Here is a 275,789-nt window from a genome sequence, read left to right on the forward strand (position 1 = left end):
TGTGCTGGGTTGTACCTTTGCTGGCAGTGGAGCAATGCTGACTTAGCAGAAGCAGCACTAAGTGCAATCTATATTTCTGTGAAACCAATTAAACCAATTGTACTTCGCTCTACAACAGTCCAAATGTTAAAACCTATTCAACACTTTGCTCAAGGAGTTAAGGAAATCTTATTCTGTGCAAAGCATTTCATTCTTCCTGCCAGAACAAACTGTTCAAACAAAAAACCTTCTTAACAGCTTAGCAGAAATTTTGATGACAGACGATCCCCAGTATCTGAACCTGGAGAGAAAACTTGTTAGCTTGTTATTTTTGCAACATTAATTCAGTTGAAAACACAAAGGCTCGGACTGGTGGTCGCTTTCTTTGTGTTAGCAATAAATATATCTTGAAAGGCTTTGGACTACATGTATTTTTTTAAATAAAGGCCTCTCACTTTTCAGAAAACCAGTCAGTTTTCACACTTTTCACCTAATGTGTCACATTGAGAGGTGAAGTTGAGGTCTCACATTGGATTGCTTTAGTCACATCATGTTATGGCTCATTGTGACATGACAGCAGATGACAAATGAAGCTAATGCAACTTGGCAGGGCAGATCACCTCAATCCTGAGGAATTTCACAGCATTTTTTACTTCTTTGCAATATATAGGGTTCTTCACGTCCCCAGCCATTACACAAAGAGAGTCTTATGTTCACAAATGTTGGTTCACATGTTCAGTATCTAAAAACATGGGGGGGGAGGGGGGAAACCTTGCCAGGCGAATTGCAACTGAGAAATAAGTTCCTGCTTCACTGATAAATGGCATCAGGTTGTCTGATGGCATCAGGATGTCCCTTGGATGGTTTTTCAACAGGATCTAGCATTCTGAAGGGAGCAAACCACAAATGATAGACACACCAGCTTTAACGTCTCCTTGACAGTTGAGCTTGCATAACAAAACACTGTCATTTACAGATGTGCAGAGATATGAATATAAACCAGGGTGAGAGTTGATCATGCAAGATGGTGAGCACCCTCAATTCCCATCAACACGAATGGGAGTTGAGGATGCCAAGACTCTCACAGGTTTGGCCCCTTGAAAAGCAGCTGTCATAATTAGTATGAGCAATTGCCTGATTTCATTTATTCTGATATTCTAAATTTGAGAATTACCAAGGGCCCTTCCCGTAATATTGAGGCTCAGCCTCAGCATAATTCTGACATAGATACTAAGGCATTCGGACCTTGACTACAATAGACAATAGAGTGAAATATTAATATCCAGATGTTCTGGTTATGAACTCATGTTTTGTTTGTAAGTGGAAGTTTAGGTAATAGATTCCTCTTTTTTCAAACAGACTATAAAAAACAAAAAAATTAAAGGATGGGACAGGCCAGTGGGTGCATAAGGGTGATGATGGTGTTCAAGTATAAAACCACTGATCATTTAATAAGCAATGGAAGTAAATAATGAATATATACATAACTATAAATACATAAAATACTACAAATAATGTAATAAATTCTTAATCATTAGTGGCACATTTTAAAAGGTCTGACTCACATCTTAGTATCATTTCTCCTGACCCTTAACCCTAATAAACAAAACATGTGTGACCAAAAGTCATTTGCATTCATGCCTTACACATTATTGTAATAATCTTTGTACAAAATATGCCTTGTGAGGTATCATTTGAAAACTAATAACTCACTGCTCAATATCATCATGGTGAAATGTGTGTAGCAACATTATATGTAAAGTTATGAACATAAGCTGAAATTATGACTGAAATGTGGTTACCAGACAAGTCTGGGAAGTGGATGAACCTGTTTCTCAAAGACAAAGAACAAGTTGATGCCTCTAGCCAGGTGTCAAAGTTAATGGGCAATCACCTGTGAAGTAGCCATTCTTTGGAAAAGAGGGACAGGAGCAAATCGATCTACATTTTAGCTAATAGCATGGAACCTCTTTCACTATGAGTCTCCAACCTCGCAGTAAGAAAGAACTTGATCTAGGGGTAACCCTCAGGGAAATGCATTTCAAAGGGTGACTGGTCTATAAAAGGAAGGGGTAAAAACACCCCAAGGGATCTCTCCCTATCTCTCAGACACGTACCTAAGATGACAAAGAAAGCAGCCATTTGACTCTGGGGGACAGCCTGACTTGAAATTTGTTCAGTGCTATTGCTGGGAACATATTATGTTTAAACTGAAGTGTTGGGTGACTTCAATTAATGTAGTAAATTGTTTTATATTAACTCATCAGGACAATGAATTTACGATGTCTGGACTGTCCAGGAGAGGGCTCGATCATGCAGAACACAGGTTCTATGGGAAAATTTGGGAGTAGGAGTATGCTGGAGGTCACCCTGCAGCTAGTAACCAAGGGTGCTGGGGTCACTGCTGCTGCAGGCTGCAGCTATACACAGACACTCGGGGTGCGACCTGTATGCTGTTTGGCTGTTTGTGAGGGGTCCAGGGTGGGAGCTACAGCAGCAAAACATTGTGAGGCAGCCCAGTTTGCAGGGCAGGTGTGACAACATGTGACAACAATGTGACAACATGACATGACAGAGAAAAGCAAAACCTATTTCTGAAGGAAAAAATAGCAGCATTCTAGACATTGACAGACACCTTTGATAAATGTTAAGTTAAACTCTTTTGAGCTTGAAGAACATTTCACATTAGTCAGAAGAGTCCTACTTAGGAGAGGCCAAGGGCTCTGCCATTAATTTCTCCACACAATTATATATACAAATATTTTCCATGAAGCAGCCTGCTACCTTGTGTCTCCTTTAGCTAATGATCTCTTCCTTGTTTTTGGTCACACCAGTCTGTGATTTGCCTATTTCTCATTACACACACACACACACACACACACACACACACACACACAAAAACAACCATCAGATACAGGCCTATGTGGACACATCTAAAGATGGGTGAAATGGGTCAAATTAAAGGGCAACTTAACCAAATTTTCACCTCAACTGTGAAAAGAACTTTTTGAGCTTCAAAAAAGATGGGTTAACTAGAGAGGACATTGGCAGGAAAATGGACTAAGTGATCTAATAAGCCTTTTCCATTTCTGACTGATATGATTCTATTTACTTTCATTTCTTTTTCATTTTCACTTGGTAGTGTTTACAGGGCCAGGAAGCAGAAACAACAGATTACCACAAAGTATGCTGTGCTTGTGATGTATTTGACTTTACAGAAATGAGAGATGCACTTAAACTGTGAAATTCAAATCTGGGCATCAAGTACTCCAGAGAGTATTCAGGTCTAGAATTTTAGTTTGACCCATTATAAAGGTAGAGGTCATTTTACAAGATTTGGCTGTGCATCTGGATTCAGATTTCAGACACTTCCAAACACTGAACATGTCTGATTCAGGTCTATCTCTAGTGTCATTATCATGAGGCTCTTCCAGTGCTAAAAAATGCAATTGGACTATAGACATTATTTGTTGGACCAAATTTTCCAAAATCAATTTTTAAGGATCTGATCCTGCAACTGGATCACCATGGGCAAGGAGCCCCATTGACTTCAGTGGGACTTGAATCCACCAGTCTGGGGCCAGTTTCAGATCTATACCTGCACATCTAAAATTGCATGTTCGAGTTTCTGGTGCACAATTTCAGATGTCCAGTTTTTTGGGTGCACACATTCATGGCATTTCCACACAGAAATCAAGTGTTAAATCATCCAACTACAAGGTTCATGCACACAAATCAGTGCTCTTGGAGGCCCAGAAACCTGGAGGACCAAAACTGTAATCAAAAGCGTGTGTCCACAATTTTGTATATATCAGTTTATAGGCTGTGTTGAAGCCATTTGGGAATGTTGCTCCCCCTGTGAACAAGAATTATTTTCTGTAAAAAAATATCTTTCTGGATAGTAATAAAAAAGTAGTTATATTATGTGCAGTCAAGTTAGTGAAAATAGAGATGGGCATATTTCAACTGATATTCTGTAAAAATTAAAGGAAATAAATAGGACACGGCCATTGTTGGCTTGATCATGACTTTCTCATGAGCCCTAAGCATGAGATAGTGGGCTGGAGAAGACCAAGAGGCAGACTCTGGGGTTACAGTCAGCCTCTGCATTCTCCCTGCTGCAGGGGGTGGGGGTGGGGGAGCAGTAGGAGAGAGAACCCTACACCTTATGTGTCCTTACGTTCTCGCACCACCACAAGAGCTGGTCCATGATCTGGCCCTGTAAAAGTAACTAGGTTTTGTATGCAATGTTGGTGTAGCTGTGTTAGTCCTAAAATATTAAAGAGAAAGTGGATGAGGTAATATGATATCTTTTATTGGACCAACTTCCATTGGTGTTAGAGAGAAGCTTTCAAACGTACAGAGTTCTTCTTCAGGTCCAGGGAACTGACACTTTGATTAAGTTCCCCAGACTTGAAGAAGAGGTCTGTTTAAGCTCAAAAGCTTGTCTCAATCACAAATGGAAGTTGGTCCAATAAAACATTACCTAACCCACCTTGTCTGGATTTTGTTTATTCAAAATTTTCACCCAAAGGCAGAGGATAGCTGATTAGAAGGCACTCCAGATCCTTATGTAGGAACCCAAAACTCAACATTTTTTCTTTGTTTCCAATAATGCAGAAAGTATAAAAATAAAAAATGCAATTTGCAGGTAGAATATTTAAAAGCTCAGCTTATTTTTCGAAGACTGAAAAGCACACATACTATTCCCTAGTGCTTTGACATTTTTGTTGCTTTGGGCACATAACAAATTAGCTGTATTAATCATTACTCTCCAGGGGAACCTACACCTCATTCTTTCACCCAATTAAAATACAAGTATAAAAGAGAACATCTGGTTTTGTGGTTTAAAGAAATGGTTTCAATGAGCAATAATGACAAGTGGTGTAAGTGGGGCAATGATAGACGGGTGCTTTCACTGTGTATGATGTTACCCAAGAAGGCCCAGCTGAGGGCTTTTAAAAATATACAGGCTAAATGAACTCTGAAGGTGATTTGAATACTAAAGTTATAAATAATGCAATTGTGAGTAAAAGAAAGAGTAGGGGAAGCAAGGTGGCTAATGCAGTAGCTTTTCAGTTCAAGAGACCTGGGATGAAATCGTGGAATCCACTTCAGAACTCCCATTGATTTCAGTGGAGCCAGGATTTCATCCTTGGATTCAGATTTGACTTAAGTCACAAGTGAAATGAACGTCTTGGTCTCAAGCTGTATAGCAGACATTTGTCTACATTATATAAGCATCTCCCAGTTAGGTGTCATTGGCATTCATCAAAATAGTCCTTGGGTCAGATCATCCCTTCCCACAGCAAAATTCATTGCAGGCGAGCTGGGCGTGGGGAGGGACATGGGGACGCAGGGATGCAACATTTTAGTGGGAAATCTCCTTCAGGATTTCCCTGCAGAGATTCCCTCCCCCTTTCCCGTCACAGGAGTGAGTTTTGCCCCCACCTCCAGAAAAGCCACCCCCAAACCCATCAGATCCCAATGGATTTGTGAGAGGCCAGAGACATTTGTGTGTGGGAGGTCCTGTACTCACACAGTACCATCACACACACACCAGAAGTGGCAATTACTTCTCTCCCATCCCAATTCCTCCTATTCCAAGGGAGAGGAGGCTCCCATGGACACTGGGGCTGTACTAAATTTTGAATAACTTCTGCCAGGTTACAGGGGAGAACACTGTGCTCCCACTCCAGTCCTGCCCTTGGTCAGCCTACTCCTCTTCCCATATGGATCCCAGACCTCCACAGGGTCTGGGTGGTGAAAGAGGGTGAACACTCTCATAAAGAACAGGAGTACTTGTGGCACCTTAGAGACTAACAAATTTATTAGAGCATAAGCTTTCGTGGACTACAGCCCACTTCTGCTTATGCTCTAATAAATTTGTTAGTCTCTAAGGTGCCACAAGTACTCCTGTTCTTTTTGCGGATACAGACTAACACGGCTGCTACTCTGAAACTCTCATAAAGGCACATGAGTTCCCCTTCCATTGAGAGGGGCTGAGAGGACCAGAGGTGAAAGTAAGCCGGTCCGGTCCAGTCCAGTGTACCAGCAAGAGCCAGTATGCCGTGCCGGACTAGCTTCCGCGGCAGTGATTTAAAAGGCCCAGGGCTCCAGCCACTGCAGGGAGCCCCGGGCCCTTTAAATCCCTGCCGGAGCTCTGGCAGCTGGGCTCGGGCGGGGATTTAAAGGGCCTGGTGCTCCGGCCGCTGCGGGGATCCCCGGGCCCTTTAAAGCGCCACTGGAGCTCCGGCAGCCAGGCTCAGGCAGGATTTAAAGGGCCTGGAGCTCCGGCCCAGTGCTCCTGCCACTGCTGGGAGCCCCAGGCCCTTTAAATCCCCGCTGGAGCTCTGGCAGCCGGGCTCTGGTGGGGATTTAAAGGGCCCAAGGATCCCCGCAGGGGCCGGAGCTCCAGGCCCTTTAATTTGCCCTTGAGCCATGAGGCTCCCAGCCGCCACTGCAGCTGATAGCTCTGGGGTGATTTAAAGGCCCTGGGGCTCCCAGCCACAGCTGGAGCTCCAGGCCCTTTAAATCTTGAAAGGCCACGCCTCTTCCAGTTGAGGCCACACCCCCGCACAGGACTCCAGCGTACCAGTAAGTCCTTTAAGTTACTTTCACTCCTGGAGAGGACCCCTCAATTCATGGCTGTTGGATGGTATGATCTGCTTTTAAAATGGTTTGAATAGATGATAAATTCTGACAGTCCAAAAAATTACTGGTTTAATTATCTCCCAGCAAATTCAAACACCAGTGCTGTGAAACATCTGAGCAGCCAGCTCATTGCCCCACTCACCACCCTTGAAGAAAGTAATATAAGTAAACTAAAAAAGGTGTGAAAAACTTTTACTAAAATTGTAATAGTTTCATCAAGTGTAAAATGTCTGACTCACAGCTGCTTTTCTTTTCACAAGTCCTTGTGCTGCTGCCATTGTTACCTTATCACAATGGTTTGACAAATCCAGTTATTTAGAATCAGGGGCCTGCTTTAACTCCCAAATACCCCTCTGCTGTTCTCCTGTTTCCTCTCCAGAGCTTCCCTTCTCAAACTCCCACTTATCTTATTTTAGCTCCTGCTTATGCTGAGAAAGCAGCATTTTTACTTCAAAAATGTAGAGTGAAATCCTGATCCCACTGAAATGAATGGCAAAACTCCTGTATTGTTTAGGACTCAGTCCTGCATTCTGCCAGCTTCATTAGCAGGTATCCTAGAAATCCATTTGCCACAGAAAAAATGCAGAATTTCCATTTTTACAGAGAATCTTCAGTTTTTGTGGAAAAAATAATAACATGTTAACTATTAACAACATTTTACTGAAAGTACCAGTGTCACTTATTCAATGTGCACAACCTCTCCCTCTTGTGGGTGAATTTTGAATGTGCTTTAAATGTACATAGCTAAACATACTCCAATAAACTGCTTCCAGCATACACCGATTACTCAATGGCATATAGGGGTTTGTGTTTTAATGCATCTCAATTTTCACTTCAGCCTCCAGATGTGAGTAATTAGAGTTATGAAAAGATGCTGAAAACTTTAAAAATCACCCATAAAACCGTGTTACTGAGTTTGGCAAGGACAAACTTCATGTTGATGGTAGTGTGCTGTTCTGTACTATATACAGAGCAAGGCCGTAGGCAGACAATTGTAGAACACATGGAAAGCACTAAACATAAACTGAATGAAAAGAAACAAAAACAAGAGCCTGAAACAGTGGGGCCATCAACAACAGTGAAAAAACAATATACTGTGACGTTTTACAACTGTAAATATATCAATAAAATATTGTGTTCAACTGATACCTAAATATATTGTGGCTAGGGAAACTAAAGTTCAGCGTTTCGTTTTCATCATGGAAAAAATGCAGATTTTTATGTTTTTTAATCAGAGATTTTTTTTTTTTAATCACAGAAAATAGGATCCCGGTTCATAAGCAATTCTAGATGTACACTTTTCCAAATGGGGTCTTAAAAAGGGTCAACTTTTAGTAACAGGATATAACATTTCACAACAAGCTTTCTTCCTAATATTTTAGTGCAAAAATTAAGACTGGGATTTTCAAAGGCGCCTAAGGTGCACCTTGAATTTCAATGGGAGGTTAGTGCCTAATTCCCTCAGGCTCCTTTCAAAATCCCAGCCTAAGTGATCATGATCTAAATGTAATAAAATACCCCCAGGCATGCATATATCATATGATGGAGTGCATATATGGAAGAATATTATTGTTGTCCAGTGCATGTTCCTGTTGAATACAATGGATTTCATAGACTTGCGGGATTATCAAAGAAGCCTGAACTTTTTCTGCTCTATCCAATGCCATCAGTCTATCATTTCCATAAGAAGTTTGGTAATAATTATTTAACTTAACCCATATGTATGAAATCTGTTTTTTAAAATCTGGTCTTTTCTTATTTTTCTTATGATGATGAGCTCTTTTTGCACCTGAGAAATGCAGGTTCTTGAGTAGAGGGTGTTTTTTTTAAAGTTGCTACTGTCTATGAAAAATATACAAAACCCAGGGCCTCTCCCATTTTCTCCATGAGTACAAGGAGATTAATTCCTTGCTGTTCTGTGCTGACACCAGAAACTTCAGCCAGTGTGAAGTATGATTCATGTACAGCTGCAGAACACAGGAGACTTAAGTACAGCTGCAGGTTGTATTAATACTATTAGAATGGACTGAATATCCTGATCCCATAGTATTCAGTGGAAATTTTGGCATTAATTTGAGCTAAAGCAAGATAGGTCCTATTTTACTTTTAGCAACATAATTTTTAACTGTTCAAATTAACCGATATACAGTATATGAGAGAACAGACAGACTGTTTGGTAACATATTGTCATGATATAAAAGGCTGAATTCAGCTAAGATGGTGCCAGGGAGGAAAAGGGAATGGGTTAAATTACCCTTCCTTATACTAGCTGGCGCCCTTTCTCCCCATACCCCAGCAGAGATTGAGCCTGAGGAAAGGCAAGTCTGGCCTCCTCCACTGGGGTGTCTGCCACAGAGAAGGAGCATTAAATTATGGCCTGAGCTCTCTGCCCAGTTTCATAGGGTATTTCCACACATGCCTAAGCATGTGAGTAGTCATTGGGACAAGGTGGGTGAGGTAATGTCTTTTACTGACCAAATTCTGTTGTTGAGTCCTGGTCTACACTGGGCGGGGGGGGAAGGGGGATTGATCTAAGATACGCAACTTCAGCTACGAGAATAGCGTAGCTGAAGTTGATGTATCTTAGATCGAATTAAAATTACTTACTTCGTGTCCTTGCGGTGCGTCGCGGCTCCCCCATCGACTTTGCTTCCGCCTCTCATCGAGCTGGAGTTCAGCAGTCGACGGGAGAGTGATCGGGAATCGATTTATCATGTCTACACTACACGCGATAAATCGATCCCAGATAGCTCAATCGCTACCCGCCGATCCGGCGGGTAGTGTAGACGCACCCTGAGAGAGACAAGCTTTTGAGCTTATGCAGAGCTCTTCATCAGTGGGACATAATGTTGAATAAGAGCCTATAGAAGTCAGTGCATCCTCTGACTGCCATGGCCATGCCCCCTCCCTAGTCAGCAATACTCATTTTGGGTGATTCATTGACTTCTGACAGAGAAAGTTTGAGAAAACACACCAGGAGATTTTCTCTTACCAGACCTCTACACCTGGGTCTACAACAACAGAAACTGACATAATATTGACCCAAATGCAATGTATCACAGAAAATGATGACATGAACCATAATGTTACAGGAATAACGTTAAATTTATAACACTAAATATTTGAGACGTGCTTTTGTTTTTATGCTCCATCAAAACATCTTCAAAAGGTACCCACCTTTAATATTTTATGACAGAAAAAGAGACAGAGAAAAAAGATATATAAGAGATCAAACAGATACTTCAAGGAAAACAAATGATAGAATTTTTTGATCCAAATATTGAACTTTAAATACAGCATTTCTGGAAAAGGCAAAAAAGAAGCTGGTATATAAATATTATAAAAAAATAAAACACAAATTGTACATATAATTTAGAATTGTGGCTTTATCTCAGAGTTCTAATAAATAAAGTTTTGCTCTTGGTGTATATATATATAGTCACCAAAAATCCATTCTAAGAGTTTTATTAGTTACTGTTCAGTTTATTCTATCTTTCCAGGGCCATGTTATATGGACTATGGTCCAAAGCCTCTAGCAGCCCCAAATAATAATTAATATATTAATGTTCCATAAAAGAGCATGCCATGATTATCTGGGATAGCTACATTTCATAGGTGAATTTTGGTCATTACAGATACTGGTAGACTCCGAATTGCTGATGACGTAGCAGTGAAAGGCCTTGTATTCAGTTACTAATCCTTGAGATGGCAGGTCATGTGCTGTTTTCAACTGTACACAAAGAACTGAAATCAGAGCACCAAATTGTTTCATATTGGCAAGGGGGAAATATTTTCACTGTTCAGTTGAAACATTAAATTGACCATCAGTCATGAAAAAAAAACCTCCATGAAAAGCATGAAAATTTAACGTTAATGCCAGTTTTTTTCCTTATGCAAATACAAAAGGAATAGCCTAAGAGATATGAAAATGACTAAGCAATCATTTTGCTGATGAAACAAAGGATTTGGAAGTGGGGCCTTGTCTGAAACCACTAAGAGAATCATAGGACTGGAAAGGACCTCGAGAGGTCATCTAGTCCAGTCCCCTGTACCTATGACAGGACTGAGTATTATCTAGACCAGTGTTTCCCAAACTTTGGAAGCCGCTTGTGTAGGGAAAGCCCCTGGCGGCCGAGCCGGTTTGTTTACCTGCCGTGTCCCCAGGCTTGGCCGATCGTGGCTCCCACTGGCCGCAGTTCGCTGCTCCAGGCCAATGGGAGCTGCTATAAGCGGTGCAGGCCGAGGGACGTACTGGCCGCAGCTTCCTGCAGCTCCCATTGGCCTGGAGCACCGAACCACAGCCAGTGGGAGCCGCAATCAATCAGACCTGCGGATGCGGCAGGTAAACAAACCGGCCCGGCCTGCCAGGGGCTTTCCCTACACAAGCGGCGTCCAAAGTTTGGGAAACACTGATCTAGACCATCCCTGACAGGTCTTTGTCTAACCTTCTCTTAAAAATCTCTAATGATGGAGATTCCACAACCTCCCTAGCAAATTTATTCCAGTGCTTAACCACTCTGACAGTTAGGAAGCTTTTCCTCATGTCCAGCCTACACCTTCCTTGCTGCAATTTAAGCTCATTGCTTCTTGTCCTATCCTCAGAGGTTAAGAATAATTTTTCTCCCTCCTCTTTGTAACAACCTTTTATGTACTTGAAAACTGTTATGTCCCCTCTCAGTCTTCTCTTTTCCAGACTAAACAAACCCATTTTTTTCAATTTTCCATCGTAGGACATGTTTTCTAGACTTTCAATCATTTTTGTTGCTCTTCTCTGGACTTTCTCCAATTTGTCCGCATCTTTCCTGAAATGTGGTTACCAGAACTGGACACAATACTCCAGTTGAGGCCTAATCAGAACCAAGTACAGCAGAAGAATTACTTCTCGTCTTGTACAACACTCCTGCTAATACATCCTAGAATGATGTTCACTTTTTTTGCAACAGCATTACACTGTTGACTCATATTTAGCTTATGGTCCACTATGATCCGCAGATCCGCAGTACTCCTTCCTAGGTAGTCATTTCCCATTTTGTATGTGTGCAACTGATTGTCCCTTTCTAAATGGAATACTTTGCATTTGTCCTTATTGAATTTCATCCTATTTACTTCAGACTATTTCTCCAGTTTGTCCAGATCATTTTGAATTTTAATCCTGTTCTCTAAAGCACTTGCAACCCTGGGTTTGAAGCCCAGCCTGAATTATACACAGATGCAGTATGAGAAAACAAGACATGTCTTAAATTTAAAATGATATCATATTAAAATGACCATATATGATCATTTCCCACAGGAGTCCTTACACCAGAGCAGCCCATAAGCAGGAATTGGAGAGGTCTTCCTTTGACTTTGCTTTCACCACAGCATATGCTGGGGAAATGTGCATAAAAGGAAGCTGGTTGAAGACTAAAAAACAGTGTTCACAGATGCTCAATCAAATTTCTATGTGCATTGACTTGGATTGTGTTGGTGACCCCATTTTGTGTTCCCCTTCTACAAAAATGTTACAAAATATTTTTAAATGCAGAAATGTTCACCAGAATAGTGAGTTTTAGATGAATATTCAAAAAATCTGCAATCTCTTATTTGCAAATTCATAATGGAAATCTGATTCTAAGAATTGCACTCACCCAGTTAGAGAAACAGATGCATAATGTGACCTACGTTTCAAAGCAAAACAGCCATACCAAATACTGACCCTATACTTAAATGAGCTTTAAGTAGTACATAAGGACTGAGCTGGCCCCCTGCACAGAGGTCAATTTCACTGTTGGTAAGTCATTTCAAACAACAATTAAATTCAAGAAAACCGCACTCTGAACAATTCAAGAAAATGAGAAAAACTGAATGGATTGTTTGTTTTTGATTATTACATATTATTCACTCAGCTCTATTATAGAGTTCAAACTTTCTGAGAGCCTTATGGTCCAGTTGCTAACATTCACTCCCAAATACACACTCAGATGAAAACAACCAGAGATCATTTCCTAGGATAGGAGTATTTGGTGAGCACCTATATCAGAAAAACTGCATTTTGATGATATATTATAGCAATACTTCACTGGCGCAAAACTATTGAGACAACATTCTGGAGACAGCTATTCCATAAGACCTTTTTTGTGGCTGCTGCTTTAACATTTTTATTATTCATAACTGAGATATAAGGACAAAATACGGAAAGTAAGCTTGTCTTGAAGCAAAGAAATCTTTCCTTGAAGACCTTTTGGTTTTCCCTTGTTGGACAGTTTTCAGTACAATTGTGCTTGATATGACATAGTATGTACTATAATCATGAGAGCAAGCAGGCACTGAAGTAGGCACAGAAATGGAAACACTTCACAACAAGTGAGTGATGTTTATAGATTCAGTGGACAGAAAATTTCCTTCATGAAATAAACACTACCGTATTCTATGTTAGTAGCTCAAAATACTGCATTAGTTACAGCTAATCAAATTTTGTTAAATGCCCCAAACAAGATTTTTATGTGCATTTTATTTTCTTAGTTTATGGTAAATAACCTCTAAACAAGGGGGAGCCCACTCCTAAATATGTGAAACCAAATTTGGATAAAAGTGGCCAAAAAGTATTCCACAAAATGTTTCGCTCATTGCTTTTTCTGGTTACTAACCAGCTTTCTAGCTAATGTGACATTTTCAAAAACTCTCTGAAGTGCTAACTAAAAGCAGAAATAAAAAATGAAAACGTTCATGATTTGTCATGATTTCCCAGCCATCCCAGGTATTAACACTAGTGTAAGGTATAAATTCTTGTATACTTTGAGCAACTCCGAGGGAAACCCCAGCTGTCCCTCCCCCTACATTTACATGGCATGACTCAAAAGCAGGACAAAATAGCAATATTGAAAGGGGGCAAGGAAGGGTAAGACTCTGGCACCACATTCATTCTGCACCATCCCAATACAGCCAGTGCACCAGAAAGAATAATTTATGCCTATCTAAATGCTTACCCTTATTTGTGGAGAACAGCACCATGGAGATTGTGGCTACCTGATGCACCATCTCCCCAGTGCCTTTCCTGCAACAGTGCAGCTCTGCTCTGCTCCCTATTCAGGCCTTGCAACAAAACATCACAATTTAGCCTTGAGAGCTCAGAAAACCAGATGGGACTTTTGTCCCTCAGTTTGGTACAGCTTAACCATGGGCCTCCTTCCCATTAGCAGTCAATCAGATAGACAAGGTACCAGAAATGCTCTAAACCTGCCAGAGTTGTGTACTTAGGGGTGTCACGGGGTCTGTTCTACCTACCATTCAGCAGTGCCTCCTCATGGCTCATCTGGGGAATTAGCTCACTGCCTGGTCTGATGCCTCATCCTGCAGTTACTCAGACCATCATCTCACTCGCTCACTCCATGGCCTCTCACACTGCCAGAGCTGCAGCACTTTCCTCTTCATGGCTTCACCCTCTTGCCAAGTCACATTAAAGTGCTCTCCACTTCCAGGGTATTATCAAAGTCTGCTTCCAGACTGCTTTCAGCAGTCCCCAAATGGGCTGTCTCTAGCATGCAGCTCCTACCGTGGTTTGTATTTTTCAGTCCATTATTCTTGAGGATTTAAAAAAAATGTACTACTCAAGTCAGAAAAAAACCCTCCTATTATATACACCTCCTGCACAAACATAAACTGCTAAAAGATAGACCTTATATAAAGCAAGCGTGCTCTGCTTCTCTTTTAATAAAGATGCAGTGCTCCTCACTTTAATAAATCTTGCCAGTTAACAATCAGACATAATGGATAGAGTTATTCAGCAAGACATACAAATAGGGTGATAACTGAAAAACGACACATTCCTTATTTTCTGACCTGCTGCCTAGTAAGTTTAAGAAAAGCCTATTGGGAGGTTCCAAAAGGCTAGTTCTTCCAAATCCAGGAAAGGCTGGGCACCCGCAGCTCATTTTCTTCTGGGAGATGCTGGTGCTCAGTCTTTCCAGGATTTGGCTTCTGTTGTTTAGAAGTTATTTAGCATAAAGAATAGAAGCCAAAATGCCTTGCTGGGACTCATAACAGATAGAGCAGTAGTACAGAGAACCAGAGGCCCGTTATTTAAATACATTTTTCCCTCTCAGTGACTTTGTCAAAGATGTATTAACGGAAAGCTATATGTAGGATCTTTATGAGGATATGGAGAAACCTGCATAGCAATGTAATGATTCATTATGGAAAGCAGTAGAGAGAGTTCATTCTGTATGTATGAAAAAACCTAATTGAAGTCTCCTTGGCTTTCAACAATTGTATCATGCACACACTGAAATCTTCCTATAATGATATCTTAAAACAACCCACCCCCTCCTCCCCACTAAAATTAACAAACAAGTGATCTAGAATAATGTTCTCAGGATAGCAAGGGTTTGGAACTTGATTAATTCATTGAGAGGATGATACTGACATTTTTACAAATAACCAGGACTCTCCAGAAATGTTCAGCAGACAATACATCAAAAGTAAAAATTGAAAACAGTACTGGTAGTCCTTCCCCACTTAAAGCTAAGGGGTAGGAGGAAATCATTACGTCCACAACGATCACCTTTAAATGTCTATATTATCTGACATAGGAGGGGGCACTGTAAAAATACCAAAGGGACAGGATTTTAGAAGAGGGTGGAAAGGTGAAATCAGGCCCAAGAGGTACTGAGGCTTTAATAAAAAAAGGAACGAATTGAAATCATAACCTTACTTTTTAGGAGTCTAAAGGAAATCTCAAACCAAATTATCTGTGTAAAATGCATAGGAAAACGAGAAATTGTGCATCATATTGTTCAGTGTGTGTGAATAACATAGATATAAAATATTAACTGAATCATTTTTGCCTTTCTTCACATTAACATCAAATCTATTTTAAGTTGATTGACAATTACAGAATACACACACATTTACAGTGGAAACAGTTTTTGAGTGAACTCAGAACGAAACTTTGCTTATAGGCCTAAATCATCATGCCTAAGCAAAGCCTCAATAAAAGCCTGAAGATTTGGGTCTTTGTAGTAAGGTGCTCCATAGGGGTAAGGAGACAGAAATCTCCAATCCAGACCAAAGAATGGCAACTGAGAAAACAAGAAAAATAAAGTTAACAGGTTTTTTATGATAGTTCATTTCTTTCACATGAGCAGGAGTGCTGGCAAACATTCTAAGACAGAAAGAGACCTGTTTTCATAAAACTCCTCCATCTGTATAAACCCAGTCAAGGATACAGTTACAAACCTAATCTATGGGACTATTCACATGGTAAAAGTTTGGCCCACGCTTAAGTGCTTTGTTGGACTTTGGCCTAAGAAACAAGACATTGCAAAGGGAATCTGAATAAATGTGAACTCTCCAAGGTACTGAAAGCCATAGGGAGGACTGGAATACCAAAAGAAAATTGACAGGAGTTTGGTGGTCTAGACATGGTCTGGATTAAAAAATGTGAGTATGGTTAAATAAAAGAGTTTAAAGGTAGAACTGGGCAAAAATTGTGCAGTGAGTTTCCATCAGGAACACGTCAATTTTGTCAAATTTTCTATGGAGATCAGACAGGCAATAACGATCACAGGCTGTTTGTATCTGTGAGAGAGCCGCTTGGGATGACTGAGATCTAATTCACATGAAGTTCTCATTCTCACTCATCTCCAATCTCTGCACTTTACTCCAGTGGAGTGCATATGGAGTCCATACAATCCCACATCCCGCCAGCAAACTGTTCTCAGGATCAACAGAGTTGATGTGGAGCTGCTATATATGGGAGTACTCCTGACCCTTGGCACAGCCAGAGTTAAGGATTTAGTCCAAGGTATGTATATGACAGTGATCACAGTTAGAAAACTAATAATTTTCCATAGTGTCTGGCCTACGCAGGCTCTCCCCAGTTTAACAGAAGAAAGGATATAAAAACAGATTCTTGTAAATGGCCCTAGGAAAACAAAACAAGAAGCAGATGATAAAGCAGTGGAAGCACATGTTCCAAAAATACAGCAACCTTTAACTCTCTGGAAACATTTTACTTAAAAACACCTTTTGGAATGAATCATATCGTTTACAAAAGACAATATATTTTTAAATGTGAGGAAAAATAAAATGTTGTTAAAACAGATACTTAGCAAATCTGCTGCATACTTATTTAAAATTCTCTGAATGTTCAATTTTAATGCTCACAAAGAATGCCTGCAACCAGTTGGATATAAGCCTGATCAGTTCCAAAACATTAAAGATATTTTTTTCCTTTTCATCTTCAGTTACAAATTGCTTGTGCATATGATTATGGACTCTTAGAAACAAAGCTGTGCAGTTCCTCGCTTGTGCTACATATTTCCAGAATGGATGCTAATCAAGTCCAAGATTTGCATTACGTATGAGCCTTTGTTCTCAGCACTTTCCAATCCATTAAAATAAGAAATGAGAGCAATAGCTTCAGTTCTTGACACTGGCAATGTTTTACAGTTATCACCCATCAAAATAGGTACCAGGCACAATTGTGTGTAAGAACTACTGAATTATTTCCTGGATAAGGTAGAGTGACAGATGGTATAAATAACTCCATTATTTACATATCTGTCCAATGCTACAATTTTGAATCAGCAAGCTAAAATTCCATTACAGTTATATTTTTCCCCCTGCATTGTTCTAGGTATTCTAGCAGAACAATGGATTTCACACTTCAAAGGAATTAGTAGCCAAAAATCTGCAAACACTGAAATAGAAATGACTATTCAAATGGCTATATCAAGTCTGCAACATCAGCATGCTGATTAAAACTTCCCATATTTCATAACATTTTCTGCTGCAGAATGGAGAGACAAGCTATATGGAGACGGGAATAGAGAATCATAATAGAGCAAGGTAGATTAAAGAAGTGTACAGTGCTGGGAAAGATTGCCATGTTGCTGATTTACAGAAATGTGACTCAGAACATTTTATAAATTTTATTCAAGCGTTTAAACAAAAATCAGTATATCACCAAAGCTAAGCTACTATTAATAATATTAAAGTGAACAATAAAGCATTACAACAATCAAAAAAATCAAACTGAGATCCAATCACATTGGAGTTAAATCATCAAATTAATACCAAAAATAACCAATCTTTACACAAATTCTAAGAAGGCGGCTGTCTTCTTGATTATAAATCCCAACACAGAACAAAAAGTGAATCAAATGACAGGGCCAGGACATAGGCAGCCGGCCTAGTGGTTAGTAAAGGGTGGCGATCCAGGTCCCCATGCCAGCAAGGGTTCAGAACCAGAAAATCAGGAGACAAGAATCAGATACCAGGAATCAGGCCAGGTCAACAGACCAGGAGGTTGGTATTAGGAGATGAGCCAGAGGTCAGGAACTGAGAGTCAAATACCAGGAACTAGGCCAATTCAGGAAACCAGGAGATCAGGACCAGGAGACAAGAGCAGGTAGCACTGGGTGAGCAGTCCAAAGCAGGGTGGAGCCCAGTTGTACAGACAACTTCCTGTTCCTCCTTGAGGCTTAACTAGGGAGAATGAAGCCCAACTCAAATAGGAGACTCCACCCAGAGTCCCCAAATGGCGGAATACTGGAACTGTTGATTGGCCCAAAGAGTTCTGATGCCAGCAAGTTATCAGGCTAAGGGTTGGAGCATGATTACATACCAGGAACCCTGCAGACTCAGTTTTATGACATTACATCTATAATTTGAATTGTTAAATAGCTTAATACTGAAACCAGACTAATACCAACTATCTGTACCACAACCTAAATATAAAGCTTCTGTCTTAGAATTCAGTTTTATGTGGTTGCTAACCCCCATCTTCCTCCCCTCATCTCTCCAGCAGAAATATTGTAATATGGACCTCAACAGATCACTCTGGATTAGCAGAAGTTTGACAATTCTTAGTTACCAAAAATTGCAAATGACAAGCTCAAGCTTTCTAGGACTTCTAAGCACAGAACACACCTTGTTGAATATCTTTATGAGACAACATTTAGGGCTGTTTAAACCTAAGGAACATTTTTTTCAGCCACCCTCCCATGTGCTCTTGTAGAGCACTCACACACATTCATGCACACAACCACATTTTCACTTCAGATGTCTGGGATGTCTCCCAGTTAATAAAAAACAAAGACAAAAATAGAAAAATGGAAAATTAAGATACTTCAGATAACAGAGGGCTGAAAAATCTTCAGATCTCACAGTATTCTGGACTCTCATACTGTAGGAGCTGGAACTGCCGACAAGGAGCCAGAGGGTGATGTTCTGCAGGCATGGTGTTTCTTGTTAGTGGGCCTTCTTTGAATGTAGGGAACAACTGGTCACGGGCTGGAGTTGGTTGGTTGTTGATGTCATGACTTCCTCTCCCCAGTGTGATCATTCTTGGGAGATTCTGGAATGTGAGTCTTGCCACAGGTAGCCTGATGAAGGGAAAGTCTTTTCCTTGATTCTTATACTTTGTGACCTTCACTTACTCACCCTTATAGCCCTTTCCTCCAAAATGTTTTGACAAATCACGTGCATGTCCTAAGTTGGAACCATTCAACTTGGTTCAATCAGGTTTGAATTAGGTCATCCTTGGCTAGCATCAGTTTGGAATTAAATTAGCAAATTTAAAGATATTTTATGTGATAACTTCCCCCCCATAAAAGTCTGGATACATAGGATCACATTTGATGAAACTGGCACTGTCTTATCTAAGTAAAAGTTCTGCAACTTTCTGTAAACGCAAAGTTAATATAAAAATCCTATCAAATAGCTAATTGGTCAAAAACCTCTAGCAACAAAACCAGTCACTCAATCTTCTATCATCAGCACAATTAAAAATCAATTCAAACTTATTATGAGTTTCATCTCTCCACTTTCTTCTTCCTTCTTTCTTCTACCTTCCTATTTCAGAACTAGACTATAAGTCAAAAAATTATCTTCTGAAATCTTCATCTTGATAAAGAGACGTTACTATAAAATCTATCAAAATGAAACCCTCTTGAAACATACCATTTGAAATTTTATATAGTGGCTATATTCCCATATAAGCTACCCATCTTACACTATTTGGATAATTTTAGTCTGAATCACTTTAAGAGACTGAATTGAACAAAATGCACACTTACAATTTGTGATAGAAATAATAACATAAATATTATTGCCCTGAAGTTATTATAGCACTGTTGTAACCCAGTGTCACAGCCTTCAAACAGAATTGGTTAATTCTGTTGATTGTGAAGTCCACAATGATGGGATTCAGAAGAAAATACCAATCAAAATCCCCATAATCCAGAATAAGTAGAGTACCAGGCAACACCAATCCATTGGCTTTCTAACAAGCTCATTCATTCAGAATATTCATCTACGCAATCTTCCTGACTTCAGATCTAGCAGGAACATGATGCAAAAAAAAAAAAAAGAAGAAGCAGCAGCAGCAGCAGCATCAAGCCAAAATCCCTGATACTTACTGGCCAATCCCCTCCAGCTGCTTTATTAATACCACCCACTGTAGGGTCAAATGTTTGTAATACAGTCAGGTCCCATGCTACAAAGGTACTTAGGCCCCTAAATCGGGGGTTTAGGTGCCTACATTCCAGTTTTAGGCTCCACTGCATTCCACAAAGCTCCCGTCAAACCTTGTAAGCACCTAAACTTTCTTAGTGCCTAAGTTTCTGCCTCTGGACATGTACACTTCCACCTCAGTCTAGGTGTCCAGGCACCTATCTCCCACCTAAACCTAGGAGCAATCCAGTTGGCAGCACCCACCTTATAACTTTTAGTTCAGTGATTAGAGCACTCACCTGGGCTATAAGAGACTCTGGTTCAAGCCCCCACCCCCTCTGCCTGAGCGGGAGAAAGGATTTGAACAGGGGTCTCCCAGTTCTAATGAGCATGCTCTAACTACTGAGCTATGGGATATTCCAGGATTCAGTCTCTCCTGTTGAAGCTGCTCCATTTAGGATAAATAATTAAAGCATGATGGAGCAGGAGGAGTGAACCCTGGGTCTCCCATCTCCCACCACCAGGCTACAGTGTCATTCTCTCTGTGTGTGTGTGTCCCAATGACTATTTAAGTATTTATACATAGTGGAATAGGAAAGATTGAAGGAGACACACATCAGAGCATCCTGTAGTCCACACTCCTGAAAGATGGGAGACCTCTGTTCAAACCATTTCTCCCCTTCAGGCACTGCAGGGAATTGAACCTGGGTCTTCCATACCCCAGGTGAGTGTTCTAACCACTGGGCTAAAAGTTATAAGGCAGGAAGCAGTGGCACCACCAGTACCTCCTGCTGGGTAGAGTGAGGCAGTTATATCACTCCTCACAAGAAACAACTTAGGTTAGGTGCCTAAGCTGTCTGACTCCAGAAGATGGGTTCCTGTTTGTGGATCACTAGCAGAGATAGGCACCTAGCTTCATCAGAGGGAAAGGGCTTAGAACACACCCCTCATCAGCATCTCCCACTGGCTACCTTAGGTGGCTGTCCACCTGGCATGCTGGCTTTTGTGGGTCTCACTCTAAGGTGCCTATCTCTTCCCATTCATTGTATAGGGAGCTCAGGCACCTAACACAGGTTTTGTGGATCACAGTGTTGTTTCTGTGATTTTTCCAGGCACGTAGAAGTTATTCATTGCAATGCTCACAGTCACAGCATCTAAGTCCCTTCGCGGATCTGGGCCTCAGTGTCTGTGATCTGCAGATTGTTCTAAAAGTCATAGTTTGGAAATTTTGGGTGCCCAGAATTTGCAATGACAAAACATGTATGCTTAAAACTGAAGGTATCAAGTTTAGAAGTTACTTTGGAAAATTGGACTCTAAATCTCTACATTAATGCCCATTTGTTCTTTCACCAAACATGAGAAAGAAATATTGGATTTAAACATTAGACATGTCCTACTGTAGCATTAATTGATTGTCAAAACTATTTACTTAGTTAAGGATAGGCAGGTCAAACCACATGTTTATTCATTCCTCATTATGCAAAATGTGTTCTTTTCCCTATTAATAAAATTTGCCTCATTGGAAAACATTTAATCAGAATGGCATTATTGAAAGACAGTGTAATAATTCACCTTTTATGCTGAACAATTTCATGAAATAGGCAATTTGGGGCTTAAAATATATCTAATGTATTCGCATTACCTAATTTGTTCTTTGTGATTTTCCCATTCACTGTGAGCATTCAGAGTCCCAAAAATGTGTAGCTAAAAGAAGTGAGTTGCTCTTCAGCATGGCATAACTGGATAAACAACTTTGACTATTTTAAAAATGATCTCATTTTCCATTCATTCAGAAGCTTGATTCATAGATTCATAGATTCTAGGACTGGAAGGGACCTGGAGAGGTCATCGAGTCCAGTCCCCTGCCCTCATGGCAGGACCAAATACTGTCTAGACCATCCCTGATAGACATTTATCTAACTTACTCTTAAATATCTCCAGAGATGGAGATTCCACAACCTCCCTAGGCAATTTATTCCAGTGTTTAACCACCCTGACAGTTAGGAACTTTTTCCTAATGTCCAACCTAAACCTCCCTTGCTGCAGTTTAAGCCCATTGCTTCTTGTTCTATCCTTAGAGACTAAGGTGAACAAGTTTTCTCCCTCCTTCTTATGACACCCTTTTAGATACCTGAAAACTGCTATCATGTCCCCTCTCAGTCTTCTCTTTTCCAAACTAAACAAACCCAATTCTTTCAGCCTTCCTTCATAGGTCATGCACTCAAGACCTTTAATCATTCTTGTTGCTCTTCTCTGGACCATCTCCAATTTCTCCACATCTTTCTTGAAATGCGGTGCCCAGAACTGGACACAATACTCCAGTTGAGGCCTAACCAGCACAGAGTAGAGCGGAAGAATGACTTCTTGTGTCTTGCTCACAACACCTGTTAATACTTCCCAGAATGACGTTTATTTTTTTTGCAACAGCATCACACTGTTGACTCATATTTAGCTTGTGATCCACTATAACCCCTAGATCCCTTTCTGCCGTACTCCTTCCTAGACAGTCTCTTCCCATTCTGTATGTGTGAAACTGATTTTTCCTTCCTAAGTGGAGCACTTTGCATTTGTCTTTGTTAAACTTCATCCTGTTTACCTCAGACCATTTCTCCAATTTGTCCAGATCATTTTGAATTATGACCCTGTCCTCCAAAGCAGTTGCAATCCCTCCCAGTTTGGTATCATCTGCAAACTTAATAAGCGTACTTTCTATGTCAATATCTAAGTCGTTAATGAAGATATTGAACAGAGCCGGTCCCAAAACAGACCCCTGCGGAACCCCACTTGTTATGCCTTTCCAGCAGGATTGGGAACTATTAATAACAACTCTCTGAGTACGGTTATCAAGCCAGTTATGCACCCACCTTATAGTAACTGGTTTTGTTGCTAGAGGTTTTTGACCAATTAGCTATTTGATAGGATTTTTATGTTAACTTTGCATTTACAGAAAGTTGCAGAACTTTTACTTAGATAAGACAGTGCCCCATCTAAATTGTATTTGCCTAGTTTATCGATAAGAATATCATGCGAGACCGTATCAAATGCCTTTCTAAAGTCTAGGTATACCACATCCACAGCTTCTCCCTTATCCACAAGACTCGTTAACCTATCAAAGAAAGCTATCAGATTGGTTTGACACGATTTGTTCTTTACAAATCCATGCTGGCTATTCTCTATCACCTTTCCACCTTCCAAGTGTTTGCAGATGATTTCCTTAATTACTTGCTCCATTATCTTCCCTGGCAGAGAAGTTAAACTAACTGGTCTGTAGTTTCCTAGGTTATTTTTATTTCCCTTTTTATAGAGGGGCACTATATTTGCCCTTTTCCAGTCTTCTGGAATCTCTCCCATCTCCCATGATTTTCCAAAGATAATAGCTAGAGGTTCAGATACCTCCTCTATTAGCTCCTTGAGTATTCTAGGATGCATTTCATCAGGCCCTGGTGACTTGCAGGCATCTAATTTTTCTAAGTGATTTTTAACTTGTTCTTTTTTTATTTTATCTGCTAAACCTACCCCCTTCCCATTAGCATTCACTATGTTAGGAATTCCTTCAGACTTCTCGGTGAAGACCAAAACAAAGAAGTCATTAAGCATCTCTGCCATTTCCAAGTTTCCTGTTACTGTTTCTCCCTCCCACTGAGCAGTGGGCCTACCCTGTCTTTGGTCTTCTTCTTGCTTCTAATGTATTGATGTGAAAGAGATGATACAGAGAGTAGTTAAATCTTTTTACACAGGAGAAGCACACTGATTATAGAGTAAGACTCTCAGGACTCTAGATGCCCTTTGAATATTCCTGCCTCTTGCCAACACATTGCTTAGCCTGAGACACTTTACTTGCCCTCTTGTCGGTAAATTTACTTTTAGTTCTTTTGCAAATCTCTTTACTGGGTGAAACACTCAATTTTTTCTGACTTGCAAAGTACTGATGCATATGCTTAATTTTAAGGATGTACTTATGTCCCATTGGCTTCAATGAGCCTTAAGCACATACTAAAAAGCTTTGCTATATAGAGAAGGATTTAAACATGTACTTAACGTTAAGTATTTTGCTGAATAAGAGCTTCTCTCCTATTTGAAATGCACATTTTTATACTATCATGGCATCATCATATGAGGCACACCAAGTACATGAAACAACTTTCATGTGTGTTGTTTCACATATCACAATAAAGTGGTTAATTTGTAAGAAATGCAAAAGTACTAATGGATTTCAGAGCTCCTACACTTTCTTATAGTTATTAATATGCTGAAGGATGTGCACATGGCTATTTTGATTGTACTACTGCATACTTTTGTGGACTGCAATAAAAACACTGGAGAGTCACACTTCAGCTGCTTTAGTTAGTATATTTATTACACAATGTTAAGGTTGCAAAGTCAAGCACTCAAAAGTTAGGAAATGCCAGAATTAAGATCACCTGTGCAACCTTAATTCGGCCCCTCTTGTGTGCATGAATTATGATACAGTCTTTATTTCCATGATCATATTCTATTCTTCCAAAGGACCTCTGCCTCATTCAGTACACAGGATAGACAGTGCTCAGTTGAGTGAGCAGCTATCCAATATTTTGTTTTCACTTTGCCATTCAAAGTTAGTCCCAGGTCTTATTTACTGCATGCTATTCAAACCCTGTTCTCAAGGCAGAATTATTAGTTTCCGTATGGGATTTTCTATGGCATTCATCACTATAGTAGCTGAGTGCTTCACAAACACTGAATTTATTTTTGCAACATCTTTATTGGTTATGGGGATGTTGTTATCCACATTTTACAGACAGGGAATTGAGGCACAGAGAAAGTAATGTCAGAAGAATTCACTAATTTAGATGCCTAATTTGAGACACCTGGGACCCGAGTTTTCAGAGTACTTAGTAAAATATAGGGTTTTTCAAAATATTTAGTATTATATAGCTCTTTCCATGTTCAAAGCATCAATATGCAAACTACATCTCATATAGTGCGTTCTGTTTTCCTATGAAGACTACCATAAATGAGCTGTGGCACAGCAGTGTGTTTATTTTGTTATGATAGATTGCATAAATATGTAAACAATTCTGTATCCGTAGCAAAAAGGTATGTGAAAATGCTCAAGAATCATCACAATAATGCAAAATTCATGACAACTTGTTTGGCATAATGTTAAAGCCAATTCCACAGAAATAGTTTCTGAATACAGATGGCAAATACTTGAAAAGAAAGGTTTTTCAGTGCTGAAGCTTAAAAAACAAGGGAGTTCCCTATGTCATACTTTGATTAACTATATTATACAAATGTTGCTTCCCAATCAGCCACTCAGCCTCCCTGAATCATCCCAAATCTGATGCACTGTTTTTACAAATAAGTAATCTGTATAATAAGATTCCAGGGTTGTTATTGTCTGTGTGTCACTCTGAAGCCTACAATGTCTGTTGGGTTGGTGTAAAAAAAGTAGAAACAGCTACAAGCATGGCTGGAAGCTTATTGTGTTTTGAATATCAGCAGTTTCAATCATAACTGGCATTCGCGATCTGTTACTATCCCATTTTTTTTGCGTTCTCAGACATTTTGACATCATGAATTACACCCATATGACAGCATGGGCTTTCAGCTATGGTAAGATATGTATGCCATGCCAAGGGTCCTAAACCATTGTAATATCAGAGGTAACTCAACCAGTCACCATCCTGACTCCACAGCTTATTTGCATACAACAATTTCATTGAGGGAGACTGCACAGAGACTTGGCCCAATTACCATATCCATTCAGCTACCAATAAATGAAATTATAAATAATAAATAATAATTTTTGAGGAAGCCCTTCATGTACTTTCTTTTCTGCTTTGCATTGCTAAAGTGTTTTCTGAGGTTTTTCTTTGCTTTGATCAGCACAATGGATGGAAGCAAACAGGAAGGAACTTATTTAAGTGTTATGACAAACCTGTACGATATAGCAGGTAAATGCTACTATATTCACTTTCAATTTGGTAAAGTGAGGCAGGGAGAGCTGAAGAATATGCCCCTGGCTATACCATGAGTCAGTGAAAGAGCTGAGGTTATTAGAACCCAGGAGTTTGCAATTTTTGTTCCCCATTCACTGGCCTTTAGATCACACTTCCTCACATTTTCTTCTCAGGGTGTCATAAATGGAATTCTGAGAACTGTGAAAAATCCTAGGTAGATGGTGTGCAGTTTTGTTTTCCTCCTGATGAACATTTCCTTAGAACAAAGGTGTTCTCTCTCAAAACAGAAAAGATATATGAGAGAGAATTTGTATAGTAAATGAAATGTGTGAAATGTGTGAAATTTGCAGTTTTGAGTAAAATCTTTCCTTGCCTCTTATCTATACCACACGAGGCAATATGCTTGATCATACCATGGTTATCATAGATGTTAAAAACATACAAAATTTGGCTTGGGTCAGTGAATGTGACCCTAGTCTGAAAAGTGACTTGAAACATGCATTTCCCTGTTTATCATCTTTATTTGCCTATTATTTAAGTAAAACATTTTTTTTTCCTAACCGGTAGCCCTGGCAACTTAGCCTGGCCTCTTAGAGTTGTTGTGCTGAACCCTATTTTAGGTTCAAGTTTTAAATAGTTCAAAGAGAGTGAAAAGAGAAACAATGATCATTTTAACCTATCGATACCTCTGAAGCATATCTCCTCAACGTATGGATAATATCTCTACCAAATACCAAGCTCCTATCGTTTACCACTGATGTGCCAAAGCTGTTCAATATTTTTATACAATAGGAAAACTGTTTTATTTGTGTTATTTTTTCCCACTGTTTTCATTCTGAAAAATAATTGAACTGTTTTGGCTCAAACTTAAAAGAAAATTCAGACTGAGGACAAAACTTGCCAAATTCTATCAAGAAAGCTAAAAGACTGAAAAGTTATATGGAACTAAAAATGACGTCTTAGAATTCAACTTCATCATGCTGGGAAGATCATCAAGATATTCAGTCACAAAACTCAGGGCATGAGGATGGGTATAAGTGAAATCAATGTTTAGAATTATATTTAAAATCCTGATTTTGAAGTGAGCACCTCTATGCCAGGTTTGAGACAGGGCCAATATTTAATTGCCAAGTGAGAAACCTCTGAAAGCTGTTTGAAAGGAAAACTTTGACAGACGCTTCATTGCAGCAATGTGCAAGTTATCTGGCAAGGAACAAGAGGGGGGGAAATCATTTTGTCTTGAGTCTGCCTTTAGAAAGTAAATAATCTATGTGCAGTAATTTTTTTTTATTATTCCATCATTCCGATTTAAAATTCTAACAAAAGTAAAATATGAGAAGCAATAAATGTCGTTGCATTGTATATGTCTAGAATATTATTTAGTTTAGGGCTGATAAATCTCCGTCTTTCTTTTGCAGACACAGAAGTGCATTGTCACCAGCTTACTACAGGAAAGGGAGCACTAAATGAAGCAAGACATAAAATGCTGGCTATAATTAGATGGGATAGCTGCAATAGAAAACAGAATGGCTGATATTAGAAGACTCCAACGTATCCACAATTACAATAACACTAGGATGTCCCTTCCTGGAAGTCACAGACTTAAGTATCGTTCAACTTTAAAGCTGCAGAAGTTTTAAAATGAAAAAAATGAAAATTCCATCACTGCTAAATCCTCCTTCAAAATTGATTACATGCTTGGAAAGTAGTTCACAGTTAGTGTTTCCAATGTACTGGTAGTCATCTATATTCCTCACATCAGGTAGCCTAGAATAGGATAATGGCTGTGATTGCCAGCTTGCAATGTTCAAGAATAACAGAAGGTTGTACTCTGACATTATGTTGTCCAATAGCTGTCAGAGTGGAGAAAGATTTGTCTTGGTGAGTACAATCAGCCTTGGAGTGTGGCCAAGTGGAAATCACACTTACACTGGAGGTTGCACAGAAATATTCAAGATTGAATAAGGACAATGTAAGGAGATGAGCCACAATTCTGGGAGTAAATCCACTACAAATGCATCTTGCAATTTCTGCTGTTACTTAAAATGGAAAATATTGTGAAGTGCTTTGCAGCGTGAGATAGTCTCACCACATAGCACTTAACTAAATGGGGAATTTGGCTATGACTGTGACCACTTCCCTGTAACTATTCTCATGGAATAATTGTCATGATTTCTAAAAACGTTGGGCCAAATTCATCTCTTCTGTACGTCCATTTAAGTCAAGGTTAAATTTGACCCTTTGTTACTTTGCACAAAAGACAGTTTTTTTTCCTGGCCTTGCTAGACCAGGTTAAAAAAAATATTAATTTTGAAATTCTTTGACAAAAACAGGGAAATTGTTTTTTCACAAATGTTTTCCTCAAAAAAAAAAATCCCATTTTTTTGACTGCCTCTAATCCTTATTAGCTGAGTATTTTCAGTGCATATTTTTTCTGGGGACAGGCAAATTGATTTGACAAATGATTGAAGCCTGTGCTGAAAACTCAAATCAGACATATTTTGAAGGGTCAAAAAGGCTTACATGATAATTATGCTTCCAGTCACACTCTATTCTAAGGGTACACTGATAAATAGTTTATAAAGGGTTAATAAATGATTAATTGGTGTTGTTATGTTACAGGCATGAGGAATATGTGTTAGAGATGATTATAAGCATATCAGTGGAAGAGGTTATAGATGTTATAAGTCATTGTTATAAACAACCTAGTGACTGTTGAATTATGATTATAGATAATACTAGACCTGCCTCAGTGCAGGGGACTGGACTAGATGACCTATAAAGGCCTCTTCCAGTCCTATATTTCTATAATTTTTATTTTTTACCATTTATTAAGAAATCTATTCATCATTTATTAATCCTTTATAAGGATTCAAAATGTACCCTGAAAATAAAATGTGACCATTTTTCCATATTGCATTCCACCTCTGCATTTTCTGGTTTTGTATAGAACCAGAATTGGAAATGCCAAAAAGGCAATAAAGACTCACAAGATTCATGGCTCACTTCTGCAAACCCAAGAAGTTCAGATTTTTTGGATAAATGACTAAAATTTAGGGAGCTTATTCTTTAAGACAAACCTTTAATGATTCTTCTTTCATTAACTTTCATGTCTCTTGAACTCTTCCTTAGATTTTTACCCTGATTCCTCAATAAACATCATTGCACCTTCAGGTTTTGCAATGCATTAGGAGAATGCATTTATCTCCTATAAACATAAGCTTTCAAATACACCACAGTTTCTAAGCAGTTTCTAAGTCAGACTCACAGAGATACATAATACTGACTGAGAGACCATACCACTAGCCACAGCATGAACAGCAAGACACCCTCAACTGCTCATTTAATTCAATGGGAACATGAAGGGGTTTCCCACCATTTTGCTGAAGGACTGCACTGCTACATCCTGACCTACACTGTTATTGTGTGCTTAGAAGAGAAGATAATCATTTTTTTTATTAGGGGTAGTGATAACAGAATCCATTGCAAATTACAAGCTGTGAACGCTATTACACTGGAATGACCATGTAACAATTTAATCCTTTTGAGCTCTGCCGGTTGTGTATCACCACATTGCTCTGTCTGTACTTCTTTAAAGTGCAGTTTTATTGAAAAAAGCACTGTGGGACTATTGGGGATAGAAGATGTGATACAAGGCAAGATATTATTAATATTTTTTAAAACCACATGCAGGACTTGCTTCTGATCTCACTGCAGTCAATGGGATTTTTGCCAGACTTCAATGGGACTGGAATGAGGCCAATAGCAAGTAGATAGTGAGAAGGGAAAAATCTATTGCTGCTATCAGAGGTTGAAAAGTTGCTTTAAATTCAAACTCTGAGATCTTGTGGCAAAAAAACCCACATTTTAATCAAGTGTCCATAAATTCAGCAAATGAAGGGCTAGATTGCTGAACTCTCAAAACCAACGTCTTTGGTAAGACTATCCTTTAAAACAGGGGTCGGCAACGTTCGGCACGCGGCTTGCCAGAGTAAGCACCCTAGCGGGCGGGCCAGTTTATTTACCTGCTGACACGGCAGGTTCAGCCAATTGCGGCCCCCACTCACCGCGGTTCGCTGTCCCGGGCCAATGGGGGCGGCGGGAAGCGGCACGGGCCGAGGGATGTGCTGGTGGCGGCTTCCCACCGCCCCCATTGGCCCGGGACGGCAAACCGCGGCGACTGGGGGCCGCGATCGGCCGAACCTGCCGCATCAGCAGGTAAATAAACTGGCCCGGGCCACCAGGGTGCTTACCCTGGTGAGCCACATGCCGAACGTTGCCGACCCCTGCTTTAAAATGTAAGACAAATTAGAGGAAGGAGGAGAATCATTTGCTTAAAGAACAGATCTGGGAGTAAAGAAATCTAGGTTCCTAGTTCTTCCCCAGAGCACTTACGTGACCTTCAAATGGTCACTTATGCCCTCCATGACATTCTGGGATGCATCCCAACCAGGGCTCCTCACAAACAGACAAAGCATGTAGGTCAGATCCTGAGTGTCTGTTTATAGCTGCAGCCTGCCAGCACACTGCAGTTACACTCTGGCTTCCACTAGCCCTGGTTACCACTTGCAAAGTGACCCCAACACACTCCCAATCCCAAAATTTCCCCCAAAATGTGTATTCTGCACTGTCCAGCCCTCTGGGACAGTTCCTCAGATTTGTCACCTAAAAATAATTGCTCAGATTTGGGAATCTCCCTCACATCCTCAGCCATGAAGACTGATGCAAATAGTTCATTTAGTTTCTCCGCAATGGCCTTATCTTGAGTACTCCTTTAGCATCTCGATCATCCAGTGGCCCCACTGATTGTTTAGCAGGCTTCCTGCTTCTGATGTACTTAAAAAAATTTGCTGTTACTTTTTAAGTCTTTGGCTAGTTGTTCTTCAAATTCTTTTTTGGCCTTTCTAGTTATATTTTTACACTTCACTTGCCAGATTTTATGCTCCTTTCTATTTTCCTCAATAGGATTTAACTTTTTAAAGGATGCCTTTTTGCCTCCAACTGCTTTTTTTACATTGTTGTTTAGCCAGGGTGGCACTTTTTTGGTTCTCTTACTCTGTTTTTTAATGTGGTGTATACATTTAAATTGAGCCTTTATTATGTTGTCTTTAAGAAGTTTCCATGCAGCTTGCAGCAATTTCACTTTTGGCGCTGTACCTTTTAATTTCTGTTTAACGAACATCCTCAGTTTTGTGTAGTTCCCCTTTCTGAAATTAAATGCTACCATGGTGACCTGCTCTGGTGTTCCCCCCCACCCACAGGGATGTTAAATTTTATTATGTTATGATCACTATTACCAAGTGATTCAACTATCTTCACCTCTTGGACCAGAGAAGTCGTCTGCTTCAGAGATAAAATGTGCTATTTATTATGTATTTTGATGTGCTGAATTCAAATATGACAATTAAAACAACTGATTGGCTACTGTTTCTAAGGTATTTAAGTTTTTACATTTTATGTCTATGTATATTGTGTAGATAGTAGAGTTTTAATCATAAATTGTAAACCTGGGTCTTGTCATGTGTTTATGGTTGCTTTACATGATAATATTTCACCTGTCCTGTTTATGTAACACTTTAAAAATCAGCAAAAGGGTTATATAAATTTATTATGAAACAAAAGGCAAAAACTATTATGTACATAGTTTAGTCCTATTCAGTGTCTACTCGGCGCTTCTTGGCTTGTCTCTTGTATTCATTAAATGGAGCATCTCTTGTCACTGTCCAGCAATAGTCTGCATGACTTTGGGGGCAGCAACCATCTTTTTGTTACGTGGGTGTACAGGGCCTAGCACAATGGGGTCTGGATCCCCAATAGGAGCATGTGGCTGCTTCTGCGATTGATATAATAAAAAGTATTATTCTTATAATTTTCTTTTTATATAATAAGCATTTCTTTAGTGCTTTAGAACCAGTTTCCACTGGAGAATGCAATTCTGTTGAAATCTAAATGCTTTGCAAAATTATATCAATTTCATCACAGTTTCATTTTGGAGAAGGGTGGGAAAGGTTCTGACACTGTCAAAATACCATTTTGACATTTTTGTAATAAAACAAACATTCTCATTTTCTTTTGAAATGATTTTTAAATTTTGAATTATATTTTATATCAGAATATAAAAAAATCAAATAGACTCAATGATTTTTTTCTGAATTTTCTTTCACAGAATTTCAAATTTTCAGTTTCATTCCTAATCTGTACAAAAACAACTCAAAACTATACACAGAATGGAATTTCCACTATCTGCACAGCTCTAGCCATATGCTATAATTGAAAAGAGGAAGGATGTGGATGGATGCCCAGCTCTATTCTGACTATTATAGATAGGCACTTTCATGCCTCATGATCCCTCAGAGCTATGATAATGTTCCTGAAGAAAAATTAAAATGGCGTAAGTAGTAGTCTGTGTCTTCATCAGACATATTAATGTCTAGTGATCTAGATGCTGATGCCGCTTTCAAAGAAAGTGGTCACAGGAACCCTGTTGCACTGCCTCTCTCAGTTTTAGTCAGTCATTCTTCATTCAGAAAGCAGCAGTGACAGAGTGGTTTTATCAAGCTGGGCTGTGTATCTAGTTATGGTTGCTGTGGAAAGTAAGTGGCTGATGAAAATCAAAGTTAAGGCTCGGTTATAGACATTACACTTTTGCTTCACAAAACATCAAATGTAAAGGCTACCTCAAGATAAAAAATATGTTGGTTATTGAGGCATTCAAATTTTTTTCAGTGATTCTACAGGAACTGCCAATTGCTTGCAGATGCATCCGAGCCAAGTTATGGCAATGAAGCAAGTGAGAAGCCACTGGAATGTCTATTATAAAATACTAGTAGGGGAAGATGTACTTAGAAATAAATACAGGAAACTGGAAAAAAAAGAGTCATCATATCAAATGTTGACATTTTAAGGAAACTTTTGTTTTGTTAAAAGCAACAGAGGGTCCTGTGGCACCTTTGAGACTAACAGAAGTACTGGGAGCATAAGCTTTCGTGGGTAAGAACCTCACTTCTTCAGATGCAAGTAATGGAAATCTCCAGAGGCAGGTATATATCAGTGTGGAGATAACGAGGTTAGTTCAATCAGGGAGGGTGAGGTGCTCTGCTAGCAGTTGAGGTGTGAACACCAAGGGAGGAGAAACTGTTTCTGTAGTTGGATAGCCATTCACAGTCTTTGTTTAATCCTGATCTGATGGTGTCAAATTTGCAAATGAACTGGAGCTTAGCAGTTTCTCTTTTGTTTTGTTATATCTGGTAGGACATCCTCTGGGATGTCAGGTTTGTGTCATGCATTACTTGCAACATATATGGCACAAAGTTGTTGCAGGTTTTCTAGACCTAGATCTGGACCCATCCTGGGACTAAAATGCCTATAACAAACCTTGAGAGGTATGATGAATTACTCAGTATTTGTGTTATTAGCAGAAGGGTTGTTTGGATTCCCAAACCCTTTGGGAATCTGATTTGCCTAAGTGTTTATACATTGAACAAAGTGACATTCTATGAAAATATGAACTTTTAAATTATCCTCAGAACACAAATAGTTTGTGTCTCTTTTAAAACCCCTGTAGAAAAGGAAAAGGACTACAAAAAAAGACCAATGAAAGGTTGCCTAGTCCCATCAGCCAATATTGTCACGCTACAATACTAACCATATCCAACAGTGCTGATTGACATTCTTTCAATTTGGGGAACTTGGATAAACCACCAGAGTTCTTTTTTCATGATGATTGACATTCAAATTCTATTACTAAAAATGTGTGTGTGTGTGTGTGTGTGTGTGTGTGTGAGTTCTAAAGTGTGTGTGTGTATGTGTGTGTGTGTGTGTGTGTGTGAGTTCTAAAGGCAGTCTCTCAAGTTCTTAGAAAAATATGCCAGATGGTGTTTTGCTAGTAGGAAATAAAAAGTTGCTAAGAATGTCTCTACCCCATATTAATTGGGAGTTAATTAGATACTCAAGATCACCTCTTTACCCATTGTATAAGAAAATGTTACCATACCCTGGAGGAAATACCGAACTTGCTTTTGCTAAGAAGGAGATTTGTGGTTGATTATTGTAAGAACTACTGATTATTTTTGGTCAAGAAGCAGCAGCAGAGGACAAGATGGATATTTATAGTTTTGTTTGTTTTTTTAAATATTGAAATCTTTTTCCTCCTTGTGTAGATAAATGAAGACACAGTTTTCAAAAGTGTAAAAAATGGGATAGGTGACCAGAACATTGAAGGAGAAAGATGTTGGACAAGCTAATACTGACTCTTGCATATCACTGCTTATTCAATACCTAACAAGATATACAGGTTTCCTAGCTAGCTGAATTAGCCACAATGCATTCAGTTTTCCCTAACCTGAGAAATTCAGTCTTCCTCAGACAAAGTTATGCTGAGGAAGTACAGAAGAGATGTAACATCTCTGTGTCAGTGCCAGGGATGGTCACCCTCAACACCGGGAAAGGAACAATAGGCAACAACTCCTGGTTTCTAAAAGACTAAGGACTGGTATTAGGCAGAAAGGCTATGAAATAAACACTTTTCTTTTTACTGCCAAGAGCAGAGGCACTTGGAAATAGGCTGAGGGGCATTACAACTACAATTTCTTAGAACACGCTGCTAAAGCAAATTAGGCAACATATCTAGACTGTAGGCCACATGGCGGGATAATTAATTATTCCCTAAAGAAGGCCAGCAGAGACAAAACATCTGCATATGTACTATAATGCAGAGGCAGGGCTGGATTAACCTTTTGTGGGCCCACATATGGAGCATGGCATGGGTGGGGGTGGGGGGTCGGTCCCTGGACTAAGCAGCTGGCCAGGGGCATGGCATGGCAGGGGCAGCCCAGCCCAGTGCGAGGGCACTATTTACAAATTGGCAGTTGCCAGACGCATAGGGTGACCAGATGTCCCGATTTTATAGGGACAGTCCCAATATTGGGGCTTTTTCTTATATAGGTACCAATTGCCCCCCACCCCCGTCCCAATTTTTAACACTTGCTATCTGGTCACCTTACAGATGCACAGTGGCCTGCCCAGTCCTGTGCTGCCAGAGTGCCCCTTCCCCTCGGGGATGGGCCCATGCCACGCCACAGAGCCCCCCCCCCACCCAACACTGGAACAGCCCTCCAATTCCCTATGGCCAGAGTGCCCCCAGACCCACTATGCCCAGCGCCCCCCCCAGACCCTGCCACAAATGCACAGCGCCCTGCACACCACCACCCCGCCCAAAGCCCCACTGCCCGCAGTCCCACCACAACTGCCCAGCACCCCACACAGAACCCCCACTCCCTAGTGCCCCAACACACAGACCTACCAAACCCTCTCACAGCGCAGCACCCCTTTCCCTCCAGACACCCCCTTCCCCACACCCTGCTTCCCGGCCGCATTCACTGGCCCTGCTGGGAGGTGACAGTCTGCTGGGCTGTGCTGCCAGTGCAGCCATGGCTGGTCCCGGGGCGGGGAATCGCTCCAGCCCCTCGGAAGTGGTGCGATCAGCCAGACCAGGGCTTGCCCCAGCCGGGCTCCCTCAGGACCCACCTGCCTGGAGGGGTCCAGCCAAGCCCTCCAAACTGCCCCACCAAACTGGCCGAGACTGGCCAGGCTTCTGCACCAGTCTCAGGTGGCTCAGCTCCAGGGAGACAGGTGGTACCCCAAAGGTGGTGAGAAGTAGAGACTGCCCAGAGCCGTGCACTGGGGTCTGGCCAGGGGGCAGAGAGAAGTCGGTGGGTGGCGCCAGGGGGTGAAGAGGAGCCCTTGGCGGGCAGGCTGAGAGGAGCAAGTGGTGGGCAGGCTGGGAGGAGTCAGCAGGCTGGCGGGGTCTCAGGGCACAGTGCAAGCAGAACAGACCAGGGCTCCTTTTGAGCATGGTCCTGGCTCCATGGTGCCGCTGGCACCATTGTAAACCCGGCACTGTGCAGAGGAGTGTTCTTTATTTTAAGAGACCATGAAAACTGACTAACAAGGATTCAGGGAACCTAGTTACACAGTTAAAAGTTGTAGTATCTCCCTTGTAACTGAGTTACAAACTTGTGACTTGTTTATAGAAACTAAGCCTTTCCAGTAGAGTCGGTCAGAAAATGGAATTTCCTTTCTGCTGGAAATTTTAACATTTAAAATTCAGTTTTCCTTCTCAATTAGAATGAAAAGATAACATTTCAAAGTTTCAAATGGAACAAAAATTCTGGAAGTATCATATTTGGACCTAGCAACATATTTCATTCTTTCACAGGCGTAGTTAAATGGTTCATTAGCCTTGACATTTTTGGCTTACTTTGCAAAGGCATACAGTTTCTGTTGCACTCTTACATAATAGTTCTGGCAACGTTTCATTTCTTCCTATGCCTATGCATTTTTCAAACCAAAACCCCACACGATGACTCAGAATTCTAGTATACAATGTGGTAACTAGTTCTTTATAAATAGATTCAAGTAGAGATAACTGATCACGTCAGAAACCAAGTCTTTTCCAGGCTTTGCCACCAACAGTCAAAAGATCACACCGATTTTTATTGGAGAGAGTGTTTTGGTGGCTGCTATTAAGAACATTTCATCCAACCTCTGCTGTTTCAAGAAAGATTCATTTATAAGGTTAGTGTGTACATACTACAGGAACATAAATGTTTATCTGAAATACACGTTCCATTTGGGAAGAAGGTGAGCTTGACTTGCTGTAGCCACTCAGGCATTAAAATCAATTGCGAAATTTCCTATTCTTAATAGCAAAGGGAATCTCATGCTAGTACCAGTTATGGAATTCCCCATCCCCAACCTTAATCTTTCCATGTTTTTGTAGCATCACCTGGAAAAAAATATTTTAATAGTTAGTGAAAATCTGTCAAAAATATGGCAGAATTTTTTTCTTCTTGTTCTTCTTGTTGAAACAAAATATATTGCAAATTTGATTCAATAGGCATATATGCCAAGGCACCTGCATAAGGGAACCTTCTCTGTTTGAACTCCAGAGTCTTTATATACCATTTAAAATTTTCATTTATTCCAGTACCTTTCAACAGCTTTGGAAAATATTGCTAAGACCCGCTGCCACTGGGAGCTATTTTAAAATCCCATCTGTTTTATTAACCAAGAACGATATACTGTAGTTTATATAGAATTTGATGTAAGAGGTTGCAGGTTGAAGTTTAGGATTTTAAAATTTCTTTTGATTAAAATTGTCAGTCTTTTAAATAAAATATGTTAAAGGAGTTAGGGACATTAATGAAACATTCTGCCAATACAATAGCAGTAAAGTAATAAGCAATACAAAGTTGTAAAGAAGCTAAAATCTTCTGTGAGAAGCAGGGCCGGCTCTGGCTTTTTTGCCACCCCAACCAACCAGTAAACAAACAAACAAAACAAAACAAAAAAATCGGTGTGGCTGGAGCAGCAAAGCAAAAAAAAAAAAAACCTGCGGGGCGGCCGGAGCCAGGGTCCAGGGGGACTCCCTGCGCTGCGGACGTGCCCCAGCAAGTGCAGGGAGGGGAAGAGGGGGGGAGACAGAGAAGAGGGGCGGCCAGGGCTTCAGCAGGGCGCTCACCAGGCGGCCACGACCGCCGCGCTGTCTGCCGGGAGGGCTCCGCGCTGCTCCAGTCGGCGGGGAGGAAAGGACGCGGGCTGCCTTACCGGGCTTGCTACAGACCTGACACCGGCTGGGACACACGGAGTGCGCTGCCCACTCCCAGCAGGGCGCTTCCCTCCTCTGCGCCACTCCCCCCTACACGGCGGCCGGATCAACAAACAAAACAAAAAACAAACAAACAAAAAAAGCGGCCGTGTCGCCCTAGGATTGGGCGGAATGCCGCCATGTAGAATCTGCCGCCCCAAGCACAAGCTTGCTTGGCTGGTGCCTGGAGCTGGCCCTGGTGAGAAGCAACCAGCACATTTTTGTCTGCTCAGAAATAAATATATATAGTCACAAAAATCATGAGTATAAAATATTTAATATTTGACAAGCCTCTCTAATAGAGATGAAACCAACAAGATTCTCAAGAAATTACACTGAAAGCTGATAGAAAGGATAACATTTCTATTGAGTTCTATACATTTTTTAGGCCACGCTATTGAACATAATAGGAGTTAAGTGAATTTAATAGAAAATACCTGCCATTGAAATCTTTAGGCAGGTTTACATTTTCTATAGAAATTTTTTCTGTTAAATTCTAAAGAAATTTCCAATGAGGGTTGAGTAATGTTTGATGCTCTAATGCTGGATTAGGATCTACTAGCAGAGGTGATGTTATGGAAGTCCCCGCAACTCAGTGGAGCTCCACGAAAGGTCCATAGAACTTGATCCTGATGCAGGATTAGAGTTTAAGTTACTTTGAGCCACTGCTTGCAGGTCTTGGTCCTAAAAGAGGTTGAAAACAACTCCTATTGACTGATGTGGGAGATGTGATGGTTCTGAACCTCTGAAGAGGTACATAAGCATATCTTAAATGCTTTACTATTATATTTCTCATGGTTTTTCTATAGCCTTTTGTATTTAGTTATTATTTAATAAATGAATGAGTGTCTTTTGACAGTCCTTTGGCAAATAATGGCTGTGCTATGCAAATACATTAGGAGTAAGTGCAAGGGATACAAGAGAAAAAGGTTGAGTGCAACAGAGTCATACATCAACAAACCAATGGTGTGTATCTTTCATATTAGATGTCTACAGTTTTTCTAAAATAAAAGTGGTCTGAAAGTCTAACTAAAGGATCATTTTAAAATCAAATGATTAAACTAGGGGCATATATTTGGCCTCTGTTTGAAGGGGGCATTTGCAACTGCAAACTTTTCACCTGCATTTGTGCCTGAAGTTTATTTGTATATATAAATCTGAGAAGATGCACGTTTAACCAGGGCCGGCTTTAGGACCTGTGGGGCCTGATTCAAATACCCGGCGGCGGTCCAAGTCTTCAACGGCACTTCGGCAGCAGGGGGTCCTTCACTCGGCTCCGGGTCTTCCGCGGCACTGAAGGACCCCCCGCCACCAGAATGCCGCCAAGGACCTAGAGCGGACCACCACCGGGTGAGTAAAAAAAAATTTTAAATTAAAAAGGCACTTAAGGCACGGGGCCCTCTTAGGCATGGGACCCGATTCTGGGTAATTGGGGGAATCGGCCTAAAGCCGGCCCTGCGTTTAACTACCTGATTGTAAATGTTAATCAGGAATTTAGAGGTGCAACTACTCAGATTTTCATTGCAAGCAGGAAGGATGGACCTCAGCATGGCTGAAGACATCTCATTTAAAATCTCACTTACAGAGTTTGTCATAGTTTTCTGAACTTTAGTTTTTTAGAATAAGAAACATAAGGCCAGATATAGAAGGGTTTTTTATTTAGTCCTCCTTAATAGAGCTGATCAGAAAAGCCAACAGAACCATATACTTTGAGGAAACACAGTTCTGTCTAAATCAAAATGCTGTGTGAAAACATCTCAGTTTCACCAAAATTTTGTTTTGGAGTTAAAAAGAGGAAGATTCCAACATTGTTGAAATATCCTGTTTTAACATTTTCAGAACAAAACACTTTAAATGTTATTTCAATTTTTATTTTATAATACAAAATAATAAAGTCTAAGTCAAAACAAAATGCTTTGATCAATCTGAAATATTTATTTTTAAATTTCTTTCATGGAGAACCTCAATGGTTTCAGGTTTCATTTTTAGTCAAAACAAAAAAAAGATCCAAATTCTTAAAAACTTTCATGGAATGGAATTTTCAGCTCTACGCTTACCCTGTCAGAGTTTTCCAATATCATACAACTGCAGCTATGAGCAAAAAAAGACAGTTGAGCTGGAGCCCCTTTTTAATAAAAAGGAAGGAAGATAAGATGAGAGGACCTCATTTTTGGAACCTGCTCCCCACATTCTCTAAAATAGCCTGAACTGGTTGAGCTTCAGGGTACATGGCTAGACTTACCTCTTTAATAAGCTTTGGGGCTGGAGGAACATAAAAAGGATTTATATTCGTGGGGAAGTGGGAACTGTTTGGATTTAACTTTGTTATGATTAGTCATATTTTGGTTTAATGCCAGAAGGGACCACCGTGATTATCTTGCCTGACCTCCTGTATGAAGCAGTCATAAAACTTCCTTGAATTAATTCCTATTTGAACTAGAGCATATCTCCAAAAAAAAAATCCAATCTTGATTTTAAAATGGCCAGTGATAGAGAATCTACCATAAACCTGTTGTTCCAGTGGTTAACTGCCCTCACTGTAAAAAATATGAACCTTATTTCCAGTCTGAATTTGTTTAGCTTCAACTTCCATCCATTGGATTGTGTTATACCTTTGTCTGCTAGACTGAAAAAGCCTAATATCAAGTTTTTGTTTCCTATGTAGATGTTTTTAGACTGTGATCAAGTCACTCCTTAACCTTCTCTTTAAGATGAAGATTGATCTCCTTAAGTCTAAAGCTCCTAGCTTTAATTTTCATTTGTATTTTTAACTTTTGGAAAGGGGTTTTGATGGCACAGTACATTGTTTTGAGCAACAGATTGATGTTACCCAGATACTGTTAAAGGCTATTTATTGGACATGGACAATGTGCTTAGCAGTGTTAATGACACAGATAAACACGGTCCCTGCCCTAAAAAGCTAGAATCTCTGTGTTTTAAGATGTCACAGACAGAAATATTACAAGGCACATGTCTCCCAACACGTACAGTACACCAACACTATGAGCACGTAAAATGTGCTGATTCAATCTGCATCCACTGACATTATTCCTCCTGAACTCACAGCCTCACTGTATGGAGACTGTCCGGATTAAGGATGGTTGCTGCTTCCACTGGAGTTTGCTTACAGAGCAACATGAGAATCTCCTTTCTACTTAATCACACGCAAGCACTCAGCTTGAGTGCTGAACACCACCATTCAGAAGCTGACCACTAGATTGTTGATCAAATTGCAAGAGGATGTAGACATATTTGTGATCTGAATCTATGAAGGCATCCCTATAGAATCTATGAAGGCATCCCTATATAGGCATCCCTATATATGGTTGTATGTAAAGTAAATAAGGTTTTTAAAATGTTTAAGAAGCTTCATTTAAAATTAAATTAAAATGCAGAGCCCCCCGGACCAGTGGCCAGGACCTGGGCAGTGTGAGTGCCACTGAAAATCAGCTCACGTGCCGCCTTCGGCATGTGTGCCATAGGTTGCCTACCCGTGCTATAGAACATGATATGCCTGAGATTAATCCATGCTGCCACTGGATGTCACTGATGCTCTGCTTGTATAACATACATACTGTAATTAAATGGGAATTAAATGTGATCATTGAAGAGAAGACCCTTCCCCACGCACACACACACATACATAATGTGAAATTATAAAAGAAATAGACGTGACTGAAAGGTTAAATTATCAAGGTGTACAAATTGTATAGTTCAATGGTATTGATTTCTAAGGGATTAATGCAGGGGTAGGCAACCTATGGCACGTGTGCCGAAGGTGGCACGCGAGCTGATTTTCAGTTGCACTCACACTGCCTGGGTCCTGTCCACTGGACCGGGGGCTTCTGCATTTTAATTTAATTTTAAATGAAGCTTTTTAAATATTTTAAAAACCTTATTTACTTTATATACAACAATAGTTTAGTTATATATTATAGACTTATAGAAAGAGACCTTCTAAAAATGTTAAAATGTATTACTGGCATGCGAAACCTTAAATTAGCATGAATAAATGAAGACTCGGCACACCGCTTCTGAAAGGTTGCTGACCCCTGGATTAATGGTTCTATCTATAAATTGGTACTACATCACTGTGTCTAACAGATGTATGCTACAGTCTGAAAGGGAAAAGACATTTCAGTGTCTCATAGTGATTTGATACAAGATAGTGCTCAAATTGAGGGTGGGGACAAAGATAGTTATACTAAATCCCTACTTTAAATCCTGCCAGTTGGTAAAAGCTGCAAATAAGAAAACCTTGTTGAGAAAGAGTTGAGGTATACATACCATCATTTTATTTGAAGGGATGGTGAAAAGTAGCAATTCAAGACCCTAGGATGCAGAGGAATAATTGTTGCAAATATACTAAAATGCCAGTGATACCAAATAGGTCTCAGCCCTCATTGTTCCTGGGTTGTATTTTTGTTAATATCATAAAAATATAAAAGTTTAGGAAATCCTACCTTCTGATGGGTCAACATGGAGAAAACCAGGCACAATACAAAAGGTTGGAACAACTACATCACATATTATATTAAGAATGGCTATTGACAGATATAGAGAATTTCTAACAATGTATATAGTTTGAAGTATATTTGCGAATAGAACTCTGATATGTAGTAAAGGCCCAATCCTCTAAAGGGCTGAGCACCTTAAACTCCCTCCCCTGTTGTGCTTCATGGTTTCTGCTATTTTTACCTTCTTTTTCTTGAGATGTTTAAGTCTTGTAGGAAAACCAAACATGATGTTCTCTTACAAGCAAGGAAACAATAATACAGGAGTGGGAGGGGAAAGGGTAGCCTGAGCAATGACCTGATATGGTTCTTTTATCTCTACCCTGAACTCCCTTCGTTCTGCTTCATTCCCTTTTTCTCACCACCACCTCTTTCTTGAGAGGCTTTTAAAAACTTATTTTCTTGTGAATAATTGGAACTTCTGAATCAACGATCTCATTTCCACTTAATCACACACAAGCACTCAGCTTGAGTTCTGAACATCAGGTCTCAGAAGCTGACCACTAGTCTGCTGATCAAATTGCAAGAGGATGTAGATATATTTGTCAGCTGAATCTATGAAGGCATCCCTATAGAACGTGATATGCCTGAGAATGAACCATAATCTGCTGTGGAATACTACACTGAAAGGAATGAACAGGAGTCTCTACCATCTTCATGAGAGCATGCAGGCCCTGAGTTACTGTCCAAATGCACCACCTTCCTGGGATTTGCTTTTATGTGTTACTCAGAAAACACAATACAATACAACCTCAGCCTACCCAAGCTTGAGTTTCCAATCTCTCTGTTACAGCTCTCTCTGTGTGCAAACAGCCCACTTGCACTTCCTTTTTGACTCCACCTGCCACAATGAGTTAACAGAATGTATACAGGTTTCTAAAACCTCTGGACAATTGTCTGCTTCCATGCTGAACGTGGGCACCTGACATTCACGGGGATCAGAAATAGTCCAACCTTTGACACCATCACCATCTCTGCGGTTACTGAAGAAGATGGAATTGCAGGTTTTGGAATTGCAACCACAAAGAGGCTACATGACTGCTACTCAACAGCCCAGGTGTAATAGGATGGTCTGTCTCTAAGATCTGGGGGATCTGGATCCAGCCAGCCCTGTTTGATTACACTGCTCTACAGCCAAAATGCTTCTGAAATAAATGTAGTCAAACTTTACTAATTCTGGGTCACTGAGAATGAAAATGATGCTTAAAATTGTTGATTGGCTCTAGTTTTCAAGATATGCTATTGGGTCAGTATATACGACCCTTGACTTGGGAATGGCGGAGGATAAGTGAGTTATAAAGGGAAGGGATCTCAATTTAAACAAGAAATGACTAAAATACATCTTTGACTGGATCTATGAATAAATCTATGACTGGGGTTTGGACAGTACTTGCTTTTTAGGCAAAACAATGAATGATGCAATCTGAAGCTGGTATTGCATCATACATGATATGAATTGCATCATGTTATTCCTAGAAGTCATGGATGATGCAATCAGAACTAAGCTTACATCACTCTGCTGAACAAATTGCCCTATATCAGCTCTAGAAATCATACAGTGTCGTGCTCTCTTATTTGTCAGTGTTTGATTTTGCAAAGGGACACATTTCTGTTTAGCCAAAGTGAGCAGAGATGCCTCGTACTTGTGTGAACAGTGCAGATAACTTCTGCTATGTTTGTGGTGAAGTGACTTTTGCATCACAAAAGCGCAGTATAACCACTCTGGTTAAGAAAGCCTATCAGCTTTATTTTGGCTGCAAAATTGGAGATCAGGACAAGAGGTGGGCACCACCCATATACTGCAACACTTGTGCAACAGATCTTCGCCAGTGGTTGAACAGGAAAAGGAAATCTATGCCTTTTGCAGTGCCAATGATTTAGAGAGAGCCAACAGATCATAACAGCAATTGTTACTTCTGCATGGTGCCTCCAGTTGGGAAAGGTGTGTCAAAGAAGAAAAAGTGGACTGTGCATTATCCAAACATTCCATCACCTATATGCCCAGTACCCCACGGAGAAGGACTGCCAGTTCCTGATGCACTAGAATCATTCTCACTTGAGTCAGATGAGGAAGAGGAAGAGGATGAAACTTCTGGTCCTGAACCATCAATGTCACAGGACTCACATTTTCTCCCATCCTCCTCCTCTGAACCACACCTCATAACACAAGGTGAACTGAATGACCTTGTCAGGGATTTGGAACTACCCAAGAGTAAGACAGAGCTGTTGGGCTCCAGACTACAGCAGTGGAATCTCCTGGCAGGTGATGTTAGGGTTTCCATGTTCCGTGACCGTCAAAAGGATCTTGTCCCATTCTTCTTCATGGAAGGTGATCTTGTAGGCTGCAACAACATCGATGGTGTGATGGCAGCCCTCAACATCGTTCACAATCCAGATGAGTGGAGACTGTTCACTGATTCATCGAAGACGAGTCTTAAAGCTGTTTTACTGCCTAATGGCAATGTTTTGCCATCAATTCCAGTTGGTCATGCAGTCCATATGAAGGAAACCTATGACAACATGAAACAACTTTTGAGGTGCATAAACTATGACCAACATCAGTGGCAGCTTTGTGGTGATTTGAAGGTTGTTGCTCTCTTGCTTGGTCTGCAGACAGGATACACAAAGTACTGCTGTTTTCTCTGCGAATGGGATAGTCGTGCAAGAGATTCCCACTACGTCAAGAAAGATTGGCCACTCCGACAGTCATTGAAGCCTGGGAGGAAAAGTGTTCAGCATCCACCACTTGTTGAATCAAGGAAGATTTTGTTACCACCCTTACACATCAAGCTGGGTCTGATGAAGAACTTTGTCAAGGTCATTGACAAAACACAAGCAGCTTTCAAGTACCTCCGTGGAAAATTTCCAAGGTTAAGTGAAGCTAAGATAAAGGAAGGTGTCTTTGTTGGTCCTCAGATTCGTGAACTTCTTCGAGCTGATGCATTTGACCATGCACTGTGTGGCAAGGAAAAGACGGCATGGAAAGCCTTCCAGTTAGTGGCAATAAATTTTCTCGGAAACAACAAGGCAGACAACTACAGGTTGCTGGTGGAAAACCTCCTCAAGGCATACAAAAGCCTTGGTTGCAACATGTCACTAAAGATACATTTTTTGCACTCTCATCTAGATTTTTTTCCACCAAACTGCAGAGCAGTGAGCGACGAACACGGCGAGCGATTTCACCAGGACATTGCAACAATGGAGAAACGCTATCAGGGCAAATGGAGCCCATCAATGCTTGCAGACTATTGCTGGACAGTGACAAAAGATGCTCCATTTAATGAATACAAGAGACAAGCCAAGAAGCGCCGAGTAGACACTGAATAGGACTAAACTATGTACATAATAGTTTTTTGCCTTTTGTTTCATAATACATTTTATTTATATAACCCTTTTGCTGATTTTTAAAGTGTTACATAAACAGGACAGGTGAAATATTATCATGTAAAGCAACCATAAACACATGACAAGACCTAGGTTTACAATTTATGTTTAAAACTCTACTATCTACACAATATACATAGACATAAAATGTAAAAACTTAAATATCTTAGAAACAGTAGCCAATCAGTCGTTTTAATTGTCATATTTGAATTCAGCACATCAAAATACATAATAAATAGCACATTTTATCTCTGAAGCAGACCACTTCTCAAAAATTGTAGACCAGTGTTATCAGACCCAGCTGGGAGGAGGTCATAGCCCTATAAAGGGCTATTATAGCTCAGTGAGCAGAAGTGAGACAGGCTCCTTACAGTAGAAGCAGGAGAATTGAAGGGAAAAGGTGTATTGTTCTGTCAGCACTGAGAGAATAAGGGGGAAAGCCTCTGAGAACTGTAGCCCATGGTGGGCAGAGGAATGCCTCTGTTTTGACAATTTGCCTAAGTTTTGTATTTGAGTTAATAAACTGTGCCCTGAGGGAAGGTCCTGAAACTGACTTGGGTGTGGTGCTGAGTTCTTCCTGGACTGGCGAGGGAACCACCAGCCTACATAAGGGCTCTGCCCAATGAGGAGAATTTTCATTCTAGAACAGTCATCTGAAGCCAGGATGGCCCGCAGGTTCAAAGATAGAACACAGCTCTTATCTACTGCAGGCAGTTCTGGCACCATTGCTGCAGTTGTGCTATAATCAGGTGTTATCAGGTTACCTGTTGCTGCAGTAGTAGTTGCTGCTACTATCAATCTGCCATTTTGTCTACTTCTGTGATAACAATGGGCACCCTACATTCAGTATGGTTAGATATATCCCACTGATTGACACTAGTTCTAATAGGATCACTCTTTCAATACTTTTATGCCAGGGTAGGAAAGGAAATCAAGAGGAAATAAACACAATTTAAGCACCCTTTTGGCTGTTTGCCTCCTGGGAGACATTTATTCTGTCACTGTTCCCTTTTTACTGGGGCGACTTCACTAAAACAAGAGGAAACATCCTTTCAGTAGGAATACCATATAGTCCCAGCCATCCCTATGTCAGGTAGATGGTGAATAAAGTAGTGAGTGTTGGTTCCTTTCCCAGGCTTTCATGCTCTCCTGTCTGTATGGATGGAAGGAAGCTAAGTTCCGCTATTCCTTTCCTAGAACCACTTTATTAGCCCATTGAAAAATTTAGCTTTCTATGGTTTCCCTGTTAACTAGGCATAGTTGTCTGATCCACCTTTCAACTGCCTAATGGGCCACAGCTGTCAGCCTCTCTCAAGACTAGATGCCTAAGACAGTGGATGGACTTTTCATGGTTCAGTTGAGGATGCAGTACAGACACTCCATCACATAGGGTAATTAAAGTGACATAGGGTATTCTAAATGCCTTAATTCTCAACACAATCTCCATGACAAATCCTAGTCAGCCTGTAAACCTGTTTACTTCTGTGTAGTGCTCTATTTATCAGGACATTGGTTCTTGGCAACAAGATAATCTGTTTATACATTTGATTCAGTACTGAGTGCATTGCTTATATATAGTGGGAACCATATAAGAACCTGAACAGACAGAAGACAGACAGATATGAAAGACTTAGAGTTTAAAACTGGTACGAGCTTGCCATCTGAAGCTAAAGTCCAGGTTTTTTTTCCTTGCCCTTTTTCCACTGACACTTTCTTACAACTAACACTGTAAGTAAGAATACTGCTTAGTAGAGGCCCAGGGATGTGGCAAAAGTTAGCTACCTGTCCTACTGCTTCCATTACTCCATATGGTTTGCTACCAATCCTGGCTGTGGTAGAACCAATGGGGTGAGAGAGGAGGGGACTTGGATTTCTTTTTGGGTGAAATTCATCATCATCACATCAAGTTAGACCAGCAGAGTTTGAGGCTATTAATATTCTTAGTCAGTTAGCTGCTTATCTTTTTTGTGACTGAGAGTGTAAATTAGAGAGTCATAGAGTCTAAGGCCAGAAGGGACTATTCTGATCATCTAGTCTGACCTCCTGCAAAACACAGGCTATAGCATGCACCCAGCTGGTGTGCAGATGGTATCTAAGATATGGCAATATTTCTTTCATTTAGAATTGGAAATAAGTACAGGAATTTGGATACCATTGCTTGATAACCTCATTTTTAAATGGGGAGTCCGGTATATATAAAAATACAATATAATAAAAGTACAATACTACAAAGAACATTTCCCCCTTTTCCTTTTTCAACAGAGAGCATTGGGAAGCCTATCCTATGGGCTATACATATGCTGGGCTGGAAATGGCAACCATTCTCTTTTCCATGCTAGTATTTGTCCTCTTTGCTGTGTTTGGAATCTACAGTGAAAATACAGGTCACCACCATGGTAAGCAGAAAACTTAGTTTCCTTTTAAAAATGATTTGTGGCCTGGTTCACCTCTGTTTACTCTCCAGTGGTGTAACTCTGAAATCAGTGGAGTTATACCAGAGTAAGCCTGGGTTATGATTAATTACCCTCATTGTTAAAAATCTATGCCTTATTTCTAATCTGGATTTGTCTAGTTTCAGCTTCCAGCCACTGGATCATGTAATCCTTTTGTCTGCTAGTCTGAAGATCCCTCTTACCAAATTTCTGTTCCCCGTGTAGATACTCATAGACTGTAATCAAGTCACCCTTTAATCTTCTCTTTGTTAAGCAAAATAGATTGAGTTCCATGAGTCTCTCACCACAAGGCATGTTTTCCAGTCCTTTAGTTACCCCCTCCACTCTTTCAATCTTGTTATTGAATAGTGGGGGCTGGAACTGGACACGGTATTCCAGTCGCACCGATGCCAAAAACAGAGGTAATATAACCTCTCCTTGTTTCTACTTGAGAGTCCCCTGTTCATACATCCAAGGATCACATTAGCCCTTTTAGCCACATCATCATATCAGGAGCTCATGTTCAGCTGATTATCCACCATGACTCCCAAATCTTTTTCAGAGTCATTACTTTCCAGGATACAGTCCTCCCCATCCTGTAAGTATGGCCTACCTTTTTCATTCCTAGATGCATGGCCTTACATTCTCTGTATTGAAATGCACATTGTTTGACTGTGACCAGCTTTCAGAGTGATCTAAATCATGCTTTATCAGTGCCTTGTCCTCGTCATTATTTACCCGTTGCCCAATCTTTGTATCATCTTCAAATTATCAGTAATGATTTTATGTTTCTTCCAAGTAATTGATAAACATATTAAATAGCATAGGGCCAATAACCTCTCTCTGAACCATTAGAACACACCCACTTAATGGTAATTTTCCAGTTAAAATTCCATTACCACACCTATTAGGGAGTTTTTAATCTATTTAACAAGTATCATGTTAATTTTGTATTGTTCTAGCTTCTTAATAAAAAATGTTGTGTGATACCAAGTCAAATGCCTTACAGAAGTCTAATGCAGTTTTGTTGTAGCCATGTCAATCCAGGATATTAGAGGGATAAGGTGAGTGAAGTAATATCTTTTATTGGACCAACTCCTGTTGGTGAGAGACACAGCTCTGTGTCATTCAAAACCTTTTCTCTTTCACTAACAGAAGTTGGTCCAATAAAAGATATTACCGCACCCACTTTGTCTCTCTTACAGAAGTCTAAATACATTTCATCAACTCTACAAGTTTGGTTGACAAAGATAATCTCATTTAAAAAACCTGACAGTTTCCTGGCTAAAATGTTCAAATTCAGCATTTGAATTATTTTTGTCAGTTTTAACCTCAAAAGATTGAGCCATATCGTCAGCTGATGTAAATGTATGTAGCTCCACTGAAGTCGAGATAAGATTTTGGCCCATGGTCTCTTTAACTCTATGCTCTTCATGCCAAATGTTTGTTCATGGTACTCAGTGACATAGCTTGCTTCAAGACTGATAACCAAAATTCTTTCTTCATTACAGATACTGGACAAAAGTTAAGTTTCTCCACAGAAGAATCGGTTATAATATGATCTGCATTTTCTTTCACTATTGGGAAATATATACTAGCAAAAGAATACAGAGTATTAGAAACTAACTAAACAGATGATATTTTCCAGTTGGTCATTAGTCTTGGGATATTCTTACTCTTTCGGCATCTGCCCACTGTACAAACAAGAACTAAGATTGCCAAAAAGACAGATCAATTGGATGTAAACATTACAAAACAGACTTTGCATCATGTGTGGCAGAGGCTAAGGAATGATTGGCTCATTCCTGCTTTTGGAAAACAGGAAATTTAACTATTAAACATGCCATGAATTTTCATAATAGTTAGCTAGTTTCAGCTCTTCTGCTCTCATTGTTCTCTTTATTGTGTGTCCAGCCAACCTTGTGTCTGCTTTTCATTTCCTCTGCTCTCAATTCTTCTGGTTCTGGACCTCTACTTTAACATCTTGTGACACACCAGACCTCAAAGTAGCACCCTGTAACCCCCATATTCATCATTTATATATGGTTGTGATATTTCATAGGAAGCATGCCATGTAAGATATCATAGGAAAGGTCATGATCTGCTGAAACCCACTGTTCTGTCAAATTACATATATTGTTAGTGTGTATACAGTTATGAGATTTTGCTGTATGGTTGTTATTGAAATATGTTATAAGTTTGGGAGTCATCCATTGCTAGTTCTCCAGTGACAACAAAGGAGGTGATTCACACCAAGGTGGGCATTAAATAACCATAAATCAGCAGAGGAGATGTAAACAGGGATTTACAGTTCTGTAAGAGAAGTACCGTACAATGGGGATTGCTCAACTCCGTGACTCAGCAAGGCCCACCAGGCATGCCTGGGCTAGTTTCTTTCGCGGGACATAGAGTATAAAAAAAGCATCATAAGGGCATCTTTCTCCTCCCCGCACCTGCACTGGCAGCAACAAGAACGCTGGGAAGACAAAGACTTCAACTCAGGAGACTGGTCCCAGGCTTAAAGGGAAAGCCTGTGTATTAAGGACCGTAATCTACCTGTAACATCCAGAGGGGTGAGAAAAACTGCTTGATCCAAATATTGCTCGGTCTAATAAGGTTCAGGATTTAGATTGCATGCTTACTTTTTATTCTGAGGTATCTATCTCTGATCTTTTATGCCTACCACTTATAATCACTTCAAATCTATCTTTCTGTAGTTAATAAATCTGTTTTGTATTTTACCTAAAACAGTGTGTTTTGGTTGAAGTGCTTGGGAAAGCTCAGCTCTGCTTACATAGGCTGGTGTGTGTCCTCTCCACATCGAAGGAGGGGCAGACTGGTAATGAACTTACACTGGTCAGGCTTCTAACCAGGGCAAGATGGCACAGTTCTGGGGTGCAAGGCTGGGGGCTTCAAAGATTTGCTGGTGCCTTTCTTTGTGTGATTTGTGAGTGGGTCCTGGAGCATTCATGCAAACTAGCTGGGTGTAGGGCTCCACATGCTATTGTACTCCATGATAATGCCTGGAGGGGTTTGCTGCTTGCCTCTAGCAAAGCATTGTGAGAGACAGCCCAGGCTGGAGAGTTAAGGGGGCACAGTGGTACCCCAGTTCCAGGTTGTACCCCAGGGAACCCATCACACATCTATATTATATTCTTTAGTTATACCACACCCAAAAGAATCTTCCTGAATATGGTTATAGATATAAAGTGTGTTTCTTCATTAAAAATCTTATTTTTCCCACCTATGACTGGAAAAATCAGACACTCACTTTTTTTTTTTTTTTTGCCTTATTTTCCCCTGTAATGTAGCTCTACTCCATTATTCCTGGCATTGCAACAAAACAGAAAATAACCACACTGACATTCACCAACAACTTTCATGTCAGATCACGGACACCAAAAAGAAGAAAGCCTTTACAAGTTTATTATGGCACTAATGGGCACTAATATGGCACCTACGGCATTAGTCTCAACAGAACAGCCAGGGACTGAATGGGCATGGAGAAGGAACTATCCTCTCAACTGAGAAGAGTCAGGGTAGAGGCACAGGTGTGCATGTGCAGCTGTTGCCCATGTCATACCTGTTCCACAGCTACACAAAGGCCTTCAGTCAGCAGCTTTCGAACAAATCCGAAATGTTGAAGGTGCATATTATTTCCCACATAAATGATGCCAAGCTGAAGCACAGTTGAAAATACATCCTTTAATCTTTTGTGGATTAAAATTGTCTTGACTTGCTAAAACACTGTATTGCAGAATCAAATTACTGTTTCCAGAAACTGATAGGAGCAGCTTTCATAACATTTTGATGTGTGGCTATTTTAATTTTAACATTAGGCTGAAATACGAGAGTATTAGCATTCCTGAAACATTCTTGTTGTAAGAAGAATGCACACTCTTGAGCACCTCTGAGTGCCCTCCACTTCCATTGTTTAGCACTTTGCAAGACTGAGCACTTACTGCAACACGGCCAGAAATCTTCAGCCCTTTACCATTATAATTTTGCATTAGCGTTTTGACTGTAAAATGTATTTTAAACATTTTTAAAGAAAAATTAAACTTCAGCAACATTTAGTGTTTTATTATGTGAGTGCTATAGATAAAAGTATCTTCCTGCCTTCCCTTTCCCTCTATTAAATGATGTAATATTTTGAGGTGCAATTTCCCAATAAACAGTGAAAGGTACTTTGTTAATGGAGAGAGCAGTAAATAATGGAGAGATGCAAAAGGCTACACAAGCCTGAAACCAATTAGCTTTTAGCTGATGCACATAGATTTCCCTGTCTTGATTCTGACCCTGATTTGTCAGAGTAAACCAAAATCAGGTGAATTGAAGCCATTAAGGACCAACACTTCTTCTTGATCTGTGTTTTACAGACTTTCACAATAAAATGACACAAACTAAAGTGAAGCAAACATTTTCTTTCACTGACTACATTAATCTACAAAGAAGACTTTAGAATAGTCTAAACTAAAAACCCCTTTAATTACAGACCTGTCTTGCCAGTTGTTAGAAATAAAGGGAAGGGTAACAACCTTTATGTAAGCAGTAACATAAAATCCCTCCTGGCCAGAGGTACAGAGTCACTTACCTGTAAGGGTTTAATCAGTTCAATTAACCTAGTTGGCACCTGATCAGAAGGACCAATGGGGAAAGAAGATACTTTCAATCTGGGGTAGGGGGAGTCGAGATTTTGTTTCTGCTCTCTTTGTTGGTTTCCTCTCGGGACAGAGAGAGAGAGAGAGAGAGAGAGAGAGAGAGAGAGACAGACCGACCAAGCAGGTAAACCAGCTCCTAAAAGGATCCTGAAATAATACATCTAAAATTACAGAAATTGTAAGTAATAGCAAGGAAATGTGTTAGGTTATCTTTTGTTTTAGCTTGTGAATTTTCCCTATGCTAAGAGAGAGGTTTATTCCTGTTTTTGTAACTTTAAAGTTGAGCCTAGAGGGGAATCCTCTGTGTTTTAAATCTTTTTATTACTCTGTAAAGTTACAGTCCATCCTGATTTTGTAGGTGTGATTCTTTTACTTTCTTTATAATAAAGTCTTCTTTTAAGAACCAGATTGATTTTTAGTGTCCTAAAAACCAAAGGGGTTAGTCTGTGCTCACTTTGTTAACCTATTGGTTAGTATATTATTCTCAAGCCTCCCCAGGAAAGGGGCTGAAGGGACTTGGAGTTCCTATTTCCCCAAAATATCCTCCCCAAGTGGTCCTTTTCCTGAATCTTTGTCTAAATCACTTGGTGGTGGCAGCAATACTGTCCTAGGACAAGCAAAGGATTTGTGCTTTGGGGAAGTTTTTAACCTAAGCTGACAGAAATAAGCTTAGGGGGTCTTTCATACGGGTCCCCATACCTGTACCCCAGAGTTCAGAGTGGAGAGGGAACCCTGACACCAGCCTTTTATTGAGTCACATATCAAGTAGTTGCATTCACTTCAGTGGGACTATTCTTAAGGTATATCTACACTTGGAGGTAGGTGTGTGATTCTTAGCTTGAGGAGAAATATTTGTGCAAGCTCTTATCAAGCCAGCGCACTAAAAGTAGTAGGGTAACCATGGTAGCACAGGCAATGGCTCATGAGAGTGTGTCTCCTGGAGCTGGGAATCACACCCTATATGTAGGCACACCCTTAAAATAAGGCCCACCTCAATGTGAATGCAGATGAAAGATTCTTGCCCTAAATTCCTGGCCCATATTTCACGCTGGGTACAATAAGCATTTCTGTAAATATGCATGCATATATGTGACACTGATAAGATTACTGCATTTGTATGCTTAGGGGCTGGATTCTGATCTCAGATACACTGGTGTAAATGCAGAGTAACTCCATTGATTTTAAAAAAATTACAATAGCATAATTGAGATCAAAATCCAGTCCTTTATTAGTTCAAATATTTTTGAGGGCCACCCATCAGGTCACAGATTTAAAATGTTGACTTATATATAAGGCTACAGGAGAAAGAGCAAACCATATTTTTTCTTCCAATAATGCTATTATTAGATTACCTGAAGATGAAAAGACAGTGTTCAACTTCGTGTGCAGGGAAAGGGTGGCTTGAAAACTTGTGCAGAAATCAATGTCCATCAGAACCAACAGTAGCCGCTCGGTGTTACTGCAATACAAATAATAAACAACACCTTCCATGGGAGCATGAGAATGTCACTGCATTCTGTAGTGTAGTGGTTCCCAAACTTTAACAACCTGTGAATCCCTTTCACTAAAATGTCCAGTCTCGTGAACCCCCTCCTAAAAATGATTTCCAGGGATTTTCTCCTTTACCTGAGTATAAATTATAAAAGCAGTGATCTTGGAAATATAAAATTTGTTTTTATGACATGCTTATTACACACCATTTATTAATAATCATCAAAGTATTTATTACATTATGAAAATGGCAACACTCTTCCAATATGTCACTTTCTTAGCTTGTATTACTTTGAATAAGCCTGTTATAAGACAAGACTCCTATGTTTCATCAAGGAGTATCAGATGTGAAACAGCATGAAGGTATTTAAGAAGCCAACTCAAAGAGTTCCTCTTACATGAGCATTCAGGTCTTGGGCAGTCCAGGCAAACAAACAAAGCTTAAACTTGTTCTTCATAATAATTTTAAAAACAATGCTAGCTGCCTATTTAATTTTAAAAACAGCAAAAAATGTCCACCTCCCTTTCCATTTCTTATAAAGAGTCTTGAAGTTTAAATCTCCTCAGTGTGATAGATATGCTTGCTTTGATCTGCTTAGCTCTTGGAAGTCCAGGGGCATCAGACTGCTGGCCCCGTGCTGCCTGGGGTCCCTAGGGACAGCTCTGTCCACCATTAGGGAATTTTCCCCCCCAAGAACCCCCTGTAACATTTTGCGAAACCCCAGTTTGGGAACCACTGCTGTAGGATGAAAAACAATGGAGATCACCACTACAAGGGAAATGGAAAGTTTCACTCATTCACATCCACCCACAAAAAGCAACAGAGGGTCCTGTGGCACCTTTGAGACTAACAGAAACACGGCTACCCCTCTGATACATCCACCCACAAAGTTCTCAGGATTTTACTACAAATCACTCACATTGTCATAAACCCATCATTTTTATTTAAGTTATGCTACCTCAGAGCTTCATAATCACCCATGTTATCATAATTTTGAAGTTAATATCACAACAGTTAACAAATAGCAACTTAATATATAATTAACGTATAACTTAATGTATAATTAGGATGAAGCTATGTGACAAAAGTATTAACACCAAGTTCCACTACTGAAATTATTTACCTCTGTAACACTGCCTACCCCAGTGAGCCAGACTAACTCACATGTAGTCTCACATGGCTGCACAGGGAAGTAAGGGGACACAAGGCAATTGCCACCCTCATGTGCAGCTTCCCAGGACTTGCCTGGTTGTGGGGAGAGGGAAACAGAGCAGGGTCTGCCTAGCATCTGGGCTGGGAGAGGGGAAAGCCTAGAGCCTGTCCGCATCACACTGGCCAGCAGAGCTGACCAGGCCTGAAGGGGAAGTAAAACGCATGTTACAAACAGGTGCAGTAACTTACCATCCCCTAGATCATCACTGATCTTGCAAGATTTCAGCTACCTTGGGGTCAAAATTGTATAACAACAGCTTAAAAATTTTTGAAGTTGTTGAGTGTGACCCTTAGCCCTCATTCAACCTTGAACACTAGGCTAAAATAGATCGGATGTAAATCCTGTGGTGTGGTCATTAGTAGAGCTGGGCAAAAACATGGTATTTTCTGTGAAAATTGTCAAAACAAATGAATTTTTTTCCCAAAAAATTCTAACTGAAATTTCTAGCTTTTTTATGGAAAAATGGAAAAAAAAATCCCATTTCAGTTTCTCATTTAAAAAAAAACAACCAGAAATTAAAATAAACAAAAACAAAAAACAAACAAGAAAAACAATCTGCTTGATTTAGTTCACGCTTTCCCTCAAACAAGTATCACCTTTAGGCTAAGGTTAAGCATGAGTCATTTCTATGTAAGATATTTCTAACGCATCTATCATCATAGAATTTAAGCACCATTTCTGACCAAATTGATTTTTGTTGTTGTTGTAAAAGTTAGAAGGGGTGAGTAACAGTGGAATGGCTCCTGCAAATAAACTATCAAGAATACACTGGAAGAGAGTGTTACTAAATCCAATTGTATCTACATAGCATGGGATTATTTTGTTTCTGAATTCTCCTAGATAAGGTTTATATGTTGGTTTTAGTTTAAAAAAATAGATTTGCCATTGATTGTCCATAACTTAATTGATTCCTTTACCAAAAGGTAAAATTATCCAGATGAAATATTAAACCACCTAAAAATCTTCATTGCTTGCACCGTGATAGGGATTTTGCAATGAACATAAAACTATTTCAAGGAATGCAGAAAGACATTATCTAAATGACTAGGATGCACATAGCAATTTGTCTTGTAAATTGTGTGACAGTGTGAACAAGTTGCAGTTTTAATTAGAGCTGAATTAAATACTGTAGTGCTAATCAAGTTAAATATCCCATGGCAAACAAAATTGCTGGACAATTTCAGTGCTTGGTGAAGTTCTGCAGCTGCATGACCTAAATCATTCCTCTCTATCATGGAAAGATGAACAACCATACGGCTAGATTCTGTCATCTTGGAATAACGTACAACTCAACATCAGTAGGAGTGGCAGAATCTGGCCTACTGATATAAACACAATGTGTAAAATTTTCATATCTCTGTGATAGCTTAAGCCAAATCAATTGTAGCAACAATCACTGGCAAACACTATTAAATTCTGCCCTCAGACGTACATTCATGACTGTCATGAAAGCCAACTAAAAGTATATGCAGCTGAATGTAAACTTCACCACTTTTTTTTTTTTTTGCCATGTGTGTGGTTTATTTTCCAGAACTACAGTCTCATTTCCCTGACATGCATTTAAAAAAAAAGAAAAAGAAAAACAGTCAGCCCAACAGACAACCACAGGAAGTGGCTCTAGTCTTGGTCTGCCTATATTTGTGCATACATATTATAAAGAAATAGTGTGGAAAATTCAGCAATCTCAGCACTTCATCATTACTTCCTCTGCTTATCATGTCAGTTGGCCAATTTCTTGAGATGGTGTGGAGGAGTATGGAACAAAATTATACAGATTTATATTTTATGGGGAAAGTTATCAAATGTTAAGATTTTTCCATAAAAAAGTAGGTTAAAAAATAAGATGCTTTAAAAAGATGGTTCATTCTTAAACTTGTTCTCCTATGCAACCCTATTTCTTTTCCTCCCTCTAATTGAACAGAATTTTGTTTATCTTGACTATGTGCAATTTTTATATCCATTTTATGGCATTCTTGTCTGAGTTCAAGGAGTGGGGGAAAAAATCCAATAGGATGTAAAAATATCTGCTTTTTGACTAATCAAGTATAAGTAACTGGCTCTAGATTCTGCCTTTCATGTATACTAATATGTTTTCCTAGGAGCCTGTCACATCCCTTGTTGTTTTGGATATTAATCAACAACTTTCTTAGTTTCAGCAACACTCTGATGTGTTAACATATGCAAGGAACATCTGATGTTACAGAAAATGGTTGCAGCGTTAAGGCTACTCATCATTGCTCCCTTCCTATTCACTTTTGTATCTTATCATGTCTTTGCCCTCCCAGTCTCCTCTGCTTTGCCAATAATGCCAATCTCTGTCACCTGTTTCCCCACTTCCCTTACACATGCCTTTTTTTCATGCCGCCCCTTATGCAAGGAATGCCCTTCTCCATATAATCATTCTCCTGTCATTCAAATCCCTTCAAGATTGACTTCTATCATGACACTTATGGAAAACCGCCAAATAATAAAGGCTAGGCAGATGGCTAGTAGAGATTATTTATATCATAAATAAAGAAATATTAATATCTTTTAAAAAAATAATTTGGACTGAAAGTCTGCTAACATTGAAATTAGGCTAAGGTGTCTAACCATCAGAGGAGTGAAATTCTGGAACAGCCTTTCAAGGGGACTAGTGGAGGCAAAAAAAAAAAAAAAGGCTTGATAAGCTTACTGAGCTTGATAAGTTTATGGAGGCAATAGTATGATGAGATTGCCTACAATGACATGTGGCCCATCTGCAACTGCTAGTAGCAAATATCTCCAACAGCTGGAGATCGAACACTAGATGGGAAAGGCTTAGAGATACTACAGTGAATTCTTTCCCAAATGTCTGGCTGGTGGGGATGCCCACATGTTCAAGGTTTAACTGATGGCCATATTTGGGACTAGAAAGTAATTTTCTCCCAGGTCAGCTTGGCAGAGACCCTAGGGTTTTCCACCTTCCTCTGCAGCATGGACACAGGTCACTTGCTAGTTTGAACTAGAGTAAATGGTGGATTCTCTGTAATTTTACATTTTTAAGTCATGTGACAAGAAAGTGGTTAGCCTAAGGCAGAGCCATAACTAGCTATTGTTGCACCCGAGGCAAGAATATAAAATTGTGCCCTCCCCCCTCCATATAATTTCATAGTAGTTACTTTGTAAAAAAAAAGAAACATACGTAAATAACAAGAATAATAATGATCATATAATATTTATTGATTTCAAACATAAGATCCGCGTACAAAATCAACTAATACATATAAGGTGTGCATCATAGTGCATCATGAACTGTGGGGGTCGGGGTTCGCAGCCCAGCTCAGGGGTCGGGGTTGGGGCTTGCCTCGCAGCTGCACACTAGGGTCGGGGCTCACAGCCACGGGTCGGGGTCGGGGCTCGTAGCCCCGCTGCTCCACACAGGGGTCAGGGTCGGAGCTCACAACCGCGCACCTGGGTTGGGGCTCATAGCCCCGCAGCTCCACACAGGGGTCAGGGCTCGCAGTCATGCGTCACGGTCGGGCTCACAGCCCAGCGCAGGGGTTGGGGCTCGCAACTTGCAGCCGCATGCCGGGGTTGGGGCTCACTACCCCCCACATAACCAGGTCGCGACCCACAGTTTGAGAATCAATGCTTTATAATTACTGTAGGGTGTATTCTATTTATTTTCCATTTACATTGTACATTTGTCATGACGCAATGTGCATATTATGTGATTATAATTTTTCATAAAATAATAAGAATTAAAAAACTTAATTTGTCTTTTTCTGCGCCCCTCAGCTTTGTGCACCCGAGGCAAGTGCCTCACTCACCTCGCCCTTGTTACGGCACTGGCCTAAGGAATGCAGTAAGTGGTGAATCTGCAGACCCACTGCTGTACTTGTCTGTTTGTTCTATCTGGGATATTGCCCAATCAACACACTAAAGTATTTCACAGCTGCCCAGCTGCATTACTGGAGTGTTTAACCTTTCACATTGTCAGAGAAATGAAACCAGACCAAGGCCTAAGTGAACCTTCCGCCCACGCTCCATGCCAGTTCCTAGGCTCTACCAATTTATCACTCAAGAACTAAACCTCTTAGCAAGTACAATTTAAATATTCACACTGATATAGGTAGGTTTCCATGGACAGCTTGTGATTTTTAAATGTAAATCAAAATGCAAACTAGTAAGTAAAATAAGGGCTAAATTGATAAGAAATCAAATGTAGCACCTGAGTTTTGAGGTATTCCTGTTTAAAGCAAAGCCAGCCTGGATTTTTTACATCCCTAAGAGTTCTTCCTACAATTACCTGTAAAACATTGTCACTTAATGGTCTAGTTATTTTAAAGGACTTTGTAATGCCTTTTGTCAGACAGGTTCAGCCTCAAGGAATATTTTTATATATTTACATGGAAAGAGTCATATTACAACTAAAATTTTATATGCACAAAATGTGAGGAAATTCAAGGTTATGGATCTCATACAACCATAGTTCAGTTCTCATACACATATGTAACAGTAAGAATACTTAGCACTTTACCTCCTCTAAACCCTTTAAGCCTCACAATTTCCCTAAGGTAAGCAAGTATAATTGTTTCCATTATACAGATAAGAAAACTGAGCTACATACAGGTTATGGCCTTGAACCTACAAGATTTCTGCATGTGCTTAGCTTTAAACACTGGAGCAGTCCCACTGGAGCCAATGGGAAAACTCATATGCTTAAAGATAAACACATGCATAAATCTTTGCAGAATTAAGTCATAAGTGATTTGCTCAAAGTCGTAAAAGGTCTGATCCTGCTCCCATACAATCCAATGGCAAAATTCCCATTGCCTTCAATGATGAACGATCAAGTCCATAGTAATTCATACACAGAAAATGAATTAGACTTCAGGAGCTCTTAACTCCAAATCTCTACCCCACATTGCAGTACTTTGTGCTACTGTACATGCTGTGCCTTTCTATATATGCTATGTGTCCAAGTTACAGTTGCTGTAGCAACTGTGATAATGAATTCCCTGATATGTATGAATGTAGAATCTTAGCTTCAATGCTGCATTAGTGTGGGGGGGGGGGCGGAGGTTCCCCTCACTAAACTTATTGTTGTTTAAGGGGTTAAAAAGGAAATAATAATTCCCTACCAGTTGTGTTAGCAAAATTCAAGAACAGCATACATTTGATTTGGAGTTCAGTCAGGTTGGGATACTAAGCCAGATATAAATTCTACTTCTTAGTAGCAGATTATACCTCATTTAATTTGATTGCTAACCAATCAAAATTAAAAATCACTCAAGACTGTTTTCTGAGCCCTCAGATTTATCATCTCATAAAGGGTAAATCATCTACTTGAAAGAGTCACCAACTTGGGTAGCATCTGATTTATGAACAGTTCCCAAATGTCAGAGATCTATTACTTCCTGGCAGTCATTCTACAACAATTGATTCTAAAGAATTTTGATTGGGACTTGGGTGAAATACATGCTGCTTGGAACTGACTTAATATGTAAAGCATCACTCACCTCCTTTCTTTGATGTATCATTCCTACAAATCTGGTAAGCTTCCAGTGCTATTTATGTATCATGGACCCTGGTGGACAGCCCTCTTTTATAAAGCTAAAATGTCATTATGATGAATCACAATCTGAGATCTCAATTTGGTGCTAAACCCAGAATACATTATACACAAATGCAATTCCTTCCAGAGCAGAAAAAGATTAATAAAAGTTGTGGAATTATGGAAATTGCTTGCTGATGTAATTTAAGAGAGTCTAGGGCTCACACCTCTCAACAGCTATATCAAGTGGCACATGACAAAAATGTAAGAAAGTCATTCAAAATCCATGACACCAGGCTAATGAGGGCCCATATGGTGTCTCATTGCTACTCCCACACCATTCCAACGTTCTCTGTCTTCACCTGGGTTCCCAAATGGAAGCCAGAAGTTAGTTTAAAAATTATGTTTGCATATTATGAGTCTCAGGGGGTGTAAATCAGTAAAGCACCTGTGACTGAAGCTATGCTAATTTACACCAGCTGAGAATCTGGCCATACATTACTAGTAATATTATTATTATTATATCTTCATTTAGAAGACATGGGCATATTATACAAGCCTCTGAGCCCATTTAATTAAAAAAAATACACTTAGTAACAAGTTCCAACACTCAGTCCCCAACCAATATGTTTTAATTACTGTATGCACTTCTAAAATCTCATCAACCTAATCACAACAACTGGAGTATTACAGCAACCAGCATACATAAAGAGGAATTCGAAATCACTGTCTACCCCCAATCAAATTGTCTCCCATAATCCTTTCCATTTAACAGAGATACCTATACTGGTATAATTCCCCATGTGGACACCCTAGCTCCAGGAAAAGAGTGCCTTTTTTTGGTTTATCTTATCTCACTTGGGAAGAAGTTTAAGCTAAACCAGAAAAAGACACTCGTGCTGGAATGTGCATGTGTTATGCTATGATGCACCCCAGAACAGCAATCCAAAACACAAGGAATTCGAAGCAGGGCACACAAGTGGATGGTCAATCAACACATATAATAACCATGAACCAGTTAAGTCAGCAACAGTCTGAACAAAATATAACAGTCCAAATGGCAGATATGTAGCAGCAGGCCCTGAGTAACTTCACGTACCCAACACTACACACACACACACACACACACACACACAAGGGAACACTGAGTTTAGGCAGCAGGAACCAGGAACAAGCAGGAACAGGAAGCAATAAGCAGGAAGGCACACACAGTCATCACAGAGTGTGTACCAGAAGCTGTGGGTAATACCAGTATAACTAAACCTGTATTACTGGTAAAACTTTCCAGTGTAGACAAAGCCCAAAGTCAACAGATGAGTTTTGCATCACACCTTTAATGTGAACAAATGGATTGTAACAGCTTGGCAGCATTTTCCTAAAAATGCACCCCCTTGTTAGCCACAGTTTATCCTGCTGGGAGAGGGTTAAGTGAAAGTGGTGGTTCATTATCTCACCCAGACAAATGGAGGTGGAAGTGGTTCTCTAGAGATAAAGGATGTAGGTCAGGGTGTGGGCTGAGTAGACCTGATGTAGTAACTCTAAGAGCAGCAAAGCCTGAGAAGACTTGAACTGAATTTTGTTATCAATCACTTTGCTAATAAAGGCAAATCTCAGCAAGGGGATGAAGCTTGACCTTACATGGTGGCTTTGTCTACATGACCCTTTTCCCCTTACAATTTCCCTGATGCTACCATTGGTGCAGTTCCATTTTGGTATCAATGGGGAAGTGCTACTGTAGACAACATGCTAGCAGCTCCAGCACTCTTATTCCTATGTGGTCGAGGTTTGCAGGATAGGACAACACAGAGCTTCAGATGCTTCTGGCTCTCCTAATAAGTGTTCCCACCATCGGCTACCAAGAATGGGAATTTTTCAAGAAAAAAAGGCTAACGCTGACTTTGTTTCAGAGCAGGTTGGGAAAGGTACCTGCTCACACCCATACTCTGACAGACTGACAAGGGGAGTTTTCCTTCAATTGTGGCCTTTTTACAGGCCGTGCATATGATGGACTCCAACCATCTTACTTAGCAGCGTGACATGGTGTATGCTGAAATAGCTCATATAGGGCTTGTCTATGCGCGGGATCGATCTAAGATACGCAACTTCAGCTACGTGAATAGAGTAGCTGAAGTCAGTGCACTTAGATCTACTTACTTCAGTGTCTTCACTGCGGTAAGTCGATAGCTAATGCTCTCCTGTTGACTCCACTTGTGCTTCTCATTCTGGTGGAGTACCGGAGTCGATGGGAGAGCACTCAGTGGTCAATTTATCACATCTACTAGATGCGATAAATAGCCCCCCGCTGGATCGATCGCTGCCCGCCTGTTGATTCATTTCCTAATTCAGGATCACTTCCAGGGCCAAATCCAAAACACCACCCCATTGTAAGAAGGAAGAGAGGCAGGCAGAAAAGTGTTATATAACAATGGCAAAGAACTATGTCAAACAAAAAAATAATATGCAGGGGGAGAGGTAGCAATTAGATTGTTCTCTACATCATTACAGTATCAGAAGTGCTAGGCAGAGAACTTGAACAATGTGCTCTGTAAGACCATGATACAATGCCATTGATTTTGAATTTCCTTCATAAAATATGAAGTGCTATACTATGAGATTTAGTCTCAAACTAAATCAAATGAAAGAAGAAGCTTCTACGGAGAATTTTAGAAGGAGGAAGTGACTTATTGGGATGCTAGAAGAAAGTGAAACAGTTCTAAAGAATACAGAAACAGAAGTGAAAGTGTGACCCTCAGCCCAGCCACCTGTACCTCTCAGGAGTCATGAGGAAGTGGCACAGAAAAGCAAAGTGAATGGGAGGGGAGCAGATGGACCTGAGAGAGACAGAAGCTGGGCAAAAGAAGCTAATAGAAAGTTTTGAAAAAAGTAAAGCCAGTTCTGAATGGGCCTGAAAGCCAGTGCAGATTACAAAGGATGGTTTTACTTCCTTGGAATGACATTAGTCTAACTCTAGACACATGATTCTGGATCCTGGATGTTTAAAGAATCAGGCTGTTTGCACTAGGCAAGGAAGTAGGAACTCTTTTCTCTGACTGAGGGAGAGATGGTGCCCATATGATGGGATATTTGTTCTCATTTTATCATTCTTTCTGCGAAAGAGGAAGACATATTGCCTGAGGATACAGATTAAACAGCCTGATAGAAAAGGATGAAGCAGTGTACTATGTGTCTTCATGCCTGGTCAGTTATAATAAATGTTCATGAAATTCAATCAAGATAGAGACACTGGGCCAAATCAAATGCTGATGGAATACTACTGAAGGCAATAGATTTAACCAGGGCAGAGTTTGGCTCTGTCTGTGTGTTCACACGTGTTTGTGACCCCTCTGCATACATTTAGACACATTATAAAGAGCAGATAATTTCCTTTGAAGATTGACTATAGCTTCAAAAGTCTGTCACTAGTTGAGTGCCAAGGAGGAATTAATTTGGTAGAACTGTGTAGAGGACCAGCCAGGCACACTAATTGGCAATGCAATTCCCTGTCTAGATTTGACGACCAAAAACCTCACTTCCACAGCTACGTTCTGTGTCAAAGGGGAGTTAAGTAAGGATCTTCATCAGCATTAAGCAATGTGGGGAAAGTGAGTTAGAGGAATTTAAGGGTTAAAGTCTTTCATCACTGAATCTTTTTTCTCTGCGTTAGATACAAATTTCTGGTGCTACTGGGCACATTCTCCAACCTTTGTTGGATTTTCTTTTATTTCACTTTACAGAGGCTAAGTCCTGACTGCAACACTAGCTAGTCTTGTAAAATTTTCTAGAAAAACCTGTCCCTAATCCCTATCAGCACAAGTAGATAAGAGCTTTGACTTCTCTCACAAAGGGAGTAGTGTAGCTCTGTAAACAATTACATTTAATGAGCTCAGGGTGATAGCATTGACAATGGCTCCCCCTTGTGACACTATATTGAAATCGCATTGATTTGGAGGCTGGAAACTATGTGAGTTGTCTTTATACCTACTTCAGTGACTGGCCATCTATCAAGCATTAGTGTCTTGGTCCTGTTCAGATAACTTTAAAATCTGTATGTTTGTCTTAACTATTCAAAACTTTTTGGCCTGCAAAACTGGGATGGAAATTCCACGTTTACCTCAATTTTTACAAATGTTCTAGGACACCAGGGACATTCACAAAAATCAAGGAGTCATAAAACTGAAATAATCTAATATAAAAATATCAGGGGAGATATGGGTTTTGGAAAACATGGAGACTAAAGCTTCAGAAAAAAAAATTAGGATTTACTCACAATAATGACTTTTGTCTAGAAGAATTCTAAAGCACTTTAATTTTAAAACACCTGCTTATACATATACCTACGTACACACACATACACACACATCACTTCATCCATCACTGCTGCTCCAGCCCAGTAGGTCATTTAGGGTTCAAACAGAAAGACAACTGGTGATTCTTTGATAAATATGCTCTCAAGTAATTTTTTCTTTTTAAAAAAAAAAAGTGTAGGGGGAGCAGGGTAGAGAGTGTTTATTGGTTTTCATCTATCTGTGTCAGTAAGGCAGAAGAAAACACTTTTTTTTCCATGTAAAGATCAATGGTTGCATCAATACTTTCATTTTCATATCCCATATGTGTGGTCTGGGAAAATAGGTGCAACAAAGGGTGCAGGCAGCGGGCATCACTTGCTTATCTCAGCAACCTGCGCACCAGATCTATACAACAGTCTAAACATTTTCCTGTGTTCCTTATCCTCTCCCCTCAAAAAGGTCTCATTCCAGTTAAAGGTCTCATCCAAACATCACTTCCAAGCCAATGATGTCAGTTATGTGAAATTTAAACTGATTGATCTTGAATGAAATAATCATTTGTGTAATGTTAGTGTACCTTAGGCAGATATCCCAAAGCATGCTATAAGTTAGAGGAGACCCAGAGTTGGCCCTATTAAATCAGCAGGTTCTTTAACTGGATTTTAATTTTTATGCATGACTTAAAATGGCATGACTCTTTAAAAAGGCCAAGAAATCTCTGATGTTGTGGTGTAGGTCCTGGAGCACTGGGGTTACCAGTAGAACAACAACAACAACAATCTTGGTGATAATTCAGCCCCAAATACCTTCTTGAACCTGAATCTGATTCTGAAGATGGAAATTCTGGATGAGGAAGTATATGGTGCTGGCCTGTCTAAAACTACTGTGGGGAACCTTAGGAAAACAAAAGCTTATATTAAAAAAAAAGCAGCATGCAGCTAGTTCATCTAAAAGACCAGGTGATGGCTCACCTGGCTAAGACAGCCCCAAGAAATAATCAGCATTCGATATATGAAACTTTCAGGTAAGAAACTGTGAAGCTATTTGTTGAGGACGAGCTTGGGCCTTTAAGGGTGTACCCTGTGTGGGGGGCAGCACAGAGGCACACTGTGCCGTGAGGACATCCCAAGCTATTGTACATATCTGCTGCAGCTCCAGAGGCATGGCCATCCTGCCAGGCTTTGTAAGGATGCAGTATTTATTCCCCCATACCTTGGACAGAGCAAATGCCAGTGGAAGGAGGGGGTCATGGTTCCTTCCCCCCCACTTTGGGGAGTCTAGCATCTCTATTGGCAGCAGTCTCATGGAGTCCTTGGATGTGGGAGAGTCGCTGAACAAGGACAGAAGAAGGCTCTCTCTGTTCTCTCTCCATTGCCATGTCCACTGAACAAAAGTACCTCAACTATTTTTCCATAGGTTCCACAGTTTATTTCTTGGATTAGATTTCCAGGATTAGAACTCAGGACAGCATTCATTCCTCCAGGCTACATACATATTTACATATCTCACCACTGGTTTTTATTCCCATTTGTCTATTGCTGCTTTATACTGAAGTTGCTCCAGAATGACAGGGACCCACTACTCAAAACTTTTTGTACATTAAAGCAGTGGAGCTGACTGGATGCAATGTTTTCTGCAAAATAATAATAATAAAAAAATCAGTAGACAGCTTTATTTTTATATACAAGATAAATTTGAAATATTTTACTATTATTTATATATGGTGTCTTAGGCACTTTGCAGAGATATGAAGGCATGCATTCTGCCCCAAAGAGCTTACCATCTAAGGCCCCAATCCTGTACTATGTTGGTGAAACCCTCAGCCCACCCAGAGCACCAAGGATTCCAGTGGAGCTCTATATGGGTATAGGGTTCTACCCATGTGATCCTCAGATCAGGATCAGTGCCAAAAATAGACAACCCACAAAACAAGGGAGGGTAAAAAAAGGAAACAACAAAAAAGCAAAGCAATTGGAAGTTGAACACACATCGCATCGCTTCCAAGACTTTTATATGGGTTTTTTGTTTGGTTGGTTTCTGAGGTACACATTATTTTCAGTAATTTAAGTGGGGAGCAAGCCAAAGTTAATAGGGGCTACTACAAATAACTCAGGCTAGATGTTATGAATATAAAAATCAATATATAGCATTTTACATGCAGGAAGAAACTTTTAAAACCCCTAATTAAGAGAACTGGGAAAGAGAGCTACTTTTACTTGGGATATCAGCCTAACAAAGCATGGGATTGAGTTATACTGGCAAGTTACAGATTTCTGGAGTTCTGAGGAGAATTGTAAAGTATGTGTTTATGATAGGGCTGCTATTCCACATAATACTCTTAGGATAATTGGATGAAATGCAGGATGGTGGATAATCCTGCTTCTCAAATGATACCAAGTACATTTATTTCTTAAGTGCCTTTAGGGCCCCAGAGCATCAAAGAAACTGCACTTTGCTTAGATAAATGAAGCTAAGAAGGGGGTTTCTGTTCTTTATCAGTTTTATTTCCCATTAAAATGTCCAAAAGAATTGCATCTACGCAGTTCTGATGGTGCTCGATGCAAAGTGAGCTCCTAAAGTACCTCCTTAAGCCTTGATATGGCTTAGGTTGGTTGTAAATAAGATACCTGAGTGTTAATAGATAGGACAGTGTTTATAAAGAGAGGTGTTTAGCTGAGGAAATAAGTGTGGTATTGAAGGACCAAATAATTTTGCATATTGTTCAGCAACTTCCATTTGTTGCTGTTATCAGATTCCAAACTCTCCAGCAAAAATTCAGGTCAGATAATGTCTACAGCAGATACTGTCACAGTCAAATTACATATACCAAACTTCATTTGTTGTTGAATTATAATTCAATTAACAGACTGAGAACTGAATTCTATTTCTTCATGCATCAGCATCAATAAGAGTGCGCAAGGATATTGGACAGGCAAAATTGGACATAGTGGAGGGGATTGGTAGGCAGACAGTGGATGACATACTGCCAAGTCCCAACATAAAGGTAGAGCTGTGGAGGAGGAGCTCTAGCTCATACCATTGAGAAAAGGTCCATCTGAGGAATTCTGCTTTGCCTCGTCCTGCCCTGCTTAGCAGGCCAGCGTATTTAGCCCTTAACAAGAGCTGAAGTAAAAAGTTTGTTTTCCATTAACCATCAGTTCAAAACCAAATTTTCCTTCAGCTCCCTTTTTACTGCCAAAGCATTGGTGTAATACAATAAACATAGTAAATGTTTTATATATGCATATTCCTAACTTTAATATTCTATGTATTTACTTATAATTATATTTGCCTACTTTCTAAGGACGGATCATTTGCCAGTTGTGTTTTCCCTGCACATCAGATCATATTTATACACTTCAGTGTTCAGACTAGTAGAGTATTTCTGAATTTTTCCTAGATGAAAAGTGTTGTTTTCAGTTCACAGCATTTGTGAGAAAAATCAAATTCCAAACATCTGTACAAAAACCACAGAAACGGAAAAAGGGACCCAACAGAAAACTTTATTTGCTAAATCCCATTTGTCATCCCAGCTGTAGCTTTGCAGAGGAAACTTGTGCTCAGGCAAGTTGCTCAAAGTAAACACATTGTTTTACCATGAAGAAATACAACTGACCTGCCAGTCATGCCAGTTAATAACTAGTAAGCTGAACTGGAAAAGTTAGAATCCATTCTAATGTCTACAGATCTATGAACATTTGATTGGCATTTCCAGAGCAGTTCAATTTTTTTTAAAAAGCTCTTCAATAAATAGCCAGGCTGATAAGAATTTCAGCTTTGCATTTATATGGCCCCTTTTCTGTTCCAAGCATTGCACAAATACTTTATGCTCAATCCAGCAAAGTGATGAAAACCTTCTCTGAGGTGCGAAGTGCTTTCATCTTCCATTGAAGTAATTAAAGTGGAGGATGCTTAGTACATTGTTGGATTCGGCCATAATCTTGGGCTCTGGCCTGTTCATATTTAAGTCAAAGGCCATTTGTCATTGATTGACAGGAATGTGACAGTGTGCCCTTGTTGCCAAGAAGACTAATGGCATATTGGGCTGCATTAGTAGAAGCACTGCCAGCAGATCGAGGGAAGTGATTATTCCCTTCTATTTGGCATTGGTGAGGCCACATCTGGAGTATTGCGTCCAGTTTTGGGCCCCCCACTACAGAAAGAATGTGAACAAATTGGAGAGAGTCCAGCAGAGGACAACAAAAATGATTAGGGGGCTGGAGCACATGACTTATGAGGAGAGGCTGAGGGAACTGGGGTTATTTAGTCTGCAGAAGAGAAGAGTGAGGGGGGATTTGATAGCAGCCTTCAACTACCTGAAGGGGGGTTCCAAAGAGGATGGAGCTCGGCTGTTCTCAGTGGTGGCAGATGACAGAACAAGGAGCAATGGTCTCAAGTTGCAGTGGGGGAGGTCTAGGTTGGATATTAGGAAAAACTATTTCACTAGGAGGGTTACCTAAGGTGGTGATGGAATCTCCATCCTTAGAGGTTTTTAAGGTCAGGCTTGACAAAGCCCTGGCTGGGATGATTTAGTTGGGGTTGGTACTGCTTTGAGCAGGGGGTTGGACTAGACGACCTCCTAAGGTCTCTTCCAACCTTGATATTCTATGATTCTATGAAAGGGTCTGACCTCTCATTAAGCCTTGTAATATCTCTCTGATTAGATCCAGCCTTAGCATTTGGGGGCTGACCTGCTCACAAGGATGCTGCAAGGCATGTACTGTGACCCTACCATGATATACAAAACCAGCCTGAGGACTTTGGGAAGGATCAGTGTCAAAGGCGCCGACTCCAGCCCCAGAGCACCCATGGGGAAAAATTGGTGGGTGCTCTGCACCCACGGGCAGTTCCCCGCCCCGCTCACCTCCACCTCCTTGTCTGAGCATGATGTGTCCCTGCTCCTCCCCCTCGCTCCCAGTAGTCCAGGCCGGGCACCAACTGAGTCTGTGAGCCCTGGCCCTCAGCTAGGGTGGGGCAGCCAACAGTTAATGGGTCATCAAGTCCAACCCCCTGATCAAAGCAGGACCAACCCCCAACTAAATCATCCCATCCCATCCCCAACTAAATCATCTTTATAGACTTTATTTTTAAAAAATTCTCATTGTGGTCAGCCACTTTGTGTTTGCAAGTGGAACACTGTGGGGGAGGAGGGGCGTTGTTCAGTGGAGAGTTTATTTGTCATAAATAGGGCTTCTTTTATTTGTCTTTCCAATTTCCTGTTTTATTTGGCTCTAGGCTTGGCAGACTGAAATGATTCCATGACCTGTGGGGAAATGTCTGTTTAGTTGAGAGTTTGACTTGAGTTTTTAAAAACATTCAAGAAAATTTACACAGTAATGGTAGGGAACACACCATTTATAGTGCCCCCTTGTGTTGGGGTATGATGCTGCAAGGGGTCCTCATCTCCAGTGCCTCGTACTGGCCATCTGCCTCTCACCAGGCCTTCTGTGGCTCGGCCCTCCAGCCAAGACACAAAGTTCAGTGCCTTTCTGGGGTAACAAAAGGTCCAACTGAAAGTCCAAATCAAACACCTAAACTAATAGTTCTGCTCTTCTTGGGCTCCCCTAAAGTCCTCTGCTTCTTGGCCCCTTCTCCTGACCCCTGCAGAGCTTCTGTTACCTTGCTCCTTCCCCAGCAGGAGTCCATTATTGTCTTCCTTCCCGGGGGAACCTGGCAGCTTCCCTTAAGGGTCTCCTTGATCTTTGTAGACCCTGTCTCAGGGGTCCTCACCTAAGAGCCTACCCTGCTTCCTCCCTCAGAGTCCTGTCTTCTCTACAGTCTCTCCCCTAGACTAAGTTCCCAGTTCTACTTAAGTAGTCCTCTGCAGCTGGGGTCAGTCACTCTAACTCCATTATATACAGCTGAGATCACTAACTGCCCCTGGGTGGCTAGATCAAGGGCAGGGCAAGGACAAGGACAAGGTAGCTGCTAGATCAGGGGTAGGCAACCTAAAGCACGCATGCCAAAGGCCGCATGCGAGCTGATTTTCAGTGGCACTCACACTGCCCGGGTCTGCCCACTGGTCCGGGGGGCTCTGCATTTTAATTTAATTTTAAATGAAGCTTCTTAAACATTTTAAAAACCTTATTTACTTTACATACAACAATAGTTTAGTTATATATTATAGACTTATAGAAAGAGACCTTCTAAAAACATTAAAATGTATTACTAGCACACAAAACCTTAAATTAAAGTGAATAAATGAAGACTCAGCACTCTACTTCTGAAAGGTTGCCGACCCCTGTGCTAGATCATGAGCCAGACTGAGCCCAGCTTGCCTTAAAGGGCCAACTAGCCAGGATTCACACAGAATAAATGAAAAGACAAAGGGGCATGACCTTTTACCAGGTACAGATGAAAAGGAAAAACAAGGTGACATGCATCCATGCCTAGAAATGTGGAAACAGCACCACTTAATTCCTTTCTCCTCTCCCAGAGGAGCAAATAACAAGCCAACATCCTCTAACTCAGGGGTGGCCAAACTGCGAGTGGCTCTTTTACACTTAAAGTGCGGCTTGTGGTGCCCCCCACACCCATCTCCCCATTCTCCGCCTACCAGACTTGGGTGGGGTGGGAGCTTGGGGTTTTTCCTTCCCGAGGAGTGAGGCTGAAGCCCCGAGCCCCACCAGGTGCCTCCCGCGGGGCTGAAGCCTTGAGACCCCTTCCTGCAGTGCAGAAGCCCCAGCAGGCTGCCCCACAGCCTGGCTCTCAAACTTCTGAAGATTATCGTATGCGGCTCAGAGGATCACCCCTGCTCTAACTCATTGAAAGAAATCTATCACAGACCCACCAGTACAGTAGAGTGGCTGAGTCACAAATAAAGAGTAGTTCCTTTAAACATTTATAATACAATGGACAAGATGAGTGAAAGGGGGCTGTGGAGACTTTATACACAGAATTTATCCCAGCATTACAAAGAGCAATTTTCTTTATATTTTATTCAAACCCTCGTATTCACAATGACAACTATATACTTATTGGAATAGTATTTTCAGTTAGGTACAATTAAACAAGTAGAAAGTAGAAGATCTGAAGTCTTATTATCACATAATATATGCCTGCACTTTACATTCACAAAAATATCCCACATGTTATTTCCTCAGGAACGGTTTGCTGAAAGTAGGGCCTGATTCTCATTTACACTAAGGCCATTTTATACTGCTCTGGCCTTAAAACAGGTATAAGGTCCTTGCTCTTTTATTGTCAATACACACATTCTCAAACATTGTCAATAATTGTTATATACACACATTCTCAAACACTCATTGTTCCTGGTTTTGTTTATGCAATCAGATGTATTCAGCCTATGATAACCCCAGGTAAATTGTTCTCATTAATATGGCCAGCCTTTCAATCAACTCTTTTACTTCCAATAGTCGTATATAATTGTGACGGTGCCCCTGATAAGGCTTTATGGAAATATGCTTATGAATGTATATATGACATAACTAGAATATGTTTTATGCGACATATGCCATGTAACATATCTCTGTAAAGGTTATCATCTACTGAATGTATAAATCCTATTTGTATGCATGTATCATTTTTGTATTTGAAGTTATGAATATTGGCTGTGTACTTGCTTGATTTGTAAGTAGCCTTAGTAAGGCATTTGGTCAGCTTCTTAAGAAAGGAATGTGCAAATTAAGTGCCCAGTCAAGAAGCACATCATTTGGCAGTTCCCAAGGGGGTTTCTGTGATCCAACCCGTCACAATAATATACAAAATACCCTGCATGTGTAGAGGTGCTCTCACTGGGGTTCTGCATGGACACAGGGAGCTGCCTGCATGGTTTAACATACAGGTTCAAAGTTAGTGTGATAAAATGCAGGACTCCATGTTAAATGAATTTATCATGCAGCTTTGACTGTCTCTCCTCCCTGTTGCATTAGCACTGAGTGAAGCTGAATGCGGGTTAAGCTGAACTTTATTAAACCATGTGCACTTCTCTGTCCATGTGGCTGTGTTGCTTCCAACCCAATCTCTCACATTCCCTGTTTCCCTGGTGTCCCCTCAATAACAGTTCCTCCAGGGAATATTGGCCCTCTGACTCCAGTTACATTAATCATGACACACTCCCCACAACACACTGATCCATCTCCTTGGGTTCCATTCTAACATTCCAAACCCCGGAGCAACTTAAAAGAGTGACATTGTTTTTTTTAAAAGTCAACCTGCCATAAAGTGTTTCCTCTTCCTCCCTCAACCTAAAATTACACCTGTCTGAAGCCCAGTATAGACAATATTTAGTTTTGGGATCAGTGATAGCTTTTCTGTATATAAACATGTCACAGCTTTAAAATCCATACCTCACATCATGCGGGATGAGAAACAGGAATGTTATACAATGGGACCTAGGATTAAATTCTAGTGCTCAAGGGTCCCGAGATTATAGAACACCAACATCTTTGGATATTATTTAGAGTTTTTTATTGTCCTCTCAGTACAGCTAAACACATGAATCTAGATTCTCTTCTCACTTACGCTGGTATAATTTATAGGAAAATTAGGCCTATGGCCACTAAAACTCTTGCCTTCACAGGCCAAGGGATACAAAAATGAATCTCAGTAAAATGAATGTTGAACTCTTTAAACCATTCATAAAAATAGTTTTTCCTCTAACATGTGTGCCCATATACAGAACAAATGATGGCTTTGGTGTGGTAAAAGGGATTTGTCAACACTCATTTAGGGATGACTTACAAAATTCATTTGTGGCTTCACGAGTTGTTGTATCCATCCCAAACTCATGCTAATGAAACCTGTATACCAAACCTTTTCTCTATATTTAATAAAACCACACACCCGAAACACTGAGTGCAGATAGGTGTCTTGATAGTATTCCCTTATTTTTACCATCTTCCATCACTCACCAATAAAATGCTATCATGACAACAAATTTGGATACATTTATCTATCAAGATACCATATACTTCATCACTGTGTTATTCAGACACTTGCAGCATTTCTGCATTTGCTTTCTGCTCAGTCAATCCTCATCCAGCATCCCAGTACACATGTATCAGTATTCCAGAACTATGCCATTCAAATATAATAAGCACTGATTTAAAAGCAGAAGCTGTTGGCCTGCGAGATAAAGAATATTCAGTGACTATGAATACAATATTTATTTTTGCTGTTACTCATGACCTTTCATAATTGACAACTTTCTGCTCCACCACTGATGAGTTATAAGGTCATTGATAACTCATATAAATAAAGTACATCCACATTGCTCATTTGTAAGTTAACATAAGAAACCATACACAACGGCAGGTAAGAAAACACAAAAAATAAAAACTGGATAGCGAAGCGAAAGATGCTTGATATAAGCTATATACCTGGCATGCAATCAAAAATATAGTAACATCTAGAATGCAAAGAAGCAGGTTCTGCTAGACACAATAGGCTAGAAAAACTACTTGTCACCGACAACTACTGTCAACAAAGGTACAGCTGAATTAGGTTTAGCTGCAAATGTAAGTAAGGATGTCATGTTCCGCAACTGCTAGCATAGAAAAGCCCCATAATAATGCTGTAACAGGCCAGCAGTGTTTGTCTGAAAACCCCAACTACAAGCAGGTGATGATCCTGCAGAAAATGTTGTGTGTGTGCTGCTGATTCACTATAGCAAGTGTCTCATTTCTCTACTGAGATAACAAAGGAGAACATAGGGTGAAGGCTGAGAAGTCTTCAAGCAGGAACTCTCAGAGCAGCCAAACCTGGGAAGAAGGCTTGAGTCGATTTTTGAGATACCTTCATGTTGATTTATTTGTTAATAAAGCCAAACCCCTAGGAAATTGGAGAATTTTTAATACATATAGTATAGACTGTTTTTACAGCACTCTGGAAAAGGCATCTGCTTACAAAGGTGTATTTTATATACTCTTCAAAATGGCTTTTAAGACCTAATTATTAGGCCTGTTGATTAATCGCAGTTAACTCACGTGATTAACTCGAAAAAATTAATTGCAATTAAAAGCATTAATCGCGATTAATGGCCGTTTCAATCACACTGTTAAACAATAGAATATAATGTATTAATTATTTTGGATGTTTTTCTACATTTTCATATATATTGTATTCTGTGTTGTAATTGAAATCAAAGTGTATATTATTTTTATTACAAATATTTGCACTGTAAACATGATAAACAAAAGAAATAGTATTTTTCAATCTGCCTCATACAAGTACTGTAGGCCAATCTCTTTGTTGGGAAAGTGCAACTTACAAATGTAGATGTTTTTGTTACATAACTGCACTCAAAAACAAAACAATATAAAACTTTAGAGCCTACACGTCCACTCAGTCCTGCTTCTTGTTCATCCAATCGCTAAAACAACAAGTTTGTTTACATTTACAGGAGATACTGCTGCCTGCTTCTTATTTACAAAGTCACCTGAAAGTGAGAACAGGCATTTGCATGGCATTTTTGTAGCTGGCATTGCAAGGTACGTGCCAGATATGCTAAACATTCATATGCCCCTTCATGCTAGGGCCACCATTCCATAGGACATGCTTCCATGCTGATGACACTTGTTAAAAAATGTGTTAATTAAATTTGTGACTGAACTCCTTAGGGGAGAATTGTATGTCCCCTGCTCTGTTTTACCCACATTCTGCCATATATTTCATGTTATAGCAGTCTCAGATGATGACCCAACGTGTTTATTTTAAGAACACTTTCACTGCAGATTTGACAAAACGCAAAGAAGGTACTAATGTGAGATTTTAAAAAATAACTACAATACTCAACCTAAGGTTTAAGAATCTGAAGTGCCTTCCAAAATCTGAAAAGGACAAGGTGTGGAGCATGCTTTCAGAAGTCTTAAAGGAGCAACATTCCGATGCAGAAACTATAGAACCCGAACCACCAAAAAAGAAAACCAACCTTCCGCTGGTGGCATCTGACTCAGATGATGAAAATGAACATGTGTCGGTCTGCACTGCTTTGGATTGTTATCAAGCAGAACCCATCATCAGCATGGATGCATGTCCCCTGGAATGCTGGTTGAAGCATGAAGGGACATATGAATCTTTAGCGCATCTGGCAGGTAAATATCTTGCAACACCGGCTACAACAGTGTCATGCGAACGCCTGTTCTCACTTTCAGGTGACATTGTAAACAAGAAGTGGGCAGCATTATCTCCTGCAAATGTAAACAAACTTGTTTGTCTCAGCGATTGGCTGAACAAGAAGTAGGGCTCAGTGGACTTGCAGGCTCTAAAATTTTACATTGTTTTATTTTTGAACGCAGGTTTTTGTACATAATTCTACATTTGTAAGTTCAACGTTCATGATAAAGAGATTGCACTACAGTATTTGTTTTAGGTGAATTGAAAAATACTATTTCTTTTTATTTACAGTGCAAATACTTGTAATCAAAAATAATTATAAAGGGAGTACTGTACCCTTTGTATTCTGTGTTGTAATTGAAATTAATATATTTGAAAATGTAGAAAACATCCATATATTTAAATAAATGATATTCTATTATTAACAGTACAATTATTTGCACAGTTAATCACAATTTTTCATCACTTGACAGCCCTACTAATTATATAACAGCTACTAAAACATGTCCACCTATCTATTTTTGACAAAGATGATCCACTCCCAAGAGTTGTGTTATGCTTTGCCACTTGTACCACAGTACATTTTCATAATGGATCAACCTCGTTATAAAAGGACATTTCCAGAGAGAGGAAACAAAAACGAGCAGAGGATTGGCAAATATGTCCTGTAAGGAGGTTCAAAGAATTTCGCATGTACCAAGTCATCCAAGCATCCCCTTATAACCAAATCTAAAGACCACTCCTCTATTCTTATCCTCCTTGAGCTATTTGCTGCTTTTGATACTGTCACTTACTTACTAGCTCCTCCTGCACGCTATTCTCTACTGCTGCCTCTCCCACTAATCCTTCAAAGACTCCTTCTCTTCCCTTCTTTTTTCTTGGCATTCCTTAGGGATTGGTCCCTTCTTCTTTTCCCTTTTTACTTTATACTTAGCCCAAATACAATCTGCAGCTTTACATATTTTATTGAGAGAGAGAGAGAGAGAGAGAGAGAGAGAGGATGGTCCATTAGCATTTCTCCAGGAGACAAATCGCAAGAGTAAACCCATTTAGGAAAGGGATGTAAATCAAGATGAAGATGGTATGGTATTTCACATGCCAATTATGTTATTTTCAATTATATATATGGGAATTAGGTACTAAAAGATGGGTACAGTGGAAATGCATGAATGGAAAGAAAACATGTGAGCTACTTTTTCCAAGATGAATCTCATTGTTATTTTCTACCTGGTTTTCTCTCTCTGTGTATGGGTGTGTGTGTGTGTGTGAATGTGAAAGGATATATCCACCCGGTAGCACCCCTGCTAGCCAAGCATGGCTCTGCTGAGGCCTGCCTCAGTTCCCCCTTCACTCATGGGCCCTATAAAAAGTCCATACAGTCCAAATATTCAATCCATTTTCCCTCTGGGGTCCAATTTATTAAATCCTACGCAGTCTTTCAAACTAGAACTCAAACCGACAAGTCTTCTTCCCAGTTTCAGCTGGGCCCAATCTCTCCTCCCTGAGGGTCTACCCTCTGGAAGGATGTTCTTTTCTTTTGCCCTAAACCCAAGCTAGGCACATCCCTTCCTGCTCTCTAGTACCTCTTGCCTGGAGTTCGGCCTTCTCCACAAGCCTTGCCCACTGGTATCTTCCCCCTACTGAGTGAGAACTGCTTTATAAGACCCAGGTGCCTTCTATTAAACCCAATTGGACCGCAGGTAATAAGTTCAGTGCACTAGACCCTGCTTCCTTTCTTCCAGGGACCAGTCACCCTCTGACAATGTGATAGATTAAAAGACTAGAGAACAATGCAAAGTATAATTAAACCAAATGCTCTATATTCCCATGGCATTTAAGATAAACAGCAGCTTAACAAGTTAATTGCTTACAAAGATCATATTTATTCAGCCTGGCCTGTGTAGAATAGTTAATGTATGTTATCAGCTTTAACTAGCAATAATTGGGTTGAAGCTGCATACGTCATGCTTTCATATGTTACCTATTGAACCTTGTACTTCACTCGATTTGGTCAGAATGGACTGCATGATATCTACTAGTCACTGGAATGTATCGAGAAGTGCACAATTTAAGCAGGATATAAAAGAAGTTTCACCAGTACCATTATTTTTCTAGTGTTTCTGTTGAACTGGGGGCATCATCTACATGATACAGCTTCAGTTTGGGAAAAGACCAATGACACAGGATTTAGTGTGTTGGGAAATGTCTGTATACTAATTTACTTCAGAACTTCAAATCAAGTACAGAAGATGCTATCATGGATGAGATTTCCACTAATTACCAGCATTTCTTTCCAATGACAGGAATACTGTATGTGGTATGTAGAAATATACATTTTAGTATAGTATTTTGTGGTTTTTAGCGTTTAGTTTTTTAATGTCTAACTCTGTATTGTTATCATCCCCATGTCATGCTGATAGAAATATTAAAAAACACTGAACTCTTTTTTTTTTTAGCCAAGTAATGAGCTAGACTTTTGGAGTGCAAGTTTATCAAACTGAAAAAAAAAAATCATAGCCATGAAATAATAGATTTTTAGTCCTGTCCAACTCCCACTAAGGAGTTCTCTTTCTAAATCAAGTTCAGATTTTTCTAACTTTTTGAGTTGTATGTCCAACTTGGAGAAATACATATTTCATTCTTTTTCTTCTCTTTCTCTCCTCTTTTCTCTCTTCCTTCCTTCCTCCTGGCCAGCGTCCACCACCTCTACTCATGTTAAATAATACTTTACTTTGTGGTAGTCCCATGTAAGTCAGTGGGAATGGTGGAGTAATCGTATTCTGAGGGTGAAATCTACGCCATACTAAAGGCAATCATTGTTATGACTACATATTTACAGCAGAGAAGGGAAGAAGTAAAAGTGAAAGCTTAGAATTTGCAAATATGACGAATACAGAAGAAAAGTCTGCTGAGACCTGGAATCATGAGATCCGCAATTTGGTCTCAGCTATGATTTCTTCCTGTCCTTAATGTTTAGGCTGTTTTTTTGGAGGGTTTTGTGTGTGTGCTTCAATAAAATGGCTATAAATTAACCTTCTGCAAATTACTGCTGCACTTCCCCGTGCCTGTCAGAGAGATGCTACCTGTATTCTAAGAAAGAGTGGGGCTTCAGTGGGATCTCATAAAATGTTAGCAGACAAACACTGAGCTTGCTCAGAAGTGATTTTTCAATAGTTTATACTTGATTTACATTTCTTCCCCAACCATAGTGTCATATGGGAGAGTAGTTATCATTGAGTAGTTATCAGTGGTTCACAGTCATGCTGGAAGGGCATAATGAGTGGGGTCCCGCAGGGATTGGTTCTGGGTCTGGTTCTGTTCAATATAATAGAATCTCAGGGTTGGAAGGGACCTCAGGAGGTCATCTAGTCCAACCCTTTACTCAAAGCAGGACCAATCCCCAGACAGATTTTTGCCCCAGATCCCTAAATGGCCCCCTCAAAGATTGAGCTCACAACCCTGGGTTTAGTAGGCCAATGCTCAAACCACTGAACTATCCCTCCCCCTAATATCTTCATCAATTATTTAGATAATGGCATAGAGAGTACACTTATAAAGTTTGCAGACGATACCAAGCTGGTAGGGGTTGCAAGTGCTTTGGAGGATAGGATTAAAATTCAAAATGATCTGGACAAACTGGTCCAGATCATTTGGTCTGAAGTAAATAGGATGAAATTCAATAAGGACAAATGCAAAGTACTTCATTTAGGAAGGAACAATCAGTTGCACACATACAAATGGGAAATGACTGCCTAGGAAGGAGTACTGCGGAAAGGGATCTGGGGGTCATAGTGGATCACAAGCTAAATATGAATCAACAGTGTAATGATGTTGCAAAAAAAGCAAACATCATTCTGGGATTAGCAGGAGTATTGTAAGCAAGACACGAGAAATAATTCTTCCACTCTACTCCACGCTGACTAGGCCTCAACTGGAGTATTGTGTCCAGTTCTGGGCACCACATTTCAGGAAGGATGTGGACAAATTGGAGAAAGTCCAGAGAAGAGCAACAAAAATGATTAAAGGCCTAGAAAACATGACATATGAGGGAAGATTGAAAAAATTGGGTTTGTTTAGTCTGAGAAGAGAAGACTGAGAGGGACATGATAACAGTTTTCAAGTACGTAAAAGTTGCTACAAGGGGGAGGGAGAATAAATGTTCTTCTTAACCTCTGAGGATAGGACAAGAAGCAATGGGCTTAAATTGCAGCAAGAGTGGTTTAGGTTGGACCTTAGGAAAAACTTCCTAACTGTCAGAGTGGTTAAGCACTGGAATAAATTGCCTAAGGAGGTTGTGGAATCTCCATCATTGGGGATTTTTAAGACCAGGTTGGACAAACATCTGTCAGGGATGGTCTAGATAATACTTAGTCCTGCCATGAGTGCAGGCGACTAGACTAGATGACCTCTTGAGGTCCCTTCCAGTTCTATGATTCTATATACACATCCTAATGGGGGTGAGGGGGTAGAGCCTAGGAAATTCCTGGAGGTGCAATTCACCGTTTCCTTGGAATGGGGAGGGGATTTGGACAATAAAGAGGAGCCAGGGCTGCCTGGCCTCCAAACACTGGAAATTCCAAGGAAAGGAAGCTGAAGCCCTGTAGTACAAGGGTAGTCAACAGGCAGACCATGGGTCAAATCCAGACTTCCAGAGGCTTTTGAATGGACCCTGAAATCTTTTTATTTATTTATTATTATCATTACTGTTTTTTTAATTTTCTCTGAAGTCTGAACCTTGACAAAAAATAATTGACTACCCGGGCTGTAATATGTCATGTCCATGGTGATGGCTGGTCCAATTTTCGTTATGATAGCATCATTCCCTCTCTACTGTGCTGCTATTAGCATCTCTGCTCTACGCCCACCCCCTCACCCCTCTCCAACATGGGTGGACTGGGAGTTCATGTTGCTTGGAAGCTCAGAAGGGAGTAGGCAATGCAGAAATCTGTTCCCCTAGCCATGGTCCCTACTTGCCAATGCATACCACTTCCTGACTCATGGCTCCCCAGCCCTGGGGAGGGGCTTTTGTGGGATCGGGTGAGTGGGAAGGACACCATGTCTGGGAACCCCTGCATACCTTCCACACTTTCCTGTCCAGTTCTACTAAAATCTGCTCACATTAGTGCAGTTAAGCACTAGGCACTCAAAGGTAGTTAGGCATCTAAATGCCTTTGAGGACCTGGCCCTTAGCAAATAGCCTATTAATCATGGAAGACTATCCATATGATAAATATGGAGGGGTTTGTGTTCAGCCATTTTTGATCTATTAGTAACTAAAAAAATTGCCAAATAAATATTTATTTGTGTGCTGAGAAATGGCTTGGAAACTGATAACCTCTAAGGGGCATTCTTCAGAAAGATGTGAGCAAATGAAAATTGAGGTTTCTATATCACTGTTACGATTGCATTCACGGTAGCAAATGTTAGAATATTTGTTGGTAATGAAATGGGAGAAAAAGGAGGGAAGTAACAAGGTTAATACATTTCTTATATGGGAAAAATGCTACCTATGGGCATCTTCACACCATTGTTGAGAAGGAAGACAGCTTTTCTTTTTTCCCCTGGTGCTAGCGGCCCTCATTCTGGTTTATTAATAAGTGTGACGTTGTGCAGTCTATATGGTTTTATAAAAACTTGATAATAAGTCAATATAATGTAACTGAGATGGTTTTAGAGAAAATACGGTAATAAGTGAATGTAACGTAACTGGGATATGCTTCATGCAAAAGGTCTCTTGTGAGGTATCATTACAAAGTTTATAATCTACTGAGTATGATCATCTGATTTGTATAAATGTACCACTCTTGTATCCAAAACTAGAAATATAAAATGTAACTCTGAGGGCCTATTGTAATTGTGTAGTGTGGACCATTAGTGATGGTTTGGAATCTTGATGACTCCCATTGTCTGCAGATGGCTGTATTTACCTGTGAGTCTTCCTGTATATGTGTGTGCTGGCAAGTGAGTAATGAAATCTTGCAGTGGCATGTGATCATGTCACCTGAACTGGAATCCATCTTTAACCTGGTGCTTTTCCAGTGAGGTGGGGGTGGAAACCCAGAGAGACAAAGAGTTCCCGCCTTATGCAAAAGATATATAAAGGGGGGAAGAGAACAGAGAGGGAGAGGAGCCATCATGAAGAATCCCCTAGCTATCACCTGAGCTGCAACAAGAGCTGTACCAGGGGAAAGAATTGTGCCCAGGCCTGGAAGGTGTCCAGTCTGAGAAAAACTTACTGAAACATCTCTGAGGGTGAGAGTATCTGTATTTAGTTTGATTAGACATAGATTTGCGCATTTTATTTTATTTTGCTTGGTGACTTACTTTGTCCTGTCTGTTACTACTTTGAACCACTTAAATCCTACTGTCTGTATTTAATAAAATCACTTTCTATTTAGTAATTCACTCAGAGTATGTATTAATACCTGGGGGAGCAAACAACTGTGCATATCTCTCTATCAGTGTTATAGAGGGCGAACAATTTATGAGTTTGCCCTGCATAAGCTTTATACAGGGTAAAACGGATTTATCTGGGTTTAGACCTCATTGGGAGTTGGGCATCTGAGTGCTAAAGACAAGCACACTACTGTGAGCTGTTTTCAGGTAAACTTGCAGCTTTGGGACAAGTGATTCAGACCCTGGCTCTGTGTTAGAGCCAGACAGGAGTGGCTGGCTCAGCAAGACAGGGTGCTGGAGTCCTGAGTTGGCAGGGAAAACAGAAGCAGGGGTAGTCTTTGCACATCGGGTGGCAGCTCCCAAGGGGGTTTCTGTGATCCAACCCGTCACAATAAGAATTGGGGATGTCTTATCCATGACCATTCTATATAAGATCTCTGCCTTAGCGTTCATTCTTAATCTTAATCTGACTTTGACTTTTCTGGTCTCTGTGATAAGAGGAGGTGATTAAATGTGATTAAGAGATCCTGATGAATCTGCTTCCTGGTTCTGAGTAACAGTTATAAAACTGATGTTGAGAAGCAATTTTTTTTCAAGCAGGAAATATGAAAGCATGAGAAAATATGTAGAAGCCATTTGTAATGGCTTAGTTGGATCTTTTACAAGATAAGAAACACCTAAAATCCATAGAATATACAAAAAAGAACTCCCTACTCTCCATTCATGTTTCTTTTTGGGGTGTTAGAGGCAGATGGTATTCGTAGAATTTTTAAGCTAATATACAGATGTATCTGATGGGGTACTTCATTAGTCACCTATCTGCTTTGACAACAATGTAGGCATCAGACCAAAATCTGTGCCTATTGTCATCTAAAAGGCCTCCATAGAGTATTAACAAATATTCATAATGCCTAGCTCCTTTTGTGCATTCAGGATGTAATTACCTGCAACAACCAACAGAAAGAAGTTGGCTGCAATTTAACATCAGTTGCTTTTTAAAACAAAATCAAAACAAAACATCCAACTTGTGAGGCACTGAGTTTTACAACAGAGGACTAGAGCAGACAGACCAGGCAGAAGAAATGTATTTTGAGGAGGAATTTGAATAGAAAGGGATGGTGATTGCACACATACGATCACACATGCTATTCCATATATACAGAATGGCACCAAAAATGGCATAAAATGAGAAGAGAGGGAGAAGAAAACAAAGGGAAAGGTTGGACATGAGGTTTAAACAATACTGGTGTTTAAAAACAGAAGCAAATCATAGGGTCTTTATGCCTAGAGTTCTTTGACAACAATTTGCCGTCTTTACCCTATTAGGACAGATTTTTCAGAAATGCTCAATGCTGGTTTAACTCTATTCCCACTGATGTCAATGGGAGTTTTACCATAGACTTCAGTGGTAGCAGTAAGGTAACTTTTATAAACTTGTTGTGCTATGGGAGGCCAAACACAGTCTTAACAATGTAAACAATACTCGGGCATGTGGGAAAAGGCATGATGCGCAGTGAAAAAGTGAAAAAAATACTTCCTGACTCCCCAGATGGGTGATTAGCTACTTCCAAGAAGAAAATAGTTTAATATTCCTTTCACTTATTAGGTTCCATTGTCCATCCCTGTACCAAAAAAAGGATTGATACCAACACTGCTGATTTCCAATGCTTTGTCTAATAACTTATTTAAATGACTTGAGCAATAGGAGTTCCACCACTACTCTTGGGAGCTATTCCACCATCTAACAGGACTCCAACACAGCCTAAATTTTCCTTTGTTTAATTTCATCCAATGATCTTTTTACCATCTTAGAAAAACAAAATTTAGTTTTCCCAGGTTTGTTTGGGTTTGGGGGTTTTTTGTACAAACCAGGCAAATTAAGAGCTATCATCATTCACAAAATATTGATTTGGCCTTACTACTAAGGAAGGGATCTGGCAGAGCAGAAGTCTTGAATTTGTGATTAGAAAGACAGGTAGGAAGACAGGTTAGAAAGACAGGTAAAAGGCAGGCACAGGTTGTTGAATTCTTCCCCAAAGGAAACAACATATAACAAGTTGCAAAAGTGATATGAGATGTAAATATATGAAGTCATTTGGACAGTAGATCAGATTGATGGATTTTTCTGTGTGTATCAGAGTTCACATACATCTGGAAAATGTGCTAAATTCAGGCTATGAGTGCCATGGTGATTTTATATGCCAGTGAGCTTAAGATATTAGTGACAGAGTGATATTTAAAAAAACAACAATCCCATGCTATTAGTGCCAGCATGATTTATCATACCGCATCAGATTGTGGTCTTGCAGCTTATGTTCTGTGAATGTGACACTGATATTAAACTTTGTAGCTTTCCAGGCTCTAGGAAATAGATTGGCATCTACTACCAACATCTGGCAAAACACTTAAAGTCTGCCACTAATATTCTAACCTTCCATTCTCTCTTTCTCGCTCTCTTCAGGTTTTGGATTAATTAACATTCAACCTTCCCTTTGTCCTGCACGACATGCATTAAATATATACAGAGCATCTATGAGCAGCAATCAGAGGTTTTGGCAGGTTAGATATATTAAGGATAACCCATTGATATCTGCGATGAGAAGTCAAATCCACTTAAGCTGACATAACTCCTATTGTACTTGTCACCTTACAATCTAAACTCAGACACAGGCAAAACAATATTCTCTTTCTTTATTAAACTGAGTCAAGAGAGTCTCCATGGGCAATGAATATTTTTGCACTTGTACATTGCAAAAATGACCCACATAAGATATCCAATGTCAGGCTCCTGATTCTACCTGTTTGCACACCGCTTTGAAAAAAGGAAGGGCCTGATTCAGACTTCACTCACATTGATTTCACCAGTATAACTCCTTGGCTTCAATTAAATTACTCTTGATTTAAACCAATGTAAGTCAGATCACAACAAAACACTCTGAATTTATTTCATTCCTGTACTTTGCATTATTCTCTCCTCTTTTCTTGGAATGCCATTCATTGTCAGGAAGCTATTCTGCAAATCGCTTTCTTGAGCTGTAAACTCCCTTCCTAGGCCTTGTAAGTGCAGTAGCTGCAGTAGCAGTTGCTTTTAGCTCAGTCACCTGTTTAAATTGTGGATGAGATTACAGTCTCATCATGAATGTCTGTATTTTAAACTCACTCTTCCCTCTGAGAAATGTGTTCCTGTTGAACTATTTTAAAATTAAAACGTGTTGAAATGGTTAGGGTTACGGTTGGGGTTGAGCAATGAGATAATCATAACCAGTGATTAGAATTAAAAAAAAAACTTGGAGTGTTATATTGTAAAAAACCCAAAATAATTTTGAAAGTGGTATCATCTCCATTTGCCTTCCCCCGCCCCACACATTTACTTTATAGTGTCATAAAAAATTGATAAATCCAATGCAGGTATCAAAATAAAAGAGGATTGATAGGTGAACTTAAATATACCCATCTAAATGGCAGTTACTTATTTATTTCAGGCCAATATTCCAAATGAATGAATTCCATCTTTAAAAAAAACCAAGAAGAATTTGAACTTGTTTCAGATTGTTAAATTCTAGAGTTAAACAAATACACAGGGATCTTGCTGCAAATTTGGAATGATTCACAGTGAACAAAAGGATCAGACTCAACTTGCTTGCTTAGGCGCACTTCATAACTTTTAGTATGGGTAACTGCAAGTGTGGATAGGACTAAATTTTGAAGATAATTACAGGTAAGAGACTGTGATGGAGCTTTTTGGACTTCAGCAGTGAGTCATGATCTCCTGCCAGAATTTTCAAGGAATCATCTAATCCAGCAATTCTCAAACTGTGGGTTGGGACCCCAAAGTGGGTTGGGACCCTGCTTTAATGGGGTCACCAGAGTTGGTGTTAGATTTGCTGGGGGCTGAAGCTGAAGGTCGAGCCCTACCGCCCGGGGCTGAAGCCGAAGCCCGAGTCCCACCACCAGGGACCAAAGCACAAAGGCTTCAGCCTGGGGCTGCTGGGCTAGGGCTTCGTGCCTCCCCCCTCCCCACCTAGCGCACTGGGGCACGGGCTTCAGTCCCCCTTTATGGGGTCGTGTAGTAATTTTTGTTGTCAGAAAGGGGTCACAGAGCAATGAAGTTTGAGAACCCCCTGATTTCTATTCAAGGAGTCAGATTTGCTTCATCATGGAGTGGTAGGAGAAATGTTCCATCAATCCCAGGAATATTTCAAGATCACCTGGAAAGCCTACTGTAACAGGGGCACACTCACCTTTCGTGAGCACCCCTTTGGCCAAGTGCATGTGCCTGCACTCACTCTCTCAGTTTGTCCCTGGTCCAGGATAGAGCAGTGCCCCAGGGCTCCCTCTCTGGAGACAATGTCTTCGCTCTCTTGGGCTTTCTGGGCTGCAGTCCTCCAGCGGTGACATGATAGTTCAGTTTTCCCTCTGGGGTTCCTTAATGTCCAGGCCACTTCTCCTCAGTGGCTAATAGGGATGGTGGGGGGGGGCAGGCCCACCCACTACTCCGGGCCCAGCCCAGGCAGGGCAGGCTCCAGGGTTTTGGCCGCCCCAAGCAGCCAAAACAAAAAACAAAACAAAAAAAAAAACAAAAAAGCCACGATCGCAATCTGCAGCGGCAATTCGGCGGGAGGTCCTTCGCTCCCAGGCGGAATACCTGGACGTGCCGCCCCTCTCCAGAGCGGCCGCCCCAAGCACCTGCTTGACAAGCTGGTGCCTGGAGCCGGCCCTGAGCCCAAGGACCCTGTAGATAGCAGCCATCTGCTGTGTACCTTTAACTATGTCACATGGCTTCTCTAATTCCCTGGTCCATTTCCCCATGGCCCCGCACCATCTTCACCCTTACCTCAGGGCCTTGTACTAATAGAGACTCAGCAAGCAGTTCAGGGCTCCTTCTCACTCTCCCCGGCTTCTGGCAGTTCTACAACTCCATCAGCCTGCCATCCACACTCCTATATTTCCAGCAAGGAATTGAACTCTCCCTCTGGTCCTGCAGGTCTCCTTATACTTGGCTACTGGGCCCTGATTGGCTGCGTGCCACACAGCCACTCTAAGTAGCTTGGAGAACCCTCACCACTGCCCTTTTTTGGGGTAGGTTGTGGCAGGGCCAGGAGGCCCAGCAGGAGGCCTCAGAAGGTCTGGTATACCCCGTCACACCCACAAATTTCAGGACATCTATTGAAGGCTAAGAAGTCTGCATGAGAGGATGACTCCTCCATGCTTTTCCTTCATCTGTATAGGCAATATACCTCTATTTTCAACAAACCAGATATTCTGTAGACTATTCTGTACTCCACCTAAAATGTACATGCTTGGCATGAGATTCTAAACTATGTTACTGATGCTCTTATTCAAATCAAGATTATAAATATATGTTTTGGGGTTGCCTCATGTTGGGGAAAATGACCCATATTCTCAATCACATGATACCTGTTATTCCTATATTGTTCCTTTTGCAATGAAGTAGAGTTGTCTCAAACAATCAGCAGCATAGACATGCTGCACAGTTAATAATACATATTTCTCAATTATGTAATTCCCTGGCCTCTGCTTAGTAAAGAGGGTCTGAACTGCATAGTGACTATTCCCACTTCCCCTCAATAACTGTACAATAAGCAATTCCCTGTACTCCTATAGGCTAAAATATCACACAGCCAATCAAAGTTCAGGGCTTGATAGCATCACAGAACAAACATCTTTCTCAATAACCACACATTAATTATGGAATATTCTCAGCTCTGATTGCATAATCATGTATGAATATACTGTAGGCAGACTATTCGCCTAAGAACACCAATCAACATGTTCATAATGAACTTGGTTGCCTTAACGTGCAGTGTTTGTTTGAGCCCAGATTACCAAGCATTCCAGATCACTCCGTATCAGGTACCTCTCCTCTTTATTATTTGCCACCCCCACCCCAATCTTTGTGTCATCTGCAAACTTCATTAGTAATGATTTCATGTTTTCTCCAAGGTCCTTGATGAAAACGTAGTAGTGTAGGGCCAGGAACAAATTCCTTTAGTATCCCACTAGAAACACACCAGTTTGATGAGGATTCCATGTTTACAATTTTGAGACCTGTCAGTTTTTAATCCATTTAATATGTATCATACTGATTATGTATTGTTCTAGTTTCTTAATCAAAATGCTTTGTGGTACAAACACCTTATGGAAGTATGAGTATATTACACCAAAACTATTACTTTTATCAACCAAACTTGTAATCTCATCAAAAACATGATACATCTTATTTAGGTAAAATGTTCAAATTCAGCATTTGAATTATTTTATCAGTTTTAACCTAAAAATATTGGTCCAGAGCCTCAGCTGGTATAAATCAATGGGATTTGATTAATGAAGAATTAAGAGGGAAACATAATTAAATAAAATATGATCAGTCTTATTAAGATGAACTACAAAAGGAAATAAATGTTTGCCCAAGGGCAGCACATAAGCCCCCCACCCCACCCCCTTCGGGGAGGCTAGCCTCCGGCCCTGCCCCTTCCACCTCAGGCCCCACCCACCTGCCAGAGCCCCGAGCCCTCCCCTTCCCCACCCGCAGGAGCCCCAGCCCACTCGCTCCAGCTGCCCCCGAGCCACCGCCGGCCTAACCCCAGGGCCGGCCCAACCCCCAGGTTTATTAAATTCCGTTAATGTTGAAGACCATCAAAGAACTATATAAATGCAAAGTATCATTGTTATTTGTATCAGCATAGGTCTGTGTTTTAATACTCTATTTTGTATTTAGAGTACAGTTTAAGTGTTCTATCTCATCCTTTTATTGCTTAGCAATAAAACTGCATCCTGTTTTCTTACCATGTTAATATTTCACTAATGTTTACTATTCAAAATGTTTTACAATGTACAGTACTCAGTCTTGACTGCCCAGACTGCATTTTTGCACCTTCTGTTGCTGCTATTTCCATTAACATTACTGACATCCTGTAAGTAGGTATACAAAAAGCACTTGTTGAGATGTGAAAACTTTCTAGCATTTTCACTGCTTGATTCCAGGAGCCTTTATTAGGATGTGTATATTGTACCTTGCATTAGGAAGGCAGCAACTGAAAGGCACCAGGAAACCACATTACACTAAACACTCCCAACTGTGAGTGATTGGCTCAAGACAATGCTACTGAGTCATTTATAAAAATGTAGTGATTTTGAAATCACAGAAAGAGATCCCACTGGAATATACACACCAAATCCCCAAAGTCAGTAAGTGGAGACTTTCCTTTTCTTTATTCTGATTCTCCCTTGGCTTTCTTAAAAATATGCCACAGAGTTTTTGAGCATGTATAATACAAATTAATTGGAGTCTTTGGCTTTTGATGGCAGCAGATTGCCTTTTGAGACTAAATCCAGTGAGATGCTGAGCATCTTAAATTCCCATTGACTTCAGGAGTGGGCCATTGGTTTGGATTTGATTACACTGTTCATGGGGCTGAGGTTTTTCCTCTTACATATTAAACTTTCTGCCCCACTATTAGGAAATGCTTTCCTGTAGATCTCTACCAAGATATTTTTCTCTCCTAGCTGAGTTTTACTAATTAGCGTATGGGACCCCGAATTACCTTATACATTATATTTATTCTCAGTTATGGGGAATTATAAGTGCTGCTCTCAAAATAGCACAAGCCAGGCTTCAGATGTGCCATAGTGAGAGGAAGAATGACACAATTTACTGCACATTACTTGGAGTGGGATGGGATTTGCCTTCTTCTTGAGAGTAAACAGTATTATTTCCTTGCCAGCTAAAGTCACTCAACCAGTTTGACCAGGATCTATATCCTCTTGACTGAAAATAGGCTACTATACTGATCAGACCATGCCTTTTCTATAGTATATCAAGTAAACATTTCCATTTTATTGTAGGTGAAGCGGCATTAACAGTTCATGGAGCTGCCATTCACAAACCTTGAAACAGCTTTCATCTTGTTGGCTTTTGTCATTTTCTCCTTGTTTATCCTGGCTTCCATCTACAGTGACCCTGATGAAAATAATGCAGGTAAATAAAATAATCCAACGTAGAGATAGTGTTCTACAATTCTTAGAAATCTAGTGCCTGATATTCTTGTTATACGTTATTTTCTGAATCTCGTCATTAGACCATTGTAGCAGATGGGCCTGCAACATTGTTAAATTTCCTACAAAATAGAACAGCAACCAGTCAAGGGACAAACAAAAGTCAGGAGCCTAGAAACTGTCGTACTGGATCAGATCAAAAGCCCTTCTAGTCCAATCTCCTGACTCAAAGAACAAGCAATATCAAAAGGTTCAGCGCAAAATGCAAGTAATCCCATAATGGATAGTAGAGCCATAGGGGAAGATTCTTCTTAGCTCCAGGCAGCTGGCTCATGCTCAAGTAGGAGGCTTTATATCACTTATAAATGTTTAGCCTGACAGAAATGATGTTATTACACATGTAAGTATATAATTCCCCTTTTGAACCTGCCAAGCTCTTCAAGCCAAATCTCGTTTGTACTGCTGTAACAGCCCAAAGAGGTGGATCCGATTGAAAATTGTAGGGTGTGTGCAAATGTTGTGCAAATATTTATGAAAATGTTGTCCTTTTTTTTTGGTTGAAAAATTTTAAATTCAACGATTTCTACCAGCTCTATGAATGGGTGAAAGCAGCCGATGACACCCTTTTTATAGTGCAGGGTGTGCGTAATTAGACCTCTGCCATTCATTTCTCACTCACTACTATAAGAAGTATCGTGGGTTGGACTGAGAGCAGAGTCAGAGCATGAGGAGTTCTAGCAATCCTGATCACCACAGCAGCTCCTTTAAATACTTTAAATTGTGCTAGGAGCCAGTTTGACCCTCAACAGCCTCTTGGGATTGAGAGATGATTTCAAAGGTATTAGAAAGTTACCCATAGATCACCTGGTGCAGCAGAGCACTAACCCTTGGTCTCCAGAATATCTTATGGCAATGAGTTCTACAGGTTAACTTTGTATTGTTTAAAAAATAATCTTTTATCATTTTAATATGTTGTTTAGCAACAAGGATTTGGGAAACCTGTAGTGTGGTCTCATATACCAGCAAGCAGCTTAATAAGAGTGATCCTTGCACGGGTCTCACTGTATTTGTGTAACAATATTAATCAGCATGAAAAGTAAATAAATGTGCAAGGGTTTGCTATTTGCATTCCAACTGATTTTTTTTTAATCTGTTCTGCTCCACTGGGTTTTATATAATTGTGGAAAGTGTGAAAAAACAATAGACATTTCTGTAGGGAAAATGTGGTTGCCATGAGAACTCACCTCAATTAGAGGGCATGGACCTAAACAACTTTTCCTGGGAGGAGCATGTAATGATCTAAGAGTACAGCAACACTCCATGCACAAAGACATTGTCCCGCCCCACAGATGAAGGAACAAGAGGAAAATCTGAGAGGGCTACAGGTATAGGAAATTTATACACATCTCTGCTGTTTGTGCAGAAGTGCATGCATGGACGTGTGCTAATGCTTTTAAGTCTTGTGTGTGCCTTAAAAGGTTAAAAAGGGAAGTTTGTTGAACCTTTCGGATTCTGAGGTGGTGAGAATGTGGGCTCTGAAGTGGTGAGATGAAAAGATGAGCCCCACTGCTTCCCAAAGAATCTGTTTACTATCATGTAGCATTTATCAGTGCTGATTTGCTGCCACTGTCTTGTCAGTGTAGAAACTGCATGAAAATTGTTTGTTTGCCAGGATTTCATCAACCTCAAAACAATATCATCAGCCTGGAATGAGAAACTGACTTTTTTGTTAATAAAATTCTGAATTAGAACAATCTCACTTCCATGGGGTTTCCCAGGTGCCAAAAGTACTGTTACTCCTGGCATACACCACAGGGCTAGTGCTCATATCTCAGGCAAAGGCTGTACTCAAGACATTTTACTCTCTTAATCTTGACTGAACCCCCATGGAAGTAAATCCAACTTACTATGCCAATGTAATATTCACTGAATATTCCAGCAATGTCTTCTGCCTCATTCAGCCACTAACTCTTGTTTCCCTGCATAACTCTAAATTCAAAGGGAAGGCCAGCAACTGCCAACAGAGCCAGACAATTATCTTTCCATTAGCTGAGTGTTGAGTAATTTATAACATGCTCAGTCTATACAGAAACACATACACACACAACCCTTCAGACGCCAGGGACTTAAAAGAAAGGCCAGCTATCTAAGCGACAGTGACATTCAATCAAAGAATGTGAGCCTTATGCCTTCCCACTACTAATTTTATTATTATTACATTGGAAATAAATAAATAGATAAAGTATAGGGCATTGAACAAAGTAATTTGGAGGGAGAGGACTCATAGCATGAACTGCATTTAATGGGATTAATGCAAGGAAGAAGAAGAGAAATAAATGTTTTGCTTCAGAGCTAGCTTGCTTACACAAACCATAAAATGTGGGTTCAAGAACTCTACACTCCCCTTGGGGCATTTTAGTCTCTCTTCTATCTTATACTGAGGGCAGGTATCCTCCACTAAACACTAAAAAGCATAAGAATCTCCCTTCATCTCCAGGTTAAATTATTTTCTCTCTCTCTCTCTCTTTATATATATACATAGAGAGAGAGAGAAAAAAAAAAACAGATATGGAATCATGTAGATTCCAATTCAGCAGGTAGTCTTTAGGGGGACAGAGTTTGTTTTTTGCGCAAAGGACACTGGACAAGATGGTCTGGATGTTGCTATGTTTTTCCCATACACATAGAACAAACAACGTATTTTTCAGTCTAGGTGATTTATTTCAGATTAAGAAAAGATAACAAATTGAAGTAAAATTCTCCATGAGAGCTCAAACACAACAACCCCTTTTAAATAATTACCTCTGAACTGAAACAAAATGGCTGCTGCCTTGCAACAAGAAGCAAGGATCATCTTTATTTAAAGGTGCGATGAACAGAAAACAGAATTAAATTTCCTTTCAGTGATATACCGAAATACACCACAGATGGCAAAGAGGAATGAGATATGGAGCTTTTCACCTCTATGCCACTATTCAAAATCCAGAGCTCATCACTTGTGATGCAAATTGACCCCGAGAAAACTGTGTAGCACAGCCTAAGTAGAATGGGTTGATGGTGTCAGTCCAACCCACAGTTAGAGCATTGTGAGTAAACTGCTACTGCCACTGCCTGTAGGGTGACCAGACAGCAAGTGTGAAAAATCGGGATGGGGGTGGGGGGTAATAGGATCCTATATAAGAAAAAGACCCAAAAATCGGGACTGTCCCTATAAAATCGGGACATCTGGTCACCCTAACTGCCTGTGATATACCTGTTCTGCCCCTGAAGAGAGAATTTCAGTCCTCAGAGCTGTCAAGCCATCACTCTTAATGGGCACAACATTGAATGAAGAAAATACATTTAAAATAAAAAGGAAATTGTCATTGGAACCATGCTGTATGGTAGCTACTTGAGTGTTGCAGATGAAAGAAGAGCTATAAAAGCTAGAATATACCTGACATGTTTTACAGGATACTCCCTTCTTTACTATGAAATACACTGTTCTATGTCCTGACACTCCGATCATGTTGGATCACAAATCTAGCTTGCTAGCAAACAGCACTAGCTACACTGCAGGAGGTGCGGGGGGCACATTATAGCAAGAGCTGCCAAAAATACAGACTGCTTCCAGGGAGTGTGTACTGCTATGGTATCTCTGCCACTCTGGATGAGGGTGCACCATGCTCTCCCCTCCCTAGCCACCCAGACACTCTTTTTGGGAAGGCTAGTAGAACCACTGTCAGAACTAACATGGAACAGTGTCTCCACTTGCTAGCCACATCAAAGCTGTCCTGTGAGAGGAAGGCGTCCTGTGCTTTTTTTATCCCTCCTCCCTCACACACACTAGATAGGGCCAGACACAGCCCAGTTCTAAATATCTACCCTTTATCCCTTTCCTGAATCCAGCCCTTTGTTCCTAGTTAATGTCCCTTCTATCTCCTTTTACAGAGGTCAGCTCCTAAAGGCAAAATACAGGGTGCTTTAGAGAGTTTTATTTTAAGTGAAAAACGCTTGTGAATTTATTGTAAAAGGGCAAAAGGTGTCTGCTAGGGAGCAGAACACATTCATAGCTTATGACTGCATTTGCTGCCAAGGAGACACACTTGTGAGAAGAGCATAGTTTCAAGTAGAGTTCATGCAATAAATCTCCCACTGGAGGGAGTTCTCTAGTCATCATGACCCATTATCAGCTCTATTTATAGAAAAATTCTTTTGCAGACTCCAGAAGCAATCTGTGATTTCACTGGCAGACTTGTTTCCAGCAGTCTCACTCTGAATTGAAATAAGTTTGAAAATTAAAATGCATTTCTTGCAGTCCACATCTCCATATGTGTGACAAGCCACACTGAATTCAGACAATGGCAAGGGTGTACTTTTATTCAGTTGTAGATTTTTGCCTCAAGGAAACTTGATTTCTCATCCGAAGAAGTGGGCTGTAGTCCACGAAAGCTTATGCTCTAATAAATTTGTTAGTCTCTAAAGTGCCACAAGTACTCCTGTTCTTTTTGATTTCTCATGCATGGGTTGAATTTCAGTTGAATAAGGTTACCATCTTGCTCCACTGCCACACAAAAATCCAAGTGGCAAGATAGTAAAGAAACAAGCAGCATGAAACTCAGTTTGCTCTGTGACCTCCATTCCCATCCATTTACAAAAGTGTGTTCTTTATCTTCAGAGAGAAAAAACAACTCACACTGGGGCAAGGAAAGAAAGAACTGAAAGAACGGCTTACATAAGCCATTTTTAGAAAACAAGAGAATATGCCATTTATTTTTAACACATCTTCGATACTTGACATTTAACGAAAACTAAAAGTGGCATTAAAAATTCAGATTGTCATATGTGCCGCTTTAAAAAGATGCCTCTATAAATCCCAAACACTGGCAGAATGTGATACAAGTGATCTAAGTATATACACTAGCTCCCTTACAAACTTACTATTTGCTGTATTGTTTAGTATACTTACAGTATTTGAGAAATTCTCTATACTTAGAATGGGGAATTGCAGCAAATATCCCAGTAAGTATTTAAACCGTTAAATGAAGTAAATACACGTTTGTAAGGGCACTCACATTTTAAATTTAATCCTCTCAGGGTCATTCTCTTAAGGACCCTGGACCATATATTTGAAAGCTTTAGACATTAATGGAAAGAGCACCCACAACTTGAGGCGGGGCCCAGTAGCTCTGAATCAGGGAACTACAACCAGCTCCTTGTGGCATTCCACCCTTGCCCTCTTCCCTACTCCACCTGGACTATGCTTGAACAAAAGAGAGAATTAAGGCCAAAGTGTTTAAAGACTAGATTGTAGACTGATTCATTTGGCATCTTGACTTAAGCTTTTCATCAAGTTGTCTTTAAAGTCTTTAAAGTGTCACAATCTTCTATTCTTTTGTTTTAACCAAAAGCAATAGAAGAGCTTAACATTCTGCTAATTCCAAGATACACACACCTGTTCAGGTCTCTAAATTTATCACTATTCTCAAGCCAGTTAAAGAGGTTCAATTGGCAAGTATTCTTGTACATGTTAAATAATAAAATATAAATTAATTATTGTTATTAAAAAGTGATCCAAACCGAATTGCACTTTCCTATGACTGTAGAATTCTGGGTCACAGATAAAACACTAATAAATTGCCAAACTGGAAGGACTCTGGAAAACCCCCTTTCAGACAAAGCCAGGCTCCCTTTTAAAGAGGCTGCCTGGAATGTGCAAAGTTTTGCATAAAATTAATTTATTGTTTCCCCTGTTCAGTTTTTCAGGGGGTTGCCACTTTGCATCTGTGTTCTTCTGGGGTCAGAGGTCTCCTTCTGCTGAAAGCATGGAGGGAAACAAACATGTATTGATTGTATGAAACTCAGACATTATAGACTTCAAAAAAAGGAAAACTTCCCCACACGCCAGCTACCCAAAGCCTCTCCTCATGATTAGGAATATATGACTTCGGTGGACTATGACAGACCAGAAGATAATTAGGGAGTAGCCACTTTGTGCACCATGCTCCCTTTCCAAATTAACATACCTGATGTGGCAAATTGCCACATTAGGAAATGTTCTGTCTGTGACGGGTTGGATCACAGAAACCCCCTTGGGAGCTGCCACCCGATGTGCAAAGACTACCCCTGCTTCTGCTTTCCCTGCCAGCTCAGGACTCCAGCACCCTGTCTTGCTGAGCCAGACACTCCCGTCTGGCTCCAGACACAGACCCAGGGTCTGAATCACTTGTCCCAAAGCTGCAAGTTTACCTGAAAACAGCTCGCAGTAGCGTGCTTGTCTTTAGCACTCAGATGCCCAACTCCCAATGGGGTCTAAACCCAGATAAATCCGTTTTACCCTGTATAAAGCTTATGCAGGGCAAACTCATAAATTGTTCGCCCTCTATAACACTGATAGAGAGATATGCACAGTTGTTTGCTTCCCCAGGTATTAATACATACTCTGAGTAAATTACTAAATAAAAAGTGATTTTATTAAATACAGACAGTAGGATTTAAGTGGTTCAAAGTAGTAACAGACAGAACAAAGTAAGTCACCAAGCAAAATAAAATAAAATGCGCAAATCTATGCCTAATCAAACTAAATACAGATAATCTCACCCTCAGAGATGTTTCAGTAAGTTTTTCTCAGACTGGACACCTTCCAGGCCTGGGCACAATTCTTTCCCCTGGTACAGCTCTTGTTGCAGCTCAGGTGGTAGCTAGGGGATTCTTCATGATGGCTTCTCTCCTTCTCTGTTCTCTTCCCCCCTTTATATATCTTTTGCATAAGGCGGGAACTCTTTGTCTCTCTGGGTTTCCACCCCCCGTCCCTGGAAAAGCACCAGGTTAAAGATGGATTCCAGTTCAGGTGACATGATCACATGTCACTGCAAGACTTCATTACTCACTTGCCAGCACACACATATACAGGAAGACTCACAGGTAAATACAGCCATCTGCAGACAATGGGAGTCATCAAGATTCCAAACCATCATTAATGGTCCACACTTTACACAATTACAATAGGCCCTCAGAGTTACATTTTATATTTCTAGTTTTAGATACAAGAGTGGTACATTTATACAAATCAGATGATCACACTCAGTAGATTATAAGCTTTGGAATGATACCTTACAAGAGACCTTTTGCATGAGGCAGATCCCAGTTACTTACATTCACTTATTACCGTATTTTCTCTAAAACTATCTCAGTTACATTATATTGACTTATTATCAAGTTTTTTATAAAACCATATAGACTGCACAACGTCACACTGTCATTCAGTATTAACTCCCTTTCCATGTTTCAGTTGCTGCTGGTGGGAAAGGCAGTGCACAGCAGCAGCTGGGGAGTCAATATTAGCCTGGCACTTAAATCAGACATACTGCCAGAGACTGGAGGATGATTTCAGGGACAACTGCTACCCGTAGATGTTCTATGATCCATGTTGTTTGCGTTCCCGCCATGATCCTTGGGCTCCTTGTGGTTGGCAACCTTACACCTCCTACCTTATCTAATGCCTCCTCAACAAAGCTACAGAGGAGAAATATTTGCTGATTGCGGAACCCTACAGAGATTTTCAAAGTATGTTTTTCTTCTTTCTTTATACATGGAAAATGGACAGTTTTCTGCATCACAAAAAACATTGCCATCATGGGCATTAATTGGCATCCTGGTTGACAAAGAAGCCAAGCATTGAATGGGAATGTAGACTGTACCATCTTCTCACAGTAGAGATAGTCCCTCCAGAACATCTAGAAGACATTAGTGGGGCAACCAGTGCCGGGTTTACAATGGCACCAGTTGCGCCATGGAGCTGGGCTCATGCTCAGAAGGGGGCCCCGGCCTGCTCAGCTTGCATTGTGCCCTGAGACCCCGCCAGCCCGCTGGATCTGCCCCTCGCCCCGCCCACCACTTGCTCCTCTTGGCCGGCCAGCCGGCCAACAGTTAGTCTCCAACCACTGGCCTCACCCACTGGCTCCTCTCTGTCCCCTGGCCAGACCCCAGTACACCTCTGGCTCCGGGCAGTCTCTGCTTCCCACCACATGTGGGGCCCCACCTGTCTCCCTGGAGCTGAGCCGCCTGGGACTGGTGCAGAAGCCTGGCCAGTCTCAGCCAGTTGGTGGGAGGGGTGGGACAGTGAGGGGGAGGGCTTGGCTGGGCCCCTACAGGCCTGAGGGAGCCCAGCCAGGACAGGCTCTGGCCTGGCTGATAGCGCCACTCCCGAGGGGCTGGAGTGATTCCCCACCCCAGTACCAGCCCTGGCTGCACTGGTGGCTCAACCTGGCAGACACAGTCGCCTCCCAGCAGGGCTGGTGAGTGCGGCCCGGAGGCAGGACATGGGGGAGTGGGTCTCTGGGGAACCTGGGAGGGGCGGTGCTGGCTGTGAGGGGGCGGAGAAGATGTGTGTATGTTGGGGAACTAGGGAATGGGGGTTCTGTGTTGGGCAGTTGTGGTGGGGCTATGGGCAGGAGTGCGCTGGGTGGGGTGGCAGGGTCTTGGGGGCACTGGGCACAGTGGGTCCAGGGGGGCTCTAGCCATAGGGAATTGGGGGGAGTGTTCCGATGTTGGGTGGGGGATGTGTGGCGCGGCATGACCCACCCCCGAGGGGAAGGGGCATGCTGGCAGCACAGGGCCGGGTGGGCCACTGTGCGTCTGGCAACTGCCAGTTTGTAAATAGTGACCTCACACTGGGCTGGGACCCTTGCTCTGGGGACCACCCCTCCCACACCATGCTTCATTGCCCCCATGGGGTCCCACAAAAGGTTAATCCAGTCCTGGGGGCAGCATGTGGGAGGCTTGACCTATCCATGTTGTATTTTCTGAGGCTGGCAAAGGAGCTCCAGGCTGGCTGTTAGCCTTTGTTCGAACCCCAAATTCAAAAATAAATAGAGTCTGATTTACCATTCAGTTATTCCATTTTTATATCAGCATATGTGATGCTTTGGGGTTCCACTCACACTGGTAAGGGGGGGAGGGATAGCTCAGTTGTTTGAGCATTGGCCTGCTAAACCCAGGGTTGTAAGCTCAATCCTTCAGGGGGCCACTTAAGGATCTGAGGCAAAAATCAGTACTTGGTCCTGTTAGTGAAGGCAGGGGGCTGGACTCAATGACCTTTCAGGGTCCCTTCCAGTTCTAGAAGATAGGTATATCTCTCTCTCTCTCTCTCTCTCTCTCTATATATATATATATATATATATATATATATATAATAACTCTTGGTGCCTTAAATGCTATGCTGCTGTGGCTCACAGTTCTGAAACCAACTGCCAGCATGCAGGTCACATCCTTTTTACAGCCTCAGCACCCCCCACAGTCCTGAATTTCCCCAAAATCATCTGCCCTGTGGTGTGGTGTCCAGCACCCTTATTGAATGCTTACAGAACTTATTAAGTTCATTGCTCTTTTTAAGAAAGAAAACACTTGAAGCTCATTAGTTTAACTGGGGCTTAACGAACACTCTTATTTCACTCACAGCCCTGAACTAGTTTATAAGTACAAGTAAAACAAGCTTATTAAACAAAAGGGTATAGGTTTAACTGATATCAGGTATAGTAAAAGCTGTTTTATCCAGTATGTTGTGGAAACGGGGGGTGCCGGTAAGTGAAAAATGTCCGTTAACTAAGAGGGAAGGAATTTGGATGCAGGAGGGGGTGTGGGCACTAGGAGGGAATTTGGGTGTGGGAGAGGGTCAGGGTGCCGGATCTGGGGGCTGCTCACCTCAGGCGGCTCCCAGCATGCAGTGACCTGTCCTGGCTGTTCCTAGGCAGAGGCACAGCAGGCGGCTCTGCGTGCTGCCCCCACTCCGAGCGCTGGCTCCGCAGCTCCCATTGGCCAGGAACCGCGACCAATGGGAGCTGCAGGGCAGCACCTGCGGACTAACACCCCCCTGACCGACATAAGTTTCACCAACAAAAGTGTTGGTGTGGACAGTGCTGTGTCAGCAGGAGATGCTCTCCCACTGACATAGCTAATGCAACCTGCTTGTGTGTGGTTTAATTATGTCAGCAGGAAATTTCTCTCTCACTGGCAAAAAAAGGCTACACATACAGTAGTGGTACAGCTGTGCTGCTGTAAGACCTGCAGTGTAAATATAGCCTAAAACTTAACTTCAGCAAGTTACAATCTTTGCTTAAACAGGTTTCTTACCTATATTCAGTTCCCAGAGACTTTCACCTACTTGGCTGAAGTCTCCAAAGTTCTGTGATTTCAAGAGCTCTAGCCTCTTTAATTCCCAAAGTGATGGATACCAAAATGGTTTTCTGTTTCTGCTTACATCTCCCAAAGTTCTTTGATCCTGTTACAAGAGTCAGGGTGGCTTCCTGTTGCTCTTCCCATCCTGTTGACTTCCCATCCCCCAGCTGATTCATATGTAAATTGAGCTTCCATTGTTTTGATTCCATAATGCTTAATTTAGATTGGAAACAGCTGCCTTTCCTCCTCTCTGGGATAAAACCTGTGTCTCCCTGTGTTTGGTCACAGCCTTTAAAGCATAATATCAGTATCCATAATTCCTTATATAGTGTTAGTGCAACCATTTCACAGTGATATTAATCACCATTGAGTCACAGGCTTTCATAAGGGACCTTTCTCAATACACTTTTGTAATACAGTAATATTGTATACAATTAGTTGATTCAATTGCTCATCATTTGAGGTCCAGACTCCTTGTCTTTATAGCCCTGTAAACCTTTGAAATGTGTTCTTCTAAAGTGTTTCTCTCTCCTTCTGGGGTGTAGATGCCATGCTGTCTTCTCAACTGCGTGTTAGCTTGATTGCTTTATTTACCTTATAAGTAAATGTACCTTCATTGTCACCTCCTGATAACCAAGCTAGTCAGACAAGCAAATCCACATTCTTTTGTCTAGAGCAGAATGTAATTACCATGCAAGAACAGTAATGATGAGCGAGTTATTAAGTTTTTCAATGATATATTACATGCCATCTTTTGGGTATATAACATGGCAACAGTGTATTAGCTGTAGTGAGTATGTCAGGACTGACAAGAGTTGCTGACACAGAATAGTGAAATACCAACAGGCCTCTGTGTCACAATGTGATGCCATAAAAATCCCTGAAGAAACACTGTGGTAAATCAGGCACCTCCTTTTTTTCTCTCAATTGAGAGCTAAAGGGGCTAAATGAACCGCCCCGGCAGCCCAATTTTTAGCCACAGAATAAGTGTCAGAATGAGCATTTTATGCACTAAAGAGAAATGGATCAGAGTCTCGTTTGCTCTTTGGGATGCCCAATAATTCAAATATTCTGTGACCTTACAAGGTTTTGTAGAAGCTCTGATCAATGATCTGTAGCTGCATTAAATCAATGGAGTTACACTGGAATACAGCTAGAATAATGCAGTGGTAAATCAGTCCCATAATCTCTACACAATAAAAAAAGACATGTTAGCAGCAGGGTTTGCTGCAGAGGGCAAACTGGAAACTATAGGTGTTGTGGTTTAACCTTGATGAAAGGGGTGCACAAAGCTGAGAATCATTTGCACTTAAATGAATCCAAAGTGTAACATCTGAAAGCTAACACAGTGTCTGAAGAGTTGCAAAATTATTGCTAGGGTCATACAGATCATCAATTAGAGCTTCTACAAAACCTTGTGAGGTCATAGAATGTCTGGGTATTAGATATCCTAGCAGGCAGGCAAGTCCCAGACCAGTTTATGTTTATTATAAGGAAATGTTCACACTAGTTAAATGGTCCTATGCTTACAGAGCATGCATTATAACTAGAAAAGTGGTATAAATCAACTCCTCCAAAATCCAACCCAAAAGAGACAAGAAAGGCAGCATAGCAATTATTGCTTTATAGGAAGTCAAGTATCAGAAGGGTAGCCATTTTAGTCTGGATCTGTAAAAAGCGACAGAGTCCTGTGGTACCTTATAGACTAACAGACGTATTGGAGCATAAGCTTTCGTGGGTGAATACCCACTTCGTCAGATGAATGCTTTATAAGAAGAATGTGATGAGGACAAGGTCTTGAACCTAGCATGAAAGAAAAATGAAACAGTATTTGGAGGGATTTAATCTGTTTTCCACCACTGATTAAATCCAATCACACCCAGGAAAAGGAAAGAAAGAGTTAAGTATTGTAATATGAGCCTTCCCAGCTGAAAACATACCTACAGCCACACAGTTTTATGCTAAATCCTGTGATATCTACAAACAACCTCAATATGTTTTCAGGGACAAAGACTTGGCCATACATGTACTATAGAAAATCAAAGCAGATAGCTAGGATAGATCTGCAAAAAGAAACCCTAGGGAATGAATGCTTAACCTTCCTTAACCCACAAGAGGCTCCCTTTCACTGCCTTTGTAATAACATTTAGAATGACCTAGTTTCATCTGAAAGTTTAATATATCTCTCTGTCTCCCTCAGGAGGGACAATATCAGAATTTCTATGAATAATGCAATGTTCTATATAAGTTTAGAAAACAACTGCATTTCAAATTTTAAAGCAGCATTACAGTTAGTTTTATTCAGGTTAAAATAGTACTTTTTTGCCTTTTTGGAGGGCATAAGTCACTGTGTCAGACTGCAATATTCCACAATGTCATTTCATGATTTTCTCTTTCTGCTTATGGACTAAACCCTAGCCCTATTAAAGTGAATGGCAATAGTAAATGTAATATATTTATTTTAACTGTGGCCACTGCAAATGTTGGAGATGGACTTTCAGTTTTACTATGTGTTAATCTTAAATATGTATTTGCCTGAGCTAGTCATAATGGTCTTTAAATTAAAAGTGGTCCTTCTAAACAAGTATCACACAACCCTTGATATTTATACTGGAGTCAATGGAATTTTGATGCTTGTATACAATGGTTTGAGTGCTAAACCCAGGGTTGTGAGTTCAATCCTTGAGGGGGCCACTTGGGGATCTGGGGCAAAAATCAGTACTTGGCCCTGCTAGTGAAGGCAGGGGGCTGGACTCAATGATCTTTCATGGTCCCTTCCAGTTCTATGAGATAGGTATATCTCAGGCATTTGCATGTTAACTGGTATCTAAAGGAGCTAGTCCATATTATAATCCAATCACTTCCCTAAATCATATTCAAAAACAAAGCATTTTAATAATTGTACATGACTAACACTTCCAAGCTGGGAGAATTTGTATTACTTATATAAATGACCAAACAGACTGGCCTTTCAAATTTGTTTGTAAGAAATTCCTTCTTCATGGTCAGCTTATTTGGGATATTACAGTTTGCAGTGGATTTCGCAGGTGAAATGGAAATCCCTGAAAAATCAGGCTACATAATGGGGACAGTGACAAAGATGCAAATACACACAGTAGTTGCAAGAAACAGTTGAACAGTTAAATGGCCTAAGGCAATTTATTCTACCTGAAACAGTTTCAATAATGCCACTGCTTGGTTCTAATATATATACAATTTAGTCTTGACTTTACAGACTTTGATACTGGTGCTGTCTGAATTAGTGAAGGAAATGGAAGGAAGCAGGAAGTGAGAGCAAGAGAGAGAAGATGACAGAGGATAAGGAAGGAAGGTTATAAATCATTTGAGTCTTCATATTTGCCTATTGCCAAAATTAGCATCTAGATTTGGATTATCCATCAACTCTTCCAGGCAGAAATATAAAATGGATATATTGTAATCTATTTACATAGAGCCAAATTCTGCCCTCTGTTGCACAGAAGTGCTAGAGGGCTTTGGGGTGGGATGGTAGGGATAGAGACACATACCCACATGCTAATGCATTAATGAAGCATCAAGACAGGATTCCTAAAATAGCACTAGGATGGAGGCCTGTCTGTTGCACCCCTGGGCTTTATTAGATCATTGCTGGAGGTGTGGCCAAGGCTCAAGCTGGCTAGTACACATCTGGCAGGCCACGTGGAACCCAGCCAGTGTGCTATTTCACTTTGGCACAGCACCAAACAGCATTCATCAGTGCTTTTTGCTCCACCCTCCAACTCACTCTGAGCTGTGCTTCCCTGCACCAGCAGGATGATTCTGTTGTCAAACATGCTGCCAACACCATTCTGCCAAGAATAACTACATCGCTGAAGGCTTGGATTTCAGCTGTAATGTTGCATAAATCATTGGACCATTAAAAGGAATGCACTGCAAATGATTTTATTAAAATAAAGTCATAATGTCAAATTGAAAACTTCATAAAAAGCTTAGGCCTGGATGCACAAAAGCAGTTAGACTTTGTGACACTGACTGTCACGGCACTTAGAAAAATCACCATGATTCACAAAGCCTGAGTGAGGTGCCTTGGCTCCTGCATAATGAATATGGAGAGATAGATGCCATAGACAGCAATTCACAAAAGCCACATTCTAGGGAGCTGCCTAAATTAGGCAATGGGAAGATGCTGACCAGAGGGGTGCTTGGTAAACCCCACCCCTCTCACAGAGATAGGCATCTAAGTCCAGGCTGCAGGGAGATGCCTATCTCTGGTAGCAACTCTCAGCTGTGAATCTTCTCCTGGAGTTAGGCCCCTATGCCGTTTTTACAAAAAGCTGGGGTGGGTGTGCAAAGCAGGACCAGCAGGTCTAGCAGGTCCCTAGAACTTTCAACCCAGTGGCTAGAGTGCTCACCTGGGAGCAAGAGACACCCAGTTCAAGTCCCCTCCTCTGCTTGAGGGGAAAATGGAATTTGAACAGGGCACTGCCATGTCTTAGGTGAGGGCCCTAACCACTGGTCTATGGGATATTCTGATGTGGGCTCTCTTAGTCTCTGCTGCTGATGCTTTTTCACACTGGAAAAACATATGAAGCCCTTTGGGCAAGAGCACAAGCGTGAGAAAGATTCTATTGCCTGTTGATTAGAGCGCTCACCCAGAATGTTGAAAACCCAGGATCCAGTCCCCCTGCTCCAACCATTCTTTCATTATTTATCCATGGTGGAACAGCTTCAACAGGAGAGACTGAGGGAGCCCCATATCTGAACATCCCATAGCTCAGTGGCTAGAGCACTTTTCTAAAAGGAAACAAATCCTTCTTCAAATCCTTTTGTCCCCTCACATGGAGCAGGGGACTTGATCTGGGGTGTCTCCCACATTCCAAGTGAGTAACCATAGTCACCCTAAAGTTATGAGAGAGCCCCTCCTCCCCCTCCTGGATGTTTTGTGAGAACTCTCCAGAGGGGCCCAATCCAGTAGCCATGCTCAGAGGGCATCTACAGGATTGGGACTTGCATGCGACTGAGGCAGCCAAACACCTATTTTCCCCTGGTTTGTGACCCACTTTGAGGCTTAGGCAGGAGACAGGTGTCTGGAATCCTAGAGTGTGGCAGCAGTGCATATGCCAAGAGGCAGAAACATTGTCCTTAGGGAACTTTTACTCCAAAACCTTAGGCACCGAGCGAGTTTAGGTGCCCACAGGGTTCAGTGGGAGTTTTGTGCATTGCAGTGATCCCCAAACTGGGACTTAGGGGACTAAAACAGGACCTTAGGTGCCTAACGTCTTTTATGCATCCAGGCCTTATGCATCCGATGAAGTGGGCTGTAGCCCACGAAAGCTAATGCTCAAATAAATTTGTTAGTCTCTAAGGTGCCACAAGTACTCCTGTTCTTTTTGCGAATACAGACTAACATGGTTCCTACTCTGAAAGATAAATCTTGTCACTTTTCTGAGAAACCTTCTGGGGAGATCTGATCAATCAGAGCTTTTTCCCTAAGAGAAGAGAACTGAAAGTCACTAAGGAGTTCTCATATCTCTCCTCCTCCCCAACAGGCCTGCTATCTCCCTTTTGTGTCAGAAACAGGGAAGATAAGTGGCCTTTGAAAATGACTACAAGAGCAAGGGAGAGAGAGAGTAACAGCCATAGGTTGTCAGACTAACAATGTGGGAGCTGGAGCTGAATATCAAGTCTTTCCCAGGAACCCCCAGGGAGATGTAAAATATGATTATAGGACTAAAGTCATTCCATATTGGACTCATAGGAGTGCTTCTGAATTATAGGATAATAACCCTAGAGTGGATGACTCCCTCATCGAACTCAGAAGTATTCCGCTGCTTTGCTCTCTCTGGGAGGTAACTGCTGTAAGTTAAATACATAGTACAATAGGCGACAGAGAAATTTGGGAATGAATTAAAAAGCTAACTTCTTAGGCTTGGAGACGGCAGCAAATAAGGACAATGATCAGTTAGCTCCTTCTCCTTCTGTGTCCTAATTCTATTTCTTTCATCCTAATTCTAGCAGCAAGATTAAAAAATTTTATGCCCACCTGTATGAGTGTGTGCTTAGATTCACACTAATCATCCTTGAGGGGAGCATTTGGAACCTTTGAAAGTTAGGTGCCCAGATCCAGTCCACTGCACTCACTTTGTCATGTCATTCTATTCTGTTCAAAGTTCTGGAACAGCCTTCCAAGGGGAGGAGTGGGGATAAAAAAAACTGACTGGCTTCAAGATTGAGCTTGATAAATTTATGGAGGGTATGGTATGATAAGCTAGACTAGTGCAAATGGTAGCTTCTCTGTAACTTGAAGTCTCTAAACCATGATTTGAGGACCACAGTAACTATTATGGGAGTCTATTACAGGAATGGGTGGGTAAGGTCCTGTGGCCTGCAATGTGCAGGAGGTCAGACTAGATCATCATGACCCTTCTGACCTTAAAGTCTATGAATCTATATAGGATCTCATTCCACCCTGATCACCAAATAGTACGTGAGCACCTTCCAGTAGTGCATTAAGGGACATGACTAACATCTGTCATATATGGTTCATTCTTTCATCTACACAATTGTGTGTACAGTGGAGTGTTTGTTTTTTTAAAGGTACATGCTGATATGTATTTATATTAGAGAAGGCAAGATTGAAGAAAAGCATCTCCTTTTTTGAAGCAGAAGGTGGTGAGGTTTCTTATGGTCCTTCATTCCTGGGGGAATTTGTTCCACCATCTCAAATTGGCCTCTGAGAAAGCTCCGTCCCTTTTACCCCTTATGGTAGAAAGTTCCATTTAGGGTTGCCAGGTGTCTGGTTTTCAAGCAGAACACCCGGTTGAAAACGGATCCTGGTGGCACCGGTCAGCATCGCTGACTAGGCTGTTAGAAGTCCAGTTGGTGGCACCACAGGGCTAAGGCAGGCTCCCTGTCTGCCACGGCTCCGCGCAGCTCCCGGAAGCAGCAGCATGTTCTCACTCTGGATTCTAGGCGTAGGGGCAGCCAGGGGGCTCCATGCACTGTCCCCCACCCCAAGCACCAGATCTGCAGCTCCCATTGGCCAGAACTGCAGCCAATAGGAGCTGCAGGGGGGATCTGTGCACAGAGCCGCCACGCCTCTGCCTAGGAGCTGGAGTGGGGACATGCCACTGCTTCCGGGAGCTGCCTGAGGTAAGCGCCACCCAGAGCCTGCAGCCCTGACCCTCTCCCATACCCTGCCCCAGTCTTGATCCCCTCCTGCACTCCAAACCCCTCGTCCCCAGCCCCACCCCAGAGCCTGCACCCCTGGCTGGAGCCCTCACCCCCCCACACACTCCAACCCCTTGAGCCAGCCCAAAGCCCCCTCCCGCATTCTGAACCCCTCGTCCCAGCCTGGAGCACCCTTCTGCACCCCAAACCCCTCATCCCCAGCCCCACCCCAGAGCCTGCACCCCCAGCCGGAGCCCTCACCCCCTCCTGCATCCCAACCCACTGCCTCAGCCTGGATTTCCCTCTGGCACCCTGAGCTCCTCATTTCTGGCTCCATCCCGGAGCCCGCACCCCCAGCCGGAGCCCGCACCCCCTTCCGCACCCCACTCCCCTGAGCCAACCTTGTGAAAATGAGCGAGTGAGTGAGGATGGGGAGAGTGAGTGACAGAGTGGGGGGGATGGAGTGACCGGGGCGGGGCCTCGGAGAAGGACGGGGCCTTAGAGAAGGGGCGGGGCAAGGGTGTTTGGTTTTGTGCGAGTAGAAAGTTGGCAACCCTAGTTCCATTATCATGGGTTAGATTATAAAACTGCATTAATTCTGTACTCTTGCATTTGATCTTAAGGTTTGGGTTTTTTTTAATGTTTGGGAGCCTAATCGCTATATATTGATATGACTCTCCATCATTTATTCTCCCATGTGGAACAGATCCCATATTAGTGGAAAGTATACATGTGAACAATAAATCAAAAGTCTTAGAAAACAATACAGTACAACTGAGAAATAGTTTTTGTTTTTATTAATCGTTAGGGAATAACAGGTTAAACCCAAATTCAGCTGGAATTCAATTATGCACGATTTCTGTACAATAGGAAATTGCATTTTTGAAAGGTGAAAAATGAAAGTTTTTATTATGATCTATGTATCCCAAAAAATATAGGTCAGCTCAAAATTCTAGTGACTGCCTCTCTATGCCATGTGAACGTATATTATAAATATACACAGACAGTTAAAAGGCATTATGTTTTATAAAATGAAATTAATATTGAGTATAAATGTTACTAAATAATTGTATTTATGAAAAGGAAGAATATAATTAGATTCGGAATTAGAAAAAACTATTTAATCTGCATCTGATTCCTTATTTATATTCAAAATGGTATTAGTTTAACTAACGATGTGATTTTAAACTGATTTAATTAAACCGGTGCAAAACCCTTGATGGATACTTTTAATTTGATTTAAACCTGCCTTATATCTGTGCAGTCTAACTTGATTTTTTGTGAAGTGAAATTAATATAACCAGATTTAAATCAAATTAAGAGTATTCAGACATAGTTCCACACCCATTTAACTAAATCAGTTTGTTAACCAACAAAGTTAAGCTGGTGCAACTGTGAATATAGAAGCGGCCAGAGTAGAATTAGAACTAAAGGAAGAGAGAAGTATTTAGCTTTTATGGTCTGTACTGAGCTAGAATATATTACTGTAGAAAGAAACAAGATCCCTCACTGAGATTAATTTAGAATTAAAGCAAATTTGATTTTTTTTAGGAATTACACCCTAACACTAAAAAGTAATGAAATAAATTCAGACAACACACATCAAGCTCCAAGCATTAGTCCACTAGCATCTAATTTCTTCTCTCGTGCTCACTTTCAATTCAACATAATTAGTACCCTCAATACAGTGTTAATAAATCAAAAATTAACATTAATAAATGTTAATAGTAGCATAAGCCTTACATTAATCTACAGTCTAAAAGTGAAGAGGAATAGTTTACCAGCATTATGTTATATCCTTATTACAAAGCAGTTCCTACATTTCTACTGTCACAGACTATAATGGCAATGAGTATAATAACTATCCTAGCACAGATATTTTGCATATTTAGATAAGGTGAACCACTAGAAACTGAAAACAGTAAATGTATAATCTGAGACAATTTGACTGGTAATGCTTATGACACAAAAGCAGTAACAATAGATTTTAGAGTAGATATTTGCAAATCAATAAAGGTGAATTAACATTAATGAAAGCCCGCTTTTTTCCCTTTGCCTGGATATACCAGTTTGTTAGATGTGGTGTGTATACTATGTCACAGTTTCCTCTGCTGCTAAAAATCCTTTCAAATAGTGGCATGCATTTTAGAGAACAGCATGAATATTTTACTACCCTGTAGCAGAGTAGTAAAGTAGTTCCCTTTTGTTTTTATAAGAATAAAATCAGCTCTGTGGTTTTCTTCCAGCTGCAATTGATGGATGAGGTCTGATCGCTTTATACTTTTTAAGATTCTATATACTATTTTCTCTTTGACAATGCTATCTAGAACCAATTGTTAGAAATCACGTGCCTAGCATGATATCAGTTCTGATCTGGTATTGCAACTACTACATGTGATCATGTTTAATAAAATATTCCACAGCTATATTATAGGCACATATAGCCTGCAATGAAAGGCAGCAACTCTGTTGTGAGTCATCCCTTTTATTAGCTTTTGCAGCCTATTTCTACTGTGGAACTGTGCTGGTTGTTAAGTAGTTTGTCTTTTAAAGAAGTGTGTTTGAGCTGTAACAGAGCTATATGCTTGCTCTTCTTGGATACAGTCAAGACATTCTGTGATAGTGCCCTTCAAAAAATTGCAATGAAACTACCACAGAACATATACTAATACAAGGTTTGTTCAGGGTTTTTAAAAAATACTTAATTAGACTTCCAGTAATATTACTACCGCCATTGCTCCAACTGTCTGCCTCTGCCTTGAATTGCTTGGCTGGTGACTATTAAAATAGCACATCAGCAACATTCCTTTTGTGACCTGGTTGGAACTGTAGAAATATGGCTCAGAATGAAAGCGTTTCCTTTTATTTCCCTGTATACTATGATTTGGTTTTGGTTGGTTCAACGGGGAGCTGTAAGGGCATTACAAATTATGCCCCAGATTTCTGTACCAACAACATTAGTCCCTGATCTGCAACTGTGAGATTTGGAAAACTCTTGGTTTTATAAAAAAAATAAGAGCTCTGATCTCTCCTTTCAGGATATGCTGAGTACAAAGCAAGCCTGGCTCTTATTCTGTGTTCTGCATATAGAAAACTGATTACCTCTGCTCAAAGCAAGTTTACAGCTTTGCCTGTTATTCTTATTTCTTTACAGTGACCTAGTTTACTTAAGTCTCTCAGGAAATAAAATAATAATTTGTTGCACTTACACAGCTCCCTTCCTCAGAGCTTCTCAGTGTGCTTTGAAACATTAATTAAGCATGCCTTAAAACACCTTATCAGGTAAGTACATACAAAGAATATTTCAAATGGGATCAACATAAAAGATGTATAAATGGCTTTGTCTTCGCCAAGAGACACTGGTAATGTCCTACATGCTCATGAGGGCTTGGAATGGGAAACGAATAATGACAAGGAAATTGCAATACTGTCTGAACAATAATCTGTAAAAAAACATTTTTGTGGCCATCAAGTACACTTTAAGCATAATTTAAAAACACCAGGATTCCCTTGGAGATTAAGTCTTGAATTTCATACAGTTTTATTATCTATCCTGTTCAGAAACTATTTTTTTCATGAAAGGAGCTAGCAACGTTAGCCCAGACTTAAAAGGACTTATTCAACATGTCACCAGTTATATCTTTATTTTTAGCCCATTTTCACATTCCAAGATTAAGGGATCTCTCAGTCTTCTGAGAGTCTAGGTATAAAAATTAGTATTACAAACTATAATGGACTGGCAAGATTTGTCTTAACATGTCACTGTCCACAGGTGGTGATCCGGCTTGGAAAGAGTTACATGGTTTCTGCTGACCCACTGAGGCAGATGGTTCATTACCCCCACCCAGATATAAAGAGGTGGCAGAGACTGTCTAAGAGAAAGAACTTACGGTGATGGCTGAGCAGTTCTGAGGAAGGAAGCAGCCAACCCTGTAGAGTTTCTCTTTAAATACCAAACTGGGGGAAGGGAAATGAGGGCAGGAGACTGGAGAGAGTATTAAACTCTGCACAGCATGTGAGCCCTGGTTTTAGAGCAGATTGAGAAAGGCAGTTGCTCACACAAATACTCAAATGCAGAAATAAATACTTCATATGCAAGAGAGCAGTCACACATGAAATGGGATGGTAAAGGATATGGGAGAAATAAGTGTTACGTCCATAGGCACATTGGAGAATTTGAAGCCAATTGGTAAAGCCCATGGATATCTCCCTGTGTATGGAATACGCCACATATTTACCGACGCAGCTGAGACTCAAACCAAGACCATCAGCTACAACAGTAAGTTTACTAGATGAGCAAACAAAGGAAGACTTCAGCAGTCAAAACCAGTCGGAACTATGCTAAGCTTTACTCAGCTAGAAATCTTAGAGTAGTAGATTTTAAAGCCAGAAGGGAATATTAGATCTGACTTCCTGTATATCACAGGCTATTAAATTTAACCTGTATTGAGCCCAATAAGTTGTTTTTGATGAATACATATCTTCCAGAAAGGCATCCAGTCTTAATATGAAGGCATCAAGAGATAGAAAATCCACCTCTTCCCTTGGTAATTTGTTCCAATGTTTAATCAGCCCTACAGTTAAAAACATGTACCTCACTTCCGGTTTGAAATTGCCTGGCTTCAGCTTCCAGACATTGATTCTTGTTATGCCTTTCTAAAGCAGATTAAATAGTCTTTTAGTATTTTCTCCTCAGGAAGGCACTTCTACACTGTTATCAAGTCACCTCTCAAACTTTTCTCAAACAGCCTCTCACTGTAAGATATTTTCCTCAGAGAGGTGAAGTGACTTGGCCAGCAGGCCAGTGGGAGAGCCAGAAAAAGAACCCAGGTCTCCTGAGACTGAGTCCAGTGCTTTCCAATGCTATTAATCTGCAAATATTACTCCACCTATTAGGGATCAAGCCCCCAGCCTAAATACCCTTAGCAGATTTGTCACCTTCCATGCATTCTTAGCTCAGTCAGCACCACACAGTTTAACACAATTAGCACAGTCAGTCATGTGGTATAGTTTAAATCATACATCTGGGAGTTAAAATAAAGGATTTGGTGGCTAAGCCAGCAAACAAGGTGGTTGCTTAATGGTTTAATTTTAGAGGTAGAAAGAGAAGCACCAGTCACTAACGCTAACCTGAAGGACCTGGAGCAGAAAATAAGAAGCTGAATAAGGAGATGAAAGAAGAACTGCAGGCCAATATTATGGACATCAAAAGTTAAATCAGTGAGGTTAATAAAAAAAAAATAAAAAAGGAGGTTGAAATAGGATAAAACAGCAATTGAAAATTATTACCAATCTAGGTCAAAGACTGCAAATAATATTTTTTTAAAGAGAGAATTAAAATTACAGGACATGTAGAATAGGAAATATGGAAACAATGTAAGGATTAAAGGTATTCTGGAGGAAGAAATTCTCTGGAAATGCAAATGAGATTTTTCAAAGTATATTAAAATTGGGCAGCCAGGTATGCATTTATAGTGAAGGGGTACACATGTCCCTTTTTCCCAAGTCTCCATTAGGATCAAGACAGACATGTGATTATCTGTCTACATTAGATGTCTACATTACTACTAAGGTAGGAAATACATACTAAGAGCTATGAGGAAGAGATCTGAAACATGGATCATACTTTCACCAACCCATAAAAACCTTTCCAGATCTGGTAACCTCAGCCCATAGAAAATAAAAGGAACTGCACCAAGTAACCACAATTCTTAGAAAATGGGGGTTCCGATTGCGGGCCGCAAAACATTTTGCTGACGTTGACCGTCTGCAGGCACAGCCCCCTGCAGCTCCTATTGGCTGGGAACGGCAAACCGCAGCCACTGGGAGCTGCCGGGGGCCGTGCCTGCGGATGGTCAATGTCAGCAAAATGTCTCACAGCCCATGGGCCGCAGGTTGCCCACAACTGCATTAGACGGTCCTTTAAATGGAGAAGTGTGTGTTTTTTTTCAGAGCCAAAGGAAGGAAAAGAGATACTAATGAAAATGAGAAGAGGCAACTCAACTAGGGAACAACAGACCGAATGGGAAAAAAGCAACTGAACCTACATGTCACCAAGAAACAACTGGGAATCAGTGAGACCAAAGTGAAAGAAAACAATATAAAAAGATGCAACAAGACAACAATACAGACCTGAGAACGGTAGTAGACCAGACATAGAAGAACAAGATTAGAATATGGGTTAAATCATTATTCTAAGTAATAGATATTATATTTTTATAGCAATATGGATAATCAGCTGTCTAGCACCCAGGAAGCAGTGTACTTAATAGATACAAATTTATTGCTAAATTAATGCTGTGGTTCATAGGATTTAATAGACAAAGAGAACAGTGATTTAGCTGGGGACCTTGCTATCCTTCCCCTAATGAAGTATAATTGATGTTAGAGTTATCAATATGAGAATGTTTGTGATATTCATTGAAAAGGAGTCATTTACAGTGAAAATTTTAAGAATACATGAGCTCAAGATTATACCACAATCTTATAATGTTGTGCATTGTAAGAACATTTGATAAGGCCTGTTTTTTGTTAAATATATAGATCCCTTCAGCAGGGATCCAGCACATGCCTATAGGAAGAGCTCAGGTTCCCATGGACAGTGGGGACCAGCCAATAATAGGGGAAAGAAGAGAGAAGTGGGAATGGGAACAGAAAGCCAGAAGTGAAGGAAAAATATAAACCAAACTGGGTTTCGTGACACATAGAGGCACCAACACCTCCACAGAAAGAATACAGCTTTTTTTCTAACCCTGCAAATTTGTACACCAAGATCGGCTACATCCAGTCCTCATCATCCGTTGGTAGCAGATAATATAGACTGAAATATCATACCTCAGATATCATATCCCAAGTGTGGACACAATGGATGTGACCCAATTTAACATTAATAGTGGGGATCCTATAGAAAAGACTTAGAAATTGAATGGTTCCCTAATAAAGCATTTGGGGGGGGGGTTATTTATTTATTTATTTACTTGTTGGGTTTGGCTTTTGGTTGCTTGGTTGTTTGATATTATCAAAACAGAAACTAAGTGGTTTTTGTACTAATGATAAAGGTCAAACCTCTATAAACATTGCCTAGAATGCATATGAAAGCAGTAATAGCAGGGAAATTAGCCTCGCGTCCCAAAGGAAAAAAGAAAGGGAAATAGAAGCAAATTACTAATGGAGATTAAAAAAATGCAAGCTTTGCATAAAATAATGAGGTCTAGAAGTATATTTAAATGCCTCTTCTTCCTCAGAAAGCAACTAAATGCCATATTTCTAGAGAACACTAAAAAGGCCCTCAGCTAGCTGACAGAGATTTTAGGAGGGGGCAATAAGGCTAATAAACTCCTTGCCTGCAGATTAAGAAAAAAAGGAATGAAAAGAGTCAAATTCAGGCAATACAAATTCAAAATCAGAAGTAAAATTTAAGACCAGAAAGATTGTTGAAGAATTCAGGAGGCTTCATACAAATTTTTATGCCTCAAAAGACCCACTGGAGAAAATTATAGAATATATTCATGCCTGTTAACCCATGAACAGGAATACTTAGAAAGACCAAGAGAGGAAGGGGAGTTTATAAAGGTGAATAAATCTGCGCCAACACAAAAATCTCCAGGACCAGATAGGTTCTCAGAGTTTTATAAGAGGACATCAGATATGATTGCTGGTAAACTACCCACTCTATTGAATTGTTTGTTTGTTTTTTAAAAGCGCAATGAGATTTCCAATACAATTCAAGAAGCAGATACAAAGTTACAAAAAGACAAGGTGCTATCTGGCTCATGTGGGCCATTCTCACTTCTTAATGTAGACATGAAAATACTTTCAGAGACTCTTTCCAGAAGACCAGAAACAGTTCTTCTTCAGTTAATATACATTTGATCAAACAAGTTTCCTACATAACAGATAACTGAGCAATAACATTGGATGAATCATAGTAGTAATTCATGATATTCAAAATAAAAAGAAATAGAGATCTACCACTATCTTTAGACTCTGAGAAGGTCTTTGCTAAAGCAAGGTGGCCCTTCATAAAAACACTGCTATTAGAGGAAGGTTTTGGAGTTTAAGAAAACAATATATCTCTAATCCCCAAATAAAACTTTCATTTGAATAAACAGTTTACTGTTGTAGACCTAGAACTATTAGACTATAAATATTTACATTTAATAATTGGGCCACACCATTTGCAGCACATACACTCAACTTCATCCTTTTCTCCTGTTTTTCTTTTTTTTTTAAACTTTCAAATACTTCCTTGTGTTCTGAAATGTATTCAGACACAGATTTTCATTTTCTTCCCATTTTACTGTGTCAAATCTTTAAACCATTATCTGCTAACAGCTTGAAATGAGTATGTGGTATGTGTGAGATTCATCAGTAAGCTCATGCACTTCAGAGCTTGCATGTGTACCCTGTTTGTTTCTTGTGTGTATTTTCTAGACTAATACATAGCCTTTTCTCAACAGGCAGCTTTGCAGATATACACAGACTAACATATTATCATAATACATATATCTCATGTATTATATTTTCCTAATAAAACAAATTATTTTTTATATATTTGAATGATACAAAAGTAGGGTGAAAATCAGAAAAAAAAAATGAATACTTTTTGTAAAACCCAGGAATTTTTTGGTAAAAATCAGTTTAAACTGTAAATGAAGGGGGTTATATATTATAGATCTCAAGATCAAGTAGATTTTATAATGTATGTGGAACAAGGTGTGCTGAGTCTGGAGCTAACTTAGAACCTGTCATTCTACTACCCACCATTATATATTAATTGGGAAGTGATTGGAAGACAGGTAATCGACAGAGGATGTCCACTAACGGAGTAGAACTACAACGGAAGGGCTAATTGAGGGGGAGGTAACCCCAGCAACTGGGATTATATAAAAAGACAGGAAGGGAGTGGTCGAGAAGAGTTAGGAGCCTGAAAGAAGGCTGAAGTTGGCAGGACTAGATGCTGCTAGTACTGTTCCCTGCCCTAGAAGCAAGTGGGAAGCTGTCTGTGAACTGTACCCAGGGCCAATCAGAGGGGGTGGGGGCAGGAGGGCCATTTGGCCTGGGCCCCAAGCTCAAAGGGGGCCTCAAATTTAGACACTTGTTAATTTTTTGGCATTTGATAAGTTTCACAACTTGTTTTTATGTGTATCCCTATCGGACCAGAATGTGACACACTCTCTCAGTTTAGAGCTACAAATGTAAGGAAATAAGAGATGTGATTTGGTAAAAGGCATAATTTTTTTGTTAACTGATATAGATTTTGTCATATTAAAGAGTTAAAAATGTTCATAAATATTAATAAAAATATATCGGTTCTGATGGCACAAGGTTAGACCGTGATGAATGTGTCTTCTCAGATCAGCTGATTATATAAACAAACCACTACTAGTGATTGGTGCTGGATCAAGTGCGTGTTGAAAGGTAAAGAATTGATACATTTTAGTGTCTTTATAGTTTTGCATCTAATTGACTAAGGAATTATTTATGTGTGAGAATTCCTCATAATTATCTTCATATGGTATCTAAAAGAGGTGACTTGTCGGATGGTTGAGCCCTAACTTGGTAACTTGGCCATCATCATAGGCTTTCATAGTCTATAGGCCCAGATTCAAGGTGAAAATTTGTGAGGACAGTCTTGTACAGTGAGTTTCATGAGGACACATGTTTGAAATTTTTGGACATTATCTCTCTGTCTGTATCTGTGTCTGTGTTTACTATATATATGTCATCCCTTTGTCTTCAGCTCAGCCTGTTATATTTTACCTTGCGTGCTTGAGTTTTGATTCAGTGATAAGGATAATAACCTGTCTGACTGTTTCATTTTGTGTTCTTAATTAATATTCCTTCATTGATAATTTACTCTTGACTGAATTCTCTACAGAAACTAATAACTGGAAAAAACTTCTTGAATGCATCCTGAATGTCAACCTTTTTCTTTCTGAGCAGGGATTGGCTTTCTTTGGTTTCAGTCAATGTATTGGTGATCGTGCAAATGGAAACTTTCTAGGCATAGTTGAGCTCCTCATCAAATATGACCCACTTTTATCAGAGCATGTTATACATGTTCGAGAATCGCAAGAGAGTCAAAAGTGCATGCAAGTCCATTATCTCTCCACATGCATACAAAAAAAGCTTACTGAGCTATGTGGGTCATTTGTACAAACAACAATTCTTGATGAGATTCGAAATGCCGAGTATTTTTCAATCATGGTTGATGTGACTCCAGATTGTTCTCACAAGGAACAGACTACTATGGTTATTCGATATGTTAAGATTGTAGACAGCTCAAAATTTTCAACTGAAGAAAGGTTTATTTTGTTTGATAATTTCATGAGAAAACCTGGATAAGAAATTGCTGCTTGAGTACCAGCAATTCTAAAAGGTTTTAAGTTAGATTTTCAAGTCTGCATTGGTCAAGCCTATGACAATGGATCTAATATGGCTGGGAAGTACAAAGGTGTACAAGCAGTTCTGCTTGAGCATAATTCAAACTGTATTTTCTCCAGCTGTGGAAACCACACACTAAACCTTAGAGATGTTGACTGTGCTGAATCATGCAAGGAGGCAATTACTTACATTGGAACTGTTCAGCAAATGTACAATCTCTTCAGTAGCAGTCCACAAAGGTGGGAAATTCTGAAGCAATATCTTCCTGTTTCACTGCATGGGATGTCCAAAACTAGATAGTCTGCACAGATTGATGGTATTCAACCAGTTGCACAGCATTTGAATTCAGTAAGAGGCTTTAAATGAGCTTGAATCTCTCAATCTCACTGCAGACTCGAACTGAACTTCAGTCTATTCAGAAGCACATGTCCAAATTTGAATTCATTCTGATGTCATCTTTCTGGATGAAGCTACTTACAATGATCCACCAAACTAATCGGGTAATGGAAGTATGCAATGCTACACTTGATGTTGAGAGGGATAACACTGAAACACTTATCAATGACATTCAACAGATTCATGAACAATGGGATGCAATCCTGACTGAGTCCAAATTAGTAGCACAGAATATTGGCATTTCATCTGAGTTCTCCACCAATCGCAACTTACCTACTGAATCCGATGCCGAGCAGCATTATAGGGTCAATGTCTTCCTTGTCATCATTGACTCTATTCAGTCAGGTCTTACACATCGATTTAAGTCACTGTGACTAATTTGTATCCTTTTGGGGTTTCTTTGGCAGTTCAACAGACTGAGTAATGAAGATCTACTTTCTGCAGCTGAATAATTTCAGCAACAGTAAAACAAAGAAATCTCAAAGGATCTCAGTGATGTTGTCATCTTCCTCAAACTAATATATTCCACGAACTTTAAATTGGATTGCAAGGCAAAGGAATTGCTTCAAGTAATACTCAAACTTGGAATCTCTGGGGTGTTTCCTAATATCACAATAGCATTGCGTATTTTTGTCAGTTTGCCTGCATCAGTGGCTTCAGGTGAACACACCTTCAACGTGCTGAAGCGGGTAAAGAACTATCACTGTTCAACTATGGGACAAGAGCATTTGAATGGGCTCACCATGCTTAATATCAACTGTGACATTGCACGAAAGCTAGATTTTTCCGCAGTAATTAGTGCATTTGCACAGAAAAAGGCTAGAAAAGCATTTGTTAAATAAAAAAAATATTCAAATTATGTCTCACTTTTTTTGGTGCCTTATTTTGTTTTCATGTGTCGTCATTTTTTATTTTATTATGGCTAAGGGCCTCAAAAGCTGGAAATGGCCCGGGCCTTTTTTGGACCTCTGAGAGGGCCTGACTGTACCTATGTGTAATGTAAATAACATTACAGTTGTGGTCTGCTGGAAGAATACAATAAAACACAGTGGTAGTAAAGGAGACCTGGAGTGTTTATGGTCTGTGATTAAGGCCTGAAAGGTTACCATTTTTGGAATCTGAACAAAATAAATACACTGACAATGATATGGCACTGCCAAATACAAATGGGTCTTTTAAAGTTAGCAAATGCAGGTTATGAATAAGATTAATACTTGATGGAAACTTCATGTATTTTAATAATGACAAAATAAATTTAAAAAATAAATAAAGGGTTTAATATAAAACTTTTGGATCTAAAAAACTAAAAAATTGAGTGGGTTTTAAAACTTGTAATGATAGGCTATTTTGATTGTTTTACTTTTCAATTTGTTATTAATTTATTTTTTTACTATGGTATAATTTAATCTATCAGACATCTGGGAGTTAAAATGAAAGATTTTTGACAACTCTCATAACAACATTATGAGCCAATGGAAAGTGACCAGATGGTACATAAAGGCTTGCCCTTATAAACTCAAATACTATTAAACCTGTATTTCATCACCTTAATTCCATAAATGTGTACAGCTTCTTCTTGCAGTGATTTATGCTTCTTACTGCTATTGCTGACTTCAGCAGTTCATTCTGTCTTCCAGCCATTCATCGAGATAATCAAATTAATGTTTTAACATAGTATTTTTATTATTATTTCAAAAAAAGAGATAAATTTTAATAACATTAGTGGGGAAAAGGAGGACGGTAGAAATTCTTGTCAGCAGGAAATATGGTCCATCATATAATATGGAAGACTTGAAATGTAGACCCAGTTAGCTTTGTAGTAGATTTTTTGCCACCCAACTAGCAAACCAACTAGCCTTCAGATGTCATGGCACTTTATTCACACCAGAAAACATGCATACATAATGGCAGGTAATGAATGATTATTCCTTAAATTATGTTGATACAGTTTATTGGTTAAAATTATGGATCAGAGACTCCAAAAGAGTTCTGGGTTTTGCAAAATAAAGTTTGCAGATGACACAAAAATTGGGGGAGTGGTAAATAATGAAGAGGACAGGTCACTGATTCAGAATGATCTGGATCTCTTGGTAAACTGGGCGCAAGCTTAAAATATGTTTTTATATGGCTGAATGTAAATGTATACATCTAGGAACAAAGAACGTAGGCCATACTTACAGGATGGGAGACTTTATCTTGGGAAGCAGAGACTCTGGAAAGGATTTGAGAGTCATGGTGGATAATTATGTTTTTATATGGCTCAATCTATTAAACTTAACAAAGAGAAAGTTAGGAGGTGACTCTGAAAATCTTTAGAATTTGAGTGGAAGGGATCACTAATAGGAGAGTAATTCAGTATTCATGCCAATTCAGTCGATGATCACTCAAGCAATGGTATCCCCAGACACTGGTTTGAAAGCACTAACTCATTTTCATAGGACACCAAACTGCCATGAGATACTTTCAGTCCCTGACAATCTGCATTAAAGTCCAGCAAGCTCTTTATCTCATTTCCCCATCTAGTCCTCTACCATTATTGTCTATCTCTGTATAAGAAAACACTCTGCTTCTGACACACCATTAACTAAGTAAGCCAGAATTTGGAAAATTCAGAGATGGCCAATGTATTATAAATTATGAGAGTGGCCTTTAACACAGTAATTCTTCACTCCCTCATGTCAAGCCTGAACCCACAATGTACCAAGTGCTTGATCAGACTCCTACACTTTTTTCCCCCCTCACGTGTGACAATTTTATTAGCCAAAATAAATAAATAAGCAAGCTTCTTTACAGGAAAATCTTTGATATAATCTAACCCCCAAAAATATAAAGATGAATGCTTTTCCTATTAATGTTGTTCTCATGCTTTCCAGACATGGAATGCCACCAACAGGAAGAGAAAAGGAAAAGGAGAAAGTCCAACAAGAAAAAGACAATACATGCAAGTGTGGTCGAAGTGATTTAGGACAAGTACTTCTCAGACCCATTGCTGGAAAAACTTCTGATAAAGGTAGATGTGGAAGCGGGGCACCTGGAGACAGTGAAATAAAGGATGTGATTGAGAGGAAGGAGCTGTTCATTGATCAAATGGAATCCAGACATGACAATAATAATAGTTAATGAACCGTGACCTATGAAGCGGCTTCAGCACCTTTTTTATAACCCCACTTCATGGCCTTAATAATAATAAAACCATCAGGGCTTTTTACAGACCACATCTCCTCTGGCTTCTGAAGGGAGAAAACTTTAACTGCAGAAGGTACATTTGATTCCTTCCCATTTTTTCATTTTTTATGACTATTATGTTTAGAGTATATTTCATTGTAATGTGTTCACTTTTATATCTATAGTATGCACAGAAAAGAGCAGAATTCCATATCTCTACTGGATTTTGTATAGCGTTATTACAGAAATTAAATATTTAATTTATATTTATTTTAAGTAGCAGCTGAAGCTGACTGAAGAGTAGTAAGTAAATCCTTTTAAAAAATACTTCTCTTCAGTGAAATGTCTGGTCTTAACACAAGGTACTACTTTTGATTTCAGATAACTTGTAAGTTTACATTGAAAAAAATATGAAGCTGATTTGTTGCTTGTGAAAGATGCCTGACTAACAAGCCTGGAGAATGATGTCTTCTGTTTATCCATAGAACAGGTATAGCTAATGCAGCAATAAAACCTTCCCCAAACTGGGCGTGACCCATGACTGTACCTCAACCCTGACCTGGGAGGAACAGTTCTGGAAGGGCAATTCAGTCTCTGTATCCATTCAGTATTGAGTCCTTTTGCTGAGAGTCCCAGATAATGTCAACTGTGATGGTGGAAACTGGACTGATGATAGCAACATGCATACAGGCCACTGAAGAGTTTTTAGATGTTAATAACTTTTTCTTAGTACCAACCTGGATTAGATCAGCATTTACAGTGAAAGGTTCTGTATTACATTACCAGTTCCCTGAACCACACAGCACTAAAGTTTATATTTTACACTGAATACATATTCAATTAAAGGAATTTCTAATATAATCTATACTTAAATATACCGAGCTGAAATCAGAACATTTCAAAATACCATCTTTCAAAATACCATAGCATTAATATGGTGTCCAACACAGAGACAAATAAACTGGCCTAGCTGCACCCCAGAGTATAAAATCATAAATTGGCCTAAACAGTATCCAAGCCCTGAAACTGTCAGTGTATTTCAGGGGAATGCCCACATGCTCAGGGTCTAACTGATCAGGGTTGGGAAGGAATCTTCCCCTGGGTCAGATTGGCAGAGACTCTGGGGTTTCTTTGCCTTCATCTGCAGTATGGGGCACGGGTCACTTGCAGGTTTGAACTAGTGTAAATGGTAAATTCTCTAACTTGAAGTCTTTAAACAATGATTTGAGGACTTCAGTAACTCAGCCATAGGTTAGGGTCTATTACAGGAGTGGGTGGGTGAGATTCTGTGGCCTGCAATGTGCAGGTCAGACTAGATGATTACAATGGTCCCTTCTGACCTTAAAATCTATGAGGGGCCTACACCCATGAGGCAGCTGAGGCTGTCCCAAATTCCCTATTTTATATCCGTACCCTCTCTTCACCATTTTTTTCTAGCTAAAGGGGACTGAACAGACCTCCATTCAAAGTCTGTTAACATTATGCCTTAACTATTGGAGCATAAGCATCCTCATCTTTAATAAGGAATGGAGACAGATTAATTTGACTCTCTCCCCTCCCCACCACACCCATCCTTTCTTCCATCCAGCATCTATTAGTCTCCCTGCCAAAGGCCACCAGAATATGCTGTCCTCCCTCCCTATCCACTCAAGCAAGCCAAAAAAAAAACCAAACAAACCCAAGAATTCCCTGTCCATGAGAAGCCAAATCCCCTCTCTCCTCCCAGCCCAATAGCTTCACTGAACCCCTCAAAAACTGACCATTCCCTAAACTGTTAAACCCCTGGGGATTAATCAGTACGCTAAGGGTTAATCAACTGGCAACACTCCCAGTCGGGAGAGTGAAAGACCAAGATGATACATTAACCAAGGCCAGGTCTACACTAGAAATATTTGCTGGTATGACAATATTGGTTCAATGTGTGATTTTTTATTTTTAGGGGGGAAGGCATATACAGGATACACCAGCAAACATTGTCTAGTGTAGACCTGGCCCAGTGTCCCACCAGGTAAGGCAATGCACTCATCACTAATACATGAATTTAGCCCTGACCTTTCCATATACCAAATTGAAACAGGACCCTTCATGGTCCATCTCCGTTAATATACCTTCCTCTGAGTTTATTTCCTCTCTTACAGTGAAGTTACTTTTCACTAAACAAGGGACAGTTCTGTCCTATGCACTTAAGGGATGGGCAAACCAGTGTGACTAAATTTAAAGCCAACTCAAATCTCAGTCCAAGGAAGTTTACGATTCTTATACAGTGACAGATGCTTCTATACTAACTAGTTTGGGCCAAAAGAAATATAGAAATCCCACTAAAAAAATATTCTCTCAGTACATGTGAGCTGCACAGAAACACAAGTGTCCACTCACTTTATAGTCTTGGGGTCTATTTCCTTACAATGCATGTAATGGACTACTTTCATGTTATGCTAAAGAGGACAGCATCACTATTAAAAAATTCTCAGATAGGAAAAGGATTCCCTCAAGGAAATTAAGAAAAGATTATAGAAGAAGAGCGAGGGAAACAAAAGCATTGTATTCTAGTTGTGTACACATTTTGATTCACTATTCAATAGGCTGAGGCCAAAGAAATGCTATTTGTCATTTCTCCAAATATTGATTAACACATTAAAGAGCAAAGCACTTCATTTTACTTCCTACCTGGTGGACATGAAAGATTCAGACAACATTTAAATGACGTAGTATTAAAAATACCTGAGCCCCATCTCCACAAGCACTTAGCTCATTGTTACCACCAGTGCAGCTGCGGTATTGCCGTACCATGGGTTTTAATTTTCTAGAGCAAACAAGGCCTTAGCGATCTCCAAGCAAAAAACAATCAGGTGAAGTCAGTCTGTCGGGGAAAAGACAAATGAGAGGTTTAAGAAAATACATTTCAAAATATGTAGCATCATTTGGAAATCTCTTCTACTTACACCAAACTGTTTTTTAAAAAACAGGATTTAGAGGAGTCTGCAACATGTAAGAGTATTTAGGATTAGCAGCTCATCTCAATGTGAATAAATCATCCAGAGTCAGGACAGTAACATTTTAGAGATTCGTTATTTTTAAAATCGCCTTTAAAATGACAATAGTGCATTAGAAGGGAAAACACAATCTATAAAAGAAGGAAGAATTTCAGGCGTCACCCAAAAATATTTGCCAGAAGAAATAAATGGCTACACTTAAAATCACTCTACAGAGATTTAAATTGGAGACAGAGTGTAGCTAGCGCCTCCAACAGTTCCTCCAAGAACATTTGAAGTCTCCAGAATAGTAGAGGTATTCTTGAGAAAAGTGTTCTACTAAACGGAGCCCTGGAGCGGGTAAACCTGATGGGACTTGGGGATTCACAAAACCTCTAGCACTTTTAAAAAATGTTATTAGGGTGTGATCTTTTATTAAATGTTTTTTAAATGATGCTTTGAGAAAATTTAATCTACAAAGCACTTATTTTAAACAAAGGGGAAAACAGTGTTATGAAACCACAAAGATTCTTGTTTGAAATCAATTCTTGCAATGCTTCTAGCTAGCGATAAACAAGAGAAAAGCATGCAGCACGGCCATAAAGACAAGAGAACATGCAGCAGCCCAAAACTCTCATTTGGCCAGATCCAAATGAAAACTGTATCTCAAAAGCTTCAAATTTTGTTCTAAATTTGCAGCCCAAAGTTTCTGCATGAATTCTAAATTTAAGCAAAATAAGTTATCCCATCCCATCCCGGGCCACCGCTTCCCGCAGCTCCCATTGGCCGGGAACGGCAAACCGTGGCCACTGGGAGCTGCGAACAGCCATACCTGCGGTCACTTAGGTAAACAAAGCATCTTGTGGTCCACCAGGGGCTTACCCTGAACAAGCCGCAAAACAAGTTTGGGAACCCCTGTTCTAAGGTGTGAATTTAAACCACTATAGCTAAACCAGTGCAAAACCCCTGTTGTGTACACTCTTATTTTGGTACAAGAGTGGCTTTTTTGTTCTACCCTAAATTGATTGAGAACAGAGTTAAGCTAAAATGGAAACAGCCACTCTTATACTCAAATAAGAGTGTCCACACAGGGCTTTGCATTGGTTTAAAACCTGACTTAAGTTAAATCGGTCTGACTATCCTGTGCAGTCAAGGCTTGAGTGTTTCAGGCAAATACTGCCAGGTATTACTGCAGAGGGGCACAACTGTGACCCAGATTATTAGCCTGCTCCCACATATATGCATTTTAGTGCTTTGCAGTTATAAAGTACCTTGAAGATTAAAAGTGCCATGCAATCATCAAGTAATTAATCACCTAACCATTAAGAGACACAGGAAGCAACCAACCATATATTATAGCATAGAGGAAGCATATTTTATTAATGACATGGAATATTACCTTACATGATTAAAATTCTATGCTCTGTTCTATTATTAACCACAGGTCTAAATGATGATGCCAGTGTTCCATAATGAAACAATATAATCATCTTTAACCCTGGAAAGTTCTGAATCTATCCTGTGCTGTTGCTCCATATTGATTTTCTCCTTGCCATTAACACTATGGTTATTTTAGATCATACATGACCAAGTTCTTCCAGATGCAGAAGCCCCAAGCAAAGACCTCCGCAGTCCACAAATCCCTCTTAATCCTACTGAAGTTAGGAGGAGCTCTCCCATTGAGTTCAGTCAAAATAAGACTTGGACCTATGGGCCCATATCTGCAGTCCTGTTGCTCATGATAGGGGAGGAGAACTCTACTTTCAGGAGTGGCTTGTAAGGTCCTTGTATGGGCCTTCTACTCTGGGGTGAATTACACGTGTTTTAAATTAAATTTCCCATAACAGTGGTTACAGAGAAGGATTAATGCATTCAAAACACAAATGCTGTCCAGGTAAAATAAATACTGTTTTTCCAAGATTCAGTGGCTGTTGCTTTTCAGTACTACCCAGTAAACTAATAAAATACACAATTTCTGCATATATTGCTGATTCCTTTCTTAAGTTTAAATAGTTTATTAATTGAAAATGAGAGGAAAGAATGAATATCATTAATTAACTGAAAATATAACAAATTGCAGTGAGGACAGTCTGACAAAGAAAATATGGAATTAAATCGCTAACTGTGATAACGATACTAAACAAACTGGCAAAAATTAAATAATGTATATGCACAATAAATATAAACTACTTAAGAACAAAACATAACAGGTTTAGTTTACAGCAATATGGAATGTATATATGGCAGACTATGTATTATAATCCATTTGTATAACTGAATATGTGTTTGAATATTATAGAAGGTATTTAATAAATTGTCCAAAATTTCCTCCAGATTCTGGATTTTTTCATATCTGATAACAACATATAATATATATATTCAGGATTCATTTCTTAGCTAATGTAAATTGATGTAGTACCATGATTTTCAATAGCAGTACATCAATTTGCCCCACTGGGGATTTAGCCCTGAATTTCTAAGTAACTTCCTTATTATTTATTTTACACTATTATACTTTAGAGTTTCTTTCTTATCTTTCCCCTTTTTGCTCCTTTCTTTTTACATTGATATGGATTTTCTTTCATTCTTCCTACTTGCCTTTTTCTTCATCAGGCATTTATGATCTTGCAGCAAGAGAGTTTGCTCATCCCTGATAATCCTTTATGTTGTCATGAGCTAAATGAAACCTTGTTATGAGTTGAGTTAAAACCTCATTGATAGGTGTGAATTCACTCTTGAATTAATATGACAGTAAGGCTAATCCCCCAGCTAAGGCAAAAGGAGTATGTGAACCCACTCAGGAGCTTTGGGTGAGTATTGTTTTGGGCAGGGTGTATATATGAGAGATAGAGAGAGAGAATGCTGAACAGACAAAGAAATGGGAAAGACTGAGAGACATTGTGACAGCCTGAAGGAGCAGCCAAAGCACAGTGTCTGACCCTGCCAGAATCCTGGGGAGAGGTTTTTAGGTCAGGAGTGAAAACAGAAAAGAGTGTTCTTGGTAATGTGAGAAAAAGAAGCTCTGTCCTTCTATTGGATTCCCTCTGTATTTGAAACACAGGACTTGTACATTCTGTGTAAATAAAATAAAACTGTATCAAAGAAATACCTGACTATCACCAATTTCTTTTCCTAACTGGAACAACCTACTAGACCCCAAATTTCAAAAGGGATATTAATATTATTTCTCTCAACCAGAACAATTGGTGAGGTAGCTGTCCTTTTGATCCTTTTTTGGTGCTTCTGAAAGATTTCAAATTAGGAGAGTGACTCTCATAGCTGTTAGTCTCAATGAAGCCAATAATCACTAGGCAGAACAACTTCATAACATTGATACGGTTCCTAGTTTGCTCTTTCTCTCTTGGATTCTTAGATCCCAACTAATTTGATAGCATCAATAAAATGCATCACACAAAGTTCATTTGCTTTTGGTATTTAGGGTATTATTGTGTACAACTGAATTAAGTACCCCTTACTTTCCAAAAGGAAAGTGACAATGAATTAAAGTGGAATGAATACAGCTGAACTCTGATATTATGCAATGACAGACACATCCATTGCTTACATACATGGTTATGGTAGCACCTCTCCATAATCTACTTCTGCCACTACTGAAAATAGTCTACTGGTGGTTGGTTCCCACTTAATTCCAAAGTGGTTCATAACCCTAGCATGAAACTGCCAATGTGACCAAGCAACATGAATGGATATGATAGAGTACTGTACCATTCTTCATACTTACCCTGTATAGTTAGTAATAGATTTATAATGTCTCAGACTAGGAACACAGACAGGGAGATCTTGTTTGGGGAACTCTTTCCTTGATTAACTGACAATCACTACACTATACCTACGGCAGGTAACAGACCATCTTTATGTCTGGTAAACAGAAGACCCAAAGTATTCATAGGGAATTCCTTTGACCCCACAAGTACCATTTATGTGTATTACAGGTCATTTAATTATTTGTCTTCTCAAGCAAGACCCTTTGATGTAACAAATTCAGGATGTCAGAGCACTGGTATATAGAGAATTGATTAATTCCATCAATAGCATCTTCAAAGGTGATTTTACAATGTAATACAGAGCCTGAACTGAGTTCATGATCACCAGAAAGAGGTGACAAATGAAATGTAGATTTCAGAGTAGCAGTCGTGTTAGTCTATATCCGCAAGAAGAACAGGAGTACTTGTGGCACCTTAGAGACTAACAAATTTATTAGAGCATAAGCTTTTGTGGAGTGGGCTGTAGTCCACGAAAGCTTATGCTCTAATAAATTTGTTAGTCTCTAAGGTGCCACAAGTACTCCTGTTCTTTTTATGAAATGTAGAGACAGTTTTGACTGATTCTTTCTAAGTAGACTTCCTGTGATAGTCCTGAATATGCTACTTGTTTCTTTTATTTATAATATTTCTTGAAATAGTTTGATTCCAGGAAGTTTTTAGTCTATGTCCTTGAGACTATTTTATATATAACGTGTTAATTTAAAAATATAATTGAATGGTTTGTCTGCTCTGTAATGTAACTTTTGCTCTATATTATAATGTATGTACATATTTATTATGATGTAATTGACTCAGGTAAATTTATGGGAATATCTATTTCAACTAACCAAAGAAAGGTGCTATTTAAAAAGTCCACACTGTCTCCATAAGGAAAGGATTTAGGTCCACACCTCTAAGGCATTTATACACCTAACTCCCATTGAAATCAAACAACTCAATACCTTTGAATATCTGGGTCTTCTCCTGAAGAAGCCAATGTTATAAATCCTCTGGCTTTCAGCAATATAGGATCAAACCCACCCTGAAGTTTTGTCTATACACAAATTTACACTGGTTTAATTAATTAATAATATATCTATCTTCACAACACTCCTGTGAGGAAGGGAAATGTTATTATCCCAATATTATAGATGGGCAAAGAGAGACCCAGAGAAACTAAATAACTTGCCTGAAGTCACATAGAAAGTCTGCAGCAGAGCAGAGATTAACACCCAGGTCTTCCAATGCCTAAAGTAGTGCCCTAGTCCCTGGTCCATGCTGCCGCTTAAGAAAAAGGAGAAATAAAATAAACCAATCTTAAATGAAAATAAGCATCTATACATAAACTTACTTGGTTTACATAAATGAGTTTAAATGTACAGCTTTAGTTCAACAGGTTAGTGTTCAGACAAAGCCTGAGTGTTTTCATTACTCCAACTAGTCTCATATAGCTTTGTGCTAAAGAGTGAACAAATGAATAGTGTGTGTTTGCAAGCTGAGTATTTTGATAAATTGGAGCATCCAGAAGGTGTTTAAATGCAATGGGGCTGATCCCCAGCTTGTGTAAATTACACAGCTCCATTAAAGTCAATAGAACTATGACACCTTACACCAGCTGAGCCCTTAACCAGTAACAGACTATCTTTAAAAATTTCAAGCACTACCCAGAACTTTCCCAGTTGGCTCTTGATAGATTCAGTACAGTCTGTATCAAGAGCTTTCCAGATCTGCTTCTACAAAGGTTATCCACATTCCAAACACCTCAGATCCTTAGATTCTGAGGACACTACCTTCCCACCCACATCTTTCCTTAGGATCTATAAACACGTGGATATTTGATAAAGAAGAAAAAAAGTCACCTCTGCTGGACTTTGTCTCCTTCTATTATGAGGATGTGTATTGTCATTTTCTAAATTTCCCTGAGAGTTAACCTTCCATAAAGGAATGTAGACAACTGTATTCTTGGATGCATAAGAAAAAAGAGAGAGTTCCTGAGAACCACAATGACAGGAAAAAGACACCCTCATGACCCGGGAAAGCCAGTCAACCCCAGAATTGCAGATTAGTGCATTATTGAATAGGGGCAATTACTAGGACACTTTGTTTGTGGGAAAGGATATAATGGATGAGTATGATTGCATTTGGCAATCAATCATTCTTAGACTTATATAGGACATGATCTTGCAAGGTGCTGAGCACTCTGGCCTCAATCCAGCAAAGCGCATATGCACATGCTTAACTTTAAGCATGTATGTAGTCACACTGACTTCCACGGTACCATGTATATGCTTAAAGTTAAGCATATGCTCAAGTTCTGTGTTGAACTGGGCTCAGCACTTTGCAGGATTGAACCCCAAAGTATAAAAGTCAACCGAATGACTACAATCTTCTTGTTTCCTCTACGTTTACATGTAACTGGTTGATATTGGAGGTGGAGATGAATGATGATTCATTTCCCGTTGTTTTCTTTATTGGGCTTTTTGTTTGTTTGTTTTGAAGACACTTTGTGTTGTACCAAAATGCTACTTATACTCATCTAAATTCAGTGGAACTGCTCAAAAGATTAAGGATTTTCAGAAACAACCCCTTAATATATCATAGGGGTATGAAATAAGAAGTGGCCCAAGACTTTTCCCAGAAGTCAAACCAAACTCTACATGAACCTTTTTTGAGGTTTGAAAAAAAAATCTGATTTTTTTTTTAATGGATATTTCATTCTATTTCCACAACCCTTTCAACTAGATCTGGAAGCAGATATGCTGAAGTACTAAGAGGCTGTTCACATGATACTTCCAGGCCATTACTGAAGACTCTGATGTTTGGATGCTTATCTGACCATAGTCTTGCTGCCTGTTGTGACTCACGCATCATGCTCTGCATATTTGTTAAATGAATTTTAATTAGGAAACTTATTTCATTATGACCTCTTTAGCTAGAAGTGCATCATGAGAGACATCTTTAAAAGGGTGGATAGAAAAAGAGTACATTTCTTTCCTTACTTATGGCAAGAAGAAATGGAAGCCAAAGGACTTTTCCTGAGGGTTAAGATAAGTATGCTGGAAAAGAAAGGATAAAACTAATAAAATAAAAAGGATAAAAACAGGTGAGCTATAAAAGCTAGTTAGTGGAAACCATTGTGTTCTGGCTCTAGCCGCAGGTGGTTGAAAAGGAACTGGAGTGATGGTTGGGCCACCCCTTCCTATGTACACTTTCTACCTAGACTGAGCACAAGGAGGTGTAGGGCTGAGGCAGGGACACTGATGACAAAAATCTCCACTTAACAGCGCATGAACACATGCATGTACCTGAAGTGGCACACTCACAGAGACAATAACCAGGAGGCAATTAACCTCATAATGCACTGAGACAATTATGCATGCAAGTGTGGGAGAAATTCCTTTCTGAATCTGCGGGTGATTGACCTGCACTCTGAATTCTGATTAGTTATGCAAACTAAATCTATAAAAGTAATCTAATCTAAAGATCTTTTCAACCTAGTCACAATATCTGTGATTCATTAACCTCCTGCAGCAATGAATTCCACAGGTTGCCTATACACTAAAGAAAATATTTCCTCAATTTACTCGTAGTTCCCTCTGCCTCAGTGAAACACTCAAACCCTTTTATATCTCTGAGTTGGAGCCAATATTATCTAGGCAGTCTGGGTGCTAAGATGAATCGGCAAAGTAGATCTTCATCTCTGTGCAGGACACTAGAACCTAACAACCTGATAACAAAAGAATGTAATATACATTGTTTGCCTTACACCTTAGGAGTTCAAATCCTGTGCCAGTGTAGTTTTTATATACTTCATAAATTATTTGTTTATTAGAGGCTTCAGCTTGTTATGTATTCGAGTGTTACTTATTTGGGAACTGTTATAGACTGGGCCATAGAGTTTATCTAATAAACATGTCACTTGCTGGCTTACAGGCATAAAAGTAAAAAGAGTAAACAAGGTGGGTAAGGAAATATCTATTATTGGACCAACTTCTACTGGTGAGAGACAAACTTTCGAGCTACACCAGCTCTTCTTCAGGTCTGGGAAAGGTATTCCCAGCGTCACAGCAAAATGCAAAGTGGAACAGATTGTTTGGGATAAATAGTTAGCACACACTGTAAGGGACAATCACAGATAGTCACTACACTCTCAGAGGAGCTCACAGACGAAAATGACAAAAGACAAAAACCCTATGGGTGAACATTTTTCACACAGTGATCTCTTTATAACTGACCTATCAATCCTCATCCTCAAAGGAAATCTGCACAAACACTTTCAGAAGATGAGTCTGAGAGATTAAATTCATTACTCTCCTTGACACTAAAAATCATGGACTGAACAGAAACACTGGATTTATGGTTTATTACAACCAGCTGTAACCCACTAACTCTTCTTTTTGTCCTATGAGAGAAGAGGTGTTAACGGGCTACTCTACCTGAACTGGTCCCTTACAATGACCCATCATCCTAGGACCTGGGTCCTAAGTGCTTGCTGACAAGAACCAGACTGATTTGTGTGGGTGAACGGACTGGGGACTTGGGCTCAAACCTGAATCAGAGCCAGGGTTAGTGTCCAGTGTGTACATACCATGACCAAATGCTGCTGCTAGCACAGCTAAAACTGGCATAGGGCCTGGATTGGCTTCCTACTTCTTCCTTCACCATCCTGAGGCTGCAGCTAATGGAGCCAGCGCTAGGTCCTGAATAGCCTCCCTTTCCTGCTGTTGCTCCTAGCCCAACCAAGAGCCCTGGTGATAGGGAATGAAGGAAAGGAATATAAATAATGTGGAAGGATAGTAAGAGAGGTGAAGTGTGGGAGACTAAGGGGAAGGAGAAAACTAGGAAGAGGAAATAAAGATAGAAAGGTAATGATGGATGGAGGGAATGGAGAGAATAAAGAGTGGGGGATATGGAGAGATGGAAAAATGGGCAAAGAAAAAGGCAAAATAGAGACGAGGAGAGGTTTGGGCTCAGGCTGCTTTCTACCTACCTGTCCAGTCCTTTCTGTTTCACTAGTTAACTGTGGTCTCTGCAGAAAGAGTTGATGATGGGAGGGGGAGAGGAGGAATTTCTCAACTTCTTTGAACAAGAATGAGTGCTGCATTGTATCATTTTAATTAATCTCCAAAATTTATTCCAGGCTTTTTTCCAATTTGTTTCAATTCTTATGCTTTCCTCCCCAGTTTCTTGGATTTCTAAAGCAAGGACTTCTCTGCTCACTAAACAAATGCAACAGTAAAAATTGTCATGCTTCTGTGCTCTGCTTTTCACTAATTCCAGCCAGGCATAACACTTCCCTGACAGTTGGTGCCATTATTATCCGGAGCTGTCAGCATTGAGGAAAAACAACTGGAAAGCAAACTTGCTTTCCTTTTTTCATGTGAATAAAAACAAGCTTAGCATAGTCATGTGCCTAAGGAGAGCATCATTAAAATCAACAGAAACACTGACAATAAGAAACTAGAGAAGAATCAAAAAACATATAACAACATAATAATATATGGAGATATACCTATCTCCTAGAACTGGAAGGGACCCTGAAAGGACATCAAGTCCAGCCCCCTGCCTTCACTAGCAGGACCAAGTACTGATTTTACCCCAGATCCCTAAGTGGCCCCCTCAAGGATTGAACTCACAACCCTGGGTGTAGCAGGCCAATGAGAAGGGGGCATGTCACTGGTATGGAGGATTTAATTTCTAATGAAGCCCCTCAACTCATCCCAAGTAGAGCAAATTGCATGTGGCATTCTGCATGCCTGGGGAAGGCATGATCCATAGATGCAGCAGAGAAAGAAGAGTGCCACTTCCACTCATCCACATCCACAGAGGACTTAGTGCTTGGACCAAGTATACTACTCTCCCTTCACCCTTTGGTCCTTATTAGATGCTCTACCTTTTGTAAAGGAGATTGTTTGGGCGAACGCTTTAGGTATACAGGTGTATAGGAGTATCGTAATGCCCATTGTTTCCCCATGTAACCACCACTGCAATGTCTTTAGTTATTACTTCCATGACATTTCTTGTGTTCTCCCCTATTTGTTTAGTGTATGGGGAAGGGAAAGCCCCAATGAGCTTATGGCATTATTCAGTTGCACTGTTTTCTTATCTTGTATTTCAGTATTGATATCCTGTTCGTGCAGGCTCTTGTGGGCATCTTAAATTAGTACGTCCAGATACTATGGGATTATAAGCAGTATTATCATTTTATTAAGATAGTTTTTGAAGTTGTGGTGACAGATGGCCCTGTATATCTAGAGTGTGGGTATACATTTGCTCTGTTAGCCTGGACAACCTTGTATATACGGAACTGCCCTCAGGAATCAGTTAAGAAAAGAGGAAGAGTTGGCCAATAAAAATACACCCACACCTTCATTTTAGGCTTCCTACCATTAATCCCACTCCTTCTCCTCATAACATTACTGGCCAGCAACTCAATCACCAAGAAGGCAGATGGACTTCAAACAGGTCTTCCCTGAGAACCTGTTAGCGCATTCCAAGGAGTTAGGTACCACCCCTTTGCCTCCCTGAGCGAAAGGGACCAATGGAAGTTAAGAGCGCTCAGCAACTTTCATGAGAAGTTCAATCAGCCTCACAGGATCAGACCATAAGGCCCCAGTTCAGCAAAGTATTTAAGCATGTTTACATTGACTGCTATTCAACAAAGAACTTCAGCACATGCTTCATTTTGAGCCCATATGTAAGTTACATTGAAGTCAATGGAACTTAGGCACATGCTTAAGTGCTTTCCTGAGTAGGGATGGACTGCAGAACTGGGGCCTACGTGCCACAGTTCAGGGCAACTGCACCTGCATTTCCCCTTAATGACCCAGCAAGGTCCCCTACTCCCAGGTTTCCAGCTCCCTTGCTGTTGCCTCTTTTTGGTGAAGACCCACATCTCACTCCCTTCCAGGGTATATCCATGCTGAACAGTTTCCTGCCTTCACTGTGTATTTCCCAACCAAGACAGTCTGCCTAACCAGACCTGTTTGCCTTCTCTTCAGAGACTGATAACAGAGTGATCGCTACAGATATAAGTTACCATCCAGCACTTCCTATGCAAGACTCCTTTGTTCTTAAAGTAAGAAGTATGATAGAGAAAACATATTAAAAACAATAAAAGAACCTACACACATGCTAGTAAGTTTACCAGTCATCACCCCACATTAGGGGTTTCTTTGTGTTTACAAGTTCAGAGCTTCAGCTCAGAACTAGCACCCAGGTTTATAAGGCCTCAGTAGACAAAGTCCTTCCAGTCCTCCCCTAAGGATTGGGGTCCTCCATGGACCAGGGATCTGGCCAGCATTTGCTGGATCTGGAAGATGGCCCTGAATCAGTTTAAAACATTTAAGACATTTATCCAAAAGTCTTTTTTTTAATCTGTTGGTCTCTGGAGAATTCAATTTGAACTAATATATGCATATCTACCCAGATAGCATCCCCCCCTTGCTACTAGAGAAGGTACATAAAATAACAACAATACACACACAATTGCATTTTTACACTGTACCACAAAGATGTTAACCCTAATTCAGTAAGGTTTAATTAAACTCAAAGTTTGTCACAACTGTTCTTTTGCTGCACAGTTCCTCAGTGACAATGGCAGCAAGGAAGGATGTAGTAATAATATTGCATTTCTCTCCTTGAAATGTGGGTAATGTTCTACAGTGTCAGATTAGGGCCATTTATTTTCTTTGTTGATTTCCTCTCTGCACCTCCAACCCCTTAAAAAAAATCCTTCATCTGCAACTGTCCTTTGTTCCAGACTAGCAGCCTGTTTTGAGGCTGAAGAAATGACGCTTCACTGAGTTACATAAGAGAAAAAATGTAACTGTATAAAAAGCTGCAGTGAAATGACAGCTCACAAAAATTAATGCCATTCAAACTGCCTGCAGTGAAAAGAAGAGTTTTTTGCATCACTTTGCTTAAGTAATTGAACACGTGCAGCATGTTCAACGATCTGTTCTATCTTAAGCTACGTTCTGACTTGCAGTGGTTGTGAGTAGAATAAAAGGTTGTTTGTTTTTTAAATATCTCCAATAACAACCATCCAGTTCAAACTGGCTTCAGCCTGATCAGGGCCGGATTTAGGGGAAAGGTGACCCAGGCCACTGCCTGAGGTACAAGGTTTGGGTTTGGAGTGCTGTTTTTGTTGTACAGATCCTAGGGTGCACATTTATCAGCTTATATGACAGGGATAAATTATGCATGCAAATCGTGCATCAAATTCGTGAAATGGGCTGCAAATGCAATAAAAATAAGGTATTCAAAAGTTTAACAAATGGAAGAAGGGGGCGCCAAAGACGCTCCTCTCCTGGGGCGCCATTTGGTCCAGGGCTGTCCCTGAGTCTGATAAATCTAACCTCGACTATTTTTAAAATATCAACCCCCAGATGCAAAGTGTGTCAGACTCAATGTAAATTATTAATAAAATTAATAAATGAGAGACTAAGGAGTCTTAGAATCCCAGGGTCTCCTGTGAAACAAGTTAAAAATCAGGGAGAAAAAAAATTCTTTAAAAGTTTTGCTTTATTTGTTTTTATTGATCTCAGAGAGGCCAACGTGATTAACTTGTTCTTACCTGCATAGTAACCATCTCAAAATGGCATAGGTTAGAAACTTGGCCCTGATCCTGCAAACTCATCCCTGTATTCAGACCCTTGTGCTCACACAGTTCAGCTTGCAGAAGAAGGGAAAAAGGTAGCCAATCATATGATTTCTTCAGTTCTATAAGCATATATTTACTCACTAGCAATGACTTTACAATAAAAACACAGTGTTTGTTATGAAACGATAGGGGAAGCTGGTAGCAGGTTGCCTAACTCTTTCCATTATAAAGGATTCTTATCACCTGTTCTCAGAAAAGCCTTAAACAACTCCATTATTTGCATCAGACCTTTGATATTTAGCAAGGAGAACCCATAGGCTGTATAGAAATGCCTTTTTTTTTTGGTCCTGTGAAATTCCATTCAGATTTAGCTGAGTACAGTATTAAAGTCACCATTTTCTTTCTCTCACTAAAAATCATTGGCTATTCTAAGGAGCCCAAGCCCAGCCCTGCAGCCACCAAAGCAACATCAGCAGCTACTATGCTGGGAGTGACTGGGAGCCGCCAGAGCAAATGAACTAGGGATTTAGTGGGGGAGAAAGATTTCTTTTGACATTGCCTGCCCTCCACATTTTCCTTCTCCCGCCCCAGACCTAGCACATGGGACCCACCTTCCTATCCCCTGTTTTCCAATGGCACCATATGGGGCAGGAGTGCTTCCAGGGATGAGTCAAGCAAATGATTCCAGCAGCCCACTGGCCCTCTAGGGCCACCACATGGAGCCCCATACCTCCTAGGGGAGGAAAAGAGAATCTGGTACTTAGCAAAATTGTGTATCTGCAAATTCCCAGCTCACCATTGAGCTTGGAAGCAAGACAATACCGCTCAAGGGGGTTCATTGACCTCCTTTGCAAACAACACTTCAGCCTAGCCTTCTCTCAGTAACCCCACCAAAATAATTTTTTGGCGTGTGAGGGACAGAGAGGGACAGACAGATCTTCTTTAAATACGATAAATAACAGAAGTAGTAATTTAACCAGCTATCACCTACCACAGGTAGCCCACCCAGGAAAACAAGTGTCTCTAAAATGGCTATATAGAGCCCAAGAGACAATACCATGTCCCCAAAAGAGGGATTTTAATAGTTTTGCCTGGTTCAAGCTTATGAAGTCTACTAGTCCTAGTCTTATTTAATGTTTCTATATAAGAACTGCTTCATCCAGGCAAGAACTTAAGACAACCTTATGCAGTGACACTAGGTACCATAGCCTTGGAGCAAGAAAGCCAGAGAGAACTATAAAGTGTGTGTCCAGCAGCCACAGTGAAAAGTTACATTTACACACATTACAAGAGAGTCCTGTCTCTTCTCTATGGCAAGAGAGCAGAACAGTGCTTACCGGGTGGGGGTGATTCATGGGTGAAAATGGAGCTTCATTTTCACTTGTAAAGATAGCTTTTCAATACAGTAAATATTTGAGCTAATGACAAACCTTTTAATTTCACCAGCATTATTAACAGGATTTTTGGTTTGGTTTTTTGCATAATGTAGATGACTACACAAAACAAAGTGGAGTTTTATCCAAAATGGTTTTACAGCATTAAATAAATCAATGACAGATATAAGTAATAGAAGAAGAGGGAAAGGCTAGGAAAAAGTATCTTCTTCAGCAGAGATATGGGAAGGGCAGGAGAGACACAGGAAGGCTGTTCCAGATGACAGGAGACACAGAGGAGAAGGCTTGCCCTCTCTTATTTAATATTTAACACTGTAAATCATTTTGGGATACAGGAGCCAGATTATATAGAGACACAAAGGAAAGGTGAGTGGAGCTGGGAGGAGAGAGTTCATGTGAGAGAGCAAAGATCAACGAACAAGTCATGGGAGATCTTTTATAACAGCGGTCAAATTAGAACAGGAACTTAAAATACACTGAAAGTCAGTGGAGGAGGGCAGAAGTACCTGCTGGGGCAGGGAAGGGGCGATGAGAGAGAGTGCCACAAGCCAATGACATTACAGCAGACACAGAGGGGAAGGGAGGCAACCAGGAGATGAGCAGGAGTCTGGAGAAATCAGACTTTGAAGGTATAGAGGAGTGAGTTAAAATGGTCCTCTTGAGAGTTCCAGAGATGGGGAAACAATGCAGGTCACCATCCCCCATAAGGCCATAGGCAGCTCAGGGTTCTTTTGTTATCACAGAACAGTTTTATTGAGAATGTGTTTTTACATTTTCATGGTCTGTGTGAGAATTGTATTTTATGTATCCAATGTAGAGTGAAGCTCTGTGGGGCCTGGATTGCATCTTTATGTTTCCACAATGCCAAGCCAACTGGCAGCACCAAATTATTTAACAAGGAACTTCATATAAAATTTTAATGTTTAAAATCTTGTCTGAGACACTGTTGATGTAGATTTGCAGTTATAACAGGAATCCAAGATACCTTACCCTTACATTTGATTTTCAGGCAAGTGACAGGACAGCTATTAGATGATGGATGATTAGAGTTATAATGACATCAATGAGGACTGTACCAAGCAGGGTATTTTTGACAAATTGATTTGATACGACTATTGTTCGTGAAATGACAAGCTTTCGAGCTCTTCAATTGTTTAGCATTTTTTCACCAATTTTAATAAATCCAGACTATATTGTCAGCCAGTGCTGTAACAAGGGCGAGGCGAGTGAGGCACTTGCCTCGGGCACGCAAAGCTGAGGGGCGCAGAAAAAAACAAATTAAGTTATTTTATGAAAAATTATATTCACATAATATGCACATTGCGTCATGACAAACGTACGATGTAAATGGAAAATGAATAGAATACACCCTACAGTAATTATAAAGCATTGATTCTCAAACTGGGGGTCGCGACCTCTCGGGGGGTTATGTGGGGGGTAGCGACCCCTTGGGGGGTTCTGTGGGGGGGTAGCGAGCCCTGACCCCGGCACGCGGTTGCAAGTTGTGAGCCCCAACCCCTGCTCTGGGCTGCGAGCCCTGACCCCTGTGTGGAGCTGTGGGGCTATGAGCCCCAGCTCAGGTGCGTGGCGGCTGTGAGCTGCGAGCCCCGACCCTGACCTCTGTGTGGAGCTGCGGGACTACGAGCCCTGATTTCTGCGCCGGGCTGTGAGCTCCGACCCAGACAGGGATGTGCGGCTGTGAGCCCTGACCCCGACCCCTGCGCCGGGCTGCGAGCCCCAATCCCGACCCCTGTGCCGGACTGTGAGCCCCGACCCTAGTGCGCGGCTGTGAGCCCTGACCCCTGCGCCGGGCTGTGAGCCCCGACCCTGACCCCAGTGTGCAGCTGCGAGGCCTGACCCCTGCGCCGGGCTGCGAGCCCCAACACCCACAGTTCATGATGCACTATGATACATACCTTATATGTATTAGTTGATTTTGTACGCGGATCTTATGATTAAAATAAATAAACGTTCTATCATCATTATTATTCTTATGCATCCGAAGAAGTGGGCTGTAGCCCATGAAAGCTTATGCTCTAATAAATTTGTTAGTCTCTAAGGTGCCACAAGTACTCCTGTTCTTTTTGCGGATACAGACTAACACGGCTGCTACTCTGAAACCTATTATTATTCTTGTTATTTACGTATTTTTCTTTTTTTTAACAAAGTAACTACTACTATGTAATTATATGGAGGGGGGAGGGCGCAATTTTATATTCTTGCCTCGGGTGCAACAATAGCTAGTTACAGCTCTGTTGTCAGCACTGTGAAAAAGAGCCCTCACTAAGTATTTTTTAGGTCAGATTACAGGATGGGACCCATAATTAGGAAACAGGAGTCTTGCTATTTGTAAATAGGATTTACATTCTCATTCTAAGTATGTATTTCTATTGCAATAGTTCTTAGAGGCACCAACTGTACTAGATACTGTAGAGACACAGATAAAGAAAATCCCTCCCCCAAAGTTCTCACATTCTATACATGTAACAAATCAAGAAGAGGATAAAACAAACAAGTGAGGGAGGACAAAGTAAACAACAAAAGAATCCAAGCATTTTAATAAGTAGATCACAACTGCCTGGCCATTGGGGCTGGGTGTTAGAGAGGCAGTGCTGGAGAATGGTGAGATATTTTGTAGTAGTGCTGAAGGGATCCCATGGTGCTGTAGAAGCTGGTAGGGTGAAACCATGAGAGGTTATGAGGCCTGGGAGCTCCTGTGGTGGGGGAGAACAAATAGGATGCCAAGGATATGAAACTGCTGCATGGCGAATAGACTAATAATACTGCACATATCTACAGCTTGCCATACCCCTAAGTGCTAGCAAACTGGCTTGAGCTCAGGAAGGTACTTAAGCCTGTGCATAGCTTTAAACAGGTGAGTAGTGCCATTGCATAAGTATCTTCCTGAAGAAGGGACTCTATGGTACAGATATAGCTGCACCAATCTCTGTGTTTTTTTTACATTAACACTGGGTGAGGTGCCAACCCTCCAGGATTGGCCTGGAGTCTCCCAGAATTGGCATCAATCTCCCGGTGACTATTGAAAGCCATCCAGGAGATTTTAATAAGATATTTTAAGAAAATGACATTATGTCATGTTGGGGGGGGGGGGAAATATCCCAGAATACCTTCAGTCAGAATTGGCAAACCTAACTGGGCCATTAATGCTCTTAGTCACATAGACTTACTTTTGCAAAGAAGAAAATGCATACAGTCCAATTAGAACTTGGATAGATTTGAACTGTGTGATCATGAATGAAGACAGTAGAATTAAGTTAAAACCTCAAATAACACTGCTCTACAGCCAAAATGCTTCTGAAATAAATGTAGTCAAACTTTACTAATTCTGGGTCACTGAGAATGAAAATGATGCTTAAAACTGTTGATTGGCTCTAGTTTTCAAGATATGCTATTGGGTCAGTATATACGACCCTTGACTTGGGAATGGCGGAGGATAAGTGAGTTATAAAGGGAAGGGATCTCAATTTAAACCAGAAATGACTAAAATACATCTTTGACTGGATCTATGACTGGGTTTGGACAGTACTTGCTTTTTAGGCAAAACAATGAATGATGCAATCTGAAGTTGGTATTGCGTCATACATGATATGAATTGCATCATGTTATTCCTAGAAGTCATGGATAATGCAATCAGAATGAAGCTTACATCACTCTGCTGAACAAATTGCCCTATATCAGCTCTAGAAATCATACAGTGTTGTGCTCTCTTATTTGTCAGTGTTTGATTTTGCAAAGGGACACATTTCTGTTTAGCCAAAGTGAGCAGAGATGCCTCGTACTTGTGTGAACAGTGCAGATAACTTCTGCTATGTTTGTGGTGAAGTGACTTTTGCATCACAAAAGCACAGTATAACCACGATGGTTAAGAAAGCCTATCACCTTTATTTTGACTGCAAAATTGGAGATCAGGACAAGAGGTGGGCCCCACACATATGCTGCAACACTTGTGCAACAAATCTTCGCCAGTGGTTGAACAGGAAAAGGAAATCTATGCCTTTTGCAGTACCAATGATTTGGAGAGAGCCAACAGATCATACCAGCAATTGTTACTTCTGTATGGTGCCTCCAGTTGGGAAAGGTGTGTCAAAGAAGAAAAAGTGGACTGTGCATTATCCAAACATTCCATCAGCTATACGCCCAGTACCCCACGGAGAAGGACTGCCGGTTCCTGATGCACCAGAATCATTCTCACTTGAGTCAGACGAGGAAGAGGATGAAAATTCTGGTCCTGAACCATCAATGTCACAGGACTCACATTTTCTCCCATCCTCCTCCTCTGAACCACACCTCATAACACAAGGTGAACTGAATGACCTTGTCAGGGATTTGGAACTACCCAAGAGTAAGGCAGAGCTGTTGGGCTCCAGACTACAGCAGTGGAATCTCCTGGCAGGTGATGTTAGGGTTTCCATGTTCCATGACCTTCAAAAGGATCTTGTCCCATTCTTCTTCATGGAAGGTGATCTTGTAGGCTGCAACAACATCGATGGTGTGATGGCAGCCCTCAACATCGTTCACGATCCAGATGAGTGGAGACTGTTCACTGATTCATTGAAGACGAGTCTTAAAGCTGTTTTACTGCATAATGGCAATGTTTTGCCATCAATTCCAGTTGGTCATGCAGTCCATATGAAGGAAACCTATGACAAGATGAAACAACTTCTGAGGTGCATAAACTATGACCAACATCAGTGGCAGCTTTGTGCTGATTTGAAGGTTGTTGCTCTCCTGCTTGGTCTGCAGACTGGATACACAAAGTACTGCTGTTTTCTCTGCGAATGGGATAGTAGTGCAAGAGATTCCCACTACATCAAGAAAGACTGGCCACTCCGACAGTCATTGGAGCCTGGGAGGAAAAATGTTCAGCATCCACCACTTGTTGAATCAAGGAAGATTTTGTTACCACCCTTACACATCAAGCTGGGTCTGATGACGAACTTTGTCAAGGCCATTGACAAAACACAAGCAGCTTTCAAGTACCTCTGTGGAAAATTTCCAAGGTTAAGTGAAGCTAAGATAAAGGAAGGTGTCTTTGTTGGTCCTCAGATTCGTGAACTTCTTCGAGCTGATGCATTTGACTATGCACTGCGTGGCAAGGAAAAGACGACATGGAAAGCCTTCCAGTTAGTGGCAATAAATTTTCTCGGAAACAACAAGGCAGACAACTACAGGTTGTTGGTGGAAAACCTCCTCAAGGCATACAAAAGCCTTGGTTGCAACATGTCACTAAAGACACATTTTTTGCACTCTCATCTAGATTTTTTTCCACCGAACTGCGGAGCAGTGAGTGACGAGCATGGTGAGCGATTTCACCAGGACATTGCAACAATGGAGAAACGCTATCAGGGCAAATGGAGCCCATCAATGCTTGCAGACTATTGCTGGACAGTGACAAGAGATGCTCCATTTAATGAATACAAGAGACAAGCCAAGAAGCGCCGAGTAGACACTGAATAGGACTAAACTATGTACATAATAGTTTTTTGCCTTTTGTTTCATAATAAATTTTATTTATATAACCCTTTTGCTGATTTTTAAAGTTTTACATAAACAGGACAGGTGAAATATGATCATGTAAAGCAACCATAAACACATGAAAAGACCTAGGTTTACAATTTATGATTAAAACTCTACTATCTACACAATATACATAGACATAAAATGTAAAAACTTAAATATCTTAAAAACAGTAGCCAATCAGTTGTTTTAATTGTCATATTTGAATTCAGCACATCAAAATACATAATAAATAGCACATTTTATCTCTGAAGCAGATGACTTCTCAAAAATTGTAGACCAGTGTAACCAGCACTTACATTTTCACCTTCTCCCATTGAGTTCTAAATTCAAGATCCTGAGGTGGTAAAAACTCATACAATGGTTAAAATAAATGGTGACTCAGATGTAATTTAATGGGCATTTTCATTCATTTTGTGGCAAAAGTGTTATACAAATGCTTAGTCTCTTTCTTTCAATGACTAAATTTGCCTAATAAATGAGCCAAGTTTTGCAATGCCTACAGAAAGTATGGGCTCTCCAAAAGCACATGATTTCCTGCCCATGCTGAACATTTGTGTTTCATGACTATTAAGACATCAGATTAGTGCTGTCTTTAATATCCAGTTTAATGGGTTTGTTCAGGTCTACTGAGAAGAACACCTTGGACTGGTTTTGTCTCCCTCTGGCCCTCACTGCTGTTTCCTCTGTCTCCTGAATAGTTCTTTTCACTATCCTGTAAAGCTGATGTAACTTTAAGAAGCATAGTGCTATAAATCTCTCCGTTTACAAGGCATTGCCCTTATATGAGAGTCTGAGAGCTGAAGAGTTGACAGTCTGCAGAAGATTTACTTTCTTCATTGCTAAAGAAATAAAATTTAAGTTAACTGTTGCTCGTTTCTCTCTACCCCATCCCCTCATCTCTATTAGGTGCATGCATCAAAGGGCCTACAAACAAAACAGGGATGTCAAATTCATTCAGAGGAGAGGGCCAAATTCTATGTACAATCATGACCTGTGGGCTGGGGTATAAATTCTAGACTATCTACTCCCCACAATGCACAGGGAAATGTCCACTGCTGTCAGTAGAAGGTCTGCATAAAAATCAAGAGAAGAATATGGCTGTGATGTAGTAACTAAACACTTTGTTATTATTTGTTCAGTGTCTTATTTGAGAAAACATGCTCCCCTTTGGGCTCACTGATATTTTTGCCCTTTGTTTCTAACCCTTCCCCAGCCTTCTTTCTCTTCTGTCCCCTTCCCTGTCTTTGTGAGTATCTTCTCTTCTTTTATCTGTGCTTCCTTCTATGTAGCAATTCCCCACCCATTGACTTTCTTTCCAACCTCCTTCCTCATTCCATTCACTATAATGATTATTGATTAAAACAGTTGACACTGAAAGACCATCATTGGGTTATAAAGTTGATACTCCAGTCACATTAATAGTGAATAAGGGAGCGTATGCCTGTGAGTCACTGATTCAGGCAGTCTGCAGACTCAGACAGACAGTTACATTCACTTCACATTTGACGGTATGGTTTTTGCAGCAGAGACCATGTTCTGTTCTGTGTTTTTACAGTGATGGATCCTGGTCCATGACTGGGTGGGGTTCCTAGGAGCTATCCCAAAACAAAACTACAACTAATAATCTCTGCAGTCGTGAGGGCTAGAAACTTCCTCATTTAAAAATGAAACTTAAGATTCTAGAAAATCTCAATAGGTCATGCAGGCCCATAAACACATCATGTGGACCAGAACAGGCCTAAGGACTGTACATTTGACACCGTTAGCCTACAATATGAATTTAGGAAAAGCACCGTAAGGCAAAAAAATTATAGTCTGTGCATTTTGTGTACATTTTTTTCCTGGTGCATTCAAAATAGTTAAAGATTAAGAACGGCACAAAAGCAGTCAGAATCTGAAGTCTTGACACGGTTGTCTCTATGAAGACAAAACTCCCACTGACTTTAATGGAAGTTTACCCTGGAGGATTAAGTAATAAAGAAAGTGAAAGCTATTTAAAACATAATTCACAAGAGCCAGATTCTGCTAGTCTTATTCCACAGTACCTAATGCCTTATAACTCATAAAGGAAGGTGCTACGCCTCATGGTAAGAGTGACAGAATCTGGCCCTAAATATTGGTATAAGCTATAACAATATTGATGCCATGGAAAAGTACTAAGAATGAAAGACTATCTGCTGTGTTCATTAATTTATCCAACAATGGCTTAACCAAGAGAAATGTTTTATCTAGATCCTATCCAGGATTCCACAGGTGGGGCTACATACTGCATAGCTTGATGCACAAGAGGTCTGGAAAACCAGTCTCATTTTCCATGCAGACGATAATGATGATGGGTTCCCTGGGTGAAGGGCTCCGCACCTCAAGGGCTTAACATGAGCAAGATCTGATGGAAATTGCTGTTTATCTGCATGAACTCAGCAGAAAGGTTGTTGATTTGTCCCTCCTTCTGAAATAAAACACTTTAGAAGCTGTCAGGTTTTGAAAGCAGGGTGATAAAAGTGACCAAACAGAGGGTCAAGATCAGAATCTATCTGTTGGAGGAGTAGGCAGCTTTTAAGATAAAAGAGAAGCACTTCTAAGATGAAAGAACATACTTTTCCTTAAGGATTAATCTTTTATAGATACCTTGTCATGGGGAGATATGGATCAGTCTCAGGCCTTTCTGCTGTCATCCAGCTCTTTTTACATGAGTAAGAGAACTATTTGGCATTCACAAAGCAAATTCTTCACAGGCCGTTGTTGTCAGGAACTGTTTACACCAAAAGTATTGTTACCTGGGATGGGTACATCCAGGGAGCAAATTAGCCAATAATTTGCAGTCAGTATTTGCCAGTTATTTAACAGACTATTGTTCTTATTGTTCTTTTCCAATTTTAAGAAAGGGGTGGTTTTATATGCCTTATAATAAAAGTGACTGGAATACAACTACATTTGTGTCCATAATATGATAGACACAATCTATAAATAAAAAACTTTATACCTTCCAGGTGTAACAAAAACTACAAAATCCTTGCATTGACCTGATAAAATATGGCAACATTTGATTGTGAAAAATTAGTCAAAAAAGAGGCCTACATTAGCAATAAATATTATTTGCAGTTAATTATTCAAGCACACCCAGGGGAGACATAGTTAAGCCAACCTAAGCCCTAGTGTAGGCACCACTTAGTATATGCGCAACATGCCTCAGGTGGCACATGACCAGAATTCATCACTGAATTTGGTCCACTGGTTGGATCATTAGCTTCCCTGGGTTGAGCTGGGTATTGACAGGGAGCCCAATATAATGCTGATAGATGTCCACCCTAGACACCACTAAGGCCACTAGTGAGTTTACAGCGGCACAGCTGTACCGATGCAGCTATGCCACTGTAAGATTGCTCATGTAGTCGCTCTGTGCCAATGGGAGAGAGCTCTCCCATTGACATAATTAAACCATCTCAACAAGCGACGGTAGCTATGTTGGTGGGAGAAGCTCTCCCACCAACATAGCACTCTGCACACTACCACTTATGTTGGTGAAATTTATGTCGCTGAGGGGGAAGTTTTTTCACACCTCTGAGCGACATAAATTTTGCTGACATAAGTAATAGTGTAGACATGGCCTTAGTCAATGGAAAAATTCTTCTGTCAATCTAGCAACTGCCCGTCAAGGAGGTGGATTTATTACAGCGATGGAAAAAACCCTTCCATCACTGCAGTAAGTGTCTGTAAACCTTCTGCCAGGTGGAGCCAGCAGCAACCAGAGCCCGGTTCAATATCTGGGGGTTCCTTTTCAACAATACAACACAAAACTGGCTCAAGCACCCACCCAGTGACCTGGGACAATTACACACAACCCCTTGGGCGCCTCCAACAGGCAATACTTCCCCTCTCGCAAGCACAGAAATTTAGCAAAAACTTTTAATAAAAGTAACTCAGCATTAATGTGGGAAAACACACCAACTAGGGTTCATAAACATAAACCATAAGCTAAAGATTCACCCCCAAGTAAGTTGGGCAGTGTCCTTTTCCCCTCCGGTTCTTAAGTTCAGCAACCCAAAAGCCCCTTTAACATGCCCAGCCCTTCTCTGCACCACACTCACAGTTCCTGTCTTTGGCCAGTGCAGCCCCAGAGTTTAGAGGTTCATGCGCAGAGTTCACCTCTCACCCTGGGTGGAAGAGATGGTAAGGAGGCACCTTACATTCTCCACTGCTCGGGCACTCGCTCATCGCCCTGACAGCTGCTTGTTGTGCCTCTCCACCAGCCACCCTGCTGGCCGCACCTCTCTGCCCAGCTGGCCACTCAGTAAGATGTCTTCAGCCCCCCCCCCTCCCCAACTTAACACAGCTCTCAGTGATTGTTTCTTGCAATAGAAACACTGTCCCAAAGCAGGTCTAATATTAGACCTAGGTATCAGTGATTTCAGCTCTGCCGCATATAACAAGACTCTCAATTGAGTCTAAATTATCTCTTTTATTATACCATGGAGAGAGGAAGGGTCAAATGGTGTTTAGGGCCCTTAAACAGGGCCCGCACAACCAAGTACACATCCCCACCCTCTCTCAACTCATTGGGCTTTGGAACCCATGTCCCCTGCCTAGCGAGTGCTATTCAGTTGAGGGGAAATCCCTCCACTGGGGTATGCCAGGTACAGTTCTGCTGCCCTCGGTTCACACAACAAGGATAACAATCCTTTATTACTCCTACCCCAATAACAAAGAGACTGGGGATCCAACAACAGCCACAAGTGATCATTTGGGCAAGCAATCCCATCATGCTGAGCACCTAGGCAGGGTGGGTGTGTCCATTCAAACAAGATCAGCTCCTGAAGTCCTTTTCCACAGCTCACCACTAGATGTCAGGGGAGAGCTCATTCACACTCTGCTTACATGTCTATACTATCATGCTGCAGTGGCGTAGCTGCAGCACTGAAGCTATGGTGATGTAGTGCTTCTAATGTAAAGCCTGTGGTATTGGGGACTGTACCTTTAACGGCTGAGATGCCCAGACAGATTCTGGGCAGGGAGCTATAAAGTTCTTGTTGTTATGCACAGCAGTTGGAACCAGACCTTGGCCAAGATCTCTCAAGCATTGGACACCACATAGCCTACCATAATTCAGACCATCTGAAATGGCCACATAATCTCATAGACAATTTTTGTAACCCTCTACAATATCCTCAAAATACTTTGCACACTGTATCCACTGTCTACTTCTGAACACCAGCATCATGGGTGTAAAGTTTCCACTGCAGACAGTAGTGACCTCTTGTCATCCCAAATATTGCCAAAAGGCACACAGGTAACATATTGTAAGCATACTGAAATCAAGAGGATGCCAATATTTTTTATATAAACATGATACTCAAATCTGGAACACACTTTACTTATAAATGTAGTAATGGACACATTGAGGGACTAAACTATCTTCCACTCTGCTGAAATAGAAATACGTAGTGTTGTTGTAGCCGTGTCAGTCCCAGGACATTAGCAAGACAAGGTAGGTGAGGTAATGTCTTTTATTGGACCAACTTCTGTTGATGAGAGAGAGAGAGAAGCTTTCCAGCTTACACAGAGCTTTTCTTCAGGTCTAGGAAATGTATTTAGCTGTGGAGCACTGAGTACAAGGTGGAACTGATTGTTAGCATAAGTAGGTACCATTCAAGATGAAGTAGCCCCTCAAGTCACAGGGAGTAAAGGAAGGTCTGGGGAACAGCTGGGGTGGGGAAGGGAGAAGATGTTAGTGGGTTATAGATTGTTGCAATAAGCCATAAATCCAGTGTCTCTATTCAGTCAATGATTTTTAGTGTCTTGCAAAGAATTTAAGCTCCCAGGCTCATCTTTTGAAAGTGTTATGCAGGTTTCCTTTGAAGATGAGGACTGATAGGTCAGATATAGAGTGATCACTTTGTGAAAAGTGCTCACCTACAGGTGATAGGGGGTTCTCCATCTTATTAATTTCCTGTGTAAGTACATTCAAGAGTGCAGTTACTGTCTGGTTTCTCCCACATAGTTGCTATTAGGGCATTTATTCTTTCGGTTGGTCCTTTTTATGCATTCTTTCAGCTTCCCAGTAGCATGCCTGTCATGGCAGACACTTTGGCTTTGTTCTTAACACACCTCAGATATCTCCATCTTCCTTTCTGGATAACATCTATAAGTTTTTGAACTCTGATGAATTTCAGTATTTGTTATAAATTCATTCCATTTAATACCCAGTATTTTCCTGAGGCATTTGCTTTCAAAGACATTTAAACACCTTTAGTGAATTTCCACCTTTCCCAGCTATATGTTTGTCAAGCTGTCTGGAGTGGTTCACAGCCATGAATGCCAGCCTCAGGGCAGACTGTCAAGGAACAGGGCAAAAACCCCAAACTGGCTCTATGTTCTATAATTAGATTTCACCAAACAGGCGTGAGCTTTTAGAGCACTATAAATAGCCTCAACATGGAGTCATAGACAGTCCCCTTGGGTACTTCAGTCTATCTTGCCACCCAGGCAGCCTGCCTTTGTGATAGATGATCCCTTGCACCAAAAATGATAACAATACACAGGTTACTCCCAGTCCCAAAGGGCCACTCATTTACGCCAGGCAAATTGCACCCCAGATCTCTCACCAAAGACACTTGTAGCCAACCCCATAATTAACTAAAGATTAACTAAGAAAAAGAAATGACAGTTACTTACAAGGTTAAAGCAGGTACACATACATACATAAATGAGGTACAGTCTTAGGTTCCAAAAGGTGACAGTAACTGCTATATATGCAAGTTCAATAAGTCCTTTAGGGCTAGCCCAAAATAAACAGCTTGGGGGTCCCCTGCTTATGCTTAGAAATATTGCCCTCTCAGAATTCCAAGCAGCATAGTGATAATTTTTCTTGACAAGGATTTTTATCTCCTTCCCCCCCAGAGCTCAAGCTGATGGGACGAGGGTCTGTGCATGTCTCCACTTCATGAGCATCTGGGGCACAATCAACAAAGTATTTCTTTTGTCCACTGATGTTCCACAATGGCTTGTCTGATGTCTGTAGACCTTTTGTTGAGCAGGAGATGACATCTCTTGTGGTAAACTAGTATTTCACAATTGGTAATGCCTCTCTCCTGACTGTAGAGTTTACAGTCTTAGAAAATGTGTTTATAGTTACAGAGCAAACACTTAAATATTACCTAAAAATATGGCATAGAGATATTATATGTAAGATTAACACATGCAGCATCCTACAAGCATTTCATAAAGTCTAAACATTCTAATAACTCTAATATCTATTTTAACAGTACTAACACATGGGTGAGCCAGACTGGTTTCCAGCTATGCATTTGTCAGTGTTCAATTAGGCCTAGGCATGAGCTGGCACCTGGCCTGCCAGCATCACAGTGTTAAAGTGGAAATAAAACGTAAGAGTTGAAGGTTTGTAGGTTGGTCTTTAAGTTATAGATTTTCAGTGTTTAATCTGGCAAATGCAGCTGCCGCCTTGCCAATTTGTGACATAATTTCCTTCTGGATGTCCCCATTTGCTTTTTTGTTGCTGTAAAGTATATGACTTCACTCACTTCTTGTATTCATTTGTCTTCTAATGTAACACTTGAGTTGGGATTTGTTGGGGTTCTCATTATATATATATATATATTTAATAATTATTAACTCAGTCTTTTTTGCTGTGGTGGACAGTCTTTCAGTTGTTGCTTGTATGTTGGCTGAGTTGTCATTTTAGAAGATCTATGTTGTCAGCAAAATCTAAATCTTCTAGCTCACAGTTGATAAACCATGTGATGCCTGCATAATAGCCATTACACTTTTTTCTCATAATAAAAATCAATGGCCATGCCAAAGGAGAGGAGAGAGACTACATCTTTGTTTGACACCAGTGTCTACATTAAACCATCCACTCAAATCTGTGTTTACTTTACCTGGGCAAACAGCACATTGATATAAAGACTTGGTTATGTTAAATATTTTTGTTAACATACCATAATACTAAAGATGTTCCAAAATGAATCGTGACATGATTTCATAAAATCAGTGTTTGTCACCTTTCAATGATCATTCTAAGAATGAAACTCTGATCAATACATGATTTTCCTGTTTGAAAATCCAGCCCGATAGCTTTTTTTAAATAAAAATGCAACAATGATTACTAATAACTTGCATGGCCAACAACAATATATTAAAAACTGCCAACTTTAAATCTGAAGTTCTCTTGACTGATATGCTCAAAGAGGCTTGCTTGTTGTGATTCCAAGCAAGTTTGCCAATCACATTGGTGCCCTGCTTTGCCTGTTAATGATGTATACTGATCATCAGACCCAAGTTTTTGCATTTTATTCTGGGCTGTCCCCATCCAGTCCATTCAGGCTGTTGGGACCCTCTTCAAATCCCTTAACTGGCTTCTCCATGGCTTGTAGTTCAAATTTAAGCTCCTTGTCCTTGGCTTCAGCACTCTCTACAGCCCGACCCTTACATGCCTCTCACTTGCCTGCTGAAGCTGCAGGACTAACATCTCCCTTTGTGACTTTCTCCCTGCCTTCCAAGCAGCTAGAAAGGAGAGGAAAAAAATCTTACTGACTTTTGTTTAAAATGATCCCACCGCTCTACCACCATGTCAAGGTTCCTTCCCCACTCTGAACTTTAGGGTACAGATGTGGGGACCTGCATGAAAACTTCTAAGCTTAACTACCAGCTTAGATCTGGTTTTGCTGCCACCATTCCCAAGTGCTAACTCCCTTCCCTGGGTAGCCTTGAGAGACTCCACCACCAATTCCCTGGTGAACACTGATCCAAAATCCTTTGGATTTTAAAACAAGGAGGAATTAATCATTCCCCTCCTTCCCTTCCCCCCACCAATTCCTGGTGAGTCCAGATCCAATCTCCTTGGATCTTAAAACAAGGAAAAATCAATCAGGTTCTTAAAAAGAAGGCTTTTAATTAAAGAAAGATAGGTAAAAATCATCTCTGTAAAATCAGGATGGAAAATAACTTTACAGGGTAATCAAATTCAAAGAGCCCAGAGGAATGCTCTCTAGCCTTAGGTTCAAAGTTACTGCAAACAGAGGTAAACCCTCTAGCAAAAGGTACATTTACAAGTTGAGAAAACAAAGATAAACCTAACACGCCTTGCCTGGCTGTTTCTTACAAGTTTGAAATATGAGAGACTTGTTCAGAAGATTTGGAGAGCATGGATTGATGTCTGGTCCCTCTTAGTCCCAAGAGCGAACAATCCCAAAACAAAGAGCACAAACAAAAACCTTCCCCCCACCAAGATTTGAAAGTATCTTGTCCCCTTATTGGTCCTTTGGGTCAGGTGTCAGCCAGGTTACCTGAGCTTCTTAACCCTTTACAGGTAAAAGGATTTTGGTGTCTCTGGCCAGGAGGGATTTTATAGTATTGTACACCGGCGGGCTGTCACCCTTCCCTTTATAGTTATGACACTCCCATGTTTATATTTACGCAGGACCCTGAAATCCATTCCCTGACCTGATCCAACAAACATCTATCTTCTCTTTCTGGTATATCCTGTAAACACACTTCAGGAAAGCTTATGAAGCAAAAAAGAGCATGTATGTGCTCAGGCACAAATGTCAAACATACACAGAACTAACAAAATGCCATCCTAAGTTAACTACCCCCAACCCCCAAACCTCTAGTCACATTGCTTTTATTGTTCCCCTTTACTGTCGTCCAGTTAGAATTTACCCTCTTTACAGCAGATATGAACACAAAGATCCCTGACCCAGACCCCATGGTTGGCACTACACAAGCACCACATTTCTTTGCTTCCATTTATTCGAAAATGTAACAGTACAAATGAAACGTCTTGGCATTTCATTTCAGGTTACTTGTTTAAAAACAAAAACAAAAACAAAACAACTTTTGTTAACAAAGACCTAAGTCAACTTCATAGCAAATTTCTATATAGCCATTTATTAATGACACTCATATTTCATAGCTTCTTAACTGAAGCATAATGAAGACATGTGAAACAACACAAATGGGAGGGGAAAGTATTAATGAAATACATGTCCAAAGCAAGAGAGACAGAAAAGTGGATGAATGGTGAATGTAATCTATGGCATTGATGTAGTCACTAAGCCATCTGGCAGAAAATTTAACATTTTACTTTTAAAATAACCAGATGACATTGTGCTCTAGTAAATGTCAAAATGCATTAAAGAGGTAGAAAGGAATTGTGTCTGTTTAGAGAATTATAATAATATCCCATCGCGGGGGGAGGGATAGCTCAGTGGTTTGAGCATTGGCCTGCTAAACCCAGGGTTGTGAGTTCAGCCCTTGAGGGGGGCACTTAGGGATCTGGGGCAAAATCAGTACTTGGTCCTTCTAGTGAAGGCAGGGGGTTGGACTCCAGGACCTTTGCAAGGTCCCTTCCAGTTCTAGAAGATAGGCTATCTCCATTAATTATTATTTATTCTATCCTGGATGTTAATTTATTGCAATTTGGCTTTATTTACTCAGTGTAATTTATTTCACCATTTCATCCATGACACTAGTGATTAAAAATGGAATACATGAGAGAGAAGAGAGTTCATGGAATTTATACACCAGAATTGACGAGCTCAGAGCTGATAAACGAAGAACATCAAATATACAGAAAAATGCAGAATAGGCCTGGATTAGGTAGTCACGATACAGTAATTATTACAGTATACTGTTTAATTAAGCTCTTTTGAGCTGCGGCACAAGAGGCAATTTTCTGTTGTTCTTTCTGCATGTAAAGCACTACAAGCTCAAACCACACAAATAGTCATAAAATGGTATCAGTGTCTTTCCTTCCTATCTTCCATTATGTATCCTTCTACCACATTCATATGTTGAAACATCCGCTACCCTCTTGAATACCAAACCAGCTTTGTCCTTCTTCAAACACAACTCTTCTGCAAACCTTTCAAAAGTGACCACTGCCAGATTTTCCATTAGCTCCAGCTCATACCAGCCTGCATGCTATGTGTCTGCTCTGCTTTGCTCTGCTTATAGATGAGTGGATGTAGCTATACTAGAAAAAACAGAAGCCATCTTACAATATCAGCCAGTAAAGGTGAAGCTGCACTGGTGTTAGGCTGATAAAATAAATAGGGCTTAGGCATTTTTACCATATCATAAATGCCTGTTCTGAACTCAGTTTCATGTTAAAAATACACCGAGTCCTGTCCACATTAGTGCTTACACAATTGTTACCATGAGTTCAGCTGTACTATTGATGTCCATTTCTGTAGTACAGGTACTAACTTTTCTAATGTAGATAAAACCCAATGGCATGTAAGCAATTTGGGCTGGGTCAGTGTGTGTTTGTTTGTTTTATAATGTGCCAAGCAAGTTGCAGTTGCTGTGTGAATAATTAATATTATTATTCTGAATAAACTTTCATTGGCTGAACAGTAAATCTGGGGCCACAATGCCCATTATCTAGCAAATTCCGAGAGCAGGATTTTACAAATGAATCCCCTTTGTAGATCTCACTCCACAATTTTCTACTGATATTTTAAGAATCTAGGGAGCTAAGATGCAGACATGGAAATACATACACAGTTGTAGGATATTATGGAAATGAAGATCTAGTAAGATTAAATAGTGACAGGAATAAGAATCACATCTACATTTACACTAGCGAAGCTAAAAAGAACACAGGATATGTATCACAGTATAAAATGATTACCAGTTGCGATCAAGAATAAATCTTTACTCCATACCCTAGTGGCTCAATTGGCCAGGTGAGGTTGGTTTTGTGTTTTTCTGAAACAGACTGAATCAAGACCTAGAAAATCTGCACTTGCAAGAAACTAGACTAGATGATGTAATAGTTCTTTTCCATCTCCATTCTCTATGGTTTTTCTGGATCCAGGCTAGGCCTCTGTGGAAAACAAGACTAGACAGATCACAGATTTGTTCTTACTAGGTAACTCCTATGATAGCTGTGAAGTAAGGTGTCTTCTGATAGTAATGAATGATTTCTGAGCTAGTACAGCCAAGGAGCAGTCACTCCATTTTACCAAAAATCTGAAAATTAATCACAAGCAAGGGGAAAAAAAAGTGGAATTCTAATCTGACATCAATTTCTAATTGTAACCCAATTTAAATTAAATTAATAAAAAGCTACTCTAACTGATTTAAGGGTGTCCATGGAGGGGGTGGTACCAATTTAACTACATCAGTTTCCGAATAAATTAATTAAATCAGTACAACTCTTGTTTAGAGACCAGGCTTGTTGCAAGACAACACTTAACACACTTTATTCCCTTCAGAGATTGAGCTCAGTTGTCAAGATGGGTAACACTGTAGAGTTTTGTAAACTAGTAAAGGAAGGAGTGGAACCAGGAGACTTGTTTTTAAAAGGTGACCTGAAAAATGAAGAAATAATTGATGTTTGCCCCTTTCTTGCTTCTTTCTGAGTTATGAAGACTGCTTAAGAGGTTATTGTTGTTTTTACTTCATGTAATTTAGAGTTTTTTTCCCCATGCTTATTTTTCCATTGACATAGGAATAATAAAGCTGGTCCTCACCTTTTTGGCTATAAGATTTCTTGGATGACTAGAAAAGTGTACTGGAAACTCTGTCATACCTTAGTTAAAAGGGTGCAGATGGTGAAAGGGCATTTTCTGCCAAGAGGTAAAGTTAACAAAAAGTGTTAACAAAAATAGGTTTGTAACATTCTCAATGAAAAAATTAATACACTTTTCAGTTAATCAGGCTTCACTTCCTTGGTATCTGATGTTATCCTTCCAATGTGCTACCTATCCATAGCGCCTTTGAGGTTAGACAAAACCTGAATTTCTTGAGTAGAAACCAAGTAGAATACTCTCTCTCTCTCTTTGGACTTTGTTATACATCAAAGAAAAGGGAGACAAATTGAGTTTTGCATGGGCTGAGGAGACAAGCATGTCTTTTAAATTGTCAGGATTGGGTTGCCATTGTGCTAGAAGCTACACAAATATGTATTAAAGGATTGTCTCAGCCCCAAAATATTTACAATCTTATTCCCCAATCCTGCAAAGATTTATGCACGTTTAACTTTATGCACTGCAAATAGTTCCATGGAATATAAAGTTACGTATGTGCGTAATTCTTTTAAGGACAGGATCTAACAACAAGAGGAAAAAAGTACGTGTAACAAACGATCCAGGGAAATGGGGGAAGGAGGATAAAGTAAGGCCTTGTCTACACTACAGAGTTTTGTTGACAAAAAGGCAGCTTTTGTAAACAAAACAGTGAACATGTACATGCTGCGATATGACTTTTGGCAGCAAAAATGCCATTTTGGCAACAAAAACCACCTCAACGAGAGACATAAGATTTTTTGTGCAAAAGATTTGTCAACAAGTGCCAGTGTAGACACCACACTTGATTTTATACCTTTAGTTGGCCTCCAGGAAGTGTCCGACAATGCCCATCCTGACCTCTCTAGTCAGCAGTTTGAACTCCACTGCCCTGCAGCCAGGTAAACAACCATTCATCCCTCCCCCTTAGAAGCCCCGGGAATTTTTGAAATTCCATTTCCTGTTGGCTCGTCGTGGAGAGGTCTCATTGCATCTTCCCAGGTGAGCATGGTGGCTTATCGCAGCAAACACTCTCCCGCTTGAACCACTGCGGAGCTGCTGGATCTGCTCAGTATATGGAAAGAGGAGGCTGTGCAATCTCAGCTGCGCTTGAGCCATAGAAAGGCTACGGGCATATTTCTCGAGGCTTGTGCGAAAGGGTTATGATCAGGACACACTGCAGTACAGAGCAAAGATAAAGGAGCTGAGGCAGGCATACCATAAGGCAAGGGAGGCAAACCGTCGCCCCAGTGCTGTACCTAAGACCTGCCGGTTCTATAAAGAGCTGGACGCTATCCTCAGTGGCGACCCCACCGCCACCGCCAAGAGCCCCATGGGAACATCGGCGGGCTTGGAGGTGGCAGAAAGAGGACCCAACCTGAAGGACAAAGTCATTGATGAAGAGGTGGAGTTAGATGACAATGTGGAGCTCCCGGCAGAGTGATTCAGTGGGACAGGCAGCCAGGAACTGTTCACCACTCTAGAGGTGTCTAGCCAGTCTCAACAGTCACTCTCTGGCGAGCAAGAAGCAGGAGAGGAGATGCCTGGTAAGTGGCTGTGGTTTGTGTAGTACAGACGTGGGTTCAGGATATAGAAGTGTACAAGGCTGGCTGTGTTTCTGTGAGCTGGACATTTCCCTGTGCAGCTAATCAGTATGGCAGAACAGGGTGCCAATGCAAGCTGAGATCTCACGGGAATCCTCCAGAGAGATCTCTAGGAAAGTTTCCTGGAGGTTATTGGCAATCCTCTACCAAAGGTTCCTTCAAAGAGTTGCTTTGTTCCTTCCCCCATGGTAGAAAACTTTCCTGCGCCATTCGGCAATCACTTGTGCAGGGACCAAAGCAGTACACAGGTGAGCAGCACAGGGACCAGAGCAGAAGCCACAACCGTGTAGTAGATGTACCCTCAGTTCCCTGCTTACACTCAGCAATGAGATATCTGCTACAATGACCCTTGCCCGTGAAAAAGTGTGGGAGAATTTTATAATTTTTTCCCTATTTGGCTGCACCACAACCCTTGCAGAGTGCTCTTTTTCCCATGTAGAGTGTCCCACTCCCTCCCCCCTCCACAGCCAACATTCACCATGCTTTGGGTGTTCGCCAAGATGTGTGCTTGCCAAGGATCAGTGAGAAAGTGATTGCTATGTTACCAGAGTATATTTTACTGAAATGTTTCATTGCTGTGCATGAACTTAACAATCATGCTTCTGTGCATTGTTCCTTGTGCTTCAGCTGCTGTGGCCTTGAGGAACACCCCACACACACTGGCCAAGCATCTCTGCTAGATAAGAAAACGCTGAAGATGGAGCAAAAACATGCTCCGGGAGATACTGCACTTCTCCAAATGCAGAGAAAAGGGAATGCAAGGAATGGAGGGAAGTCAAAAAGCAGGACAGAAAAGAAAATGAAGAGTTTGTTAAGGATGCTACTGAGCGGATTACTAAAGTCATGGAGGAGCAAACAGATACTGAAGTCCTTAATAATGCTGCAGACTGAGCAGATGCATGCCCATCCTCCCCTGCAGCACATTCAGAACTCTTTTCTGTGCCCCTCCCCCAACTCCACCCACATATTCCTTTCCACTTCCCAGGCCTTCCTGGTTTCCCCTTCACTCCACCCCCTTGGACAACTTTCATAATGATAGCTGGACCTACAAACAGCTCTGAAAGTCTGCCCTTCCCTGGTACCTCCTTTCCCACCGAGAGAGAGAGAGAGAGAGAGAGAGAGAATGTGTGTGTGTGTGGTTTTTTGTGCAATAAAAGCAAAGTTTTTGAATGGTAACTCATCTTTATTTGTTTCCTACAAATTGAGATAGCAGGCTCTACCAAAGACATACACAGGCAGTTTAATCATTTGCTTACTGGAATGTAAGGCCCCAAATTTCACCATCGCTTCCTAGGAAAACTACACATAATGTAACAGTTCAGCACTAATCACAGAGATATACATTACTGGTTCTCATTTTCAAAAAGTGTTGTCTCAAAGCCTCCCTGATTTGAATTGCCCCCGCTCTGGGTCCCACTTATAGCCCTGGTATCTGGCTGCTCAAAATCACCAGCCAAATGGTCTGGCTCAACACACTACCCCGAGCAAACCTCTCAAACTTAGCTTCCCAAAGATTATGCAATGCACAACACACGGCTATGACCATGGGAATATTATCCTCATTGAGGTCTAAACTGCCATGAAGGCATTGCCAGTGTGCCTTTAATCTGCCAAACACACATTCCACTGTCATCCGGCACCTACTCAGCCTGTTGTTGACCACTCCTTACTGCTTTCCAGGTTTCCCATGTAAGTTTTCATGAGCCATGGCTGTAATGGGTATGCTGGGCCTCCCAATATCACTATGGGCATTTCAACATCCCCCACTGTAATCTTCTGGTTTGGAAAGAAAGTCCCCACTTGTATCTTTCTATACAGGCCAGTGTTCCTGAAGGTGCGTGCATCATACACCTTCCTGAAGCACCCAGTGTTAATATCAGTGAAATGCCCACGGTGATCCACAAGCACCCGCAACACCATGGAGAAATACCCTTTCCTATGGATGTACTCCATCGCAAGGTGGTCTGGTGCCAAAATTGGAATGTGTGCGCTATCTATCACCCCTACACAGTTAGGGAAACCCATTTCTGCAAAGCTGTCCACTATTTCACACATATTTCTCATAGTAATGGTCCTCCATAGCAGGATATGAATAATTGCCCTGCACACTTGCATTAATGCAGCACCAACAGTCGACTTCCCCGCTCCAAATTGATTCATGACCAACTAGTAGCAGTTTGGAGTTGCCATGCGCTTTTCTACCAATAAGGCAGCTCTCATTTTGGTGTCCTTGCATCGTAGTGCTGGGGCAAGCTCTGCACACAGTTCCAGGAAGGTGGCTTTCCGCATCCAAAAGTTCTGTAGTGTTACCTAGAAGCTCTGTGTTCTTGGGTAGGGCGCAGTACCCGGCCTGTCTGACTCATGAAAGGCCCCCTCTTCCCTCAGCCCTGCTTGAACCAAATCTGCATCAGAAGAAAGACTTACAAAAAAGCAATGAAAAGGCAATGGGACACCCCCACTCCCTCCCGGGATAAGGATGACAGAATTAAGGAAACTCCCCTAGCCTCATTTATATCGAAGATGGGACAAGGAGCATCTCCATTAGCATACAGAATGGAGAACAGAGATTCCAAGACAAGAACCACATGGAACTCTGGGACCAGAAAAGCAGGAAAGCATTGCCTGATGGGAGATCTCTGCTACAGATGTTAATGAACCTACGCCTGCACACACTCAGCTCAGTAGTCATCAGACCAATTCTAGTAATAAATCTTTTATTAGTATCCAAAATAGTGAAGCTCCCTAATTGCATTGTGAGCTCCCTCCAAGGACCACCACCCAAAGCCAGGAATGATCAGATCCCCTGGTCTAGCCTGAACAAAACAACTTTAGTATTCTCCCTTGTTTACACATAAACAAATCTAGTATTCTCCCTTGAACCATTGTTGTTTCTCTACAAAAACTCCTACCCATGCTCAAGTAAGTGTTCTGATGCCTGGATCCAAAATCTGCATCAGTTCCATTGGGACGACTTCTCCTGACTGATCATGCTGGGGGCTCTGCCTTTCTCCCTCAGCTACCACCACCACCTGAGACCCCCAATCGATTCAAGCTTCATGGAGTGGTGAGAACCCAGCTCTCTTGCTCTAGGTATAGCCTTCTGACCCTGACTTGTGTGATCAGTTATAGTTTTGTAAACCTGACTTTTATAATCAAGTTTAAGTTAGATTTAATATTAGAACTGTTTTGTTTGTTTGGCTCCCCTATGGTTATTACCTGGCAATAGATAACTTTCATGATTAAGCTGGTTGCCTCTCTCTCTCTCCCCTCCCCCCCCCCATGGGTGTTTTTTGGTTTCCTCATTCGCTCCGCAGCAATGCTCCTCATACCTAAGTTAAAAGATCCCTGCAGCCCCCACAAATCCTGTGGGGTTTGCTCATCAAGTGGGTTACTATCAGAACAATTGTAACATGAAAGTGAGGATAGAGACATGCTGAACCAGGGACATATGAGAGTGGCAGATTGAAAGTGCTGCTCATCCCAGCCTGCTCAGGCGTGCTCTATTCCAGTGCGGTACCGATGGTATATGAGGGTGACAGCTTGGAGGTGCTGCTCGACCCAGCCTACTGAGTCCAGGACATATAAGGGGTCAACTTGGGAGTGCGGATTAACCCGGTCCTCTCAGACACGCTCTGTTAATGTGTGTGTGTGTGTGCGCGTGCGCATATATTAGTCTGATTCTGGGGCTGGAAGAAACCCAGCCCTGGGGAACCTAGGTCCTGCAGGATAGCTCCATTGCGAGGGAAGTTGCAGAAAGGAGAAGTAGAACTCCGTATGGGAACACAAGTGACAGAAGCAGTACATTGATAGAAGTACAGACCCCCACCCCCACCGAAGAGTAACCCTAATAAATGAGCATACCCCAAAGTAACGGGCAAAGCTGGTAACAATAACCACTGCTCATCATCCCAGACCTGCATGACGATATGATCTCACCATTCAGTGCTTATTTCCTGAGCCCAAAAGCGACAGTCCACCATCTGCAGCAGTTCCGTGAATGCCAAAAGCAATTGAAAGTTGCTCCTACCCATATCACACAGCATGTCAGGCAAATGGGAGTCTTCTTCAGTTAGGAACTTCGTGATTAACTGTACTGCCATCCGCAGTACATAGGAGAGCAGTGCGGAATCATCCCTTCTCACAAAGATGCTGGGGTGCACAGCAAACAAGGGCCATTGAAAAATGCTACAAAAGAAAGCTGGAAGCTCATGGAAGGCTGGGACAGAGAGCAATACACCATAGGATATTGAGCCCGGTCCCAACATGCTCCGTGATCTGCTCTGCCTTCCCACAAGACCTACCGGCAGAAGATATCGAGCTATACTGTGGGATAGGCACTCACAGTGCATTGCTCACACTGTCGATCATAATGCCCCAACTGTGGACGTGTGGGAGCAGAGGGAGCAAGTGTGAACATGCAATAGCAATAGCAATTTTTATTATGTGCTTTTTGAGTGTCGACATGACTTTTGTCGACAAAACTCTGTAGTGTAGACAAGGGCTAACTGTGTTAGTACATAGTATACACAAAAAAATGATAAATGTTAGCACCACTAGTACATATGAGAACTTCTGGTCCTATATAGAAACCTACTGAATATACTAGGGATTGACACGCTCTTAGAGATATAATTCTGTTTAATTCTACATAAGGGCTTAAAACAAAAGAACAAAACACCCCAGCACTTATACAAAGGCTATTATTTTCTATTAAAAATTCTATAGGACTTTCCATAAAGGTTACCTTGCCACGATTTTCTTCCCTGCTCCTCCCAGCCACTTGTACTGAAGTACCATGCTATTTTCTGAAAAACAATGTAGGTGGCAAGTTGTATTGACTTGTAAAATGAAGATATTTGGTACTGATGTGATAATTCATTAGCTTTAAAGCAGGGTCTTTTACTGGGGTGGGGTAGAAGTTACGGGGAGAGAACTTCATTGTTTCTCAGCATTTACAAAATCAGCTCTGAAAGGGGACACTCTTTGTCTACTCTAGGTTGTAAAGCACATAGTCCCATAAAGTCAAGATTTATAAGGCTGCATAAATTAAACATACATCTCAATGGGACAAAGGCAGGCTCTGTCAGCTTTGGAGTGTGTTTTGGATCTATGAACACAGAAGGAGTACACACAGTGTTCAAAAGGTTCAAAAACTACTGGCTGGTCTGTTGTTATTAGCTGGAAACGTCTGCAGAGTAAATTGAAAACAGAGGCAACACCAGAAGGTTATCTGAATATACGTCCAATGGGCTTATGGGTGGAAAGAGGCTAAGAAATCTTGCACAATCAAGAAGCAAAGCTAATGCTTTTAGAGAGGGAGCAGAATGACTTCAAAATCTATCTAAGTACAATTCAAATGAACATCTTCACTGTGCTGTTTAGATCCCTAAATGAGTTATACCTTGGTTGCCATATTTATGGCACAAATATCTATATGTAGAACATGAAACCATTCTGAAATTATGTTCTCCTCTGCAAGGCTTTCCAGTCTGATATGGTCTTGCAAAAATAGGAGCCATTATAACTTCCCCAGGGTAAAAATAAAAATACACATATGTTGCTATATATTTCTTTTTCTTTCCTGATGATAATAAACCTATTTATATAAAGAGTTCCATAGCCTATGTCACACATGGTACTGTATATGAACTCAGGATAGAATGTTAAAAAAACCCACAGAAATACTGAGAAATAAAACCATGCTCTTAAACTGATAACTTTAAAAAAAAAATCACAGTTCTGTCTGAAAATGCTTCATCCATTATTACTAATTGAATACCTAGGACTGAACTGAAAAAAAGTCAGTGATTTTTTTTTCCATTTTGTTTGTGACTGTTCTCTATAGTTTCCCTTGTATCTAGGCCCTAAACCTCAAACAGTTATGCACATGCTTAACTTTATGTAAAGAAATATACATTGAAATCAATGGGACTAAGTGTTTACAGTATCTCATCCACATTTAGCCCATTTCTCCTGTTTGTATAGGTCTTTCACACAGCAACAGGGGGACAGAATAAATAAATAAAAAAAATTATAATTGAAAAACCACCCAGAAAAGATAGCACGCGAGCTTAGTAACGGAAATTACTTTTATTTTTAAACTGACGAGTTTAGTGTGGCTCTTTGAAACTACAAAGGCAACAAATAATTATGGACATTCTAAATATGGGGCTCAGAATTGTCATACAACAATCAGGAGACAATGGTTATAGGTAGGGTTAGTCAAAAACTTATTTAAAAAATGTTCTTTCTGATAAAATTGAGATTTTTGTGAAAAAAATTATATTTTTGAGTTTTCCCTGAAAAAAAAAATGGTTTTCATTCTTTTGAAAACAAAAATAAAAATAATTAAAAAAAACCTAACTTCCACAGCTTTTTTCCTGATAAACAAAAAACTTTGGAATAAAACTAACTTTTAATGGAAAATAAAATCCATTTTGTGACTAGTTCTAGGTGCTCAACATTCAATCTATGCTGCACTAGTAAAATCTGTTACAGTAGAGCCTAGTGTGCTTTCCACTGTTCAGACACTTAGGAGGGTGGAGTCCCTGCCCAGAAGAGCTTACAACATAATAGCTTGTCTATACTAGAGACATTTCATAGCGCACACATAACATATCTTGGGTAAAATCCAGCCCCAATTAAGTCAACAAGAGTTATGCCATTGACTTCAGTAGAATCAAGAATTCACCCCTTGTGTTCCCAATGTTCTATTTGCATGCTAAACATAGTTTGGATACAGCTTGCTTCCTTCAAGGCTAACTTCTGTGTCAGGCCCTAGAAGTTGGAATAGATAAGATGAGATTGATACGAAGGGTCAAGAGAGGATCACACCTTAGGAGCCACTACAGCAAAGGCATTACTTCCAGCTGATTAAAGAAGTGAGAGTGAGATACCTAATAGGCTGGTAATCTCTGAAGAAGGATTCAATAATTTCTCTAAATCCAGTATTTCTTGGTGGTCTATTACCATTCACTGGGTGCAAGGTCTGCATACTATGTCTAAGTAACTTCCATTTCCATTAAATATGTTGTCCTGTGTAATGCATGGGTGATCAGCATCCCAGCCTCAAAGTGTTAAGGCTTTGAAATCCTCAACACTCAGTACCAAGACTGCCCTCAAAAAATATTCCAGACAGCACTTCTCCTCTGCCGTCCCCCAATTAAGTGGTCCAGAAGAAGATATTTCTCCTATAAGTTCTCATTTAAGATTGTATTTCTTTTCCTTTATGGGCTGTTGCTTAACATTCTCCTGCTTTCCTGTTAGCAACCACTGCAATGCAGTAGTAGCTGTCAATCCAAATTATATCAAAACTACCAGAGACAATGTGAGATGAATGCAAAATATCCCTTCATGATTACTGAAATGCAGGGGTACTTTTGTATTAAGAAGCTGACATGAGAAGAGATGTGTTTATTGGGCAAATCTCATTTCTTTCTTGGCATTGCATGCATCATATCAGCTCAAAGCATAATTTTTAGGCAAGGGTACAACAAGGATAGTATTAAATATGGTTTTCTGGTGCTATTGTATGCAGCAGTCAAATCAAAAGACAGTTTTAAATCAAATGTTGATAATACAAATCAACGAGCCACAACTTAGTATGCTAGATAAAGGAAATTTTCAACAGCCTCTTCACATACACCTCTACCCTGATATAACGCGACTCGATATAACACGAATTCGGATATAACATGGTAAAGCAGTGCTCCGGGGCGGGGGAGGAGGGAGCGCTGTGCACTCCAGCGGATCAAAGCAAGTTCGATATAACGCGGTTTCACCTATAACACGGTGAGATTTTTTGGTTCCCGAGGACAGCGTTATGTCAGGGTAGAGGTATATATTGAAACCTTCCCAATAGCTGTTTTTCTGCTCTCTCTCACCTCAACTTTGCAAAGCTCTGACCTGTGCATAACTTTAAGCCTATAGGGTTGCTCATGCTTTAAAGTAGGGGTTCTCAAACTGTGGATCAGGACCCCAAAGTGGGTCATGACCTAAGTTCCCTGTAAGTTGTGCAGCCATGCAGCAGCCTGAAGCCCGGGCCCCACCATCCAGGGCTAAGGCTATATGCCACCCAAGCAGGGCAGAAGCCCTAGTGCTTCAGCTTCCCACCCCCACCCACTGCCCTCCCGCCCAGGGTGGTGGGGCTCGGTCAGGCTCGGTCTTTGGTCCCCCTCCTGGGGTCTTGTAGTAATCAAATCCATTGTCTACAGCCAAGCTCTAAGATATAACCACATTTGCTCCAATCCCTCAGATAGAGACAAGCACCTACAAGATCTCTATCAAGCATTCTTAAAACTACAATACCCACCTGCTGAAGTGAAAAAACAGATTGACAGAGCCAGACGAGTACCCAGAAGTCACCTCCTACAAGACAGGCCCAACAAAGAAAATAACAGAACACCACTAGCTGTCACCTTCAGCCCCCAACTAAAACCTCTGCAGCGCATCATCAGAGATCTACAACCTATCCTGAAAGATGATCCTTTACTCTCACAGATCTTGGGAGACAGACCTGTCCTCGCTTACAGACAACCCCCCCCACCTAAAGCAAATACTCACCAGCAACCACACATCACTGAACAAAACCACTGACCCAGGAACCTATCCTTGTAACAAACCCCGATGCCAACTCTGTCCACATATCTATTCAAGTGACATCATCATAGGACCTAATCACATCGGCCATACCATCAGGGGCTCGTTCACCTGCACATCTACCAATGTGATATATGCCATCATGTGCCAGCAATGCCCCTCTGCCATGTACATTGGCCAAACCGGACAGTCTCTCCGCAAAAGAATTAATGGACACAAATCTGACATCAGGAATCATAATACTCAAAAACCAGTGGGAGAACACTTTAACCTGTCTGGTCATTCAATGACAGACCTGCGGGTGGCTATATTACAACAGAAAAACTTCAAAAACAGACTCCAGTGAGAGACTGCTGAGCTGGAATTGATATGCAAACTAGACACAATCAACTCAGGATTGAATAAGGACTGGGAATGGCTGAGCCATTACAAACATTGAATCTATCTCCCCTTGGAAGTATTCTCACACTTCTTATCAAACTGTCTGTACTGGGCTATCTTGATTATCACTTCAAAAGTATTTTCTCTTACTTAATTGGCCTCTCAGAGTTGGTAAGACAACTCCCGCCTGTTTATGCTCTCTGTATGTGTGTATATAATATATAAAATATCCTCAATATTTATTCCACTCTGTATGCATCCGAAGAAGTGGGCTGTAGTCCACGAAAGCTTATGCTCTAATAAATTTGTTAGTCTCTAAGGTGCCACAAGTACTCCTGTTCTTTTTGCGGATACAGACTAACACGGCTGCTACTCTGAAACCTGTAGTAATTTTTGTTGTCAGAAGGGGGTACGATGCAATGAAGTTTGAGAACCGCTGCTTTAAAGTAATGCAGAGACTTAATTGTGTTGTTGGATCAGGGCCACGAGCTATGAAGGTGCTTAGTGCCTGCAATACACAGTGAAGTCAATGGGAACTACAGGCACTCAGAACCTTTCTGCATGTGATGATCTCAATTTGATTCTGTTCAAATCTTTACCTGGCTCTTATGACACCACTAGTTAATGTGTAACAGTTGCAGCAATGTAACAATATTATGAACAATTTATTTCAACCAGATATTGCAATTCTAACAAATCCAAAGTAACTATTTGATTATACTTTTGATCATTAAAATTTTTGGTTAATTGGATATTTTAAAATTTAAGAAATGCTGATAAAAAATAACTCAATCTTGAGTTTGGATTTAAAAAAAAAAAAGAAAAAGTATTGATTTTTCTTAAGACAGATTCCTCATAGTACAGACATTCCAAAATTTACCCTCACACCTTCATACCGTAGCTCCGCCATTCTATCTACTGTATGCTGAGAAAATTAAATACTATTGCTTATTAATAAAGCTACAAGACCATTACAGTGCACTCTTATCTAACCCATGCAACCCCCATTATCTCCAAATTATGCCCTCAGTTACACCTATTCAACCCCCCCTCCGAATTATACACCTTGAAAGTTTAGCAACACACACACACACACACACACACACACACACACAATCACATCAACAGAAAACTATGGAAAAAATACTCAACGTACTATACTACACATGGCACACAACTTTGAATAGTTCAAAACTTAGCCAAATCAAAACTAATTTTCAAACAAACATTCAAGTGCACTTTTCAATTAGGTCTATTTCTGTACTAGGCTTCAACTTGCAATTCCTAATTCTAAATATAGAGCTGTTCAGAAAGCAGTCACGAGAGATTGGTTTTTTGTTTGTTTTGAAAAAAATTCCTCCACTATTTCTCTCCCATTTACTATCTTTTTTTAATAAATGAATTTATCTTTTGGTAGAAACCAACCCTGGACGGTGCTTCTCTTAGAGGCAATAGTATCAAAAAGCTACGATCCAATGAAAACAGGAGCTTAAAGATAGAAACTGCTCGTGCAACCTCAAATATAGGCAGTCATTTCAATTAAAATGTATTTGTAATCATACTACTACATTTGAAAATTATTCTAAGAACTTGCTCTTATTTCATAGTTTGAACTAAATGAAATTCATATGCTCTTACTTAGAGCTGAGGCATAATGCAAATACATTTTCTATGAATATTTGCTTGACTTTTTTTTAAATGAAACCATTTTGAACTCCGTTATGTCAATTTTTTGCCAAACATTCGAACAATCCAAATTTACTGGTACAAATGTTCCTGGATAGCAAATTTCAAACTGAATTTTAGTGTTTGTGTATTTACCCAATCAATGAAAACAAACAATATTATCTGACTTTTATGACCAATCAAAACTGAGCAACGCAGCTTGTATTTAGACTATGCATGATCAATCCATAGAGTAAAAAAACCCAACAAAATGGCTATTTATTAAATACATTTGAAAGACGAATAATGATTCAAGGAAATGTGTGATCTGATCAGTAGAATTAGCCCCTAATGCATATCAATTTGAAGGATTCCTTAACTAATTTGTTTGCTAGGACATACTTGCTCCACTATACTTGCAAATCTCATATAAAACCCAGTCCTGCAAGCATCAGGAATGCAAATGGTCCTATTTAAATTAATAAGTGAGTAAAAAGACTATTCACATGATTGAAGGCTATAAAATCAGAATGTAAAATCAGGCCAATGGATTGTGAGGTACCTATGATCTCAGTCCTGCAAAGAGTTACTTACATGCTTGACTGTGCAAAGAAGTTGAGCATGTGTATAAGCCTTTGCAGGCTGTAAAACTGTAAACATTTCTGGCATAGGATTTAATTGTTGGTCTATGTAGAGAGGGTTAACACAGATTTCTCATATGAACAAACAACAACAAGAAGAAATTCAGCTGAAAACATGATTTCCCATTCTGTACAGAAAGTGCATTTCCTTTATAAAGACATGTCCAAAAATTAAGGAATCAAGTGTATGAATGGGATACACACGTATTCAGAGACTTTTACTACCTAATTGAAGAATTCTTTAAAAAAAAAAGAAAAAAGTAGTAAAGCCTGCAGATCTGGTGTACATCAGAATTATCTTTTGTACTAATAGCAAACATCCCTGTATTTCTCAAAAGACGCAGAAGCCACAAAAGTGAACAAGATGAAAGGGGAAGGGACTGCATATCCTTTGCAAAATATACTTAAAAAAAAAAAATGGGACTCTAAAAGGTAGAATTTCTCAGGACCTCAGGCCACACAATTTGCTGACTATTTACTAGAAATGTGCAATTTAAGAGTATTTACTAACCACAAAAACCAAACAGAACACCACAGGGTAACTGACAAATTCAACTGTCTCTCTAAAAATGTGATGCAACGTGTCTCGTGAGCTGCATTTCCTAATGCTAGGTCAAATATTGCAGTGTAACCTAATGTAACCCCTCTCCCCCTGCTTTCCCTCTCCACACATACTCACGGTACCCAGTGCATCAGATTTTTATCCCTGTATATAATTATTTTGTAATGCCCATAAAAAAGAAATCTGTGGCTGGCATGGAGACTGAAGTCCTCTCTTGGGGCCAGATACAAACCTCTTTGCAGTCAATAGAAAGACTCCCATTGATTTCAATGGCCTTTGAGTGGGCCCTTCATCCATAGAACAGGTACAGCATGAGCAGTAACAGTAGAAATGCCACCCTTCCCCTTCCAGAAACAAACAAACTTTTCCCTGCCAATGCGTCCTGCCATGCCTCAACTCCTAAAATATGTGAAAGCCAATTCTATTCATGCTCTTGTATTGTGCCCATCACTACGGCATTTTAGCAGTATCTAGCTCAATGCCCAGGCTGATTCAATCTTTTGCCTCTCAATGGAGGCAGCTAACATGGATACCCACTAGTGCCAAAAGCCACTGGAGCTTGATTACAGAGTCCTGACTGGCTCAGTTCTCATCAATTTTAAGGGAGCTTAGCACTTCACAGGAGGGCTCAGCAGGTTGTAAGCTTCTGTTGCACTAGACTCCCCTCCCCCCTAAGATTTCTTCCATTGCTACTATTAGTACCACTTCAGCACTGTTGCTCCCAGCAGGTCTAGACAATCCGGAGGTTAAAACACTGACTGCTGCTGGTGGGCAGTCTACAATAGTGTAGCCACTTGCTATCACTGGTGGATCATCCCAGTGTTAACAGCTGTAAGCAATTTTAAGGAAAAAACAAAATGAACCAGAACAGTCTAGCATAGACAAAGCCTCTGATGTTAACATCTTTCAGTCACTACTTACCTGGAATCCATTTGAACTGGATACACAAAAGGTGAGGCTGTATCCATAATTATTTAGAAACAGGAAATATCCACACCAGCTAACAAAACCCCTACACCGCTTGGGAGCTGTTACCAGGCTATTACCATGCCTTTGCTACTATCCAAATTAAGCGTGGGCAATCTGACTCATTTCACTAAACAAGGCTATTTAGTATGTTACCTTTAAGGCACTGTCCCATTCCATAACAAGGCTACGTCTATACATACAGCGCTGCAGCAGCGCAGCTGTAGTGATATAGCTCTGCTGTTGCAGCACATCTGGTGAAGACACTCTATGCCAACAGGAGAAAGCTCTCCTGTCGGTATAAAAAATCCACCTCTGCAAGCAGCAGAAGCTATGTCAGCGGGAGAAGCTCTCCCGCTGACATAGTGCTGTGCACACAAACGCTTATGTCAGTGTAACTTATGTTGCTCGGGGGGTGGAATATTTACACCCCTGAGCGACATATGTTTTGCCAACATAGGCTGTAGTATAGTCATAGCCTAACAGCATATGCGTACACACAGAACAAAGGGTAAGCGGAACTCAGTAATTCTTAAGGAATTAAATGCTTTACTACTGCAGTTTTTGCCTGTGCCCTCTCTCTTAGATGTTCTTTTTAGATAGATCTAAACCTGGATCCTCCTTTCTTTATACTTTTTAAGGAATGAGAAGCTTCTGCTTTTCAGTGAGAAGAGAGGTCACCAACGTGAAAAATATCATACACCTCTCTTCTGCCTTTGCAATTTTCTCCTCTCCTGCTGTGTCAGCAGTAAAAAGACTAACCTTCTTGCCCATAGCAGCTAAATAAATTAATCAAACAGGAAAAAAAAGAGAGATGTTCAGCAGTTGATTCGAGAGGACTAAAGCCAAAGATTCAATCCACTTTTTGTCAGGAGGAAGAGGTTAAAGGAAAACATCAGGTTAAAGGAAAACAACCCGGGAAGAAGATTCATATGTAAAATACATACAGCACCTTGGTGCAGAGGTGGCAACTGTTTGCAGGATTTTGAAAGGGTTAATATTTCAAATTGACTGGCATAGACTTTTATAGATTTAAAGTCCTTGGTCAAAATATTAATATGAGTACACCATGCTTGACTCAGTAGGGAAACTAAATGACTATATGTTACTACAATGTTGCTTTATGACAAAAATATTCCCTATGATAATTTGCAGCAATACTTAAAGGTTTCAATTAAATCTGCATACCAAATTAGTCTCCAAAGTCAGAATTGTAAACAAGCAAAGAACCTGAGAGAGTCATCTGAAATTGTCTCTCAGATAATGTTTTCACCCCTCACCTCATAGAGAGCCGAGAAGCGATGGACTTCTCTCCTCTTTAGTCTCTTCCTGTCTACACAAGAAATTCACCAGGAACATCCTAACTCTTCCCCTACTGAAAGTTGTATCTGCGAATGACTGCCCACATCCAGAAGAGACAAAGGACGAATTAAACAGAAAATATGCAGTGTTGTTGTAGCCAGGCTGGTTCCAGGATATTAGAGAGACAAGGTGGGTGAGGTATGTCTTAAATAGAAAACGGCATTTAAGAACTTTGAAGTTGCAATTTAGAAAAGTAGCTGAAATCTGTAGAAGTTAATTGATTTAAAGTAGGTTTATTAAAAACAGTTATTTTGTACTCACTGTTGTAATTATTATTGTATTGTTTCTGATATTTACAGGGTAAGGATTTGTAAACCTGTTAAAACTTCCTAAATAAATACATTTAAAAAAAATAATTACTTTGTAGCCACGCAGGTATACTCAAGACAAACAACATATCATTGTAAAAGTATTTAATCATTTTTTATTCTTAGCAGCCCTAAAAACTAGGAGTAAGAATAAAAAACTCCGCAATTATTCTCTGATTTTTTTCTTGGGAAATATGAATCAAAGTTGAACTAAAGTCTGCAATAAGCAACTCCCTGCCTTAAGTAACCACATTAAAGATCATCTCAACAAGGCACATTTTTTTTGCTGTTCCCTTAGATAATCATTCAAGACAGATTTCACTATAGTATAATGATCATTTGTTTAAAGACTTTCCCTTCTGTGGGGTATGTCTACACTGCAAAGTTATCAAGAAAACTTTTGTCTTTCACGGGTACTTAAAAAAGCGAAAGACAAAAGTTTTGCAGACGCAAGTGGCAGTGTGAACGCGGCTTTGTCCTGCCGACAAAGCTAATGCTGCTCGCGGGGCTGGAAGTATTTTGTTGGCAAAAGTGCTGACAAAGTACTGACAAAGCATTTACACACGCTGACTTTTAGCAACAAGGCAGTGTCAACACAGCCTTGTTGCTAAAAGCTGCGTGGTGTAGACAAGCCCAGAAGCCTAAGGTGTGTCTCATTTGAAGGTTAACAAGCGATCAGATTCAGAATTACTATTGCTGCATAAGCTTAGCATTTTTCATGGAATATTATTAATGCCAAGCAACATACATGTCTGTTTAATTTGAAAATGCTAAAAAAATTATGGCTAGTGCCTTGTAAGAAGCAGATTTCAGATCCCAAAGCAGTGAGAGCAGAGAGTACTGCAGAAACAGATGTGTGGTCCATTCTGCAGGTGAGGGAGAAGGAGTGTCTGTTTTTTAATTTTCTTTAGGGGTTTATTTGTTGTTGTTTTAATTATTATTTTATTTTCTTTAGAGGCAAATACCTAAAAGACATATTTTCTGAAAATTTTACAGGAACCTTTGTTGCAAATGAATATGGCCCCAATGTATCTGTGTCTTTTCCTTAAAAAAAGGTAAGAGGGAAAAAAAAGCATTAATACAACTCAGTAGATAGATGCATTCATAATATACCTAAGAAACCTTAATGTCTGCATAGGAGCCCTTACAGTTAGTAAATACTTTGTCTAGATTCAAATATAAAAACAAATTCTGCACAAACAAACAAAAGAAATGACAGACTGGAAGGACTGTGATTCACCAGGGTTTCCTTTCATTTATTATTAGTACTACACCTCTACCCCGCTATAACGTGACCCCGATATAACACGAATTCGGATATAACCTGGTAAAACAGCGCTCCAGGGGGGTGGGGCTGCGCACTCCGGCGGATCAAAGCAAGTTCGATATAATGTTGTTTCACCTATAATGCGGTAAGATTTTTTGGCTCCTGAGGACAGGGTTATATCGAGGTAGAGGTGTATTTATTATTTGTATGGCAGGAGCGCACAAAAGCCCTAGTCAGGGGCCAGGACCTCATTGTGATAGGCACTGTACAAACACAGAACAAAAGACAGTCCCTGCTCCAATCCACAACTGCAGGAAGTGTACTATGTGTAGGTTGTACCTGCCTGCACCTTACACTGATATCTTCTCAGTGCTCCAAAGGAAAGGGGGAACCCAGAGCTTTCACCCCATGATTGAGTCATCCCCCCAACTGCTACTCTCCTACTGCATCTTCAGTTTCAGCTTTGTCACTGCTGTTATGTTGAGGGCCTGGGGAACACTATGAAAATGAATTTTCCCCAGAGTAGCACCTGAGCATGATGTCATGATGCTAGTTCATGTTCAGATAGGAAGTGCAGCTGACCATCAGACAGTTTGTATAAACTGATTTTATACAAAATGCTTCCAAATGCACAAAGCCAAGAAAAACAAGAAAAGGGAGCAGGAAAGAGATTCCCCCCCCCCCAATCCTCTTTGGTTATAGTCACCTTAAGCTACATCTACACTGTAAGCTGGAGGTGTGATTCCCAGACCACATACATATACTCATGATAGCTCTCATCTGAACTAGCACACTAAAATAGTAGCATTCCTGCAGTAGTATGGGATAGCAGTCAGAAGTATATACCCCAGGGTTCAGGTGGGTTTGTATGTGGGATGGCTAGCCCATGCCTCCACTGCTGCTTCCTGTGCTACATGGCTACACTACTATTTTAGTGTGCTAGCTCAGATGAGAACTAGCACAAGTATGTCTACGTGAGCTAGGAAGCACACTGCTAGCTCGAAATGTAGAAGTAGTCTTAGTTGGCACTTGTAGATACAGTACAACATTTCTGATGGAAGTGCGATTTTCAAGTTGATGATCACCTTTTAGGTACAAAAAACTCTCCATAATTATAACCAAGGAAGGAGGCAATCTTTACTGTACTTTGCTCCCGAAATGTACATTGCATATATTGATCAGGACCGCCAAGAGCGGGCCCGGGTGAAAAAATTTTTCGGGCCCCCCAGCAAGGGCGGACTGGCTAAACTGGGCCGACGGGAGGGGGGGGGGAGTGGGGAGGGGCGGATGGAAGCTGGGGAAGCCGGGCCCCGGGCCCCCTTCCAGACCGCTGGGCCCCGGTAATTTGTACCGGCTCCCTCCCCCCATCTCGTCGGCCCTGATATTGATAGCATAGTGTTCCGCTTGTATAAAAATTTGGTGTTGTGTAAAGATCTTTCTGTGAGAGGAGGGCAATATTCTACCCACCCACCCCCCTTCAGGGACATATTTTTAATTACCTGATATTTGGAGGACCCTGAGCTATTCCAAAGAACACCACTGAATTTTTAAAAGTATTTTTATGAGGGCATCTCTGGCAGAGTTGATTTAGTCATGATTTGATGATGCTCTCTTCCGGATGGAGAAAGAGCCTTCATCAGAGGGTAGAAAATATCCCTAACTCGCCTTTCAAATTGATAGTGGAATTTTTAACAAAGGACTTTTGAAATCCCCTCCAGTACACCTCGGAGTCCCTGCTGGTAAGGCCTGGAAAGAAAATCACTTCCTAACCTTAAATTTGGCCATCAGTTTAACTTTGTACACATGTCCAAGAACTATCACAGTTAAATAGTCCATCCATGCCATGTACAAACTAAAAGCCAACTTTTCAGACTTTGCCTAGGCTTTTCTGAGGTGTAGATTTTAATATGGAATCTGGCCCTTAATTTGTATTGCCTCTTAATTCTGAAAATGCATCTTTCCCTCCCCTCCCCCACCCACCCAAAAAGCATACACCAGAATATCAGTCAAGTGAATGCTTAGGAGTACAACATATGTTAGTACACAGACTCCGACACATGGTTCTTTTAGGCCTAATATGCCCTGGGCTTTAAATATATTTTAGGACCATGCTTAAACTCAGTTAAAGGACAGTTCTTGCTAAAATGCTTTCTAATGAGGTTTGGGCCCACAGTGTGGATGAGGACCAAACTACAGTATTTCAAAACTACATCTTCAAGAAATACCCTAGACTAGGTCCCTAGAGTTAAAATTCCACTGTAGAGGGATCTTAGTGTTACAGACTATTGCAGGAATATGTATTTTGGCCCTGCTTTCTAGCTGAAGTAGCCCTTATGCCCTCATATCATATAATTCCAATTGGCACAATGGCCAGTAAAACCATGGGATAATAATCCCAATGAAATTTGTGCTTGGGGAAGAAAAAAAAAACCACACACACACTTTATATGCCCAAGCACCATTTTTAAATCTCATCTGTTCAGACATTTTTTGCTGACATTTCCTCTCAAACATCCCAAAACAGCAATCCACAGAAAGGCCCATTGCATTTTTGTTCCCTTGTTGCACAATTCATATGCCCTATTGCTATGTCAAACAGGCACCTCCTTACTCAGAGCTTCTCCTGGAGAATACTCGGCATCAGATCTAATTATTTGGTTGAATATTTTATTATCCCCCAATTTTCACACCTGCTAGCACTGTAGAGCCAAACACTTCTGTTGGTCAGTGAGGTGACTTCTGGCCTGGCTTCCACATCAACAGAATTCTTAAGTAAATTCCATTTGCATCTTTAGTCTTTCACTTCCCAGGCTGAGAATTAGAAAACCAATTTTAATGTAAACTAACAAACTGATCTGAAGGCAATAAGACAAAATAAATACGGACCTCCATTTGTTCAGTGACTCTTTGGAGCAGAATTATGGTACTCTCGATATAGTATCTTGGATCTTTACAAACACTAATGAATGTATCTTCACAACACCTCTATGAGGCAAGGCGATATTATTCCCATTTTACACATAGAGAACTGAAGCATTATAGCATCTCACATGTCCAGAATTGAGCTCCCATTGATCTTAGTTGCAGTTGTGAGTGCACAGCAATTCTGCAAAGCAAATCCCAGATGTCTCAAGTTAGGCACCAGAAAATAAGGAACACATAATGGTCATCGTTCAAAAGTTTGATTTACATGACTTGCTCAGCATCACACAGGAACTTTGGCAGAAGCAGGGATAAAATCCAGTTATCCAAGCATTTGACTGCCTTAACCAGGATGCCATCCCTTTTCTTTCTGCAATTCTCTGCCTCATTCATTACACTCCTTCAACTTCCCACACTCCTTCAACTCCATTACACTCCTTCAACAAATGAAGCAGGGATCCTACAAACAACAGCCTCCTTCCTTACACAACCCTGATTCATCTTCATAGCACCCTCAGTCCTGTGCACTGAATGAATTGTGGAAAAAAATAGTATGTGATCACATAATTGAAGACCATATCATAATACATACACACAATCATAGGTGCAGGAAGTAGGGGTGCTGTAGCACCCCCCAGGTTTTATGAGGGGCCGCTGGCCCTGCATCCGGGACTTAGGGTGACCAGACAGCAAATATGAAAAATTGGGTCGGGGGTGGATAATAGGAGCCTATATAAGAAAAAGACCCCAAAATCAGAACTGTCCTTATAAAATCGGGACATCTGGTCATCCTACCGGGACTCCACTCCCCAGCTTGGGTCCTGGGAGCCAACCCAGTGCCCCACTCCCCAGCCGCTGGCTCCATGCCCGGGGCTTTGCTCTCAGCCCTCCGCCCGGGACTCCACTCCCTGGCCCTGCGTCCCGGGCTCAGGCCCGGCCACCACCTCGCTCCCCAGCCACTGGCCCTGTGCCCCACACTCCACTCCGCAACCTGCACCTGGGGCTCGGGTCCCAGCTGCCGGCCCCACACCCCAGCTGCTATCCCTGTGCCCAGGGCCCTCACCCAGGACCCCACTCCTGGCTCCGTGCCCAGCCCCACCCCCCGCTCCCAGGCCTCCACTCCGGGGCCCCGCAGACAGCCCCACAGACGGGGCTCTGCTCCAGGCCCCGCACGTGGGGTCCCAGCTGCCAGCCTCTGCCTGGGGCTCCGCTCCTGGCCCGACGCCCACCCCCTTACCCCTGTCCGGGTCTCCCCCCTACCAGAGACACAGCCCCTGCTCCCAGCCTCAGCTAGGAAGGGGAGGGGGGACAGACAGGGGTAGGGGGAATGGCTTTCAGCATCCCCACTACTAAAAATGTTCCAGCACCACTGCACACAACGGAGTTTGCATTAAGGTGGCACAAGTTTTGAAGGCTTGACTTTGCAACCTTAACATTCTTTAACATAGTAAATTACATTAAAAATCTAAGTTGTTTTAAAAACATAAAAATTAAATTACATGACATAGAATCATATTGATCCCCATAGAACAGTCCTCTATCACTTGAGCTAACAGAATAACTGGTAGCAATAGAAGGTTGTTATCTTCTATGTGGACCTGCCTTTAGGGGAAGGAGTCCCTTTGCTAGTGGGTTTCACAGCTATTTGCTAGCTAGTAAAGGAATGTTGAAACTCAGGAATAGGGTTCAACATCATAGGAGTGTTCTGTAACAGTTACCGACCCTTCTGCCTCTGTCCACCCACCTTTTCCCAATTCCCTTCTGCTCCTAATCCCTGTTTCTTCAGCTCCTACTCCTGTTCCCTCCCTTCCCCACTATCATCCCCTCCCAACTCCTGTCCATTCCCCCACACCGCATCCCTGCTGCCCCCTACCACTAGTCCTTGTCCATCTTCTCTTCCTCTCCACTTCTATCCCTTCACTACTGCTCTCCCCTCAACTCCTGTCTGTTCCCCCACCCCACACCTTTGTTCACCCCTGCTCCTATCTTCTCTGCTTCTATCGTCTCCCTCTCCAAGGCTTCTGCTCCCACCCCTCACTCTACATCTCCTACTCCTAGTTCCCCACCCACCCACCTATGTACGGCACCATTCATCATACCTCTGCATTCAGGTCAGGCTGCCTCATACTTCTTTTCAGCATTCTCTGGGTGCCAGCAGGGGGAGCACTGAAAACAGAAAACAGTCTTCTTGCTCCAGTTCCAGTATCCTGCTCAGCCCCTGCAGATCTGAGATGAAACCCTCACACAGTAGGGATGGTTCATGTTCAATCTGGTCACCACTGTGCAGTAAAAATATTCAGAGAATGTAGCCACCGAACACTAAGGCTACGTCTACACTACTGGGGGGGGGGGAATCGATTTCAGATACGCAAATTCAGCTACGGGAATAGCGTAGCTGAATTTGACGTATCTGATCCAATTTACCCCGCTGTGAGGATGGTGGCAAATTGACCGCCATGGCTCCCCCGTCGACGGCGCTTACTCCTACCTGGGCTGGTGGAGTACATGCGTCAATTCGGGGATCGATTATCGTGTCCCGATGAGACACGATAAATCGATCCCCGAGAGATCGATTTCTACCCACCGATCCGGGTGGGTAGTGAAGACAAGCCCTAAGTCTCTACTTAGTAGAGTGAACTGAGATTTCTTCAGAGACTGATAACTTGGCCAAATTTGGGCGTATGTTCATGGAGACAGTAAAATAATAAATAATTATGATACCTAGCTCTTATATAGCACTTTTCATCAATCGATTTCTAAAGCTCTTTACAACGGAGGCACCTAACAGTAGGGTGATCCTAACCCTAACCCACTGCCAAATTTTAAGCTCTTGCTCCAAAGTATGAGTTGCCAAAGCTTCTCAATGAAATGCTTGTAATTTTTTACAATATGGGCAAATTAATGTATTTTCCTCTAATCTTGCTCTCAGAAATGACTGAATCATTTTAGATTTTAGAAACTTTTTGGGAGGGGGAAAAAAAATCTGTCTTAGGCAGACAGCCAAGCCAAGAAAAATTTCTGCCAGAATGGTTTAAGTTTGGGAAAGCTTTAAACAACTGAAAACAGGGTCTTATACTGGAAAAAGTCAGGCAACCTTAACTTTAGGCATTGCTACCTGCACTGTCTATAATGATATTGATATTAAGGAAGATCAAAGAAGGGAAGTAAAAGACAAGCCTTGCTCTTTTCCTTAAAATAAATAAAAAATTACCTATTCTAGTCTCCACCATTCTAACACTAATGGCACCTTTACTTCCTGATTGATTTGTGAGCAGATAACTCCGAACATTTTTCACATGAGAGAACCCTGGGTTGGAGTAGCAGCAGCAACAACCCAGGTAATGAATGACAAAGTCAACCTCTGCTCCTTTTGCTGCTGTTTCTCAACAACTAAAGGGGTTGAGGGTAGAAATCCATTGATCCAGTGAACCATCCCTACAGCACAGAGCACATCTGCCAGCAACATACCCTACACTGGTCTAGATCTCCAATGCACCTTTGATTGCTTTCCCATTTCTTTTGGGCCAATTAAAAAAAAAAAAAAAAAAAGATGGGGAGAAGAAATGCACCATCATGTTTTTGTTTTATTTGTGTCTGTTCAAGCACTAGATATGACAAGAGAATTAAGGGTAGATTTGAAATAAATCTAAATTTCAAAAGAATTGTACAGCAAAACTCAAACTATTGGTTTGTCACCAAATTTCTACAGCAGGAGCATGTCAAGGAATTCTCTAATCTAATGGCATGGACCAGACATGTAAATTAATTTTTGTATAATTTTATATAGTATACTGAATAAATAACGCAGTCAGAAAAGGTAAGAATATTGAGCCTAGAATTCTGTATACTATTTTATGCCTCAAATATTTCAGTTGTATCTTTAAGTACTTCTGATCAAAATATTTGTAGGTTCTATAGCATGAAAGGACTGGATAGCCTGGGGAAATTGGCAATAGTCTTTCTATCTTTTTAAGTATTTACAAAGTACCTATCACCCTGGAATTTAAGCCCTTTTCACCTCTAAGTTATTGGTTTGAATCAAAGGCAGATCAGTGCTGATTGAAAGTCTTTATCCTTTAGGAGCCTGTATGAAAGGAGTCAGACACAATGTTCTAATTCCTAGTGAGCAGATATACACACCACCAAAAAGGTGGTCCTGTGGATAGAGTACTGAACTGAGATTTAGAAGATTTGGTTTCTAATCCTGGTTCTGCCACTGATCTGCTGTGTGATCTTGGGCAAATCAGTTCCCCACTCAGCTGTCTTTTTAGATTGTAAACCCTTGGACAAGGAGTATCTGCCAATAGGGATTTATACAGCATTTAGTAGAAGTGGCCCTGATTTCAGTTGAGATTTCTAGGCACTAGAATAATAATTGGAAGTCTAATCTAAAGGGTTAAGGACTGAATGGACAAAGAGAATGAACTAACCTCTAAGACCTGGTTTATCCTTAAAAGACATAGATATATTGGTCGGGTTTGGGGGGGCGGGGGAAACACACCAATGACCAATGCTGAGTTAACCCCCAGTATCAATGCAACTATTTCAACAGAAGTATTCCATCAACGGAGCTCCTGTCACTGGGGAAGGTGGTGTTCCAACACCAACAGAAAAACTCCTTTTGGCAGTGTAGGCTGAGTCTATTCTGCACTGCCATAGTGGGCATCATTTCCATTACGTAGATATACCCTAACTTTTAAAGAGCAATCTGGGGAAGATAACAATGTCTGTAACTACATCAGCTCTATGATTCTATCCATCAACAGAGGACTTCATTTTCTAGTGCTGTCAGTCTAGCACCTTCCTCAATAAGTTTCAACCTTCAAATAATTATTTGGATCAAATTGCAAGTTACATTTTTATTATTCGATGTGGTTTACACACACATCCCTTATTCATATCAGATCACTAGTCCCATAACAATGTCCTTTCTCTTAGGGAAAAAAGTTCTATAGAATTTAATAGGGGGAAAACTAAATACAGTTTTTAAAGAATCTTAGAGAATTATTTAACAGGGATTTAATTCTCTATTAAATTTAATAGGATGGGGTAAACGTTTCTGTAGAAAAGTCTCTCTATAAAATCTATAGGATATTTTCCCTAAGGGTCAAATTTCCATTTTCTATGGTACTAGTCTGTATTCCTCCAGCAAATCAGCAGGTTGAGAATAAATAATAAGGATCACTCTAATAAAATTTTAACTCATGTCAATATTTCAAAGACACTATGTGTCTCAATAAGGGTTTTGCAGGGTTAGTCCTTAGGACTGTCTCTTTTCTCAGAGCTTCTATATAGCTGTGTTTTTATTGTATATCAGATTATTTCAGCACAGTTTTGTTAAAGGTAGTTTATCACCTTATTTGAGTAAAGAATGTAATGAATATCTAGATGGGTTTTATAAATACTAAATCCTTTTTAATCTCTTCCCCATATTCAAATTGTTGCAGCACAGTTAATAATATCGTTTAACAAAGCCATATCTCTACCTTTTCATTTTACCAAAAGAAGTGTCAAAAGTCTTATATATTCATTCCAGGATATTCTGAGCTTCTAGAAACACTTGATGTTACAAAAGCCACACATTAGGTTTAACAGTTTACAGTTTCACCTTGAATAGACACTACTTTGCAGCTAGTTTAGAAGAGATAAAGCCTTTGGACAGCAACAAGGACCACAATGCTTTGGGGGAGCTTAAGTTTGTGCTTCAGAATTCTTTCAGAAGGGAAAAGGGGGGGGGACTTCCTGTCATTTCCTTTGCTTTCTGCATGTGGGACCAACATGGGCAATGCAGAGTTTAAACAGTTGCAAATAGAGGGAGGGAACATCGTGCCTTGTTTTACATATTTCTCCCTGACTGGGTTGAATTTAACATGAAGTTGCTCCATTGTTCACAGGGCTCCCTGCCTCATATACATTGACAGAAGCTACTGTTTACATTCCTTCATTGTTTGCTTATGGAAAATAAGGGGGAGTGACAAAAAAGAGAAGGGAAAGAGAGAGAGAAAAGAGGGAGGCACTGACCATAGTGCAGAACCACCCAATAACCTTGTCTTATGTGATCATTAACCTTGCTGGAAAATGCATCTGGCAGTGCACTCTGGAGCTTGTCATTAGAATGTGAGCAGAGACACAGATACTGCAGAGGCATTTCAAGGATTTTTTGATTTGCTGCAAATATTATAAATATTTCACCTATTTTGTGTGACTGCAAAATGAGATTCCAACAGCTCCTTTATATCTTATTTTTTCTCTTGATGAGTCTACTCCTTATAAATGGACAGAGGCCAGGTAAGAATTGTGTCTTCACGTTACATGTTAATATGTATATTTTATATGAGTACCGACTATACAGTTTAAATTTATTGCTATGACTTTGTTCCAAACACTTATGGATTCTTAGTTATTGTACTTCCATTGCTATTTGTTTTGCAGAATTTTTAAAGCCCTGGATCTATAGACATATTAATAGTAATAAAGATATACATGTATACAGGGTAACTACTAAAAGGTCTAAAGAAATTAATTTAAACCAGATCTAAAGATGTTGCATTTCCATGCCTGCTCATGAGAAAACACGATCAGACAATGTTATATCAGCTACATCAAACGTACCTTGGTATGTAGGATCCACAGCACTTAGCTTTGATGATTGACTTGGCTGAGTTTACGCCCTGATAAAAATCACGATGAAACCAAATGAAGCTGTTAAGACGTCAACAGCTATAATCACGGCGGTGATAGAGATGAATTCGGACACTTAAGGAGCAATACATATGTTTAAAAGGTTGCAAGTAGCATCTTTACGAATATTGGATGGGGGGAGGGAACGAGTTCTACACTTGCTGCGATGCAATTTTGTTTACTACTTAGCATTGACGGTAACCTATCATTCAAATCTGCTATCTATGTTGACTGCAATGTTAGTGTTTCCTATGACGGCGTTAAAGCAGTGCTTTGATCAGATTTATCATAAAAAGCGGTAGTAAAAAAGAAGCAGCTTGTTTACTGTACAATTATTGTTAGACGGATCTGAAACAACCAGCCATTCAAAACTTCCACACACACCTATGAAAGAAAACTTACCGAGGTTTTTGAACGAACAAAATATGGAAGCAAAATTCCAAGCAGTAGAATTATAGTCTTTAAGTTAGGCAATTGTAGCAACTACACCAAAATAAACTAATTTCACTCTATTTCCTGATTAAGGCAAAAAAAGTTGTCAGCAGGAGCAGAGAAGGTAACAACGCGCCGCACTGCTGGTTGCATTTCTGACTCTTCTTTTTGCTTAAGGGAGTTTTATCAATGGGGGGGAAGGGAGAGAAGAGAACATCTCAAATGTGACCCTATGTCTGTCTTCGTCGATGCAGAAATCAACGCAAACTTCATGACTACTACGCCCGCTGTAGAGCCAGATTGCGCCCTAACTTGAAATTAGAACACATAGAAAAGGGGCTCGATATACAAAGTAGATAAGGAAGGGATTCATCCTGTAAGGTAGAGAGCACTATGGCCCCGATTCGGAAATGCATTTATTTTACGCAACTGTTCAAAATGTTTGGGGGTGATATACCTTCTGCTCCAGGAATGGTGACTGCAATTTTTGAATATGCTCGGTCAACAAGCTTATGGCACATGGGGGTGGGGGACGGACGCTATTTCTTAAATGGGAAGAAATCTATAATTTTAAGGGATGTTTTTTAACCCAAAAAGGTGGGGGGGGGAGCGGAAGGCTGTGAGGACAACTAGGGCGAATATGGAAGAAGCGGTATGGTTCAGTGAAAAGACGTTTGTGTTTCTTTCCGTTGCTTTGCTGCTTAATGTCCAATAGCACTTGCCGGAAATTCTTAGAAATTCAGAAGGGGGAAAAATGCAAAAACAAACAGGTTGGTGTAGGACATCAATGCCCGCGGTGATGCCTGGATATCAGGTTCTTTTGCATGCTGTGTGCTCAGTATGCACAGGTGTAATAATAATTGTCTGATTGTTGAAGTTTTCGATTCAAACCGTGTGGTTTCATTTCCCGCTTCTGCCTTTCAGCTAACCTGGCCCTGCGCAGAAAGCTGCACAGACACAACTGCTCCCACAGGCGATGTATGCCTCTCCACTCCAGAGTGCCCTTCCCCTGAGGTATCTGAAATCCAACCTTACTTTGCTAAAGTTAGGAGAATTCGGTAATAAAACCAGGCGCCAAGGAGGATGTAATTATCAAAGCTTCCCTGTACATTTCTTTGGAAACACTGCTGAACATGCTCTCCAGAATAAGCACATTTCCAAATTCTGCTTACATTTCAAAACAGTTTGCGCTGCATTTTACTAACCAAACCACAGACATGATTGCATTTGGTCTCGAGTCCTTGCGATTTCTTTGTTCTAAAAACAGGGCTTTAACAAAAGCAGTAGGGGAGAAAAGTATGCTTTATTTAAACTCCAGAGCAGGATCCCAGATGCGCTAGGATTATTGCACTTGATTACAGTGTTTTCAGTATGGCAGATTCTGCACAAGAAATTAGCTCCTTTGGATAACGTGCTGTCCCACATTAGCATTCCTTTATACTTCTCCCCTAGGCAAATTCAAACTCCCTCCTCTGCTTACACAGGCTGAAAATTCTTGAATCTGTTATATCTGAAACGTTGCTGGACTAGAAACACTTCCCACTGTATATTGTAGTTCTGAGGACATTTCTCTTTGTATGAAAAGCTAACCCCAAATGTTTAAAAAGGAAGCGCTGGCCAGGGATGAGAACTTTAGACTAGGCACCAAGAGAACTCGGTTATAGCTGTAACTGATTTGCTGTGTGAGGTGGGACAAGTCACTTGTTCTCTCTTACTCTTTGCCCTATGTTCCCCCATCACTAACACGGAGATACTACTTACGGACTTCAAAGAGGATTGCGAAACTTAATTAATGTCAGCAACGGGCTTTGAGATCCTTGGATGAAAGGCTATGCAAGGGGAAAACATTAATGCTCTATAGCAGATTACAGAATATGCATTCAAATACGTGCATATTCAAATGCATTCCTGTGACTCCAGAAGCATACAGGTAGCATATGTAAATATAGTAGGGTAGGCATCAAAAGGATACCAAGACTCCCTTTCAGGGAAGCATGCAATTTAAGAATGAATAAAACATTCATAAATTTAAGAATGAATAAAACATGCAGTCAATAGTTTTGCATCTTTTAAACTCTTTGTTATAGTCAAGATAATGTGCTAGCCCCAGGCATGTCAGCATAATTAATATATAATGACAGAATCTATACTAGGAGGAGCCAAGAGGTTTCAATTAGCTAAGTAAGCATTTGACTGTATAAAACAAAGACCAAAGCAGAGCTTCTGACAATGCCATGAATATAATTTCTATTTTGCATAAAGCAAACACACACCACACCCAAAACTACCTATCTAAGGGCATCCTTGTTTCCCTGCTGCTACCACAACCAAGTAGCAACTGGCTACACTGGTCTATAAACACAATGGTATGTGTATATGACATACATAGGAAAAGCACAGGAAGCTGGAAAACTGCAAGCCTAAGGAATGATTAAGAGGTCTCTTCAGCATAACCCCAGATTTATTCCAACACTGCACTGAGGCAGTAACTAGAATATTTTCAGGGTGCAGGTTTAAAAACATCCTCATATTAAAGTGTTTAAAGAGAGATCTGCTTAACTGGTGCTTCAGTATTGAGCACCAAGGCCAACCTGCCTGCTCATTTCAAAGGAGATAGTCGAGACAAGTTCCCTCATCAGTAGCAGCATAAACATAACCAGCTAAGCAATCAGATCAGCTCACTCAGCGGGCAGACAGGAGCTAAGTGAGCTGAATGTAGAGAGGGATAGTGGAATTTTAGTTTAGGAGCAGGGGGCTTGTTGAGTCACTCCTGAATGACTTGTTTCAATTCTGATTAAGACAGTGGACTCAACACCCCTTTCCCCCAATCCTGCATTTATAGACTAGAGAGAGTCTGTGAACAGACTATCTCCTTTTTTTCTAATGTGCCCCCGAAATAGTATATCATACATTTGGCTTCAGATTGCACTGTCTGGATGATAAATATGCACTTACTCTGGTTTTTTCTTCCCTTCTTTCCCATTCAGTATATCAATTTGCCAGACTAAAAGCTATTTTCAAAGTTATCTGCTTTAGTTCAGGGAGCTAATTTCTAGTAACAAAAAGTCAGTGACATAGCAAAAAAATGTACTCATTAATTCATACCCAATTTTATAGGCGTTTAGCTAAAGATTGTTATAATCCTGTTCTGTCAAGCTGTTTAGAAATCTACAGGGCTTGATTTTGGGGGGAGGAAGGATTTAGCATCTGCAGCTCTTACTGATTTCAGCTGGAGCTGTGGATACTCAGTGCTTTTGCAAAAAATCAGGCCTTATATCTTAAGTGGGCTTTACCTTTGAGTTCCATTTCCTTTCCAGTTTTAAACTGGAAATTTATTTTTGTGTATTTACCACAATTGTAATTTAGCATCTTTATTTATTTACAGTGGCATGTAGAGACCCCAACCACAATCAGGACCACATTGTAGCTGGACATACCTATAGTAAGAGACAGTTCCAACCCCAAAGAGTTTACAGTCTAAACCAGGGGTGGCCAACCTGAGTCTGAGAAGGAGCCAGAATTTACCAATGTACATTGCTAAAGAGCCACAGTAATACGTCAGCAGCCCCTCGCCCATTAACTCCCCTGCTCCCAGCACCTTCAGACCACTGGCAAAGCTGCCGATCAGCACCTCTCCCTCCCGCCCCCCCCCACCTCCCAATCAGCTGTCTGGGGGAGGGAGAGGGAGGAGTGAGGGCATTGCAGGCTCAGGGAGAGGGCGGGAAGGGGTGGAGTCGGGGCAGGGCCTGTTGCAGAGCCAGGGATTGAGCAGTGAGCACCCCCTGGCACATTGGAAAGTTGGCGCCTGTAGCTCCAGCACCAGAGTCTGTGCCTATAAAAGGAGCCACATATTAACATCTGAAGAGCCACGTATGGCTCCAGAGCCACAGGTTAGCCCTCCCTGGTCTAAACAGACAAGAGAGACAAAGCAAGTATTATTATTCCCATTTTACAAATAGAGAATTGGGGCCTGGATCCACAGAGAGACTTAAGTGATACAATGTGGTGTGTTGCAAAACCTAACTTTAAGTGTCTTGAAAATCACTGGGATATACAAGTTGCAGTGAGGCACCTAGGCTCCCTATACAAGGAAGGGGGAGACAGAGAGTTGCTTTAGAATGGGATCCATAAAAGCCAGCATGCTGGGCAGGGGTCGCCTAAGCTAGCCAATGGGAGGTGCTGACAAGAGAGGTGTATCCTAAGCCCTGCCCCTGACAATGTTCAGCACCTAAGTCCAGCTGCAGGGAGGAATCTAGCTAGTGATCCACAGCTGGAAACCTCCTTCCCGGAATCAGACAAGTTAGGCCTTGAAACAGCCAGTTCATGCAACACCCAACTTAGGCACCTGCCTGCTTCTACACAAGCCAGTGACTCAACCAGGATACGGAAGACCCCACTTTCAATTCTCACCTATGCCTGATGAGGAGATGAATACTGTAACCACTGGCCTGCAGAATGCTTCACCTTCACACACACACACACACACACTCTCTCTCTGGCCCAGTTAATATTTAATTTCAATGGACAGGCTTTAGCAAGAGAGACCCACATCAGAATATCCCATAGTTTAGTGGTGAGGGCACTCTCCTGAGAGATCTTTGTTCAAATCCCTTTTCCTCATCAGGCAGAAGGGGGAATTGAACCATGGTCTCCCACAGCCCAGGAGAGTGCCCTAACCACTGGACTAACAGTTTTAAGGGAAGTGACTGCTGTTGCCTCCTCCCCCCACCCTTTTGCACAGAGTTAGGCTATCATTAGGACCCTTCCAAATTCATGGTCCACTTTGGTCAATTTCACAGTCAAAGGATTTGAAAAAATCACAAATTTCATGTTTTCAGCTATTTAAATCTGAAATTTCACAGTGTTGTAATTATGGGACTCCTGACCCAAAAAGGAGTTGTGAGGGGGTCACAAGGTTATTGTAGGGGGGTTGTGGTACTGCTATCCTTACTTCTGTTTGGCTGCTGGCAGCAGCGCTGCCTTCAAAGCTGGGCAGCTGGCGAGTGACGGCTGCTGGCCGGGAGCCCAGCTCTGAAGGCAGAGCCGTCGCCAGCAGCAGCACAGAGGTAAGGATGGCATTGTATGGTATTACCACCCTTACTTCTGCGCTGCTCCCTGCAGAACTGGGCCCTCAGTCAGCAGCCGCCACTCTCCAGCCACCCAGCTCTGAAGGCTGCAGCGCAGGAGTAAGGGTGGCTGCGCTGCTGCTGGCGACGGCTTTGCCTTCAGAGATGGGCACGCAGCCAAAAGCAGGGCCGGCTCTGGCTTTTTTGCTGCCCCAGGCAAAAAAGCCTCTGGCCGCCCCCCCAGTGCGGCAGGGGAGGGCGCCGGGGGGTGGGCGGCCGGAGCCCCGGGGGGAGGGCGGAGTGCCCAGCCAGGGCTCCGCTCTCCCCGGCAACCAGAGCGCCGGGGGGAGGGTGGCGAGCCCCAGCTGGGGCTCCGCTCTCCCCGGCGGCCAGAGCCGGAGCGCCGCACCACGCCGCCCCCTCCAGGTGCCGCCCCAAGCACAAGCTTGGTGGGCTGGTGCCTGGAGCCGGCCCTGGCCAAAAGCTGCCACTCTCCAGCCACCCTGCTCTGAAGGCAGTGCAGAAGTAAGGGTAGTAATACCGTCACCCCCTAAAATAACTTTGTAACCCCCCAACTCCCTTTTGGGTCAGGACCCACAATTTGAGAAATGCTGGTCTCCCCTGTGAACTCTGTATAGCACACAAAAGACCAGATTTCATGGTTTGTGACACGTTTTTCATGGCCGTGAATTTGGTAGGGCCGTAGCTATCACCTACACTTAAAATGCTGCAGCTGCGCCTTTGGAGCACTTCAATGTAGACACTCACTACTGTGACAGAAGGAGTTCTCCCATTGCTATAGTTGATCCACCTCCCCGAGAGGCAGAATTGAGGTTGACTAAAGAATTCTTCTGTTGACCTAGCACAGTCTATACTGGGAGTTAGGACAGCATAGCTACATTTCTCAGGGGTGTGGATTTTTTTATACCCCTGAGACACGTAGCTTTGCCAATGTAAGTTTCCAGTACAGTCCAGCCCTTTGGTGTGCTCTAAGTAAACCACCAGATCAGGCCCTGCAGGCGAGCTAGAAGGATGGGCACCTATCTTCCCTAATTTGAGAATTGCACTGGGGCTTAGATGGGAGATAGACAGGCACCAGGATGCCTGAGGCAGCAGTGTGCATGCCCAGAGGCAGAAACTTAGGCACCTAGGAGACTTTTTTACAGCAAAAATTAGGCCTGTGTGAGTTTAGATCCCTACAGAGTTAGGTGGCAGCTAACTGGGGATTTTGTGGCTCACAGTGGTGCCTAAAAGTGGAAGTTAGGTACCTGAATCTCTCTGTAGATCTGGTCCTAAGTGAGTTGTCCACTGTGGTACAAAAATCTGGGGCAGAACTCAACCCAGATCTTCCAAGTCCCACTCCAGTGCCTTAAGCACAGACCATATTTCCTTCTATCTAATGAGCTGTTATTGCAAAGCTTACCATTTGTTTTCTGGAATCTGAGCTGTCACAGGAGACAGTTGTAATGTATCTGGGAATTCAGTAGTTGGGATCTATTAGCCCTTCCTAGCAGACCACTTGAAACAAAATTATGAGACTCACAGGCTCCTCCAAGCCTATACAAACAGCAATGGCAGTTGAATGATTTACTTATTTAACAGATTTAAACAAAATGAGGCCCACTGGGTGAATATCTACTGTTTACCTGATTCAAATGAAGCAGAATAAGCAAACTATGACCATTGCATTTAAGGATATTGGCTTCCACTACAAACACCCTGTTCAACCAGTACAAATAAAAAACAAACCACCAAAGAAAATCATTGTTTGATTAATCTTGATTTTCTGTAGTAATCAGGTCCTCTAATTAAAAGGAAAACAATATTTGGAATGTGGCACCATAGTGAAAGAGAAACTTAAATAAAAAGAAAGCTATTCCTTCCTGGGCCAGAGGTCAAGAATGCATTTGATTTTTTTAAAATCCACACACTTCACAGCGCCTTGCAATCACACATCAGCAGAGGTGAGGTGCCTAATTCATGCAATCAAAATAATGAGATGAAATTCTGATAACGATTATAAACAGAAACAAAAACTATGGTGGCCTTGTAAAGTCAATACACTTTCTCTGTGTCAAAATGTAGGGAGCTACTGAACATCCATGAACCTCTTTAAAGATTAATGGAATTGACAGTGCAATGATTTTAAATCAAGTGTGATTTTTGCCTTCCCAAACCATACTTTCTAACAGAAAGAAGAATGAAAGAGGAAACCAGTCAAGAAAATGCAATGTGATAGCTGCAGCATTCTAATCAGTGCAGGTGTCCATGTAAAAGCCATCACCACATTCAGAACCTTATCAGACTCCTTCTGGAACAACTTCACAGGAGTTTCAGATTTCTCTAAGTTGGGAAAAACAATGGAATCTCAAAGGACCCCTTTCAGGAACTTGGGAAAATCAAGAGTGCCATAAAAAGATAAGTCATTCTTTTCTACATACCAACAAATAGCCATGTGGGTAACAGCAAAGCATTGTAGCTTTGAAATTTTTCAAAAATTAGACCAACATTATACCACTGAAAGAGCTATTATTTTAATAGTTATTATTTACCATTCACATATGTCTGTGTATTTCTATTTAGATATAATACCTAGTAAAGAACATGAAAAGAATGGTGAAAAATAAATATTTAATAGTTACATTTTATGGACAAATATATGGGTTTTAATGTTTATGGTAGTATTGGATGTTTATATGTAGCCATAATTATGCAATTAACTTTACTATATTCTTAAGAAAAGCATAATGCATCTATCAGAAAGTTGTAAGTGCTAACCTCTCTTAGGAAGCAAAAATCTTCAATCTAGACTTTAGAAAAGAATCCTGAATGTCTTAGCTCTGTTATAAATCATGTTGCATACCACAAAAACATAGGTCATGATCTTTGACGGTTATTTGTGTTTATAAAATACCTATGTGGCTGTATATTTTGTAAAAATAAAAAAAAAATGCTCTTCAATTAATGTCTCATTTTAAATAAACTTTGTACAATTTTTGTTTTTAATTTTATATTCCTTATGTGTAAAGGGTCCTGCACCCAAAGAAAAATTAAGAATGTACCTAATTTCTTTTGTAAATTTCATAAGGGATCAATGTAAAACTTTTCCTACTCCATTTCTGACATACAGTTAAATAAAATTCAGTTATTCACTTGATGTTACATTTTCAGCAGATTTTTTCCCCAATTTTTCTTTGCATTCTGAAAGTATTAAAATAATTCTAGTAATGTTGATACATAGAAACAACTTATTATGAGATTCTTGCATTTAACCTATAGGACAGTATAGTTAAAGCATTATATTGTGTCATGTCACTTGATATGATAAAACAATGTGATTTGCATTGGGATGCAGACATGATTCCACATCTCTAAGTCTGAAATAAATGTGAGTCTTTAACTGTCCTATAAACTACACTAGACCTTGAAAACTGAAGTTTTCCTGCAAATAAAATGAAATGTCACTGGACCTTGAAAACTGAAAATTTCCTGCAAATAAAAGGAAATGTCATTGCCCTGTTTTAGGGCAAGCAGCAACTCCAGCAATAAAAGAAGTGGTCCTATTTCCAAATTGAGAGCAAAAGCCAAAATCAGCATTAACTCATTCCTGGAAAGGATGAATACAACAAGTAAATAACAATATGGTGCTTATTTGAGTCTAAAATGGAAAAAAGTGGTAGTAGCCATTGAAGTCAACAGGAATTTTGCCATCAACATTAGTGACAGCAGAACTGGGACTAACAGGCCCGATATTCAATTGAGCCTCAAATCACACTTGACTTACGTACAGGTTTTTGTGTGTGTGGTTTGGTTTTGTTTGTTTTGTTTTTGTTTAAGGTGCACTTTCACTTGGAGTGTAGAATATACAGATGCAAGCCCACTTAGACAAATGGGCTTTTGTATGTGAGAATCTGGTATCACCTACAAAAACAGGAGACATTTGGGTCCCAATCCTGCCACAACAAACCCCTATGGGTAATCCGACTGAACTGAATCAAATTATTCACCTGCCTGGGTGTTAACAGGATTAGCGCCATTGTGTGTGTATACACCTGCAGGGCTGCACACATGCAAATGAAAGCTGCTGAAAAATCAGAACTCAATTACATAAGGAACTAACCTAACTTGAATTTTAAAAAACCTTAACTAAGTGGTATTTAGTTCTCAAGCTGACACAGTCAAAATGTGGGTTTTTGAAACCTAAATAAATATCCCCCAATAGAGAAAGAATCTGAGATTATGTTGGACTATTTATTTAACAAATTTTATATCCTACTCCCTTTCATCAACTCTTTAAATTACATTAGCTATTTAGAGTGAAATACAAAATAATATAAAACCAGGTCAGCAGGAAATAGACTGTGGTGAGAAACAGCAAAGCGGTATGTTCACAAATGATAAACAATTCACCTCTTCCCTTTCCAGTATAGACAAAGGAAATTATAGAAGAATAAGTCTGGTAATGCTTTTCTTACACACACACTCACTCTGCTCTCGGTTGCAGTACATTTATCCCAGTGTAACCTACAGCAGAATTTGACCCAAAAATGCTAGGTTTAGTAAGCGAAACTCATATTTTAACTCCATAGCACAAGTGAAACATAAACTGCTACAGACCAGTACTTTGTATAGTGATCTGCTACTAATATTTATCTTATTTCTTTCTAGTAACAGCAATCAATATATTTTTTGTCAACCATAGCACAATTCTGATACAAAAAACATTGTAATATACCTTTTTATTCAGGAGCAATGCCTAAGTGCTTAGCTAAATCCAGTAATGATGATGCTTTTTTGCCTAACTCTCAGAGTTAGGCTGTTGATAGACTTGTCAGCTGAATGGCTTTATTCCTTGATTACTGTTCATTAAATTGGGTTAGTCCTGAGCAGACTACATAGTCTTGAAATAGTAGAGATTTGGTAAAAAAGATCATTTATTGCAAGAGATCATTCAAGATACATGAATAACAGTTTAGGTAGAAAAATGTATGCACTATTCACAAAGACATAACTGTACACCAATGTCTACTGAGGGGGAAATTTGTTTTGCTTTACCTAGCATGCATACATGAGAGCTCCTTTGGGCAGTGAATATCCCTTGTTGAATGTTTCGAAAATGCTTAACACATCTGAGCAGTACCTCAAATAAACTATAATAAAATAATAAACAATAATATTAATAGAATATGTGCATTTTGGTTCAATTAGATTTTGTATGTACTTTTAGCATGGTTTTTATAGCACTATTTTTTCAGGAGAAATAAAGACATTTTAAAAAACAGTAAAAAATCCTGAAAGACACAAAGCTTTTATTAACTGCAAACCAAAATACATACTATGTAATTTACTTCATAGCCACCACTTCAGTGTTAATGATTAATTCTTAATGTTTATGCTCAAGATTATTCTGGTTGTGATCCTACAGATCACACAATCTAAGGCCTCAGACCTGCAAATATGTGAGTAGCTGTATACACAAAACTAGTGCCAATGAGTTCTGTAGCTACTCATGTGCATAAAGTTACTTGTGTGTAAGTGCTGGCAGGATCATGCTAAGTAGAGTTGGGCTAAATAGGAGATTTCTGAGTAACAAGTAGAGTGCAAAAGGAAGCAGTATTTGTAATTCATTAGATGCCACTCTTGCCCATGTCTAAGCATAGAAACTATGCCCCCATACTTTTGTTGGAGGTTTTTCTGTTTTGGCTAAAATATTAAACCCAGAGCATGATCACTGCAGTCATTAATTATCCTAGTGCATGTTTCACAAGAGCACAGGTGTTCACCTGGCTGTTATGAATAAACTCTAATGACTTTCTGCCTAATCAAATACTTCCTGTGTTTTCAATTGTGCACTGTTGAACTGCTGGCATGTCTGGTCCCAAAACTGACTGCACTTCAATAGCAGATGAAATGACCAGTGTATAGTTTAAATGAGCAGAGCATTCTGGAATGAAGAGTTCTATCTAAATGTAAAATGCACGAGAAACAAAAAGAAATGGACCAGCTGATTCAGCGTCAAAGCCAGGAGCTGTGGGGTTTATAAAGCAGTGATTCAGTATAATTAGTATTTCTCCACTACCGTATTTTAGATTGTTTTCTTTTTAGTCCCTCATTTGTTTTCATATTTGTATTTTTAGCAAGGGGAAAGAGGATTTGGTGGCCAAACTAAAGATGACCAAACATCTTGTTTTATACATTCAGAAAATCATCCGGGTTTGTGCTGGTGGATGGGGAAAGGTGGAATTTCCCCTTTCACTGAAGGACACCAGACAAAAGAATACTTTTACAACCATTATTCTACCATGTGGCTCATCGGGGTAGTATACTGCACTTAAAACTAGTTCCTCTGCTCAACTGACAAAGGGGGGCGGTGGGGAAATCATGTTACTGGATACCCAAAATGATATTAACTATCGTAGGAATATACAACTGTTCTAAGTATACGAATTCTTTGGGAGAGGTAACAGAAGTATGAAGTTGATGTACCCTAAAGGCTCAGAAACAAAAAGGCAAATTAAAAGAAATCAAAAACGTATTTATTTTTTTAATTTCATGACTTTCAGGTATATAACTCACGATTTTTTAATTCTTATAGTTGACAATTTATCTTGGGGTTTTAGATCTATATTTAATAAAAATTACAGTATAAAATTGCTTTTGAGAAGGATTCTATACAAGAGTGTCAGAGCCAAATCTTTAAAGGTATTTAGGCAACTAGAGGGATTTTCAAAAGCATCTAGATGCTTTTAACTTTTAAAAATCTGGTCATTAGTGAATATTTGGAAACCCAAATTCTACACACAGATTGCAACATGTAAAAAAAACACTAGGGTGCTAGACAGAGGCAAGATAATAGTTAACAAAAACAATCTCCATTGGTGAATCAAAAACAAAAAAAAAAGTTTTGAGACCAACCCAGGAAATCAGTCAGCCTTAAAGTCACACCATCCCAAAGAATAAACCTGTGCATGGTGTGACCCTATACCCCAGGGGTCTCAAACACGCAGCCTGCATGGTTCTTTCGTGTGGCCTGCCAAGCTCCCCACGTGCCCTCTGCCTACCCCGTGGCGCTGCGAGCCCTGCGCAGCTCCCTGAAGCGGCCGGAACTATGGCCCTGCAGCCCCAGGCAGGGTGGAGGGGAGAGTAGAGGGCTCTATGCTCTCACTTCCAGGCACTGCCCCCCGCAGCTCCCATTGGCCGGGAATGGGGAACCACAGCCAGTGGGAGCTTTGGGGGAGGTACCTGGAGGAGCAGCAAGAGCAGCACATGGTGCCGTTTTCTTCCGCCCCCGGGACTCCGGCTGCTTCCTGGAGCAGAGCGGGGCCAGGGAGCCTGCCCTGGCCACGGTGCGCAGCGCTGCCACCCCGGAGCCGCTCTAGGTAAGCAGCGCTGGGCCGGAGCCCCCTGCCACATCCCACACACCCCTCATGCACCCCAACCCCCTGCTGCACCCCACACCCCAACTCCCTGCCCTGAGCCCCCTGCCACACCCCTCACCCCTCCTGCACCCCACACCCCAACTCCCTGCCCTGAGCCCCCTGCCGTACCCTGCACTCAGCCCCCTGCACCCCAACCCCCTGCCGCACCCATCACCCCTCCTGCACCCCACACCCCAATTCCCTGCCCTGAGCCCCCTGCCGTACCCTGCACTCCCTGCCCTGAGCCCCGACACACCCATCACCCCTCCTGCACTCCACACCCCAACTCCCTGCCCTGAGCCTCCTGCTGCATCCTGCAACCCTCCTGCACTCCGTGCACTGAGCCCCCTGCCACACCCCTCCTGCACCCCACATCTCAACTCCCTGCCCTGAGCTCCCTGCTGTACCCTGCACACTTCCTGTACCTCAACTCCCTGCCCTGAGCCCCCACCACACCCCACACCCCTGGGGGCAGGGAGGGAGCAGAATTGGGGTGAGGACTTCGGGGAAGGGGTTGAAATGGGGGCAGGGAAGAGGCCTCATGGAAGGGGTGGAATGGGGGCGGGGCCAGGGGCAGCAAGAGGTGGGTGTCAATGATGTGGCCCTTAGGCCAATGCACTAGTCCTCATGCGGCACTTGTGGTCATTTGAGTTTGAGACCCCGCCATGCCCCATATTCTTCATAGACATATGCTTATGATATGAATATGGCATAACTAAGATATGTTTTATGCAAGATGGGTTATGTAAGGTATCATTGGAAAGGTTATGATTTACTGAATAGGATTATCCTATTTGTATGCAGGTATCAATACCTAACTTCAGATACAGAAATGACTATGTAACAATTTACAACTAATAAATTTGTTAGTCTCTAAGGTGCCACAAGTACTCCTGTTCTTTTTGCGGATACAGACTAACAGGGCTGCTACTCTGAAATTTACAACTGTTTACACTTGGGGAATGCCTTCCAGACAGTATGCAATCAGCCTGGATGGGCCATTAGGAAGGACAATAGGACTCTGAAGATGCTAATCTCCCTCCTTCCTGAGAAGTTTCCAGGGATGCTGCTTTTAACAGTGCAGGGTCAGATGATCATGTCATCTGGTACTGAACACCATCTTGGACTTCTAGTTTTTCCATTAAGAGAGGGTGGGGGTCAAACTGGGAAACAAAGGATTTCCGCAAATCCTATTTAAGGCTGGGGACTGAGTTAATCTTGGTTCTTCTCCACTGCCCCCCTCTCCAAGAAGGAAGACTGCTGAAAACACCTGAAGAAACAGAGGAACTAAGCGGGAGGCAGGGGCTGAGCCCAGGCCAAAAAGGTCTAGCCTGTGAAAGGAAGACTTGGAGATTTAAGCTGCAAGCAGTGCGGTTTACCTTTGAGAAACTCTGCAACCTGTATAAAACAACACATAGGGTGAGAATTTGCTACTATTAAGCACTTAATTTAGTGTAATAAGCTTAGTTTGTGTGTTTTGTTTTATTGGCGCAGTAATCTGCTTTGGTCTGTTTGCTATCCCTTATAATAATTTAAAATCTACCTTTTGTAGTTAATAAACTTTGTTTATTCTATAACTAGTTTGTGTAATTCATAAGTGGGGGGGGGGAAACTGTGCATATCTTCCTCCAAATGGAGGGAGGGAACGAATTTCGTGAGCTTATGCTGTATAGCTCTCTGTAAAGCGCAAGACAATATAATTTGGGGTTTACACTCCAGAGGGTGTGGGCACTTGAGTGCAGGGCAATCCCTGAGCTGTCTTCCCACACAGACTCTGTATGATGCTACAGCTGGGAGTGTCCCTACCTGTGTGTAAGCAGCAGGACACGGTGAGGGAGCCCAGGCTGGTGGAACGGCAGGCTCAGTGGAAGCCCAGTACATCAGGTGGCACCCTAGAAGAGGGGACAACCCATCAGACATAAGGAAAACCCCCTAGCATTTAGAATTAAAAATTAATATAGTAATATAAACAGGAAGTGTTGTACCAGAACTACTGTGAGATGTGATTGCTGAAGCTTCCAGTAACTTCAATGATTCTTACTAAACCTATGCACAATTATATCCATCCAGTAGTAACAAATGTAAATGATGAAGACATGCTAAAAGTAAGAAATGCATTTTACAAAATAAACAAGTTAAAGGAGCAAAACCACATTTACAGTGCATCATAAGAAAAAGGCAATCCAATTCAGGCCATCAGAACAGCAGCTCAAACGCATTTGGGAATTGCTGTGAGGCTTTATGCAGTCATAGGAACAGATAAAGGATTCTTGTAAATACTACCACCATGTATAAATGTGAAACTGCTCGGACGGGGAGGGAGAATGCATGTAACTATTTCACTGGTCTTCTTGAACAGCTCCAACATCACCTCCGACAGGGAAGAGCTGCCTTGTCTAGGCACAGGGATGCACACAGCCTGGGGAAAGGGGTGCTGAGCTGTACCATCCTGCTAGGGTGAAAAGACGCCTCTGGTCCTCATCATCTTATGTTTGCAACCACTGCAGCTAGCTCGCCTCGCCAGCTGGGGTAACTTATCCCCTCTGCCGTCCCCAGTGCCTCGTTCACAGTCCCGACTGCTTGCCCTTCTCCCCCGACCCCGCGTACAGCAGCGGCAAGGCACCCCATTCAGCCGAAGTTACTGCGCAGGCTCCATTGGCGGCCCAAACCAGTTCAGTAACAGCCAAAGCCAAGCAGCGACGTGCGGCGGGCAGCAGAACGTAACGTTACTCCGGCAGCCCCGCTGAGACTACAGCTCCCAGGGCGCCACAGCTCCCCGCGGCACGGAGACCACAGCTCCCGGCAGGCAATGCTCTGTCATGGGCCCGGCCGGGACCTGTGCCCGTTGCATGCCGGGACCTGTAGTCTCCGGCGCACGGAAGTGTCACCGTTGTAATCTCCTCCCCGTGGAAAGGCGCACGGCTGGGGAGTTCTCATGGCGGGCGGCTCCGTCCCAGTACCGAGCGGAGAGGACGTTATTTGGCGCTGCCGCGAAGGCTCAACTAAGCTCGGCTCCGCCTTTCACAACTTCCGCGGCGTCCGGAGGCCATGGAGGAGGGAAGAGGGTAACTCTGATTGGCTGAAGAGAAAGCGAGGGACGGGAAGAAAGACCCTTAACCCCGGCCGCTCTCCATTTTGATTGGATACAGGGCCCGAGGCCGACGTGGATGCAGGGGTGGAAAGTCCTCTCCTTATTGGCTGCGGGCCGCAGCGTCTCCCCGGAAGGAAGGGATAGATGTTAGGCCCAAGGAGACGTGAGCGCCGGCACGAGCAAAACCCTGGAGACTCCGCGACTGGGCCCCCGCTGGCAGCGTCACGTGGCAGGGCCTGTCTCAGGAACTGTTGGTCTGGGGACCGTTGGTGAGCGCGCGGGCGCTGGGCGGGGCTGAGCATGGCGACGGCCCAGGCCCTGGAGAGCCTGCAGGTGGAGGCCAGCTGCTCCATCTGCCTGGACTACCTGAGTGACCCCGTCACCATTGACTGTGGCCACAACTTCTGCCGGGGCTGCATTGCCCGCTGCTGGGAGGAGCTGGAAGGCCACTTCCCGTGCCCTGTCTGCCGCCGGCGCTTCCACCTCCGCTGCTTCCGTACCAACCGCCAGCTGGGCAATGTGGCTGAGATCGCCAGGCAGCTCCGTGCCAAGCGCAGCCAGCGCCACCGGCGCCCCCGCCCTGATGCCGCTAGGGCTCTCTGTCACAAGCATCAGCAGGTCCTCAGTCTCTTCTGCGAGAAGGACCAGGAGGCCGTGTGCCTAGCCTGCCGTATCTCCTGCCACCACCGTGACCATGCCGTGGGTTCCCTTGACAGGGCCGCCCTGGCCCATAAGAAGAAGCTGCGTGCCTACCTGGGTCCCCTGAAGAGGCAGGTAGAAGATGCTCGTAAATTCCTCTCCAGCGAGCAGAAGAAGCCGGTTGAGCTGAGGGAGAAAATTGAGAGCCGGCGGCAGAAAATTGCATCTGAGTTTGAGAGGCTGCACCAATTCCTGCAGGAGGAGCAGCAGGCCGTGCTTCGGCGGCTAGAGGATGAGGAGAAGGAGATTCTGCAGAGGCTGAGCGAGAACGCTGCCAAGCTTGCTGACCACAGCACCAGCCTCAGTAAGCTCATCACAGAGATTGAGGAGAGGTGCCAGCAACCAGCCATTGACCTACTGAAGGGCATCAGGAGCACTCTGAACAGGTGTGAAAACATAAGGATCCCCAAGGCCATCTCCATTGAACTGAAGAAGGACAGTTGCAGTTTTCCATTGCAGCACTTTGCCCTGAAGAAAATGATAAAGAAATTCAAAGCAGATGTGACTCTGGATCCAAAAACAGCTCATCCTAATCTTATACTGTCCGAAGACCGCAAAAGTGTGAGGTTTGGAGAGGCGAAGCAGGATCTGCCTGACAATCCTGAGAGATTTACTTATTACCCATTTGTTCTGGGCTCAGAGGGATTTGTCTCAGGCAGACATTACTGGGAGGTGGAGGTGGGAGATAAGACTCAGTGGACTTTAGGAGTTTGTAGGGACTCTGTGACTAGGAAAGGGAAGATTACACCATCACCTGAGGATGGATATTGGAGACTCAGGCTGTGGAATAAAGATGTTTACACAGCTCTTACTTCCAGTCCCACACCCCTATTGTTGAGAGTGAAGCCTAAACGGATTGGGATTTTCCTGGATTATGAACTGGGAGAGATTTCATTTTACAATCTGAATGACCATTCTCACATCTACACTTTCACTGAAACTTTTACAGAGAAACTCCGCCCTTTTTTCTATCCCGGAGTCCATACAACTCCTCTGATAATCCGACCAGTTACAGATTGGGAATAATGAAATCAAGACATTAAAAAAATCCTGGTTTTCTAAACTTATTTTATTTTAAAGTGGTCATCTTCACTTCTAGTAATGGACTGAAGACCTGGTGGTTTAAGGCCAGAAGGGACCATCAGATCATCCAGGCTGAGTTCCTGTACATCCTAGGCCACCAACTCCACCTAGTACCCACACATTGAACTTAAAAAAAAAGTTCAAAACCATTAGAACAGTTGTGGACCTTCTCACAGTAATTTCTTTCTACAAACTGAAGGCATATTTTCTTTTAACTAATGGAAGAATTGGTTTGTTAGCTGCTTGTAGATATCCCATTCTTCTCCAGAGTGGAAGGGAGAGCCTAGGTTATCAAGGAGTAAATTGATACAAGATGACATTGTTTGAAAGTTTTATAAACAACACTGATGTATAGAAAGTTACACGCACTTATGCTATTATGGCTTTTTTGTTAGTGGAATGGTATATGTTAACTTTTGCTGGGAGTGCAAACTGCAGTTAAAGTTGTATTTAGGCTTCCAGTATAAGTTCTTGTTTTCAAATCTGTCAGCTTGTTTTTTAATTTATGAGAGTTTGGGGATAAAATGACTGTTTTCTACCCTAAAACATGGTATTAGTTTTGGGTGATTGTAAAATGGTATAATGGGTTTTCATGTCTTTTACTAATTCTAGACCAAATTTGCTCAGTTTAGAAGTTAATAAAATGGGTTTTTTTAAATTGTCAGTCCTGCAAACTCAATCTCTGGGCACTGACAATCAATCTGGGTTCTCTCTTGTTTAGGCATAATCAATAAAGATTCTGCAGATTAAATTATAATCCTATTACAGATCCAGTTCAGTTATCTTTAGGTGGTTTGTATACATATGTAACTGAAGGCAGAATTTGTTCCTCCAAGTGAAATGTTAATAAAACTGTTTCACCACACTCAGACTGACATTCACAGCATCAACCATTCCTCTTCCCTCCTCAAAAAAAAAAAAAAAAAAAAAAAAAAATCTTACAGGAAGTTCTGTGCTTAGGGTAAACTGAAAAAGAAAAAAAGCAAGAGAATGCAAGTAGTCTACTAGGGCTTGTCAACATTTGGAAGTTTATCAAAATGCCCATTCTGGAATAATTACGGAGTAGTAACTTTGGTATAAACTGCTCTGTGGATACTCTTCTTCCGGATTCATCTCTCCTTATTCCATTACTTTTGATAAGTTGTGGATCTCTAAAGTCTGATTTGGAGCTGCAGGAATGCTATGACATTATTTATGGATTCCACACCCCCAACCAAGGAAACTAAATGGAAAAAACCCTAAATCAAAGCAGCACTAAGGTCACAATTTAAATATGCACAGAAGTGAGGGGGAGACAGAGTCATGCTAAGCTTTTGTAAAAACGGGTTACCTATGTTTCCTTAACTGGTGTTCTTTGAGATGTTGCACATGTCCATTTCACTCTGGGTATGTGTGCTCCTCATGTACAGTCATCAGAAATTTTTTCCCTTGGCAGTAACCACTGGGGATGTGTAAGTGCCCTCTGATGCCTTGCACCCAGGTATAAAGGGCCATGCTGCTTTCCTCAGTACTTTCCTACTAGAAAGACTGGAATGGACATGTGCAACACATCTCAAAGAACACATAAGGAAAGGTAGATAATTTTTTTCTTCAAGTAATTTTACATATGCATTCGCCTGTAGGTGACTCACAAGCAGTTTGAATTGGAGGTCCACCTCAACATCTTTTATTGTGGCTAGGTTGATAAGAGATGGCATAAGAGGAGGCAAACATATGGACTGATGACCAGATTGCCAACCTACAAATGTCCAATATGGGTACAGAAAGGATGCGGAAGCTGCCTGCAACCTAGTTGAGTGAGCCACATCAGTCAATCAGTGGCATAAACGAATACAGGTGGAAATCCAGGAAGAGAACCTCTGGGCGGTTTAGGGTGGCCCCTACTCTGTCTGAAACCACAATGAAGACCTGAATGGTTTAGTCTGATCTGGGTAGAAAGCCAAAGCTCTTCTAAACAGCTAGAGTATGAAGTTTTTCATTCCTTATACTTGAATGTGGCTTTGGAAAGAGTCTGTAAAGAAATTGCTTGATTAACATGAAAAATCAGAAGCCACTTCAGACAGGAATGTAGTGTCAAAGGAAAATCTTGTCCCTGAAGAAAATTGTATAGGGAGGCTCTGATACTAAAGCTTCCAGCTCCCTTGCTCTTCTGGCTGAGGTTATAGCAACCAAGAAAGCCACCTTCATAGACAGGGGGCAAACAAGTCACTAGAGGCACAAAAGGGACCTACCAGCTTTGCTAGAACCTAAATTTAAACTCCTCTGTGGAACCAGGCTATAAACCTGTGAGTATAATCTGAGAAAACCTTTTAGAAATCTTATGGATATAGGTTTTGAAAAAATTGATAGTTATCCACAGGAGGGTAGAAAGCTGAGAGAGCTGCCAGATGGACACTGATGGAACAAAGAGCTAATCTTTGCTGTTTTAGAAACAAAAGATAGTTCAAGATATGGCAAATCAGAGCCTGAGCTGGAGGGCAGTACTTTTTTTGTATGAGACCGAGAATCTCCTCCATTTAGCAAGTTAAGTAAACTTTGTTGAAGGTTTTCTACAATTTAGCAGCACTTCCTGCATCCCTTAGAGCAAATGTATTTGGAGATTAGCGATGAAACATCCACGCTGTCAGGTGTAGGGTCTGATTGAAGGTTGGGGTGAAGGAGGTGGCAGTAGTCCTGGGAGATCACATCCACATCTCTTGGGAGCAACAGCAGAGGTCTGAGCAACAGAGCTAGTAGAGACGAAAACCAAGGTTGATAGGGCCACGCTGGAGCTATTAGAATAAGGTGAGCAGACCCTTGCTTGACTTTGACTTTGGACAGGAGAAGAAGTGGAGGGAAGGCATGCAGCAGGCCTTTTGACCAGGGTATGAGGAAAGTATCGATCAGTGAACCAGGGCTGTGACCTGCTCAGGAACAAAAACAAAAACAAAACAAGACTTTGTTTGTTCTTGTTAGAAATAGGTCCACTTAGGGAATTCCTCACTGGTGGAAAATGGCCCTGGATACATCTGGGTCAAGAGACCACTCATAGTGGTGACCTGCACATGACCCAATCAAGCAGAGGTGACATGTGGGATGGGCAGCCCCCAGATTTCTGCCATGGTTTATACCTTTTCTCCTTTTCTTCCCTTTTTTTTTTTTTTGTGGTGGGGACTTGGTTCAAAAATACCAGTCCTCCCTGTCCCCCCACTATCAACAGTTATGTTTCACCTCTGTGCTCAAAACAGTCTGCCAGAGTGTTTTGAATTCCCATAACGTAAGCAGCTTTCAGGTTGATGGAACTGGAGAGGCAGAAAATCTAGAGGAGAATTGCCTCTTGGCACAACAGCTCCAAGCACTTAAGAAGTGGGAAAGGTGGTTGGAAAAATTGGGGTGGGGAAAGATGGTACTTATTGATAAGTGGGAGACTGCTCTCAACCAACAGGTCAAAATGATTGAGGACCCAGTTTGACTAGGAGAACTGGCAGCTGCAGAAGAGGGGGAAGAAGGGAGATGCCTCTTGTAACTTCTGCTCTTCTTTTTGGGTATGTGACAAGAGGGGCTGAAACTGTTGGGATTGCTATAGTTTTCTTTTTGTCGACAGTGTATAAATCTCCAGAGACTTAGGGGTCACCTATGAATCCTTAGAGACTATAAAGCCTTCTTGGAAAACAGCAAGGGGCTTTCAAATGGGAGGTCTTGAATTGTTTCTTGCACATCGGGGGAAGACTTGATGACTGCAGCCAAGATGAACACTGCATCGCAATGACAGAAGCCATAGCTGAAGCCACAGAGTCCGCTTTATCCAGGCTTATTTGAAGTGCTGTTCTGGCTACTAATTTGCCCTCTTACACCATAGCAGTGAATTTGTATTTTGCCTTATCAAGAAGCTTGTCTTTGAACTTCAGGATATTATCCTATCAACCCAGCACAGCCTCTTGGTTTGCAAATCCCAATCCTAAATTGTAAACCTGTGGAATAAAGTTACCTGCTGACCAGATCTAGCTTTTTAGCTTCTTTCCTTTTGGAAGTAGAAGCCTGGTGTCCCTGTCTCTCTTTTTCATTAGCAGCAGTGACTAGCAGGGAGCATGGAGAAGGGTGGTTAGAGAAGTGCTCAAATCCCTGTGAAGAAACATCTCTTTTCTCCATCCTTCTAGCAGAGGGAGGCATGGAAGATGAGGTCAGCCATAAAACCTTGTCAGTTCCTAATAGGGAGAGCTACCCAAGAGGGTTCTGCAGAGGCTAAAACGTCCATGTGTCAGAGACTCTTCCTACACCTTTTCTGGTTGGATATCCAGAGCAGCAGCCAGTCTCCTCAGTAAGTTTTGATGAGCTCTGAAATCATCAGGAGGGGGGGAGATTGACTGTTATTACCACCTCACCAGGTGGCAAAAAGGCAGCTATGGGTTGTTGAGGAGGTTTTCCAAAGATTTTCAAAAATGTATTAGTGTTTCCTTGATTGGGTAGTTTAGTAAAAGTCTAAATGTGCCAAAGTAACCCACTGCCACAACTAAGGTCTGATTTTTAGAGCCTTTCTTCCCGCTGAAGTACTCTGTCTCTGCTTGGATGGTCTTCATCCAATTAGGGATTTAACTTTCTAGCATTGGAAGAGAATTTTACATTGTTCTCCCCCAACCCTTGACCTCATTAAGAGTTGATGCTGACTAGGATCAGGGCCTTTTTCACAAAGGTAGGGTCTGACTAACATTCTTTTCCCTGGCTGATCAGCACTTGGATAGGAATAGGGTGGTAGGTGATTTTGAATTAACATCTCTGTTGGTCACCAAAGATGGCAATTGTTTCAAGTAGGAAAGGGATCTGAAAAAAACTAAGAACTGACTCATCTGACACTCCAGGTAGATTAGCTTTAGGTGAACATTTCATGTCTTGAGTTGGACAGCTCTGTTCTGCAGAGCATTTTTCTTCTTTGTTACTGTACCCTTTAAGTTAGGATGGCACAGATTGCTTCCCTCTTCCTGCAGTTTTAAACGTATCTTATCTTAAAGAAATAGACTTCTTCATAAAAAGTAAGAGAAGTACGAATCTTAAGAAAAAGCAGCACAATGCCTGCCACAAAAATCAGAAATGAATAGTAATACAAAAGCAGCAGAGGGTCCTGTGGCACCTTTGAGACTAACAGAAGTATTGGGAGCATAAGCTTTCGTGGGTAAGAACCTCACTTCTTCAGATGCAAGACATTGAGTGCTGGTGTAAATTGCAACGGCGATGCTAGTCTTAGCTTTGTCCCCATTGACTTAGAGTACCCATATAACCTAATACTAAATCACTTCTACTAATGTGCTGCATATTAGCATAAATATATATGCAGAGCAGTCTTCATTCTGGAAACAAACATCAAGCTGATGTGACAAGCATTTATAGTTAAAGGTTAGTATAAACAGATTTACAGATTAAGTAAACAGTGTTATAAATTCATAGATTCCAAGGCCAGAAGGTACCATTGTGATTATCTAGTCTGACCTTCCATATAATACAGGCCATAGAACTTCCCTAAAATAATTCTTAGAGCATATATTTTTAAAAAGCATCCACTCCTGTTTTAAAAATGTCAGTAATACCGAATGCACCAAGACCCTTAGTAAATTGTTCCCACAGCTAATTACTCTCTCTGTTAAAAATGTACACCTTATTTCCAGTCTGAATATCTAGCTTCAACTTCTAGACACTGAATCGTGGGATTTTTTTTTTTTTAAATCTTTTTCTGCTAGATTGAAGAGCCTATTGTTCAATATTTATTCCCCAGGTAGTACTTAGATGGCAATCAAGCCACCCCTTAACCTTTTTGTTAAACTAACTAGATTGAGCTGCTTGAGTCTATCAGTGTAAGGCATGTTTACTAATCCTTGAATTAGTCTCAGCTTTTCTCTGAACCCTCTCCAATTTTCAACATTTTTCTTGAATTATGGACACAGTATTCCAGCAGTGGTCACACCACGACAAAATACGCAAGTAAAATAATCACTCTACTTGCACTTCCCCTCTTTATGCATCCAAGCATCAACCCTGGGAGCTTATGTTCAGCTGATTATCCACCACAACTCCTCAATCTTTTTTCAGAGTCACGGTTTCCCAGGATAGAGGACCCCAGGGTGTAAGTATGGCTTACATGCTTGATTCCTAGACATATACATTTAGCCATATTAAAATGTCACTGACTCAGTGACCTGTCCTCTTCATTATTTGCCACGCCCCCAATTTGTGTGTCATCTGCAAACTTTGTGATGTGTTTTCTTCCAATGTTAAAGAGCTAAGGCCAACAAACCCCCCTAGAAATACACCCATTCAGTGATGGTTCCTTGTTGAAAGTTACATTTTGAGGCCTCTCAGTTAGCTTTTAATCTAATGTGTGCTATGTGGATTAAAAATAGATATAAAATTTAAAATGTTTAGTAATTGTTGTTGCTCTTACATTGTCATGTCATATTAACATTAGGTTTTTTACATAACTCAAACTTAAGCAAGTTTGCCAAAAGCCAAAATATAAAGCCCATTAATTATGCTCAAATAATGTACATAGCGTCTCTGAAAATTAGAGGCCAGAAAAGTTATGAGTTATGTGCAGACATTGCATCTCCAAAGATGCTGTATTTTCCTATTTTTCTTTGTTCAGTGGAAAACATGGTAGTGTCCAAAAGGGTGAATGAGGATTGAAACACCATTCTGCTCAATGCTGTACAAACCTACCTGAACCAATCCTTATGCAGGAGGCTTCCATTCTAGATGATACAAAAATCAAGGGAAAAGATGAAAATACAAACGAATGTGGTGAAGATTTGGGAAAGTGTTATGTTTATTGAAGGTTGAAGAATAGGGAAGCAAGAAGGGGAAGACTAACAATTGCAGATCAGAAGGTAGGGTTTTGTATGATCATGTAACCATGTTTTCCAGTTACAATATTTCAGACTCCTGGGGGAAACTGCAGATACTGCCCTCACTTTGTGTATGCAGCCACAAGGAAGGCCTAGCTTTCTCCCCCTGAAGTGGAAAGAGACGCATCAGTCCTACTAATTCAACAACAATTTCCCTCAGAGCAGTAAAGTTAATCTTTTACTAGGCTGTGCAAATATTTTTTCACATCCTGGAGACAGACAGGAGACTGGGGAAACAATAGTAGTTGGGGGAGATGGAAATAAAGGAATAGGTGGTAGTGGTGGGAGGAAAAGAAGTGTAGGGCGGATGGAAATGTAAGCCTAAATGAAAATTAGTGGACAGTTACTCCACCATAGCATTTATGAATTAAAAAAAAAGCAGTTAGTCAGTTCTGTAAAACGTTACGGCTGAGATTCTAAAAATGGGAGGCTCAGGGTTGGTTCTTAAATCCATCTTTAGGCACTGAAGTGTCCTTATTTTCAAAGGTAGCAAATCTGTGCTTTTAAATTGGAGTTTGAGAGTTTCCAGAGCAGTGAGTACAACATGCTAACTAAACATGGGTATAACATTATTCTGCCTGCTGCGTTGCTGCACTTGAATCTGAAGTATTTGCTGATGTGGCAGTGTCTAGAAGTAGGAAAAAATAAAAAGCATATTGTGAAGTTATCTCCCACATTAATTGTGAATAGAACTAATTTCAACTTTGAATTCTGAACTTCTTAAAACTGAATGTGTTGCCAGTTTGTTGTGTCCCCCCCGTGCAGTGTGCTGAACCAAGTTGGATGGGTACTATATCACTTGAACACACACACACACACACACACACACACACACACCCCTGAACTTTAATTAAAGCCAGAAAACTGGTCATCAGATCAAAACCCATGATCTACCAGTCATGCCATTTGCTTTGTGGGAAAGCCGTCTACTTTGTATAACATGCCTCAGTACAAGTTTCTGCAGCAAAGCCATAGATGGCATGAAAGTAGAGGTTCCCTCATTCTATTTCTCCTTATTGAAGGAAGACAAATACATTTGCTCAATTACTGCAAGCTGAAAGCACTGAATTCCACCCAGAGGCAAGAAGGTAAAAAGCTTCATGATCTGAACACTGAGTTTCAGTTACACAATTAGCATTACTAAGTGTTCATTGGTATGAATTGCTGCTTGTATCCTGTTAAACCAGACCCTCAAATTTAAGCAGAAGAGATTCAAGTTATGAAAATAGGGAATTATAAGGATTCTGTGTTTTATTTGAAGCTCAGTTTGTTGGGTGGGAGTTCAGAGGTGCTCAGCATTAGCTTTAACATTCCTATTGATGTTAAACAAATTTGACTTTTAAAAGTGGGTACAAATGGCTATGGAAATTAAGTTTGGGCTAGCTTCACAAAAGCCTTAAGTGCTTAACTGCTGCTTTAGGCATCACTGAATCTTTAAACTCCTGTTAACTGCCACCTAACACTGTAGATGCCTCAAGTCCAAGTTTCTGCTTGTGAGCATACATGCAGTCACTTGAGTCCAGGTACCCAGTTGCTAGTCTCAGGCCTAAGACCCAGTGGGATTCTCAAACTAGATGTTCCCCTATTTTGCCTGCAGGGCGTGATTAGGTAGCATATCTATCCCCACAAAGGAGAAAGTAGTGCAGCCCCCTCCCTCTTCCCCACAGGTTGGAACACTCACAAAGGATGTGGGAGACTCACTTCCAGATATGGAGCAGGGATTTGAACACTGGCTTCCCACCTCCCAGCAGAGTGCTCTAACCACTAGGCTATAATCACTGTCTTTGGCCCCATCCATATTTAGTTTATGCCCTGCAGACCCGCTCCAAAACAACAGATACTGAAAATCTGCCTCAGAATACCCCATAGCCAGGAAGCTCAGGGTAGGAGGCATGCATATGCACTACACATGAGTTCAGGCGACCCATTACCAAGATTATCCAGGAACAACCAACCATACTATCCCCATGCCAGGAAATACAGCCACCTCCAGCCCAACATCCCAGGGAACTTTCGAGTCAGTTTGAGCCTGGATTAGGTTCTCAGGTCATTATGGGGAGAACAATAATGGCCAACATGCCAACCCATGCAAGAGAGACATGAGCTGCTCCCAGCACATGCCCCAGATACTGTGCCAAGACAAAAATCATATCCCAGGCAAGGTCCAGCTACAAGCTTGTCACTTGTAGCTGGGCCTTGCCTTGTAAACTGACTGTACTGGTGCATTATATACAATAGACATAGGAAAGAAGTAGACGTTATTAAAACCAGTGGCACTTATAGCCCCCAATCTGCATCCACCTCTCCCCTAGGAAAGCACATGAAAAATGTATAGGCCTGGATTACCAGTGTCCTATAACCTGGACATCTGATGCACCCAAACCCAACTGTGTAGCCACAGTTGCAGACCCTATATGGAACAAGTGGAAGCCTGCTGGCATCCTGCAATCCTCCTAACTGACCTGTCCAACATTGTACTGATTTTTTTTTTGAAGACTGCACACAAAATAGCACAGCTCACGGGCATTGCTTTGTTCACATAAAACTGACCATTGAAGGAAAACCCCAAGAGATTAGAGTCTGTCGGGTAGACCAGGAGGAGGCAGAATGCCAATTTTGTCAGTCTTTGCAAGCAAGGGTACAGTGGTGCACAAGCCGACTACATGCACCATTGCATCAAGTGATGCATAGGGCACAATGCACAGCTTGGGGTTAATCACATCAGTCAATAATTCTCCTATTGGGTACAAGAGATCATGAATAAGACGACACTCACTGGACACTTACGTGACAAGGCCCAAGGGGAAGATATGAAGACTAGGCTGTGGCAATAGCCAAAAGGGACCCACAACCCTGCTCAAAATAACCCTTTCTAGATCTTATCCCTGGCAGTGCCCTCCATTACTTTAACAGATCTGAAGTTATTTGCCATTACATGCACCCTCTCCCCTTCATACAGGATCCTGAAACCCTGAACAAAACCTTCCACAGATATATGGAATCCTCCTCCTTGGGGTAATTCCTGAAAAGGGGGGCTAAAACACCCGTTAATTGGATATGTTGCTCTTTTCAGCTGTGTGGCCCCAACCACCCTCTGAGTGGACTTCAGCTGCTGTTCATATACTCTGCCTGCCTATCTTCTCACACATTGACTGGAGAAGATGGGCCCCCAACTGATCAGAAACAGCTGTATAAGACACTGGATTCAGACCAATATTAGTAGACCCTAAACCTCCAAAAGCTGGGCTTGGATCACTCCATAACTGCCCTGTTCTGTTCATGCCCTTTGAAACATATGACACTGGCCGCTGTTGGAAGACAGGATAATGAGCTAGATGGACCACTGAGTCTGACCCAATATGACCATTCTTATGACCCAATAGGTTGCTGTAGAGAGCCAACGGGGGGAGGGAAGAGGGAGATGCAGACAGACACAGAGGACCCGAGGCTGTAGGGTTGGGAATGAGGGAGCCTGTTGGCTGGAATCTGTAAGGCTATTGGCTGAGATGCTGGAAGGCTCAGGCCTTGGGTTCCCCCTCCTCCATCCCCAATACCTGAAGACAGCCAGTGTGTTCTATGACCCACTGTTCACATTCCTCTTATGGTCCCCTACAGGCCAGACCCTGAAGTCACCTAGAGCTCCTCCCATTACTTCTACCAGAAGCACTCACCTGAGACCATAAGGCCACATTGAAGGAATATGCTGAACCCCAAAACACACCCACTGAGGAGGCTGGAACCTACGGCCTGCCCCCTCCCCCCACCCTCACAGTGGGCCCCCAATTGTTTGTGAATCACTCTGCTACAAGGACAGAGCATTGTTTTCCAGCTGCACATTATCTCCACGAGTTGCCCTACCCCTGGCTGCTTAGGATGTGGTTCCCTTCCTAGCCTTTTGCTGTTTCCTCTTGCTTTCCTGACTTTTCCCCATTGCTTTCCCACCTGGGATAGGCAACACAGCCCCCTGCATCAAGCAGCTGCCCCAGGTCTGTTAGCCCATTCTGCTGCCCCACAGGTTCTTGGTCCCAATGCTGCAATTGGCCAGCCACATGCCCTGCATAATTGAGTTGGTTTTGGTCATTGCCAAACTGCTGCCTCTAATCCATGTGATTATCTGCATATTCGGTCTACTAGGAAAAACAAAAAACAAAAAACCAACAACAACAGGAAGTGGCCTTAAGTACAGAGCTCCTATCATGGTTCCAAATCTCCTGCCAAATCTCACAAGACCTCCAGCTCACTCGGGAAATCCTTTGGGGGCTGGAAATCTCGTGGTACCTGGCCCATCCTGTTCCTTTTTGTCCTCTGCCATTGTCTGAGACACCAGACTCACCCCTCACAAGGCTCAGAGGCCTCTTATGGTTTGCTTTCCTGGGATCCTCTAAAGGAAGCTTCTAGGAGATTGAGCAATTAAGTCTCAGAATGGGACTGAAAAGAAACTGAGGTCACAGAAGGCAGCTATAGCTAAACCAAATCTGAATATAAGATTCTGTCCCCTATCAATAGACAGCAATAGCAAAACCAAGGGCTTGTCTACACTTGCAGTGGTGAAGCTGCACCACTGTAGCACTTAGTGAGGATGCTACCTATACTAATGGAAGAGCTACTTCTGTTGGCGTAGGAACTCCATATCCCCAAGAGGTGGTAGCAGCCCTCCCACTGACATAACACTCTATATCGGGGGTTAGATTGGTGTAACTATGTTGCCCAGGAGTGTGGATCTTCCACACCCCTGAGCAATGTAGTTATACCGACATAGGTTCCAAGTGTAGACCGAGCCCTAGTTCCAGTGAGATTGTGAAGAAGCGCTAGATTCTAGTCTGAGCACTTCATTCAGATCTTAAAGTTTCCCCAATGGTGTGGAGCTAGAGGATTCACTGAAAGTGAAGCCATCAGGTGCTCTGCTTGGACTATCCTCTCACTTAGGTAGGTTTCCCACATGGCTTAGTACCAAGTATTATTCTATTGCACCATGACCCATTAGTTTCTTCCACTGATGCAGTGGAGAAGTTTGCTTTAAGGACAGCCAAGTAAGTGACGATGCCATTACCTACTACTTTGCTACAACCTAGCTTCAGTGGGATGCTCCAGTAGGAACCAGCTGTATAAAGCTAACCCAAACTTACTGTTTTCTGGGCAGCAGGAATTTAGAGCAACTTATCCATGATAGATAAGGCTGCTATCACCTTTGTAGGAACTTGCTGGAGAAAGGCACCCTTAAGAAGTTTTTACTAGCCCTCATGTTACCTTTAGAACATAAGCACCTGGAGTATTCATAAATTAGTAGATCCTGTTCTTCCTCTTTGCAGGGTTTTACTGTGATCAGCAGTTTAGGAAAAGTGCCTTCTCCATCTAAATGCTGCTGTCTGGTATTACAGATTAAAAGGGAATATCCAACTCTTGCTTTTCCAGACTGGTCCAAAATCCTTAAATTAAGATATCCCATTTTAAATCATTGTAATAAAAGGCTTTAAACTTTTCCTTAATTGCATTTATTGTGCATGAACTTCAGTCACATTCTCAGCTTTTCAGACAGATATATGTACAAACGGTTATACAGAGTTACATCAAAACCTGAGTGTTCTAAAAACAAAGACTCATTTATCCCTCAAATGTTCAGTATAAAATCAGCTGTATTTTGAAAAATACAGCTAGGGAGAAAATAATAATGTTAGATAGCAGCAAGTCTCCAGTTTTCCCGTTGTCCCTCAACTACAAGTATCGTATGTTATTAATTACTCTGAGTGATTACAATAGAATTGGACACTAAAGTTGTGTCCCAGAACCAAGACAGGATGGGGTAATTTTCCTTTGGTGTTCTGAGATGACCACCACTCCGAGCATTATACTGAGATTGTATTGAACTAAAGAGTCAACAACAAGTTTAGAGAGTAGTTTACAAAAATGCTCTCTCCAAATATAAATATTTAATGCAGAATAGTTCCTGTTTATAGTTCTTGGGAAAAAGTTCATCAAAAAAGCCACAAATACTTAGGACAGCTCTAAAAATCAGATTTAGACATTTTACACTGAAATTCTGTTTAGATGCTTGATCAGCCAACAATTTGATCAAATGTCTGCGAGCCTAGTTTTTACTTACTATGCTTAGTGACGTGAAATCCTATTTTTCCTGCATACAAAGGAGAGACTTGGATGTGTTTTAGACCAAAACACCTGATTATTCATCTTTGCTTCATCTCCCCATTTGTGTAGTTACTCTTTTTAACACACAACAGCAAAAGACACTGATCCAGAAACTGAGTCTCTTCAATTTGCCCTATAGACTCTTCCACTCCAACTGTAGAAGTGTGTTTAAGGAATATTGAAATAAATAGCCTTTAAAAATTTAACATGGTAGACAATGAGCACAGTTATAGCATGTTACAATATTTGATTTCATCACAACCTCTACCATAAGAAATCCAGAAAGTCAGAAGGAGCCATACCCTGCAATGTTTCATTCTGGGAAAACAAATATTTGAGTTCTAGAAGCACAGAAGACTTTGGTAGTTTGGAGTTTGTTACAACAGTGCAAAAAAGTCTCAATTGAACAACATTAAAACAAAGTTTAGTCAGGGAGCTCAGGTCCAACTTCAGCCCAGCAAAAGTTAACATCCTCAAAGAAAGTTTATTCAAAATAGACAATATCTCCAGCTGCAGATTTTACACTTCTAATAGAATTCATACTTCCAACTTGAGAGCTATATTACTTCCATTAAAGACAGTAATCAAGTGGAGTTGTCCATCCTCCAAATCAAATTACATTGATTTGGATTCCTCTTAAAATGCAGCAGCAGCTTCCTGGATATTTCTAACCTCTGATTTGCTGTGATGTTAGTGCTAGTAGTCTCTTGCTGAGCAGCGCATTGTGTCGTTGGAGATAGTCTATCACATCTCCTTGCTTTTCAACTATTTCTTCCAAACTTGAGCTTTCCCTTGAAGACATAAGAAAAGGAGGAAAGTCATTCACAATGTGCGTTAAACGATTATATTACAATTTTTTTTTATCACTACTCATAAAGGAGATTGGAGCTAACTGATGATACTTCTACAAACCCCTTTGGCTTAGTTCCTCTTGATTACTTTCCTACTCTGAGACAATAGTTTGGGCCATAAGAGGAATATCTGAGCCTTTAGCAAAATTATATGGGTGTTAGGGGATTGGAGAGGCCCCATACAGGCAGCACCCTTAGATCTTCCTGGGTCCCTGGGGCAAGGCACGTTTGCCCTTCTAGTTTCAATGTCCATCCCATCAGCATTTTACCGTGTGTTTTGTTTAATGTTGTAGTACACGTTTGAGTTCCATATTCTTTGATAGCAAAAGAAGCTGTGGTTGGATCGGTCTGGGAAGCCTATGCATATGACGATTACAAGGCACATGCATAACTCCACTCTCTCTCTCTCTCTCAAGTTAAAAGCTTCTCTGAGTGAAGAGGAGACAGATTCTGAACAGAGAGGAAGGTTCATCTGCCCGGGGCCACCCAGCAGGGAGTGAAATTGATCCCAGGATGCCATACAGCAAGTAAAGTAAGCATTCATTTGAATTCTATTGTGGTTTTCAATAAGGTGGTTAAAAATCCACCTGGTCTCAAATTTAACATGGTATTACCCTAAGGGGAAAGGGTCAGAGGGTAAGGGTAGGGAGTTAGCCATTAAACACAGGCCTTCTTCCAGGGCCTGGTTTATAGAGGCAAATAGTTTACCTTTAGCGTTAAACATCTTCAGCCAAACGCAACATGGTTACGTGACCACATTACAATAATATTCAGGAGTTATTTGGACAGAAGAGTTTTGGTAAAAGCTATAAACTAGTGTTGTACTCATCATTCAAAGATTTCTTTGGTGCCTCAATAGTGTACATCAACAAGTTTTGTTTCATTTTGTTGTAGCTGGCTTAATACTGTTTGCTCTAGTTTGCATGGAGCTTTTTAAGCTTCAAGCCATGTAGCATACTTGCACTGAAATACTCTATTCTGGATAGACTTCTTTGAAATGCCTTCTAATATACTGCTATCAAATCATAACCAAAATAGAACATGTATATAAATACACTACATGGCTTGATGTTAAGAAAAAGGCTGAAGTATTGGGTGACCAGACAGCAAGTGTGAAAAATCGGGACAGGAGGTGGGGGGGGGGGGTAATAGGAACCTATATAAGACGACCACCCAAAAAATCGGGACTGTCCCTACAAAAATCGGGACATCTGGTCACCCTACAAAAGTATCAAATGCAAAGTGCTTGGCTGTTGGCTAGAATTTAGCCAGTTCTTTTGTACTAAAGAATGCTATAAATGGCTTCTTCCTATACCCCGAATTAAGAAGTTACTTACCATAAAAAGTCAAGAAGAATAGATAGGAAGGTTTATAATTTAGTGGTCATTAGCCTCATTTAGACCCCAGGAAAATGCATTCCAATTTACAGTTAAACTAATAATGAACAGCACTTGTTTGTATGATGCAGTTGAAAATAGTTCACAGGAGACTTCAAGAAGCAGTGTCCTCCATACTAAGTGATTACTTGGATCGGTTTTTCCTTTGCAGTTCAGCACCAACACCATTATGCTAATAAGTAAATCCAAAAGAACTATATTTAAACATTCAAGTTACAAAGTCAAGCACTCTAGACTAGCAAGTGCCAGATTTAAGGTTACCTGGTTCAACTTTAATTCAACTCCTTGTGCATATAGTATTATTTCCCCTCCGCCCCCTGAACAAAACCCCTGACAGTAAAGTGCCAAGTTTTGAGTCCCTCCAGAGTATGGAAATGCTACAGCTGGTCAGCCACACAATTAAAAAACAATAATTCCTACAAATAAGCCATGGATAAGAAGAATCTTTCCCACATTCTCTCTTTGAGATGGCTGAACCATGTTTGCTGAAAATGTTCCAAAAGTTCAGAGGCAGATATCTGAATTGGAAAATTTCAGCCCAAACAGGAAAAGTCTGGTAGTTATACAACTGAAAACAGGATCTTTAATGGAGAATGTTTTGCAACCTTAACTATAATTGGTACTAGTAGTGCCATCCATTGGCCTTTTTTCAGACATGTAACAGTCAAGATTACATGCTGGCTGAAGTTTCATTCTTATTGGCCTAGAGAGGACTTTTGGAAATCCAAAAGGATTTTTTTATTTATTTATTTAGAACACATTAGGAGGAGCACTTCACATTTAAATCTTAGAATTTGGGCTCTAATAAATTTAAGCCTTTTATAAAGCTTGAAACGGGTGATTGAACATGCGTAGAGTCTTGTCCACATATACCCAAATACATACTTTTGTGTACTTCGGAGTACAATACCCCTCTACCTCAATATAACGCGACCAGATATAACATGGTAAAGCAGTGCTCCGGGGGGGGGGGGGGGGGGGGGGGGGGGGAGGGAAGGGGCTTGCGCACTCCGGCGGATCAAAGCAAGTTCGATATAAAACATGGTTTCACCTATAAAACGCGGTAAGATTTTTTGGCTCCCGAGGACAGCATTATAGCGAGGTAGAGGTGTACTACATGTACTAGAGTGCAGTTCTACTCTGTAGAGTAACTTGGCACAGAAAGTGCCACATTTAAGAAGCTTCACTAGTTTGTATTCTTGTTAACCCTACAGAGCCAGCGCAGCCCTGAGAATGGAGCTGCAGTCTCTTCTTGTACATCAATAGATTTGTTTAATAGTTACAGTTCCAGGCCTGTCAGTTACACCAGTACAAATCCACTTAAGCCAACAGGGCTGCACATGTTATTGAGGGCAAAAGACAGCCTGCAGGACTTTTACTATTGGGTAAGTATGAGAAGAAAGGGAACAGCTCTTCTCAGATCCCAACTTGAATTGTCAGCCCTGCAAAGTTATTCTTAAGTAGACATTTGAGAAAGAACAAGAAAGCGTGGAATTCTCCAATATCTCTGTCCTCCTTTTACGGAACTTTTCACAGTAGACCTGCTCTTTAAACAATCAAGGGGTCAATAAGTCTCTTGCTCAGCACAGGTGGTCTTATTACAGAGTGGTGCAGAAATGTTCTCAGAATGTTTGAGACTGAGTCAAGAGGGGAGTTGCAGGGGCGGTTCTATGTATTTTGCCACCCCAAGCACAGCAGTGAGGCGGCTTTTGGCGGCATGCTTGCGGGAGATCTGCAGTTTGGGCGGCGGCAAAGCCGAAGGCGCAGGACCGACGGGACAGGCAGACCTGCCGCAGGCATGCCGCCGCCAGAGGTGGCCTGACTGCCGCCTCCACAGCGACCGGCAGGCCGCCCCCAGCGGCTTGCTGCCCTGGTGCCTGGAGCCGCCCCTGGGGAGTTGAATCAATAAGCGTTGTGATCCCTTATACATTATATTACACACACACACACAGGAGTGAGTGAGAGACACCGACCCAAATAGGCAGACATTGTGATAAGATAACACCACTGAAGACCTTCCCTACATCCTGGGTTTCTGCGCTGCTCGTTTGTGGGGAGGGGCTGCACATCAGTTTCTCCAGAAAGTGCATGGAAGTTTGAAATTGTGAACATCAAGGTTCAGAAGAGACTGACTAGCAGAATTGTTAGATCTTTCTCTCAGCACCCCACCACCAGACTGTTTCCATGCTAGTATGCCATGACCTATGGGGTATTTAGTCACAGATTTGATCTACATGTTCAGTCTAGCTTCGATGCAAGGAGGGGGAGTAGTTCCCCCACAACCAGTACCCTAATCTTTTAATACAAACATTTGAACACCTTGCAGTTGCTGAAATATATAGTAGTCAAAAAAGTACATGGGTCAGGGTGTTTGTCAGGTTAACATGAGCAGGCTGAATGACTGGTCTCTGCAAATAGGCTTATTCATGGTCTCTGCCCTCTGCCAACACACACAAAATATGCAATATATCTGTAGAATTCCTCTCCAAAAGTGGAAATATACTTCTCACCCTATACCAGCTGCCAGATGCTCCTGACCCCAGCCTAAGAGAGAAATCCCTGACCTCAAGCTGCAAAAAAAAAAAAAAACCACACTACACCCCCCCACACACCACTTCTGACCTTCTAGCAAAGAGCACCCAATTCACTTCCCTCCCAGCTATCAACCCAACTCATTCTGGGCAAGAGCTTCTTAGTTTATACTAAGACACATTTGAAATAACATCCAAGACAGCAGTATTTCTCCACAGGCTGCTTAAAACCAACTATGTTAGGAGATTAAGTGCAGCTAGTTTAATAAACACAGCTAGTTATGTTTAGCACATCATAGTAGAGATTCATATAAAATTTTTCCAATAATGGTCATATGGCCCCTATGTACCTTTTAAGGCAATGACATACCCTTTTCATGATTAAGTATTTTTGTATTTATCAAGTTACCATTGCTGAGGGGGACCATCTTGACAGTTTGATTTTTTGTCTCTATAATACAGCAGCTGAAACGCTACAGAAGCCCATTAAGGATTTTAATATCACCTTTCTATTTTTCCTTACAGCTTTAAGGTCCCACACACCATTCTGTACAGAAATTGATACTAAGTGTTTACAAAGTTACCCAGATAAACTAACTGAAGATAACAGAAGAGGTTACCTGAATCCAATCTCCGAGGTAATGCGACTGGGGTAAGCATACATCTTTTCTTCTTCAATTATATCAGGCCTTGGCCTGGCCTTGTTGAAATTGCTTATTTTCACTGAAATAAAAAGAGGTAGTTAATGCAGACAGTTTTTAATAGCATGGTCTGGCTCCTCAACTCAGAGTCCTACACAGGGTTAAAACCTGCCTCAAAGGTTACAGTAAGGGAGAACCAGGGAACCCAACAAGAGGGTCAGGTTACACGTTGCATTTCCGTTGGTCCTGCTGCTCAAAATTGCATAAGGGCATGCCTAGCGTTGTGGCGCTTGCACTAGCTGCGAGAACCCCAAGCAGCACTCTGCTTGCACTTAAGGCTGTTACCGGGCACCCTACCCCAAGAGCTGGGGAGGTGGGGAATGTTCCGGTATCTTTCAGGAAAGGTAAGATGAAACTCGCTTGCTCTCACCTGTCTGTACTGTCTTGTTCTTAATGGTGTACAAATCTGCCAAGTTCACAAAACAACTCTTTAGAGAGCAGGCTAGAAGCCATGTTGTCTGTATCATTAGTGGTCATTTTCCTTTTCTATTTTCAGCATTCCAATCTCATGTACAGCAGTATCTTGTGTGAGAGTGCTGTATAGTTATGATCAATCAGTCCTAATAACTATATTACATTTCAGAGAATCCCCATGAAAGTCCTGATATTTGTGTGGGGTTTCACTCTGTATTGTTAACGCACATTATTTAAGGACTTACTAGCTGCTCAGATTGTGTCAATTCCCGAAGAGTTATGATTGTGCGCCCTATGTGTGCATTTATAGGATACCACTTAAATGAGTCTCCATTATCATAGTCCATGCTGAATATGCTTTAGACTAAAAGCAGATTTTAGTCAGTTCTTGATGCACTTTACCTTATTCACATTGGCTGTAACAATTGTTAGAAGCTGCTATCATTTTTAAACACAGGGAAGGGTAGTGTAGTTGGGGCCAGTATGCCTCCATCTGATTTTAGAGGACCAGTTACAGGGATAACACGGTAGCTCAATCTTCATGCCTAAAATCAATACACACAGTTTGCTGACAAGACTGCCATTAATGGTGCCAGTTGGAAACTGAAAAACGTCCATAATCTATACTTCCTAACATATCCAGAAATAGTTAGGTTACAAATTCAGTCCAAGTGCAAGAACAGTCCCCCATGAGGATTAAGCATGTATAACTTGTACTAATTTTTCCATGATAGTTTAAAAGACATTTTTAATACTATTCCCCAGCAGTTCTGCAACTCAAATACTGCAGTATCATGCAAATGCATGTGAAACAGTATAATCTCTACTAATTTACAAGTATAGAGAGATCAAAATGACTTTAAACATTCAGCTTTAAAAACTAAGCTAATAATTGTAACAGACCTTTTTGAAAATAATACCCCTTGAAAGTGAACTGAGCCCCAGTATCTGATCCTTTCTGGGCTATCCAGGTTAGTGTGGACTCAGACCTTGGTTAAGCTAGAGATGTATCACACAGTATATCTGGTTAGAGAACAGACATTAAAATAAGAGTTTGGATGACCTACTTTATGTAATGGTCCATTCTCTTCTATTCCAGCCTCTCTAGCGAGGAAAGGATGTTTTCCTAGGCCACCTGCTATACAGAAGCAAGTTGTCTGACTGATCATAGGAATAACTAATGCTGAAGTGTCTCAGCAAGTTGTAAAGTCATCAAACCAGACTGTCCCTCAGTGGTCTGCTTCCACCTCAAACTTTATCTGAGAAGGGTCATTCAAGTGTGTGAATGAAGTTTAAGCCTATTGTAAGTTCACAGGCACTGAGGAAGGAAAAATAAGTCCTTCAAATAGTCATCTTCATTATATTTAAATTGGGGGACAGAACAATATGGAATTGAGAGGAAAGCATAGAATTTGTCATGCCTGTTACATATACACTGGATACATAGAAGGCTTTGATCTGATCCCCCACATATGGTCCAATCTTGCAAGGTGCCAAGCACCCTCAATCCTCTTTGAAATCAATGGGAGATGGGGATGTGTAGATCTTAGCACGATTACAGTCTGAGCAGAGGTAGACCATTAGGAAAATATATTGTTTACAGGCCAGATACCCTAACATTACTCCACAAGCAGCCCTATTGAAGTAACTGGGACTACCTGTGAGGAAGGTTATCACAATCTGGATCTATGAAAATGAATCAAGCTACTTTGGCACCTAACTATGTGGAAGAAATTGTCCTTTACCAGTCAAGAATGCTGTAGGGTTTATTAAAAGGTCACTTTGCTAGAACAAGACAAGACCCTCAAGAGATTAGCCATATCAGGCTAGGAGGTTATCACATCTATCACAGTATTATACAGAGAAAACCAGCTTAAGGAGATACCAGGAATTTCCAACATGACTTGTCCATGACAATATTAATCTTTTTAATTTGGCAGTATTATAAGTGCAGAGTTTAAAGAATTACATCTCTGCTGACAATAGAGACAAGTCATAAGGTGCCTCCCATTGCTGCCAAGAGCAGAGAATAGCCAAGAAGAGTTCATTTTAGTTGAATATAGATTTGAAGTTTCCTCTCACCCCCCCCACCAACTCAGGAGGATCAGATATCAAGTCTCACATATATGTCACTACGTTTTACATCAGCTCTGTATTGACAGTAAGTTGCCACCATTTCATTCAATGACCTAATTAAGGACTGAAATTAGCATAAAACTGCAGACAAGTAAGTAGCTATTTTGGTTAGGGGAAGTGATTTTTCCTGCCAGTGCAGTTGAAGTGGTACAGCTTATGTGTTTAGACAAAGCCTTGGTGGACAGGTTCCCCCATTGCAACTAGTACTTATTAGCATCCTTCAAGATGAGTCACCAATCAGCAGCTAAGGAATTAATGGCACTGGATACAAAGTTGGTCACACCCTCCAGGAGGTGGTTCCTCCAGAAGAAGAGGGAGGCATACTGACAGGGGAGAAGGGAAAGCTGGCTTTCAGTGCCCATGATGTACCTGGGTTGTAGAAAGAGGATTTACAGTATCTTGTCAGTGTCACAGGGGAACAAGGAGCGCTTCATGTAGGCAAATTTGATTTGGCCTATGGTATTAGGCATTAAAATAGTATTACAGCCCAGTTTGTTCTGCTTGGACATGAAATTACATCACAATTCCTTGTATACAGAAGAGTAGACTGCCTAGAAGCAGGTTTAAAGATTCATTGCAGGAAGACAAATTGGTCTGGGACACTGCAAGCCTCTGAACAGACATTCAACAGTGCAGCAAGTAGTATGTAGGGTAGGGTAGAGTAACCAGAAGCTTCTAATGCCTGTATTTAGGAAGTGTTTTAAAAGAGGATTTAATATTGGTGTGAAAGAAATGAGCTTTCAGAATTTGGACTCCAGAGTAATTCATTCAATGCTAGCCTGCTTTTATAGAGTTCTTTACATTACACTGTATCCCATAAATCAAGAACATCTCAATCCAAGAGATTCTCTGCTATTGGGGATTACTATGTAGCATATGATAGTCAATACTGATTCCATATCAATTGTCTCCCATGGCAGCAAGAGTGGCGGTCAACTAGGAATACAAAGCTACTCGTTCCTTAACAAGCTTGTGCCAGAACAACATGTTTAACCAATAGCAAAAAGTGGGATATCACAGACTTCAAGTACCTATGTAAAACCTGTTTTAGCAGGTGTGTGTGGGGGGGTCAGGGCAGAGGGCTGGGGGTGTGGGCTGGGGTTGTGGGGTGCTCACAGCAGGGGGCTGGAAGGGATGTCCCTATTCAACCACCCCCCTTCCCCAAGGCCCTGCCTCCACTTCTTCTCTACCTCTGCCAGGAGCAGCGAGCAGGCTGACTCTACTCCTCCCCGACCCCTCCCTTGCAAGGGCAATCAGCTGATCGGCCAGCAGGGAGGGATGGACCGAGAGGAGAAGGGGCAGGAACCCAGCACACTGCGGGAAGAGGCAGGGGAGCCAGCAGGACCAAGCTTCTGCCCCCTGCCCCTTTCTCCACCCTCCGCCCCCCCACCAGGGGACAGAGAACAGTGGGCCGGGCAGGATTTTTAACAGCATGCTGCTGCCTGCCTGAGTTGGCAGGCAGCAATGGGCCATTAAAAAATCAGCTTGCGTGCCATCTTTGGCACGTGTGCCATAGGTTGCCGACCCCTGGTTTAGAGAATGAAGCTCAGCTTCCAACAGTAGTATGGAGACCAGCTTTTTCTTGGTTGTTTATCCAGTTGGAATAGGACAACAGATCAAGGCTGAGAAAGAAATATCCAATTCTTTGCTCTTTGAATATCAGTGTGTGCAAGGGAAGCAAAGGAATACTTTGTTTAGAATGTAACGTTTGCAGTAAAAAACCCTTAGGTCTATCAAGCAGTTTGAAGAAGTTTGAGGAATGTGACAGTTCAGAAGACAGTTAGGAAAAACAAGTGCTATTGTGGAAAGCCCAAATCAAAAGACTGGAGGCAACCACCATGAGAACAGGACCTGTGAGGTGTTTTCATCACCTTCCCTTCCCCCATACCCAGGATGAAAGATGCAAGTTGGGTAATGGAGGGGGGGAACAATGGCATCCCACTGGGTTATTCTGCTTGTGGTAGAAATCTTATTGCTAGTGCGCACCATCTGTGCTATAGTTTTCAAGGCAGTGAATTATGGCTGTTTCTGTCATGCAAGTCTTTGTAACTATGTTCCAGCTTTTTTTGGGGGGGCGGGGGGGTGGAGGAGGTGTTAAGCTAAATCAACTCACTATTTTCCATTAGGATATTGGATTTACTTTAATGTGCTTAAATGGAGAAAACTATTTCAACAATATCCACTTATTAAAAGTAGATATCCAGAATGGAAAATATACTGACTACAGCAGAATAACTATTCTGCTATAAGAGTGATTTTATTTTGGAGTAATTACTCTACTTCCAAAGTCTACTACATTTGCTCCAGACTAGAGCGTTCACCTGAGGAAGTTATACCAGCATAGCTATACAGGAATACTTTGCTGCAGCTATGTTGGTCAAATTTCCCATATAAACAAACCTGGTGTCAGAGCCTCTATTATAGCCAAGGGAGGTAGATTGGTACATTTGAGACTGTAGTCTCAATACTATTACAAACACAAGTTAAAAGAGAATAGTAAGTCAGATCTTGAAACCGTGTATTCAAAACTTTTCTAGAATTTGGTAGTGTACTATTACACTGGGAATAACTACACTCGGCAACTTTATAGCAAGTCACTAACTAGGCTTTTCTCTAGTCATGAAGTTTCTCCTAGAGTAGTTTTAAGTTGAGATACCTTATGGGTCAGTTACTGACAAACACTAGCTATTAGGAAGTTGCTTTGGCATTCAGCATTGTCCCATGAGAATCAGCAGCATAATGTTACAGCAGCTGTTTCCTCTCCCCTCCCTGAAACTACTCTGTTCCCCTTTTCAACTCAACCTCTTCTCATCCCTGCCCTTCTTTTGTCAACACCACACTTCTAGTTTTGCAATTGGTTTCCTTTCTAACTACTGGGAGGAGATCCAGAACTTGAATTCCACTACCACAGTAGTTTTGCTGAGCTACTAGCAACCACCTGTTACTTCATTCAGCATTCATTTTGTTGTGTAGGAGACACTGGTGCAGCTCAATTCCTGCTGAAGTCAATTGGTTTGTCTCACTTCACACTAAGCTGTGTACACCAGCCCATTAGGAAGTAAGTACAGTTGATGAAAGCCTACTAGGTTTTTAAATTAAAAAAAAAAATTACTCCAATTTAAAAAAAATTGTGTAAAGAAAATGAAGATTCCCAGGAGTTAAAGGACAATGATGTTTACACGGTGTTCAAGATATAAAAATAGATACCACTTTGTAGTATTTGTCTGTATTTCACTGTAGCAATAAAGAATCCACATGCAACAGCTCAAGAGAGGACATTTAAACCAAGTGCATAATCTTATTTAAGAGCATGAGACCTAATTTCTGCTTTTAAAAAAATCAAACACTAGTTTATCTGGATTTGTTGTGTTTAACACCTTTTGTTTTCCTTAATAGTGGTAGCCAGGAGTAGAAGTTTATTTCATGTTGTCTCGGTCACCCCTATGATCTTTTAGCCTGGCAAACAAGCAATCTGGCCAACTAAATTTGAGTTTTATTGTGATGGTTTAATAGAACGAGCCAAGACAGAAACCAACAAAACATGGCCCTGGAAGATTAGGCCAAACCCATCAGGCCAGTAATACTATATAGTATTTTACATTAAATTATTTTGTACTAGCTGTTAGTGTTATAGTGAACATGGGCTAGAGATATATATTGCTTCATATATGTAAGTAGGGACTCCAAGAGTCTGAGTGTCACTTTACAAACTACTATCCTTCAACAAATACTACAGGAGATAAGATTGGGAGAAGAGGTAGAGAAGAGGAACTGGAAGGACATTGCAAGTTTGAAGATTGAGACATGCCATATACCAGCTTAAATGTTTAAGTTCCACATGCCAAAGGAAAGTGGTTTTGACTAGACAAGAAAAATATTACTTCTCTTCAAGTCACAGTATAAAAAACACACACACACACACACAGCATATCTGTGCGTTTGACAAAACCATCATGAAAGCACACTAGCAATTTGTGCTAGACAATTATTTCTATTTTAACTACTTCAGTTTCACTACATCACTAACTTCATGGAAAAGTGCCTTAAACTCTAACAACTAGCCTAGTTTTTATTTGGCAACATTTAGAGTTCAAGCCATGACAATAACTTTCCAGTTTGTTTTAAACAAGAACATCTGATTGTCCGTAATGGGTACATATACTGAGAAGCCAGTTTTACAGTCATAGCTGCAAACAAGTCTTCTGGTGCCAAAAGTTATTGTACTACACTAAGAGATCAGAGAAAGAGAGAGTTTAGTACCTATTGTAAGGTGGTCACGCAACAAGGCAATAATTGCAGTTTTTACCTGTGTAAACGACTATGCACGTCAAAGAACAAATCAGCTCCAGACACAAGACTCCAAGGATAAGGTAGAGATACTTTTTACTGTAGTTAGGAAATGAATGCTGAGCTGACAGTATCAGAAGCAGGGCTGCATTTCCTTAAAAGAACAAAAAAAACAAAACACCACAGACATGACATTTAAGTGTTTTAGTCTAGTGAATAACCAAAAATGACTCCAAAAAAACCTCCCTCCGATATCTACATCCCAATGGACCCTTGTTTGTTAGGCTAGATGGATTATAGCTATGAAATGGAAAAACTTAACTGATGTAAAAAGCAACAGAGAGTCCTGGGGCACCTTTAAGATTAACAGATGTATTGGAGCATAAGCTTTCATGGGTGAATACCCACTTCGTCAGATGCATGTTAGTCTTAAAGGTGCCCCAGGACTCTGTTGCTTTTTACAGATCCAGACTAACACGGCTATCCCTCTAATACATAACTGATGTGTGATTTAAATTGCATAAGAGTGAGAAAGCTATTCGTAATTACAGTTATTTGTGAAACTGTTAAGTTAGAAATCCTACAGGACCAGAATGCTTCATTCTATAGTTCTTGAAGCCTTCAAGCGAATGCACAAAAAATTCAGTGACAGCTAACATATACAATGAATCAGTAATGTTGTCATTGTTTGACAAGAATGTTAGACCTATTGTCTAATATTTGACCTTTCAGTACATCAATCTCGTTCTACATATCCAATATAGAACTCCAATTATGGGTCTGTCTTGTACTACAAAACACATCATTTCAGTTTAACTTTGAGAAGAGGAGTTGCAAATATTTAAGGGAATTTAGTTCTTAGGTAAGTATGTGCACATTTTTATACATACAGATCAGAAGTTTTAAATACATGTATTATAGCTGAGTGAGTACAACTGTACATATTAGAGCCCATTATCTAAATATGATGATTTTTACTTGAGTGATGCTTGAAGTTATTTCCCAAATCTAGTCTACCAAGGCACTAGCTTCATTTAATTTAAATCCTTCTTATTTATATAAAGTGCAACAGCTCCAACAGGAGAAATTGTGAGACCTACCCCAAAATATCCAGTAGCCCAGTGGCTAGGCTACTCACCTAGGACGAGGGATACCAAGATCAAATCCCTGTTCCAAAACCAGGCAGAAGAGACATTTGAATTCCCATTCCCCTCCCATGTGTCAATCTCCGTCCCCATGCACTTCTTGTGTCAGATATAAAATAGAAACTAAGTTATTCAGAGTAGGGACCATGTCCTTCTTTTGTGCTGTAGAGTTCTTACAACATTCTAGGGAACATAGAGCTGTGAAGAACTTTCAGCTGTGAGGTAGGTGTAGGTGTAGAACTCATTTACTACTTTGAAGCAGAGCATGAACAGTATACTATGTATTTAAGGAAATCATCGGCAAACACTTGGAAGGTGGTAAGGTGATAGGGAATAGCCAGCATGGATTTGTAAAGAACAAATTATGTCAAACCAATCTGATCGCTTTCTTTCATAGGATAATGAGTCTTGTGGATAAGGGAGAAGCGGTGGATGTGGTATACCTAGACTTTAGTAAGGCATTTGATATGGTCTTGCATGATATTTTAAATCAATAAACTAGGCAAATACAACTTAGATGGGGCTACTATAAGGTGAGTGCATAACTGGCTGGATAACCATACTCAGAGTAGTTATTAATGATTCCCAATCCTGCTAGAAAGGTATAACAAGTGGGGTTCCGCAGGGGTCTGTTTTGGGACTGGCTCTGTTCAATATCTTCATCAACGACTTAGAGATTGGCATAGAAAGTACACTTAAGTTTGTGGATGATACCAACTGCTTTGGAGGATAGGGTCATAATTCAAAATGATCTGGACAAATTGGAGAAATGGTCTGAGGTAAACAGGATGAAGTTTGACAGACAAATGCAAAGTGCTCCACTGAGGAAGGAACAATCAGTTTCACACATACAGAATGGGAAGAGTGTCTAGGAAGGAGTACGGCAGAAAGGGATCAAGGGGTTATAGTGGACCACAAGCTAAATATGAGTCAGTAGTGTGATGCTGTTGCCAAAAAAAAAAAAAAAAAAAAAAAAAAAAAAAAAGCGCAAACGTGATTCTGGGATGCATTAACAAGTGTGTTGTGAGCAAGACCCGAGAAGTCATTCTTCCACTCTACTCTGGTTAGGCCGCAACTGGAGTATTGTGTCCAGTTCTGGGCACTACATTTCAAGAAAGATGTGGAGAAATTGGAGAGGGTCCAGAGAAGAGCAACAAGAATGATTAAAACATGATGAGAACATGACCTATGAAGGAAGGCTGAAAGAATTGGGTTTGTTTACTTTGGAAAAGAGAAGACTGAGAGGGTACATGATAGCAGTTTTCAGGTACCTAAAAGGGTGTCATAAGGAGGAGGGAGAAAACTTGTTCACCTTAGCCTCTAAGGATAGAACAAGAAGCAATGGGCTTAAACCGCAGCAAGGGAGGTTTAGGATGGACATTAGGAAAGAGTTCCTAACTATCAGGGTGGTTAAACACTGGAATAAATTGCCTAGGGAGGTTGTGGAATCTCCATCTCTGGAGATATTTAAGAGCAGGGCCGGCTCTAACTCTTTTGCTGCCCCAAGCAGCAAAAAAGAAGTGCCGCCCCATGAACACCCCCCCCCCCCCCCCCCCCCCCCCCTGGAGCCCGCCCCCCCGAGCGCCGCTGGACTCCCCACCCCCACCCCCGAGCGCCGCACCCCGCACCGCTGGAACCCCCCCCCTGCCCCCCGAGCATCAAGCCCCGAGCCCCGCGCCGCCCTCCTGTGCCACCGGAGCCCACCCCCACCGGAACCCCAGCGCCGTGCCCACGCCGCTGGAGCGCCCCCCTGCGGAATGCCACGCCACACCGCGCTCCCCCCGCCGCCCCTTACCAGGTGCCGCCCCAAGCATGTGCTTGGGTGCCTGGTGCCGGCCCTGTTTAAGAGTAGGTTAGATAAATGTCTATCAGGGATGGTCTAGACAGTATTTGGTCCTGCCATGTGGGCAGGGGACTGGCCTCTATGACCTCTTGAGGTCCCTTCCAGTCCTAGAATCTATGAATCTATGTTGGATGATTGAACTGTCAAAGCCAAATTGCCACTTTATGACATGTGACGTTACATTTAATTTCCACCTTCACTTCTCAGTAGTGTTTGAGGGAAGTTGACCTTCATCCCCAACAAGGAAGTTTGGCTTGAATGTTTACACACTCGGAATTTTAACCATTACATATACTAGAAGCCCTAAGCTTGCAAAAGGAACATTAAACTAACATAAGGAAATTAGTACATCAAAGTGCAAGACCACATATGTGTTATCAAGATAACAGAAGTTTTCATTTCAGCTATTTGAAGCACACTATGTAGTCAGCTTAGGTTTTATTCTCCACAATCAGCGCCTTTCTATAAAAAAGGACCCCCTATTCAAAAATGAGCCATGACCATATGATTTTAGGCAAGAATTAATTTCAGTTTCTGGAAACAGCTGGACAGCTGTTGCTAGTTAAACACCTTATATGCTTGCCGCCACTAGGAAGAAAAAGTAAAACTAAAGAACATACAGAGTTAAAATGCTGCCAAGAATCCTCTTTGCCCCAGGGAAAGTAGGGATGAAGTAGCATTCAAACATGAATCCTGCTGCAAATTAAGGAGTTTTATTTTGCTTGAAACTTCAGCAACATGCAACCTAGGCCTGGGCTACACTAAAAAAAGCAGGTCAACCTAACTGTATCACTCAGGGCTGTGAAAAACCATCATGCCTTGTGTGCCACAGTAGGTCAACCTAACCCCAGTTATACATGGCTAGATTGATGGAAGAGTTCTTCCATCGACTTAGTTACCACTTCGGTGGAAGGGGTTTCCTTCATTATCTCTAATATAGGAAGCATCTATGCTACAGCAGCACACCAGCAGTGCTGTAGCTGTGCCGCTATAGGGTACATATGTCCTAAGACATATTAGAAGTTGGAGTATGTGGAAAATGGTAAAGGGGGATGAGACCTCTTCAGACTTTTCTTCCATTTTGCAGTTATGGAATGCACCCCTTGGAAACACTCTCCACACATGCACATGATCTCTCCATACATGGAAATGAGGAAGTCTGTGCTGTTTCATAATGATACAGAGTAGACCACATAATTGTTCTCCACCCCAGCCCTTTTTGTAAAATGGGGCATGTTACATGACTGCTTTTCTCCAACCTGAACACCCTTTGCTCTTAAGTTCTGGAGTTTGACTGCAGAGTCAAGATCAAAAGCCTGCACACTGATTAAGTAGTGCAGATTCTTATTACTATATGAAGCCTACAATGGCTTCAGAAAAGTAAAAAGTTAGACAAGAGCATTCCTGGGGCCCTATGGATGCATGCAAGTCAGCATTTAAACAGCCAACAGTCCATTAGAAACAGGGAAAAATTACTAGCAGCCAAATGCAGCGCAGGTTCGCTCTAAGGACATTTTGGCTACCACATTTAGTTGATGGGACAAGACACCCAGTCAAAGGCTATTATTTCTGAATCTATTTCAACTCAGGTGCATTCTGGCCAGTGATAAAAACAGAGTAGGGAGGTTTGTATTTAACTATTAAGCACAGTACGCACAAACTAGTATGTTATGAGTTCCTAAAGAGTAGATGAAGTAGTTCAGTTCACAATATTTGTTGATACAGAATCCATAAAAGAGAAAAATTCAAATCGGTTTATCTCACCTATAGAATGTATAAGGAGCGGCAGCCTTTTAAGATGTCTTGTTGATCGGTAGATCAGGAGGTATCCTCTGCATCTGACTTTACCGTGATGATGCTGAACATATTGTTCAAAGACAACATGCAGAATCCACAGAATTACCTTCGCAATGATTATGACACTTTGCACCTTAAGTGGGTTGGTGTAGTTTCCAGGGCATTCATCCTCATTTGGGTTTACATAAGAACAATATATACCTGCTAAAAATACTAAGACAACAAAAGCAACCTGTGAAAGAAGGGAAAGAGAAGAAAACCTGAAGGTTAATAGTTCAAATATAAGCAATATTACCAAAATTTAACTACTATACCTTATTTTCTGGATTGGTTCAAATGGAAGGGAGTGGGGGGAGAGAAAAAAAATCCCTAGAATCCTTAATGCAGTTTTCTAGAAGATACTTCATCCTTGTACAATAAGTACATCATGCTGCTTCTTCCTGAATACAGAACTGAAATATTTGTTCTGCCTTTTTTGCATCATTATTAATTTTACCACCTCCATCTACCCATGGAGGAATAACATTGCTAGGATTTTTTTTTGTTCCTAATATACAGTACTAAGACTACTTGTCGTCCTCAGCTTTACCAGCTATGGATTTTTCCCATGTCTTTAGCTTCCCTTATTTTATACATTTAATGATTTCTAATTTATGTCAATTGCCATCTATTTCTCTTTAGATGTGCTATATTCCTTTTGTAATTTATAATCGCTGCCTTCACTGTACCAAGATGTGCTTTTAGCCAAAGCTGTCCTCTTTGTGAAGCTGTGGCTTTTTGGCCACCTAATAAACTCAAAGGACTCTCCCATTTTTCTAATTTTTCCTCCCAATCAGCATTGCTCATAATTTTCCTCAGCTTTGGGAAACTAGCCCTTTTGGAACACCAAGTATACATTCCTGTTTGGGACTGTCCTCTGGTTGCCCATATTGAATGTAATCTGGTCATGACAGCTGATCTGTAGGTAACCACCAACTTCCAGTCCTTTTATTAGTGCCATTTTTAAAAAAGCAAAAAGCAACTTAGTGGCCCAAGGCCTTGAGTGGCTGAAGAATCAGATAAGAGGACACAGCTTTTTAGTCAAGGGTATTAAGTCAAACATCCTTCCTTGTAGTGTCTACAAGATGTTTTTTGCAGACTAAGTTGGTGACTCAGGCTTTTTCACAAAGCTGAAGAGGATAGGTATAGTGGCTTAAAAAAAAAAAAAAGTTGTTAAAGGAGGCATTTAAGCCTTGTTTAAGTTATTATTCTACTGCCTTATCCTCTCATGGGATTGTCACAGTCAACAGTAAACTAGTTGTAGCAGAAGGGACCACAATCCCGTAAGAGTGCTCAAATCCAATTATCCTGCGAGATAACATGGTGGTTTGTTTTTAGTTTATACTGTGTATACCAAGTACTTACAAAATTAGTCTACACAATTAAAAACCCAAAAGAGTGACAGATTTTGATTCTAAGCCTCCCTGATCTACTAAAATCTTAAATAAGAGCATTTTAAATTCTGAGGAGACCAAACACACACAACTGGACTCCAAGCTCTCCAAACCTTTATCCACAAGTACTTATAATAGTAAGCTGCCATTTAATAGTAGGTCCACTTCAGAGTGATCTTAAGTTTGTAGGGAAGAAAGTAAATGCCTTACATTCCCTCCCCTCCTCCCCCCATGACTTAGATCTTCCATATATCAAACTAACAGTAGTGTATATCCTGTTACAATAATACTCACAGTATAAGCCCATGCATTCTAGATAGAGAACTAATAGGACCGAGTTCTGCACATTTTTGACATTTAAAAGCATGTGGATTTAACATGTAGTTTAGTCTTCCTCCTCACCAAAAAACTCAGTTAAGGATTCCCATTTTTAAGAGATGGTGCCAAAAGTTAATTTAAGTTTACAATCCAAGTGATTTCAGTTTAGAAATCATGAGGTAGAGATAATAGCTAGCTATTTTTGTCTGGGATATTTAATTAAGTGTCCAATAACTACATCTCTACTACCTTAATCCAGGTAATTAATTCTGGACAAGAACAATACTTTTTTATACAACACTTGAACTGGATCCACTCATTAAAAGAACCCCTTGTAATGGAGATCAGCCAGAAATTGTTTATGTCTGAAGAGTGGATAGGACTTCTCACCCTGCATCTGTTTGAGAAAGTTAGTTATGCCACTAAACTACCATTATAATAATTACCTACACTCATAGCTCTTCATCCTTCCATTTCCAAATTCATCCTTGCACTTCAGAATACTAAAAAAGTTTCCGTTCCATTTTACAGATTTAAAAAAAGCACATAGAAAGATTATGCGATTTGCCCAAGGTCTCACAGCCTGTCAGTGACAAAGCTGTGAATAAAATTGAGATTTTCCATCTCCCAGCCCAGTGTCTTGTCCACTGGACAGGTAATTTAGAATACCACTGTCATTTTTATTTTGTCTAGTTACTTAAGCGGTATTTTTAATACCTTTGCTGTTTCTCAGGTATTCCAACATGGAACTATAGGTATGTATATTTTAAATTACCAGGATTAGGATGGAAACTGAGCAAATATTATGCAGTGTGTACATCCTCAGAACTGACTGGAGAGGGAAGGATGGCCTAACGTTTATGGTGATGAGACTTGGGAAATCTGGGTTTGATTCCCTACTGTGCCACAAACCTCCTGTGTGAGCTTTGCAAAGTCACTTAGTCTCTCTGTGGCTCAGTCCCCCATCTGTGAGAAGGTGATAATAGCACTTCCCTATCAAGGACAATTTTTAATGCATTTGTCAAGTGCTTGGATAATATGGTAATGGAGTGAAATAGATAGATCAATATTCCAGAAGGTCAACCAATCAATTTGATATACTCAGTGAAGGTTCAGTTTTGAGGTAAGGGAAAGTTAAATGTTTATGAATGCATAGGTGAGAATGGAGCTGGAGTCTCTGAAAAGCAAAAAGAAGGTTGCAAAGGGAGTAAGTCTGAGGTTTTAAGCATGCAAATTTGTGAAAATTGATTTCAAGAGGACTTTGAGTTTGACAGGAGGTAAAGCATTCTGGACATCTGGTTTGGAGTCCTTCAGACAACCAGGTGATTGAGTGTTCCTTCCTTTTCCCTCCCCCCCGCCCCCAGTCTTTTCTGCACCCCAAACTTAGCAGCTTAAGAGCTACATGTACAAGTTATTGGGGAATGAATGTTCCCTATTCCCTCCTGCCTCGACGATATGATCTTTAAGACACTCATTTGGTTGCCACCATTTTCCCCAAAACCCTTGCCATCCTTGGTAGGCTCCTGCCATTCTCCCCCAAGCTTGAGAAGACCCCTCTGTCCCAAGTGATGAGTATCTGGGTGGTGTGAAAAAGGGATGGTGAGAAAAATTCAGATGGAGCTGTGCTTGAGAATACAAGCTAAAGCTTGTCAGAGAGAAGCCGTATTTTAATGTTTTTAGTTACCAACATACAGGGAGTTTAGGGCTTGTCTACATAAGGAAGTTACACCAACTACATTGATTTCTAAATTGACTTTATGCACTCTTAAATTGGTTTAAGAGTCTCCACACAAAGGGGTTGCTCAAATCTAGTGAAGTCCATTTTAGGAAACTGGTTTAGTTGATATGTAGACTGAGCCTTTAAAACAAACAAAAAAGGGAAGGAGTGCTGAAGATGTGACATTAATGCATTGTCCACATTAGATCTACCCAAATTCTGTTAAACGGACTGATGTAGTTACATCAGTCCAAGTTTCCTTACATATGAGGCCCAAGACTTTTTTTCCTAACCTGAGCAGCTGGAAGGTGGGCTAGGACAACAACTCAGGAATCTTTATCAGGCACTAGAAGTAGTGAGTACAGACAAGGCTAAATTTACTAGAACTAACTAAGAAGCAAGTCAAAAATTTAGATTTGATTAGTGTTTAATATGAAATATTACTAAATCTTTTAAATCAATTCTACAAAAGTTTAAGTACAGGAATGTTTTCTTGGTCCTGAGGCAACATCCTAATTTAAAATGTCATTTTGTAGCACTGACATGATCCAAAACACTCAACCTAAATGACTTCCTATCTGACTAGATTAAAGATTACTTGCCATATCCATGAGAGTGAGAAGCTTGTAGTGTTGGGATGGAATTTTTAAAATACAAGGTAAGAGGAGTATGCAACACAAGTTGCTTCTGTCCAACCCCACAATCCCGGCTTTAGATCCAATACATCACAGTTGGAGAACCAGAATTTCCCATTATCTCCTCCTACCCAAGTTAATAATAATAAAAAAAAAATCTGATGATTCTTCCCCAAACTTACATGTATAAGCAACAGAAAATTGGCAACCAAGACTGTAGGAATAGCATGGAATCTCGGTCTCAATTGGGAATGCAACGTATGAGGTGGAAGAAGTGGTGCATCGAGTAGAGGATCATCTTCTGTGCTCTGCGTTATCTCCAAGGAACCCTGAAATTTAATCATGAGTTTCAGATTAATTTTCCCACATTACTCTTTCAATGGGTGTTTCCAAGGCAGGCCATCTTCTTGTACCACAAAATTTCGAGCAGCTTTAACTTTCTGGGAGAACATTGAATTAAGTAATTTAACAAACTAATCATTAGGTCATTAAGCACTGACATGGCAGATATGCTATTTGGCCAGTTCTAGAATGGCTGTATTGCTATTGAGGGCCTTTAGTCTTCAAAATACTTTTCAAATATTTGAGTGTAATTGAGACTTCTGACACCTCCACATTCAAGAAGAAGCGGAACACCTCTTCAACCACGCTGAAATCTCAACCAAGGAAAAGACCACCACCACAAGAGATCCCTGAGCTGGAAGCAGTAAAGTTAATAGTGAAAAGCGAAGTAGCCTGCTGCCATATACTAAGCTGGTCTACTTTGGATGAGGTTAGAATTTGTATTTTAGCATGCTTATCCTATAATAAGTTAATAGAATGTCATGCCTTGTCCACACTAGAAGTCTGTCATGTTAAGTATTATCTAGTCCCTCTAGATTAGAACGGTAAAACATTGCATCCACATGTAATACTCCAGATGGGGCACGCTTGAAAATGTCACAGATCTGCTCCCCCTGCCGGCCACCAGACAGACAGCTGTGAGCGGAATCCCACTTCTGGATCCCTGCATCTTTTAAGCTTCTAGATTTCTGCGGGCTGCAGCACTGCTTCCTCCCTGGGTCTCTGGCACATTTCCTAGACACCACTCTTCATCTGTTACCCCTTCATGGAAGTGATGCCCCTCAGCATTGGCCCCCAGATAAAGCACTGAACCCCCTCAAGGTAGCTCAGTAACTCAAACAACCCTTATCCCAGACTCCTACTGAAGGTGAGCCTTCTAAGTTACAGTTTAAGTTTTTCAGGGGGAACATAGTATGTGTAGCATATACAGCAGGGGTAGGCAACCTATTGCTTGTGTGCCGAAGACGGCACACGAGCTGATTTTCAGTGGCACTCACACTGCCCAGGTCCTGGCCACCGGTCCGGCGGGCTCTGCATTTGAAATTAATTTTAAATGAAGCTTCTTAAACATTTTATAAATGTTATTTACTTTACATACAATAGATTAATTGTATATTATAGACTTATGGAAAGAGACCTTCTAAAAACGTTAAAATGTATTACTGGCACACGAAACCTTATATTAGAGTGAATAAATGAAGACTCGGCACACCACTTCTGAAAGGTTGCTGACCCGATATACAGACTTGAACACAGCACTGCTCTTCAACAGCATGAGAAAGATACAGGTCTCTACAAAATAAACACTACATACATTTCCTCTCACTCTAGCTCACCCTTCCCTTGGGAGACTGTTCAGGCAGGGTCTCCCTCTCCCTACCGCTATTTCCCTCATCTTAAACTGGTAAAAAATGACTTTAGACCAAATAGAGTAGCTTCCGCCCCTTACAGACAAGTCCATGGTCAGCCTCCCAAGGTGATCCCAGACAGATCAGGTGACTTACCAGGTGACTGTTGCTAAGCAAGTTGGCTCCCAACCAGGAGAACTGGTTTATTGCTGGGAGATATTTTGGTCTACAATTATTATATTTCAATGGTGGTACATTTAAGTCAACTCCTCTCCCATTATCTCTTTCCCCCCTAACCTTTGGAAATCTAGTTCAACAGGTCAAAAGTAAAGAAACCAACTGTGATGCTTTCAGACTAGATATCAGCTCATGCCAAGGCCCCTAGGCCTCAAATGAACACTGACAAATGCCTAGCTGGAAGCCTGTCTGGCTCCCATGTGTTAGTATTAGTATTAGTAAAACAGATTAGAGTTAAGAATGTGTTTAGTCTTTCAGGGTGACCAGACATCCCATTTTTAAAGAGACATCCCATTTTAAAGCCCTCCTGCAGGTGTCCTGACTTTCTTAAAAACAGGCAAATTGTCCCATATTTCCCCCCCCCCCCGCCCCAAATCAGTACCGGCAGGTCCTGCTGCAGGCCAGATCCCTGCTCACCAGCTGCCCACCCACCAGCAGTGAATGTGGGTGGGTCCAGGGGCTGACAATGGGAGGGGGGTGCAAGACCCATGCTGCCAATCCATCAGCCCTTTGTGTGCTCCCCCTCCTGTTGTCCTCTCCCTGCTTTGCCCCTTCACCCCTCCCTCTTCACCCCACTGCTCCTCCATATCCAGCGCATCTTGCTCCCAATGCTGTGTGGAGAACCAGCCCCTGGTCAGAGTGCTTGGCTCACCAGCAGGCTCCTTCTCCCCCCCCCACTGCCTCTGGCTGGAAAGCTGAAGACCCTCTAGCCCAGTGCCCCCTTCCAGGAGAAGCTGAGCTCTGCATGTGTCAAAGCCTCACACAGTACTGGCATGGGGTAGCCTCTCCACCTCTCAGCTAAACTCTGGATGGGTGGGGGGGGTGGAAGGAGAGGAAGAGAGCGATGGACGCGCCGCAAAGCAATTGCCAATCTGTTCCCACCCTGAACCTGCAAGCTCCACAGCAGCCAGCCCCAGGGCAGGGACATAGCACCCTCTTCACCCTCTACCCCCAGGGAGCAGGGGGCTGCTCCACCTCTCTGGTCAGGTTCACTGAAACCCCTGCAATCAAGTTCCCTGGGCCCTGGTGCACAATGCATTCTTAGGGCTTAACCCCTTCCTGATCACACTGTAGCCAGCGGGGTGGGGGGAGGGAGGAGGGACACAGGAGACTGGGTTATGTCAGTGGCCAGCAGCAGCCTGGAGGTGTTAGCTGCCTTTTGACATTGTGCAGGCAGAAAGAAAGAAGCTGCTTTCAGCTTGGGGGGGGGGGGGGGGGGGGGGGGGAGAGAAAGAGAAAAGAGAAGAAGAAGAGGAGAAGGGGAAGAGATGAACTCTGCAAAGACATGGGCCAGGTCCTCCCTTATGCCCCCCTGCAGCTGGAAGCAGCCCCCATCCCTTCCCTCCTGCACAGTGCTGAAAGGCTGCTGCTGGCCATCTTCTGGTGTGAACACTGGCAGAAATTGTGTGTGTGTGGGGGGGGGGGGAAAGAAATGTGACCCTGCATGCCCCCCTACACATTGCCTCAGGAAGACATGGCACCAGGTGAGGTGGGTCGGTCCCGGGGGCCCAGGCATGGAGGGTGGAGAGCACTCAGCAAGGAGGGTCAGTCACCCCTCCCCATGTGAGCCTAAAGCCTTAAAGATAAGAAGGTAAATAGAAAGGATCCAACTACACAGTACTTCTTTTTAACATGGGCTCAGTCAACTTCATGTTAATTTGAAAGTTTGTACGGCATAGTTCTGATTGATTGCCATTGAACTTGCCCAAATACGAGTAATTTTACTAGGGGCCATGTATTCAGCATAGGGAAATATGGTCACCCCAGTTTTTATGAAATGCTTGTAGGATGCTGCATGTATTAAGCTTGCTTATAAACAGCTGTACCACATGTTATAAAGGTAAATATTTAAGTGTTTGCTCTAAAACTAAACCCTCACAGTAAGGAGGGAAGAATTACCAAGTGGGAAATACTAGTTTACCACAAGAGGTGTCATCTCCTGCCCAACAAAAGAAAGCCTGTAAACATCAGACAAGCCATTATGGCACATCAGTGGACAAAAGACTTCATTGATTGCTCCCTCAAGACCAATGAAGAGGAGATAAACATTCAGCCCATCATCTTGAGTTGGGGGGTGGGGGGGGAGGAGAAGAATAAAAATCCCTGTCAAGAAGAAATTGTTATCCCTGTCCTGCTTGGACTTCAGGGAGTGGGCAAGACTTCTAAACATCAACAAGAGATCCCTGGTTGTTTGGCGTGGGTTAGTCCTAAAGGACATACAGAGCTTGCATGCTACAGCAGCTTCTATTAGTCTTAGGTTTCAAAAAGTAACTCATTTGTGTGTGCGCGCACGCACATGTTCACCTGCTTTAACCTTGTAAATAACTAATTTCTTTTTCCTAGTTAATAAACCTTTAATTATAGAATTAGCTACAAGCATTGTCTTTGGTGAGAGATAATAAGGTGCACTTGACCTGGGGTAAGTGAATGGTCCTTTGGGACTGGGAGTAACCTGAATATTGTTGTGATTTAGGGACCACCTATCACAAAGACAGGCTTCCCTGGGTGGCAAAATAGATCAGAATACCCAAGGGAACTGTCTGCAATTCCATGTTAAGGCTATTATAATGCTTTCAGAATTCGCACTTGATACATGGTTAGTGAAATCTCAGCTTGGTGTCTGTGCCTTGCTTCTTAGCAGTCTATCCTGAGGTTGGTACTCCCACTCATGAGCCACTCCAGACTGCTTGAGACCCATATCCAAAATTGAGTCTACAGTCTGGTCAAGACATACTGAGTTCAAAATCTCATACAGAATTCCTACATTGTACAGGCAGATTCCCCAAATCTCACCATCTCCAGTACACTATGCTTCAATAGTTCAGACTGTCCTTATTGGCCCTATTTCAGCCACAACTATTCTAGTCCCAGTGTGGACAAACATTAGCTAGAACTATTCAGCTAGTCTTCCCCACACTGTCCCACAGGGCACCAGCAGCCCTTCAGAGTTCCCTAAAATGCACAGGGCAGAGCTAGTACGGAAGTGGAGCAAACAAGATTCAGCACAGTTAATATGGATGTGCTAAGTCACCAGTTTTCAGATTACCTTTACACAAAACAGGAGGTCAACAAGATTTGTTTTATGTAGCATCTCACATTAGGCTTCCAAGAGCCCTATTTAATTATGAGGATAACGGAAGCCATTCGGCTGTTAGCAACTCCTCACCTTTGAGATTAGAATCCATTTTGAGAGGTCACATGGGCTGTGACAAACTTTATCCCAAGACACTAAGTACTGCAGGACCTTTAAAACTAGTTACATTTAATAGCACACTGGTGACGTCAAACAATTGTTCTAGACCAGAGCACACTGACTGTTCAGTTTCTTCTCTCCCTGCAAGATAAAACTCTAGAAGCCCTATCAATTTTAAGCAAGGACAACAAACATGGACCTCTGAGGCCTGGATAGCCAACATTTTGGATTTTTTATTTAATACATTTTAAAAGATTATGCCTCTTTAAGATTATGACAACCCGTGTTCAGGCTTAACCATACTATAATTAAAATTTTACAAACATGCAGCATTAATGAGCCCTCAATTTGTGTGCAAAATGTGCTTTAATTATATGAAGAAAGGGGAAACAACTGTTTTCTGAGATCAATTCAAATTTTATAAATCGGTCATGTCATGTTTTGCAATAAGTGGCTATATTGTTTTCAGTCTTTGCAATGGAACAAGTGCTGACATTTACATTTTTCCAAAAGGAAGTACTCAGTTTGTGTTAAAAAGAAGAACAGGAGTACTTGTGGCACCTTAGAGACTAACAAATTTACAGAAAGCTTTTGCTTTATTTACTTTTAAGGTCAGTTTCAGGGGCAGACCCACACAACCACCCCCTATTTGAACTAATTCATTCGAAACTGAAAAACCAAATCAGGAATTGAGAGAGCTGCAAAGTTTGTTTTCTTCCAATGTATGAAGAGGAATCGGGTGGGAGAGGAGGATCTCTAATACCTCTAAAACCTGACAATCTGGATGCTTATTCAGTGGTATTTAGGGGTCTAAACATGCAGATAAGTGCCTACTGGGATATGCAAAAGAACACAAGTACCTTGAAAATCTTGCCTATGGTGACCAGAAACAATCAATTCACTAGCTACAGTCAAGAGCTGATTTGTTTAATGACAGTATCTTAAATGCCTTGATACATAGAAAGGTAAGTTTAACAATATCATACCACCACTATATAAATCCATGGGACAGCCACACCTTGAATACTGCAGGCAGTTTTGGTTGCCCTATCTCAAAAAAGATATTAGAATTTGAAAAGGTGCAGTGAAGGGCAAAAAATTATTAGGGATATGGAACCTCTTCCACATGAGGAGAGACTGGGACTGTTCAGCTTAGCAAAAAAGAAGAGAGAGTGAATGAACGAGAGAGAGAGAGAGAGAGAGAGAGAGAGAAATAGGACAGAGGTCTATAACATAATGAATGGTGTGAGGAAAAAAGTGAATAAGGAAGTGTTATTTACTCCCTCACATGACAAGAGCCAGAGGTCACCCACTGAAAATTAATAGGCAGCAGGGTTTTAGACAAACTGAAGGATGTACTTCTTCTCACAAAGCACAGTCAACCTGTGGAACTTGTTGCCAGGTAATGTCAAAATATATCTGATTCTTTTTCTAAATCTAGTTAAGTTAATGGAGGATTGGCCCATCAGCAGCTATTAGCCAAGATGGTCACAGATGTAACTCCATGCTCCAGATATCCTTAAACCTTCAAGTGCCAGAATCTGCTATTGCTCAACAGGGATGGATCACTCAAAGTTGCCCTGTTTTGTTCATTCTCTCTGAAGTGTCTGGCACTGGTCACTGTCAGACAAGATATTGGGCTAGCTGGACCATTGGTCTGACTCAGTGTGGCCATTTTTCTGGTCTACGTTTTAAAGTTTTAAAATGCTGTTTGTGTGTTTCATTGAATTTTGATCTCCATTTAAATGTAGCTTGACAAATTCAAAGTTAAAAAAAAATCTAGTAAATAAAAAATGTCATTCACCATTTAACATTAAAAAGTAAAAAAGGAGTCTGAGTAAATGCTCTATCAAATTTATAGTAAAGGCTATTTTTAATTGAAAGTTGATGAGTTTTAATGATTATACCAAACAATGAGAATGATCTGTTTAGGAAATTGAAGTACGAAGGCAACACAAGATTAAAGTCACTTATTTAAATCAAGGTTCCCTGCTTTACTGATTGTAAACTGTGATTAAAAGCAGCAACTTAAAATTTAACATTGCAAAAGTATAGGTTCAGATTAGATGTATAGCGCCTCAACCAGATTGAAGAAAGATTTAAAAAGCCAGGTGATTTAAGTCAGTGAGATCAAACCCTCCAGCCACTTTACAACTCAAAGCTATGGCAAGCAACAGTGGTATAGAAGCCACATCAGGGAAAATAAGGAGACTTCTCTCTCAATTTAGTAGTTCTTCCACTTGAGGAAGCTAGACACACCATAATATTTCATATTCAAGAGATTCTTTGCAGCTATAAAGTACTAGCAATGTATCATTAGGAGAAACTGCAGAGATTCTTCTTAGAAACCAACGTGGTTGGGCACATGCCTTTTTGGGTCTTTATGAGCATATCTGTGCCCCGCCCACACACACTTTTTTTTTTTTTTTTTTTTTTTTTTTTTTTTAAGATGACAGTTTTCCAGCTTTAGTTTTACCTTTGAAGATCCAGGAAGTCTGGTCTTCTAAGGACAGGGTCACCTGTAAAGAGACTCATGGTCTTGTCTACATTAGAAGTTTTACTGATTCACTTTATTGTAAGCCATGCTAAAAGCAAACGAATAAAAACAGAGATTCTAGGCTGCACCTGCAGGTTCACAGAAAGGAGTCTTAGGGGACGAGGGTGCAGTGATGCAAGCCCCTTTCCAATTCTGGGATGCTCCCAACAAAGAATCTTGGCTGCCCTATTGGATAGCAGCCCAGATAACCCTATTACCTAGACTTGGCAGAATGTGTTTGTTAATATCAGTTTTTATTTTTAGCCTTCCTCCCTCTCCTGATTTGTATCTATTTTAGTACATTTTTGCAGCAGCACTGCACAGGCTCTACACAGCTGGTGACACCAGATCCCTGTAGGCACAAGAAAGGCTGCAGTCTTGGCAGGGCAGATCAGATCCCCAGCCAGGGCCATGAGGATGACAAACCCCATCTGTGAGGGAGACCAGCCCACTGGTAAAAAGCTCCTGCCCAGGAATGGCCACTGCACACCCAGCCAGCGGGTGGAGCTGTGACAACAGGCCTGCAGAGAGCTCCCTGGGTGGCTAGTGACACCAGATACCTACAGATGCAAGGTGTGGAGAAGGCTGTGCTTGGCCAACTGTTACCATGGCACCCCTTCCCTTCTCTCCCCCCCACCCCACTCAGTTTCAGCATGCCAGGTGAAATTAACCTGTGATGACTAATCTGGCCAAGCCTACCATACAGCGCAAGCAACAGAAAACTTCCCTCCTGACCCCTGTTCCAGGGTTTGCAAGGGGAATTCTGCCCCGACAAACAAAAGGGTTTTATGGCTCATGTATGTGGTTATAAGAGCCTACAGCTGGTTTTCAACACAAAATTGGGTCATCAAAATTAGTTAAAAGGTGTTGGGGCTGGTTGGGCTCAGGTCTCCGCTATAGGCACTGCAACCTGGTGCACAGGTTTGCATCACTGCTCAAATATGGACCAGCTGCCTCTTCATCATGACAATGGGGGTGAGGGGGCAGCCATGCCAACTCTGTATGAGTAGCATTGTTACAACTTGGTGCATTGGGTAACACCACTCACACAAATTTGGCCTGGCCAGCCCGCTATTGCCATGATGATGGGGCAGTTGGGCCAAACCTGAGTTGTGCTGCAACTCCAGAGGTCCCAAAGCCCACAGTGGGAAGCCACAGGACAGGAGCCAAGGGGGAAGTGGTAGATCTGTTTGCATTAGATGTAGCAGCTCACTTGGATGGTGGGGGGTGGGTGGGGATTCTGGGGGTCCTGGCTATTCCCTCCTAACCTGCCCCTTCTTTCTACAGGTATGGGGGAAGAGTAGTCTCCTGCTTTGGCTTCCATGTCACATTCTCTGGTAAAAACTGGCCCCCAATGTACCAACACAACAGACCCCCCCCCCCCCCCCCCCCCTAACCCCCCCCCCCCCCCACAACCTTCCCCCCCCCCCCCCCCCCCCCCCTTGTCCCCCCCAGCCCCTAGATCTTCCCCTACTTCACCTCAGCCCCTTCTGTCCCCCAGCCCTTAATTTGCCCCACCCCCATGGGATGCAGGGAGCTGTGTATGGGGGGGGAGGGGAAGAGATCTCTCAGCTTACCACCCAGACTCACTTCCCAGTGGAGGGGGTTCCCCATCTGTTAACATCTGGCTGGAATCTAGCTCTGCACCCCCTCCCACCCAAAATCTCCTGTAGGAGTGCACTGGTCATGACAGGCCATCAAGGTTTTCAAAATGGGTCCTGAGCCCAGAAAGGCCCCCTGCAGGGAGAATCCTTCCCTTAGGCCTTGTCTTCAGTAGGTACAGATGCATTTAAGTATGTGCAAGTCAACATGTACCAAGAGAAAAAAAATCTCACTTAGGCCGGGTCTATACTGGAAAACACTATTCATGTAGAAGCAGTTTATACTGGCAAAAGATCTTATACCAGTTGCCCAAGCAAAGCAAGATGTAGCTATACCAGCATAAAAGTGCTTTTGCTGGTACAGCTACATTTATATTAGGGCCTGTGCGGATATGGAAACGTCAGACCCCAGTAACCAACATTATTATACCAGCAGAAACCCTAGTGTAGACGTGGCCATAGAGTCTGTAGGTGCTATGATTCATTTCTCTCTCCTTGCCAGGGAAAGTTTGCTACTTCACTTGCCACCCCCACCCCCCCCACACACACACATGCATACCAAATTTCTGCTCAATACTGCTTTTAGAATTTTAAATACAAATGTTTTCACTTAAGTACTTCTATGCATGGGCTAGTTAGATGGTCTGATGTAGTGCTTTTAAGTTTAACCCCTTGAGACAGGGTAGATAAAAAAGCCATTTCTAAAAATGTAAATTACAAGATTACTTTAAATAAGCATATTTTTGAAATTATGACAACCCATAGTAAGCCGTTCACTATAAGATGTTAGAATGGTTTCAATTAAATAAGATGTTTGCTTCCAAGTTTTCAAGAAAGCCGAACTGAACTGGTGGAAGTTACCAGCCCTGCACCTGCAACCATGTATTTTTCACTTTTAGAGAAAGTTTAATAGTCCCTGTGACGGGTTGGATCACAGAAACCCCCTTGGGAGCTGCCACCCAATGTGCAAAGACTACTCCTGCTTCTGTTTTCCCTACCAGCTCAGGACTCCAGCACCCTGTCTTGCTGAGCCAGCCACTCCTGTCTGGCTCTAACACAGAGCCAGGGTCTGAATCACTTGTCCCAAAGCTGCCTGAAAACAGTTTACCTGAAGACAGCTCACAGTAGTGTGCTTGTCTTTAGCACTCAGATGCCCAACTCCCAATGGGGTCTAAACCCAGATAAATCAGTTTTACCCTGAATAAAGCTTATGCAGGGCAAACCCAGAAATTGTTCGCCCTCTATAACACTGATAGAGAGATATGCACCGTTGTTTGCTCCCCCAGGTATTAATACATACTCTGAGTAAGTTACTAAATAAAAAGTGATTTTATTAAATACAGACAGTAGGATTTAAGTGGTTCAGAGTAGTAACAGACAGAACAAAGTAAGTTACCAAGCAAAATAAAATAAAATGTGCAAATCTATGCCTAATCAAACTAAATACAGATAATCTCACCCTCAGAGATGCTTCAGTAAGTTTCTCTCAGACTGGACACCTTTCAGGCCTGGGCACAATTCTTTCCCCTGGTACAGCTCTTGTTGCAGCTCAGGTGATAGCTAGGGGATTTTTCATGATGGCTCTTCTCTCCTCTTGTTCTCTTCCACCCCTTTATATATCTTTTGCATAAGGCGGGAACCCTTTGTCCCTCTGAGTTTCCACCCCCCCCCTCACTGGAAAAGCACCAGATTAAAGATGGATTCCAGTTCAGGTGACATGATCACATGTCACTGCAAGACTTCATTACTCACTTGCCAGCACACACATATACAGGAAGACTCACAGGTAAAGACAGCCATCTGCAGACAATGGGAGTCATCAAGATTCCAAACCATCCTTAATGGCCCACACTTTACATAATTACAATAGGCCCTCAGAGTTATGTTTTATATTTCTAGTTTTAGATACAAGAGTGGTACATTTCTACAAATAGGATGATCACACTCAGTAGATTATGAGCTTTGTAATGATACCTTACAAAGCATATCCCAGTTACATTACATTCACTTATATTTTTATAAAACCATATAGACTGCACAATGTCACAGTCCCTTACTAAATAAAGATTAGAAATAGTTACATAAGACATTAAAAAGGTTAAATTTACTCAAGAATTAATTATACTCCAGACCACCCGAAATTAGTCTTATGCTGCACATACATTTAGGAGAATTTACAGAATATTTGTTTTAAGGAACCTATACAACCCATTGAGGTTTGTCCATTAATCAGGTTGAGAGATTAGGAGTCAGATGAACTTTGAGCTTTACAACAATTTGGGGCTTGTTTACCCAGAGTTGCACTATTTAAAGTTTTATTTTTGTATAAAAATAAGCACAAGAGGCAGTATGCATGCTTATTTTGATTTATATGAGGCTTATTTTGTTTCATCTTGAGCCTGTTACAAACATGTTTAAACTAAACTAAAATAAGCCATTTAAATTGAAGTTAAGAGTGCTCATGCACCAGGTTGGTTAAACCACTGGTGTTGCCTATAGAAGAGTTCCTAATACACCTCTACCCCAATATAACGCTGTCCTCAGGAGGCAAAAAAAAATAATAAATAAATCTTACTGCGTTATAGGTGAAACCGCATTATATCGAACTTGCTTTGATCTACCAGAGTGTGCAGCCCTGCCCCCTCCGGAGTGCTGCTTTACCACGTTATATCCGAATTCGTGTTATATCGGGTCACATTATATCGAGGTAGAGGTGTATGTGGATACAAAGAATTAGATCATCAGTAAAGGTTGGTTTCATTGTACACACAAAAGCCAAGAAAGTATTTCCATTGATAATTAAAATTTATAGACAACCACTTATTTTTGCCTGAGGGGAGGGATAGCTCAGTCGTTTGAGCATTGGCCTGCTAAACCCAGGGTTGTGAGTTCAATCCTTAAGGGGGCCACTTAGGGATCTGGGGCAAAATCAGTACTTGTTCCTGCTAGTGAAGGCAGGGGGCTGGACTCAATGATCTTTCAAGGTCCCTTCCAGTTCTAGGAGATAAAATAAATTAATGGAGATATCCTATTTAAAGATATTTATTTTGTATATTTTGACATGCTAATTTGTTAACCATTACAAATATTTATGTTTTTGAATCTCAACATCTATTAAATAATTCCCAAGATTTCATGCAACTGAATAAATTGAGAAAAATATAAAAAAGTGATTATGTTTTAAGCAGATAACATCAAAAACAAATAAACCCAATTCTGCCAGGCCTACTAGTAAGTAAAGTCACAGGTAGAAGATAACCAAATTTAAGGAATGGTTATAGTTGTGACTGGTTTGACCCCCTTCTGGGATGCCACCTGACGTACTGGAATTTCACAGAGCTTCTCCTGCTCAACCATCCTGGGTTTTGCTGAATTAGGCTCTCCGGCCTCTTGCACACACACAGGTAATGCCACACCCCGCTACAGACACAAACTGAAGTCACCTCTGTGTGAGAGGACTCCCCTAGCACTCACGTGCACACCCCCTTTGAGAGATAAACCCAAAATAATACAGTCTTGTGCTGTAGAAAAACCTGCCCTCTTCCTCAACATGAAGAGAGATGTGCATGACTTCTTGCCCCCTACCCCGTTAGAAATTACATAAACTGGGTTATATTATAAACAAGAAAAGTTTAACTACAAAGTGGTTAAAAAGATAGCAAACAGAACAAAGCAGATTACTAAGCAAATAAAACCAAACACACAAACTAAGCTTGTTTCCCTAAAGATAGTATTTCTCACCCTAGATATTATTGCAGACAGATTACAGAAAGTCTTGAAAAGGCAGCTGCACTTGTCTCCCTGTTGAGACCTCAGGTACTATTACTTACAACAGGGGTTGGCAACCTACGGCACGTGAGCCAATTCTGAGCAGCACGCTGCCTGCCCAGTGAGAGGAGGGGGCGGAGGGGCCGGAAAGCGCCACGCTGGGGGAAGAGGAGGAAAGCTTGGCTGCCGCAGGACCAAGTTTCTATCTCCTGCCCCTGCAGGGGAGAGTGGTGGAGGGGGTCCCGGCCCCCTGCCCCACTCAGCCCCCCCACCCACCGTTCTTCCCTGCGGGGACAGGAGGCAGAAGCTTGGTCCTGCAGCAGCCAAGCACCCCCTCTCCCCAGTTTTTTCCCACAACGTGGTGCATTCTGACTCCTCCTCCTCCCCCCTCTCCCTGCTGGCGACAGCCCTTGCGAGGGGGAGCCGAGCGGCAGCATGCTCCCTGCTCTATAGAGGAGGCAGAGATAGGTAGGGACGGGCCTTGGAGAAGGGGGTGGAACAGGGCATATCCCTTCCAGCCCCCTGCCATGAGCTGCTCAGGGCATGGGGCTGGGAGCACCCCATGAGCCGAGCACCTCAGCCCCCTGCCCTGACCCCCCCCCACACACACACACACACCCCAGCCTTCTGCCCTGACCTTGAGTTGCCCCCAACACCCAGCCTTCTACCCTGCACCCCCCCACACCTCCCCCCAGCCCTCTGCCCTGACCTCTCCCCAACAGCCAGCCTTCTGCCCTGCACCTCCACACAAACCCCAGTCCTCTGCCCTGACCTCGAGTTGCCCCACTCAGCCCGCTGCAGGCCTAGGTGAACAGAATCCCAGGCTGGAAGCGGGCTGAGCAGGCTGGCGGCGTAAGATCAGCATTTTAATTTAATTTTAAAGGAAGCTTCTTAAACATTTTGAAAACCTTGTCTATTTTACATACAACAATAGTTTAGTTATACAATATAGACTTATAGAGAAGACGGTCTAAAAAACTTAACATGTATTACCGGCATGCGAAACCTTAAATTAAAGTGAATACATGAAGATTCGGCACACCACTTCTGAAAGGTTGCCTACCCTTGACTTACAAACTAGATGCCCTTCCAGCTTGGGCTCAACTCTTCTCTCCCCAGTTCAGTTCTTGCTTCCCCAGGTATTTTTCAGTGTCTCTTTGGGTGGGAAGGCAGAAGAGAGAACCCCGATGAGGTCACTCCACTGCCTTATATAGCCCTTGTGTATGGCAGGAACCCTTTGTCTCCCAGTGGAAGAACACTGGCATTCTGAGGGGTGGGTCCAGTAACAGGTGACTCAGACCAATGTCTCTGCAGGGCTGTGGCAGCCATTATTCATAGGCTGTCTGGAGTGTCCAAAGGAAGATTAAGCTCTTTCACAGTCTATTGTCTCTGCTAATGGCCTATTAGCCCTGTCTGGTTTTCCATTGTTGTACCTGAAGGGCTGGTTGGGGGTAACAAAGTAACATTTGAAATACAGATACATCATACAGAAATGATACAGGCATACAAATTGGATAATCACATTCAGTAAATCATAACCTTTCCAATGATATCTCACATGAGCCATCTTGCATAAAGTATCTCAGTTATGTCAGACTGATATTATAAGCCTATTTTCATAAAGATAGGCAATGAAACATCACAATAGTCCTAGGATTATATACAACTCTAGCATCTAGACCAAGCGTGAGCAAGCTACATCCTGCCCTTGAGCGCCTGCCAGGGAACAGGGTCCGGGGCTTGCCCTGCTCTGCGTGTGCAGTGGCTCCGTGCGGCTCCCAGAAACGGCAGCATGTCCCGTCCGCCCCCCCCCCCCCCGGCTCCTACATGTAGGGATAGCCAGGGGGCTCCACACATTGCTCTTTCCCAAATGCTGCCCCCACAGCTCCCATTGGCTGGGAGCCAATGTTGCAGGGACGGGGCAGCACGCAAAACTGCCTGGCCGCGCCTCCGCGTAGGAGCCGGAGAGGGGACATGCCACTGCTGCCAGGAGCTGTTTGAGGTAAATGCTGCCTGGAGTCTGCACCCCGACCCCCTCCCGGGCCCCAACACCCTGTCCCAGCCCCGATCCCCCTACCTGAACCCCTCAGTCCCAGCCCAGAGCAACCTCCTGCACCCCCAACCCCTCATACCCAGCCCCACCCCAGAGCCCACACCCACAGCTAGAACCCTAACCCCCCTCCCACACCCCAACTCACTGTCCCAGCCTGGGGCCTCCTCCTGCACCCTGAACTCCTCATTTCTGGCCCAACCCTAAGCCCACACCCCCAGCTGGAGCCCAGACCCTCTTCCACACCTCAACCCCCAATTTCGTGAGCATTCATGACCCACCATACAATTTTCATACCCAGATGTGGCCCTCGGACCAAAAAGTTTACCCATCCCTGATCTAGCCTATATCAAGGGCCAAACCCACCTTGCTGGCTACCCACTCCTACTGCCACCTGGCCCTCTCAGCCTCCCTTCAACAGCAGCCCACATAGGAATGGGAAGTAGAAGTGCCAGTTGATTAAGACTAAGAGGGTAAAAAGAGAAGAAGTGTCCCCGTCCCCCGAGTCCACTATTATACCATCACCCTACATCAGTTGTGTCTGTTTATGCAGGTCTTCTGGACCACAAAATAATACTGCCAGGACTTCAGGATCTATAGAATTGGGACACCAACACCCTTAAAAAGGATCTGGAATCCCACTACCCTACACCTTCCAAAATTCTTCCCCTCCCTACCAGTAGATTCTGATATTATCCCGCTTAGAACACCACATTAGGATAAATTTTAAAGAGGCATCTGTAGTGAATTGCTCAATCAGTAACATCCTTAAATAGATAAGAAGAAAATGATCACCTGGGTTCTACTGCTGACTGTAAGGTTAGCAGTCAACAAAACCAGCACAACCTACACTATAATTTTAGATGAAGCACCTGGACTCTCTCACAATACTGAGACATGTCTCCAACCCTACCCTAATACAGCTAGTCCCCCGAGCACACTGTGTCACAAGCCAAGACAGACTTCAGAATGCATCACAAAAAAAAAAAAAAAAAAAATACGGAGACGCAGTCCTGGTCCCCTTCCCCATTTCTGCTACAGAAGACATTGGAGGGCATACATATGCTATGAAGTGACGGATAACAGGAACCTAGCACTTCTAGGGGTGAACAGACCTTCAGATGGAAACCATGTGGCCTTCCAGGAAGGCCTAGGAGCTGCAGCCCAACATGGTACCAGAATCCCACAGATTTCTTGGGCCCAGTAACCTCAACCGTCACATACAGTTTCAATGGTTCAATAGCTGATCTGATCTCATCTTGTCCAGGCAGTGTTAAAACCCATCCTGCCAGGACAGTGAGCAACCAAAGCTGGTCTGTCCCTAAAGACTGCAGAACCCCCTAGGTTTTCAACTCTAAATATAAGGCCAAGGTTTGATAAGCTAATCCAGACACCTTCATTCCAAGCACTCCACATCAACCAAGAAAATCACCAAGGTTCACAGATGAACTGTGGGAGATAAAGTGCAGAGTAAGAAGTTTAGAAAGCCATTGGGGCAAAGGAAAGAAAAACCCCACACAAAACTCTGAACTCCTCTGCCAATAGAGCAGACACTTACATGACTGCATCATTGCCTTAAAGAAAGCAAAACTAGCCTCTGCAATTAACATGGCAGAATCACAACAAGCAGAACTATATTGCTTGGTCAACTCGCTAAGTCAACCCATAACCTCTCTCACTGTGGCTGATGCTTGGGTAACATATGAAGTACACAGAGAGCTAACTGGGATAGGAATGCTGGTTAGGATGGCATTTTCTAACTGAGTTTAGCTTCAACATGTGTTATGGGGCCAAAGAAGCCGGGGGGGGGGGGGGGAAGAGCAGGTGAGGAGAAGAGAGTATTAGAGCCTCAATCTGAGGAACTGATTTATGCATCTCCCAGCTGGTGAAAACCAGTGAAGAACAAATAGTCAATGCTCCTTCAGAGAAACACATTATCAAACTCCATGAAAAATGAGCATTGGCCACACTATATTTCAGGACAACACTCAACTCTGAAGATCTTTCCAGCTACCATCCTGTTTCCTAGCCACTCATTCCGTCAAAATAAAAGCACTAACACTGTGCTCCCATGTTACTATAATACAAATGAAATCAGAAGTGTGAATATTCACCTTCAACTGACTGAAGAGTACAAGATGTGGGTGTAATTTTGCAAATTTCATGTGAACAGCAAAAAATACCTACAAGTATGTATCACTTCCCCCTCTTACCAGGGCTACTAACCCATGACAAGTCTATGTTTTCAAACATTAATCTTTGCTACTGTAGTCAGCATAGTACTCTTAGTTTCTACATGAATGGCTAAATCTGATAGCTTCCAAGATACCCTGATGGCATGACAAGTGATCTATGAGAACAGGTATCATTACAGTGCAGTTCATTTATTGAGGCCTGGGCTACCTTTCTAGGTCAAAGCAAGGGGGGGGGGGGGGCGGGGGGGGCGGGACACCTGCAGGAGGAGAAAGATGCAGGGAAGTCACATTTGTGTCTTGCTACTGCAGTTATGGTTTCAAGAGTACAAAAGCATCTCTTTATTCTAATTCTAGTTACTCTCACACCATAGATCCCCAGCTTCCAAAACCCTCCAGCCATATTTCCATGCCAGAATCATAAGTTATCTACATTTTGTTTGCAGCGATTGTGCATCTGGATAGCCAAATGCACAGATTTTAAAATTTTATTAAAGCCAATGTTAAAAAAAATATGTATATATAGGTTGGGAAAAGAGTGTCTGTACATCTGGGTATAGTGCTTATATTATCCACAAATATAAAGTTAGTTTTTAAAAGTTATGATACATAAGAGTACATAATTAGCAATAATCCAAATTTAGGTCAATAGATTTAACAATACAGTTTAGATAATAGAATCCAAATATTCGGGTACATCATTCATGAAAAGTTGTACGGGGATTTAGCTGTGGAAAGCAAAATATATCAATGAGTAGAGATTGTCCCTCAGTAATTGAGGATTAAGTTAGTTGGTTATTTAGAAAATACAATCCATGAGGAAAGTATTGGTTACTTTCCTGACTGTACTTCTCATCAGCACTCCAGCTCATCCCTCCAGGTACTGAGGATGTCCAGTGATGTGTTCTATGTAGATGTCCCTTGACCACCTGACTGTGTCCGACACCATGAGTTGCTGCATCAGCTGAGCAGAGTGTTGACCGATTCCACATTCTCTCAGCACTCACTCCTTACTGGGGTCCCATGCGCCTAAAGCTGACAATCAGTGCAGGTTTCTGGACCTGGTAATCCTTAGCTCTCAAGGTTTCAGCCAAAGGAGCATATTTCTCAAGTATCAGGGGGTAGCCGTGTTAGTCTGTGTCTACAAAAACAACAAGGAGTCTGGTGGCACCTTAAAGGCTAACAGATTTATTTGGGCATAAGCTTTCGTGAGTAAAAACCTCACTTCTTCGGATGCATAGAGTGAAAGTTACAGATGCAGGCATTATATACTGACACATGGAGAGAAGGGAGTTACTTCACAAGTGGAGAACCAGTGTTGACAGGGCCAATTCAATCAGGGTGGATGTAGTCCACTCCCAATAATAGATGAGGAGGTGTCAATTCCAGGAGAGGAAAAGCTGCTTCTGTAATGAGCCAGCCACTCCCAGTCCCTATTCAAGCCCAGATTAATGGTGTTGAATTTACAAATGAATTTTAGTTCTGCTGTTTCTCTTTGAAGTCTGTTTCTGAAGTTTTTTTGTTCAATGATAGTGACTTTTAAATCTGTAATAGAATGACCAGGGAGATTGAAGTGTTCTCTTACTGGCTTATGTATGTTACCATTCCTGATGTCAGATTTGTGTCCATTTATTCTTTTGCAGAAGGACTGTCCGGTTTGGCCAATGTACATGGCAGAGGGGCATTGCTGGCACATGATGGCATATATAACATTAGTGGATGTGCAGGTGAATGAGCCCTTGATGGTGTGGCTGATGTGGTGGGTCCTCTGATGCTGTTGCCAGAGTAGATATGGGGACAGAGTAGGCAACGAGGTTTGCTACAGGAATAGGTTCCTGGGTTGGTGTTTCTGTGGTGTGGTGTGTAGTTGCTGGTGAGTATTTGCTTCAGGTTTGGGGGTTGTCTGTAAGCGAGGACTGGCCTGCCTCCCAAGGTCTGTGAGAGTGAAGGATCATTTTCCAGGCTAGGTTGTAGATCGTGAATAATGCGCTGGAGAGGTTTTAGCTGGGGGCTGTATGTGATGGCCAGTGGTTTTCTGTTATTGTCCTTGTTGGGCCTGTCCTGTAGTAGGTGATTTCTGGGTACCCGTCTTGCTCTGTCAATCTGTTTCCTCACTTCCCCAGGTGGGTATTGTAGTTTTATGAATGCTTAATAAAGATCTTGTAGCTGTTTGTCTCTGTCTGAGGGGTTGGAGCAAATTCGGTTGTATCTTAGGGCTTGGCTGTAGACAATGGATTGTGTGATGTGTCTTGGATGGAAGCTGGAGGCATGTAGGTACATATAGCGGTCAGTAGGTTATTTCTCTACCTTTTGAGCTCAGGCATTGTGGAAGGCCCGGGTCTTGTTCTCGAAGGGCACTGTACTATATCAACAGCTTATACATTTTAAGGTCAGAGTCTTTTGTGTATTAAATATCAGGGGGTAGCCGTGTTAGTCTGTATCTACAAAAACAACAAGGAGTCTGGTGGCACCTTAAAGACTAACAGATTTATTTGGGCATAAGCTTTCGTGAGTAAAAACCTCACTTCTTCGGATGCATAGAGTGAAAGCTACAGATGCAGGCATTATATACAGACACACGGAGAGCAGGGAGTTACTTCACAAGTGGCGAACCAGTGTTGACAAGGCCAATTCAATCAGGGTGGATGTAGTCCACTCCCAATAATAGATGAGGAGGTGTCAATTCCAGGAGAGGAAAAGCTGCTTCTGTAGTGAGCCAGCCACTCCCAATCCCTATTCAAGCCCAGATTAATGGTGTTGAATTTGCAAATGAATTTTAGTTCTGCTGTTTCTCTTTGAAGTCTGTTTCTGAAGTTTTTTTGTTCAATGACAGTGACTTTTAAATCTGTGATAGAATGACCAGGGAGATTGAAGTGTTCACTTACTGGCTTGTGTATGTTACCATTCCTGATGTCCGATTTGTGTCCATTTATTCTTTTGCGGAGGGACTGTCCGGTTTGGCCAATGTACATGGCAGAGGGGCATTGCTGGCACATGATGGCATATATGACATTAGTGGATGTGCAGGTGAATGAGCCCCTGATGGTGTGGCTGATGTGGTTGGGTCCTCTGATGCTGTTGCCAGAGTAGATATGGGGACAGAGTAGGCAACGAGGTTTGCTACAGGGATAGGTTCCTGGGTTGGTGTTTCTGTGGTGTGGTGTGTAGTTGCTGGTGAGTATTTGCTTCAGGTTGGGGGGTTGTCTGTAAGCGAGGACTGGCCTGCCTCCCAAGGTCTGTGAGAGTGAGGGATCATTTTCCAGGATAGGTTGTAGATCGTGGATAATGCGCTGGAGAGGTTTTAGCTGGGGGCTGTATGTGATGGCCAGTGGTGTTCTGTTATTGTCCTTGTTGGGCCTGTCCTGTAGTAGGTGATTTCTGGGTACCCGTCTTGCTCTGTCAATCTGTTTCCTCACTTCCCCAGGTGGGTATTGTAGTTTTACGAATGCTTGATAAAGATCTTGTAGGTGTTTGTCTCTGTCTGAGGGGTTGGAGCAAATTCGGTTGTATCTTAGGGCTTGGCTGTAGACAATGGATCGTGTGATGTGTCTTGGATGGAAGCTGGAGGCATGTAGGTACGTATAGCGGTCAGTAGGTTTCCGGTATAGGGTGGTGTTTATGTGACCATCACTTATTTGTACTGTAGTGTCCAGGAAGTGGATCTCTTGTGTGGACTGGTCCAGGCTGAGGTTGATGGTGGGGTGGAAATTGTTGAAGTCCAGGTGGAATTCTTCAAGGGCCTCCTTTCCGTGGGTCCATATGATGAAGATGTCATCAATGTAGCGCAAGTAGAGGAGGGGCACTAGGGGACGAGAGCTGAGGAAGCGTTGTTCTAAGTCAGCCATAAAAATGTTGGCATACTGTGGGGCCATGCGGGTACCCATAGCAGTGCCACTGACTTGAAGGTATAAGTTGTCCCCAAATCTGAAGTGGTTGTGGGTGAGGACAAAGTCACAAAGCTCAGCCACCAGGCTTGCTGTGGCCTCATCAGGGATACTGTTCCTGACAGCTTGTAGTCCATCCTCATGTGGAATATTGGTATAAAGTGCTTCTACATCCATGGTGGCCAGGATGGTGTTTTCAGGAAGAACGTCAATGCACTGTAGTTTCCTCAGGAAGTCGGTGGTGTCTCGAAGATAGCTGGGAGTGCTGGTAGCATAGGGTCTGAGGAGAGTGTCCAAATAGCCAGATAATCCTGCTGTCAGAGTACCAATGCCTGAGATGATGGGGCGTCCAGGGTTTCCGGGTTTATGGATCTTGGGTAGCAGATAGAATACCCCTGGTCGGGGTTCTGGGGGTGTGTCCATGTAGATTTGTTCCCGTACTGTAGCTGGGAGTTTCTTGAGCAGATGGTGTAGTTTCTTTTGGTATTCCTCAGTAGGATCAGAGGATAGTGGCCTGTAGAATGTGGTCTTGGAGAGTTGCCTGGCAGCCTCCTGTTCATAATCTGACCTGTTCATTATGACTACAGCACCTCCTTTGTCAGCCCCTTTGATGATAATGTCAGAGTTGTTTCTGAGGCTGTGGATGGCATTGCGTTCTGTACGGCTGAGGTTATGGGACAAGTGATGTTGTTTGTCCACAATTTCAGCCTGTGCACGTCTGCGGAAACACTCTATGTAGAGGTCCAGTCTGTCATTTCGACCATCAGGAGGAGTCCACGCAGAGTTCTTCTTCTTGTAGTGTTGGTAGGAAGGTTCCTGTGGGTCAGTGCACTGTTCAGTGGTGCGTTGAAAATATTCCTTGAGTCGGAGACGACGAAAGTAGGCTTCCAAATCACCGCAGAACTGTATCATGTTCGTGGGGATGGTGGGACAGAAAGAGAGTCCCCGAGATAGGACAGACTCTTCTGCTGGGCTAAGTGTGTGGTTGGAAAGATTGACAATGTTGTTAGATGAGTTGAGGGTACCATTGTTATAGCCCCCAGTGGCAGGTATTAGTTTAGATAGCTTACAGTCCTTTTTCCTCTGTAGAGAAGTGAAATGTGCATTGTAAATGGCTTGTCTCATTTTTGTAAAGTCCAGCCACGTTGAAGTTTGTGTAGAAGGCTGGTATTGTATGAGAGTCTCCAGTTCTGAGAGCTCATTCTTGATCTTCTCCTGTCTGCTGTACAGGATGCTGATCAGGTGGTTCCTCAGTTTCTTTGAGAGTGTGTGGCACAGTCTCTCACCATACTCAGTGTAGTATGTTGATTGCAATGGATTTTTTACCTTCAGTCCTTTTGGTATGATGTCCATCTGTTTGCATTTGGAGAGGAAGATGATGTCTGTCTGTATCTGTGCAAGTTTTTTGTTGAGGTTGATGGATTTCCACTCCATACGGCTAAATTTAGTGCCTTGCATGTTGTCAAGTATCAGGGGGTAGCCGTGTTAGTCTGTATCTACAAAAACAACAAAGAGTCTGGTGGCACCTTAAAGACTAACAGATTTATTTGGGCATAAGCTTTCGTGAGTAAAAACCTCACTTCTTCGGATGCATAGAGTGAAAGCTACAGATGCAGGCATTATATACTGACACATGGAGAGCAGGGAGTTACTTCACAAGTGGAGAACCAGTGTTGACAAGGCCAATTCAATCAGGGTGGATGTAGTCCACTCCCAATAATAGATGAGGAGGTGTCAATTCCAGGAGAGGAAAAGCTGCTTCTGTAGTGAGCCAGCCACTCCCAATCCCTATTCAAGCCCAGATTAATGGTGTTGAATTTGCAAATGAATTTTAGTTCTGCTGTTTCTCTTTGAAGTCTGTTTCTGAAGTTTTTTTGTTCAATGACAGTGACTTTTAAATCTGTGATAGAATGACCAGGGAGATTGAAGTGTTCACTTACTGGCTTGTGTATGTTACCATTCCTGATGTCCGATTTGTGTCCATTTATTCTTTTGCGGAGGGACTGTCCGGTTTGGCCAATGTACATGGCAGAGGGGCATTGCTGGCACATGATGGCATATATGACATTAGTGGATGTGCAGGTGAATGAGCCCCTGATGGTGTGGCTGATGTGGTTGGGTCCTCTGATGCTGTTGCCAGAGTAGATATGGGGACAGAGTAGGCAACGAGGTTTGCTACAGGGATAGGTTCCTGGGTTGGTGTTTCTGTGGTGTGGTGTGTAGTTGCTGGTGAGTATTTGCTTCAGGTTGGGGGGTTGTCTGTAAGCGAGGACTGGCCTGCCTCCCAAGGTCTGTGAGAGTGAGGGATCATTTTCCAGGATAGGTTGTAGATCGTGGATAATGCGCTGGAGAGGTTTTAGCTGGGGGCTGTATGTGATGGCCAGTGGTGTTCTGTTATTGTCCTTGTTGGGCCTGTCCTGTAGTAGGTGATTTCTGGGTACCCGTCTTGCTCTGTCAATCTGTTTCCTCACTTCCCCAGGTGGGTATTGTAGTTTTACGAATGCTTGATAAAGATCTTGTAGGTGTTTGTCTCTGTCTGAGGGGTTGGAGCAAATTCGGTTGTATCTTAGGGCTTGGCTGTAGACAATGGATCGTGTGATGTGTCTTGGATGGAAGCTGGAGGCATGTAGGTACGTATAGCGGTCAGTAGGTTTCCGGTATAGGGTGGTGTTTATGTGACCATCACTTATTTGTACTGTAGTGTCCAGGAAGTGGATCTCTTGTGTGGACTGGTCCAGGCTGAGGTTGATGGTGGGGTGGAAATTGTTGAAGTCCAGGTGGAATTCTTCAAGGGCCTCCTTTCCGTGGGTCCATATGATGAAGATGTCATCAATGTAGCGCAAGTAGAGGAGGGGCACTAGGGGACGAGAGCTGAGGAAGCGTTGTTCTAAGTCAGCCATAAAAATGTTGGCATACTGTGGGGCCATGCGGGTACCCATAGCAGTGCCACTGACTTGAAGGTATAAGTTGTCCCCAAATCTGAAGTGGTTGTGGGTGAGGACAAAGTCACAAAGCTCAGCCACCAGGCTTGCTGTGGCCTCATCAGGGATACTGTTCCTGACAGCTTGTAGTCCATCCTCATGTGGAATATTGGTATAAAGTGCTTCTACATCCATGGTGGCCAGGATGGTGTTTTCAGGAAGAACGTCAATGCACTGTAGTTTCCTCAGGAAGTCGGTGGTGTCTCGAAGATAGCTGGGAGTGCTGGTAGCATAGGGTCTGAGGAGAGTGTCCAAATAGCCAGATAATCCTGCTGTCAGAGTACCAATGCCTGAGATGATGGGGCGTCCAGGGTTTCCGGGTTTATGGATCTTGGGTAGCAGATAGAATACCCCTGGTCGGGGTTCTGGGGGTGTGTCCATGTAGATTTGTTCCCGTACTGTAGCTGGGAGTTTCTTGAGCAGATGGTGTAGTTTCTTTTGGTATTCCTCAGTAGGATCAGAGGATAGTGGCCTGTAGAATGTGGTCTTGGAGAGTTGCCTGGCAGCCTCCTGTTCATAATCTGACCTGTTCATTATGACTACAGCACCTCCTTTGTCAGCCCCTTTGATGATAATGTCAGAGTTGTTTCTGAGGCTGTGGATGGCATTGCGTTCTGTACGGCTGAGGTTATGGGACAAGTGATGTTGTTTGTCCACAATTTCAGCCTGTGCACGTCTGCGGAAACACTCTATGTAGAGGTCCAGTCTGTCATTTCGACCATCAGGAGGAGTCCACGCAGAGTTCCTCTTCTTGTAGTGTTGGTAGGAAGGTTCCTGTGGGTCAGTGCACTGTTCAGTGGTGCGTTGAAAATATTCCTTGAGTCGGAGACGACGAAAGTAGGCTTCCAAATCACCGCAGAACTGTATCATGTTCGTGGGGATGGTGGGACAGAAAGAGAGTCCCCGAGATAGGACAGACTCTTCTGCTGGGCTAAGTGTGTGGTTGGAAAGATTGACAATGTTGTTAGATGAGTTGAGGGTACCATTGTTATAGCCCCCAGTGGCAGGTATTAGTTTAGATAGCTTACAGTCCTTTTTCCTCTGTAGAGAAGTGAAATGTGCATTGTAAATGGCTTGTCTCATTTTTGTAAAGTCCAGCCACGTTGAAGTTTGTGTAGAAGGCTGGTATTGTATGAGAGTCTCCAGTTCTGAGAGCTCATTCTTGATCTTCTCCTGTCTGCTGTACAGGATGCTGATCAGGTGGTTCCTCAGTTTCTTTGAGAGTGTGTGGCACAGTCTCTCACCATACTCAGTGTAGTATGTTGATTGCAATGGATTTTTTACCTTCAGTCCTTTTGGTATGATGTCCATCTGTTTGCATTTGGAGAGGAAGATGATGTCTGTCTGTATCTGTGCAAGTTTTTTGTTGAGGTTGATGGATTTCCACTCCATACGGCTAAATTTAGTGCCTTGCATGTTGTCAAGTATCAGGGGGTAGCCGTGTTAGTCTGTATCTACAAAAACAACAAAGAGTCTGGTGGCACCTTAAAGACTAACAGATTTATTTGGGCATAAGCTTTACTCACGAAAGCTTATGCCCAAATAAATCTGTTAGTCTTTAAGGTGCCACCAGACTCTTTGTTGTTTTTGTGAAAAATAGTAATTTTAATTGATTGCACTTATTTATTACTGAGTTTAAACACACACACATATGTATATACTCTTTTACCTTCAGTATAGTACAGAAAGTTATATTTATTTTCTGCATTGCTAACAAAGATGGTTAAAACAGTGCTAACAAAATGCTATCTTAATGAAACTCCAGAGGAGCTAGCGAACAGGGCTGTTTTGCAAGGGAGTTTTAGAGAGGAAGTGTGAGAGCCAGATATAGATGATTAACATTCTCTGAATTTAGGCTAATTAATCCCCACCAAAAAGGTTGAAGGAGTAAAAAGAGTGTAGGCAGTCCAGCAGCAGAGTGGGGGCTATCCAGTTTATTGCACCCAATGCAGCATGTCTGATTACCTGCCATGTGGTCAGGTGGTGTATGTGTGCTATTCAGTGCAAGGAGCTCATGGCCCTCAGAGACCAAGTATGGGCTCAGGAGACCAGAGTGGCTGAACTGGAGAAGCTGCAGGAAACAGAGAAGTACATATAACAGATTTTCTGGGACACAGTAGCGTGGTCCCACCCCCAATCTGACATCCTCTGTTCTCTTGAGGAGGATGAAATTCTCAGGGAACTGGAGCAGAGGGTAACAATCTTATAGTTGGAACCCTCCTTCCAGATGATTTCATGATATCCTCTCGCATTGAGGATACCTCTCTGGGGGAGGGAAACCCAGTTATTAGGAAGAGACAGGTAAAAGTAACAGGGGATTGGATCATCAGAAATATAGATAGCTGGGTTTGTGATGAGTGTGAGAACCACACAGTGAATTGTCTGTGGGGTGCCAAGGTTGTGGATCTCTCAAGACATCTAGATAAGCTTATGTGCAGTGCTAGGGAAGAGCTGGTGGTTGTGGTACACATAGATACCAATGACATAGGAAAAGGTAGGAGAGAAGTCCTGGGGGCCAAATTTAGGCTGCTAGGTAAGAAATTAAAGTCCAGGACCTCCATGGTAGCATTCTCTGAAATGCTTCCAGTTCCACAGGGTCAGTTAGACAGGCAGAACTGCAGGGTTTCAATGTGTTGATGAGACAATGGTGTAGAGTGGAGGGTTTTAGGTTTATTAGGAACTGGGGAACCTTTTGGGAAAGAAGGTGCATATACAGGAAGGATGGGCTCCACCTAAACCAAAATAGAACCCAATTGCTGGCATGTAAGCATAAAAAGGTTGTAGAGGAGTTTTTTAAACTAAGGGCTGGGGGAAAGCTAACAGGTGCCAAGGGAGCACGTTGTTCGGACAGAGACATCCTGTAGGGGAGGCTCTATTAATGGAGATTCTCTATATCCTAGTAAAGGGGACAGGATAGAAGGTGATAAAATACAGGTAGGAACTGAAGAGAAATAGTCAAATGTAAAAGAGTCCCATTCAATTACATCACATAATGGCAGACAACTAAAAAGTGACAAATTTTATAAGTGTACACAAATGCTAGAAGTCTAAATACTAAGGGTACATCTTCACTACCCACCGTATCGGCGGGTAGCAATCAATTTATCCGGGACCGATATATCGCGTCTCGTTAAGACGCGATATATCAATCCCAAACGCGCTCATTGTCGACTCCGGAATTCCACCAGAGCGAGCGGCGGTAGCGCAGTCGATGAGGGAGCCACAGCTGTGGATCCCATGCCATGTGGACCCCAGGTAATTCGATCTAAGATACTTCGACTTGCATATCCTAGATCGATCCCTCCCCCCCCCATTGTAGACCAGCCCTCAGATAGGAGAACTTGAGTGCCTGGTGTTAAATGAAGACATTGATATAAAAGGCATCACAGAGACCTGTGGTGGAACAATGATAATCAGTGGGACACGGTAATACCACAATACAAAATATATAGAAATGACAGAGTAGGTCATACTGGTGGGGGAGTGGCACTATATGTGAAAGAAAGCATAGAGTCAAATACAGTAAAAACTTTAAATTAATCAAACTATATCATAGAATATCTATGTATAGAAATTCCATGCTTGAATTCTACAAGTACAGCAGTAGGGATATACTATTGGCCACATGACCAGGATCGTGATGGTGATTGTGAAATGCTCCAGGAGATTAGAGAGGCTGTAAAAATAGAAAACTCAATAATAAGAGGGGATTTCAACTATCCCCATATTGACTGCATACATGTCGCCTCAGGATGGGATGCTGAGATAAAGTTTCTTGACACTTTAAATGACTGCTTCTTGGAGCAGATAGTCCTGGAACTCACAAGAGGAGAGGCAATTCTTGATTTAGTCCTAAGTGGAGCACAGGATCTGGTCCAAGAGGTGAATATAGCTACATCACTCAGTAACAGTGACCATAATATAATTGTATTTAACATCACTGGGGGAGGAGGGGAAAGGAAATACTAAAGAAGCCCACCACCATAGGTAAGAGATTAAAATTCCAGGCATCACAGATGCGTTTAACCCACACACAGAAGAAAACATAGCGCCGTTCACTTCTGAAAAGGCGCAGAAAGGGAAATACAGCATTTTATTTTAGCCACTTCCCGGCTCTTTGAGCTCTGGTCAAGTGAAAAATTCTCTAAGTTTTATCTTTAGAAAGGGGAACCACACAAAAATAAGGAAGCTAGTTAAATGGAAATTAAAAGCTACAGTCACAAGAGTGAAATTGCCTGCAAGCTGCATGGAAACTTTTAAAAAACACCATAATAGAGATGCAAAATTAATGTATAACCCAAATTAAAAAACATAGTAAGAGGACCTGCTGCTGGCCGCTTCTGGGGTGCAGTGTGGTCCGTGGTGCCAGGACAGGCAGGAAGCCTGCCTTAGCACCCCCGCTGCCCCGCTTACTGGGAGTCTCCCGAGGTAAGCCAGCACCCCAATCCCCTGCCCCAGCCCTGAGCCCCCCCCAAATCTGGATCCCCCTCCTGCATACCAAACCCCTCATCCCCAGTCCCTCCCCAGAGCCTGCACCCAGCCCTGAGCCCAGAGCCCTGACCCCCTCCTGCACCCCAACCCCCTGCCCCAGCCCAGAGCCCCTTACCACACCTTGAACCCCTCATTCCCAGCCCCACCCAACAGCCCTCATCCTCATACCCCAAACCTCTGCCCCATCCCTGAGCCCCTCCCACACCTCATCCCCAGCTCCGTTGGATCACAGGCATCAACAATTTTCTTCAACTGTGTCGCCAGAAAAAAAGTTTGAAAACCACTCCACTAGTTTATTCCCCTTCTCCTTTATCTTCTACACATATTTTCCTGCTCTCCCCTTGAATATTTTCCTACTGGAAGGTCCTTCTCAGCCCTGTCCACGTTGTTGCCTGACTGATTCTCTGCTCCCTGAGAGATTTCCATCCTCTGCAAAGAATCCATTTCAGGGTTTACACTGTATTCTGGAACAAGAAGCTGGGAGTTTTGTTAGTGCTGGACAGATACCCATAGGATGACAAGATGGTAAATAAAGGAGGCAATAGTTAGAAATGTCAGTGTTGATCCTGCAATTAACTCTGCACGCAGATCCCTGTAGCTCAGCTTTCATGCAGGAGTTTGCCTGTGCAGAACCTATTGAAGGATTCGTTCAGTAGTGTTTTAAGGATGACATGCAGTGAGAAAAAGTAGGCTTGTCCCCTTTTTGCTAATTTATGATGGATAAAGAAGCCTTGAAAGGTTTTTGTCAAAATGCAGAAAAATTTTCATTAGGAAGAATCTTCCTAAACAAAACTATAATAAACACATTGAGTTACATAAAACATCCAGAGCAAAATCCAGGAAAATAAATTAAGCAATAATAAAAAAATTATAATGAATAGTCTAACAAGGTATGGTGAGGTATTTTTTTCATCGTCAGCTGTGCAGCCTCTCTCACTCACACAGTTTTCCACCAGGATGTTACTTGCGGTAGCATCTTATGTTGTTTCCTCTTACAAGGGCCCTGCAGAATGATATAAATAGCTGGGACTTTTAATAGCTCAACTGACAACAATAAAACATTAAATATAACTTCCACATTGGTCTCTTCTTTCCATGTGAAGATGCCTGCGTAATCTATCTGTCTATATTAGATATATTGCTAAGGCTTCTAACCCCATGGTAGCTAAGTACTGTGCAACAATTAAGAGGCATTGCAAGTTCAGGGTGCCAGCATTCCTTTGGAACTACCTACCCCACTTATGGGTGGACAAAGGGGTGTTACAGGGCAGACCTAAGTGGAGTACTGAGTCTCATCAATTTCTAGAAAGCATTCTGTTAAATATTTCTTCAGATAAGTAAATCATTCAATTCCCTTTATAATAAACGTCTTCAGGAATCAAGTTGTTGCCTAAAAGGTTTTGTAAAGGGTCCAAATATGAGCCCATATGTGAACCCTCTGATCAGACCGAATCCCCAAAAAATCCAAACACTTTATTTAAGGGAATTATCTTGTAACGGTTAGAGAAGCCTTAAAAGCAATTGCTCTGTCATGACAATTTTACATTGTTGGGGTTATGGTACAATTATTTTTACTTTTACAGCTCTGAGTGGAGACCTAGAAGGTGTGTGTGAGGGAACAAAATGGGCAGTTTGCCTTAAGCCTCCTGTTTGAGTAGGCCTCCGAACCAGAGTGGTGCTATGCACAGCATGCAATGCCCCCATGCACAGCATTGCAATGCCACTCACTGAAATTTGGCCCTGTGGCCCCTCATCATCATTGAGGGACCACTGGGCCAAATCTGAGTGGCACTTCAACCCCGTGTGAGAGGTTGCAATGCCTGGACCAGGGAGCCAGCCCCAACCCTGTGGGACAGGATCTGCCACTGCAGGGTGAGTGCAGTGTGGGCTTGTTCTCTAACCCACCCCAGCCCCTCTTCAGTGGTAATTTTTTTTTGGAAGGGTGGGGGAGGCCTCAATTTCAGATTTTGCTCTGGGCCCCCATAAACCTCTGCATGACCCTGGTTCTGCATGCTGCCCTTCAAAAATGTGCTCATATTCAAAGAAAACATTATAGAAAGAATCAAGCTTTCTAAAAGTTAAACTAACACGAAAGATTAAAAATGGAGCCTGAAGAGGGTGAAAAGGAAATGAATACTGCAAAAGAATGAAACATGTGGCTGAATTGGAAATGTGAAATGGTTCATATAATGTTTCAATTCTGTCTTGTTAATAAGGGGCAGAATCAGACTACTTTGCTACACCCAGGGCCAGCTCCAGGCACCAGCTTGTCAAGCAGGTGCTTGGGGTGGCCACTCTGGAGACGGGCAGCACGTCCAGGTATTCAGCGGCAATTCGGCGGAGGGTTCCTCACTCCGCCTGGGAGCGAAGGACCTCCCGCTGAATTGCCACCGCAGATCGCGGCTTTTTGTTTGTTTGTTTTGGCTGCTTGGGGCCTGGAGCCGGCTCTGGCTACACCCTAACAAAGTGGAAAAGTTTTAGTGTGTACATTTGGGAGTTATGAAACTGAGTGGGTCACCACTGTCTTAGCACAATGTAGAAGACAGCAGCTTAAGCTTCCACACATCATTCAATGATTAGATAGCCTGATGAGGCCCCTTTAACTATGGATTGGCTGGATGCAATTAGGTCATGTGACCCAGTGAGACTAAGAATGCTCTGCCCTGGCAGAGTGAGTTCTATACCTGTTCACTTTCTGTATGTGGAAACCTGAAGGTCTGATGTAACAGGGAATTGTACTAATCTAATATACTGAAGCAAGAGTGGCTTATGTAACACCTATATATATATGCTATACTGAACAGAATGGAAGGAACACTGTTAAATCTGCACTTCAGAAAGCATTATTGCTAGCATTATTCCTAGTCCACTCGCTACAGATTGCCTAGCAAGCAGATTTTGCAACAGCTCTTTCAAAGCTGTAGCAAGCAGCCTGTCTTCTGCTAATATGCAAACATTTCTGGGTACCTCATGAGCAGTGGTAGCTTCAAAACTGTGTGGTGTTCAAAATTTAGACTGTAAAAAGGAGCTTGATTAGTACAAATGTTTCAATTTTTTATAAAAACTCCAATGGAAATTTGTTAATCCCTTCCCCTCAAATGTTCCCTTGCACTGTTAGCAAATTAACTATCCCAGCCTGGTAACAGAGTGGAAGCAAAAATGATTCCAGTGACTTTCATTGTTGAAGTGGAGAGGAATTTTTAAGATTAACAAACATAGTCAAAAATAAATTGTACACCTCTACCTCGATATAACACTGTCCTCGGGAGCCAAAAAATCTTACCGCGTTATAGGTGAAACCACGTTATATCGAACTTGCTTTGATCCACTGGAGTGCGCAGCCCCGCCCCCCCAGAACATAGCTTTACCATGTTATATCTGAATTCATGTTATACCGGGTTGCGTTATATCAGGGTAGAGGTATATTTTTAAATTGCTTTTAGTCTTAATAATCTCAGGTGTTATTAGAAACATAGGTAAAGATTGTTGTATCCCTTTATTTATTCTTCACTCAAGTGGCATCTAACATTTTCTTCCTAGGATGTGTTCCTCTAATGCACCCATTCACTTTTTTTACAAAAAGATTTTTTAGAATTAGTAAGCCTTGGTCATTTGGTGGGAGACTGATTCATTTTGGATTAATTTTAAAGCAGATATTACTCTTTCACTCTGAAGGATTTTGTTTTTACAGACACACTTAAAACCTCTCAGGCTTCTTAAAACTTCCCTCACCTTGTCCATTCTGAGATGCAGCATTATTTCCATTACAGTCTTTTCTCTGTGTGACCTAGAGGTAAATGTCAGTGGTTTAAGTAGGATAAAGTCTCCTGGAATCCTCCAGGTTGAAAGCAGCTATGCATAGTATCTTGGGTTTCTGACAGCTTTTTGAATTAAAAATAACCTATGTATGATTTTTTAAAACAGATTTATGCCTTTTTTTGCTTCTTTATGATGTATCACATAAAAAAATACTGTAAAAGAGCATTAAAGTTGCAAGTCAAGCCTTCAAAAAATTAGGAAATGCCATAATTAAGGGGAAAATCGTATGTGATTACATAATTAAACACTATCATAATGCATACACATAGGAAGGCTGAATGAAGATTGCCCAGGGAACCCTTAATTATGGCATTTCCTAACTTTTCAGTGCTTGATTTTTGCAACCATAACATTCTTTTAATGTAGTTTATTGATGTAACAGCAATATCAATCATTAATAAAAATAACCTTAATTGAAGGACTGGTGTGTTAAATATTTTTAAATGACCTCCTTTCTCCAAAATGTTAATTAGGCATTGAAATGAAATAAGTGTTAACAAAAATAAGTTTTAAATAGACTGACTAAAAGTCCCTGACCCTTTCAAATGCTTAATTTTCATTCTCAACTCTTGTAATGCGATCATATCACTAGTTCTCCAGATTCCATAGAGACCTTTAGAATAGGCAAAACATGACTTTCTAAGCTAAAGAGGAAACTCCCTGTTGTTGAGAAAATCTTTTCAGACCTTCTTTATCATAAAAAAGCAAAAGAAGGGTATAAGTCCAGTATTTTCGGGTTTTAGTACACTTTTAAAACACAAAAAGCCTGATTTTCAGCTACACTAAGATCCTTTACACTACTCTGCCACATTGGTGTAAAGTACCCTTAGTGTAATTGAGAATCGGGCTCTAACTCAATACTGAATGAACTAACTGTTGCCTGAATTTCCTTAGGAGCTGACCACTTACATCTCCCATTGATTTCCAACTCAAAGTGTGGATGATGCTCAGCACCTTTGGAAATCAAGCCTTATGTGGTGACATATACAACTATCTATGGTATTTACATGATCCCCATTACTGTAGTATCTGAACGTCACCAAGCCTTTACTCTATTTATCCCCATAACATCCCTAGGATGTAGGAAGGTGCGATTATCTCATTTTACAGATGGAGAATTGAGGCAGAGAAAGAGTAAGTCTTAAGGTCACACAGGATGTCTATGGCAAAGCAGGAAACTGAACTAAGGTTTCCCGAGTTCCAAGCTAGTGCCCTCACCATTTGATTATCTTTAGTCTTGTTCTAGAATACACCAATTCCAGTGTAAATCCTGAGATGGATTCTCTGGAGAAAGGAGAGGAAGGTTTGTCTTTTTCTTTTGTTGTTCCAAACTTTTGAGAGGGATTTCTCTCCAGACATTGTCGTTCTTTCACTTACACAGCACCACTTAAGTACACAATGCTTTACAAGCAAGTGAAAGCAATGATATAATCTAAACACACATTAAAACAATACATAATACAAATGATTTGCTATTGGCTGTTTCTTACTGCATGATCTAATGGTATATGTGTGTAGCTCTGGGTTTTATTTCTGGATCTACCACTGACTCATGTAAGTTTCAAAGGGGGCCATTTAGGCACACAGTAGGGAATTAGAGTGCTCTGTTTTGGATGCTGTTACAGCAAGAAAAGCTTTCAAAGTTGAGGGTGAGTGTTTGAGAAGTTCTGAAAATTCAACTCTGGGCTCTCTAGCTGTCTGAACCTGCATGATCTGATGCTTGATGAGTACTCAGGTTCAGGGATTTTCAAAAGGCAGCTGTTTCACTAGGCTAGGATACTCAGCCTCTGGCAGACTAATCTGTTACCAAGTACCAGAGTTCCTGAACTCTTCATGATCTCCAACACTCAGCAGCAAGTCCAACAGGCTATTAGCCTCTTTAAGTTCTGTTTGAACACTTTTATGGATGTCATAATTCAGGAACCTCTTGTCTAGTTCATTTCAAATGTTGTGGAAAACTTCCCTCTTAACTCCAGAAGTTATGCACCAATTTTGAGACAGAGCCAACTTTGCGGGGACAGATCAAACACACATAGTCTACTGAGGGCCGTTGTGCCACCCAGAGTGACCATGGCTGATAGTATCGCACCAGGTGTCATGTAGTAAAGTTCCCAGATCCAGCTCACTCCTGCAAAGCCAGGAATCTCTGGGACAGCCCTGTGGGTGTCACCAGGTAGGTTCAGGGAAGGCACCCCTTCACACGTCAATGGAGAGTTTGAGGGTACAGTGTGCTGTAGTGTTTTAGTCCATCCTTGTGACATGGATGAAAAACATGCAATGATACTTTTGCATATAGTGAGCAATTGAAGGAAGGCCAGATCTTTGCAAGATTGTGATATTTCGCACAAAGTCAAACCATTTTATGCTGAGGATTTGGCACTGACAATGCATATGGAATGCCTCTAGCCTCTGTAAGTCTGCCTGAAGAGGGTTCAGGTTTCTGACCCATATAGCAATACAGGCAATACACAGGTTTGATAGATCCTGAACTTTGTCTCAGTGCAAAGACATTTTTGTGTTCATAAGTAAGATATGGACTTCATGCAGGAAATGGTGAGACCTATTTGTCAAAGCCCGTCTATTTTGCTGTGACCATTTGAACTCTGTTTGTGGTCTAATTAGATAAACTCATCAACTCTCCACAGTATGCAACCCCACCTTCACTGGAGGTTCTGGTGACCTAGCACCAAGGTTCTGGAGCTTGGTCTTCTGCCATGAGATATTCAACACCATATTGCAGGCACTGTCTTGAAAGCTTTGGAGGGTGGGTCTGAAATTGTCTGAATTCTGCATGAAAAAGGCACTGACCAAAACTTTGCTGATGACGCTAAACTCTTCTTGACCAAACTTGATTGTAATGTATGGAGCAGCAAGTATTACTATCCAGTTGATAGCTTGACAGAATAGTACTGGCACAAGACTGCATACCTGCTGCACACCTGAGGTTGTGCAGAAACACAGTGAGGGCCAGGAACAAGCGCCTACTCTCCCACCAATACAGGTGTGAAGATCGCGCATCAGAGTTAGCAGAATATTTGGAACAGCAAGTCCTTTCAGTGCAAGCCAAAGTGCTTACATGTCAACTGAATCAAAATGCCACATGAAGCATATTGTTAAATTCTTGATGCAGCTCAGCCAGGAGCCAGAGGGTAAGACCAGCATTGTTTATTGCCCTGCAGTGAAATCTGACTGCTGTGGATGACAATGTCTGTTAAGGAACGACTGCATCCTACCAAGAAGAATGTGAGCAAAGACCTTTCCAGGGACCAATAAAAATGATATTGGCCTGTAGTTGGCACAATTGGTGCAAGATTCCTTGCCCTTATATAAGGACACTATGATGCTGTCTTTCCAGTCTGTTGGTACTTTGCCTGATGCTCACACTTTTAAGAACAGTTGATGCAGGCTGATGCTCACTGGTTCCATGGCACCTTTGAGCAGCTGCAATGAAATACCATCAGATCCAGCAGCATGTCCATTGTGTAACTCTCGGTTGGCCTTTCATACTTCCTTGAGTTACCAAAGATCAATATTTGTTCCTGGATCTACAGCTGTGAGGTTTGCCAGGTCATATAGCTCTAGACAGTCATCAGCAGGTCTGTGCTTCGGCATGCTTTAATGTGTTTTCCATCTGTTTAGCACAGGGGTGGCCAACCAGAGCCACATGCGGCTCTTCAGAAGTTAATATGTGGCTCCTTGTATAGGCACCGACTCCGGGGCTGGAGCTACAGGTGCCAACTTTCCAATGTGCCGGGAGTGCTCACTGCTCAACCCCTAGCTCTGCCACAGGCCCTGCCCACACTCCACTCCTTCCCGCTCCTTTCCTGAGCCTGCCGTGCCCTCACTCCTCCCCCTCCCCCCCCGAGCCTCCTGCATGCCACAAAACAGCTGATCAGGAGGCGCTGATTGGCGGGGCTGCTGGTGGATGAGAGACGCTGGGAGCGGGTGCGGGAAGTTGTTGTGGGGGGCTGCTAACGTATTACTGTGGCTCTTTGGCAATGAACATTGGTAAATTCTGAGGCTCAGGTTGGCCACCCTTGGTTTAGCACCTCCTCAATGAGCAGGGAGAGCCATCTTGTTTCATAATGGGGATGTTAGAAGGCTGTTCATGGCTGCCAGCCAGGTTGGTGATGGCTTGGTAGGCAGGATGCAGATTGTTCTTTAGGTTGTCCTCTGCTTCGTCAGTGAGGGACTTTACACATATCTCATGGTTACATTTTGCCATGGTCCGGAAAATGCCTTTCAGCAGTTTACATTCTTGGACATCTGTCTGCTTACGTGTTTCTACCTTTTTCGATAATATAACAAAGACTTCTTCAGAAAGCCAAAGTGTCTTGGTTAACCATCTGACACTGATTGTTCCAGCGGTGGAATATGATATAGTGTTACATATACTATTCTAGGTGCTCTCCACATCATCCATGCTGGTACTGAGGTTACATATGTGATCCATGCTGGCCTGAGTGTATTTCGTGGCTTCAACAAGATCCTCAGAAAGATTCTGGACATTGTATTGGTAGCAAACATCTGGTTTGCAAGAAGTTGGAAGATGCAGTGAGAGCTGAGTGACAACCAGTCTGCATTCTGAGTTTGCTGGTGCTTCTGAACCACCAAAGACCCACAGACAAGGTGGTATACGTGAAAAGCCAGGTAGTGTTGTCATTTGAGAACCCAAACCAAAGGGGCCCATTATGGATTGCTGGATTTCATACTTAGTTTGATTGCAGCCAGTCACAGAATTGAAATCGCCAAGCACTAACAGTGTGTCATCTGGCAGTGTTACCGGAATGTTTCTACTAGCTGGTACTAGAATGGGTCCTTTTCCACACCTGGCGCGTGGGACACAACAAGAGATGTGTCCACAATGATGTTGGAGCCAAGTATAGAGTAAGCCTAGAGAACAGAGGTTTCACATGGTTAAAGTCAGTACTAGAGCTGTCTAATAACAAGTGCCACACCTTGAGTTTGGTGTGGATGGAAGATTGCTCCTCCACAGTAATGGGTAGTAGAGGCATAAGCTGCTGTTCTTCAGGATGTGGTCATCCATGCCCACACGAACTTTGTGTCTGACTATACCTAATAAAGGCTCCTGCTCAGAGTAATGAGCAAATGCCAACAACTGACACTGTGGATGAGGACCAAGTTCCGCAACAGTGATGAAGGTGGATGAGCCCCAACAGTGGATGCATGGACCACATCAGATGGAAGAGCTAGCACTTCATAATGGTCATCCACACCCTCAGGAACCAAGAATATCTGGTAGAAGAGTTACTGAGAAGGGGGCATAGTATCCCCCAAAATAAAACCCTTCTATGTGTCCCCGGACTCAAGGGGGCAGAGTGAAATGGAGGGCAAGCAGCCATGACTCATCACAAAAACAGCACCAGGAGAGGTGTGCTCTGCATGTGAGGATGGGTGTGACCCAAACCCTGTTTACAGAAAGTGCTGCCTTGATGACTCCAACTTCCTAGGAATCCAAACCAGACCTTTATGAAACGTTCTAATACTGAATGGCACTGGGTGCAAGACAGCTCTTGTCAAAAAACATACCTGTTATAAGATTATAATTGCCAGTATCACAGAGGCCCATTTGCCACAAAGCAATCAAGATTTTGGAATGGGGTGTGCAAAAATCAAGAGAATAATGTGAACTCAGTTGCAATCTTAACTAGGGGAGGCCTGCTGTTGACCAATAATACCCATAAGTTAGTCTTGTAGGTTTAAAATACCAGAGGGGTAGGCGTGTTAGTCTGGATCTGTAAAAAGCAACAAAGAGTCCTGTGGCACCTTAAAGACTAACAGATGTATTGGAGCATAAGCTTTTGTGGGTGAATGCCCACTTCGTCAGACGCATGTAAAGGAAATTTCCAGAGGCAGGTATAAATATGCAGGCAAGAATCAGTCTGGAGATAATGAGGTTAGTTCAATCAGGGAGGGTGAGGCCCTCCCTGATGTAGGTTTAAAATGTAGTTAACGATGAGTCTTATTTTAAAATTCTCTTCTGTGAGATTTGTCTTCCTCAAAATCCTTAGTGGACTTAATTGTTGCTGGTTAGGTTGTTAGGATTTTTATATGTAATTGTTGAGATAAATTAGTTGGGCTGTTCATTTATGTTCTCTTGGAACATGCTTATTTATTATACAACTTGAAAATCATGACTATTTTTAAATAGGGATAATACCCATCTTTTGTAGAGGGCTCTGAGCCCCTCAGAAGGACTCAGAGATTCCAAGGCCAGAAGGGACCATTGTCATAGGTGCTGACTCCTGGAGCACCCATGGAAAAAAATTAGCGGGTGCTTAGCACCTACCGGCAGTTAGCTTCCCCCACCCTCCCAGTGCTTTCCGCCTGCTGGCAGCCCCTGCTGATCAGCTCCTCCTGCTCTCTCCCAGTGCCTCCTGCCTGCTGCAATCAGCTGTTTCGCAGCATGCAGGAGGCTCTGGGAGGGAGAGGGAGGAGCAGGGACAAGGTACGCTCAGGAGAGGGGGCAGAACTGACGGAAGAGGAGGGGAAGAGGCAGGGTGGGGACGGGAAGAGGCAGGGGTGGGCACTTGGGAGAAGGGGTGGAATGAGGCAGGGCCTGGGGCAGAGCAAGGGTGGGATGGGGCTGAAGGTTTGGGGAAAGGGGGCAGGACCTGGGGTGGAGTGAGGGATTAAGCACCCCCTTGGGGCCGGAGGTAGCTGTCGCCTATGACCATTGTAATCATCTAATCTGACTTCCTGTATACACAGGCCAAAGAGCTTCCCTAAATAATTCCTAAAGTATATCTTTTAGAAAAGCATCCCATCTTCATTTAAAAATTGCCAGTGATGTCCACTATGTCCCTTGGTAAACTGTTCCAATGGTTAATTACTATTAAAAATTTACACCTTATTACAAATCTGAATCCATGTAGTTTCAACTTCAAGCCACTGGCTTGTGTTACACTTTTCTCTGCTAGAGTGAAGAGCCCGTTACTTAATATTTGTTCCCCAGGTAGGTACTTATAGACTATTTACTCTTCTTATTGTTAAGCTAAATAGACTGAGCTCCTCCAGTCTGTCACCGTGAGGCATGTTTTCTAGTCCTTTCATCATTCTTGCGACTCCTCTCTGAACCCCTTCCAGTTTAGCAACATCCTTCTTGAACAGAGGGCTCTAGAACTGGACGCACTATTCCAGCAGTGGTGGCACCAGAGGGAAGGACTCAGGGAAAGCGGAGACCTGTTAGCGCAGTTGCAGGGTCATTTTCCTTCTTCCTTTGACTCCAGACCTGAGTCTCCCAGTGGGAAAGCAATAAACCCTGGGCTGTGCCCAGGCCAGGGCTGGTGCAACCACTAGTCGAACTAGGTGGCCGCCTAGGGCGCCTAGTGGTTGAGGGCACCTAAAAGCCCACTCAGGCAAAGAGGTGGAGTAGAGGTGAGCTGACGCGGGGAGGGCCGCCCACAGTAACGGGGGGGAGTGCACAGGGGAACCTCTCCCCGCCCCAGATCACCTCCACTCTGCCTCCTCCACTGAGCACACAGCCCCTGCTCCAATTCTCCTCCAATCGGCACCGCAATCCTGGGAGGGGAGGAGAATTAGAGCGGCGCCAGCGTGCTCAGCGGAGGAGGCGGAGCGGAGGTGAGCTGGGGCGGGCTCCCCGGGTGGGGTTAGCTGCCATAGGGGGGCGACGGGCGGGGGTTAGCTGCGGGGGGGGGGG

At 41.5% G+C, this 275,789-nt stretch overlaps 3 protein-coding genes and 1 long non-coding RNA gene across 6 annotated transcripts; 2 read left to right on the forward strand and 2 right to left on the reverse strand.

Moving 5' to 3' along the window:
• Positions 1 to 12,765: 12,765 nt before the first annotated feature.
• On the reverse strand, positions 12,766 to 184,475 carry LOC117877882. Of its 2 annotated transcripts, none has more exons than XR_004645839.1 (5): positions 184,061 to 184,475; positions 124,617 to 124,755; positions 90,537 to 90,609; positions 54,000 to 54,106; positions 12,766 to 15,689 (listed from the first exon to the last, which is right to left on the reverse strand). It is a non-coding gene; the product is annotated as an uncharacterized LOC117877882 (long non-coding RNA). The 2 variants fall into 2 exon arrangements; XR_004645840.1 differs by lacking the exon at positions 184,061 to 184,475 and adding an exon at positions 183,590 to 183,713.
• Positions 182,847 to 192,096, forward strand: APELA (apelin receptor early endogenous ligand). 2 transcript variants are annotated; one of them, XR_004645838.1, is made up of 4 exons: positions 182,847 to 183,265; positions 185,015 to 185,104; positions 187,476 to 187,532; positions 191,349 to 192,096. XR_004645838.1 is itself a non-coding variant. In XM_034771508.1 (3 exons), the coding sequence occupies exons 1-2, from the start codon at positions 183,190 to 183,192 to the stop codon at positions 185,101 to 185,103; spliced, it is 165 nt and encodes a 54-aa protein (XP_034627399.1). In that variant the 5' UTR covers positions 182,862 to 183,189; the 3' UTR covers position 185,104; positions 191,349 to 192,096. The 2 variants fall into 2 exon arrangements, 1 of the variants encoding a protein (XP_034627399.1); XM_034771508.1 differs by lacking the exon at positions 187,476 to 187,532 and having other exon boundaries at positions 182,862 to 183,265.
• Positions 192,097 to 197,441: 5,345 nt separating this feature from the next.
• Positions 197,442 to 236,238, reverse strand: TMEM192 (transmembrane protein 192). The gene is given in 7 exon segments (XM_034771183.1): positions 197,442 to 198,431; positions 198,434 to 198,466; positions 215,133 to 215,251; positions 219,860 to 219,962; positions 226,797 to 226,931; positions 231,530 to 231,794; positions 235,848 to 236,238. Coding segments are annotated over 7 exon segments (966 nt in total). The 5' UTR covers positions 236,010 to 236,238; the 3' UTR covers positions 197,442 to 198,282.
• Positions 199,324 to 202,312, forward strand: TRIM60 (tripartite motif containing 60). The gene has a single exon (XM_034771182.1). The coding sequence runs from the start codon at positions 199,966 to 199,968 to the stop codon at positions 201,388 to 201,390; it is 1,425 nt and encodes a 474-aa protein (XP_034627073.1). The 5' UTR covers positions 199,324 to 199,965; the 3' UTR covers positions 201,391 to 202,312.
• Positions 236,239 to 275,789: the final 39,551 nt, after the last annotated feature.

The sequence above is a fragment of the Trachemys scripta genome, chromosome 5 (assembly GCF_013100865.1).
Source record: "Trachemys scripta elegans isolate TJP31775 chromosome 5, CAS_Tse_1.0, whole genome shotgun sequence".
Lineage (NCBI taxonomy): Eukaryota > Metazoa > Chordata > Testudines > Emydidae > Trachemys > Trachemys scripta.

Excerpts from the sequence above, each read along its gene's own strand:
- APELA (XM_034771508.1), top strand. The coding sequence starts at position 183,190 with ATGAGATTCCAACAGCTCCTTTATATCTTATTTTTTCTCTTGATGAGT. Across the intron at positions 183,266-185,014 it reads TATAAATGGACAGAGGCCAG|CTAACCTGGCCCTGCGCAGA; the intron begins GTAAGAATTGTG and ends TCTGCCTTTCAG.
- TRIM60 (XM_034771182.1), top strand. The coding sequence starts at position 199,966 with ATGGCGACGGCCCAGGCCCTGGAGAGCCTGCAGGTGGAGGCCAGCTGC.